At 45.1% G+C, this 288,358-nt stretch overlaps 1 protein-coding gene across 3 annotated transcripts; it reads right to left on the bottom strand.

Moving 5' to 3' along the window:
• Positions 1 to 76,983: 76,983 nt before the first annotated feature.
• On the bottom strand, positions 76,984 to 195,896 carry DHRS7B (dehydrogenase/reductase 7B). 3 transcript variants are annotated; one of them, XM_078665233.1, is made up of 7 exons: positions 195,743 to 195,896; positions 134,803 to 134,978; positions 109,033 to 109,148; positions 100,264 to 100,474; positions 93,683 to 93,775; positions 90,202 to 90,354; positions 76,984 to 77,786 (listed from the first exon to the last, which is right to left on the bottom strand). In XM_078665233.1, the coding sequence occupies exons 1-7, from the start codon at positions 195,811 to 195,813 to the stop codon at positions 77,581 to 77,583; spliced, it is 1,026 nt and encodes a 341-aa protein (XP_078521359.1). In that variant the 5' UTR covers positions 195,814 to 195,896; the 3' UTR covers positions 76,984 to 77,580. The 3 variants fall into 3 exon arrangements, with proteins under 3 accessions (XP_078521359.1, XP_078521360.1, XP_078521361.1); XM_078665234.1 differs by having other exon boundaries at positions 195,761 to 195,894; XM_078665235.1 differs by lacking the exon at positions 195,743 to 195,896 and adding an exon at positions 143,177 to 143,196.
• Between the last annotated feature and the right edge of the window lie 92,462 nt (positions 195,897 to 288,358).

Genomic DNA, 288,358 nt, shown 5'->3' with positions numbered 1-288,358 from the left:
GACCGTCCTCTGATGTAGGTATTACCACATCCCCACTTTCACCATTTTTAAAACGCACAATCACCTATAGTTACTAAAATAAGTTTTTTAACCTTGCCCCATAGGCTCTCCCTCCTTCCTGATGAAGACCCCAACATGAGGCGTGAAGCAACCCTTTAGCGTAATCAGGGGTCGAAACGTAGAACTACGCTTTTTTTGCCTCACACCATAGGATTCAAATATGAGATTGTTTCTCGCCCTATATGTGTGATGAATTTTGGGAACCTTTGCTTACTGATCTGATTGTAAAGGTTTTTTCAATTGCAACATGATGCCATAAAGATGTCACTACACCTTTACCGTGTCCCCCTCACTTCACTCACCCCTCCCCCTTTCACCGAGAGCACTCTTTCGAATTTATGAATGTAATGATTCTACAATTACATGGTTATGTTTGTTACCTCTTCAAAATGAAATATTGGCTGCAATTTGATTGAAACTTTGCATGAATAAATGCCAATGAACTTGAAATTATTAGTTTAATTTTGTGAAGAACGTATTCTAAAGGAATTCACATTTAAGTCATTGATTGTGTGTCCGACCATATAACTGGTTTTCTAAATGTTTTTTGAGACTTTCTAACTCGGACCGACCCTATTTTTGTACTACTTTCAGATCAAGCTGCATGAAGAGTCGCAAGAACTCACAGCGTTTGTGACGCCCATGGGTGCATACAAGTTCAAGAGGATGCCCTTTGGTTTGGTTTCTGCGGCAGCTGTGTCCCAGAGGCTCATGGGGAACATCTTGAGAGAGATTCCTGGCGTCGAATGCTACCAGGACGATGTGCTAGTATACGCTAAAGACCATGAGGAACATGACAAGAGGCTGAGACAAGTGTTGGACAGGTTTAGGTCGCAAGGTCTAACCGTGAAGAGAGAAAAGTGCGTGATTGGCTGCAGGGAACTGAATTTCTTGGGACACAAGGTGACAGCAGAAGGAATCTGTCCCAAAGCGGAGCTCCAGAACACCATTGTGAATTTGGTGCCCCCGAATAGCAAGGATGAAATAAAATCTTTCATGGGAATGCTGGAGTTCTACTGCAAATTCATACAGAACCTTGCGGGAAGGACGTATGCCATCAGGCTGCTGTTGAAAAAAGACACGGTGTTCGACTGGAGTCAGGAGTGTCAGAGAGAGTTTGAGGATGTGAAGAATGCACTTGCAGAAGCACCCAGCTTAAGGTCTTTCATACCCGATCGTGCGTCAGTAGTCACCACAGATGCAAGCGGGAAAGGGCTTGGGGCGGTCCTCACACAAGTAAGCAAAGACGGAGAAGAAACAATAGCCTTTGCCTCTAGATCCCTACAAAAGTCAGAGAACAATTACTCTGTGATTGAAAAAGAAGCCTTGGCAGTCTTCTGGGCATTAGGCAAATTCAGGGATTTCTTGTGGGGCTCCAAGTTCACTCTTCGTACTGACCACAAGCCATTGGTAGAAGTCTTCAGTAAGAAAGGCCTGGATGCCATCTCTAGCAGGATCAGGCGGTGGGTCGTTGGCCTCCAGGAATACACATTCGCTGTTGAGTACGTCCCTGGAACACGTAATTTTGCAGCAGACTGTTTATCGCGCCTGGTGAAGGAATATGAGGTGAACGATGTGCACGACAAGGTAGATGATGAAATTGATGACCATCAAATGGAAAACGTGTGCGCCATCCAGAGAGCTATAGGTGAAGAAACGTGGAAGAGTTCACTAAAGGAAGATGAAGTCTTGGATAAGGTGTGCAGAAGAGTAAAGGACAGATGGAAACATGAAGATAAGCGGGATGATGCTCTGCGGCCATTCTGGAGATGTCCGTGGTCGACGAGTGTCTGTTCAGGGGGACGAGGTTGGTACCTCCCGTGAATGTGAGAGAGAATCTGGTAGATATGGCTCACGATGGCCACCTGGGCATCACCAAGACCAAGCAAAGGTTGAGAGAATACTATTGGTGGCCGAGCATGGACCTTGCTATCGAAAGGAAAGTAAGAGACTGTATTCCGTGCAGCAACAGCGACAAGGTACTTAGACAACTGACGCCTCCAATGGTGTGCAGGCCACCACCAGCTGGACCCTGGGAGGAGTTGGCATTGGACATCGTTGGCCCTTTGACGGGAGAAGTACGCACGCCGTACATTCTGCTGCTCATGGATCTGTACTCCAGGTGGCCGGAAGTGAAGTTAGTGAGTGAAATCACGACGAAGGCCGTCATTGAATTCCTCCAAGGTTTGTTCATTAGGGAAGGATTACCCAGTAGTCTACTCACGGACAAAGGGGTGCAATTGTGTTCCAAAGAGATGGAAGACTTCCTTGAGGAGAGGGGGATCACGCACAAGCGTTGTGCCCTGTATCACCCTGAGACCAATGGCATGGTCGAGCGCTTTAACAAGACTCTCAAAGAAAGCATTCAGTTAGCCAAGGCCAGTGACATGAACTGGAAAGAAGAAGTATGGAGGCGGATAGAAGTGTACAGGTTTACCCCGCACCAAATGACGGGAGTCACCCCTTTCGAGTTGCTCCGAGCAAGAATACCCAACACCAAACTATCGCAAGGCTGGATGGGGTGGCATAAGGGATGGTCGGACCACTCAAAAGAAGTGAAGGGATTAGAGAGACAGGAAGAAGCCATGGCTGGGAGGAAAGAAAGATTCGACAGGCTCCACTCAACACAGGAGGCAGGATTCAAAGTAGGGTATGACATTAAGATCAGGACACCTTCTGGCAGGGCAATTTGGTCAGGATACAGTAGGCCCACCAAGATCACTAAATTGTTCAGGAATGCTGTCAAAACCCAGGAAGGAAAGATCTGGAACCTAGGAAGAGTAGTGAGATATCACCCCCCCGGGCAGAATTCCTGTACAGGTAGAGAGGGTGAAGGCAATCCTGAAGGGAGCATGGGTCCCCCTCCCAGGGAGCAGGGGTCAGTCCCCCACCCGGGCGGAAGGACTATCCAGAGAGTGACCAGACCACCCAGGCATTTGGAGCAGTATGTGACGATGTAATGTTCTGTTGTACCTCTGATGTCTAATTCTTATGCTTCATTCCGCAGGGAAGGGGGATGTGTGGTATCTTCCACTCCTTTCCCCCCCGGCAGTTCCGCATGTAATGGAGCTGCTCGCGGTGACATCACTTAGAATGTCACCGTAACCAGCGTTCCAAGGCGAGCGCCGTGGGGACAGAGTTAAGCTGCCACCTGTTGTGGCCGGTGCTGTGGCTGAGGTCGCTGTAATTTCCCTCACCATCTGAACTGCATTAAATGGTTTATTCATCTCCAGACGTGTCGTGTCAGCTGTATTGACGAATACCACAGGGTGTCAAGATGGGTTTTAGTCCCATTTTCACAGCTTATATTTCTATTCCTTATGTGAGGAATCCCTGGATGGAGTATAGTTCTCCTGTGTCTATGTTCCCCTTGTAGTAGGCATTGAATTCTCGGGTGTGTGTCACCTGTTGCTACATGTTACGATTTTATTTTGCCTGTTTTGGGATGTATGGTCAGGTGTTCACATCCATGTCTTCTGTGTCTTTCTGATTCAGTTTGTCATTCAGTGCATTCGAGTTTGCTTAGTCAACTGTCTAGTTTCTTGTGACGTTTTTGCAAATACTGTTTCTACATTTCAATATGTTTCTATAATGGGGGAGGATGGGTGATATTTCTTGTGCATCTATTTATCCATCCTCTCTGTTTTCTTAATTGTTCAGTCCCTCTTGAGATGTTGCATTTTTCCTTGCATCCCTTGGTTCTGAACTATTTTCTTTATATGTACATTTTTGTGTATAGTTCTTCCCACTTAATATTGTTATTTTAGTTTCTATTTAAAAGGGGGAGGGTATGTTATATCCTGCCTATCTAATAATGTTTCTCCTATGCTACCTGGTTCCTAGCTGCTCAGCCAGTGTGAATGTTCTGAGTGGAATGTTGGTGTGATGGAGATGATTGGGATGTTTGGATGCCTGTGTGGATGAGGTGTGACAGTTGGAAGTTGGGCTGAGCAGCAGGCAGGCTGCTCCTTGTTGGGCTGCTTTACATGGATGCTAACCTGTAACTAAGACTTAATAAAGAATCTTCAAAGAAACTCCTCGGCTACTTGTCATACATTGCAACCAAAAGCATCTGAGTCAAGGACAGCACCTTAAACTTTTCATTACAAAGATAATAGCTCAAGGGCCTGTGGTGTAGGATTGGACGCAGGCAACCATCCTTCTTGGTAACCAGGAATTTACAGCAGTACACATGACCAATTTTCTGCTCTGAGACCAACTCCACTTCTCATTTTTGCAAGAGTGCTGCCACCTCCTGTTGCCGAATCTGAAGGTGATACGCTGGCTTAAGTGACTCATGGGAGGGCATACACCTTTCTAGAATCTGCAAATCTATTGGTCCATTGTAATGCCCCTTCAGGCCTGTAGAAATGATTATACACCCTTCAACAGGCTCTCTACCTTCCTTTAACAGGGACTTAAAGTATATTTCCAGGTGGTGAAGAGGAGTCTGGGGAGGAAGGTTGCTTGGCCTCTCCACATCCATATTTCCAGAGAAATTTATATAGCTGTTAGACAGTCTAGCCTTGATGAAAGCAAAGCCGTTTTGTGTGGCTCTGAAACATTTGGTACTATTTGTTGAAGTCTAGGGATTGGGATGCTGGTCCCAAGGATTGAGAAGTTTTCCTGCCTGCCTTGAACCTCTCCATGGTGAAGTTGGCTCTGTCACCAAACAGGTGAGTCATCAATTCTTTTTTTCATGGAATCTGTGGGCCAATGCCATTTGGAGGCCATTACGTATTTCGTGTTTTTTGGCAACATGTCTTATGACCCCGAGTGTTGTGTGTGGGGGATGAGCTTGGCCCCAGTTAATTACCTACATCTGGAGGCACCGAACTTGATATGATTGCTATACTGCTTGCTTATGTATCCTCTCCTCACGTTTAGAAAGCGACACATGTATTGGGGGGTTTGGATGCTCGATTGAGTGAGCAGCGAGCTATTATTCCAGCAACTTCTGAGTTCTGCTATATTGGAACCATGACAGGATATACATACAATAATATTCAGATTATTTTTAGTCACCAATGTAGACAGGTGCATTCCTGCAATATATGAATATAGCTTCCTGTGATGATGACATGGACACTTTGCTGTAACACTCCGTATCCTTCTACAATACACAGATACAAACTAAGAGGCCTTGACCTAGGATGTTACGTCATGTTTGGGCTATCATACCTACATCCCAATCTAATTCCAGTTGTTGTACTTATTGATTCTTATGTAGACTTCTACGTGCTTGGAGTTTCTATCGACGGTTGAGCTGATCCTTGCCTACACAATTTTGGTAAGGCAATGGTAAAGGTTCACTGGGAGTCCCCTACACTAGTTTTACAGTGGTGGTGGTCACTGGTGTTTTAATTGGATAAGATGCAAAATGTGCTTAACTTTTATGTTTTGTATGTTTCCTACAGTGACATATAGCCTATTCAAGCTGCTGGAGCCTTTTGGACAGCCCGCTAGCTGATTGTTTGGCCTAATGTTTATTTATTTAATTGTGTGAAAAACTGCAGGATTCTGCTTGGTACATGAGGACGTCTGAACTACCATGCCCTACAGCAAAGAGTGTGTCACCAAAAAGAATGGGTCTCCTGGAGCCAATCTGTATTGGTGGCTGATTAGCCTACTTACAGCCAGCACAGAAATTGGTTTATGCCATGCCATCTTGATGAGACAGAGCAAAGCCTTGTTAAAAAGAGTTGCAGTTCCGATGCCGTGAAAGGGGCGGTAGTACCAGTGTCAAAATGTTCGATCTATCCTCCAATGTGGGTAGACATACTAAAGTATACAAAAAGTGATGGATGGCATGCTTGAAATAATCTCAGCTACTGATAATTACTCGGGCAGCATCCCTGTCCATCATTATTTTGCACACCATACCACCTCAGTTTGGACCCAGTTTATGCAAATTAGTCTTGACTCTGCTCCAATGGGAACAGTCCAGCCTGAAACTGCAAAGCCGGGTCCTCCCTGAACCGGAACACAAGTAATCCCGGACCGGCTTTGCTCGTTATGGGCTCATCATCTGGGTATAGCATGGTTCCAGTGACACAGTATGCACGGAACCCATGTTTGGCCATACCCGCCCCACTTAGGTCCACATACCAAAGTATGCAAAAAAGTGATGGATGGAATGCTTTGAATTAATCACCACCACTGGTAATTCATCAGGGCTGCATCCAGTCCATTGTTATTTTGCATAACATGCCATCTCAGTTTAGACCCAGCTATATGAAATTTAGCCTTACCCCTACTCCAGTGGGAACAGTCCAGCCCGAATTGCCAAGCCAGGTCCTCCCCGGACCGGGAACATAAGCAACCCAGGACCGTTTTTGTCCTTGTTATAGGCTCATCAGCTGGGTATAGCTTGGTTCCAGGGACACAGTGTGCATGGTACCTACGTCTGAGCATCCCCGTCCCACTTAGAGTGACATACTAAAGTATACAAAAAGTGATGGATGGAATGCTTGATTTAGTTTCAGACACTGATAATTACTAAGGCCATATCCCAGTCCATCGTTATTTTGTATACTGTGCCACCTCAGTTTGGACCCGGCTATATGAAAATCAGTCTTGATCCTGCTCCAATTTAAACAGTCCAGCCTGAACTTCCAAGCCAGGTCTGCCTTGAACCGCAACGCAAGCAACCCAAGACTGGTTTCGCCCTTGGTATGGGCACATAAGCCAGGTAAATATTGGTTCCAGTGACACAGTGTGCGTCGGGGCACACCCATCCCACTTAGTGTGACATACTAAAGTATACAAAAAGTGATGGATGTAATGCTTGTAACAATTCCAACCACTGGTAATTACTAGGGCAGCATCCCAGTCCATCGTTATTGTGCACACCACGCTACCTACGTTTGGACCCAGCTATGTGCAAATGAGATTTGACCCTGCTCCAAAGGGGACTGTCCAGCTAGAACTGCCAAGCCAGGTCCTCGCTGAACCGGAAGACAAGCAACCCAGGACTGGTTTTGCCCTTGTTATGGGCGCATCAGCCGGGTATTGCTTGGTCCCAGTGACACAATGTGTAAAGGACCCTTGTCTGGGCATACCTTGCCACTTAAGACAAAATACTGATGTATAAAAAAGTAATGGTTAGAATGCTAAAATTAATCTCTGGAATAAAGCTATAAATGGCTGATGATCCTATAACATAGGCAAAACTGGTCCTTGGTTACTTGTGTTCTGACTCAGGGGGAACCTGGCTTGGCAGTTCAGGCTGCACTGTTCCCACTGAAGCAGGGCAAGGCTGATTTGTATATAGCTGGGTCCAAACTGAGGTGTCAGTGGCATAACACAGCCCACTGCCCACTGAGGTGAGGGAGTCCCAAAGCTCCAGAGTCCCCCTCAGCACAGTACCCATACCTAACAGCTCCTGATTAAGACCAGAGGGAGGCCCCTCGGTGTACCTTGCGGGGGGCCCCTCTCAAGTTTCGTCACGCCACTGTGAGGTGGGCAAAATAACGATGGTCTGGAATGCAGCCCGAGTAATTACCAGTGGCTGAGATTAATTCAAGTATTCCATCCATCACTTTTTGTATACTTTAATAGGTGTCCAATGTGGGTCCAGGCAGCTTTAAAACCTCCACTGCTTCCCTGAGGACCACGCAAAAGTAGGCTACCTGAGGTGGTGGCAGCCCTGAGGAAAAGTCCTTCTCTGTTTCCAGTTATGAAGACCACTGATGTTTTGTAGCACCTAGTACTCCACTGTATCCGGCGGACAAAAAGGTTGCAAACAGGCCGCCTTGATGCTTTCATCATCATCATGGGATATTACTTCTGGCATCTGAATATGGCCCAAATCCGACGCAAAGACATCATCAATTGTGAGACAATGTTGTTGTTGTGGTGAAGGCCCAGACTGGGATTCCTCCCTGTACCTGGCTTTCTCAGCCAATTTGTATACCTTCCCCCTAGACCTCATAAGAATGGAGTCAGTTTTAGGGTCCTGTTCCTGGGGAGGAGTTAGTTGGTGCCGAGAGGGCTCAGTATTGGCATCAGCAGCACCAGTAGTGGGGTGGATACATCAGCACTGGTGAAAGAAACACTGGCAACATGCTTACCAACAGTTCAGCTTCATCTAGTGCAAACACACATGTTTCTTGGGTAGAGTGACATCCACAAGCTCTAACTTCTGCTTCCTCCTATTGTCTTGTGATGACTTGGAGCATGGAGAAGAGGATGACTTCAAGTCTGAACACCCACGAATGGTGCCTGGCCCAAATACCATAAAAGGCTTATCCTTAGGCTTCTTGATATCCTTGGTATGTATGAAGGCCCATGTCTCACACAACTTGGAGTCTTGTTGCATCCCCAGGCACTGCAGTCTAAAAACACAGGGGTCAGAGTAGGACATCTGTCCATGAGAGGAGCAGCTGGGGTTATCCCCTGACTTCTTAGGGGGTGACATCCCTAAGCACTGCACAAAAGAGAACTTTTTGTAGACAGTGTAGAAAACATTGCAAAATCACAAAGAGAAGGAAATGGAACTGACTTCAGGGCGCAGCGGTAGCATTATATGGCTCAAGGGATGACACACCTGTGCTGCATCTGGTACAGAGATGAAGCCAGTGCCACCTACCGGTGTGGGAGAGCTGTTGCAACGTTTCCTGATTCAGCCTGGCACCTGGAGATATTCCGAAGGTAAGGAATCTTAGAAGTGCTGATCAGAATTGAACATGTCTTAGAGTTCATGCTTAAAGTCATACAACAACCACTCTAGTGATGAGAAAAGTACACTCAGAGGTGTATGTCATTTTAATACCTGTCAAAGGCTCACAAGTTGTTATTTGAGGAACTTCAGACAGCGACTCGAAGTAGGTACACATACCAATAATGGTAAAATATTTATTATTAGCGTATAACATTATTTTTAGGCAGTATATGTAACATCATTTGATGAAAAAGAATAATAGCAAACATTGTTAAAAACAAGAATACGTTGTATTTATCTGCAGTAACAGTTCAAATCTTTCAATTGTTGGCTTTATCCCAGAACACTAAATCCTACTGTAACTAGACTCTGCTCTAGTTATCTGTTAACAATATTATTAAACCAAGTTAGCAATGCTTAAAGGCACACATACATGAATACCTTTAGTTATTGCAGAGGTGAAAGCATATATGCCCCATAGAGGTCTCTCATTCCATTTCAATCACATCCCATAAGAATGGAGAGCCAGTATCCCTTTTAGATGGACTACTAAATTTGTTGGTCCAAGTCTGGAGATGCAGGCAAGCTGGGAGATGCAAGCGCAGGCTGCAGGCTTCTGTTGTGATATTTTGGTTCTGTCCTGCAACAACATACATTCAGCCCTCAGACCTTTCTGACACAAACTTCTAAAAAAAGGGTTTATAAGAGAGACTTATCCGCTCCCTCTAATTATGGGCGGACTACTCTTGGTTTTTCCCAGTGGTCCAAATCCAATTACAGTGACCTCACCTCAGATCTGAGCACATCAAGAAAAAGACTACTTCATTCAAGGCTTTTGAGCAGGTCTTAACATGTATCAGTCTCTCTCACTGATGAAGAGCTTTATAAGACATAATCTAGTTCAAACTAGGGACATAACCTAATGTTATCACTTTCTGTTCCAGTGTTTGCATTCAGCTTGTAGCTGTCTGTTATATCATTGCTTAGAACGTATAGCCCTGAATCAAAGGATGCAGGACACTTGCAGACATCCATGGTTCCAAAACCTTTAGATGCCAGAAAATGAAATGATTGCAGTATCCTCACAGTTCTATGAGAGAAAAACAACTTAGTAGGTTAGAAAATACAAAGCTTGCATAAAACACACCTTACCAGATGTTATGTGTTAATACCTTTTGTGTTAACAGCTTCACCATGCTATAATTGTGTTAATGTCTGAATCCAAAAAAAGCGTGAAACAATCTGTCCCAAAAACTAAGTGACTGAATATGGAACTATACCGTATCAAATTTTAAAAGTCCTGCTTCGAATTTAATAACTCATTATTTAAAGAAACAGTATGTGGCGCCCTATCAAACTATTTCCGCATCTGTTTGCAGAAGGCAGAAAAGTTATATAACAAACGATTATTTCTCTCTACCAAAGAAATACCCTAATTCATTACATACCCAGTTAATGGCAAATAATAAAGTTTGCCTTATATTAAGGAATAATGCAAAGTTCTTTGGATCTCCAGAAAATCTGGTATGATAAGAGTCACTATTGATTAATAATGTGCAATAGAAATAATGAATCATAGTGGAACTGCTAACTCACTTTGCTCTTTATTTTTAGGGTCAGATGGCAATGCCACTTAAAGTGTCTTTCTTTTCAGTAATTTCCATAATTCGTATCTCATGTTTAACTGCAATGAATTCTCACAGCAGGAACGTCTTCTCAGACCTTACTGAACTGTCCTCCTGCTATAATTTGGTTACAATATATAACAGTTGAGCAAGAGTAGTGTCAGTATCTATTGCTTAAGTTGTATGTTAATAAGGGTAAAACATTATGTCAGAAAGTATAACCTTGTTCTGTGGACGAAACAGTAGCGTTGCACTTAACACATCCAACACTTACTACACACTTAATAATATGTTGGTCAATAGTATTGACAGGGAAAGGGCAATGGGATAAGGGATAAGGGGGGAACCAAAGACAATGTGTAACACCACCCTGACTGGGCGGGCAGATTTTGAAATGCTGTTGGTATTTTGATGTGATCCATAAGAAGGAGCAGCTCTCCACCTAGAGACAGGGCAATACTCACCAGTGTTTTACATAATTTATGTACCGCTAAAAGCTTGCAATTTTGTGGTTTTGAGGTTTCTATTACTTTGCTCTCTGGAAAGGTGGTTTCTTTATTTGATTAAGCCATGCATCATTCAAGTAGTTGTAGCTTTTGTATTGACTATGATGATTTTGCATACAATTACGCTCAAAACATCGACTAAACAAACATCAGTATCTGCAGAATACTGCTGCATGACATACCAGCTACAACTCTTCGAGAATGCAAACTGCCATCTTGAACACTTTCTTCTACATAATAAACAGAACGCCTAAACTGGTTTAGTGCATTATTTTCTGAAAAAAAATCATCCTTATCAGCTAACTAGAATATTCCATTCCTCTACAGTTGACAGACGTTGCCTCTTCCCTATAAGAAACACGCATTTGCAATGCAATCAGTCTCTCCTTTGGGACCCTATGTGTATTAACCTATACAGCAGATCATTGTGGGTAAAGCAACATTTACTGTTCTAATGTGCACAAGGCAGGGAAAGGGTGCAGTACCACAGGCTGTCACTAGGTGTTCCCTTGGACCTTTTTTGGCCACATGAGGCACTGCACTCTTTTATACAGGCGTAATTAACAAAATAAATCAATGCAGCGATCTAGGAGGTGAGGGCGGGCAAGCAGTGTTGTGGGGGGTGGGGGTGAAGGGGAGATGGCAAAGGGAGATTAAATGTGGGCACTGCAGTGTAAATGAAGCGTAAGTTAAACAAGTTAAAAAAACAGAAAAAAAACGAGCAGTGGCCTCTTAGGGATAGTGGGGGCCTGTGAGCAGTGTTGTGGGAGGGGTGAGGGTGGAGTCACGGGGAGGTTAAACGATGACAAGGGGCCTGCAAGCAGTATTGTGTGAGAAAGGAGTGACTACTAAGTGTATTCACCAATGGAAAGCCAGCATTTCTAAAGGACTGTAAGAGGGACCAATAAAAGAGATGGGCGTTTTTGAAGCCTATTTCCTAGATACAACATGGCTCAAAGAGACAGCTCACGCGGTGTCTAGGCAAGACCTAAAACATAGGTAGCGGCAAATGGCTATGCTATGGAGCAACCTGCTGGTTTGCATCCTAGCAATCACTTGGAAGTCAATAAAAGGTTGAAAACACTTATTTCTGTGGCATATCAATCCTATGCTTCATCCTGGCTAAGATTTAAGCATGACAGTTTTCATGCAACAGCTTTCACTACACGTTACGCAAAATTTAAAACGTTACTTCTTCGCTCAAGTTGTATCAATTTTTTTATATGATGTAATCCAATTCAAACCACCTTTTATACTGTCAAAACCACTGACAGAAAAGAATGATGTATAATTTAATATATCTAAGCTAAGGTACCCCCAACGTACTTTTAGGTCCAGAGGAGGGGGAAGGCGAACATACTAAAAATACTAAGAAACCTCTGAACTGACCTTTCTAATTTATCCAGTCGGTGTAACTCAATGTATATTTAGCAAGGATACTGTACACATATCTAATAATCAGCAAACACTAGGTTTTCATTAGACTTCTATTTTATTCATCATTTTAATTTATGATTATTTCATTTTTCATGGATTCAAAAAAATCTTTTTGGTATTTTTTATATTTTTTTTGTTATTGGAAGATATAATTTGATGTATAATTTAAGCCATTCCTAATATTCAGACTACTTGCCAGTAGCATTCTCATTACAGTCCTAATATTCAGACTCTACTTAGCAGCAGCCTTCTCATTAATAATTTGTAGAACGTTTCTCTCTCTTCTTTGCTTGTCCTCGTACATTCTCAATCTGCTTTATCAAAGCAGGCCTCATTGCTAACTCTTAGGAGTACTACATTGCTCAGTTCCAATTCTGCAGCTTTCGTTAAGGTGCCCACTTTCATTGGTTTGCCTATCTTATGAAAGCATTTCTCCAGGTGCACTGTTGGGATGACAGCCAACTGCATCTTGACAAAAATAATGATCTGTCCATGCCTCCAGAATGAAAATTTGTGACTAAGGCAACCACTATACAGATTTATGTGTTCTGTTTTCAACTTATGTGTGACAGGTCTTCCACTGGAGCACAACTGTGTGCATGAGAGATGTCCGGACATCAGTTGCTGAGTGAGCACACCTTTTGAGTGTTTCTGTGGGTTCTCGCACAATGACTCTCTGTGACAGTGGGATCCCACCTCACATGACGGTGGGATCCTACCTCACATATACTCAATGGTATATAAGATATGTGCAGTGTTCCTGGGACAACAAACACTAAGATTGTACCACACTGCACCACAATGCTATGGTAGCTTACTAGTTGAATCGTGGTTCTTTGAATTTAGAAATTAATGTCTTTAGTCGAAAGTCATTTAATTCTGAACAGGAATTTGGCCTGTTATGTCAGATACTGGGTTGATGGAGTAAATATTTTTCATGATCAGTGTGGGAGAGAGAAAAGCTGGTTGAAGCAAGCAGGATGCAGAATTTTGACTCATGCAAGATCTGCCTTGCTTGAAAAATTATTTCCTGACTGTAAAGTACATTCATGGATCCTCATACACCTGGTTCCACTAACATCGCAGGAGAATACAATCCAATGTTGTTGTATCATGTGTACTTGCCCCAGTGAATTATAGATTTTGGTGACAAATGATACAGAGTGAAGTGTCTCTCCTATGCTGCAAAAATCTTTACTTAACTCAGACAGGGTCCATCACTAACATCTTTGAGCAGTCAGTAGACATGGGGAAGGAATTGAGCAAACTTGTGTAAAGGTTAACGATGGAAGAAGAGCTAGTACTGGTAAAAAGCTAACAAGGAACTAGGGTAACATTTTAGGTCTCCTACTAGGGTCATTCCAACTCTTGCTGTGCAATTCTGAAAAAAGTATGCTGTTTGGTAGTGTGTGTAGAAGTAGCAGGAAAGTAATGTTTTATCTTGTTTTGGAAGTACAGCATGCTCTCATTTGCTATTTTGAAATTATGGCACAGCTAGATGATTAGCAATGGGAAATTGTATGTGTGTGTGAAGCCATGATACATCACTCTATGGGCATACCCTGGGTCCCCAATACACCAAAGAGAACATATAAGCGTATGCAGGGAAATAAAAAGATTTTCCTCTTGTGCCCTCAGATGTCAATCTGAAAGCCTGCCAAAGGTTACGATTTCTGAATAGTCATAGTCAGTTTGATTTTTACTTCAAGGGTAATCATGAAAGAGGAAAATAAAAGGTAGCATCAGCATTGTGAATGTACAATTAAACAAGACTTGCAACAAGCCTCAAGTAATGCCAAAGGAGCTTTAAAAAAGTATTACCAAACAGTGTTCAGGAAGGAGGAACAAAAATTGGGTGGAGGTCAATCAAGTTGAAGTAGGGAGCACAGCTCACACAGCAGAGGGTACAGAGTTGTCGGCAAGGCATGTGCAAGGGCTGTGACTGCAACAACCTTCTTTGTATGATATGTGTCAGCAGGGCATGGGTGGTCTTAACCATGTCACCATGTGAAGTGAAGAAAACCACACAAGGAAGTACTAGATATATTTATTCTCAGATGGCCACAGCAAAACATCCAGTGGATAGAATAACCCATCATCAGCTGCCATTCAAGAACCACCACATCACTCTAGAGCTATACATTCCTGCAACACATTCCTTGTTCCAACAGTACCACTCCTCCAAGTCAGATACAACAAATTAAAATACAGTCACTGATGCTCTTCTCTCCCTGACAAATAGATTTTCGATATTTGAACAAGATGTCTCTGAAGAAGGCCACAATCTCTTCCCTCTAGGCCTGCTTTCGAGTCCTGGACTGCCTAAAAATGTAACCCAGCCAGTATACAGTCTTTTGCATACTATGTTATACAAATAAATTGCCAGAAAAGCAGGAGTGCGGGTTTTTCCTATAGTAAGACTGTGAGATTTGTCCCCTACCTCTTTACTTTTGCTGCTTCCAGAATTACAGGTGCGGACACAAGCAGTGCATGCGATGGAGGTGTTTTAGCTTCAGCTACTCACTGTACTGATAATGTCGTCCTTGTCTATATGTAGACGGTGGCCTGTGTCCAGCCTCACTCAGGTAATTTGGCAACAAAAGCATTTATTCTTAAACGCGGACCTGGTTGGCATTTAGGGACAACAGGGCTTCTGTTTCACTTTACCACCCCTCCTTCTAGTGTACCTGCAGTTCAGTTCCTTCATCCCCGAACAAGGAACCTCCAACAAAAGTTTGGTTTCATAAGTACTTCCATTTCTTCACTAAATCTGTACATTAGGTATAAACTGTTTAACAGACTGCACATTAGAAAGTTGAAGCATGCATGTCACCGGACAAACCATGTACACTAACTGCAACAGCCTTACAATATATACAAATTTATAATGTACTGCATTTCACAAAACATTTAAATAAATTATACATTTTAAATACTTTTGTCAGCCCAATGGGGTATGTTATCCGATTTCATATAAATACTTCAATAAAGTTTAATATCATGCCCGGCAACGTTGACGCAAATATGTCCTGCTTATTGATCAATATATGTGTACCTTACCTTTAGCATTTCTGCGGTTTTTGCCAGCTGAGCCAGGAGGGGCCTCCACAAGAGAACAGCCTTCCTTAAGTGTATGATCAAATGGCCACAAATAAGTGATGGTAAGGTCTCTGACAACAACAGGCACTTGATAAGGACATTACCAGATGAATACCATGTCTTAGATGGCTACCTTTATAAATTACCACTTTGCGCACATCATTTGTGACCCAAGTATAAGTGTTTAAGGCATTAAATGTTTTAAGACCAATTCACAGAAAAATTGATTTGTAGATAAAATATTGTATTTAACAATGAGCCCGTGGCCAAAGGATTCCCGCCTACAAAGTTTGACCCGAGGAAAATACATCAGAAAAGGCTGATCCAAGATTAACATTACTGGCCTCCACCTTTTAACAGATTTTACCTTTATGTCAAGTTTTGAGGATTAATCGCAAGTTAATGCGGTAAAACTCACCAGCAGCAAAAGAGTGTGTGAGAAAGCAAAAGCGTTCTCAGAAATTGGTACCGTAGTGTTGGCACACCTTCCTTCAGATACTTTCAAATGTTTTAAATGGTGAGGAGCGTAAAAATGCCAGATAATATTAATATTGGATACATTATCCTTAGGTCCGGCTACCAAGAAGTTTGACATGAAGAGGTGTGCGTTTTTTCTGTCCTCAAATCACCATCGTGTCTGCAATACTTAGACAGCTAACCCCAGTTCTAATCATCACTCGGTCTATTGCATTCATGTTTTCTCCACCGCACTAGAGCTAGCCGATCAGGCTGGAATCCTAAATGGTACCATTTGTGTAATCATTGGATCTTATCTGGATTCAGAGAAACAGAAAGTTAATGGAGGGTCCGAGGGGAGAGACTATTATAGACCTGCTGGTACCTAGTCCCCCAACTAGTCACTAAAAAACATGGAAGGTACTACAGGTCTGACAAACACAGAGGGAGAGAAAAGAAAGTAGCAAATCTCTCTTAGGGACCTAATAGTGTCCTCTTTTCATACCCAGACTACACATTTGATCTGGAGAAAGACAAGAAAAAAGAGAAGATACAGGAACAGGAAAAGGATACCCATCAGCCCACTCATAAGTGGAATCTCGTCATCTGGGTATGTGTTGGTAAATGGTGTCCTCTAGGCTCTACCTTGGAATGAATCCATAGGACTGCCTAGTGATGGACCCAGAACATTACACCAACAGATGACAGTATATGAGCGGGAGGGGCTAAGTTTGCAGTGCTCAAAGAAAAAGAAGAAAAAGGAAAATGATCCAAGTGATTCTAAAAATACCTACAGTGATGTCATAAAACACTTTATTGGGGCTGACCATCAGAGTGGTATGGTTAAAAACAGTGTGCTGATAGCATGTACAGATTTTCTGCTACCCACCAGTGTTGTTATTGGTCAACATGTTTCAGCCGAAAACGGCTTTCGTCAGGACCTATGGTGCTACTGCAACACTTACTTAATAGATGTGAAGTGGAATCTACACCCGCTTTCCAAAGTGAAAATAGTGTATCTTCTCCCTTATTGTGGGGAGAAAAAACCTCACCTCACCTGGCCACTGCTCAGGATAAAAGGAGGCCACGCACTCTCCGTCGTTGCCTCGGAGTAAAGACTGAGCCGAGGGGGAGGTCCTGACGAAAGCCGTTTTCGGCTGAAACATGTTGACCAATAACAACACTGGTGGGTAGCAGAAAATCTGTACATGCTATCAGCACACTGTTTTTAACCATACCATTCTGATGGTCAGCCCCAATAAAGTGTTTTATGACATCACTTTAGGTATTTTTAGAATCACTTGGATCATTTTCCTTTTTCTTCTTTTTCTTTGAGCACTGCAAACTTAGCCCCTCCCGCTCATATACTGTCATCTGTTGGTGTAATGTTCTGGGTCCATCACTAGGCAGTCCTATGGATTCATTCCAAGGTAGAGCCTAGAGGACCCCATTTACCAACACATACCCAGATGACGAGATTCCACTTATGAGTGGGCTGATGGGTATCCTTTTCCTGTTCCTGTATCTTCTCTTTTTTCTTGTCTTTCTCCAGATCAAATGTGTAGTCTGGGTATGAAAAGAGGACACTATTAGGTCCCTAAGAGAGATTTGCTACTTTCTTTTCTCTCCCTCTGTGTTTGTCAGACAGGTAGTACCTTCCATGTTTCTTATCTGGATTCGACAGTAGTTCCCTCTAATCCAGACCATCTAATAAAGTCAGCCCACAATGCCGACTTCCTTCCCAAAGAGCCTTCCATAGCCATACGACAAGTCCATTTGGCTGCCATAATCCAATCTGTTACACACGGGGATACAGGGTCAATCCAGTGTTTACTGATCTGCCTCCTTGCTACTAATATCAAGTAGAAAACAAGGCAAATGTAATCCCTACTCAATGCGCTATGTGTGGTGTTATCCACGCCCAATAAAAAGAAATACGGGGTTTAGAGGTGTGCGTTTTGAATGGCAACTAAAAGCGAAAGTTAACTACGGACCTCAGACTGCACTGATTGTTAACGTACACATGACATCCTGTGGTGACTCTTACACTCAAATCTTAAAGCCCTCCGACCACATTCCTCCTGGCTAACGAAATGCCATCTCCAATATGGAGAACTGACTGGAGCACTATTGTGAAGCAAATTGAGAAACAATCCTGTAAAAAAGGACTTGTGCGCAGCAAAGCTCCATTCCCTTCACATTGGCATCTGCATGGGTCAGGGTCTTTGGAGTCAATTGAACTCTAGTCAGAAAGCATGCTAATAGGGGGTCTGGATCAAGAGGAGGGCAACAGGGCTAGCAGTTCAAGGGTTATTATAATGAGAATCTTGAACTGCTGCTTTTATCACAGAGTCCCTTTCCTCCAACCTAATAGGAAGGTTAGAAAGGTGTCTGAAACAATACGAGTGCTGTCAGTTATCTGTGATATTTGTCAACCCTAGGTAACGCAATCCATCCACAGAGCTATAAAGCAACTGAACAACAGTTCGGTAGTGGATGTCAAACATACAATATTTAGAAATGATATTACCAGGAAACGTAGTCAAACCTGTAGCACTGCATTTATTCACATTGTTTATTAGCTGTCTGAAATTGACCCCCGCAAAACAGAGATCAAGTTGGTTCCTGCCCCAGCCACAGTGCTATACATCTGGGCTACCTCAGAATGTACCTCTCCATCCCTGCCCTACAGGTGAAGAACTCAGGTGAGCTAATGGATTTAAACCTGGCATTAGAAACACAATTATCTTGAAGGTAAACTCTTAAATCTTTTAACGATCAAAAGAATTCTCCCTTTCCTTTGGTTTCCAAGGCAGACCCAAGTAATCATGGACCTTGTTCTGTCTGAGACAAACTATGCCAAAAGTGTTTTTTTGAGCCTGCGAGATAATATTCTGGCTGCCTGCAATGGTTACTGAAACTTGCAGTACCTACCATTTGTAGCCTAAACCAATGAGATCCATGCATGTGGTGCCCATTTTCTTGGACATCCCATCCTAGCTCAAATGTATGGCATCTGGGATGGTCAGTCTCATGGCCGCCTCTTTCAGCAAGAGAACCTTGAATGAAACATTCCTTTAGAGCACTGTGCTATGATCATGAGAGGCTCAAAAAACCTTCTCACTCTGGGTTTCACATCCATTGAAAAATAACCATGTCGACTTGTGTATCTGCTGGAAGTGACTGTGCTAATTGAGCATTTGCTGCTTGAAGACACTTTCCTTTTTATTTTCACTTTTACTGTGTAAAGGATTGCCTTTTCAGCTTAATTCCTGTATTCCTCAAACGGCCCAGGTATTTTGCATTCTTCCTCCTAAAATATAAGTTACTCAAGTTTTGAGACACAGCGTTGATCAAATCTGTCTAGACCAACTTTGATTATTATAGCATTCAACACAACCTTAAACCTGTTGCATTTGTTAACTAATGCTGATCTGGTTACTGTCATCAATTTTGCAGTTCTTTGTTCGTCATCACATGTCTGTTCTCTTCCCTGTGCTAGTCTTGTTTTTTTATGTTTCTATACTTGGTTTCTCCAGCAAAACTTTACTTTGCTTTCACTATTGCACAAAGCCAATCAACATCACTTTTATGACCCTTTATTTGAACTAATAGATCAACTAAACTCATTTTGTACTTTACTTGAAATTCCCACAATACTCAGATGATTCACTAGCTGGCAGAGCATTTACATATACTAACTTTCAATTTTTCCCAACTTTTTTGCCTATTCTCTTTAAATTAGGTATCAATGTCTTGTCTTAGAGTTTGGACGGCAGACAGGCATGGCTCTGGTGGACCTATACGCATGATCATAATCTGAGCTTGGCAGATAAATTGATATATGCTTATCCTTAACTAACTACTAGAGTTTGCAAGTGGATGAAGAGGCCATGCTATATCAATAACTATCTGGAATAAAAGCCTGTTAATGCTTTGTGTTCACTTGACATAATTGAAGAGGGGCAGATGTTTTTTACACCATATTCCATGTAAATAGCCTGCTTTCGAGGAGCTAAGACAATATCAGTATGGACCCTGCTCCCCTTTAAGAGCACATAGCTCTACTCAATAATGATCATGGGGTCAGCAGGGACACATATGTTGCCTGTTGCAGCTCTGAACGTGTCTCCTAGTATTACAACTAAATAGCCAACCTCTATCACACTTTTACAACCACCTTTAAAATGTCTTCCTAAAAGTAAAGAACTCTGCACCAGTTTCAGGTTTCTTGTGTCCGTGTCAATGTAGCTAACATTTAATGCAATTAAGTTTATTTCTTGATGATGAGTTAAAAGCACAAACCCTGTGATGTGTTTTCATAATGACATTATTATGTATTAATTTGTTTTCGCTTACTTTTCATGTACCGCGGGAAATGGGGGTCTGAGTGAGAGGAGAGCCATATTGGAGGTCCCTTCTGCGCCTGTGCGACATTCGGCAGCACGAGGGACCTTGGCTGATGGAACATAGCCAGCTGGCAGTGATGGGCGAGATGCTCCTGAGAAAGTCACCTCTGCCCTGCGAGAACAGCGAATGTGGCTCCTTATGTGATACATTGTTATATTGCGCTACTGTTAGCTCATGGGAACCCCAAATCTGCTAGGCGGTACCCAAATATGTTAATGAAGGCTTCAATTCGCGTATTGTGATTGGTGTGTTACCCAAACCCTACCTTAGGACCAATCGAAATTGAGGGATTCTGACACTTTGCAACATTGGGGGGTGGTACACTGTCCCCAAACTGTATATCTACCCTGGGTTCACCTAGTGAACCGTCCGACTTGTCTGGTTTAGCTGACCTGTCACTGACCCAACGCACTCAATAGGTGACTGAAGATACAGAGCGCTGCGGAGCACTCTGTCCGAATTTGACCATAGACTGAGGTTCTACTGAATCTTAAAGTGCTGGCAAGGCACTTAGCTGGGAGTTCGCTGACCCAATCGGGGTCTTGATCGATAGCTGCAGAGCGGGTGGAGCGCAGGCGTTGCTTCCGAACTGTGGGTTCCGGTCCTGTCCTGAAGAGGGTCCTGTCCTGAGGGTTTGCTGTCCTGTCCTGAGGGTCCTGTCCTGATTCCGATTCCGAGGGTATCCTGTCCTGTCCTGGGTGTCCATTCTGCACCTGCTGTCCTTTGAGGGGTATCCTTCCTTGAGGGTTTCCTGTCCTTAACTGACCCGTGGCCAGGGTTTGGTTTCCACACCTTTCTAGGTAAATATTGCTCTGAACCTCTTGAAGTTCTTGCACCTTCTGAGTTTCTAACTTTTGCTTAAATAAAGTTCAACATTGCATATGTTATATTTTCCATGCCTTTCCGCAATTATTGAAAGTCATTTATAATTTTGCAAAGTTTATTCCTATGTCTTCTCATTTGTTAGAAATTATATTTTGCATAGCAGTGTGTCATTTCCTGATATGGTCTAGAACTTCGTTGCCTAGATTGTTCAAAGGCCCCTTCACCTTAAGTGAAGCGTGTTATTCATTATAAGCTCTCCTATAGTCACTCACACTTAGGCTATCCTTGTTTAGATAATACTGACTTACATAGCAATTTTCTCATTACATTTTATTAGTACTTTGATGATTACTCTGTCATTATTTCTTTATGCTTATGTGATTTACGTTATCTTGGTTATTGATTGCCTTGTTTTATTGTACCTCATGCAAGAAAATAATGAACTTTAGATAAACATTTTAAAACTTCCAGTTGTCCGTGGTCATTTAAACAGTATTTGAATGTTATTGGTTGGGTTTGTATTTTGCTGCCTTTCCTTTACAGCTAGCTCCCTGATTCATTGTGGTCATTAGGCACCCGCATCGGTGGATGGTAAGTCGGGTGCACCGAAAATTGGTAGCAGGGAACACACTCCAACCTGATAGAGCTCGTGAAGTCACCTGATCGATGTATATGGTGATTTGAAAAGTATATGGGCCCTGAAGCCGGAAACGGCGAAAACTGTTGGTCGGGTGGCCTCGCGCGCTCTATCAGTAGGACCACACTTTGTTTGTGAGCGGGGAGCCCAAGTCCACACCCCAGACCTCCCTGACTCGAGCTGTGGTGTCGGCTTTCCTCGCAGAACAGAGTCAGTATAACCTGGAGACCAACCGGTCTCCATCAGTATCCGAGACGACAAGCCTCAGCAGGGGAAGTAGGCCAGGGTCAGGGGATAGTAGGGGAGAAGGGAGCATAGGGTATTATGCAGACGTTGAAGCACAAAGTGATCCATGTGTGAGGCGTTCTGGAAGCATGAATCAGGACATGGCCATCAGGGAAAAAATCATCCATGGTATGGAGATCGTGGTGTTGGAGGGTGCACTGTACCAGTTTGTCTCATGTGAGTAGTAGCCAGGGGTTGTTAGCTAGAGGAAGGGCGGGGGAATAGAGGGAGCCTCCGCCCAATACCCGACAGAGTTCCCACCAGGCCCAATACGTTGTGGAGATGATTTGAACATCCATGGAGTCAATTGTGAGGCCCTTCGACAGAATAGAAGAGTGAGGAAGGTCCCCAAGCTGATCCCTCTTGGGCTTTAGGTACGGGAGGCAACCATCTGGGTGGTACCAACAATGTGTGTAATGGCACTGGCTGCAAGATAGTAGAGATGGAAGTCTGGAACTCCAAAACCGCAGAGGTTATAAGGGAGGGTAAGAGTATCTCACCAAATGTGGGGTTTGCGCCCAGCTCAGATAAATCACATTAAGAGACTGAATAGGGCGCTGAAATTGTTTGTGTGAGTGGTATACGGATATTCAAGAAAAGATACAAAAAACGTGGGAGGAACACCATTTTCATTATTGCGACTCGTCCCTCCATGGATAGCGGGAGTTTAATCCAACTCGCTACTTGAGTTGTAAGGATATCAATAGCGGGACCGTAGTTGAGCTGGATTATCTGGTCCCTGTCTCTATGAAGATGGACACTAAGGTATTTGGTGCTATCCGCAACCGAAGTTAGGGGATAGTTGTCAGAAATGTGGTGAGAAAGGTCCAAGGAGGAATAGTTCAGATTTAGCCCAGTTAATCTGTAGCCCCGAAAGGTTACAGAAGCACGTTATTTCCCGATGGAGAGGAGGAAGTTGTTCCGATGGATGATGAACAACAAGATGTCGTCTGCATACAGGTAAATGAGCATGGAGCCAGTGGTGAACTAGCGGAGTCAGTGCATATGGCGTTCCTGAAGGTGACAGACTAAGAGATACATTACGATGGTAAAGAGGATGGGAGATAGGGGCCAGCCCTGCCTGGTCCCCCTTGTGATAGGGAAAGTAAACCATTGACGCGCAGGCGTGCCACGTCTAGAATATAAGAGCATGACCAGGGAGATAAACACGGTGGAGAGACCCAGTTTGATCAGAGCTGCTTTTAAGAAGGGGCACTCCAACGAGTCAAATGTGAACATTGTGAACATACTTTATACAAATATATAATTTAGTATGCATGTACCCACAAAACCTTTGTGGGAAATGGAGAAATTCTTTGTAAAGCCTGTACAGACGAAAATGTGTATCAAAACCTATGCATTTTGATCTGGGCAAAAAATTATACATCGTTTTCTGTAAGCTTAAATAAAAGCAAACACAGTGGTAGATGGGGAGTGTTTGGCAAGAGGAGTTTTGAAATGCAGTGTCATCTATGTGGTAGCAACAGGTAAGCGAACTGCATGCATGCACTGAATACAGGTATCCATGGTCCATGATCTGACTACATTTCGGAGGAGTGAGGAGTTAGGCTTAAGCATGTGTAGAAGACAATGCACCATAGAACTGCTACTTGAGGGCCATCTATGAATTACAGAGAAAAAATCCATAGTTTTAAACTACCTGCCAAATTCCTCTTAGTTCGTTTCCCTTTGAATTCCAGTGATCAACACCCTCTTCTTTCAGCCTTCACAGTGAACACCTTATACTTAGGTAAATAAGAACTCTGTCACCTAGTTGGTGATGAACCCCGATTTAGAAAATGCCTTATCTGTGATTTTACTCAAGAAATGTGCAAAGTAAGGCAGCTTCTGGAACTCCCATTCTTAGTCCCAACTCACCCCTGCCGTGTCCCGATCCCCCCACAGATACATGGGATGCCCACAGTCATGTCTGCCCACTCTCCCTTGTCCCCTCTACTGTCCCCTCCCCACACCCTTGACCGGATGCGGTGTCCCCCCAGGTCACTACATCTCCTCCTTTTGTCACAAAGAAATGACGAGAAAAGTGAAACACACAGATGTGCAGATAGATAATAGATGCAAGTCTGCCAGGGCACAGGTCAGTGTGCTTCCAGTCATTACATTCCTTCTATTAGTCTCTTTGGCCGTCTGCAAGGTCTTCGCGGGCCGGCCTCCGTCTGTTGCTCTTCTGCTGGTCCCTCGCCATTGTCTGTTTTGTTCCTGTTGTGCTCCTGCTCTTCTTGTTCTGCTGTTTCCTTGTCTTGGTCTTCCTTCTTCATCTCCTTCAACTCTTTGAAGTGTGAGCTATTTCGTGTTATCATCTGGTCCTCTGACTCTGCCGTGATCATTGGGCCCCCCAACACTTTTATTACGGTTAGCGGGTCTTTGGACAACATGCTGTCAGATTTCCTTTGTGTCTCCTTCCTTTAGGTCTGACGAGATGGTGTGCCACTTGGCGTCTGCATATCTTTTAATTTTTTCTTTCGCCTCTCTGTCTTTATCTGCAATGCTGCTGTGGTCTGGTGACGTAGTTGCTTCTATTTGCGGCTGCCTCGTCCTACTCGTTCTTCCCATTACTAGCTCTGCTGGGAACCTTCCTGTGGAGTTGTGGGGCATGTTTCTGTAGTCATGTAGTACCTGGCACAGAGCTTGGCCAAGTGATATCTGCGCCAGCTTCGCTCTTTGAACTTCCTTTTTGATGTTCCCCATGAACCTCTCCACCATTCCATTCGCTTGAGGCCATAGCGGCGTTATCTTCCTGTGTTTTATCCCAAGATAGGCCATGAATCTGCAGAAATCTTCTCCTGAGAATGGAAGACCATTGTCTGTTTTTAGCGTTTCTGGCGAGCCCCACGCTGCAAAGATGTCATCTAGTATCGGTAAAGTTGCTGTTGCTGATGTCGATGGGATATGTCGTACTATTGGAAATCGCGAGTATTCATCGATGACCACAAGCAGGTAGTTGCCTGTGTCCAGAGGCCCAAAAAAGTCTGCTCCTAATGTTGTCCACACCGCTCTTGGAAGTTCTGACATTTGTAGTGGTTCATGCCTAGCCGGTTGTCCTGTTACTTGACAAAGGTGGCATGTCGTTATGGTGTCTTCTACCATGCGGTCTAGGCTAGGGAACCATACTTTCTCTCTTAGCAGTTTCTTTGTTGCTACTACGCCTCGGTGCAACTCGTGAGCCAGATTGACCAGTTGCCTCCTGAGTGAACTTGGTATCACTATTCTTGTCCCTCTCATCATTATTCCTGTGTCTGTCTCTGACAGTTCTTCATGTATCTTCTGTTCCCCAGGTGTAGTTATTGTTGATGTGTCTCCACCTCTGCCCTCTCGTTGTCTCTATGGCCACTTGCAACGTGGCATCTTCCTTAGTCTCCCTGGCTAGCTCTGCTAGTGTTATTGGTGATGGGGTGTTTTGCTTTAGTACGAAGTTAAGGTATTCTTCTGCCATCGATGTCGTCTCTTGTGCTTGCGGTAAAGGGTGTCTCGACATGTAGTATGCCGGGTTGTATTCTTTCCCTGGCTTGTGTACAATCGTGAAGTCGTAGTCCATCAGCTTTATGCCCCAGCGTTCAATCCTGAGTGGCATTTTGGCTGACGGGCTGCCATAGATCGTCACCAGTGCTTGGTGGTCAGTTATGATGGTGAATGACTTCCCGTAGATGAGCATGTGATAGTGTTCACACGCCCATAACACTGCTAGGCTCTCTTTTTCTGGTTGCAAGTATGCTCGTTCAATGTCTGTCAAGCTCTTCCTTGCATATGCGACAATTTTTCTTTGTGACTCTCTCCCTGGCAGATGCTTCACTAGTATTGCTCCTAACCCTACTGGGCTGGCATCGACAGTCAGTTCAGTACAGAGCAGGGGGTCAAAGTACGCTAGATGTTCCACAGTCTCCACTGCTTGTCTTATTTCTTCGAATGCCTTGTTGCATTCCTGAGACCAGATGAACTTCTGTCCTTGTTTGGTCAGTTCTCTTAGTGGTGTGCTCACTGTGGCAAAATTCTGTATGTATCGAGCACAATAGATGGCAAGGCCTAGAAATTATCTTACTTCTGCTACATCCGTCGGGGGATTTGCTTTCTTCAGTGTTTCGACTTTGCTGGGATCTGGCCTCATCCCATGTTTGGAGAAAATGTGTCCAAAGAACACCAGTTCCCCTCTCCCCAGCTCGCATTTGTCTCCATTCAATGTTAGGCCCGCTTGTTCCAGTTGCGTGCATACTTGGCGCAGCGCTGTGTCATGTTCTTTGTCTGTTTTTCCAAATACCAAAATGTCATCACTATAATTTAGGCTGTTATGTACCAGCCTTATCACCTGTCTTATTGTCTTCTGCAATATCTCCGCTGCCGATGAGATTCCGAAACTCAGTCGCTTGTATCTAAACAGACCCTGTTGTGTCCCGATCCCCCCACAGATACACGGGAGGCAGGTAAGGGACATAAGCTTCTTTATTTCTTTGCAGTGCTGAGATGCTAACAGTCACGTTTGCCCACGCTCCCTCGTCCCCTCTACTATGTCCTCCCCACACCTTTGACCGGATGTGGTGTCCGGTTCCCTGGGGGTCCTCACAGTCCACTGCAGGGTCCTAGTGCCCTGCCCCAGGTCACTACACCCCCCTCCCCCGCCCTCAAAGTCAGTTTCCTTGGTAAAGCACCTGAGCCTTCCACTACTTTCATCTTCAGTACCTCACCTGTCCCCTTAAGCCATCACCTTGGACCATCAGCTTCCCCTTCAGTCCCTTCTATGCTCTTCACTGAACATCTTCAGTTATGCACCTCACACCCGAGCTAGTTAACTCTTGGAAAAAGTTGTGGTCTATTGCTAAGCTGCCAACTTTGGAACCCAAGCCTCGGTTCGAATTATGCCTTTTTCACTTGACTGACAACTGTGTGTTTCTGAGCAAATCACTTAATTTCCATTCATCTAACATGTAAATATGTGAAATTAAAGTGGTAAAATGTAATGCATACTTCAAAAAAGGAAAGCACCTTTGATGTACACTATCTTGTATCATCTCCCAAGATTTTGGTCACTTATTCCATCAGTCTGCAGAGGCACTTCATTTTCATCCAGCCTTCTCCTGAGGCCTTCAGATCTCCTTCTTTTTCTCCTGGCCTCACATCTCCAACACCATTCCCTGCTCAGTTTTTACACCAAATGAACCACCCAATCTGAACCAATTAAAACAAAATCTTCTTGAGCCTCTAAGAACACAAACTCACAACCCAGGATGCATGCGATCCACATGAGGAGAGGTTCAGAGGCCTACATTGCAAGCTCAAACAAAAGCAACCTACATATACAATCAGAGAAAGCACCAGATATGTATTTGAGTGATAGCCCAGTGCACACATAGATGGCCGCCCAAAAGACAAGTGAACAGCTACGCTTCTTTATAAATAAACCTAGCTTTCCATGGCCTCAGTGTTTTAACTGAATAGTCAGAGTAAAGTTCAGAGCTAGGGTCCTCACTGAAAAAGGCCAGTTCTTATTAAAAAACAAAAAATCAGAAGCCATTCTGCACAGGGCTGTGACTTCATATTGATTCAGTGCTATAATGCTAGACATAGAGTGTGTGTATTGTTAAAGTTCATTTTCACAGAAATACATAAAATACCCTCTTAATAGGATATGGTAACATCTATTTACAGTGCTTTGAAATGCAGAATGAAGCGCAATGTATGAAGAAAAAAAACGATTGTGATGATTTTTTTCTTTAATAAAAGGTAAATATGGATTACTAGCACCCCAGGGGCATGGACTGAAAGTACATACAAGTAGACACAGGGGGTAATAGAAAAGAGGAGGGCTGACCGCAAGGAGTGGGCAGAGGCAGAGGAGGAGCACATGAGGAGAACTAGGAGAGATGAGAAACTACCAGAGCCGCTACAGGCTTGGGGGTTGATGCTTTAAGAAGTAGTAGGATGAACCAGGCATGCACAAAAAGACGCAAGTCAGGAGGCGAGGTGGTACCCCAAGGACACTCAGGAAACGAACGGACAAACTAGAAGTACCCAATTAAAGGCCGAATAACAGGGATGATTGTGCCGTAACGGAACAAAGACCAACAAGAAGATGCCCACTGTACCTAATTAAATAGTAGTTAGATGAAGCTGGTGTGAGGGGGGTGGCAAAAGGGGAGGGAGAGGTAGAGAGTTGGGACTGGGGAGTTAGAAACATGAGCTCCTTAGCCATAGACTAAAATGTCTGAATCAGCTGTAAATGAGTGAGAAAATGAAACTTAAGTTGTACTATGTGTAACAATGTATTGGCTACCTTGGCTGAAGACTGTATAAAAAGCATTGTTTTGTTCAGAGAAAATAATAAAGAAATCTAAAAAAAAAAAAAAGTAGACTCAGGGCCAGATTAATCACTTCCTCACGCAGCGCAGTGCAGCAACCACAAATGCTGCGCTGCGTGAAATGGAGAGAGGAGGAGCGCGCTATATTTACAGAAATATGGGACTCTCTTCTCCCCGTTCCCTAGCGCCTGCGCTGAAATCACCTGCGGTGCGCTATGAAAACACCTTTGGTCCATGGTGCGAGGGTGTCTCCATGAGTCTAGCACAGGTTTTGTACTGGAAGGACTCCCTTCCGGAACAAAATACCATGCTTCGATAAACCCTTTTCCCTTTTTTATGTGTGCTGTAAAGCGCAGCACACGTACAAAGTCAGAAAAGAAAGACGTAATTAAAGCATTTCTCCTTTGTTGTGCCAACTTTAAAAGGCCGCAATTTTTGAAATGCCCATGCACCACCCAAGGTACGCCCCTGGGCCTCACAACCATGGTGTAATGAGGCTAGACCTAGCAGAGGGGGCCCTCCTATTGGCACAGTTTCAAGGCAATCCCTTTTGCAGGGTTTCCCGCAGTAGCGTAACGAAACTTTAGGGGCTCCCCCTGCAAAGTACATGAGGTGGGGCCCCCCACGCTCCGAACCCATTAAGGAGCTCTCAGGCCAGTGGCTTGTCGCCATGCACAGCAGGGCAGAAGTGGTACCCCAAAGCAGCCCTGGCAAATTTTGTCAGCATAGCCCCTATATAGTGAGCAGGAGCAATTGCAGTGAGCGGGCCTGACCATTGCAAGGAGGACTCTGCAATGTTGTAACCACAGTTCATAATTATACTCATTCATTTGTTGATATTTGTACTAGTCCAATTAATTCGAATTAAGTGATTAAGTGAAAGCCCTTTGCATTCCGAATATGAAACGTCATATGGAAACACTTTACAGTTACAGGACTCTCAGCGTGCTTAATACGATTCGAATTTCAGACCAAATGCTTCCTAACTAACCTCATTAACGTGAGTAGAGGAAGACGCTGGAAGACCTCTAAATGCTATACTGGGTGGCATATTTACAAAACCCTATCGCCATATGAACGTCACTTTTAGTGACGTTCCTGTGGCGATATATTATTCGCCTTATTTACAAGGCAGCTTTACTCTGCATTGTAATTAAGGCTCCCTTTCACGCTACGCTTAGCGTGAAAGGGGAGCGCAATGGGTGTTGCGGTGGGGGTTCCATCGCAACACTCGTTGATTTCGACGCTGCCCACTATTACAAGGGCAACGTAACTAGGAGGCAGCACCAAAATTAAGACCAGGGAAAACCTTGTCTTGAACAGGCAAAGAAGGAGAAATGCTTTATTTATCCTCGTTTTTGCTGTTTCCATGTGTGCTGCGTTGTAAAGAACACTTAGAAATAGCAACACGCCAATGATTGTTTATGTGCAGGAAGGTGTCCCTTACTTCACATAAACAATCTTTAAAAAAAAACATTTTGTATCTTCTGTGTGTGCTGCATTAAGCAGCACACATACAAGTGACAAAATGCCATTTAAAGATTATTTATGTGCAGGAAGGGACACCTTGCTGCACATAAACAATCTTCCCCCTCAACGCAGACACCCTTGCACTATGGTGCAAGGGTGTCTGTGTTGGCGCTAGGCTGCTAAACTTAGTGCCAGCACAGGGGGAAACACGGGGCTACACCATATTGTTGTAAATATGATGCAGCCCTGCGTTTCAGAAGTGGTGTAACGTGGAGTGAAGCCAAGGAGGCTAACGCCACGCTCGCCACTTTGCTGTAAATATTGCCCGGGGTGGCAGGATTGTATTGTGCAGTGCAGAGTTTGGCCTGACCCACTCGAGTCCCCTGGAGGCTGAAAGTGGATGGTGGCTGCCACCCATAGGCCCCCATTCAGTCAAAATCAGCCCCCATCACAAAATCGACCCCACCTCCCTTCCAGCATCCCAGGGTAAGGTCTGGTACCTCCTACTGCCAGTACGGCGCTGATTGCGGCTCTGAAGCAAGCGCTCAATCAGTGACGGCTGAGGTGATGATCATCACAACACAAAAAAAGAGAGCAGCACAACTACTACTAGAGGTGGGCGAGCAACTTGAAGCTCGAGCCATATGCATGGCACTGGCTCAGCTTGAGGTCTTCCTGGTAGCATAAGCCCAAAACGAGCTGAGTTTTCATGTTTCTGCCTTCCGTGTTCGCTATATCCTCTTGCACACAGAGTTAAAGGCAAAGTATTACTATTTCAGGTAAAATGGAGCAACAGACACCGATTTAGTCGCTGATTTGTACAAAGTGTAACTAGGAAACATGAATTAATCTTAGCTTCCCTACTTAACCAAATTGTGTGTGGTCTTTGTCAAATATGTAATTTCCCCGATTCTTGCCGCATATGAAAGCACCTTCAAATACACGAGTTCAGAATACCAGCAGTAGTAAAAAGAATTGTGTTTAATTTAATAGACAATAATGTTGAATTTATCTGTAAGAATCTGGGCGGCATACTGGGTGTACATAACTGACTTGTGTTGTAAGGAGGAGACGGACAAAAGTGAAGGGAATAATGTATTTATTATGACAGAAAGGCCCACGGGGATACAGCTGGGGCAAAGGCAGTATGAGGGAGAAGGTAAGGGAAAATGCCAGGAACTCCAGGGTGACGTCACCTAAATACTAATTCCGAGCATTCCAAAATGGAATGTATGATGTAACTTCAAGAACATAGATAACGGACTACCTAACAGTCTGTACGGTCGCCGATGCGGACCAACATTAATAAATCACAACATCTCCCTCCTTCACACATGAACCAATACACAGTCAATCTTGAACAAAGTCCTCATAACGTTTAGGCATTCTAACTTGCCTTCCACTTCTGGTCTGAGTAATTTTACCCCCAGTCTAGGATCAGTTGCAGGGGCACTGTCTATCTCCATCCTGCAGTGACCCCTCTCTTGAATGTTGCCTTCTTCCATACCTCCAACACTAGACGTGTTACAACTTTCATCTTCTCCTCTAGAATAATGCCTATCGGATACATCGTCCCATTCCAGAATACTTTCGTTGGGACTATCCTCCTCTACTCCTCTTCCTTTCATGATGATCTTCTCTTGTCCTCTTTTTAACTGGACTACATCATCTTTGCTTCGCCAACCCTTCCCTTCTAGATATACTGCTCCTCTGGAGGCATCTTGTACTTGCACAGGATCACTGTATGTTGACTCTCCTTTGGCCACCATGGATGGCTTCTTCGCTATCACCCAATCTCCGCGTTCTATTTCTTTTACCTTTGCTTTGTTGATTTGATCCGAATATATTTTGGTCTTTTCCTGTTTGCGCATAATGCTCTCTCTTACCTGGAGCTCACTGTCCTTTATTTGTTCAGCACTTCCTTTGTTCCTATACCAATTGTTAAATTTGGGCGTAAGTACATCATTTTATTTATTTATTTATTTATTTTATATTCTTATAAAGCGCCAGATTAGACTCCCGAAGGGGTATCTCCGCGCTATTGCTGTACCACAAATTTGTGCAATTACGAGAGAGTGGTTAATATAGGGTAGCGAGGCAGGGAAGTAATTTATTTGTCAGGATACAGATACGTTTTTAAATTCTTCCGAAAACTCAGATGGCTGGAAATTGACCTGAGTTCTTGAGGCAGAGAATTCCAGAGTGTTAGGCCGGCGTAAGCTAATGCACGGCCACCTTGTCTGGTCTTCTTTACTCTTGGTATCTGCAGGAGCTGCTGTTGGCTGGAGCGCAAGTGTCGTCCCGGGATGTAGGGCTGGAAGATCTTAATCATATATTTCGGGCCCTCCCCTATCATGCTCTTGTGAATGGTGCATAAGATCTTAAATTGGACTCGCTTCCTAACTGGAAGCCAGTGGAGTCTCATCAGCAGGGGACTGGAAGGGGTCCTGGCTGGAGCATTCAGGACAACCCTTGCTGCTGTGTTTTGAATTATTTGCAATTTACTGAGCTGCTCCTCGTTAGCTCCGAGGAGCAGCCCGTTGCAATAATCCACCCTGCTGATGACCAGAGCCTGCACGAGCGTTTTTCTGTGATGATCTGGTATATAGGGAAAGACTCGTCTCAGCATCCCGATAGCCCGGAAACAGGTACCAGCAACCTGGTTGACATGTCCCTTAAAAGTAAGTTGCTGGTCAAAGAGCACACCCAGGTTCCTGATGGAGCTCTTGGGAGTGGGGACAGGGCCTAGCTCCACGGGCCACCAGTCAGATGACCAATATGTTGCCGCTTGTCCAAAACACATAACCTCCGTTTTCCCCACATTGCACTGCAGACGGTTAGTTGACATCCAGTCTGCTATGGCTCTCATACCATCTGCAAAGGATCTTTTTATTGCAGATGTGAGAGTTTTAAAAGGGAAAAGGAGTTGGGTGTCGTCAGCATACGACACCGGGGTGAACCCGAAAGATCTGGCTAAGTTGGCTAGGGGTGCCACATACACATTGAAAAGTGTAGGACTAAGGCATGAGCCTTGTGGCACTCCCTTATTGAGCTCCCTTAGTGTGGATTTGTGGGAGCCCAGCCTAACTTCTTGGACACGACCAGTCAAAAAGCTCCTCAACCAAGTCAAAGCCTCTCCCACCACACCCACCTCACCTAGGCGGTCAAGAAGCACTGTGTGAGACACCGTATCGAAAGCGGCGGAAAGGTCCAACAGCACCAGAATCACGGAGCTGCCCTCATCCAGTGCCATTCTGATGTTATTGGTCACTGTCTGAAGGGCTGATTCTGTGCTGTGGTTTGGCCTGAACCCAGATTGTGAATAGTCCAGGCCATCCGTCGCTTCCAGATGTTGAGAGAGATAGGTGTTCACGTGCCTCTCCGTAACCTTACCCAGGTGAGGCAGGAGGGAGATAGGTCGTAGATTGGAGAGGTCTGTCCAAGGAGAGGATGCCTTTTTCCGAATCGGGTTCACCACCGCCCTTTTCCAATCTGCAGGGACCTGGCCTTTAGTTAGGGAGATGTTAATCACATCCAGCATATGCTGGCTCAGGATAGAGATCATGGGGCCGACCATTTTAGTTGGAATAAGGTCATTAGGCGACCCAGATTTAATATGGCTGCAGAAGGAGAGGAGCTCTGTGTTGTTAATCGGAGGAAAAGATGAGAGGGTGCGTGTATTACTAGGTACTGATGTTTGAGGATGTGATTGGTTTGTACTGGAAATTATTATTGCATCATTTGCTGCCACTATCTTTCCATAGATGTTTTCTATTTTCTCCTCAAAATATCTCGAGACTTTATCACATAGGTCATGTGAAAAGTCCTCAGAGCTATCGCAGGCAGTCGGCTTGATAAAATTCTGCAGAATGTTAAAAAGCTCCTTAGAGCAGTTGCCAGCCTGTGCTATCTGCTGCGTTAAATGTTGCTTCCTGGCCTGCTTAATATCTTTATAATACTTGGCTTGAGTGTTTAGAAAAGCTACCCTACTATTCTCGGTCTTCCCTTTCCTCCAAGCTTTCTCAGCTCGTCTGCAGTTTTGCTTAGCTACCCTTAGTTCGTGAGTATACCAGCTGTCCTGTTTAGACACTGGATACTGTTTGTGTTTTTGCACTCTCTTCCCCTCATTAGGAAAAATGGGGTGTACTTGGTTGTTTCATTGGGTGTGCTGTTATAAGTGTTTATCTTTTCCCAGATGCTGTCCTTCACATTCAACTTCGATGCGATGGCCAGTTGAATTCCTTCTTTTATGAATTTATTCATTCTCTCCACTTGGCCGTTACTCTTTGGGCTATACAGTGATGTCTTTTCTTTTCTTGCTTGATACCTGCACTCTCAAAAAACTCGGTCATTTGCCTAGACACCAGCTGTGTGCCGTTGTCGGAGACAACAATCTTGGGTTGTCCTTCCATCGCAAACGCTTTCTTGAAGAACTTAATTACCTGTTCTGTTCTGTAATGCACCCATTTGGAGTAGTAGTCCGTCATAACAATGAGATATTTGCAGTCTTCGTTCAATCCGTGAAACGTACCTGCGAAATTGACAGCAACCTTTTGCCATGGTCCGCTGGGTATTTCCACTATTTGTAACTCTCCTTTGCCTATTTTCCAATGCTTGTCAGCCTTGAGACATGATTCACACCTGTCGATGAAATTGTTCACCTCTTGATGCATTCTCGACCACCAGTAGTGTTTTTTAATAATGTTTTTTGTTGCACTACTTCCGGGGTGTTCTTTGTGAGCCAACTGTATTATTTTCTCTCTCAAAACTGCTGGTGGAATGAATTGGTCGCATCTCTTTAGGAAACCATTTTCTTTTGTCAACTCTTCACTTATTTGTTGATAGCTTTTGTACTCATTCTGCAAATTCCTGATAGGGGCCACTTTGACCTCATGTAGTTCATTACTTTACTTATTGTCCTGTCTTTTTCCAATCCTTCTTTCCACTCTGTTTCTGTTATGGACCCATTGTTAGCTTCAAAAGCATCTACCCAGGCTACTACACATTCCACATCATCCAGTGATTCATTATCCTGGTTGTCCATAGGCAACCGTGATAGACAGTCAGCCCTGCTGTTGAGACCTCCTTTGATATGCCTGATACTGAACGTGTACTCTTGGAGTTTAGACAACAGTCTTGAGCTTGCTCTTCCGCTTCCACGACCTTCCCCGTCCATCATATACACTAATGGCTTGTGATCTGTTACTATTTCAAATCTTTTCCCCCATAGGTAGTTCTTTAGTTTATGCACAACCCAAACACATGCAAGTGCCTCATGCTCAATTGTGCTGTAGTGTTTCTCTGTGTCGCTTAGTCTCCTTGATATAAACGCAATTGTGTTTTCTTGGCCTCCTTTTATTTGACAAAATACAGCTCCTTTGCCTTTGGCACTGGCGTCAACTGTGATTATGTTCTCCAGCATGGGGTTGTAAGCTTTCAAAGCAGGTGCTTCAGCGACCTCTTCTTTTATTTTGTTAAATGCCATTTCTTGCTCACTGGACCAAACATAGGTCACATTTTTCCTTAGTATCTTCCTTAGTGGTTCTACTTTATCTGCATACCCCTTTATGAACTTGGAGTAGTACTCCCTGAGTCCAAGGAAAGATTTCAGGGTCTCTTTATCTTTCGGTTCCGGTGCCTCTCTCATTGCTTGGACTAGGTCATCTTTTGGAGTTATACCATCGGATGATAGTACGTGTCCCAGGTATTCTATCTTCCTCTTCATGAATTTACACTTTTCCTTTGATACTGTCATTCCTTTGTTCTTTAAGATGCTTAATACTTTGCTGAGTAATCGCAAGTGTTATTGCTCGGTTTCGGTATGTATCAGGATATCGTCCTGGAACGCCTTGACTCCTCTAATCTCACCAAACAGGATGTCCATTAACTTCTGGAACACGTCAGATGAGGAGGCCAGGCCGAAAGGCAATCTTACATACCTGTAAGCGCCAAATGGCGTTATGAATGTTGTGAGCTTTTTTGAGTCTTCAGACAATATGACCTGATGGTATGCGGCTTTTAGATCGATCAGGGTGAAGTATTTTGATCCTGCCACTGATTGTAAAATTTCCTGAATCATTGGGAGTGGATGGCAGTTCACTAATATGTTTTTGTTCAAGGATCTGAGATCCACACACAGCCTTATCTGCCCTGTTTTCCTTTTCTTTGAGACCACTATTGCGGACACCAACTCAGATGCATCAGTTTCTTCTATTACACCTTCCTGACATAATTTAACTAGAACCTCCTTTAGTTCTCCTCTTATTGACCGTGGAATTGCTCTCACTTTGTGTTTGATGGGTTCCGCATCTTCCTTTAATCTGATTTCGTGTATAAAGCATTTTACACATCCTATTGCATCCTTAAAGACTTTGTTGTACTTATCCACTACTTCTTCTACACTTTCCTGATTCTCCTCTACACATAAGTTATTTATGAAATCCTCTCTGAGTATGATGGGTTCCTTTGCGCCAGGTTGAAGAATCACACCTAACTTCGCCAAGTCATTCCATCCCACTAAGATTCTGCCTTTTACTGTTACGTATATCTTTGTCTTTATTTCTCTACCTTTGAACGTTAATGTGTCGCCGAAATAACCCATCATTTCGATATCCTGTTCCCCAAAAGCTTTAGGGTTTACATCAGTATCTTGTAGTGTTACATCCTGCCATTTTTCTTCAAATAACTTGTCGGATATAATTGTTATAGGTGACCCTGAGTCAGCAGTGAACTGTAATTCTACATTTCCTATTTTTACATCACCAATTGGCCCCTTTATCTTTCCATCCACCATCTCTACATAAAGTACAATTTTATCACACATTTCTTCATCAAAATCCCCCACCGTATTGACCTTCACATTTTCAGTTGGTCTCTTTGTTTTACATAGCACAGTATAGTGACCAAACCTTTTACATTTTGCACATTTTTTACTAATGGCTGGGCACGACCTGCAATCAGCTAGATGTTCCTGCGACCCACATCTGAAACAACTCAACTTTCTACTTCCTACCTTCTTGTCTCCCCAACTTTTCTCAGAACCTTTGTGGTCACTTTTTCTTTTTTCCTGTAAATAAAACACGTTATCATTACTACCGCTGCCTGACAACACTTTTGTAGTAATTAACGATCTTTCTATAGCTTTAGCAATGTCTGTAGAGTTGGGTTTCTGCATGTTAACAACCTCTCTTGCACTTTTTTAGAGTAACAATAAAACACCACTTGGTCTCTTATATAGATGTCAGTCATTTCATTGAACTCACAATCCTTTGCTAACACTCTTAAACATGCTATATACTCTTCAATTGTTTCACCTTCTTCCTGTTTTCTCAGCGCAAATTTATGCCTACCAACCATTATATTGCTTTCCTCATCGTACTGTTTTTCGAGCCTTTTAATTGCCTCCTGATATTCATTGAGGGGTATAAACACTCCAGGTGGACTTTCGTATTCTGGTAGGCTATCGAATACCTCCTGACCGGCTTTCCCTAACAATCCAAACAGAAGTGATTTCTTTCTCTCTGCATTGTATCCCTTTCCATCTATAGATACAATATAGTTCTCAAAGGCTCTCAACCAACTTCTCCATTTCATTATGGGTTTCCCTGGTTCATCCAGGAAGAGTGGTGGTACGCATATATTATTACTTTGAGCCATCTTTTTTTTTTTTTTTTACTGTTCCTTCTAATGACAGATGCTTTGCTTGGTTTCCTCCTTTGTTTACTTTTATTGATATATCTCCTCCTTTCTTCACATTAATATTTGTTTCATTGGCCAAACCTTTTATGTTAATTGCTTTGTTTAGTTTGCTTTATAGTGGTACACACTCCCATGTACTTTCCTCCTCTACTTTTATTTATTACAATTTTTTCATATAAATCACCAATTTGCTTTTATATATTGTCCTTCAGGCATTTACTTCTTTATATGAGACACTGTGCGTTTTACTTCTTTCTAGAGCTGTAATTATTCCTTCGCTCGAGTTTTGCGCGTTATACTGACAGGATTTGACTTGACTCCATTTCTCAAAATGGCTGCACGTTTTACGTCAATGACGTTGCACCAATGAGCTTGCTGGGAATTACTATGACGCTTAGATAGATCCCGTCATGCCTCACGCGCGTGTCAATTTCGCCGTACGCCTCACACAATGTCCCACAGCGGCGGCTACCTTAACGGTATGTCACTTACTTCCTTTCACCGTTTGTTTTGCCGCGTTCACTTGAATTACCCTCTGCTCAAATTCCAAAAGCCGATCACACTTTGATGAACTCGATTGTGTCCGTGAGCCTCTCCTCCGCTTATATCCTCGTAGCCATTGTTGTAAGGTGGAGACGGACAAAAGTGAAGGGAATAATGTATTTATTATGACAGAAAGGCCCACGGGGATACAGCTGGGGCAAAGGCAGTATGAGGGAGAAGGTAAGGGAAAATGCCAGGAACGCCGGGGTGACATCACCTAAATACTAATTCCGAGCATTCCAAAATGGAATGTATGACGTAACTTCAAGAACATAGATAACGCACTACCTAACAGTCTGTACGGTCACCGATGCGGACCAACATTAATAAATCACAACAACTTGCCTTTTAGTTCCTTAATTACATTGTCACCAGGGTTGTGCAGGAACGATCCTAGTTTTGTGCTTTAAAAATATCTCTTTAAATAAGTACCTTAGAGAAATACACTTTTTAGAACTCTGAAAAGACTTTGTCATGGCTCGTCACGGGCCACAGCTCCATAGCAGGGGCGTAACAATAACCCCTGCAGCCCCCAAGATCCAGGGGGCCCCCTCCGGCACTGTGCACCATGGCTGGACAGGTCCTGGGAGGCTACGAGGGTGGAGACCGGTTTCGTTCTTGTAGGCCTATTTTGCATTGTTGCAAAATCGGCCCCAAGGGCCAGTAACAAAATCAGCAGCCCAGTCATTTTCCAGCCTGGGCGTCAGGGCAGTGCAGGCGTGAATCCGAGACAGAGAAACTGAAGTCCGTCTTTCATTTTCACTACATCAGTAATTGTGGAGATAAAAGACAGACAACGGCCTCTGTGCTCATGTGGTGACAGATGGTGATGCAGACAGGAGTAGAGAATAGAATGCTGTTTCTTCACTTGACGAGAGATGGAAATGCTGCCACCTGGTCATACGAAGGTCATACGAAGGTGGAACAGTTCCTTGGTCAATTTTGTATGGTGGAATGAGATTGGACACTGGTGGGTAAGTGATGGAACACATTTTACTTTTTGTCTTTGCAGGCCCTATTTCCTCCCTCCTAATGCATTTGATAATATTTTCTGCATTACCTTAAGTTATACCTATTGACGCATGTCATCAAGGTCATTTGAACGCTGTTCTTTTACTCTCTCTGTGCATCGTTAAATTGGCACTGCCCCCTTGCCAGATGAAGCTAGCCACGGTGTCACTTGGGAAAAGCTCTAGATAATCCCTTGTGTGCAGTGTGTGGAGGAGCAGTTAGAGGTGGGCAAGCCAACAAATTAAGGTAGTGAGCCAAGTCAAGGGTCTGGCTTCGCCCTGAGAGCTCACATACAAGCCAAGCCCTCGAAATGTTTCCATGTAAATCATGCCACAAACCTCACTTAAAACATGACAAAGTATTTTCAGAGTTCTAAAAAGTGTATTTCATTAACGTGTGGTGCTTTGGCATTACATTATATCAATGCACTGATAAGATACTTATTCAAAGAGATATTTTTACAGCACAAACCTAGGATCGTTCCTGCACAACCCTGGTGACAATGTAATTAAGGAACTAAAAGGCAAGTCAGTTATGTAGACCCTATATGCTGCCCAGATTCTTACAGATAAATTCAACATTATTGTCTATTAAATTAAACACAATTCTTTTTACTACTGCTGGTATTCTGAACTCGTGTATTTGAAGGTGCTTTCATATGCGGCAAGAATCGGGGAAATGACATATTTGACAAAGACCACACAATTTGGTTAACTGGGGAAGCTAAGACTAATCCATGTTTCCTAGTTTCACTTTGTACAAATCAGCGACTAAATCGGTGTCTGTTGCTCCATTTTGCCTGAAATAGTAATGCTTCGCCTTTAACTCTGTGTGCAAGAGGATATAGCGAACACAGAAGGCAGCAACATGCTACCAGGAAGACCTTAAGCTGAGCCAGTGCCATGCATATGGTTCGAGCTTCAAGTTGCTCGCCCACCTCTAGTAGTAGTTGTGCTGCTCTGTTTTTTTGTGTTGTGATGATCATCAGCTCAGCCGTCACTGATTGAGCACTTGCTTCAGAGCCGCAATCAGCGCCGTACTGGCAGTAGCAGGTATCAGACCTTATCCTGGGAGGCTGGAAGGGGTTGGGGTCGGGGTCGGTTTTGTGATTGGCGCTGATTTTGACTAAATGGGGCCCGATGGGTGGCTGCCACCATTCACTTTCAGCCTCCAGGGGACTCAAGTGAGTCAGGCCAAACTCTGCACTGCACAATACAATCCTGCCACCCCGGGCAATATTTACAGCAAAGTAGCAGAGCGTGGCGTTAGCCTCCTTTGCTTTACTCCACGTTCCGCCACTTCTGAAACGCAGGGCTGCACAATATTTACAACAATATGGTGTAGCCCTGTGTTTCCCCCTGTGCTGGCACTAAGTTTAGCAGCCTAGCGCCAAAACAGACACCCTTGCAGCTTAGTGCAAGGGTGTCTGCGTTGAGGGGGAGATTGTTTATGTGCAGCAAGGTGTCCCTTCATGCACATAAATAATCTTTAAATGGCATTTTGTCACTTGTATGTGTGCTGCTTAATGCAGCACACATATAAGTTACAAAAAGTATTTTTTATTTTTTAAAAACTGTTTATGTGAAGTAAGGGACACCTTCCCGCACATAAACACTCATTGGCGTGTTGCTATTTCTAAGTGTGCTGCACAACCCAGCACACATGGAAACAGCAAAAACGAGGAGAAATAAAGCATTTCTCCTTGTTTGTCTTAATTTTAGTGCTGCCTCACAGTTACGTGGCCCTAGTAATAGGGGGCAGCGTCAAAATGAATGGGTGTTGCAGTGGAACAGCCAGCAAACACCCATTGCGCTCCCCTTTCACGCTAAGTGTAGCGTGAAAGGGAGCCTTAATTACAATGCAGAGTAAAGCTGCCTTGTAAATAAGGAGAAGAATATATCGCCACAGGAACGTCACTAAAAGTGACGTTCATATGGCGATAGGGTTTTGTAAATATGTCCCCCAGTATAGCATTTAGAGATCCTCCAGCGTCCTCCTCTACTCACGTTAATGAGGTTAGTTAGGAAGCATTTGTTCTGAAATTCAAATCGTATTAAGCACGCTGAGAGTCCTGTAACTGTAAAGTGTTTCCATATGACGTTTCATATTCGGAAAGCAAAGGGCTTTCAATTAATCACTTAATTCAAGTTAATTGGACTAGTACAAATATCAACATATTAATTAGTATAATTATGAACTGTGGTTCCAACATTGCAGAGTCCTCCTTGCAGTGGTCAGGCCCGCTCACTGCAATTGCTCCTGCTTACTATATAGGGGCTATGCTGACAAACTTTTCCAGGGCTGCTTTAGGGTCCCACTTCTGCCTTGCTGTGCATGGCATCAAGCCACTGGCCTGAGAGCTCCTTACTGGGTCCGGAGCGTGGGAGGCCCCACTACATGTACTTTGCAGGGGGGCCCCCTTAAGTTTCATTACGCCACTGTCATTTGGTGAGTTTCATCAAGATTTTCTGAGCTGAAGGAAGCGATAAAATGTCTGAAGTTGTGCTATGTCACACATAAGTAACTCATTCAGTTTTGTATTCTCTGTGCATTCTAGGGCTTGTGGGCCTGCTTTCCGAGGTGAAAAACACAGCATGTACCAGAAGGCAGACTGTAAAACTTCGGGGGAAATGTTCGAAAAATCCGCACAACGCAGCACACCGTGAGGCTGCGTTGCATTGCGTGACAGGGAGGGAGCAGGATACCGCCATCTCTCACCTTGCCATTGTGCCAGCGCTGATTTCAGCTGCCGTGCACCAGGCACCCACCATAGCGCCATAGTGCTAGGGTTTGTGCATGAGCCTAGCATAGGTTTCGTACAGGAATACAAAATACTATTCCTAGACATGATGCAATGCTTTTTCCACTTTGCATGCGTGCTGCACAGTGCAGCACGCATGCAAAGTCGGAAAAGCACAGAGAAATGAAAGAATTTCTCCTGTTAGCACCTCCTTTGAACGGGTATTAACGTTTGACTAAAACCATGTTTACAAATCTTTATAAAGATGGTTTTGCGTCAAAAGACAAGGGTGGTTGCATAGAACGCCCATGTAACGCCCCCTCGGCGCTATGTAACTCAAAGCAGTGCTTCTAGCTGCTTTGCGCTACTTTGAGGGTGCTTTCCAGCGCAAAGCAAGTTTTGCACTGGAAAGTCAATAGCAAAAAAAAATTTGTGCTTGTTAGTGCCCCTTTTGTGCCACTAACCCAGCACAAAATGTTTGTAAATCTCCCCCGAAGTCTTGAGAAGCCACATATACAGCCTTCCTTGAGAAGTATGAGATAATTAAGTTTGCGGACACAGGTGCCTTGTAGGACACTGCTAATATGGTTATGGTTTAGTGGGCTACTTGGAAACTGTGGAAACAGGAGACATGATATTTAATCCCAGCCTCCCGATTCACTAGAATGTAATACAGTAAGAAATAGCCTAGAAAATAAGCAGTACTACATTATAATCACAGGTCTCAAGCTCTACCAGACTGTTTTATCTTTTGCAGATGATACTCGTCCTGTACCAATTAGGGAACACCCTGTAATCAGAATATGTGCATCTTGAAAGAGACTTCGTGGAAGAAATAAACATCAAAGGCATACTCCCAGAGAATGGGTTCTACTGACACATTCATGGTTGTTAAACTGCAGACGACCACACAGAAAGAGGAAGGTACCAACAAGTCGAGGACGCCTGGTGACTCAAAAAAGAAAAAGCCAAACTTTAGTAAATAAAATTCTAATTGTGCAAATGTACCTCCTCTATTAATCACTGGGCCCACTGGCAGCAGAAGAAACAGGCCCGAGACCTTTGATGCTGCAGGAAAGGTGCGTCAGGAAACACAGCAAAACATTACCCCCACCCCACAAATCCCACTTCTCACCTTCTTTGATTCATATTGGAGAAACGGCTAAGGTGTTCAAAATAGCACAATAACAACCTGTCAGGCTCTAGCCATTCTCTGGATAGCTTTTTTCAGGCTGTGGTGGCTTCCAGCTCTTCCCCTCAGGTCAACAACTCTGGGTGTGGGACAGGTGTATCCTGGCTGGTCACTGGAAATGGCTCCTCTATCCTGGAGTTAAGAGTAGGTATGTGGGCAGTAGCGGCTGTTACGGAGCAGTAGTATAGGGGTGGGGATTATAAAATTAAAGAAAAGAAAAAAAAGGACAAATAATTAAATGTACCTGCCGGCCGCAGCTTTTCCTACGCCCTCTTTTTCTTCCATCCACGCAGGAACAGGAAGCACTCAGGCTTCCAGACTCCCCTAGACAATAGGTAGCAGCGCCAGTGATTGGTTTGAGCGCCGAGGTTCAGTGCTCAGATGGGGACTGTGAGCCTGGGCATGTCCACCACCCAGGCTGTGCAAAACAGCCCGGTGGAGAACATGCCAAGTTGCCATGATAGTTTGGCCGGCCCAAGACGGCAGGTTAAACTGTCATGTGCACGTAGAGAGTGCCTACCACTCCTCCTCCTGCTCCGTGGACAGTCCAGCACGCCCCGCCTCTACAGAGGAGTACTGAAAAATAAAACAATAATAATGAGCTTTGAGTATCATTTTATTTTGTCTGTGGGGGGACCCTCCTCTGCCATAGCGGCGGAGCCACCAATGTATGTGAGCGAAGCAGAACATTCCACGTCAACCAAAACCCACCCCCCCCAAAGCTCCCTGAAACAGGAGGGCACTGAAATGTGGGCAGTGTGCATTCTTATGACTCTTGCGAGTGGCAAAGCGGTCAACCTGAGGAGAACCTCACAGGGCAAAGATGTCTATGACCACTTCTGTGTGAGATGCCACTCATAACCGGCAAGATGATGCGGCCTAGGCCGTCGGCGCTGGTATTCACAGAGCCTAGCAGATGGTTGGCAACAAGCCAGATCCCTTCACTCAGGCTCAACCTCAGGGCTTGCCGACAGAGAAAAGGAGACCTGATGCCACCGGCTTATTCACATAACATTGGCAGCTGTGTTGTCTCTCAAGATCTGGTGAGATCAGCCTTGAAAGAGGGTGGGAATGCTTTAAGGGCCATGCGATTTGGCTGCTGCTCCAACAGGTTGATGTAGTGAAACTGCTCTATGGAGAATAGAGGCTTCTGATCCCCAGTTCTTCCAGATGTACATGCAGTGCTTAGTTGGTGGTATCCATCACTACCATGGCCACTGCTGGGCAAAAGAACTTCCCTTGGCTTAGGTTCTTCTCTACTGACCTCCAGAGCAAATCCTCTGCAGCGTCTGGGGGAATCATGATGACATCCTACTGATTGCACCTGCGTTGGTACCATGGCATATGGAGGTACCACTGGCAAGCTCTCATCTGCCAGGGTGAATGCATAACCAGTAGAATACAGGAATTTAGCCGACCTACTAGGTGAAGACCGTCAGGAATAAACTTAAGCTCCCTTTCGCAACATTGAATCACATTCTGGGTGCCCCAGATCTTGGTGGTGGCGGGGGAGAAAAGCCTGTGAAGATTTTGTGTTCAGTACTGCCCACATGAACAAGAGGCACTGAAAGGGCTCTTGGTGCGACTTGGGCAGGTTGATAGAAAATCCCAATTAGACAGCAAGGGTGCTCTTGCCTTCAGGTGGCCTGACACCAGCAGCAAGAACCAGTTGTTGAGGGACAGAACACTGAGACTTCCTACCTTGGCAGATGTGCAGCAATCACCACTGTCACCTTTGAGAAGATCCTGGGTGCTAATGCAAGTCCTAATAGGAGGGCTGTGAACTGTAGTGGGTGCAACGGGATTGAAACTATGCGTCCTGCAAGTCTACAGACACCAGCTGGTCTTCTGCATACAATGCCAAAAGCGTTATATCCTGCTTATGTATTAATGTTTACCTACGCTACCTGACTCCTAGCTGCTCAGCCAGTGTGAGTGTTCTGAGTGGAATGTTGGTGTGATGGAGTTGATTGGAATGTTTGGGTGCTTGTGTGGTGAGTTGTGACAGTTGAAGATTGGCTGAGCAGCAGGCAGGCTGCTTTTACGGCCTTGGTACATCACTGCATAATTTTGGGGATGATTTGGAGACAGACTCATGCATACAACTGATCTTAAGGAAGATCAAGAGAAAAGGAACAGAAGATGGTGCTAATGAAGAAGTTTACAGAAGCTAACATTTAAAAGTACATTAAACTGGATCTAAAACAGCCTGACCCTGTGTTATACAGAAGAAGCTACAGGAACCAAAACCATAACCCTCACATGTTGGATTGCGTTATGGGAAGGTATGCCCATTTTCATAGAGTGCTTGTGTACCCTTTCACGGGGGACGGGAATGGCTTTTAGTCCCATTTCTAAGTTGTACATGACAATCCCTTACATGAGGGATGTCAATATGGGTTTTGGTCCCATTTCCATTATTTTCTGACCTTTACATAAGGGGTGGCTTAATGGATGTCAGTCCCATTTACAAAGTTTACATTGAAAACCCTTACACGAGGGATGTCTTTATGGGTTACAGCCCCATTTAGGCAAAGTTTTTGACCCTGTCATGAGGGGTGTGTGGTATCTTCCACTCCTTTCCTCCCACGGCAGTTCCGCATGTAATGGAGCTGCTCGCGGTGACATCACTTAGAATGTCACCACGACCAGCGTTCCAAGGTGAGCGCCGTGGGGACAGAGTTAAGCTGCCACCTGTTGTGGCCGGTGCTGTGGCTGAGGTCGCTGTAATTTCCATCACTATCTGAACTGCATTAAATGGTTTATTCATCTCCAGACGTGTCGTGTCAGCTGTATTGACGAATACCACACTGGCGACGAGGGTCAACTGGGGACAGCGACCTCTGAGCCTGTTTACCAGGCGAGGTCGCCCCCACACACCCCTGCTACTGCCTCCATCAGCCCTCTGGTGCCCTTGGTGCCCTCTGCTGCCTCGCTCTTTGCCGCCTTAGTTTTATTTTTCACTTGGTTTTTTTACTCGTTTTTTACCCGTTTTTCTCTAGCGTCTTGCCCCCTTCTTCTCTCTACATCTGCCATCTGGTACCCTTAGTGCCCTCTGCTGCCTTCAATTATTGTGCCTTAATCTTTATTTTACTCGTTTTTTCTTCCTCTTGCGTTTGTCCCACAGGGCGACCCAGCCGCCGCTGAGCCGCCCTCTGCCCTCTTTTCCCGCCGCTGCCTCCCTGTGGCCCCGTCCGCGCCTGGCCCGCGCCCCGCCCCAGGACCCCTGGCCCCCTCCGATGCAAGACGACCCGACAGACCTACGATGCCGCCAGCCTCAACGCACTCAACGCCGGACGGAACCCCGCCTGCTACCGAGCCACCCCGAGACGCATCCACGGACCCTTCACCTGCAAAGCCTGCAAGTTCACCTGCCTCCAAACCTGCACCGCACCCGCCAAGCCAAGCTCCAGCAGCAACCACCTCAAGTGCATCCTGCTCAACACCTGCTCCGTCCACAGACACGCCGTGGAACTCTGGAACCTCCTCGACGCAACATCACCAGACATCGCCTTCCTCACGGAAACCTGGATGAACGTCTCCTCTGCCCCCGACATCGCCATCGCCATCCCGAATGGGTACAAGATCATCAGGAGGGACCGCGTCAACCAGACCGGAGGAGGCATCGCCATCGTACACAAGAACACCATCCGCATCTCGACCGACTCCAACGACACCTTCGCCGCCGCCGAGCACCTCCACTTCCAGATACACACCGACCCAAAGACGACCCTCAGAGGCACCCTGGTCTACAGACCCCCGGGATCATGTACACAATTCAGCGAAGACATCACAGACTTCATCAGCCCGCATGCCCTCCGCTCCGCTGACTACATCCTCCTAGGGGACCTCAACATCCACCTGGAGAACAACAAGGACCGAAACACCGCCGCCCTACTGGACAACCTCGCCAACCTCGGACTCAAGCAACTGGTCAACACCCCCACCCACTACGCCGGCTTCTCATCCAGCAAGCACATCACTTCAGCTTCCCACAGAAACTGGAGCAAGATCACCACCGACCACCTCACCACCTCCCTCAGCCAGAACCCACCCGCCAGCGCAACGGACCCCAACGAAGCAGCACGCAACTTCACGCAGTGGCTGACCGCCTGCGCCGACGACCTCGCACCACTGAAGAACCCTCCCAGCAGACCCAGAAGCAAGAAGGCATCCTGGTTCCCCGACGAACTCAAGGACTCCAAGAAGACCTGCCGCACCCTCGAGAAAGCCTGGCTCCTCGACCAGACCACCGACAACATGACCGCCCTCAAACACGCCACCCGCAAGCACCACCAGCTCATCCGCACCACCAAGAAGAAATCCCTGAAGGAACGACTAGACAACAATGCCCACGACAGCAGGGAGCTCTTCAGCATCGTCAAGGAGTTCTCCAACCCCAGCACCGGCAACAATGACATCACTCCGTCACAAGACCTCTGCGACTCCCTCGCCTCGTTCTTCCACCGCAAGATCGCCGACATCCACAACAGCTTCAGCGCACCATCCACGCACCTCACCGTCGAACCAACGACCCCCACCACCACCCTCCGCACCTGGACCACGGTGACCACCGAGGACACAGCCCGCACAATGAACACCATCCACTCTGGATCACCGACCGACCCCTGCCCACACCACGTCTTCAACAAGGCCAACTCCACCATCGCACCCCAACTCCGGAACATCATCAACACCTCCTTCAACACCGCCACCTTCCCGGAGAGCTGGAAGCACGCCGAGCTCAGCGCCCTCCTGAAGAAACCAACAGCGGACCCCACCGACCTCAAAAACCTCCGCCCCATCTCGCTCCTCCCTTTTCCTGCTAAAGTCATCGAGAAGATCGTCAACAGACAGCTTGCCGCCTTCCTCGAGACGAACGGATCCCTCGACCCCTCGCAGTCCGGTTTCAGAGCCAACCACAGCACGGAGACCGCCCTCATCGCAGCCACCGACGACATCCGAGCCCTGCTCAACAACGGGGAAACAGCGGCACTCATCCTCCTGGACCTCTCCGCTGCATTTGACACTGTCTGCCACCGCACCTTAGTTCAACGCCTCAGCAACATCGGCATCCAACAGAAGGCACTGGAGTGGATCACCTCGTTCCTCGCCGGAAGAACACAAAGAGTCCGCCTCCCCCCGTTTCGATCCGAGGCCACCGAAGTCATCTGCGGGGTTCCGCAAGGATCTTCACTCATCCCCACCCTCTTTAACGTCTACATGAGACCTCTTGCAGCCATCGCACGCCAACACAACCTCAACATCATCTCCTACGCCGACGACACCCAGCTGATCCTCTCCCTCACCAGAGACCCCGACACCTCCAGAACCTGCCTACACGAAGGGATGAAAGACGTCGCCGAGTGGATGAAGAACAGCCGCCTGAAACTGAACTCAGACAAGACGGAAGTCCTCATCCTGGGACCATCGCACTCCGCCTGGGACGACTCCTGGTGGCCCCCCGCCCTGGGCACCGCACCCAAGCCAACCGACCACGCACGCAACCTGGGCGTCATCCTGGACTCTTCCCTCTCGATGACCAGGCAAGTCAACGCCGTCTCCTCCTCGTGCTTCAACACCCTGCGTATGCGCCGAAAGATCTTCCGTTGGATCCCGACCGAAACCAGGAAGACGGTCACCCAAGCACTCGTCACCAGCCGACTGGACTACGGAAACACCCTCTACGCCGGAACCACAGCCAAGCTACAGAAGAAACTCCAACGCATCCAGAACGCCTCCGCCCGACTCATCCTGGACATCCCCCGACGCAGCCACATCTCCGGCCACCTGAAAGACCTGCACTGGCTCCCCGTCAACAAGAGGATCACGTTCAGGCTCCTCACCCACGCACACAAGTCTCTCCACGACCTGGGCCCCAAGTACCTCAACGACCGCCTGACCTTCTACACGCCCACCCGCCAGCTACGGTCCACCAGCCTCGCCCTCGCCGCCGTACCACGCATCCGAAGAGCCACCGCCGGAGGAAGATCCTTCTCCTACCTGGAGGCCAAGACATGGAACTCGCTCCCCACCCACCTTCGGCTGACCCAGGACCACCTCGCCTTCAGGAGACAACTCAAGACCTGGTTGTTCGAGCAGTAGCAAACCCCGTCCCCCAAGTGCCTTGAGACCCTTCCGGGTGAGTAGTGCGCTATACAAGTGTTATGATTGATTGATTGATTGATTGATTGACCTCAACACGCCAGCGAGGTCAAGTAGTGCTGGAGACTTGAGAGGAATTCACCCTTGATACCCCCAGGGCAGACTGAAGCGCTGCAACCGACTGCGCAGAGGAGTGAAAGTGTATCGGCATCGGAGGGGAGTATAGAGAATCAACAGTTGGCACAAGATAAGTTAAGCAACGTAAGTGTTGGATTGTCAGCCGCGTACAGTGGCACATTGCCGCAGCATATACTGTGATTGGAAGAGGAGCGCACCGAGTGTGTGAGTTGGTGGCAGACTTCAGAGAAGAGCTGAGGGGCGGCAGTGAAGTGATGCGGAAGGGAGATATGCTTTCCGTGAATGAGCACCAGCGGTGACTACTGGACAGAGGAAGGCGGCGTCCAATGCAAGAAGTGTCTGCGAGGTGCTAGCGAGAAGCGTGCTTTGGCTGTTGATGAAGATGCTGGCGGCGCGTGAAAAGTGGACTTAAGCTGGCAGTGAGAGACAACTGGACCACACTGGCGACCCTCACGAGCTCGAGATCGTCAGCGCATAGAGACACAGGATCCCCTTTTCAGCGCTAACGTTTCACAGGTTCGGTTATAATTGTGGTGACGGGTGGTGTGGACAGAGCGCTGCCGAGTCGTGCGCTGTATCTTGAAAGCTGTGTGAGCCCAGATCTTATACTTGCGGCACTGCTACGAAGAACCTCACTCGACGTGAAGCCTGAAATCTTACTTGTGTTTTCCCTGCGGGTTTTTTTTTTTTTTTTCTTTCTCGTCATCCGCTCACAGGGACATAGACTTGGTTACCAGCACTGCCGTGACTAACAGTGGGTTATCCTCCTCTGACCGGGGACGTCCTGGGGATTAACAACAACGGGACAGTTACTCAAGTGTGCTTCCGCCCTGTGTGTATCGACGGGTGTGCCACAGTGCCACCTAGTGGTTAAATAGGTTTTTGGAAACGTCATTATTGAGATTACAGTGTTGGTTGATTTTGGCCTGGCATCACTTTGTGATCTGTGTTTGCACATCACCTCACTCCAGAAACAAGTCATTTTAAATGTTATCATATTTTTTTCACACTCTGTATCACGTTCTCTACTGACTCTTAGGAAGGCTGTTTATTGTACTGTAACCATGCAGAGTGTAACACCCCCACCCTTCTTCCTGACCAACCCTGGGGAACCTGCTATTCAATGGAAAAAGTGGAAGAAAGTCTTTTTCAACTATGCTACTGTGTGCAGCCCAAACCTTGGGCTAGAGAGGAAGGTAGCATTATTGGCGTATTATTTGGGAGCAGAGGGGGAAGAAGTCTTAGATCATCTCCCAGATCTGGGGGCGCAGGAAGCAAGGGGACTAAATGAATTGGAAGTAAGCTTGAAGAAATTGGATTTACACAATCTACCCAAGACTAGCACCATAATGGAAAGATACCATTTTGGAAAAAGAGTGCAGAAGGAAGGGGAGTCTATTGAGGATTTTGTGTCTGACCTAAGGAAGTTAGCCGCTACATGCAAGTTTGGTGGCGCAAGTGAAGAAAGGATCAGGGACCAGTTTGTATTGGCTTGTAGGGTGGAACGAGTGCGTGAGGAGTTGTGGCTGAAGGATGACCCGCCCCTGAGGGAGGTTCTAATTGTAGCAAAACAGGTAGAACACATGCTGCAGTGTGTCAGTGAAATCAAACAGGACAGTGGGGAGAAAGGAAGCGGAGACAAACCCAAAGTAAGCGAAGTTGTGACTGAATGCGAGACGGTGGCTGTGATCAAGGGTCAGAAAATAGTAGGTAAGGAACAGAAAGAGAACAAAATGGGGTGGTCATTCAAGGGTACCTGCTACAGATGTGGCAAGCAAGGGCATATGGCCAATGACAAGGAGTGCCCTGCTCTCAAGTTCACATGCAACAAGTGCGGAAAGAAAGGTCATTTCAGGCAGTATTGTAAAAGTGGACAGGGATTCAGCAAACAGAGTAGGGACAGGACAAACACAGTATGTGACGAAATAGTTGTGCGTGTAAGTGAAGGTCAGGTCTGCAGTGCCAAAGACGCTATATGCGATGAAATTGTTGTACAAGTTGGTGAAGGTCAAGTCTGTAGCCCTAAAGACACTATAAAAGTAAGGGGTACTGAATTGGAAGCATTGTTTGATTCCTGTTCAAGAATTACAATCATCAGTGCAAAAGAATTTTCGCGAGTATCCAAGGGCAGGTTAATCTTGAGGAAGATGGATGTGAAGCCCGGGGGGTATGCTGACCGCCCCATCTCAATGAAAGGTTACTTCTGGGACAAAATTGAGTATAAGGACAGGAAAACAGTATCTAAGGTTTATGTGTCCACTGTCGGTGACAACATCTTGGGTTGGCAGGCACAGGCACAGGCACAGAAGGAGATGGGGGTCTTTCTCAATCCTAATAGCAATCCCCAGATCTTAGTACAAGAGGTGCAAGAGCCTAAGGGAGACTTAGTGACAGAATTCAAAGAGGTATTCAGTGAAGAGCTTGGGTGTTTGAAGAACTACTGCCACAAAATCAAACTCAAAGAAAACGCGAAGCCTGTAGTGGCAAAAGTAAGGAAACTACCCATTGCCATCCAAGAAGCGGTGAAGGCGGAACTCGTGAAGCTGTGCAAAGCTGGAGTCATCGAACCGGTGGAAGCGACAGAATGGCTGGCGCCAATCGCGGCCGCCCAGAAAAAGGATGGGTCGGTTCGGCTGTGCATTGATCTTAGGGCTTTGAACAAAGAGGTTGTGGTTGACCGCTTCCCACTGCCCAACATCACCCAGATGATGAGTATGCTAGAGGGCGCAAGAGTATTCTCCACACTTGACCTTACATCAGCTTACTTTCTACGCTACTCTAGCCACCATACGAGGGGATTGAGGGACAACCTACCCTTCGGACAGTTTCTGCGCATTCGAAGAAATTGCTCCCTCAAAGAAGACTTTTTTAAGGAATCAGATGAACTAATCAAGCGTCTGATAGACAGGGGCTATCCTAAACGCCTAGTGAAGCGATCCCGTAAGAGAGCCTGGTTCCAGGACCGAACAACCCTACTCGAACCCAAGAAGCGAACATCGTCCCTTGAACGCATGATATGCGTTACCACGTTTTGTACTCAGAGTAACCTTATAAGAAAAAGTGTCAACAAACATTGGGGCTTGGTAGCGGACATTCTTGAAGTCCCTGAACCTCCCGTGCACGCCTTCAAAAAGGCCAGAAACGTCAGAGACATGGTGGTACGATCACTACTGGAGACTCCACAGGCACCCACGATCCAGAGCCTGTGGAGTTACCTGAAATTGTGGGACATTACAAATGTACTTCGTGCAAAGCATGTCCGATGTGCTGGGAGACCAAACAAATACAATATAACAATTTCACTTTCAATCTCAAATCTCTGACCAATTGCAACTCCAGTGGGGTCATTTATGCAATTCTGTGTCCTTGCGACCTCATGTATGTAGGACAAACCATACAAAAAGTCAAAAATCGCATATTTCAACACTGTAGCAGAATCCGGTGTTCCACGACTGGGGCACCGTTGGTGGAACACTTCCAAGAAAAAAAAACACACACCAGAATCTCTACGTTGGCTAGTAGTTGAAAAAGTTTCTCTGGGGCCACGGGGGGCAACTTGACCTCTATCCTCAACACCAGAGAGTGTAAGTGGATGCAGAAATTTCAAACCATAAGGAGGGGATTAAATGAACTTGACGCCAATTTCTCCCAGATGGCTGGACTGTATCCAGAATGAACATTGAATATCAGTATAGAGCTTATTCCCTCCTATACCGCCCATTTCCATGCAGAAAGCGCCCCTTTGGGCCTTATTTGAGTATTGTATTCACTTTATGCATTGTCCTTCACATGTAATTTGCCAAAGTATAATGTCTACAATTCCAAATTGATCATTGCCTGCTGTCACGACCATCTATATACAAGTGTTTTAATTTTTTGTGTAATTATGAATGATCGGTGAATACCTTCATATGTATCTTGGGCTTAACTGTGGCTTAAATCCAACTGACCACGTAGCTACAATGTGGCGCTCTAGAGCCCTCTTCTAGCCTCGATCACTTTCCATGCGCATACACGGCATATGGTATCTTCAGACTCCCTCCCTGCCGTCTAAACGCGTAATTGAATACTTTGTAGACATTCCCTCAGGTCTGGAGCGCACCCGGTTTTCCGACCTCCTGATTGGTCGTTAACGTCGAGCCCTTTTAGCCATTACGATACAGAAAAGGGGGTGGTGATGAACAGAGTGTCTGAATTAAGCAGACCACTCTTACCCAGTCCAAAGATCAGGGCTTGATCCATCACCATTATTTATCTCACTGCCCCATCCCAGCTCAGAACCTGGCTATATGCAAATTAGTCTGTCCCTGGCCCAGTGCATCATGGGAACAGGGCAGACCAAACTACCAAGCCAATTCTTCACCAGAAAGGAGACAAGCTACCGGGGACCGGTTTCTGGCATTTCAGCCTCTTCGGCCCGGCTTGCTTGAATCCTGATGGAGCAGTGAGAAAGGGACTCATGTCTGAGTATACCCTGCCACACCTATAGTGGCCAAAAACGATACAGAAAAGGGGGTGGTGATGAACAGAGTGTCTGAATTAAGCAGACCACTCTTACCCAGTCCAAAGATCAGGGCTTGATCCATCACCATTATTTATCTCACTGCCCCATCCCAGCTCAGAACCTGGCTATATGCAAATTAGTCTGTCCCTGGCCCAGTGCATCATGGGAACAGGGCAGACCAAACTACCAAGCCAATTCTTCACCAGAAAGGAGACAAGCTACCGGGGACCGGTTTCTGGCATTTCAGCCTCTTCGGCCCGGCTTGCTTGAATCCTGATGGAGCAGTGAGAAAGGGACTCATGTCTGAGTATACCCTGCCACACCTATAGTGGCCAAAAACGATACAGAAAAGGGGGTGGTGATGAACAGAGTGTCTGAATTAAGCAGACCACTCTTACCCAGTCCAAAGATCAGGGCTTGATCCATCACCATTATTTATCTCACTGCCCCATCCCAGCTCAGAACCTGGCTATATGCAAATTAGTCTGTCCCTGGCCCAGTGCATCATGGGAACAGGGCAGACCAAACTACCAAGCCAATTCTTCACCAGAAAGGAGACAAGCTACCGGGGACCGGTTTCTGGCATTTCAGCCTCTTCGGCCCGGCTTGCTTGAATCCTGATGGAGCAGTGAGAAAGGGACTCATGTCTGAGTATACCCTGCCACACCTATAGTGGCCAAAAACGATACACCCTAAGCGTGGAAGGGTATACTCAGATGTGAGTCCCTTGCTCATTGCACCATCAGGTTTTGTCCCCCCTTTTAGCCATTACGGGCATCCAGCGGCTGCACCGCGAGTAAGCACACGGATGCAGTTCGCCGGTGTAACGGGAACCTACCCATGAGGTCCCGCTTTAAGGTAATGTTGTAACCCTCTCAGCTTGGTTGCAACACCCATAGCCTATTTCTCTTCGCGGCAAATGCCTAACGTTCATGCCCGCGATCTTAAACTCCAGCATGCTACTTTTCTGTCCCCACAGTAAGGAGCAATTGATGTCCCCGGGCGTGAGGAATGATCCCATAGCGCACTCCGGTATCTTGCTAATAAGCTCATCTTACAAGTAAGTCCCGACCTGAGTGACCGCTCACCCCAGGCAGTTTTTTCCAAACTAGCACCCTGATGTTTAGTGCTAATTTATTCCAGATAAACTTGGGAGCTGTGCCATGGCCCCGTTAAAGACGGTACAGATGCCGACCGTCCTCTGATGTAGGTATTACCACATCCCCACTTTCACCATTTTTAAAACGCACAATCACCTATAGTTACTAAAATAAGTTTTTTAACCTTGCCCCATAGGCTCTCCCTCCTTCCTGATGAAGACCCCAACATGAGGCGTGAAGCAACCCTTTAGCGTAATCAGGGGTCGAAACGTAGAACTACGCTTTTTTTGCCTCACACCATAGGATTCAAATATGAGATTGTTTCTCGCCCTATATGTGTGATGAATTTTGGGAACCTTTGCTTACTGATCTGATTGTAAAGGTTTTTTCAATTGCAACATGATGCCATAAAGATGTCACTACACCTTTACCGTGTCCCCCTCACTTCACTCACCCCTCCCCCTTTCACCGAGAGCACTCTTTCGAATTTATGAATGTAATGATTCTACAATTACATGGTTATGTTTGTTACCTCTTCAAAATGAAATATTGGCTGCAATTTGATTGAAACTTTGCATGAATAAATGCCAATGAACTTGAAATTATTAGTTTAATTTTGTGAAGAACGTATTCTAAAGGAATTCACATTTAAGTCATTGATTGTGTGTCCGACCATATAACTGGTTTTCTAAATGTTTTTTGAGACTTTCTAACTCGGACCGACCCTATTTTTGTACTACTTTCAGATCAAGCTGCATGAAGAGTCGCAAGAACTCACAGCGTTTGTGACGCCCATGGGTGCATACAAGTTCAAGAGGATGCCCTTTGGTTTGGTTTCTGCGGCAGCTGTGTCCCAGAGGCTCATGGGGAACATCTTGAGAGAGATTCCTGGCGTCGAATGCTACCAGGACGATGTGCTAGTATACGCTAAAGACCATGAGGAACATGACAAGAGGCTGAGACAAGTGTTGGCCAGGTTTAGGTCGCAAGGTCTAACCGTGAAGAGAGAAAAGTGCGTGATTGGCTGCAGGGAACTGAATTTCTTGGGACACAAGGTGACAGCAGAAGGAATCTGTCCCAAAGCGGAGCTCCAGAACACCATTGTGAATTTGGTGCCCCCGAATAGCAAGGATGAAATAAAATCTTTCATGGGAATGCTGGAGTTCTACTGCAAATTCATACAGAACCTTGCGGGAAGGACGTATGCCATCAGGCTGCTGTTGAAAAAAGACACGGTGTTCGACTGGAGTCAGGAGTGTCAGAGAGAGTTTGAGGATGTGAAGAATGCACTTGCAGAAGCACCCAGCTTAAGGTCTTTCATACCCGATCGTGCGTCAGTAGTCACCACAGATGCAAGCGGGAAAGGGCTTGGGGCGGTCCTCACACAAGTAAGCAAAGACGGAGAAGAAACAATAGCCTTTGCCTCTAGATCCCTACAAAAGTCAGAGAACAATTACTCTGTGATTGAAAAAGAAGCCTTGGCAGTCTTCTGGGCATTAGGCAAATTCAGGGATTTCTTGTGGGGCTCCAAGTTCACTCTTCGTACTGACCACAAGCCATTGGTAGAAGTCTTCAGTAAGAAAGGCCTGGATGCCATCTCTAGCAGGATCAGGCGGTGGGTCGTTGGCCTCCAGGAATACACATTCGCTGTTGAGTACGTCCCTGGAACACGTAATTTTGCAGCAGACTGTTTATCGCGCCTGGTGAAGGAATATGAGGTGAACGATGTGCACGACAAGGTAGATGATGAAATTGATGACCATCAAATGGAAAACGTGTGCGCCATCCAGAGAGCTATAGGTGAAGAAACGTGGAAGAGTTCACTAAAGGAAGATGAAGTCTTGGATAAGGTGTGCAGAAGAGTAAAGGACAGATGGAAACATGAAGATAAGCGGGATGATGCTCTGCGGCCATTCTGGAGATGTCCGTGGTCGACGAGTGTCTGTTCAGGGGGACGAGGTTGGTACCTCCCGTGAATGTGAGAGAGAATCTGGTAGATATGGCTCACGATGGCCACCTGGGCATCACCAAGACCAAGCAAAGGTTGAGAGAATACTATTGGTGGCCGAGCATGGACCTTGCTATCGAAAGGAAAGTAAGAGACTGTATTCCGTGCAGCAACAGCGACAAGGTACTTAGACAACTGACGCCTCCAATGGTGTGCAGGCCACCACCAGCTGGACCCTGGGAGGAGTTGGCATTGGACATCGTTGGCCCTTTGACGGGAGAAGTACGCACGCCGTACATTCTGCTGCTCATGGATCTGTACTCCAGGTGGCCGGAAGTGAAGTTAGTGAGTGAAATCACGACGAAGGCCGTCATTGAATTCCTCCAAGGTTTGTTCATTAGGGAAGGATTACCCAGTAGTCTACTCACGGACAAAGGGGTGCAATTGTGTTCCAAAGAGATGGAAGACTTCCTTGAGGAGAGGGGGATCACGCACAAGCGTTGTGCCCTGTATCACCCTGAGACCAATGGCATGGTCGAGCGCTTTAACAAGACTCTCAAAGAAAGCATTCAGTTAGCCAAGGCCAGTGACATGAACTGGAAAGAAGAAGTATGGAGGCGGATAGAAGTGTACAGGTTTACCCCGCACCAAATGACGGGAGTCACCCCTTTCGAGTTGCTCCGAGCAAGAATACCCAACACCAAACTATCGCAAGGCTGGATGGGGTGGCATAAGGGATGGTCGGACCACTCAAAAGAAGTGAAGGGATTAGAGAGACAGGAAGAAGCCATGGCTGGGAGGAAAGAAAGATTCGACAGGCTCCACTCAACACAGGAGGCAGGATTCAAAGTAGGGTATGACATTAAGATCAGGACACCTTCTGGCAGGGCAATTTGGTCAGGATACAGTAGGCCCACCAAGATCACTAAATTGTTCAGGAATGCTGTCAAAACCCAGGAAGGAAAGATCTGGAACCTAGGAAGAGTAGTGAGATATCACCCCCCCGGGCAGAATTCCTGTACAGGTAGAGAGGGTGAAGGCGATCCTGAAGGGAGCATGGGTCCCCCTCCCAGGGAGCAGGGGTCAGTCCCCCACCCGGGCGGAAGGACTATCCAGAGAGTGACCAGACCACCCAGGCATTTGGAGCAGTATGTGACGATGTAATGTTCTGTTGTACCTCTGATGTCTAATTCTTATGCTTCATTCCGCAGGGAAGGGGGATGTGTGGTATCTTCCACTCCTTTCCCCCCCGGCAGTTCCGCATGTAATGGAGCTGCTCGCGGTGACATCACTTAGAATGTCACCGTAACCAGCGTTCCAAGGCGAGCGCCGTGGGGACAGAGTTAAGCTGCCACCTGTTGTGGCCGGTGCTGTGGCTGAGGTCGCTGTAATTTCCCTCACCATCTGAACTGCATTAAATGGTTTATTCATCTCCAGACGTGTCGTGTCAGCTGTATTGACGAATACCACAGGGTGTCAAGATGGGTTTTAGTCCCATTTTCACATCTTATATTTCTATTCCTTATGTGAGGAATCCCTGGATGGAGTATAGTTCTCCTGTGTCTATGTTCCCCTTGTAGTAGGCATTGAATTCTCGGGTGTGTGTCACCTGTTGCTACATGTTACGATTTTATTTTGCCTGTTTTGGGATGTATGGTCAGGTGTTCACATCCATGTCTTCTGTGTCTTTCTGATTCAGTTTGTCATTCAGTGCATTCGAGTTTGCTTAGTCAACTGTCTAGTTTCTTGTGACGTTTTTGCAAATACTGTTTCTACATTTCAATATGTTTCTATAATGGGGGAGGATGGGTGATATTTCTTGTGCATCTATTTATCCATCCTCTCTGTTTTCTTAATTGTTCAGTCCCTCTTGAGATGTTGCATTTTTCCTTGCATCCCTTGGTTCTGAACTATTTTCTTTATATGTACATTTTTGTGTATAGTTCTTCCCACTTAATATTGTTATTTTAGTTTCTATTTAAAAGGGGGAGGGTATGTTATATCCTGCCTATCTAATAATGTTTCTCCTATGCTACCTGGTTCCTAGCTGCTCAGCCAGTGTGAATGTTCTGAGTGGAATGTTGGTGTGATGGAGATGATTGGGATGTTTGGATGCCTGTGTGGATGAGGTGTGACAGTTGGAAGTTGGGCTGAGCAGCAGGCAGGCTGCTCCTTGTTGGGCTGCTTTACATGGATGCTAACCTGTAACTAAGACTTAATAAAGAATCTTCAAAGAAACTCCTCGGCTACTTGTCATACATTGCAACCAAAAGCATCTGAGTCAAGGACAGCACCTTAAACTTTTCATTACAAAGATAATAGCTCAAGGGCCTGTGGTGTAGGATTGGACGCAGGCAACCATCCTTCTTGGTAACCAGGAATTTACAGCAGTACACATGACCAATTTTCTGCTCTGAGACCAACTCCACTTCTCATTTTTGCAAGAGTGCTGCCACCTCCTGTTGCCGAATCTGAAGGTGATACGCTGGCTTAAGTGACTCATGGGAGGGCATACACCTTTCTAGAATCTGCAAATCTATTGGTCCATTGTAATGCCCCTTCAGGCCTGTAGAAATGATTATACACCCTTCAACAGGCTCTCTACCTTCCTTTAACAGGGACTTAAAGTATATTTCCAGGTGGTGAAGAGGAGTCTGGGGAGGAAGGTTGCTTGGCCTCTCCACATCCATATTTCCAGAGAAATTTATATAGCTGTTAGACAGTCTAGCCTTGATGAAAGCAAAGCCGTTTTGTGTGGCTCTGAAACATTTGGTACTATTTGTTGAAGTCTAGGGATTGGGATGCTGGTCCCAAGGATTGAGAAGTTTTCCTGCCTGCCTTGAACCTCTCCATGGTGAAGTTGGCTCTGTCACCAAACAGGTGAGTCATCAATTCTTTTTTTCATGGAATCTGTGGGCCAATGCCATTTGGAGGCCATTACGTATTTCGTGTTTTTTGGCAACATGTCTTATGACCCCGAGTGTTGTGTGTGGGGGATGAGCTTGGCCCCAGTTAATTACCTACATCTGGAGGCACCGAACTTGATATGATTGCTATACTGCTTGCTTATGTATCCTCTCCTCACGTTTAGAAAGCGACACATGTATTGGGGGGTTTGGATGCTCGATTGAGTGAGCAGCGAGCTATTATTCCAGCAACTTCTGAGTTCTGCTATATTGGAACCATGACAGGATATACATACAATAATATTCAGATTATTTTTAGTCACCAATGTAGACAGGTGCATTCCTGCAATATATGAATATAGCTTCCTGTGATGATGACATGGACCCTTTGCTGTAACACTCCGTATCCTTCTACAATACACAGATACAAACTAAGAGGCCTTGACCTAGGATGTTACGTCATGTTTGGGCTATCATACCTACATCCCAATCTAATTCCAGTTGTTGTACTTATTGATTCTTATGTAGACTTCTACGTGCTTGGAGTTTCTATCGACGGTTGAGCTGATCCTTGCCTACACAATTTTGGTAAGGCAATGGTAAAGGTTCACTGGGAGTCCCCTACACTAGTTTTACAGTGGTGGTGGTCACTGGTGTTTTAATTGGATAAGATGCAAAATGTGCTTAACTTTTATGTTTTGTATGTTTCCTACAGTGACATATAGCCTATTCAAGCTGCTGGAGCCTTTTGGACAGCCCGCTAGCTGATTGTTTGGCCTAATGTTTATTTATTTAATTGTGTGAAAAACTGCAGGATTCTGCTTGGTACATGAGGACGTCTGAACTACCATGCCCTACAGCAAAGAGTGTGTCACCAAAAAGAATGGGTCTCCTGGAGCCAATCTGTATTGGTGGCTGATTAGCCTACTTACAGCCAGCACAGAAATTGGTTTATGCCATGCCATCTTGATGAGACAGAGCAAAGCCTTGTTAAAAAGAGTTGCAGTTCCGATGCCGTGAAAGGGGCGGTAGTACCAGTGTCAAAATGTTCGATCTATCCTCCAATGTGGGTAGACATACTAAAGTATACAAAAAGTGATGGATGGCATGCTTGAAATAATCTCAGCTACTGATAATTACTCGGGCAGCATCCCTGTCCATCATTATTTTGCACACCATACCACCTCAGTTTGGACCCAGTTTATGCAAATTAGTCTTGACTCTGCTCCAATGGGAACAGTCCAGCCTGAAACTGCAAAGCCGGGTCCTCCCTGAACCGGAACACAAGTAATCCCGGACCGGCTTTGCTCGTTATGGGCTCATCATCTGGGTATAGCATGGTTCCAGTGACACAGTATGCACGGAACCCATGTTTGGCCATACCCGCCCCACTTAGGTCCACATACCAAAGTATGCAAAAAAGTGATGGATGGAATGCTTTGAATTAATCACCACCACTGGTAATTCATCAGGGCTGCATCCAGTCCATTGTTATTTTGCATAACATGCCATCTCAGTTTAGACCCAGCTATATGAAATTTAGCCTTACCCCTACTCCAGTGGGAACAGTCCAGCCCGAATTGCCAAGCCAGGTCCTCCCCGGACCGGGAACATAAGCAACCCAGGACCGTTTTTGTCCTTGTTATAGGCTCATCAGCTGGGTATAGCTTGGTTCCAGGGACACAGTGTGCATGGTACCTACGTCTGAGCATCCCCGTCCCACTTAGAGTGACATACTAAAGTATACAAAAAGTGATGGATGGAATGCTTGATTTAGTTTCAGACACTGATAATTACTAAGGCCATATCCCAGTCCATCGTTATTTTGTATACTGTGCCACCTCAGTTTGGACCCGGCTATATGAAAATCAGTCTTGATCCTGCTCCAATTTAAACAGTCCAGCCTGAACTTCCAAGCCAGGTCTGCCTTGAACCGCAACGCAAGCAACCCAAGACTGGTTTCGCCCTTGGTATGGGCACATAAGCCAGGTAAATATTGGTTCCAGTGACACAGTGTGCGTCGGGGCACACCCATCCCACTTAGTGTGACATACTAAAGTATACAAAAAGTGATGGATGTAATGCTTGTAACAATTCCAACCACTGGTAATTACTAGGGCAGCATCCCAGTCCATCGTTATTGTGCACACCACGCTACCTACGTTTGGACCCAGCTATGTGCAAATGAGTTTTGACCCTGCTCCAAAGGGGACTGTCCAGCTAGAACTGCCAAGCCAGGTCCTCGCTGAACCGGAAGACAAGCAACCCAGGACTGGTTTTGCCCTTGTTATGGGCGCATCAGCCGGGTATTGCTTGGTCCCAGTGACACAATGTGTAAAGGACCCTTGTCTGGGCATACCTTGCCACTTAAGACAAAATACTGATGTATAAAAAAGTAATGGTTAGAATGCTAAAATTAATCTCTGGAATAAAGCTATAAATGGCTGATGATCCTATAACATAGGCAAAACTGGTCCTTGGTTACTTGTGTTCTGACTCAGGGGGAACCTGGCTTGGCAGTTCAGGCTGCACTGTTCCCACTGAAGCAGGGCAAGGCTGATTTGTATATAGCTGGGTCCAAACTGAGGTGTCAGTGGCATAACACAGCCCACTGCCCACTGAGGTGAGGGAGTCCCAAAGCTCCAGAGTCCCCCTCAGCACAGTACCCATACCTAACAGCTCCTGATTAAGACCAGAGGGAGGCCCCTCGGTGTACCTTGCGGGGGGCCCCTCTCAAGTTTCGTCACGCCACTGTGAGGTGGGCAAAATAACGATGGTCTGGAATGCAGCCCGAGTAATTACCAGTGGCTGAGATTAATTCAAGTATTCCATCCATCACTTTTTGTATACTTTAATAGGTGTCCAATGTGGGTCCAGGCAGCTTTAAAACCTCCACTGCTTCCCTGAGGACCACGCAAAAGTAGGCTACCTGAGGTGGTGGCAGCCCTGAGGAAAAGTCCTTCTCTGTTTCCAGTTATGAAGACCACTGATGTTTTGTAGCACCTAGTACTCCACTGTATCCGGCGGACAAAAAGGTTGCAAACAGGCCGCCTTGATGCTTTCATCATCATCATGGGATATTACTTCTGGCATCTGAATATGGCCCAAATCCGACGCAAAGACATCATCAATTGTGAGACAATGTTGTTGTTGTGGTGAAGGCCCAGACTGGGATTCCTCCCTGTACCTGGCTTTCTCAGCCAATTTGTATACCTTCCCCCTAGACCTCATAAGAATGGAGTCAGTTTTAGGGTCCTGTTCCTGGGGAGGAGTTAGTTGGTGCCGAGAGGGCTCAGTATTGGCATCAGCAGCACCAGTAGTGGGGTGGATACATCAGCACTGGTGAAAGAAACACTGGCAACATGCTTACCAACAGTTCAGCTTCATCTAGTGCAAACACACATGTTTCTTGGGTAGAGTGACATCCACAAGCTCTAACTTCTGCTTCCTCCTATTGTCTTGTGATGACTTGGAGCATGGAGAAGAGGATGACTTCAAGTCTGAACACCCACGAATGGTGCCTGGCCCAAATACCATAAAAGGCTTATCCTTAGGCTTCTTGATATCCTTGGTATGTATGAAGGCCCATGTCTCACACAACTTGGAGTCTTGTTGCATCCCCAGGCACTGCAGTCTAAAAACACAGGGGTCAGAGTAGGACATCTGTCCATGAGAGGAGCAGCTGGGGTTATCCCCTGACTTCTTAGGGGGTGACATCCCTAAGCACTGCACAAAAGAGAACTTTTTGTAGACAGTGTAGAAAACATTGCAAAATCACAAAGAGAAGGAAATGGAACTGACTTCAGGGCGCAGCGGTAGCATTATATGGCTCAAGGGATGACACACCTGTGCTGCATCTGGTACAGAGATGAAGCCAGTGCCACCTACCGGTGTGGGAGAGCTGTTGCAACGTTTCCTGATTCAGCCTGGCACCTGGAGATATTCCGAAGGTAAGGAATCTTAGAAGTGCTGATCAGAATTGAACATGTCTTAGAGTTCATGCTTAAAGTCATACAACAACCACTCTAGTGATGAGAAAAGTACACTCAGAGGTGTATGTCATTTTAATACCTGTCAAAGGCTCACAAGTTGTTATTTAAGGAACTTCAGACAGCGACTCGAAGTAGGTACACATACCAATAATGGTAAAATATTTATTATTAGCGTATAACATTATTTTTAGGCAGTATATGTAACATCATTTGATGAAAAAGAATAATAGCAAACATTGTTAAAAACAAGAATACGTTGTATTTATCTGCAGTAACAGTTCAAATCTTTCAATTGTTGGCTTTATCCCAGAACACTAAATCCTACTGTAACTAGACTCTGCTCTAGTTATCTGTTAACAATATTATTAAACCAAGTTAGCAATGCTTAAAGGCACACATACATGAATACCTTTAGTTATTGCAGAGGTGAAAGCATATATGCCCCATAGAGGTCTCTCATTCCATTTCAATCACATCCCATAAGAATGGAGAGCCAGTATCCCTTTTAGATGGACTACTAAATTTGTTGGTCCAAGTCTGGAGATGCAGGCAAGCTGGGAGATGCAAGCGCAGGCTGCAGGCTTCTGTTGTGATATTTTGGTTCTGTCCTGCAACAACATACATTCAGCCCTCAGACCTTTCTGACACAAACTTCTAAAAAAAGGGTTTATAAGAGAGACTTATCCGCTCCCTCTAATTATGGGCGGACTACTCTTGGTTTTTCCCAGTGGTCCAAATCCAATTACAGTGACCTCACCTCAGATCTGAGCACATCAAGAAAAAGACTACTTCATTCAAGGCTTTTGAGCAGGTCTTAACATGTATCAGTCTCTCTCACTGATGAAGAGCTTTATAAGACATAATCTAGTTCAAACTAGGGACATAACCTAATGTTATCACTTTCTGTTCCAGTGTTTGCATTCAGCTTGTAGCTGTCTGTTATATCATTGCTTAGAACGTATAGCCCTGAATCAAAGGATGCAGGACACTTGCAGACATCCATGGTTCCAAAACCTTTAGATGCCAGAAAATGAAATGATTGCAGTATCCTCACAGTTCTATGAGAGAAAAACAACTTAGTAGGTTAGAAAATACAAAGCTTGCATAAAACACACCTTACCAGATGTTATGTGTTAATACCTTTTGTGTTAACAGCTTCACCATGCTATAATTGTGTTAATGTCTGAATCCAAAAAAAGCGTGAAACAATCTGTCCCAAAAACTAAGTGACTGAATATGGAACTATACCGTATCAAATTTTAAAAGTCCTGCTTCGAATTTAATAACTCATTATTTAAAGAAACAGTATGTGGCGCCCTATCAAACTATTTCCGCATCTGTTTGCAGAAGGCAGAAAAGTTATATAACAAACGATTATTTCTCTCTACCAAAGAAATACCCTAATTCATTACATACCCAGTTAATGGCAAATAATAAAGTTTGCCTTATATTAAGGAATAATGCAAAGTTCTTTGGATCTCCAGAAAATCTGGTATGATAAGAGTCACTATTGATTAATAATGTGCAATAGAAATAATGAATCATAGTGGAACTGCTAACTCACTTTGCTCTTTATTTTTAGGGTCAGATGGCAATGCCACTTAAAGTGTCTTTCTTTTCAGTAATTTCCATAATTCGTATCTCATGTTTAACTGCAATGAATTCTCACAGCAGGAACGTCTTCTCAGACCTTACTGAACTGTCCTCCTGCTATAATTTGGTTACAATATATAACAGTTGAGCAAGAGTAGTGTCAGTATCTATTGCTTAAGTTGTATGTTAATAAGGGTAAAACATTATGTCAGAAAGTATAACCTTGTTCTGTGGACGAAACAGTAGCGTTGCACTTAACACATCCAACACTTACTACACACTTAATAATATGTTGGTCAATAGTATTGACAGGGAAAGGGCAATGGGATAAGGGATAAGGGGGGAACCAAAGACAATGTGTAACACCACCCTGACTGGGCGGGCAGATTTTGAAATGCTGTTGGTATTTTGATGTGATCCATAAGAAGGAGCAGCTCTCCACCTAGAGACAGGGCAATACTCACCAGTGTTTTACATAATTTATGTACCGCTAAAAGCTTGCAATTTTGTGGTTTTGAGGTTTCTATTACTTTGCTCTCTGGAAAGGTGGTTTCTTTATTTGATTAAGCCATGCATCATTCAAGTAGTTGTAGCTTTTGTATTGACTATGATGATTTTGCATACAATTACGCTCAAAACATCGACTAAACAAACATCAGTATCTGCAGAATACTGCTGCATGACATACCAGCTACAACTCTTCGAGAATGCAAACTGCCATCTTGAACACTTTCTTCTACATAATAAACAGAACGCCTAAACTGGTTTAGTGCATTATTTTCTGAAAAAAAATCATCCTTATCAGCTAACTAGAATATTCCATTCCTCTACAGTTGACAGACGTTGCCTCTTCCCTATAAGAAACACGCATTTGCAATGCAATCAGTCTCTCCTTTGGGACCCTATGTGTATTAACCTATACAGCAGATCATTGTGGGTAAAGCAACATTTACTGTTCTAATGTGCACAAGGCAGGGAAAGGGTGCAGTACCACAGGCTGTCACTAGGTGTTCCCTTGGACCTTTTTTGGCCACATGAGGCACTGCACTCTTTTATACAGGCGTAATTAACAAAATAAATCAATGCAGCGATCTAGGAGGTGAGGGCGGGCAAGCAGTGTTGTGGGGGGTGGGGGTGAAGGGGAGATGGCAAAGGGAGATTAAATGTGGGCACTGCAGTGTAAATGAAGCGTAAGTTAAACAAGTTAAAAAAAAAGAAAAAAAACGAGCAGTGGCCTCTTAGGGATAGTGGGGGCCTGTGAGCAGTGTTGTGGGAGGGGTGAGGGTGGAGTCACGGGGAGGTTAAACGATGACAAGGGGCCTGCAAGCAGTATTGTGTGAGAAAGGAGTGACTACTAAGTGTATTCACCAATGGAAAGCCAGCATTTCTAAAGGACTGTAAGAGGGACCAATAAAAGAGATGGGCGTTTTTGAAGCCTATTTCCTAGATACAACATGGCTCAAAGAGACAGCTCACGCGGTGTCTAGGCAAGACCTAAAACATAGGTAGCGGCAAATGGCTATGCTATGGAGCAACCTGCTGGTTTGCATCCTAGCAATCACTTGGAAGTCAATAAAAGGTTGAAAACACTTATTTCTGTGGCATATCAATCCTATGCTTCATCCTGGCTAAGATTTAAGCATGACAGTTTTCATGCAACAGCTTTCACTACACGTTACGCAAAATTTAAAACGTTACTTCTTCGCTCAAGTTGTATCAATTTTTTTATATGATGTAATCCAATTCAAACCACCTTTTATACTGTCAAAACCACTGACAGAAAAGAATGATGTATAATTTAATATATCTAAGCTAAGGTACCCCCAACGTACTTTTAGGTCCAGAGGAGGGGGAAGGCGAACATACTAAAAATACTAAGAAACCTCTGAACTGACCTTTCTAATTTATCCAGTCGGTGTAACTCAATGTATATTTAGCAAGGATACTGTACACATATCTAATAATCAGCAAACACTAGGTTTTCATTAGACTTCTATTTTATTCATCATTTTAATTTATGATTATTTCATTTTTCATGGATTCAAAAAAATCTTTTTGGTATTTTTTATATTTTTTTTGTTATTGGAAGATATAATTTGATGTATAATTTAAGCCATTCCTAATATTCAGACTACTTGCCAGTAGCATTCTCATTACAGTCCTAATATTCAGACTCTACTTAGCAGCAGCCTTCTCATTAATAATTTGTAGAACGTTTCTCTCTCTTCTTTGCTTGTCCTCGTACATTCTCAATCTGCTTTATCAAAGCAGGCCTCATTGCTAACTCTTAGGAGTACTACATTGCTCAGTTCCAATTCTGCAGCTTTCGTTAAGGTGCCCACTTTCATTGGTTTGCCTATCTTATGAAAGCATTTCTCCAGGTGCACTGTTGGGATGACAGCCAACTGCATCTTGACAAAAATAATGATCTGTCCATGCCTCCAGAATGAAAATTTGTGACTAAGGCAACCACTATACAGATTTATGTGTTCTGTTTTCAACTTATGTGTGACAGGTCTTCCACTGGAGCACAACTGTGTGCATGAGAGATGTCCGGACATCAGTTGCTGAGTGAGCACACCTTTTGAGTGTTTCTGTGGGTTCTCGCACAATGACTCTCTGTGACAGTGGGATCCCACCTCACATGACGGTGGGATCCTACCTCACATATACTCAATGGTATATAAGATATGTGCAGTGTTCCTGGGACAACAAACACTAAGATTGTACCACACTGCACCACAATGCTATGGTAGCTTACTAGTTGAATCGTGGTTCTTTGAATTTAGAAATTAATGTCTTTAGTCGAAAGTCATTTAATTCTGAACAGGAATTTGGCCTGTTATGTCAGATACTGGGTTGATGGAGTAAATATTTTTCATGATCAGTGTGGGAGAGAGAAAAGCTGGTTGAAGCAAGCAGGATGCAGAATTTTGACTCATGCAAGATCTGCCTTGCTTGAAAAATTATTTCCTGACTGTAAAGTACATTCATGGATCCTCATACACCTGGTTCCACTAACATCGCAGGAGAATACAATCCAATGTTGTTGTATCATGTGTACTTGCCCCAGTGAATTATAGATTTTGGTGACAAATGATACAGAGTGAAGTGTCTCTCCTATGCTGCAAAAATCTTTACTTAACTCAGACAGGGTCCATCACTAACATCTTTGAGCAGTCAGTAGACATGGGGAAGGAATTGAGCAAACTTGTGTAAAGGTTAACGATGGAAGAAGAGCTAGTACTGGTAAAAAGCTAACAAGGAACTAGGGTAACATTTTAGGTCTCCTACTAGGGTCATTCCAACTCTTGCTGTGCAATTCTGAAAAAAGTATGCTGTTTGGTAGTGTGTGTAGAAGTAGCAGGAAAGTAATGTTTTATCTTGTTTTGGAAGTACAGCATGCTCTCATTTGCTATTTTGAAATTATGGCACAGCTAGATGATTAGCAATGGGAAATTGTATGTGTGTGTGAAGCCATGATACATCACTCTATGGGCATACCCTGGGTCCCCAATACACCAAAGAGAACATATAAACGTATGCAGGGAAATAAAAAGATTTTCCTCTTGTGCCCTCAGATGTCAATCTGAAAGCCTGCCAAAGGTTACGATTTCTGAATAGTCATAGTCAGTTTGATTTTTACTTCAAGGGTAATCATGAAAGAGGAAAATAAAAGGTAGCATCAGCATTGTGAATGTACAATTAAACAAGACTTGCAACAAGCCTCAAGTAATGCCAAAGGAGCTTTAAAAAAGTATTACCAAACAGTGTTCAGGAAGGAGGAACAAAAATTGGGTGGAGGTCAATCAAGTTGAAGTAGGGAGCACAGCTCACACAGCAGAGGGTACAGAGTTGTCGGCAAGGCATGTGCAAGGGCTGTGACTGCAACAACCTTCTTTGTATGATATGTGTCAGTAGGGCATGGGTGGTCTTAACCATGTCACCATGTGAAGTGAAGAAAACCACACAAGGAAGTACTAGATATATTTATTCTCAGATGGCCACAGCAAAACATCCAGTGGATAGAATAACCCATCATCAGCTGCCATTCAAGAACCACCACATCACTCTAGAGCTATACATTCCTGCAACACATTCCTTGTTCCAACAGTACCACTCCTCCAAGTCAGATACAACAAATTAAAATACAGTCACTGATGCTCTTCTCTCCCTGACAAATAGATTTTCGATATTTGAACAAGATGTCTCTGAAGAAGGCCACAATCTCTTCCCTCTAGGCCTGCTTTCGAGTCCTGGACTGCCTAAAAATGTAACCCAGCCAGTATACAGTCTTTTGCATACTATGTTATACAAATAAATTGCCAGAAAAGCAGGAGTGCGGGTTTTTCCTATAGTAAGACTGTGAGATTTGTCCCCTACCTCTTTACTTTTGCTGCTTCCAGAATTACAGGTGCGGACACAAGCAGTGCATGCGATGGAGGTGTTTTAGCTTCAGCTACTCACTGTACTGATAATGTCGTCCTTGTCTATATGTAGACGGTGGCCTGTGTCCAGCCTCACTCAGGTAATTTGGCAACAAAAGCATTTATTCTTAAACGCGGACCTGGTTGGCATTTAGGGACAACAGGGCTTCTGTTTCACTTTACCACCCCTCCTTCTAGTGTACCTGCAGTTCAGTTCCTTCATCCCCGAACAAGGAACCTCCAACAAAAGTTTGGTTTCATAAGTACTTCCATTTCTTCACTAAATCTGTACATTAGGTATAAACTGTTTAACAGACTGCACATTAGAAAGTTGAAGCATGCATGTCACCGGACAAACCATGTACACTAACTGCAACAGCCTTACAATATATACAAATTTATAATGTACTGCATTTCACAAAACATTTAAATAAATTATACATTTTAAATACTTTTGTCAGCCCAATGGGGTATGTTATCCGATTTCATATAAATACTTCAATAAAGTTTAATATCATGCCCGGCAACGTTGACGCAAATATGTCCTGCTTATTGATCAATATATGTGTACCTTACCTTTAGCATTTCTGCGGTTTTTGCCAGCTGAGCCAGGAGGGGCCTCCACAAGAGAACAGCCTTCCTTAAGTGTATGATCAAATGGCCACAAATAAGTGATGGTAAGGTCTCTGACAACAACAGGCACTTGATAAGGACATTACCAGATGAATACCATGTCTTAGATGGCTACCTTTATAAATTACCACTTTGCGCACATCATTTGTGACCCAAGTATAAGTGTTTAAGGCATTAAATGTTTTAAGACCAATTCACAGAAAAATTGATTTGTAGATAAAATATTGTATTTAACAATGAGCCCGTGGCCAAAGGATTCCCGCCTACAAAGTTTGACCCGAGGAAAATACATCAGAAAAGGCTGATCCAAGATTAACATTACTGGCCTCCACCTTTTAACAGATTTTACCTTTATGTCAAGTTTTGAGGATTAATCGCAAGTTAATGCGGTAAAACTCACCAGCAGCAAAAGAGTGTGTGAGAAAGCAAAAGCGTTCTCAGAAATTGGTACCGTAGTGTTGGCACACCTTCCTTCAGATACTTTCAAATGTTTTAAATGGTGAGGAGCGTAAAAATGCCAGATAATATTAATATTGGATACATTATCCTTAGGTCCGGCTACCAAGAAGTTTGACATGAAGAGGTGTGCGTTTTTTCTGTCCTCAAATCACCATCGTGTCTGCAATACTTAGACAGCTAACCCCAGTTCTAATCATCACTCGGTCTATTGCATTCATGTTTTCTCCACCGCACTAGAGCTAGCCGATCAGGCTGGAATCCTAAATGGTACCATTTGTGTAATCATTGGATCTTATCTGGATTCAGAGAAACAGAAAGTTAATGGAGGGTCCGAGGGGAGAGACTATTATAGACCTGCTGGTACCTAGTCCCCCAACTAGTCACTAAAAAACATGGAAGGTACTACAGGTCTGACAAACACAGAGGGAGAGAAAAGAAAGTAGCAAATCTCTCTTAGGGACCTAATAGTGTCCTCTTTTCATACCCAGACTACACATTTGATCTGGAGAAAGACAAGAAAAAAGAGAAGATACAGGAACAGGAAAAGGATACCCATCAGCCCACTCATAAGTGGAATCTCGTCATCTGGGTATGTGTTGGTAAATGGTGTCCTCTAGGCTCTACCTTGGAATGAATCCATAGGACTGCCTAGTGATGGACCCAGAACATTACACCAACAGATGACAGTATATGAGCGGGAGGGGCTAAGTTTGCAGTGCTCAAAGAAAAAGAAGAAAAAGGAAAATGATCCAAGTGATTCTAAAAATACCTACAGTGATGTCATAAAACACTTTATTGGGGCTGACCATCAGAGTGGTATGGTTAAAAACAGTGTGCTGATAGCATGTACAGATTTTCTGCTACCCACCAGTGTTGTTATTGGTCAACATGTTTCAGCCGAAAACGGCTTTCGTCAGGACCTATGGTGCTACTGCAACACTTACTTAATAGATGTGAAGTGGAATCTACACCCGCTTTCCAAAGTGAAAATAGTGTATCTTCTCCCTTATTGTGGGGAGAAAAAACCTCACCTCACCTGGCCACTGCTCAGGATAAAAGGAGGCCACGCACTCTCCGTCGTTGCCTCGGAGTAAAGACTGAGCCGAGGGGGAGGTCCTGACGAAAGCCGTTTTCGGCTGAAACATGTTGACCAATAACAACACTGGTGGGTAGCAGAAAATCTGTACATGCTATCAGCACACTGTTTTTAACCATACCACTCTGATGGTCAGCCCCAATAAAGTGTTTTATGACATCACTTTAGGTATTTTTAGAATCACTTGGATCATTTTCCTTTTTCTTCTTTTTCTTTGAGCACTGCAAACTTAGCCCCTCCCGCTCATATACTGTCATCTGTTGGTGTAATGTTCTGGGTCCATCACTAGGCAGTCCTATGGATTCATTCCAAGGTAGAGCCTAGAGGACCCCATTTACCAACACATACCCAGATGACGAGATTCCACTTATGAGTGGGCTGATGGGTATCCTTTTCCTGTTCCTGTATCTTCTCTTTTTTCTTGTCTTTCTCCAGATCAAATGTGTAGTCTGGGTATGAAAAGAGGACACTATTAGGTCCCTAAGAGAGATTTGCTACTTTCTTTTCTCTCCCTCTGTGTTTGTCAGACAGGTAGTACCTTCCATGTTTCTTATCTGGATTCGACAGTAGTTCCCTCTAATCCAGACCATCTAATAAAGTCAGCCCACAATGCCGACTTCCTTCCCAAAGAGCCTTCCATAGCCATACGACAAGTCCATTTGGCTGCCATAATCCAATCTGTTACACACGGGGATACAGGGTCAATCCAGTGTTTACTGATCTGCCTCCTTGCTACTAATATCAAGTAGAAAACAAGGCAAATGTAATCCCTACTCAATGCGCTATGTGTGGTGTTATCCACGCCCAATAAAAAGAAATACGGGGTTTAGAGGTGTGCGTTTTGAATGGCAACTAAAAGCGAAAGTTAACTACGGACCTCAGACTGCACTGATTGTTAACGTACACATGACATCCTGTGGTGACTCTTACACTCAAATCTTAAAGCCCTCCGACCACATTCCTCCTGGCTAACGAAATGCCATCTCCAATATGGAGAACTGACTGGAGCACTATTGTGAAGCAAATTGAGAAACAATCCTGTAAAAAAGGACTTGTGCGCAGCAAAGCTCCATTCCCTTCACATTGGCATCTGCATGGGTCAGGGTCTTTGGAGTCAATTGAACTCTAGTCAGAAAGCATGCTAATAGGGGGTCTGGATCAAGAGGAGGGCAACAGGGCTAGCAGTTCAAGGGTTATTATAATGAGAATCTTGAACTGCTGCTTTTATCACAGAGTCCCTTTCCTCCAACCTAATAGGAAGGTTAGAAAGGTGTCTGAAACAATACGAGTGCTGTCAGTTATCTGTGATATTTGTCAACCCTAGGTAACGCAATCCATCCACAGAGCTATAAAGCAACTGAACAACAGTTCGGTAGTGGATGTCAAACATACAATATTTAGAAATGATATTACCAGGAAACGTAGTCAAACCTGTAGCACTGCATTTATTCACATTGTTTATTAGCTGTCTGAAATTGACCCCCGCAAAACAGAGATCAAGTTGGTTCCTGCCCCAGCCACAGTGCTATACATCTGGGCTACCTCAGAATGTACCTCTCCATCCCTGCCCTACAGGTGAAGAACTCAGGTGAGCTAATGGATTTAAACCTGGCATTAGAAACACAATTATCTTGAAGGTAAACTCTTAAATCTTTTAACGATCAAAAGAATTCTCCCTTTCCTTTGGTTTCCAAGGCAGACCCAAGTAATCATGGACCTTGTTCTGTCTGAGACAAACTATGCCAAAAGTGTTTTTTTGAGCCTGCGAGATAATATTCTGGCTGCCTGCAATGGTTACTGAAACTTGCAGTACCTACCATTTGTAGCCTAAACCAATGAGATCCATGCATGTGGTGCCCATTTTCTTGGACATCCCATCCTAGCTCAAATGTATGGCATCTGGGATGGTCAGTCTCATGGCCGCCTCTTTCAGCAAGAGAACCTTGAATGAAACATTCCTTTAGAGCACTGTGCTATGATCATGAGAGGCTCAAAAAACCTTCTCACTCTGGGTTTCACATCCATTGAAAAATAACCATGTCGACTTGTGTATCTGCTGGAAGTGACTGTGCTAATTGAGCATTTGCTGCTTGAAGACACTTTCCTTTTTATTTTCACTTTTACTGTGTAAAGGATTGCCTTTTCAGCTTAATTCCTGTATTCCTCAAACGGCCCAGGTATTTTGCATTCTTCCTCCTAAAATATAAGTTACTCAAGTTTTGAGACACAGCGTTGATCAAATCTGTCTAGACCAACTTTGATTATTATAGCATTCAACACAACCTTAAACCTGTTGCATTTGTTAACTAATGCTGATCTGGTTACTGTCATCAATTTTGCAGTTCTTTGTTCGTCATCACATGTCTGTTCTCTTCCCTGTGCTAGTCTTGTTTTTTTATGTTTCTATACTTGGTTTCTCCAGCAAAACTTTACTTTGCTTTCACTATTGCACAAAGCCAATCAACATCACTTTTATGACCCTTTATTTGAACTAATAGATCAACTAAACTCATTTTGTACTTTACTTGAAATTCCCACAATACTCAGATGATTCACTAGCTGGCAGAGCATTTACATATACTAACTTTCAATTTTTCCCAACTTTTTTGCCTATTCTCTTTAAATTAGGTATCAATGTCTTGTCTTAGAGTTTGGACGGCAGACAGGCATGGCTCTGGTGGACCTATACGCATGATCATAATCTGAGCTTGGCAGATAAATTGATATATGCTTATCCTTAACTAACTACTAGAGTTTGCAAGTGGATGAAGAGGCCATGCTATATCAATAACTATCTGGAATAAAAGCCTGTTAATGCTTTGTGTTCACTTGACATAATTGAAGAGGGGCAGATGTTTTTTACACCATATTCCATGTAAATAGCCTGCTTTCGAGGAGCTAAGACAATATCAGTATGGACCCTGCTCCCCTTTAAGAGCACATAGCTCTACTCAATAATGATCATGGGGTCAGCAGGGACACATATGTTGCCTGTTGCAGCTCTGAACGTGTCTCCTAGTATTACAACTAAATAGCCAACCTCTATCACACTTTTACAACCACCTTTAAAATGTCTTCCTAAAAGTAAAGAACTCTGCACCAGTTTCAGGTCCCAAAAAAACAGGGAGTAATCCAGACGAGTGCAGAAAAACACACTTTGGAGAAAAGGACCTATGTAACCTGGTAGATGAACTTCTTGAGAAAATCTGTAATGATGGCACTTCATAGAAGAATTGCCTCTTCCTAGCAAAGCCAGAAACTTGAGATGTTGGCAACAGGAAGTGACAGCGGTTGAATCAGAGTTAGCTACCGAGTCAGCATTGGTAGAGGTTTTACAGGCAAACCAAGGGCAACGGAAAGGCCTATACTTGTGGGTAAAAGAAGTAGCCCATATCATAGGCGCCAAGAGAATTGTGAGATGAGGCCCCGGAGACTGCAAAAACCTTGTTGGCACCCCAGAATGGGGAACTGCAATTCCAGTCTGTGAAATTAATAACTGAAGAGACAATCACAAGTTTTAGTGGGTATATATGTCCGCTACATATCTTAAGGAGAGGTAGTTTTGGATAAGGCCTCCAGGAAGGCACGCTCTGACTGAAATAACTAATGATCATGGTTTTTCCCTTGCATAAGGCACCAATGAATCTCAGAAGATGCAAAAATATCCATCATCTATCGCAGAGAGGAGGATGAAGATAATACACAAGTTTGAATCAATTCTTGTAGCCTGTGGTGAAGGCAATACAGATAGTTTCACACCGTCTACATGATTCACCAAACTAATCATTTGGGCAAGTGCCAGCGACTTGGGGGCCAACTCAGACCTTGCAAAAGCTGGTGCAGACATTACACTTCCTTTATGTGTTAATGCTGCTTATTGGTACCATCAGGTTCCACAAGACACAAATATGTGGCTCTGGTCTCCTGTGCCGCAAAGAACATACAAAAAGAAGCCCAGGAAGTTGCTAAGAGTAGCTATCAGGTAGAACAGGGAAACATCGTTTGCAATGCAGGGATTACATCGTTATGACATTACCTCGAGGTTTTTACAACGCAAGTCTTTACAACGACTTGCGCTGGATGGCGCTCTATGACAAGGAATAGTATAATTTACTATCCAACACCTTCCCTACTGTACATAGACTGGAGTTCAAATAGTAAATTATACTACTCTTAAGTCCAGCGCCCTCCAACGCAAGTTGTTGTAACGTGTAACGTCTTGCGTTGTAAAAGCCGCAATGTAATGAACCGTGATGTAAATGTATGTATTGTAACATCATACATCCGGCAGAACACAACATTTTGGATATAAATGCACCTTGGTATTTCAGAGCTAGGCCGCATCACACACCTGGACAAGCCTCAGTGTAAGGCTAACATGAAGCACAGGAAGAATCCCCATGCTGGTTGAATCAGTACATAATGGTTGTCTTTGGTGAAGTTGCTGCACAAGTGATCAGCCCCCGGTGGGAGTCTTTCCCTTTGAGGACAATCTGTCTAGAAAGAACATGTCACCAAACAATGGACTTTGAAAATAGGTAGCTTCTGTTCGTTTGACCACCATTGCAGCAGGGCATTCTCCTAAAATCTTGCTAGCTTGAAAAAGGTTCACACATAGGATGCATACATATAGTGACGTCTGTTCACTGCAACTATAATATATAAGGGTTAGCTTCCCAAATGTGGGCCCTAAAGGACCAGCATTCTGTAAAACTGGTCATTGATATTTACAGCCACTTAGAGCTTTTCCACCAACATTTCAATAACTGGTTCAGTGACTCAATTACCCTTCAGTTGCATGTTGGTGACCCATGTGAAATTAGTTACTGTAAATTCTCAGAGGGATGAGGTCAAGATAGGAGTACGCCTAAAAAATAAATTGTGATACTATCGTAGGAGGAGCTTGCACCACAGCAGCTGTGAGCAGTCAGAAACTCTGTTCCACCATCTTTCACAAGCAGACAGCAAGAAATAAAGCAGGAAGAACAAAATGACCAATGGATTGCCTACCAAGTACAATGCCCACACAGTCATTCTTACACTAATTCTTAAGACTAAATATCAGGTTTTTGCTGCAGTGCTGACTACATCAACACACAGTAAAGTGCTATGCCAGAGTTAACTTCAGGGCTTTTGTTTGCCCACCTGTGTGTGTTAATGTTTTGCAGTGAAGTAGCAGCCAGCAGTGGGGTACAGCTTTGCAATAATTTAAACTGCACATGGATTTGAGCTTTCTCACCCTACCTACAGTACGGTGTTTGTTACCGTAATTTGTATATCCTACATTTTCAAATTAAAATGATATATTCCAGCTTTCTAGGTGATAACATTACCACGTGCCACTACAGGCCATAGGTAGATCTGTAAGTTGGAGTATGGTATGCATACACCTGGAAGCTCCTATGACATGAAGAAAATGTTTAATGTCAGTTCTGCCCAGAGATTGTAGGAAAAAAACATTTTGTCAGCTCAATGTTTTATCAACATGGTATGTCTGTCGAAATTAATGGAAACTTAGGTGGTTTAAAGAATCCACAAAGGAATTTTCAAATCTGTACCAACCTCTTTTTTTGTTTTTGTAAATCAAAACACAATAAGCTACATCCTGAATTCAGAAGTTACACAAGGCAAACGTTTGAGTAAGGGATGCTGGGCGATTTACTTGATCCTTTCCAGTTGTGTTCTGAGCAGGGCACAGCGAGCTGAAAATACCTTCTAGGAGCTCTTGTTCTTCCTCTCTTTTTTGGCTCTGGAGGCCATGAGACTAAAAAAAACTTTGGGAGCTAGAGTTCGTAAGTAAACAGCCAGTGTGGGCAACAGCCCAGCTAGGAGAACATCCTTCTTCTTTTCACCGATCGCGGAGAAGACTGCGAGGGCTACATCTGCCGGACTCATGCCCTCTGCAGTATTCTTGTCCATAACTGCAAAGATAAGAGAATAAAAAAAGTTACTGCTGAGTTGAAAACTGTACCAAACAAAAAACTAATTCTGGTGAAAACTTTGGTTACTGCTAAATCCTCGTCCCTCCAATTGTCAACTTGTAGGAAAGTGCCCTTTTTGTATGGTCACCCATACCCCCCCACCTTTTGCTCCACTGCTAATGGTTATGGCTCTGAAAGTACACTGGAACCTGTTGCCCATGCCCCTGTGTCAGTGGTCTCTCTCTAAAACTAATATATGTGAATTGATAATCCTCAAAAGTCCCTACTATATGGTGCCAGTGGTACCTAGGCATGGGTGTTAAAGGGATCACCAGGGAATGGAAGCACTGTTTGTGCCACCCCGAGTGGCACTGATTTAATTTTGCTTCCATAATCCATAACTCCAGTTATACTTATCCGATTGACTTCGTTTTGGTGTCTAAATTTATATTCAAATCTGATTCTTTTTATAAATTTGTGTTGATTTAGTTCGAGTTGTGTCCATTACTTATGGTCCGTGTTGGTACTCTGAAATGCTTAACACATGTTCCTCCTGTGAAGCTTGGCTGCTCTTTGCCGCTCTACCAGAACTGAGCTAAGGATTTATTATTGTGAATCCAAGGACCATCTTTGGGGAATTGTGAGAGTATTGCATGGTGAAGCCTAGCCAGCATTACCACGTAATACTCCACCTGTCTACACAACTTATGAATATTACCCATCATTGAGGACTATAAACTTCAATGTTTACAACGACTGCCCACCTTGCACTCCCTTCCCTTCCATCGAATGGAGAGGTCTGGAAACAGCTCAATGGTCATACTTTAGTTAGTCAAAGAATGACATATGTTTATATGATTTGTGTATGTGCTATGCTCTCTATATCCCTGCAGTTTCTTCAAATATTTTGAGAATCTTTTTACAAATTTACAAAAACACGTATCAGTAGGTAAAGTGCACATATTATTTAATCTTCATACAGAATAGTGAAATATAACAAAATATTTAAAAAGTGTCTCAAACCCAATTACAAATTACACATCCACAATCTCAAAGCAGAAACTTTTATGTAGCACTTGAGTTCCCCAATACATGTTCCGTTGCTTTAGAGCACATTGATATTTTCATGGCCCGAATTAAACAAAGTCCATTTAATCTCCCCAGGCATTCTGATATACTCCTGTCAACCTTAAGTCGGGCAGCAGAGTTTGCAAAAACAAGGGTCTCTACAAATTACTAACTTTGGTCTATAAAACCATTCATTCACAAAGCTGCCTCACCCCTAATCACTTCCAAAATCTTTTGCTATCTCTCTTTATAAGCTAATGTAGCTCCTCCTAACAGTTTCTAAACTGCATTGTGCCCCATGGTAAATTAATACATTTGAGCATTTATATATACAACAGGGCTCTATACTGGAATTGTATCCCTTACAAGTTGGGCGGTTGCTTCTTCCCTCGTTGTTTTCAAGACTGATCTGAAAGCTATAGCCCTCTGACTGAAGGTCCAACTATGCCAATAAGATGCAAAGAACGTAAGGTGTCGAAAAAGAACTACCCTGGCTTGTCTGATATCCTTCAAACCCCTTACAACCTCTATGAGGCAGAGCTGGCCATCCGCTCAGGTGAACTAGAACAGCCCTAAATGGAGGCGTAGCGCAAGCAAACAACGACGAGGCACCCAAAGACAACGGGGCATCCAAAGGGGAGAATTTTAGTGAGCTGGCTCTCACGCCATTATGGCAGATCTGAGGTCACAGTCACTAAAACAACTGAGAGAATCAATTTATGGCGGTCCTGCACCTTTAAGTGAAGAGAGTGAGGCGGCGTGAGAAGAGACAATTCTTCAATGAGCAATAATAACGCTTGTTTGGAAGTAGCACAGATTAGAAATGACAGCCACACTCCTTACGCAGTCATTAGTGAGTGGCACGACAGTGCACAGAGACATCCACATCTACCATGTAGTAGCAGGATAGATGTGTGTGCGGGGAGAAGCTGTGAAAAAAAGTTAATCAAGGGTTAAGTGATTATAGAGAAAGGGCTGAGGGCCTAACAGAACAAAACACCAGTGATGGCACTTGCAAGTGATTTCACCAACCACACATCATCACCAGGTAAAAGAGGAACCAAAGCAAGTGGACATGGCCACTGCGCTGCTAGAAACCAATAAATGGCTGCAGCTGCTAAGACATGCTGTGGGTAAAAGAAGTCAATGGTCATCATAGTAAGAAGTTGAGAAACTACATCGGAGCTTCCGGAAGACAGCCCCAAGACCTACCAGATGAACAAGAGGTTGGTTTCAACAAATATAAAAATGGGATTGTCAGTACTAGGGAGGGCAGGAATCACCAGTACATTACAGGTACTGAAAGGAGCAGATAAAAGGTTGAAGATTGTTTAAATTCAATAAACAAGAAACGACTGCTCCATGCACCTTAATAATTGTGGTTAGCGTTACAGGTCAGGAGCTCAGCAATTTCCAGTTAAACAGCACTAGAAACACATAATAATCCCACTAATATGTAGTAGACATTTTACTGTCACAACTGCTTGCAACAGATGCTCCATATTTTAGTTAGACTAGAGCTGCTGACATTCAAGGTCAAATGCTTTGCCCACAATCCACCACTGAAAGTGTTAGAAATTTGCCCTTTCTGCAGGGTCACTCTGGATTTTTTTTTCCTTTTTGCAGGACCCTATTTTTGCTTGCTAAAGAAATCTGTGCCCTATAAAAACCCTGCCAAAGAGGTACCAGGCAATGCAGGTTTCAACTGCAAATTTGTTTTGACTGGCCTAAAATCCTTCTTTTAAATATTTGTATGCGCTCCAAAGTAAGCCTTGAGGTCCATTAGGCATGGTGTATGGTAATTAAAAGTAGGACATATAAAGGTTAATTGTAAGCATGTCCTTCCAGTGACTAGCAACTCATGCTATTTTCACTCTAGCAGGGTTGGCTGAGCTATAGGAAAGCATTGGGATACAATTTTATGTTTAACAAATGCTATCTCTGCCTAGGAAACCGCTTCAAACACATTTTTGGGAGCTTTTGAAATTTTTTTTACAAGCCTAATTCATTGGTGAAGTCGGATTTGCAATAAATATTTTGGAAAAATTACAAGACAAAAGTTCTTGGGTGAAAGGGGGCTATTGGGTCTCGCCAGGATAGTCTGGAGGCTGGGTCCAAGACCTGCACCCTTCTATTATCCGCTTAGCTCGGTCAGACCAGCCTCTATCACCAGAGGGTCTCTTGTTGACATCATAGTGTTAGATCCTGCTGTAGAATCAAGTCCTATTCAACAGGTCTGCTTGGGTTTTTCATATGACAAGGGGGCACACTTCAAAGGAGAGCAACGGAATGCCAAAATAAGTTGTATGTATCTACTGTTGCTGAAAGCTCACCTTTGTCCTACCAGACATTTGTCTCTGAAAGTATTGAGGGTAAGGTGAGTGGATGTTGGTGTTAGGTGTGGGAGGAGACTGTGATTACCACAGTACACTCCCCACACACATCCCAGATTCTCAAAGCCTAAGGTTTATGTTAAGAATGTCCAACGTGCAATGTTTGTTATGCAAAACTGAAATATAAAAGGTCTTAAAATAAAAAAACAAATGTCCAAAGTGGGTATGGGTAGTCCCGAAAATCATTACCCCATTGGTGGGTGCATCCACAGGGGTCATTTCCACTCACTAGCTCCTAACAGGCATACACGTGTCATCTTCAGTTGCCCACTTTAGAACACCCCTGGACCAGTGATAAGAAGAGAACTGAATCTGTCTAAGACCTGAGAAGAGCCTAAAGGAGTGGACCTGCTCTGCTTCTTTCCTAACCAGGGCAAAGAAGTGGACTCCAAGGGTAATGAGAATGGCCTTGTGTTAAAGCTATAGGGACCCAACAAGCTATAAGAGGCCCTTTCCTGCCACTCCCCAGCTGACCAGTGGCAGCTGGACTTGGACTGGATCTTCTGTTGACCTCTGCCTGTCACCATGTGAGTCTATAAGTGCCTCCCCAGAAGTCCTTGGGGGGTGGATTCAGAAGTGTACTGCTGTGGTGGATTGGGACGTAAAGGATTAAAGTCAGAAGGTAAATCTTTGACCAGGACAAACCTGCTTAGTGCATCCAACCAGTGCTCCATCGTGGTCAGCATCAAATTATGCCTAGCTCCTGCTCTACTGCTTCTTGGCACTATTTTTATATGAAATTTTACATATTCAAATCTCCGGTTTCCACTTGGATTTCGGTCATTTTGGTGCAATTTTGTTTATTACATTTTAGTCAATTATTCTAATATTGTCTTGCATTTCAAGTTTATTACTGTTTTAGTTCTGAATACAGTCTTTGCCTCTAAGTTTTTTTTAAAACTTTATTTTCCAGTTTTTGCATAAGGAGCAAGGTCAGTCATTACAGTGCAGAATAGAACATCAGCGATAACAAATCCCATGTATAACAAATACAAAATAAAATGATCGCAGTTATAAATGACAGTACAGGGTGCAATATGTTAAGATGTCGAGGATATACATCCAATGAAGGAAATAAGGTGAGTCGCAACAAAAGAACACAGGAGTCGCACCAGGAACCAAGCAATACAGAAAGGAGCACTTTGCAATTAACAATAAGCAGGTGCAATACATCATTAAACCAATCGTTCTCACAGATCTTACATCTATCCAATTCCCTCCGGAACAATGCCGCTCGATTTTTGCGAGTCCGGATCCGACTGAATCTTAGCAAGGTAATCCCTATATGGCCCCCAGATATTTACAGGACGTGACGCACTAGGGATCAAGGTGGAGTATTCTTCGCAGTTTACATTGCAAAATGCTAGACTCCGGAGCCATGCCTGCAGGGAAGGGGCTCTTTTGCTGCCCCATAAGAGGGCAACCTCTCGTTTAGCCAACAGGAAGCACAGAGCCGCCAGTTTCCTTATGTTCTTAGGGAAGTTCGCCAGATAGCCCAACAGCGCGATTTCAGGGGTGGGCGTGAGCTGCATGGACAGAATGTCACCTAATGTGGAATGAACAAGAGACCAATACTGGTGTATCTTGGGGCAAGTCCAAGAGAGGTGCGCAAAGTCAGCAAATGGAGCCAAACACTTCAAACAATGATGGGGCCTGTTGTGGTCTATTCTATGTGAGCGTGCAGGAGTGTGATACATACTTCGAAGGAACTTGAAGTGCAGTAATTTGTGCCTGCTATTCAGCGAAACCTCCTTGGTAGCCCTGCAACACTGCTCCCACTGATCATCCGTGATGGGCATACCCAGATCTGCCTCCCAGGCCACACGCACCTTAACGTCGGACACAGGTCTGGACGCCCCACATTGCTTATATAATTTCGAAACCAAATGTGCTCCATTAGAGCTCTGTATCAACAGCGTCAATGGCGGGGTTGGCTCGGGGGCTGAGGGAAAGGAAGGGAAAGTGGCCTGAAGCATGGAGTACATAGGGGTCATGACAAAAGTGTCCATAAAGGAGCGCTCCGAAAATCGAGCCTCTTCCGTGACGGAGAAAATGTGACCATCCGGGAAGAGGTCTCCTATTGTGTGAATATGAAATGTATCCAACGTACAGTGGACCAAAACTTTGCCAGTAATTGGAAGCAAAGAAGGATTAGGCAGGGGAAGTGCAGGAGAATAAACTGAGTCTAGTCCGAGAAGTCTGCGCAACCTGACCCACGCCCAGCATGTAGTGGAAACCGTCTGAATATCTTGAGGGTCTCAAGGGAACCCCGTGGGAAGGACATTAGAAAGAAGGCGCGGGAGTACCAGATCTACCTCGGGTTTTAAATATGGGACGCATGCGTCCGGGTGAAACCAGCGATGCAGGCTTTGCCTCTAAGTTAGGTCTATCTGCTTTGTGACATAGCTACCAGGGGGCTGAGTTCAGGTTTGTTTGGTGGTTCACCCAGACAAGGACTGTTGTTATAATTTAAGGTGGGTACTCGCCCCCTCAACTAATAACCCAATTTCTTATGCTAAGGAATTTTGAATTTGTATCCTTGTAATCTTGTGGACGAAGATTCCAACCGAGGAGTTTCTTTGAAGAACCAGTGCATAGGTCCTCTCAGAAGAATAGGAGGCAACAGCAACTCCTTTAATTATGCTGGGAACAGTGTATAAGGAGGAGTGTGAGCCCACTGTGTTCTGTATTGGGAGCATGGGAGGGTCATTTGCCACCTGCTCCTGCATACTTTTGTCCAACTGGAAATAGGGTGCACAGGTAGGTAGCAGGTTGTCTACTATTTTGTTTTTGTAATGAACACCTCTCCTCTCTTGGGCAAGGCAAGGAGCTTTGTGACACATATTACTCCCGGCCCTTGGCAATGAAAAAAGTAATGGTTAAACACGTTCCCTGGCCTTATGCAAGGTGAAGGGAGCAGAGGCCTGTAATCCAGGCTAGATTGGGTGGGTGAAGGGGTTATATTAAACCCTCCTCCATAATTCCCGTTGGTCACACGTATGAAAGTGGGCGTCTTTGTGTATGATTTAGTTAGTGTATTTTTATATTGAGTACTAAGTTAATTTTAATGAGAAAATGTGTGTATGTTTTAATAAATTACATGCTAGCTATGGGAGACTTCGTACGGCAGAGCTGTGACACGAGATGAAGGAAGCATCTTAACTCGTGAATTTCAAGCCTTTGCTATAGTTTTATTGGGAAGCCACTGTTAACATATTAGGCACTTTAAACTCCATTTCAGCTTTAGTTCTCTTAGGGAATACATTCACAGATGGTACATTTTTTCCGGACTGATGTCCTCAATGCCAAAAAAAGAAGCCACTTTAATTTAGCATCACTGTTGTCAATTAAAGTCATTGCCACTTATGTAAATGAATCGGAACAGGATAATGTAACAAGAAGACTTTTTTAATCCTGTTACTACTAAATGACATGCAAAGCATACTACAACAGGAGCAGGATGTTCTCCCTGCTCAGCTCCTCATACCTAGCCCAAGCATATCACAGACCTAGAATACTGACCACATCACTCCATTGTATGACTGGGCAAGCAAGGCCAGCTGACACACTTACCCTGCACACATACACAGCACAGGCTACAACATGCAATCTTTTTATAATTGTTGACCAGTGTTCAAGAGCAGTTTTCCGGCTTTGTGGTGCTGTGCTTGCTTGTACAAAACAAGAGAATGACTCTGATCTAACAGTACAGGAGTTACCAACAAAGTTGCTTTTTGTGAATTCTAAACTCACAAAAATCCACTCGATTTTTCCACCACCTGGTAACAATATATTTTGATTTAAAGGTATCAGTTGCCCAAGTCAGCCATATAGGAGATGGCGTCTCAACGAATCATGTATAATATAGGTGTGATCCCTGTTGCTATATAGACCTATTTCCCTTATTGATTCTGTTGTTAAAGGAATTGGGTGAATTCTGGCTTGGGCATCTGATAATGTATTTTCTGAAGTGCAATATGGTTTTAGGACTGAACTAAGGACAATCAGTTAGCTTTTGGATCTTTAGTTTATTTTTGTCAAGTATACGTAAGCTTTCCAGGGTTACCTTTACTTGGCTTTCATGGACCTGAGCTGTGCATCTGACTGTGTCAACTGATCTAAACTCTGGTCCATTTTAACAACTATGGGCGTGATACTGCTTTAATTCACATTTTCCATAGATCGCATTCTGGACTATCTGCTAAGGTCAGAAATGGAAGCAATGGAGAATACACAGAACACATTAATCTTGAGGTGTTCGACAAGGGTGTGTCCTTGCTCCAGTTCTTTTTATCCTGCATATTAACGGTTTAAGCGATCACCTTGCCCTTTAAAGACAAGATATGACACAAATCGGATGAAGATCTATTCTAGCACTGCTTTATGCTGATGACAGTTTTATTATTGTGTACTGCTAATGGAAAAAGCTGATCAATGCATTTGTTTCCTTTATGGATTATGTGGACCTCAACTATAATCAATCCAAAACCTGTGTTGTGAGTTGTCGACCTAAAACCCAAAGTATTGTCCCACTGAGATCCCCCAGGGCCCAAAAAAGCATTAAAAAAAAGAATTCAGCGGGATCCACTGATCTGCTTGAAAATTGGGAAAAAAACAAAGGGTGTGCTCCCGTGCTTTGTTTATTATCTGCCCCCGGGTGGGCTGGGTGCATTTTGCAAAAAAGGAGGGGGGTGCATGGGCCTATCGAACACCCAGCCTGGGGGCTATATTGTAAGTGAATGTGGGGGGCTGCACCCCCCCGCGCAGCCCCAGGGACCACCACCTTCCCGGGGCAAATTTGGAGATGGGCCACACGGCCCTCCTCCTAGAACCCTAGATGGCCCTGAGGACCGCCACCCCTCAAGGTCGGCTGCTACATTGTCCCGGGTGCTCAACCCTGGGATATTGCTGTTTGCTATGGCAGAAAATCTGTCACTTATGAGAGGCGGAGCAGAATTGCTTTTACACACATGGGGCTGCATGTTAGCAGTTCCCTATGAATGAATGAAAATGAATGAAAAAGCATTTATATAGCGCAATGGCTACCCTAAGGCATCCCAGCGCTATGTGTAAAAGTAAAGCAGGCTCCTGCAGGAGGTGGAGAGCCGGCCAGAGCGCAGAGTCTCCCCCGCGGTCCCCTACCCTTAAAAAGTGGGTGCTCTGGGTGGGACCAGGACATCCACACTACAGTCCGGGCACCAAGGGATAGGGTACCTGGGGCTGAAATTGGCCTGGAGTGGGGCCCCCGCAGCCCCCCTCCATTTTTCATTTTAAAAAAAATAAGAAAAAAGGGGCAAGCCCCGGGAATAGGACCCCATGGGAAAAAAAAACCCGGGTGGGGGGACACCTGGCCCCCCTCCCTTCAACTAAAAAAAGAAAAAAGAAAAGACCCGGCCATGGGGGATGAGGCCCCCGTGGCTGAAATCGGCCCGGGAAGGGGTTGTGCGGCACCCTCCCATTTTTTATTTAAAAAATAATAATAATACAAGGGCAAGCCCAGTGGGATGGGGTCCCCGGGGCATAAAAATGACCTGGTAGGGGGGCCTCCCTTAATACATTTAAAAAAGGAAAGGTCAGGCCCTGGGGCCGAAATCGGCCTGAGAGGGGGACTGCGCGTCTCCCCTCACCCATTGAAAAAAGGCCTGGCCCTGGGGGATGGGGTCCCCGGGGCCGAAATTGGCACAGGGAAGGGGGACCAGTAAGTGCCAGACAGCGGGATTACTGAGAGGAAGAGGCCACAACCCCTTTCTCCCTCACTCTGCAAACCCTCCTCCTCGCACGCTGCTGGTTGGAATAATTAATTCCACTTTACTCCTGAAGGCCTCAGGACTAAAGTGGGTTTGTTCCCCCAACCAGTAGTGTGCCAGGAGGCAAATTTGCAGAGTGCTGGAGAAAGGAGGCCTCTGTTGACCTCTCAGCAAACAAGTGTGTGAGAGTTACTGGAGGTGATAGAAGGGGAAGTTGGCCCCCAAGGACGTCCTTGGGCCAACTACCCCTTCTGTAACCTCCAATAAGTTCCACTTATCGGAAACTATTTGTTTCCTAAAAATAGCGTAGACAGTTTCTCCTTTTCGTTTATGGATTTTTATACTTTGTTTAATATAGGTTACCCCCGCCACTACCATGGACAACATTCTGTTGAAATAAACTTTTAGGATTCCAGTTTCATCTATTATAACGAGTGCGCCAGTTCTAAGCACATAAAAGGTACGTGGGGCTAACAAGAGGAAGATTGTTTTCCTAATAGGGCCTTGATTATCGGTCTTTCGTCAGGATATAGCAATACACAGTGTATTTTTATAAAGAAGCCTTATTCACGTGTGCATGGGATACTTGGTCTCCATTTCTGTTGACGGTTTCCATACTCGGGTGTTTACTGCTGATATTCTCTTTACCGTGATCGGTCGCTTTATGTGTTTCTAAAAATAGCATATACGGTTCCTCCTTTTTGCTTATGGCTTTTCTTAATTTGATTAATTTAGGCTACCCCCGCCACTACCATGGATGGCATACTGTTACATTAAACTGCTAGGATTGCAGTCTCGTCTATTACAACAAGCGCAACAGTTCTAAGCGCATAAAGGGTATGAGGGGCTAACGAAAAAAATATTGTGCTTTTCTCAACATGGGCCTAAGATAACAGTTTCTCATCATGATGGAGTAATACACAGTGTACTTCTTAAAAGCTTTTTTCCACATTTGTTGTGTCCTTTGCAAATGAGTAAATGAGGACTGTTGGATATGCATCATGATGCATTGTATTTAACAATAAGTTACTATCCTACTTTAACATATGGTTTACTAAGAACATTTTCTAGTAGGCAATGTTTTATTAATTTTTTTAATGATTGGTGAGGGCGGACTTCCCTCATGAATATTTGCGATATAGATCCTTATCGGGATTTTTTAACGATTCACGTCGTTGTGTGTTAAACTTATTTTTAATATCATTGTGCTTCTCTTGTATCCAAGAGACGACGTTTGAAATTTGTACTCCATCCACTACATTTGGGATAATTTTATGCTTCTGCTGTCTCATCTCCCCAATACAACAAGGGGATTCTGGACCGTATCTGTGTATAAACAGTCACAGACGTAACAGTCAAAGTTTGAGGTACCTAAAACTACCTTTCAATTTAGATTCCATTCTACTCTTCTAGTGTCTGGTGGTTACAACTTCTCTAGCTATTCCGTCCAAGGGACAATTTCAATGGGATAAGTGAAGTACTCCAAGAATTTCTAACACTGTTTATTGTAATTAAGGACTATACCATTCTTTTTTTGGTTCTTCCCTCTTTCTCTCTACTCATTTGGGTACTTGCTTCTAATTGTTGTAACATGGTCAAGCTTTGACTATGTCTCTACCAAGCACTTTCTTGGTTTCAAAGTTTATGAATCACTTTCAATATTCTAGTTGTATGTAACAACACCTGCATGAAGTGGTTGACACTGGGGAAAATTATCAATTTTCCAAAACCTACGTAATTTTTAGTGGTGTACTGTATATTTCTACCAACAGCCTTGAGAAAGTCGTCTACACGACGAAACACGCATCGGCTGTCTGCAGCCACGCTACAACTACATGTCAACAATATCAAGAATTTATACAATTCTGTATTTACATTTGGACTATATCATCTTGTTTTCTTTGGTGTTGTACTTGTAATTGAATCTAACGGATGACAGGGTCAGTTCAAACTACCTTGATGCCTTGCTCTGTATTATAATTTTTGATGATACAAATATCACCACGTTTGTTTTGATTTTGGATGTTTTTGTTTTTAAAAGTCTGTTAAATTCTGTGATTTTTTTTACTGTTTTAGCATTGAACGAACAATGTTTTTATAACTTTGTGTGTATTTTATGGTTTATTGGTTTACTTTTTAACTGAATAAAGATTACTTTGGATTTGATTTGAATCATGTTAGGGATCATTTGCTACATCTTATGCAACACCGAACAGGAATACTGGCTAAAGTACAGCCATGAGGAAACAATACAAAAACAAAAAATATAATTTACAAATATATAAACAATTGATGGTAAATATTTCATTTTGATTGATTGCGGTCATGAATTTCAATTATAAAATGAAAACAGAATATAATTAGTGTTGGTATCTGCAAAATGAATTGCAATACAAATAGGAGAAAAGAGAGATTTTAATGTGAGGAAGCCAACAGGCATTATAAAGACAGTGACATGAGGCACAAGATGGAAAGGAATGTGAAACAAAGTATAACAGTGTGTCTCACATTAAAAAGAATAGCTCTGTGGCCCAACAGAGAGAATACGGTAGTGTAGTTGAAGTGGAAGAACTAGTAATACAAAATCTATGAGGGATGTCAGAGTGATGATTTTTCAATAACCTGTAGAAAATTACTGACATCAAATGATTACCTTTCCTTCTGGTAAATGATTGAACTGTAAACTGCATCCATACCAGCCTCAGTTACCATATAAGAATTATTTGTAACCCACCAGTTACAATAGGAAAGTGCCATTCAACCTACCACATGAAAGATCCCACTTACCCTGTGATAGCGCCATCCAACCTTACATGAAAGAATAAAAGCCCCAAGCCCTGAAAGTGGCACACAATCCACCGTGCAATTGTCCTTAGCCATAATTTGTACCTTATTCTTCGGGAACTGCTGTCACTGCACATCTCATGACACAAACCATTTAGATTCCATTAACCTCTCTACCTTGTGCTAAGTTCTAGACCTTGCCTTAACTCCATCTAAAGTATACATGCCCATCCATGATTCCTGTAAACTAGACATATTTCTCTTTTAGAATGTTCAAAGAATCCTCAACATGAAGCTCCGACACTATCCACCTTATTTTCACACTGTAAAAGTGTTTAGTCTAAACATATTACATTTATAAATGCACGTTTTTAAAATCTACATATATCAATAAGCAGCCCCTAAGAAGATCTTAAATCTCACCTCCATATTTGGATCCATCTCCTGTAACTGCGTTGAGCGACAAATTGGTCTGTATGTAGCCAGGACTCACCACAGTTACATCGATTTCATAAGGCTCCATCTCTGCTCGCAGACAGTCAAAAAAGGCTTGAGTTGCATGCTTTGACGCTGCGTCTGCAACACAACAATGCAAATAATTTAGACAAGGGCCATCAAAAAAACACCCTAAAAAGTACTTCTTTTTGTTAATTCAAGGTAGATGCAGTGAATCAAATCCATTGGTGGTACCACATATACCCAGGGAGGCTTTAAAATGTGATCAACTTTAATCGGCAAGCCAAAGGATAAGCTTTCTTCATCACACGGTAAAAATAACATCTTAAATATTGCTGTCAGAGTATAAATTACCAACACTTATAATAAATGTTGCATAATAACCACAAGAAGTTGAACGAGTTTGACAGCTTTTTTTTAAAACAGTGCTATGTCTGCAAATACAATATTTTTCACATGAAGGAAAAACAGGAAAGGCAAAGCACAGTTTCAGGATTTGTAATGCAAGTCGGATATGACAGTAAACTGCTAAGAATAATAAAGCATAAGTGTGAAAATAATACAACTGTCCCAAGCACTAGCTGTTATTACATTTTTAAGGAGGCCTGCTCTGTGACACTCTGATTTTCAAATACAGAAATTGATTTGTAAAGATTGCAAACTAATAGTGTCTTCATCACTCATGCTAACTAGAACGAACCTGGTAAATTCAAGGTAAACAACATCCTAACGAATGGCTATTGGTTCAGCTGAATAATAAATAAAAGGGGAGGGTCAAAATGTTGTCTTTTGTTCCCAAGCTGGTCCTATTTTCTCTACTAATATATGCCTTCCATTCAATCCTATCTTCCCTGATAAAATATGGTTCTTTAAGGATTCTAGGGTGTTTGGAAATAATTTAGCTTTATCCGAGGGGCCAGGGGAAGTGGAATTGTATAACCAGGATGAGACTAAGTGGAAACATTTTGTGGCTAGATTGGGAACCAGAATTCACTTCGTATTAGTCCACCACTTGCTCTTTGAGAGGGTAGATTTGCTCCACTACAAATGACAGAGTAGGGCATTCTTCAGCAGGAGGGAGTATTTCTGATGAGAGTGGGTCAAATAAGGCTCAAGCTCTCTCTCAAGACATAGGCTGCTCAGACTCTATCATTAGGACTACCAGAGTCAACATCCTACTAGTGATTTTATTACATATATGGAGGACATGAAAAATAAATTTGGGTGAGAGGGAACTGAATACAATATTTTAAGACCTTAACATTTCTCTCTCAAGAACCTGCAGAGAAAGATGACTGATGTTCACAAGAGACCTAGGGTGGCAGAATGGAGAAATTTAAGTGTCACAGATTTTATTAGGCAGCTGCAGGGTGAGACAATTCAGCTAGAAAGGCCAATAGAACTTTGACAGTTAGAAAACACATACTAGATGAATAGCATAAGAGTGATTGGTATTTAGGAAGGAGCAAATATGCAAGATATTAAGCATCTTGTGAATTGAGTTAAACTACTACACTTCAGGTTGCCTGGGAATTGCTTTGGGATGAAATTTAAAGGGTACAAAGAATCTCTCCACCGAACCCTGTACCATCTTTATACATTTTCATATTTCTTAATACATTTCACTTCTTCCCCTGCTGCATGCCACACATTCTCTCTATTAACAGATTACATGTGTTGGCTCCTTCGTCTTAGTACTTGCAAAGAATTTTCCGTCATGACTTGTGAACCCAATTTACGGGACGCAACTCTTTCTTGGACAGATCCCCTTCCACCTGCAGCTGATCCATTTTGTTGGAGATTACCTTATTGGTATATGTTAATTGTACAGCATTGTCCATTGAAATTACATTGGGAAATCCTTTCCTTAAAGTATCCTCGGTAAAGGAACTGCATTGCCTATTGTTACCTTTAACGCACATTGCAGGTAGTGGCCATTTAATTAATGTATGTGCTATGAATGTTTAAAGAGACTTGTATTCATCTCATGCCAGGGGAACTGCAGCGCAAATCTGAATTCAAAGTTTGCTGAATAATACACCCAGATGCAGCAAATTATGTAGCCAGTAGCTTTCTTTAAGCAGTGCAGCACACAAGAGAGCACTGACTTCCAGCAACTAGTGTGAGCAGGAGCTCACACACAACAAACCAAGGAATGAATCTTCATGAGCTGTGGCATGGCAGCGGACCAGACAAAGGAAGCAGCCTGGGATTGCAAAACCGCGCTACCTGACATCGTCACAAAACATATGCTAGATTAACAGAATTCCCACCTCAATGGTCAGCCGCTCATCGACCACACATAACCATCTATTGTAAACAGGTAGAGAGGCAACTACAATTAGTTGTCTGTGTTATATATACAGAAAAAAATAAATAGATGGTCGTAGGTCTTGGTTGATGATTCAGTCAATTTGCTTATTGTATTTTTTTCAAAAGGACGCAGCCAACGTGTTTCACCTTGAAAAGGCTTCATCAGGGTGAGAGATATTCACCACTGGAGGATCAAATTTCTTGTCTCTATTCAATCGGGCGTGCAGTATTCTTTCACTAGTTGGTTCACAGACCACAGGTATTAGCCCAGTGGCCTGTTGGATTATCCCAGCTTTATGAATGTGTAAGCAGGATTTCGCCTGTACGTATATTGTCAGGATCCTGTGATATTCACAGTTGTGAGTAACTTCTCTTAAAAGAGAAAAGCAAAGAATCTTGGGACCAGCATGTGCCTAATTAGATAATCGATCGTCAGTTGCGCGGCTCCTATTCACAAACTCTCTTGGTCTTTATGCGTGAGTTGTGTTTGACGCCATTGCACCCTGGATGCTATTAGAGTAGGGCAATTTGTCTGAGAGACCACTAGGCTACTACCTTTGGTCTATGAACCAACTAGTGAAAGATTACCGTCATTCGATTGAATGCAGACAAGAATTTTGATCTTTCGGAGTGGTGAAGATCTGTAACCCTAATGAAGCCTTTTTTAAGGTGAAATGCATTGGCTGCATCCTTTTGAAAAAATACACTAAAGCAAAGTGACTGAATCATCAACCAAGACCTTCAGCCATCTATTTATTGTTTTCTGTGTATAGAACACTGACAATTGATTGTAGTTGCCTCTCTACTTGTTTATAAGCTGTGGCAGAGCAGCACTGGAGTTGACAAGCGGTACATGCACAATCCCATGTAAGCAGTGAGATTTGTGAAGCAACAGATGACATAGAAACACATTGCGCATGGGCCTTAACCATATGGACACAGGTAGAACAACTATACAGTAGGATTCCACACACTCTTCACAGCAGTCTTGGGCAACTTCGGATCAAAATAATTGGATCAAGATTAGATTCATTACAGACTCTCAGTCATTTCAACAGGAAATCAGTCAAATGTAACAAATACTAATCTGCTCACCTATGACCAGATTACTGTAGAATGTGAGACAAATACTTACATGCAGATCTGAAAGGAATGCTAATTTTGCCTTGAACACTACTGATGACGACTATATGGCCAGATCTCTTCTTGATCATCGAAGGTAGAATAGCTAGAGGAAAAAAATGGATTAAGTGAATGGAATCATGAATGTGGTCAGTGAAAACAACAATACATTACACTTTAATTTCCTAAATTCATGAATTACCCTTTTGAGAAGTGGAGAGAGGTAAATAATGGAACTTTTATCCACAAGGTTCTGCTCAGTCAATCTCTCCTATCATTAATAAGTGGTGATGTGTACTTCCTAGCAGAAGGACCTAAACAGTTTCAGAAATAGATGTAATAAAGATTTGTATGCATCTACAACTGCATAAGCATGTGATTGCCATATGCCAACACTCCTCAATCCCTGTGCATGTGTCCTCACCAGCTGCTAATTGGTATTACCAGACCCACTGATGGCTAAGGGGGCGGGATGCATAATAGTTAAGAGCTTACTAGGAGTAACGTATTCACCTTAACTGTGACTTAACCCTACTCTGACACCACAACTATTTTCCATTTTCAAACTGTGGGACGATTCCGCAGCAAATGAAGACAAGAAAGGGGAAGTAGAAAGACAGCCTTAGGCAGCCTAAACCTAGACTAAGCTTTTGTAGAGCTTCCCGGACAAATTTAGCATAGCTCTAGGAGAAAGCCTCAAAAGCATAGTGTCAACAAAATGCATTGAGCAGTCCCATCAAAACCAGGAATAGGTCTCAAATAGGTATGTGTCTGGAGAATGCAATTGATGCTGTCTGATGGATCTTGGGCTCCAGGCTCCATTCAGTGAGCAACCCTGGGCGACGCATGATATTATCCATCTGACTTTTGTAAATGTAGAAGCTACTCAACCAGCTTCAATCCCCCAAATGTCACAAAATGTTGGGATTATAAATGTAGATTCATAACTTCGTCAAAAGTGCAAGGCTTGCTTTACATCCAAGTTGTAAAGGACTTCCTCAGCCAAGGACTTTTCACGTAGGAAATAAGTGATAAGAGACTTCATGTCTCCTTGACATTATTCCGAACTTTCTTTTCAGTATTTTGGGCATGGGGTCAAGATGGCAGCCGTGTGAGGACGGTCGATTGGACCCTCCTACCAACCTGGCCTTGAGCTGATTCTCTCCTGACTGCTGACCTTCGGCTGGCGGCTACTGATGTGGTCTTAGTCGCGAGACTGTTTGGTGCAGTTCAGGAGCATTACCGGATGCAAGGGCACAGCAATTCTGTATCGCATTGCAAAGATGCTGTTGTGGCGGGCAGGCTTTGGTAAGGCGAGACGGAGAAGCCACTGGGAAGTCCGGCCCCTTGCTATGGCCCCGATGGCACCCAAGCCAACGTGCACGCCCAGGCTTTGCTGAGGAACTGCTGCAAATGGTGCGGCATTCTGTAAACCCAATACACAATTACACAGCCCAATACACGGCAAAGTGATACATCTTCAGGTAAGGCAATTACCGGTGGCAGTGACCCTGGTTCGGCGACGGGCGGCCCCAAACGAGGAGGGCGAAGCTCAGCAACGACAATGGAGGAGTTTTTTTAGGAGTCGCGCTCGTGAAATGGCTACTCGGGGGGGGGGGGTGGCGGGGAGGATGGCTGAGCAAAATTCTGACTCCTTGGTGATGGTGGTATCTGGAGGCTCCCTCCAAGTCTGCAGTACCTCCTCTGATGGATACTGCCCCAGAGAATAAACTAGTGGGGGATACCTTAACCATGAGTACTAGGCCATGCACTGAGGGGCCACTACCAGTGGGGTCCAGCTTGGTGGACAAGTGAATAATGGGACAGGTTCATCAAGTGGGTCTGGGTCTTGCCTAGGCACCCAGCGTACTGACCCCCACTCTGTAAAAGTTTTGCTTGAGTATGAGGATAGATAACTCCTTTGTGTATGTCCCTATCACTGAGAGCAGCACCAAATAAGTTGGGAGGGGGGCAATTCAATAATCAAATGTGATGGGCCACCAATTGCAAGCTGAGTTGGAAGTGGGGGAACATTTCTTCTCTCTATCTGATCAGTCGGAATGGTTCAAGGAAGAACACATAAGAGACAAAGAAGAACATCTCTAGGAAGTATTTCTAGTGGTTTGAGCAGACTAGACAGGACGGGTAGTAGCCCGTCGCCTAAGGAGGCTCTGAATGACCCACGCCTGATGATTAAGAAAAGGGAGCAGCAGCAGGAGACTGCCTTAGGGCTGAGGTGGGACTATGCTACAGCGCCCTTTCTGGGCGAGAACATTGCAGATGGAAAGGAAACTAGCCTGATTCACCCCAATGTTGTTACCTTGGAAACAATATATCAGACATCATGGCGCACCATGAAGAAACACGGGCCGATAGTCGTAAAGCTCAGAATGCCATTCGGAAGCAACAGCAAGGCATTCGTAGAATGGCCAAAACATGTTCTGAGTTTTCCAAAAAGTGAGTGAAGTGGAGCATAGAGTACTCAGGCTGGAGAGTGAACTAGGAGCACACAGGAAAGCATGTGAAGTTATTGAACCGCATGTGTCTGACCCTTTGGAAGCTTGAAGAGCTTGAAAACAGATCAAGACGTAATAACCTTTGGGTGTTGGGCATGGAAAAAGGCTTAGAATGAATAGACAATAAAAAATAAGTAGTGGAGCTATTCAGAACAGCCTTCCCGGAAATAGCCAGATGGAATTGAGACTTTAAGATTTAGCGGGCACACAGATTTCATCAGCACCCCAGGCATGTGCAGGGGCATATGGGCAATAAAAAGAGAGATTTTGGTCTTCAGTGGGAATTTCCTTCTCAGACAGGCAGTTTTTGAGCTGGCTCGCCCAATCGGCGACCTACAGTTGAAGGTTGCTCATTCTTTGTCAGGCCCAATTTTTTCTACACCACCGTGGAGTGGAGGATGTGCTTGAGGCAGCCGATACAACATTGTTAGAGCAGTTGGGCACAGGCGTACTTATTAAATCGAGCGAAATCAAAGGTGGTCATTCAGGATAAGCCCCATTTCTTCACATCTGAAATCAAAGCACAGGAGTTGTTGGGGAGTTTGGGGTTGGGCTTGGGATAGGTCACTATATTAATTAGAGACAAACCTAGTCGGTCCTATATGTCGGTCCTATATGATATTTCCCATAAATATATTGCTGTATATTGAATCTTATTGTTTGTGAATTATAATGATGAGTATTCATCTGATTGGTTAGCTGGTAGGGTGGTGATTATACTCTTTTGCTTCTCAGGATTTAGTAAGCATTCTATAAATAACCCTCAATAAAAACAAGCATTGGAAATGCAATAGGCCTCGCATTGACATTAGTTTGAGTTATTGACATTGTAAATGACAATGTTTTTCTTTTTGTTTTTCATTTGTAAAACATAAAAGCCATTGTTATTTACAATGACAACAGTTTAAAGTCTTGTAAAAGTAATAAATTACCATAATTAAATGCATTATAAAGGCCCGTTCATTTAGATTTAAAAAAATTAAATGTATTTTAAAGTGCAGCGTGTCCTTATTGAATGATAAATCATGAATTTAACTGTGCAAATAATATCAAGGATGGGCAACATATTAAACAAGCATTGGCCTTACCAATTGGTTTCACCTTTTGCGTGTTTGTACAGTATCGGGGCACACACTGAACAGCATCTTTGTACAATGATACGTAGACAACACTGCCCCTGCTATTAAATGGAGCAGGGCAGGAAATATGTTATTAATATTCCCTTTTTCACGCTTAACAGACACGGATGCGGTTTTAAAACACGCTGAGACGCAGTGTTTTTTTATGTCAATTAAGCGCTTCCGTGGATGTTGTTCAGCCACAGCAGCGGAGCATGCTATCACAGGCAGCACCAGCTGTTTTCAGTGGCAAACAGCAACTCTTACATAGCGAGTACGAATGCTTCTGTATTTCCATTTCAACAGTTACCAGGCCTACTTAGATGCTGTTTATAAAAAATCTACTTTTAAACTGACAGAGTCCTGAAAACCAATTACTTGACCAAATTGAAATGAGTACCTTAGAGGGAGCCATTAAAATTCAAACCCTTTCATTACCAGGTAGCACACAGATCTTAGCAGCAGGCGCACTGACCCTTTGAGACAGATCGACAAAACTGCCTATGCTATTAAACGGAGCAGGAAAGGAAGAATGTTATTAATATTTCCGTTTTTGCTCAGCACGGACGTGAATGCAGCTTTAAAACACACTGAGGCACAGTGTTTTGTTTATGTCAATTAAGCGCTGCTATGGACGTTGTTGAGACACAGTATCGAAATATGATCTCACTGGGCATGGAGCAGCGACTGCTGCAACCTAGGAAATGTAGTCAGTAGCAAATAGTTTTCAGAACTTCTGATGCGCGTAGCTTACTGTTTCTGCTATTATAATATGCATCACGCCAACAACAGTGTGACATGTTCTAATCAATTTTTTTATTGGTTTTTCAAAGTTTGCATTGGTGCAGCGCTCATTAAAGTATTTAAAAGAAAACATAATTTAGAGCGCATAGAGCTGCAGCCGCCATTGTCCCCATCAGTTAGTGTCCATTTTGTAAATAGTGCCTGCTGATCAACTAATGAAGGAGACAGTATAACGCCGCAAGTAAAAGATCCATTTTGGATGGGCCGTACTAAAAGTGGACCGGGTGGTAACCAAAAAGCCTCTTTTTCAATCAGAGGCCAGCGTTTTGCATAAATAATGACGCTAGCCAATCGGATTGATGGGCGGGGCGGGGCGTCAAGTACCCTTCCCAAACCGTATCGATAACAAAAAGCCCTCGTAGAGCGAGGAGCGCATGCGCGCTCCAGCGCTAGGTCTGCGAGACCTAAAAATGTAAATGGAGACTGCTTCACCTGAAGGGAGTGTGAGGTATTTCAGCTACAAAGAGTGAAAAAAGTCAGATTTTCTAATTTCACTAGCCAGAAAATCCATATTCCAAGCCTCATATAAAAACACCTTAAGTTGGCAAAGCAAATGAGATTACCAAAAAAGGTGAACTGAAGAGGAATGAAATAGGGAGTTATTATACAGTTTTACAAACGTTCAGCCTCTGATATCTACTGCTCCTCCACTCCTCAAGAATCCCTTATTTTTTTTTTAAACTTTGGTTTTAAAGTGAATCCACTGTGGCAAGTTAACCATGGTAACACCAGTGATATTCCAACACTGATTTATCAGTTCTCCACATTTTACAAAACGTTTTAAAGCTGGCAACCTACTCCCATAGAATCTGACACCTGGACAACTCCAGCCCTCTGCCTGTCTGCCAAGAGCTGTGCTGCCTTTCTCTTCTTTGCCACCTCACCTTATTGGTTTTTACTCTGCAGTATACCAATTCAACATGTTCCCATATAAGGGTAGGCAAGGTACATAGGACAGAGGACATACTCAAGATAAAATGATAAATCTAACATTTAACAGCAAAACTATTTCTCCAGCTTCTGATTAGTTTAGTTGGGGAAGGGAAACAGAAATGGAGACACCAAAATGGTACATGATATTTCTCAACTACTTGCCGTAAAGCACTTCAGCGCCTCATCAATGGTAATAAGTGTTGTCTAAATGCAATTTCAATACTATAGTCTAAACTGTAAATATTTAAGCAAATAACAAACTCTCCATCCATTATTGGTTCAAATATGTAGTTGCTTTTGTCCTGTCACCATTTGCAGGAAAGGCCGATTTTAAGGAAAACCAGTCGAAATGAATGTGGCTTCTGAGGACCCTGATCTCAGGTCCCCAGTGCAGGTGCAGTGCTTGCCCATGTTGCCCCTATGCAGGCAGATCAGCGCAATTCTTATGAAGCATGAGAAAAGCTGTTGGCGGGCTCGCTGAGTACACATCCCTTTCATTGATTTGGTAGCCGATTCTAATTAGCTGGTCAGAAATATTTCCCAGATCTTTCCCTGGAGAGTGAAAAGAATCATTAAATATTCAGTTAGTAGGTTGTGTGACACCCGTGTTCAAACAGATCATCCAGGAGGCATGTTATCTTGTTGCATCCTTCCAACCATTCACATGCACACAGTGACCCAGAATCAGGTTGAGGATTTTGTTCCATTAGTCAAAGAGTTTGACCTTAATTTGGCTTGTGTATTAGGAAACAAGAATGCTCATGCGGGTACCACTATATGATATGGAAAGGCAGGTAAGAGAAGGTAAATTTAAATGTCAAAACATTTAAGGAAACCCAGAGAAAAAGGAGAAAATGATGACTAATACATTAATCAGAATGACAGATAAAAGAGAAAGATTACATACATGTTCAATCAGACCTCGATTCTAACATCAGGCTAAAAAAACATTGGGTAGCCAATGGTACACATTTTTTGATGTTCAATATTACTAAATGTTTCATGTATTGTAATTCTTCTCACCTATAACTAAAAGTGCGAAACGCAGGAGAATGCTATTTGCGCATGATTCTAAAACAGCGCTGTAGATAATCCCTGCAGAAATATTCTTTAAACCCATTTACCACATAGCCCCGGGCTCTCACTGAGGCCAATTGAGGAGCCACATAAGGGTTTTCATAAAAGGACAGATAAGAAGTGAGAGACAAGAACAACTCATGCACCTTTTGTTAAAGCGATAGGCCCAAAATAGTTGGTTTCCATCACCATTTTGTCAACGTCCACAGCAGTGTCCAGAATTGTGCCTCGATAACTTATGCCAGCGTTGTTGATCAAGATGTCCACATTTCCAACACATTTCAGGATCTCTTCTGCAGCACTCCAAACTGCTTCAATGTCAGCAAGGTCAAAGGTCACTGTGTGAGGCTTGTGAATCTACAATGGACCAAATGTAAAATTCTGAGAATTCAGGTGAGCTGATGGAACACAGCCCTTTTTCAATAATAACGTTGGCTTTAACAAACATCCAACACCAACATTGCCAAAGTACTATTTTCTCAAATACAACTGTCATTCACTCAATAGAAGATGAGTTTCTAAAACCATAACCTAAAAGATGTCTCCATTAAGCTGCCTCCAAATATGCAGTTGCTTCACTCTATAAAAAAAATGTAATGTAGCAAAATTAAGAAGCTTCACTGTTTATACAAATTTGGCATTAGAGCATTGGAACTATATTTATTGTACATTTATAAGACATGAATGCCCCAATCTGGCTCTTTCAGGAGCATGATGTTCTTGCAAATCCTGAGGAGATTTGGACCAACTTTGGCCAGAGACACACTGCTAGCAGAATATACCATCTGTGCCCAACCTCCTGTTTAACCTTCCCTTTGTAATCCTATGTAGAAAAAGACTCTCACCCAGTCACTGTAGTTAATCAATATTTTAGAACTTTTTTCCAAGTGCCCTTTGAAGCATTATCAATTCATGTTGTTTAAACGCACTCTTGAGTTTTCATCAAATTAATATTTACCACGTGAAGGACACCCAACAAAAATAAAATGTGACTGCAGAGTGGGTAAAATGATTTTGGACCTAGATGTGCAAGATCTGCAACAACACGGTTCATCAAGGGATGGAATTCCCCGGGAACCCCCGAATGCTTGAGAGACCAGCTTAGTCAGCCACTAAAATCTGAGGGGTTACTTTATTGGGGAGATCTAAAATGGCATCAAGCCTACCGAGTTGGGAAGTGCTGTGTAATTGTACCGGGGGCAAGTAACAAGGTTCAAGTATTACCAAGTCTGTTCCTGGTGGGCTTCACAGGCCTGGGTAGAGGAGGAAGAGGGCTCCTGGCTGGACCAGGAGATGATAGCAGGTTTCCTGAAAAAGGAAGTCTCCTTGTGTTATTGGGCCTTGGTGGAGGCTGATGATGACTATCTCTGATATTACTAAGCTTTGGGCAGAAGTACTGGAGGGTGGAAATCCTAAGCAGGTCTGGCTTGACTCTTTCTCTATTTTACGAGCTGTGGTGAAACCCGCTGCACTTAAGCGTAACCATCTTTTCACTACTTATAGAGTTTATTGGTCTCCAGCCAAGTTGTCAAGAGCTACAGGAAACCCGTATGTATGCCCAAGAATGCATGCTCTCATCTGCAGATGATATCCACATGTTTATGACAGATCCGAAGATTGCGTGTTACCGGACTGAGATATGTAATTTCCTTGCGGAGGTAATGGTTCGACAAATTAAGGTATGCCCTAAACTTTTATTCTTTGGGCTCTATCAAAAGGGTCCAGCTTGAATGAATTATGTTAGCTCCAAATATATTTACTATGCAACACTCCTTGCAAGACGGAGATTTGTAGACTTTGGAAATCTGGAAGGAAGTCCACCTTGCTATTCTGACTGTCTTAAAGTATTATCTCCACAAGTCAGTCGGATATGGCCTGCGACCCTAGAAGTCGGGAGAAAGTATGGATATTGTAGGTGGAGTGGAGACAGCGCTACAGTAGGTCCGATGATTAACCCAAAATTACTGTCGGTGCTGGCTCCTTCTGTTTCAGGCCTATCTGAGAAGGGATGTAAGTGGAAACAGAAGTATTCTTGTGTGGTAAAGTTCTTCTCCATGCCTTGGCAACTGTGATAAGAGTAATACCAGCAAGAGAGTAGGCAGAATGAGGGAAACATTATTTTTTTTAAAAGGGATGGATTTCCATTTGGTATAAAATTGATACGAACAAGGTCCATCGATAGACCATAGTCCAACCAGCTCAACACTTTTTAGAGCTGGAAGGTAAAGCACGCTCACTGTGGTCTGCTCCTTTCAGCTCAGAAAGGCTGCTTTATGTATGCAACTGAAAGTCCACAGTGATTGGCTTGAAACTTCGATATTTAGGTCATCACCCTGAGGAAGAATAGAGCAAATAATGAGAATACTGAGAAAAAACAATTTTGTAGAAGTTTAATATGAATCACTCTTTGTGGTCCTTATTAGTTGAGGGTTTGTCATCGTTCAAACGTGATGTCATGAGAAGGAGATGTTTTGAAAACAAAGAGCTAATGGAAGAAAAAAAGATATCCTTGAATGAAATTTAGGAACTAGATTGTTGTCTTCATTAAAGAAATCCCTATGTATCCAGTTGATACACAAAAACGAAATGAATTGTGTTTTGCTCCGGTAAAATGCTAGGAACACTTAAAACATTTAATTTTAGAAATGAAAAAATGTTCATGAGAAAAAGAAGATTTACATAAATAGTGATAAATCAGTGCATGACATGATGAGCCAGATGAGTGTACAATGCACTTGGTTAAAGTGGTCACAATTTGCAAAACTACTTTTACTGAATGCCTTGGTATTTTGCAAACTGAACTATTTGCTAATAGAATGGTTCACAAAAAAAGAATCTTATGGTGTGTCAATTCAATCTACCGAATTAATATTAATGAGGAAGGTGACAAATTGTGACCCACTTCGATTAGTTGCTATCACTGGAATGGTGGCAAGCTGGGGTAAGTAGACCATTATGCCTGTTGTTGCTTTTAAATAACATGTATTGGCAAAGCCAAAAGGTCTCACCTATGCAGGCGCTACTGGCTTGGACAGTGTGTTTTAGCCAAGTTGTACACCAGCGTGGCTGCTGTCCAGCATGGCCAAAGGTTTGAGGCATACAGGACAGTGGCATAGAGTAGACTGGTGTAGAGTGGAGTGTCGTAGGTTAGAGTAAAGTGGTGTAGAGTGAAGTAGCATAGAGTGGAGTAGAGGTGCGTATAGTGGAGGAGCATCGAGTGGAGGGGGCATAGAGTGGAGGGAGGGGGAGGAAAGTGGAGGGAGGGGGAGGAAAATGGAGGGAGGGGAGGAAAATGGAGGGAGGGGGAGGAAAATGGAGGGAGGGGGAGGAAAGTGGAGGATGCATAGAGTGGAGGATGCATAGAGCGGAGGGGGCATAGAGCGGAGGGGGGCATAGAGTGGAGGGGGCATAGAGTGGAGGGGGCATAGAGTGGAGGGGGCATAGAGTGGAAGGGGGCATATATAGAAGAGGGGGGCATAGAGTGGAGGGGGGCATAGAGTGGAGGGCGGCATAGAGTGGAGGGGGCATAGAGTGGAGGGGGCACAGATTAGTAGGGGCATAGACCAGAGGGGGCGTAGACCAGAGGGGGTGTAGATTGCAGGGGCACAGAGTGAAAGGGCATAGACTGGTGCAGAGTGGAGTGTTGTGTGGATTGGCGTAGAGTGGACTGTTGTCGAGTTGAGTAGGGTGGCGTAGGACAGAGTGGAGTAAAGTGTTGTGGAGTGGAGTACGGTAGAGTGGAGTAAAGTGTCACAGAGTGGAGTAAAGTAGTGTAGATTGTCATGGAGTGGAGTGTCGTAGAGTGGCATACAGTGTCAGAGTCGGTGGTGTGACACAGAGTGGAGGGGTGTAGAGTAGCATGGCATACCCTTGTTTAGTGTAGTGCTACAGATTAGAGTAGAGTGGAGTGGAGTAGCGCAGAGTAGAGTAAAGTGTCACAGAGTGGAGTGACGTAGAGTGGATGGGCATAGAGTGGAGCTCCGTAGAGTGGAGGGGTGTAGAGTGGAGTAAAGAGTCAGAGTGGAGTAAAGTGGCTTAGAATGTCAGAGTGGAGTGGTGCAGAGAAGCATAGAGTGTCCTGGAGTGTCGTAGTATAGAATGGCATACATTTGAGGGTCGTGGAGTGTCATGGAGCAGAGTGGACTAGAGTGAAGTGGTGTGGAGTGTCATACAGTGTAGTGGCATAGAGTGGAGTGTCGTAGAGTGGAGTGGGGTAGAGTGTAACAGAGTGTCATTGAGTGGCGTGGAGTTGAGTGGAAGAGTTGAGTAGAGTGCTGTAGAGTGGAGAGGTGTGCAGCACAGAGTGAAGTAAAGTGTCGTGGAGTGGGGTGACGTAGAGTGGAGTACAGTGTAAAAGTTAAGTGGCGTAGCATGGCCTGCCAGGGTGGACTATGATAGCACACAGTGTCGTGGAGTGACAGAGTGAAGTGGCATAGAGTGGAGTGATGTGTAGTGGAGTGGAGTGACGTAGAGAGGAGTGGAGTGGCGTAGTGTGGAGTGGCGTAGAGTGCAGTAGAGTGATGTAGAGTAGAGTGTAATGGAGTAGTGTCTCATAGAGTGGAGTGGAGTGTTGCAGAGTGGCCTCAAGTGAATTGGCATAGAGTGACGTAGAGTGGAGTGGCGTGGCACAGATTGGAGTGATGTAGAGTGGAGCAGAGTGCCGGAGAATGGAGTATCACAGAGTGGAGGAACGTAGTTTGATGTTGAGCAGAGTGGCGTAGATTGGAGTAGCACAGACCATAGTAGAGAGGAGTGGCATAGAGTGGAGCAGAGTGGCGTGGAGTGGCATAGACTGGAGTGTTGTAGTATGGAGTGGAGTGTCGTAGTGTAGAGTTGAGAGGAGTGTTGTGGTGTAGAGGGGTGTAGGGTGACATAGTGTGTCATTGACTAGATTTTTGTAGAGTGGACTGTCATAAAGTGGAGTTGCATAGAGTGTTGTATGCATGGTGTTATGTTATCTGCATTTATAGAGCGCATGGCTGCCCCAGCAACAGGGCGTCCCAGCGCTAAATCAAACCGAAGCGGACAGTGAGGCAGGTAGGCTACGCCCAATGGTCTTGCATGCCGTGGGCAGCAAGGGGAATGGAATTCCAGAGGGCCGGTGCCAATGCCCTGAATGAGCGCACCCCCTGCTCTTGTCCTGTGAACTCGTGGGACACAAGCCATGTGGAGGTCTGCAGAGTGCAGGACTTGGGCCAGAGCATTTGCCGAGTACAGCTCACTCATAATTTGCGGACTCAGGCCATGCAAGATCTTGTGTGTGGTGCAGAGAGTCTTAAAATGGACTCCCTGTTCTATAGACAACCAGCGAAGCTGCCGAAGGAGGTCGGTGACATGGCAATGTGTAGGTAGAGCAAAGAGCGTGCGGGCCGCTGCGTTCTGTGCCCATTGAAGTCTTTCGGTAACGGTTTTGTTGGTGCCCAGGAGTAGCCCATTACAGTAGCCTAGTTGTGACAACACAGTGGCTTGGACAATCATCTAACGGATAGATGTGTCAAAGAATCCCAAAATGGGTTTCAGGCCACGTAAAATATACCAAAACTAGTGCCCGCCACAGCTTTAGCCTGTGCCTCGAACGAAATGGAGCTGTCCATCAGAATTCCCAGATTCTTAACCACACTTTTCGGCTGGGGGGAGGGGGGCGGGGGGTGGCAAGGGCCACCATTGAATGCCCCATAGATGGTAGTTGTCAGCCATCCATTCAGAGATGGCCGTGAGGTTGCCTTGTAATTTCGCCTGATCTTGCTTAGAGGTGTTGGAGAATGTGAACACCAATTGGGTATCATCAGCGTAGGATACCATAGCCATGTTCCAGGCTTTGGCCAGAAGGGCCAGGGGGCGGACATAAATATTAAATAGAGTGGGGCTCAGGGCAGATCCCTGGGGAACACCACAACCGAGAGGATGGACATTAGAAGTGAAAGGAGGGGCAGAGACCTGAAAAGACCGATTGGTCAAAAAGGATGCGTACTAGGCTAGGGCCTTGACCCCGATCTCCTCTAGACGACGTAGCAAAATCCTGTGGGAGACAGTGTCGAAAGCTGCGCTATGATCCAACAGGATCAGTGCTGAGGTTCTGTCCTCATCCAATGCAGACCGTAGCTCCTCTGTATTTATTTATTTATTTTGAAAGTTTTATATAGCGCCAACATGACCACAGAGGGTATCAGAGCGCTTTACAGATTATGCAGTAGGACGAGTACATGGAAACACAAATAATCAGCATATCGACAGGTACATATATTTAGAATGTCCAACATTCTGTAACTGCAAGTAGTGTAGATTCCGTGCTATGTCCAGCCAGGAAGCCGTTTTGAGACCGGTCTAGGATCGAATTAGCTTCTAGGTCTTGCGTGAGGATGGAGTTGACATGGGACTCCGAGATTTTGGCAAGGTAAGGGAGCAGAGATATTGGGCAACCGTTTTCAGGTAGAGACGCATCCAGTATCAGTTTTTTTAGGAGGGGGATGACTTTGGTATTCTTCCAGGACTTAGGGATCACTGCCACTGAAAGCGACCTGTTAATCAGCTCCCGGCCCACCAGTAGAAGGCAGTCGTGAAATTTTGTAAAAAGATCAGGATTTAAAGGATCCTCAGGGGAGCATGATTTTACCTTGGCCGACAGGGCCTCCATGTCTTTTGGGGACATGGTCCGAAGGTCCTGGAGGGAGTAGGGCATAGCGACCAAGAGTGTATTCCTCCGGTGATCGGGAAAAGTCTTCCCCGGACAGAATGCGCTGTAAATGCGTTTCACTTTCCCAATAAAAAATGTGGCCAGTGTCTTGCATTGCAAATTGGAGGATATTGTGTTATTGGCAGTAGGCGGGGTTTTTACGATTTCTTTCATAAGTGAAAAGACGGTTTTAGTTGGGTTCCTGCTTGTAGAGATCATATTAGCACAGAACATTGCTTGTGTCTTCTGGACCAGTTTGTGGTACCGTTTGACTGCGTTCCTATAGATAATCTTTGCTGTAAAATCATAGGAGCTTCTCCAAGTCCATTCTAGAATTTAAAATATTCTCTTTTCCATGGTCAGAGATTAATTGTACCATGCATGAGTTTGGGTACGCTTGACCAGGGCCATTTTGTCCGGGATACAGAAGACTATTGCATAATTGACCCATCCCCTAAAGGCAGCATCAGCTGTCTCTATATCTGTTGGCCATTCTGGGCGATGCGTGTTTAGGGCAGCTGTAAAAATAGTAGGGTCTAATTTGTGCCATGGGTGCCTCAATAAAGGTGGGTAAGGGAGTTGCAGTGGGGAACCATCTAAGCAGAGTCTCAGAGAAATGAGTGAGTGGTCCGTCCACAGCCTCAGAAGTGGGGGAGTCCCTCAACCAGCTGTCTTAACTGGCATGCAGCCATATCTCCCAGGAAGTTGATAGTCTCCTGGGACTCTTGGCAGTCAAGATGTATATTAAGGTCCCCAAAAAGGCTAAAATTGGCTGTAGTAACGCACTGCAATTAGAGTCAACAGATTTTCAATTGAAACCAACATTGCATTTGCACAGACATACCGTTTTACTGATAAAACTATACCGTGCACAAACTATAATGTGTGGAAATGGCATCACCCATGTGTATTGATTTGTTTTGATCATATTAAAATATTTGTTTCCAGCACACTTCAGAATTACAAAAAAAGTATTTCCTTTGAATTTTGCTAATTCTGAAATATCCTGAAATATTAGCACAGTTTATTTACAGACATTTAAATTGTGTTGTGTGCTAGAAACACCAAGCTCCTACGGAAGACAGAGCCTCACATTTGACCTCTGTCTTTGAATGCACAGCATGACGAGATAAGAACACAATTTAAAGGCCTGTTTACAGAAAGAAAGCACTCGTGAAGAATAGAAGGGGCAATGGTGAACAGGCAATGCTCCACGGGAGGGACAAAGACTGCTGAACAGCGTAAAACAAAGCGAGCAAATAGAAAGCAAGCAACTGTGAGTTACACATTCCTCGAAAAACATTTGTCCTCCTCCTAGTTGGAGAATTGTGATCTACAACGGACCTGGAGGGAATATTATCCAAACACCACCAGTCTCACTCCCTGAATGTCCGCGTAACCCGCTGGTACCTCTGTGCAAAGAGAAAGCAGCGTAAAACTGATTAAGAGGGACTATCCCTACTATGGACAGCAAGTGGCCTTTCCAAGTAGCTCAGGCACGCGGCTTGTCTGACACATCGCTGCTTACAGGGGTTGTTGCCAAGCTGATGCCTCGTTACTTCTTGAATTAATCAGAGCGTTGCTATGACCTAACCCCACTCAGGCTCAGAAATGAGTTCTATTTATGCTGTTAGTGATTCCCAAATCAATGAGAAAACATAAATTATGTGTCGGTGGCTCAATGCAACTGTTTCGTCAGGCTGATTATTCAAATTCTTCTTTCATATAATATCGCACTGGGGGATGCACCAAGGCATACTCTTCCAAGCCTAGACAAACACTGTCACATACAGTGCCATCCAGCCAGACTGCCACTTTAAATGCACATTGCAATGGCTGTAAAAATCTTCCACGCATCCTAGGATTTTTGTTGATATCTTGTGGATGTCTAGGGCAAGTAGGGTTGGACCTCCTAGAAACTACACATCTGACATGCAGTCCATTGGCCAGATTGGAGTACTCTGGACAACTTATGTCCACACTGGCTAACACATATCTCTCGGTCTACCCCCCCCCCCATCTCCCTCTCTTTCTTTCTCCACCTTTCCTTCTCTCACTTGCTCCCCCTCTCACTCTCTCTTGCCATCTCTCTCTTTCTCTCTCCATCTATGTAGTACAAGCTTCAGATGGACAACTGCTTGGATCCATTGCAACAAAGCAGCAAAGATTTCTAGGGAAGTACCACATATTGTGCAGATCATGTATTCCAGAGACAGAACTCAAAACATTCTCTTCCAATTACCTTTTCACTTTTAGGTCCAGAGGAGGTCAGTTCCCGCACCAGGTCTTGCAACTTTTCACGGTCTCTGCCACAGAGAACCAATCGGGCACCTGCTTTATAGAACAGTTTGGCACATTCTGCAAAACAGGAAAACAAAAAAATTCTACATAAATGTTTCAAATAATTTTTGTAAATGTGTTCTTGGGAAAAGACACAAAAATGAAAAATAAATAAAAGACAATGTGTCCTAATTCCCAGGCGGTTTCTATCAATATTATAACCAGTTTTGTCTGTTAATACTTCACAAATGCTTTAGACTTACTAACAGTCACAAAATATAGGCATTACAAGTCACTAATAATCTTCTTAAGGGCACACACCTGACTAATAATTCAGCAGTGCTCATTGACAGTTTGTTAATTGTATTATTAATTTCAAGTCATAACATGGCACATTATGTTTTTGCAAAATACCCCTGGCTTTATTTGAGACCCCAGGCTTATCCTCAGGAGAACATACTGTGCAATCCTCAATACTAGTATTTACACACATCAGTATTATTACAAGGACTTCCCTTTTCCTCAAAAACAATTCCACTATTCTCATGTTTATGAACAGTATTTGCAAGAGTATACAAGTGTAAAAGTACATGGCCAATGTTTCTTCTCCATATTAGCAAACCAATGTAGGGGTAATGCGTCCTTAAACTGTTGGACCTTATGTGGTCACATCGACCAATCAAAAAAAATTCTCATACATTATTGAGGATCATAAATAGTCATTTTAAATCAGAAAACAGCACTACAAAAATATAAATACAAATTCCAATAGGAAGCGTTTTCAACAGTCTTTAATTTTCCAACTGTTCTGATAGTCATCGCTTCTTAATTCTTATTTAGATCGTTTATGAAGTCATGCAGATATATTTTCCTATCTTAACCTGACAATCTAATTTAAATCATCAATACAAATTTCTTACATTTGGACCATGACATTTAAGTGTAATACTGGTATATCATAATGATTCCAAGGTTCTCTTCTATATCCATTGTGATTAATATCCTTCAAGTAATCACCCACTCTTCCTCGTTAGAAACATCATGGGCTATATTTTAAGCATGTTATCATGGTTCCCTTCTCATTACAACATCACCATATAACATTAGGTCTATTAGTTAGAGTTCAATTCAATTCAATAATCTTTATTTCGTTGCAATTGCATCATAAAAGATATACAAAATACATAATAGACATGACCACATTATTATCGACAGATGTACAAAAAATATACAGTCAAGAAAAGTGCTGGTGCATAACCAAATAATTACCGTAACCCTACACAGATAAATCATGAGTTGGGGCTTGAAACACACTTCAATAAATATAATTAAAAAGATTGTTAAAATATTTACAATGTTAAAAAAAAGCATTAAATTGAATGATAACAGCCAGTTAACAATTCTCGCTAGATACGCTTAAAATGGCAGAGACAATTTTTGTCTGATGAATTTTACAGCCAAGAGAAATCTACTGATGCCAAACACAATTACTTGACTAGTGTCCGTAATTAATATTCTACCAGCTTCCTTATGCGAAGTTGATCCGATATTACGGCACAATGGCACTATCCATTTCCTTCTTGTTTCTATATAGCATGAACAAAAAAATAGAATGTGAAAAATGTCTTCTCTTGCATTATTTGTGCATAAAGTGCATTTATCGTTGCTAATTTTCCCCCATTTTGTCTCGGTTTCCCGAGTTCTTAGATACAAGGTTTTCGCCAATGGTGGCCGAATCTCATCAAGAAACATTTCAAACTGGGCCACATTTTTTACCATTAAAAATTTTTCAGTTATGGGGCCATGCGCTCCAACGTATACTGCGTCATGGCTCACAAGGGCCCAAAAAGAAAGTTTGACTATTTTCTTTGAGGACACGGTCAAAGATTCTGGCTGGCTCCAAAAATGGGATAGACCCAATTTTGTTAACCATGTTTTGACATGTTTAAACCAAGAAATCTTATTACCAGTATCTAATTTCAAAACTTCAACCAGTCCATTTTTATATTCAATTAACTCAGGGGTAATCCACAACCTGACCCATAACAATAACGGTCTTAATATTGCATGTAGATCAGTGCGTCGTATGTTCATATTGAGGAGTAGGGGTAGTAATGGAGTGTTGTTAGGAACCTTTAGTAATCCCCTTATGAACTTATTCTCCAAGATTTCAAAAGTCTTTCTACACACTGGTCCCCAGAGTTCTGCCCCGTACAAAACTGCTGACTGGACCTTGCATCTAAAAAGCTCTAATGCTGGGGTAACTGCCTTATTTGCACATTTATTATGTCTTTTCAGAATCGGAAGACAATTTTGTTTGAACACAATTTTTGATTTTTCTAATTAGAGTCTCCAATTTAATGATGAATCTAATAGTACCCCCAAATAAGTAAAACTTTGTTCATAATCAAGCTTTTCTCCATTCAGCGTTAGGTTTTTTTAAAAACTTTTATGAGGATTAAGAGCCATATATTTAGTCTTTTTTATATTAATTTCTAACCCTTTTGTGATACAATACTGCTGGAACCTATCTAATAGGATCTGTAGGCCCCGTGGGGTTTGTGAAATGAGAATCGTGTCATCCGCAAAGAGGAGGGACGGTACTCGTTCCCCCCCCAGGCGAGGTGAATCGTTGTCACAATTCTCCATATAAACTGCAATATCGTTGACAAAAAGGGAAAAGAGTGTGGGCGCCAGCACGCACCCGTGGCGCACTCCTCTCTTGATAGGGATTGGATCTGTGAGTTCACCATTTGAGCCCCATCTTACCCTAGCATAATTATTCTGGTGTAACCTAATCACTAGTTTCAATAGGTCACCTGGGAACCCCTGCTTTTTCAGTGATTTCCACAGTAAATCACGAGGAATAAGGTCAAATGCTGCTCGTAGATCTACAAAGGTAACATATAAATTACCTCTGCGGATGATGACATATTTCGAATACAGGCAGCATAGTCTTAATACCTGATCGATGGTCCCTGTCTTTTCCCTGAACCCTGCCTGATACTTAGATAAAACCAAGTTTTCCTCCAGCCACGTATTTACGCGGTTTAGAATGTGCCTGGCATAAATTTTCTGTGTTATATCTAAAAGACTGATGGGGCGATAGTTCGCTGGCTCATCTCTATCCCCCTTTTTAAAAATAGTGATCATTTCTGCCCCGTCCCATGTATCAGGGATATGGTCACCAGCTGCGATGACATTAAACAAAGGATTTAAGTAAGGTGCCCAGATATCAGTATTATGCTTATAAAGATCACCAGGGATCTTATCCAGACCAGGGGCCTTCCCTTGCTTAACAGAAGCAATTGCTGTTTGAGTCTCTTGTATATCAAAGATTACCAATGGGTATTCCTCATTCTCTACCTGGGTTTGTATTTGATTTGGGTTTTCTGGGAGCTTTTCCTCTATAATTTGGGCTGCATATAATGATGTAAAGTGATCAACCCATATGGCTTCGTTTAAGAAAACCTCCCTCGAACCTTTATCTGGTTTGTTCCCTTTGGCTACTAACTCCCAGAACTGCCTGTGATCTTTTGTTTTTGCAGCCAATAACATACTGGACCATAAATCCTCATCCCAGGATGCTTTGGCTGCAGCTATTATCTTATTGTAGCTTTTCCTTTTTGCTTTAAGTTCTACAGAGCCTTTACTTTTTACTGCATTAATCAGGTCGGTTTTGGCAGCTCGGTATTCCCTGTTAAACCAGGGTTTGCCTACAGGTTTTGCATTCACCAACCCGCTCCCTTTCCTAGGTTTTTTAGTGATAAGGTCTAACAGTTTTTTACAAAAGGATTTATGCAGTCCAATGAATTCACCAGGAGTACATTCATCCACATTATAAGATTCGAATATATTCACAAATGTGGAATAAATGTTAGCCAACAGATCTTCTCTTTCAAGAATGTATGCCCATTTGACGGCCCTTCGATTATTGCTTAATACGACATTGTCGCAAATTAACGGGGCTACTGGGCTAAGTATACCCTCAGTAACACCTTGTTCATTCAGCATACTAGACAAAAAACTCATTTCCAACGGAAAGTGATCGCTCTCAAAGCGTTCTCTAACCTTTAAGTCATTTGTACATGGCCACAAATTAAAAGAAACAGAAACATAATCTATCTTGCTCCTACAATTCCCCCTACTAAAGGTAATTGCTTTCGGGGAGTCTGATGGCATGCGCCCATTGCAAGCCCTTAAACCATGGCCTGTGAGCAGCCTTGTGATCTGTAGGGCTAATGTGGTCCCAGGAACAGTTCCATTATTCAGTACTGGTATCCAATTAGCAACATCCTCATCCTCGTACAATTTAACCATCCCCACAATTGGCTCAAAATTGCAATTCAGATCACCACATAAAATGATACTTCCATCTTGATCTAGAGTGTCCATAAACATTTCCAATTTCTCAATACATGGTGATTCCCTATTGGCGGGACATGGTCTGTTGTACACATCTATTAGGTTTATCACCCTCTTATCTCTTGTTGTTAGTTTCAGTCCAAGTATATCTAAGGAATCGGTATTTAACATTTTTACCCCCACATCAATGGTTGTACTGATCCATATTACCAACCCTCCTGAGGCTCGCCCTCTTACTGAAGGGACGGCCGCCACTTGGTAGGTTCTATATCCTATTCTATGGACCTGGTCCGTGGCCCAGGTTTCCTGTAGCACACAGATATCAAATGTGTTCATATAGATGTTCCAATCAGGGTCACACATTTTTGTACCAACTCCAGCGATATTCCACGAAACTAATGTTATCAATGGGGGTCCCTCTTTTAAGGTCTATTAGTTAGAGTTTATTTATTGTAACATTATTATAACATTTAAAGAAAGAAAATAAGCAAAGATCTTTTATTCACCCCTCTCGGGTAACATGACTGAAAAAGTAATATTTTTTCTGCTTTTCTCTTAGATTTGAATACAGTTTCACAAATGTAATTTCCAATTTGACAAACATCAAGCCTTCTTTCATGAAAATGTGTCTCGCAACACTTTTGATTTCATGTGCTTGACTCAAATATCTCAATTATGTTCTGCCAAACTTTGTCTCATAATGTGTGGTGTCTGCCTTACATAACTTAATCCATATAGACATTTTAAAAGGTATTCAACAATGGGTGTTTCGCATGCTGCAGAGTGTGTCACATACATTTTTGCATTTAACTGGATGCTGTATATGATCACTGTATTTATGTTGTGACATTTGGAGTGCTTTAGACATGACTATGTTTCCTTAGTTTTTAATGTTAAATAACTTTGTGTTATTTCTGTCGATATATCAGCTTTTGTTTAAAGATGTATTGTACATTCCTTTTGCAGTTTAATACAGCCGTTGGTTGGTTGATTAGTCAATTCCTTAAGGCTTTCATCATATACAAAGTTAACCACCTTTCCCCAAGTCTAACCTCTTCACCAATTGACGTGTGCGTGGTTCGGATGGCCCCCAGCCGTCCTCTGCACACGCCCACTGTGACGTCGGACGGCCGGGGTCGTCCAACGCATCGAAGAGGCTAGAGTAATGTGGTTTTCAGAACTGGGAAGTCTGCTGTAGGTTTCTAATGAGAAAGGTTTTCTGAATATATCAAGAATAATTTACTCACTGAAGCAGATGGAAAAGGAATTCTGTATGTTTGGTTCAGGGAAGGAAAACCTTTCTCCTGCAGTTGTTAGTCTACATTTGAGCAGGTATTAGAGGTGTTTTGAGTTAAATATAAGTTTTCAATAACGTCTGTTGGTGATTTTGCCTAAGCAGGTCATGGTATTTGATAGCAACAGTCTTGCGACTCTTGCAAACTATTTTGTAAGCAGACTCTAGCTTCAGTAGTCAGCTAGTGTAGTTTCCTAAGCCTTTCGGAGAGGTTTTTCCTTTTCCAATGAACCAAAATAAATTAGACTCCAGTATTTTGGGGTGAGGTACACATATTTTCACTGTATGCATCTGCTGACTATTTCTATATATAGCACAAATTACAACTTTGGAAGATACACATCACATGGGATATACATTTATAAATCAATATTCTATGTAGAACACCCGCAAATAAAATGTATTACCTCAATAGTCTATGGCTCCAACTGCAGAAAAGACAAAACGGGAATGCACACATCATTCTCTACACTGCGCTTGCGTGTCTTAAAACTAGACATAAAAGTACTGTCTTAGACGCTATCTTTTACCAGTTCACCTATGCACAGACTGGTCTTGTATATGTTAAACAAAAAAATAAAAAAATAAAGTAACCGTGAAATGGATATATCTAGGACCTGTATTTGGAAAGAGAGGGCTGTTGGAGACAAAATTAATCGGCGTATCGCTGATAGATGCAAATTAGCATACCCAACTTCACGTGGAAGACTTTGGTAATCACTTGTACATGAAATTGAGGATTCTTTTGTAAGAATTTGGAAAGATTGTTAGAAAGCGTTACAAATACTTGCTAACCTCTCTTGACAGTGCATGGTTCAAAGAAATAAATGATCAAATTCGTTTTTATTTCTTTCTTTGAAGAAACTGATAATGATAATTACCACTTTGCATATAACATTATTGTGCAGTTTTGTAATGCCGTGCATTTTCACAAACATTAACAACTGCCCATAAATAAGAGGGGGAAAAACGAATATTCTTTTTGTTTTTTTGCAACTGCTAATGGTGATAACTATCACGTTACACACAACACCAGAACAGGCTTATTGCTAAGGTTATCGTTAAATGGTCAAGTTTTAATAATCATAGGTGACAGTCAAGCTCTGTAGCCAGTGGCAACACTCGGTTTAAAAAGAAAAAATACACATATTTGCTATGTCACATCTGTCATCAATAAATTATAGGCACCCAGAGATATGATTTTTTTTGTATTTCCATATTCCCACTACTCACTAAGTGAATGGCATACTGCGGGCACTGACGCAATACGTCTCTTGCTGCTGCGTCATGCGTTAATATAATCATGTTACTATGTGGCTTCAATGCAAGTTGGGTGGCACCGCGGAAGTGGATGCAAACCGCTTCAATGTATTTAATGATAAGCTCTATGGTAGCTCCCTTAGCGGGGATGAGAGCACTTGGACGTGTAGATGCATGGTCGGTGCATCCTCCAAAGAGGGTTCCCTTCGGTACTTTACCAATAAGCAGGGATTCATGATTTTGCTTAAAATCAACTGAACTGAATATTGTCATATATACCCAACAAGGTGTGATAAGGAGGACACCACAGCCCTGAAATACTTTGGATAGGGGACGCCGAGCCCCATGCTCAGAACACTGAAATCTCTATGTGTTTAATGTTTCTGTCAACTTATAGAGTGTTTATGCGTAGAGTCTCTATATGAAGAGGCACTCGTGATACAGTGTGAATATGTAATAAATAGCCAATACCAGTGAACTGTGGAACACTTATACCGTGTTTGATACTGACTTCCGTTTCGGAAAAAAAAAACTTGTGACCAAACAGTGAGATATAACAAGCATTTACAATGCAACGGTTTCGCCTTTGCAAAAGTTAGAGCTATTGGCATTTTAAAATGACAACATTTTTATTTATGTGTTGGTTTTGAAAACAGATAAATAAATGGCATTGTCATTTACAATGCCAATAGCTTAATCTCTCGCAAATGCCAAACCCACAGAGAGCCCCCCCACACACACAGAGCCCCCCCACACACACACCCACCGAGCCCCCCACACACCAACACAGAGCCCCCCCACACACCCACACAGAGCCCCCCCTCACACAGCCCCCCCCCCCACACCCACACAGAGCAAAGTGTGAGCCATGGTTCTGAAGAAGTGTAGAAATGCAGCATGTAAACAGGTCAAATTACAGGTCTGAATTACGTTAGCAAAAGAGGCGTTACAGTTTGGGCATGCAAGCAACAATATAAATAGAGACTCGAACGTGGGAAAAAAGGCCAAATAAAGATATAAAAGAAAGATAAACACTAAATCAACATGCCCTGGACCCACAGAAAAGAAAGCAAAATGTCAAAAGTCGAGCGGAAAGGTCCAGCCGCAGCAATTTCGGGAGGCGAAAATGCTTAAAGCTTACTTGCGGGTCCCAGGAACAAGGCCCAAAGCACAGTAGGGGGCCAGGTCCCATACATCCAACGCAGATGGCACTGCAGTTGTCTAGTCTTGATGTGTCCATTGCAAGAACCAATGTGGTCCATGTGGATTGTGGCGGGTGGCAATCTTCATATACCTGTTCACCTGAGGTACGAATGATAGATCAGAGTCCACAATCATCTTGAGGACCAGTTTCCTTAAGGATGCAACTCCTAAACCTAAGAGAACTTGACAAACCTCTCAGCCCAAGAGCTAAAAAAAAAAACTTAAATCAGTGTATACAAGAAGCACTAGAAATTGCCTTCTCTTCTGCGCGTGAAATCCATTCCGATGTCAAACCTCCAGTAGAGGGCAGAAAAATATCCTAATAAACTCTAGCAGATCTCGCTCGAAAAAAAGACACAACCCTCAGGTAGAAGCAAGCATTAAGAGGAACTCAGGGACGTGAGCAGGAAAGAAGAAACATAAAGAAAGGTAATGTCATGTCCTCCATGGAAATTCAGCAGCTCTTCTTCGTGTGCTTACTCCTGCGTGAAGTCGGTTATGAAAAAACTACGGAGCCATTAAAAACGGACTATGATGGGAATCGAATCCAGGTGCTTTGCATTGCCACGGAGCACACATGCCATTCCTGGGGGTGCGAATAACAACCCAATAAAAATACTTCTCAATGCACTACTGTAACCTGATGTACTGGGATGAAACGGTTCTAACGGTTAATGAAATACACATTTTGAATTTACTTTATCATATCTTAAACGTTTGCTGCAAGATTCAATTAACATTTCAAGAAACATTTTCACGTGTATTTAACATGTTTTTATGTTGAGTGGAGTCGAGTAAACAGCATCCCAGTGCTTCTTTGAACCTTGGGGGGGGGGGGAGGGGGGGGGCATGTAAAGGGTCGGGAGGGCCGCATGCAGTCCCTGGGCTGTACTTTGAGTATCACTGACCTAAATAAACCATTAAACATTTGATTTGTTTCAGCATTCCGACAATCATCTGTTCTTTTTTCTTTTGCTCATCCCCTCCCAAAAGTAAGTTACATCACAGCTCACAAATCACCAGGCCTGTCCTGAAGGGGTCTATATACTAAAACATGATGTCACCGACAGTATATGCTGAAAAATTAATTTTGCTAGTAGCTTTATGTAAATAGTCTTATTTTAGTTGAGCGCCAAAGATGCCACAGAAGTGCCAGTTGTACCTTTTACTAGACAGATAACATAACACATGGGCCAGCATATGTTGTCAACTACAGTTTATAGTGAACTACGTGAATGCAGATTCTATGAGTCTATCAGTCAATCCTTTATTCAAGATGTGGAGCTCAAGCGAGGTCCGCATGAAAATAGTAGCTTTACAACGATCTGATACAAATGTATGCGTCAACTATGGATGTGGGACTAGACGGTCTGTAAACAGAAGTATGTAGCAGATGTGCTCATATATTTGGAATGTCCGCCTTGTTCTAAAGCGTGTGGTTTTATATTAAGCCCGTAAGTTTTAATAAGCGAAATTCGCTTGTTTTCAAGCGCGCCCGTATGGGAAGAGAATGTGTAGTTGGTCCCTGAACATCCCGCGCCTATGGGTAGCTGCATGTTATCCGTGCAGTGTATCTTTCACTGATATTTGTATCTGTGGAGTCCCTGAGACACTACAGTCTGAGACTTTGTATGTTGTGCGTAAGATAGCCAAGAAAAGCAGGTATATAAAAGAGTGTGCTGGTGGGTGCCATCAATGTTGGTTTATTGCGGTCGTCTATAAATAAAACCTTTTATCCGTGTGGTCCATCCTTAGGTGCAGCATTCTAAGACCCGTGAACATGGAGCTCGTCAGTGTGCGTTTCTGCATAGCGCCAGCGGGTGCCTTCTAAAGCAAAGATATGCTTGGGGTGTATACCAATTAAGGTTGTAAAGTGGGCGTGTGAATAGTTGGGTGTATAAATGCCGCTTCCAGATATCTGCATTTTTTATCCGTAGGTTCTTAAATAGGCTTTGCTGGAGTCTCCTAGCGTCGATATAAGTCTAGGCTAATGCACGCTTCCTATAGAGTGCCTAAGTGGTGCCCCTATAGGAGAGTGTGCTAGAACGCGCCGTCAAATGGGTTCTTAGGAGGGAAACTGCTGTGTTCCTTCCGATATGCAGCATCCACAGATGCATGATATGACCTATATCTATGTGTCTCTGCAGTGCGCAGTTGTATGTGCCTGAGACGCATGGCAGAATGGGAAATGTAGTCACGAAAAGAGACAAACCCCACTTCTCCTATTCACTTTGGGAGTTGCAGTACTAATAGAGAATGGCGATTTGGCCTCAGGCACGAATAGGACTCTTGCTGTACAAACGCCTCTACATGGAGAGCAAGGCTCACGTAGAGTGAATAAATGACCCCTGGGAAAAGCAGTTTTATGAGACTAACAAATACGACCTCAAAGAATCAAATGGACTACAAGGTTGGTGACCTGTTGATGGAGGGGTAGCGTGAGGTCACAGCGCTAGGAGTGATGGGGCTTGTAGTGCGAATGACCACCAACGCTGGGCAGCCATTACAATAGGAACCACAATGTAAACACACCGGCTTTCTAGCAACCTGGCAAGCGCCTAATTATTTTACTCTTCCAGACAGCTAGAGCTTCACCATTTGCAAGCACACGGGGATCTTGTTTTTGAGAGCTCTTCCCGTTTGTGAGCTTTGACTTACTCCTCCAATTCAAAGTGCTTGCCTCCTGGTCCTTCTAAGGCATAATTTATCACATGGTAAGCGGGGCTAAATGCAGAAAATAACATGGACCGGCATAGCTGCTCGCGCACGTGAAAGAGGCGAGGAGCAGCCGGGCACCTTACCTCACACGCGGCTCTGTGTCGATCTCTGCGACCAGCAGCTGCTCCCTTCTGCAGCCCCCTTATGTGTGCGAGCGAGGAGCGACCGCTCTGCGCACAGCCGGCTTTGCTCTTCCTTCCCCTCCTGCACCCCATGCCCCTAGGAGTGCCGATGCCGGGACCCCGGCCTGCACCGTAAACCTTGTGATTGACGCCACAGCTTTCCAGTTTCCCTCTCTCTCCTAGGGGCGCTCTGAATGAGGCAGCGCAGAAGAGAGCAAGGAAAGTAAAACAAGTCAGGTCCCGGGCCGCGCTGTGATTGGCTGACGTCACGGGGGTGTCCCGGCCGGCAGCCAATCACAGCACGGCCCTGGAATGACGTCACGGGGTGTCCCGGGCCGGCAGCCAATGGCAGCGCGGCCCGGGACAAAGGGGCGGGGCTTAAAAAAAGCACCAGAAACGCCCCCGAATCGCGTTTTCGAGAGAAAACGCGATTGACAGCCTCTGCCTCCCAATGGCTAGCCTCCATTTATGGAGCTAGCCAATTGGAAACAGAGGCTGTCCTAACCTCACTATTAGAAACAACAGATTTCGATCTGGGAGTGGCTTCGCCCCTCGCCAGGTTACGAAACCTAAAAACGACTTAAGAACATTGAGTCATTCTGAAAGTCAAATATTTTCTCTTATACAGGCACTCGCCATGTGCGCAGCACAGTTAATTAAGTTAGGACCACCTCAAACATTCCTCCCTTCCCATACTGAACCAGTCATGTAATGGGACAAATGGAGGGAATATTTAATCAATTGCACAACTACATTCCAAGATGAAGATATGAAACAAAGAAAAACATCTTGCTGCCCTGTCTAGGAACAGATGGAATAAAGGTCTACAGTAAAAATCGAGAAAAAACGCACAACTGCACGTCAAGGTGAAGTTTTCAGGTAGGATTTAGAGGATCCTATGAATTACTATACTTCCACAATATGCGGAGTTTTCAAAAGAGGCAGGAGACAAATGAGAACACAGATTTGGTTCTGCTTTAAAAAATCAGCTTTAACGTGTTGATTTGGAAACCATCAACATGAGCTTATGAGGGATCACATCATCATGCATACGAATAATCTTAATATTCAGGATAGATTATGAGTAAATGCTGAAGCTTCTCTTAAATATATGATAACCATTGTACATGAAAATGAGTTAATGGATAGATGTGACAAAGCAGTGCTAGAGAAAATGGAGGGAATTACATTTGCAAGTAAGGTGAAGTAAAACAAAAGTGGAAGACGTCGACAAAACCCATTAAGGACTATATAAATATGATGGGGATGTTTAGAGGCAGGAAGGGCACAAGATATGATGGAGACGCTTGTGGTAGGTGATTCAGATGTGGACATACAGACAATCTGTCCTACCGCAGAAAACGTCCTGCACTTAAAAGTCTTCAGGGTGTGGAGCAAATTGTCATTAAGTAAGAGTATGAAGCAGGAAGCAGGAAAAAGAAAGTGTAACAAAAGCACAACTGTCTAGTACAAGTAGCTCAGAATCCTAAAAAAGAAGTAAGCAGAATGGGTTTTGAGTATGTGAGAAGATATTGCAGGGGTGAATGGTGTAGTGAAGAAAGAAACTGTGTGCACGCGATGACGATAGGAGGAATCAAAATGAAAATCTTAGCGTATTCAGGCTCTCCTTATAGTATTGTTAATAATTATGTCCAGGAGAGAGTTGTAGGAAAACTTGGTGAAGTTTTACTACTTTCTGACATCAAACTAGAGAGCGTTTAAGGGTGACCAATACTAGGGTTCAGACAACTAACTTTCAAATTTAAGAAAAGAAGAGAGGAAGAAAAACAGTGTGTTGCTGTTACAGGACCATCAGTACTTGGTTGGATGAATAATGGGGCATTAGATATAGTAGTGGATCCCGATAGCCTGAAATAGGTTTTAACTGTAGGGACAAGCAAAGATACAGGAACAAGAATGATGAAGCAATTGCCACGGAAAAATGGGAAACCTGAGGGGTTTTCCTATGGGATAATTTAGAAGGTGAAGGAAGTTCTGTTCGTTAATAAATTGAAGAGTGTTCCGGTGAAAATGAGGGAGGATTTGACACAAGAGTTATACAATTTACAGGAAGCTGCTATAGAGTGAGCAGAGTCATCTGAATGGGTTTAGCCCCCAGTGATGGCCAGACAGACAAACAGCAAGGTGAGGCTGCGCATCAACTTAAGAGATTTCAACAATAATCATCTTGTGGACAACTTTTTCTTTCCGAAGATAGATGAGATGTCCTCAAAAACAAAAAGCATCCACTAGTTTCCCACAATTGACTAGTCAGCCACCTATTATCAGGTGCCCCTCCATTCTAAACACAGGAAACTCCCAATCGTCATTACTTCCTTAGGATGTTTCCAAATTAAGAGAGTATCTCTTGCACTACCGTTACCTGGTCCTGTATTTTAAAAGGGGATGGCTGAACTGTTTGAAGACCAAGCATGAGAAGTTTGTGTAAGGATGACATCCTTTTGATGGCAAAGAAGAAGGAATATGGTGTGAGGTTGAAGCAGGTGTTGAAGAGTTTTAATAAAGAAGTAACTGGCACCTAAATGAAACAACTATAAATCTGATGTGAACATTATGACTTATTTGGGACAAGATGTTGGACAACATGGAATCAGGCCAAAGAGAGAGCTAGTTGAGGAGATTAAATAAAGATGTGGCACCTTCAAAGATTACATTATACAGGGGCCCTGCAGAATTGTATTCAAAGTTCGGAAATTATTTTGCCATGAAAACGTATTCTATCAGGCTACTGCTAAAGAAAAAAGTAAATGGACACTGGAGTCTCAAATCGATGTTTGCAGTACTAAAGATGAAATCAGAAGTGACCCACCACTGAGAGGTTTTGATACAAAAGGATAAATGTATTATATTTTTGGATGCCTGTGGGAGGGGTTTAGGAGCTACTCACACCCTCACATCACACTCTCTGACTCTCACAGAAGAGAAATATTCTGTTACCCAGAGAGAGACAGAGAGACAGAGACAGAGAGAGAGAGAGAGAGAGAGAGAGAGAGAGAGAGAGATTAGCATGTGCACGCAATCTTGAACACTTTAGACCTTTTGTGAAGGGTTTACCCACAGTGTTATGTTCGGACAAGAAGCCATTAACAAAGTTTCTCAGCACCAGTGATTTGTATTGCTCTTCTCTATGTGTGGCTTGGATTTCAAGGCGACTGCAAGATTACATGTATGCTGTACTGTACGTTACTGTACGTTACTGGGGTGAAGAACAATGTTGTGGATTTCACTACACGCCATGCCTTATCTGCTATGGAAGTTCCAGTGAATGACTGGCAAATGTGTTGTGTGGAATTGAGGGCAGTCAGCAATTATGACTACCGTCAACTCCACTCAATATGTTCGCCAGTCAGGAGTTGATGAGGATGGGCAGCTAAAAAAAGATAATGAGGAACGGTGGCCAAAAAAGAAGGGAATTGGAAAAGATTTAAAAACATTTTGGAAGATGAAGAATATATATAAGATGTTTTGTTGATGAGAGGTGTATATATCGACTCCCCGAGAGTTTGAGACACTGGGCAATAGATGTGTTTTACAAAGGGTACAAGGGACTTGTTAAAATGAAGAACAGAATTGGGAGCCTGGTTTAGTCAAAGACATTCGGTAGAAGATTAGACAGTGCATCACTTCTGACAAAGCCAAAATAACTTTGAGACTCTCTGTGTGCACGAGGTGTACCCAATATGCCGCTGGAAAAGCTTTACATAGAGATGATGGATAATGTGCAACACAATGGAGTAATAAGGTACTAGAGAAGATGGATGGCAAGGTGCAAAATGTAGAAGGTACATTTCTACTACAAAAATCCTGCCATAGTGACAGAGTTAAGTATGTGAAAATAAAAAGTGAAAATCCACATTTTGTAAATCACAGATGAGAATTTGCAAACGTGAATGCTGTTTGCGTATCTAAGTAAAACTCAGCGCAAATACCTCTGTGAATCAGACCCACTGTGTTAAGTGACCAAATAAAACACTGAAATCAAAGTTTTGTGCAATAAAATCTGAAGGTGGTATCCTGTGTTCAGGAATCCTAATAAAGCAGGGCCTTATTCTTAATGCTTCCTGCCTTAGTATGTGCAACTGAAGGGTAAGTCAGGAGTAAGTCACACCTACTTGTGTACCCATGTTTTTGTACTGGGCCTGGCGAGTAAAAAATAAAAAGATAGGCTAGGTGTTACTGAGTTGTAGTTTGGGACTGTGGAGCTCCTAGGCTGCCTCACAGAAAAAGTGCAGAGATTTCACCATGTAATGCAATGTGCAATGGAAACTTTTTCCTGTGATTATGTGTCTCTTGTAAAGGGTTTGGGCAACAATGCTGTTCCATACACTTTCAAATCCGTTTTAATTGTCAATGTTTTAATTATGCGTTTATGCTTTTATTAAAAGATAAAAAGAAAATATAATGTTGCATTTAGACAGACTTTTTTTATAACATTTTTATTTTTCTCTCCGTTGAAAAAGGTTCCACGGGATACCCACATATGTTAAGATATTCACTGTTTATGGATACTATCCTGTGATAGAGAATTTAGGATGGAAAATGAAGCATTACACAACATGCTGCACTATATTTCATCATACAGTTTAGCTGGAGTAAATGGGTCCAAATTGGAGGTATTCACCAGAATTTGTTTGCTCAGACTGTTTATGGTAAATGGTAGGGGAAACTAGAGTAGGCCAATGAGGAAACAGAAGAATGGTCAATAGGAGCTTGGTGAAAAATAAAGTGTGGCACAGTTAAAAAGGAAGAATAGTTGAACAGAGATCATTGGTAGAAGGATAACAAAAACAAAAAACAATGGCTGGAGTCTGACTCATTAATTACATATAGCATTTGTAGTAAGATGCCAAGAACTCGCAATCCTATTACTACTCAGTTGTCAGCCTCTTCCTGTTGTGTTCCTCAGAAATTATGAATGCGTCTATTAGAGAGTGGATCCAGCTGAGTGCATCTCTTACTTTATGTGTTTTGACCAGCTGACTTGTACTTTTTGCTCTCAAGAGTCAGACTCACTCTTCTTAGTATAGGAAAAGCAGCAACCCTCGAAGGCTTCGCAAGCATTTAACTGATACTCAGGAGAGCAGCCACCCCTGAAATCAATCTGTCTGCAAAACAGCTGAGCTTTTCTTATCCTCGTACTGTGGCTATTTTGAGAGAAGGGGTTACACTGATCTGCGACAATGCTTGATGCTACTGTTGGAATTGAAGAGCGGATCGAAATTTTGGCATTGGCACATTACCTAATTTTGCTTTCAAGTGACAAAATGCCCTTTGGTTCACTTGCACCCTTCGGCTTACATTATTTAATTAAAAGTGTAGGTTACAGTTTTAAATTGAAGTCTGAGCAACAATGTGCTTAAATAGACAAAGACAATATATTGTGGAAATTCACAGAACTAACTAAAAGGCATAGTTGTTTCCAGGAGTGGACTGATTTGGTGTGTGCAACGCGCACCTGTCTGTCTTTTTAAACCCATCTCTCTTGGAGAGAAAGTTTGTATAACAATGTCCAACCTATTAATATCAAGGATGTAGGGTAGGATTATAGCATTACAAATACAAAACACTGTGCCAATACAGAGACCAACCGTATGCAAATCAGCATAGCTCGCTGTGCCAAACAACTCAAGCTGGTGTGGCCCAACAAGGGGAATAAACGTCAAGCATTCCGACCATCAACTGCATTCTATGTTTTTCTTGGTGAGATGTCTCAAATGGGACAGGCATGCCCATACGTGGGCCCTATGCTCACTGTGCTAATAGAACTTACACTGCATCTCATTGATTATGTCGACAAGTCTAAAACCACTTTAGTTTCCCTCCCAGGGGGACATGATCTCGCATTTTATACCAGATTACTTCTACTGAGGCAGGACCAAACCTGATTGCATACGTGTGGTCCCTGTCGGTAATGGCACAATGAGGAAAAATAATGGGCCTGGATGTGGCCCAGAATAAATACCAATGTAGGAGATTAAATTAAGCCTTGTATTTGTCTTTTTTTTCTCATGAGAGCATTAGTGGTATGACCCCAATACAGAGGTAATAAAAGTTGCCACATAAGGTCATCAATTATAGCATGTGAATTTTTCTCATTAAGTGGGGTTCGGCATTACAGCACCTAAAACTCAGACAGGAGATTGGCATGAAATATCTCTCTGAAACGGCTCAGAGTTCTTAATCTGTTACAAATCAATATGTTAGGTTCTTGAGATTATAATATTGTCAATATCAATCAATCGAAGGATTTGTGATGCGCGCTACTCACCCATGAGGGTCTCAAGGCTCTTGGGGAGGGGGGAGGGGGTGCAGCTCCGGTTCAGCCAAAGAGCCAGGTATCTATACAGAACAAAGCAAACTAACATCACTGTCCTGGTACTTAAATAACAGTGATTGCTAACACTCATCTTAAATCTAAGCAACTGCCCAGAAGCTTAGATGAAATGAAAAGCTGGAAACTGGAAGTGGGGTGGGAAAGAGGAACGTTTTAAATTCACAGCATTCATTACTAAGACCAGTAACGTTGAAAAATAAATTTTGGCCCAAGTCAAGCAATGGTCCTCTAGATGGAGATATAATGAAAATGACAAACTAAAGGTGACCTTTAGGGCCCACGTTCCTGAACCAAGTAGTGCAGATATCAATTTTCTCCAGGCCTTTTTAAGCTAATAGGTTTTCGCAGCAAAAAACATAAATCTAATGGGTACGATATTGAAGTTTGTAAAATATGCCAATGTGCAGTTCCTAAATGTGAGGGAGTGTTCAGATCTGTTATAAAGTGCCCTAACACACCCCAGAGGATGTCATGCTTCATCATTGGGCGTGCTCCTTGTTGGGTCGGCGCTGCAATGCCCGACGGACACCCGCGAAGGGGCTCTTTAGCAGAGATCTTTTTTTGATGAAGCCGTTGGGTGTGTGAGGGTATGTGGACAAGGTACTGTCGTGAGTGTGCAGTGTAATTTAAAATAGGTCTAGTACTCCACTTGTCAAACATTTTATTCTGGGGGTGCACTAACCTAACTAAAAACTGTAAGCCCTGCCTGGAGATAATGGTCCTACAGGGTCTATCGGGTGCATGTGGTCTACATGTTTCTTGCCTAAAATGCCCCTAACGGGTCGGGTGGCAATTCATCAGGTCCACAGTATATAGGAGAAGGTGATCTGAACTCTTACACTACCGCAATGCTAGTTCTTGACATTGTGATTTAACCAGCGTTGCTGTTTAGCACCAGGTCAATTGGCCTGGAGGTCTGAGACCTGAAAAGAGAGTGATAAAGGTGAAAAGCATTAAAAATGAGAGAACGTGGTTAATGTGTTGGGTAAGCCCATTTGGGGCTCACAGACCTCCTAGTGAGAGGAGGCGGTGATGAATAAACATATCTCTCGTGAAGTGCTTTAGCGTGCTGTTGAAAGTACTTGTAGAGGAGCGACCAGAACAGGGCTGAATGCAGTGGATAACATATTATGTTATCTGAAAGGCGGGATCAATAAGGTCCATCTTTCTATGGTCTGAGCCCATATGTGGGGTAGACATGCTCGGTATTAAAAGTCACGATGTTTAGAAACACGGAGTGAAAATGCTTGTTTCCATGGCTTTAAATTCATTGGGAAGCCATAGGTTTTTTCAGATGACAGAGTAAATATCACTGCCAAATCGTGAAGATAGACAAACACAGACAATAAAACATATATAGTGGGTAACAAATAGAGTGATTACCGTATATGTGTGGACGACCCACGTGCAGAAACGAGAGGTAGCCACCTCACCCTCAGTTTGAGCCATATGCAAGTTCACACATATAGATTAGACCAAAACATTAGCACCATATTGCAGCAAAAGAGCGTATACATTTGTTCTCAATTTCTAACGAGGTCATGGGCTTATCTTGTAAGTGCGTTATAAGCCTGGTCCATGTTGGACTATTAGGAAACCCACTCACCCCTATAATCTGAGGTCGGAGAGAACGGGTGGGGGGGGTATTGGGGGGGGTATTGGGGGGGGGGGTGTCAGCAGAGCACTTCATTGCTCGTACCCTGTGGAAAGAAGAAACAAAGACGACGAGCGTTTGGGTGTGAGCACACATCGATTTAATCGTACCGGAAGAGGTCAAATCGTTGCCGTCCAGCATGTCCTTGTAGCTAGTGGACAGTTATACTCACGTAGGGTGGTGTGGCAACTAGCTGTGTTCCTACCCTTGCTCCGGTCCCCGTGTGTGTGCGTCTGAATCCTGTGTATAAGTAAGGCCGCGTTTTTGCATCCCAGCGTCACAACGCTAGAATGCTAAGCGTGGTGGCCATCTTTGTAGTCAACTTTATTGAACCTACACTGTGTTACAACAGTTAATGTGGATCTTCAATCCGGTGACCTATGAGTTCTATACTAATTAATGCTGATTTGACCTTTCCTATACCCTATTGGGTTTAGTTAGTGACAAGGGTGGAATTAGTCGTTGGATATGGCAACATAGTAAATGGTGTTAAATGGGCCATATTGTTGCTGGTATGATATGTGAAGGGGAATACTATGTTGGTGGTGTTTTTTTGTATCCATCTCGATGTACAGCCCCAGGCTTCATGTTGTTTAGTGTGTCTAGTTATCACTAAATAGAGGTGGCCGCATCTATGAACCATCAGTAATGGAGGTGCTCATGCCTACAAAATATGATGGACGGAGTTACACAGGTGGTTAACAGGGTTCAGAGGTATACTACATGATGCTTTATGTGTATAGTGGTCACTAAGGACCATAGATACCAATTATAGTATGCTGTTATTGTGGGTGGTAAGGCGGAGTTGTCATGGCCACAACGTATAATGGGAGAAATATCACAGAAAGAGGATGCCCAGTCATTGTGGGTGGTAAAGGCAGGGTTTTTATGCCCACTCAGTGTAATAGGAGAAGAGTCACAGGAAGAGGATGCCCAGCTACGGTTGTAGGTGAGTGTTATCAAATTCGATTCAGTTCCACCCAAGGGGTATCAACATTGAGACCTGAGATATGGGATATGGGATGAAAGTTTAAAAATCCATTGTTGTTCCTTCCTGAATAACACATCCTTTCTTATTTGGGGGTGTGATTCCAATAATGTCCAATGTAGGTAATCTGTGGGGTGGTTCATTTCAGTGAAATGGGCACACATTTTGGTGTTGCTCTTTTTTCACCTTATATTACTTTTGTGTTCTGTATTTCTGGTTTTTACAGGGTGTGTCGTCATTCCTATATTTTTAAGCTGGCAAGGTCAAATGATCAGATCTACACAGTTGGGCGTGTTGCAGTTGGTGTGTTTCTTTTATAACCACCTGAATGTGTCAGTTAGCGCAACTGTTTTTGTTGCACCTGTAAGTGGGCAAAGTATGCACTGTCCGCAAAGGTAGTGGCCGGTCACAGGAGGCAAGTTCCACAATTGGTTTTGTGGTGGTGGATCCTTTTTTGGTCAGGCACTAATCAGTAAATCTTTTAGGTTGGCAGTTTTTTTAAAGGCGAACCTAGGGGGATTGGGCACTAGGTCACCTTGTTGTACAATCCTTCAGTTTTTCCTTATGATTCGTTTGATTATATTGGATTCTGGAGTAAAGGTGGTGACACATGTGATGTGCTCAGTTTCAGATTTGGGCTGAATTTCAAGGAGTGCCTCTCTATTTGCATTTCGTGCTCTCTTATAGGCGTTTTTCATTTTTCTCACCGGGTATTCCCGTCTAGCCAAATGGTTGGTGAGCACAGATGACTGGGTCTGGAAGTCTTCAAGGTTACTGCAATTGCACCTGAGCCTCAAGAACTGCCCATAAGGTAGATTTTCCCGTAATGTTTTCAGGTGAAAACTACTAAAGAGCAAGGGACTGTGGCTATCAGTGTTTTTTTTTTTAAGGTTTTCGTCTCAAGTCTTTTCGCTCTTAGACTGATCACAAGGTCCAGGAAGGGTAGTTCCTGATCAGATATATTGGTTGTGAACCGTAGGTAAGGTTTGAGTTTCTTAACTCACATTACAAAGAGAGGGATGATAGCTAGTCCTCCTTTCCAAAATACCAGGACGAGGTCAGTGTAATGACGCCAGAGGATGATGTTGTCTTTATAGGGATTGGTGACCGCAAGGACATATTTTGACTCGAAGTCTGACATGTACAGACATGCCAGACTTGGGCCAAATGTACTGCCCATTGATGTTCCTTGGGTTTGATGGTAAATGCGGTCCTCAAACTGAAAATAGTTTTCTGTGAGTGCTACATGGGCACACTCCATGATGAAACTTATGGGTGTTTGAGCTGACCAATTGGTGGATCTCAGGGTCTCTTCCACAACCTGCGAGGTGTCGCTAGTTGTGGAATGTTGGTGTAGAGGGCCTCTAAATCTAGGGTGATTATTGAATCCAGATGAGGGCCCTCCACATTGTGCACTTCAATTAGGTTCAGGACATCCCTTGTATCTTGAAGGAATGTTGGGATTTCCTTTACAAGTGGTCAGCGAAGTGGTCACAAAATTTAGAGAGTGGTTTCAGGACTGACCCAATGCCCAATACTATGGGCCTCCCCTGGTGGTGGTTGGGTACCCTTGTGAATTTTCGGTATGGTGTAAAAGTAGGGTACTCTTGGGTTGTCATTTGTGAAGAACTCAGCCTCATTTTTGGTAATCCACCCCTGGTTTAATGCCGCCGTCACCATGGACCTGATTTTAATGGTCAGTCGTGTTGTGGGGTCTTCCATCAAGGGAGTGTAGTATCTCCTGTCCTCTAGTTGGTGAAGGCATTCTGTTCTGTAGTCTGGTGTGGACATGATGACAATGGCTCCCCCTTTGTCGGCCCCTTTTATAGTGATAGAGGTATTGTTGGGCAGTTTTTTAACCCCTTGACCGCGGCCGGAATTTCCCCGCGGTGCGGGGAAATTCCATGTGTGCGCAGATCGGATGGCTCCCGGCTGTCCGATGCACACGCCCACCGTGACATCGGACGGCCGTCCGTCGCAGGCAAGGGGTTAATGGCCTCATTTTCCTGCTATGAAGTGTTGTGGAAAGTATTGTAGGTACGGGTGGCCGCAATCTCTTTTAGGACTGCCTTTTCAAATGTGAGGATTTCGGGTGGTACCATGCCCGCAGTTGGAGTAAAAGTGAACGGTTTTCGTCGTAGACCTGAATCCACTGGTGGTGACTCAGGTTGGTCAGTGAAGAATGCTCTCAAGCGAACTTTCCTGAAAAAGTTATGTAACTCACAGTTGGTTCTGAAGTCATTGGTACTTGGTGTCGGAACGAAACCCAGCCCTTTATGTAAAATTATATTGAAGTCACAGCACGTGTTTCCCACCATTGGCTTTCTGTTAAATACATTTGATATTCCACCATGGATAAAACTGCTGGAATACAGGCTAAACTTGTGATTCCTCCTTATTTTGATAGGGATTATTTCCAAGAAAAAGTTTGTCTATCGTCAGATAGAAGGAGTTAATCATCCAGGGAACAATCTGTTACAACAAGAGAAGCCTCTAAAAGTAGTATACTTCTTTTTAAAAGAGTGGACTACATTAAAAGGCTTGTCACCCTCTCATGGAATTCCATATAGCTCAGTGTGCAAACACATTTTTAAAATTATTATAATACTACACCTGGTACCGCTGAGGTAACCATTTCCTTGCCTTTTGGTCAGAGAGGAATCTACCTCAATGTAAGGTAACTTGTCATCCACACACATAATTCCAACTGATGCTTGGGCAAGCACTGGCTCTCATTTTTCCAAAGCTAAGAGTTCAATTATTTGCTCTATGGCAGATGTGTATTTCACAATAGGGAAGGATGAATTGGGGAGGGTGTCAGTTTTGGAGGTTCCCTGAAATGGTGGACAGGATGGAACATTTGCACCAGACACAGAAACCGGGAGAGAAACATAAGAAAGAAAGAAAGAAAGAAAGAAAGAAAGAAAGAAAGAAAGAAAGTAAGTAAGTAAGTAAGTAAGTAAGTAAGAAAGAAAGAAAGAAAGAAAGAAAGAAAGAAAGAAAGAAAGAAAGAAAGAAAGAAAGAAAGAAAGAAAGAAAGAAAGAAAGAAAGGAGAGAGAAAGAAAGGAGAGAGAGAGAGAGCGAGAACTGGAGCCCAATCTGCAACAGCACCACTCTGTCTGGATGTTACAACAAGAAGTTGATCTAACCAGCTTGAAGAGAGAGGGCACACAGTAAGTCCAATATACCAGCTGGAGCACAAGAACAAATAACAGATGAAATAAACCATGCCAGCTTTAACAGCGGATGGTACTACGACGAGCCCAGAGTTTACCTAGAATCCGGTTCAGGCCTCTGGGTGTGGTTGAGCACACACAGGCATATCTGTATAAGAAATGCGGCAAGAGAGGGCACAACCAACAATTCCAGATAGGGTATTATAGGAAATCATGGGAAACATAAACAGGAAAACAACAGTAAAGGAATGTAAAACGAGTGCTAACTAAAAAAGAATCGAAAGCCAATGCAGACACAGAAAGCGCTCCCAGGGAGAGGACAGAGTTATCACAAGGACTAAATAGGGCTCTACCCCTCTTGCCATGGAAATAATTCCATCCTGGGAATGGTGTACATGAGGGTCACTAACAGTTAATGGACTATTGATCATGTTTCATCCTCCCTCGACCTGTTCTCCACCCATTTTCCAGCACCTTCAGTCCCCGTGGATCTACTGCCTCGCCTGAATCCTGACAGAGAGCTACCACAACAAACACAGCCCACCACTTAGGAATCTTTGGAAGGGATGTTCTCTGTTTTCTACCTGCTGCAGAGGAACTGATAAAAGTGAACATGCAGCACAATGGGCCTCCAATATGATCACAAATGGTGACAGATGTGTGGACAGCGTACTCATGATGATCTACATCAAGGGAAAAGTTTATCCTCCTGTGAAGCACAACAGTTGTCCCTAGAGTACCAAACATAGAACTTGATTAGTGGATTATATCAACGTGCACAGACATAGATAACAGCCTTCTCACTAGGGAGTAGTACAAGCCAGAGTGGAGGATGTCCTTCTTTTGTCTACCAGAGACAGAAGTCTACAGTAAAGAACCAGGTCTGCCTTCCCTCTCATAAACCAGGTGGCAATGTGTTGCAAATTGGTCCTCAAAAGGACCATATTGGAGGGAATCTAAGGTGATAATTTGCATATTCTTTTCTCAACATAACCCTACACATAGTGCACCGCCATCCTCTCGTAAATGGAAGTTGGCTGAAGAGCTAGTCTGACTATGATTTCTTCTGCTTTAAAAATCTTACGTAACACTACACAGTTACAAGATGCTAATTTTACCACAGAAATAATTCATACAAAAACACAAATTAACGATATGAAACGCCATAAAGAAACCTGATAGTGCTGGATTAGTATTATTCGTCTCTTTCCAGCAATCCACAAAATTCAAATGTCACAAGTTCAACCGAATCAACAATTCTCTGAAATACAAAACCTGGTGCTCTGACAACACCAACATGGAAATCTCAGGCTTTCAAAGGAGTGAGGATATAAGCTCAGACCATTTCTAATTACAGTTACGGGGAAACTCACAAAATGTGGAGAGATGACCCTATGTTCAGATGTTCACCGCCAGGTATTTGCACATTTCAGGGCCCAAGGTTTTCAACAAAATATTGTTCGGAGATCATTAAAACACTTTGCCATCCTTTTCCTTGCATTACATCCTTTACCACAAACCTGCTATAAAATAATACATGTTTGCACATTCAAGCCACAAATGCAAGCACATATTTTTGGGACAAAATGACAAAAAATGTGTTTTTCTCAGAAATAGATATCACTGATTCTCCAGTGCATCCATTAGATCTGGGGAGGTGTCTCCTGAGTTTGGGGCTCCCAAATCATTGGTCACTAGAATGTGCAGTGGTGGCCTAACATTTCACCACATGTGATAGATACAGTCTTGCACCGCACTTTACACCTGGTGTCCAGTTACATATTATGACCCTCTCCCCATCACAACCTGGTTTCTGTAGACAGAATCAACCACACTCCGTACACTTGCAGAGCCCAAAGCAGCTCCAAGGTTTGTGGATCCATGCGAGAGTTTCAGGGTATCTACGTAAGAAGAATTTACAAGCAAAGTGTCTTACTGGTTATCATGAAAATCTGACATGTAGTAGGCCCTCCTGGACACACTTATTTATTACAAAACAACATAAGAGTACCTTCATACAAAACCAAAATGAGAGGAGAGGTCAAAAAATACTTATTAGACCACCACCATCACACAAAGTGAATCACGATACCAAAAGGGTGTGTAGACGTACTGCAAAGCATATTTAGTGAGGAAAAAAGGGAACCCTCAGGCACCTGCACTAGGCAGGCAGCCAGTCATCTTCATCGGGTTCCTGTTTGTTAGTACGTGAATAGAGTACTGAAAAAGTTGTGCTGATTAAAATGAGTCAAGACTACTCCCCCAACAAAAGACTTTTTTAATATAAGGGGTAGTACTAGCCCAATTAAAAACAGGTGAAAGGTCGGACATGCAAAAGGTTGAGTAAACTTGAACCTAATGTCCTAAAAAGAAGGTCTCCTGGACACACACTAGATAGCTCTGCCAAAACTGCACTGCCCTATTATATCAGCTTTAATTTGAGATACTTCTGCTGCAATACAAGTGTTCCCCGAAAGTGATTTGCTTTTCCTTAGAGCTTGGTCTGGGCTTTAAGAAACACCTAAAAATAAAAAATCCCAATACACAAGTTTCATGATACTTAAGTAGACTAGTTTTCAGATAAAAATTAACATACCTTTTCCCAGCCCTGAAGTTGCTCCAGTTATTACCACCACTGCGTCTTGTATATACGCTCTGGTCCGCAGCCTCTGAAGCAGCTTGTAGAGGCCAAAGACACCCACACTCCCCAGCAGCAGTGGGATAATTGCCATTGATGTGATATCCATTATTTTCCACTTACTCACACTTCTCCTGCAGAAATATGTCAAATGCAAATAATAACATTGTTACAATTCAGCTTTTGGTTATTTCACAATCTTTTAACTGTTTAGTAGCTTTTGAGAGGCAGTTTCCAGTTATTTTAATTGCTAAAATATTATCAGATCTTTAACAGGAAATTTACTTTCCTATTCTTGGTAAAAAAATTGTTTTGCAGTTTCAACACAGAAAAGGTACAAAATCATGAATGGCAGCATCTTCTATTCGTACTCAACAATACAAGAGGGGGCATGAACCCCCATTTGCTAGCCCTGTTCAACTCTTTGCTCAGGGTTAGAATTTGGAAGGATTTGCTTGCAGATCACAAATATGGGTGCCCTTCCTTTAAAAGCCAACATCTCTAATGTACTGTTTATTGTTTCTGAGAATGTCTTAAAAAGAAAAAGATCAACCTGAAGGATTGCCCTTCCAATGGTACATCCTTTTAGATCTGGATTAACATTCCAGCTCTCACCAGATCTTATGTGGGCAACAGAAAAAGAGCTTTAAGAAACATCACAGAGATAAGGTATTTAGCTCCACCCAAATGTTGATTAACTGCATACCATCTTTCATTGGGGCGAAGTTATGTGTGTCCACTGACAGAGTGCTTGTTTTGCACTTTTTGTGTTGCAGGGAAGCTTATCCACCACACAGCAGGACTGAGTTGGTTATGGTGACAAGCCGTTCAGCAAGGCGACAGGCCTGATCAGTTGTTATGAAAAGTTACGACAAAGGTAGTTATGAGAAAGACAGTAGGTCTGACTTCTTTATTTTGAAAGTCATATGTTAAATTTAATAGGCTTCAAGGGTGGACAGTCATTGCGTTGAGTTACAAATGTAGGCAAACATGTTGTTACATAGAATCTCAGAGATTACCCTAGGAGGCCAGGCTTTATGTGTAAATGACCCACTTTTACAAACCCTGGGATTAGATCTGTTCTTGGAGAATCCATGCCCTGCCGTTTTAGGAGGAGCTGTATTTTATTTTGCTTATGCTCATTATGCCAGGCTCACGTTTGTTATGGTAACAAGCCAATTGTAAATGCTATAGGCCTGAATAGTTCATTAGGAAATGTTATTTCAGATGCCACAGGTTTGATTAGTTTATTATGAGAAATTACAACAGAGGCTGTAGGCCAATTTATATATCATGAAAATTATATGTTACCGCCAACAGCCCTTTAACCCTTTCACTGCAGCGGCTATTCCGCCGCAGTGCTAAGGGGGTGGGGCGGCCGCGCGGCGGCCGCATGCTGGTGACGGAACTGCTCCGTCACCAGCCGCGGTTGAGCTGTGCTGATGACAGAGCGGTTCCGTCATGGCCCCGCCCGCTCAATAGAACGCCCAGCGCAGGCGCGGAGTCCGTGCCGCTCAGGCGCGTCGGGCGGGCTATGACGGAACCGCTCCGTCATCAGCACAGCGCCACCGCAGCTGATGACTGAGCGGTTCCGTCATCAGCATGCAACGGGTTAAGAGTGAATTGATATTACACTGTATTACATGGAATCTCAAAGATTACTGTAGCAAGCAACGATGTATTGTTGGTTGCTTCCTTTGATAAACCCTCACAGTAAATGATCTGCACAGTGATAATCCTTGCTAGACCCTCATGGGAGGGTTTGGTAGGCGGCCTGATAACATACGACAGTCACCTGAAAGTGAGTGTATTTCAGTGTCTGGGCTGATTGTCACTCTTTTAGCTTTCCCTTTTTTTGTTTTATTGGTCCCTATTAGTTTCTTGCTCCTTTTCAGAACATCCTGCAGCTTTTCACAAAGTTTCATCAGGCTCTTGCTTATGCCTCTTTTAATCTTAAGTGTGTGCTGCTCCCTGTGCAGCCACTATTGTAAACTGGTGGTCATCTTGGAATTGTACTGTCAATAAAGTAGCAATGATTTACCGTTCCAAGATGTCCATCATGTTTAGAAGCATTATGTTAGCCATCTTGGACCAGAAGGTCAGTGATACACTATACTCTTTAGCATCCGAAGATAGTCAACCAGTACAATATTTACTCAGCTGCCATCTAGCGACGATTTGCATGCAGTGTATCATTGTCTTTACTACTACAAGATGGTCAACATGTTACTTGTAAGATTGACAGCTATGTTGGAACTTAAAAAAAGATACACTGTGTATAATGACATTGTAAGACAATCACCTGCTGCAATGTTTAATTTTATTTTTGTATTGCATGCATATGCCCTCCAAGATTGGATTGGGTCATGTGCTGGAAGGTGGATTATTGGTAGGGGTAACTATGCACCCACCAACGCAATATAAGGTTCAGTCAAGGTCTCAATAAATTATTTCCTTGCTAAACCCTTTGTAGCTGGCATCGAGCAGGCAGGCTTAATTTAGGAGACAGGTGTGCAAAGCATTTAAAAACACCAATACACTAAATAAGACACAACACAAAATAAAACTCACACACCAATTTATAAAAATAGGAAATATTTTAATCTTTACAATGACACCAAAGCGAGAAAAATCCAAGATAGGCACCTTAGATATGAATTTTTAAAGAATAGACACTTTCTAGTGCTGAAAAACAAATAGCATCAAATTGGGACATCTGGTCGCTCTTGACTTGTACAAAGGCAAAGTTTGAGGCCGACAGTGATGGAGACCTGGTCGGATACACTAAGCGGGAGGCATGGGTTGAAATTTTAGAAAGGTTTCTGTGGGATTTTCTCTCGATGTTCCGCAGGCTTGCTACGCGGCAGCTTCATCAGCTTCATTCAGCGGGAGCCCCCGGTCCACTCCTGGAAGTCTTGAGCTCGAGCTTTCAGAGAGAAACACCTGAAATCCAGGCCAGGTTGTGGTTAGACGTAGTCTGCTTGACTCTCGATGTCGGGTCGGTCCACTTGTGGAGCTTTTTCACAAAAGTTCTCAAAAATTCTCCCAACTTCAGGAGGTTTTCTTGACGTTCTTTTTGTGGATTCAAAGTGTCCACAAACAAAATCCAAGGTTTCAGAGTCTCAGTTGCTCCATCGACATTGGAACTACAGTTCCCACAATGCACCTGGCCAAATCCTTTAAAGTCCCGCTGAAGGTGGTCAGATGGGTTCTTGAGGAAGATGATGCAGGTGGAGCTTTTTTAACCTGTTGCTTTCAAAGAATCCACTCCTCTTTTTGGAAGCAAGACAAAATCCTTAGGGATGTAGTTCCTGAGAGTGCAGTCGTCTTAGAGCAGGTCATGGTTCCAGCAGGGCCGTCCTTTTCCTTGTAGTTTCAGGCAGCGGATCTGAGTTGCTATGCAGCGCTCACATATTTATCCTATGTTCTGGACTGACAAGTAGGGGGGCACCCCTGACCAATGGGTTACAGGGTGCCAACCAAAAGCATGACAGCTACCTCCAAAGTGTGGCATATTCTTGTCCCACAAAGCACTGTACTTTAAAATTCCAGATGGAAAATTCCTCTCCTTGAGAGTAAGAACTGGCTAAGCCAACCTACTGGTGTAGCTCATTTCCTTTAACACTCCCCTTCCAGACCTCCTGCAAATTCCTCTCTTGGGGCTCCCATCTGGCTGGGGAGTACAGGATGAGGGGTGTGCTAGGCTAGTATTTCTTACTGCCCTGTTCTCTTTGAAGTCCAGTTTTTGTAGCCAACCCCCTTTCTGGCCTGTTCTCTGCAGCTGCCGAGCTCCCCCCATCAGATAACCTCTCTTTCTGTGCAAGCATCTTATCACCTTATCAAAGCGGTTTGACTGCGCCTGTTAAGGGCTGGCCAATCAGGAGAGGCTGCTAGAAGGGTGGATTTTGGCTCACAGAAAAGAAAGTTCTATAACTTATTTTCTGGATTAGCTATGATAAATTCAATAGTGACAAATTGTTAGATTTATCACTACCAATCTTTTAAGTCCTAGAATTATTATTTAACTAACTCCTGTCAATAGTTACACTGTATTACAGCATTCCCACAGGAGCCAATAGAGCTAAAATGCTACAATGGAGGAAAAACGAAATTGGTAGTGTTTCCCTCACCAGGACATTTAAAACATATTTTAAAATGTTCCTACTTATATTTAAATGGCAGCCTACTCTGGGGGCACCTAGGGTAGACCTTAGGGGAGACTTATATATAAACATAAGGTAGTTTAATACTTTTGAAGTACCTTTAAATCCAAAGTTGAATTTGTATGTAATTACCATTTAACCACAGCTTGCAAAACAGGGCCGACTTTCAAAATGTCAGCAGGCAAAACAGCAGTGCAAACTTAAGTGCTTCGATGCTGCTGGGCCTCTAAACCTAAATGTCCTACCATATACCAGGGACTTATAGGTAGGTTGTCAGTGTCAACTGCAATTACACCTAATTACCAAATACCTTTTTAATCAGAGCACTGGTCCCTGTTAGCAGAGCCCAGGGTGAAGTCAGAATCAGTTACCACCATATATTTCTTACATCATGTTTTATTTTTTTCTATTTCTGTTCTTTTAGTAGATCATCTACATGCTTCTTTAGAATGTGCATCTGTTTTACTGTGGATTGGTTAGCCGGTGAAAATAAGTCAAAGGGTGGATGGATGGATGAGTGCAAGGATGAGTGACAGAGTGCATGTGTGATAACTTATTGAGTGTCTAATTTTATTAGTGATTGAGGAGGCACTATCCGTTATAAGCCAGACACAATGCCATTGCCAAGGTTTGTTTGGGCTGGAGGTTCCCCCACTACTGACACCATTGCATATGCTGTATTAATTTACAGATATGCAAACAGATTACAGTTCCAAATTAACATTCTGGGAAGGCTTTCTCATCCATCCACGGTCTAAAGTTACGACACATAGGTAAATGATGGTCAACGCTGAGGTGTACGCTGAAGTTGGTCATCTGTTGAAATTCACGCGCAAACCATACAACTTAATATGGTCAACATTTTTGGGATCAATACTTTTTTCAACTTATGCTGAAAACATTCAAAACAGAGTTAAAAAAGAACCTTCATCTTTGCCAAGAGTGCCACCATCCTAAGTATTGTGCAATAGACTTATTAACAACATGAACTTTCTAGTAAAAAGCTGGCCATTATCACAGTTGTGTGTACACGTCTGATAAAGTATGATGGGAATCCCAGAAACAGTTTTACATAGATGTCCTCAGAGGTGGTGTCTTCAGGTGTGATCAAAAACTGCTCCACGCCACACATTTGCACTAGAACCCTGGTATCTATGGGAGTGAATATGAATCTGCATATTGGGCTACTGCCCCATCATGAGGTTCTATATGGTCTCTATTTCGCTTTTCCAGTACCACCCTCCCCCCCCCCCCCCCATGTAGGCTTGAAGTTCTTCCACAAGCCAAGTTTGATGTGTAAGTTCATTCCGAAGGCAAAGCGACAGTGGCATTCTACTCGTAGGAGGATGACTTTTGCAACTTGTCCAGGTATTCCTCCCTGATTGAATCAGTTATCAACACAGCACCAAAGCTCTGACTGGTCCCAGGCAAGAAACCCCAAACCAGCTTGAAATAAAAACGTACGTATATTTCAAATAATCAGTGGCCCTTTCATTAAAAAAATAAACTTTTGAGGAGATAAAGAAGGTGGGATGTAACCGTATAAAGTGAATAGAAGGAAGAATTCCCGCAATTCGCAACTCTAGCGTATACTTATATAATGTAGGTGTCAAACCTTTACCAGGCATCATTTACCGACATGGTACTTTGCCACACAGATATATATATATATATTTTTTTTTATTAACAATTTCTTATGTGTATTAAAAAAAATAAAAGGTGTTTAGTCCCAGGTGAGGGGTGATTTTGGGGTTATTGGGCGATAGAGGCTGGTAAGGGTGTAATTAGGAGTGGATAGAGGTAAAGGGGTGTAAGAGATAATTTTAGTGTTTAGCTGTGTTAGATCTAAAGGGTGGTAAAGGCAATTCTGGGGTGTAGGGGTAGGTAATGTAAAGGGAGATCAGGGTGATTTTAGAATTTGGAGGTGAGTAGAGGTAAAAGGAGCTAAAGATAATTTTAGTGTTTAGGATTTGGCAGAGGGAAGGTTCTTTTTAGGGTTATGGGGTGGGTAGATAAAGGGTTGTAGGGATTTTTAGGGTTCTTTGAGGGAAGAGGTAAGCATAATGTAGTGTTACGGTGTAGGGGTGGGCAGAAGTAATGGGTAGTAGTGATTTTTAGGGTTCAGGAGATAGAAGAGGTCAAGGAAGGTTAGGATAAAGCAGGAATTTGGAGGGGTACCCGACCAAAATAATAAAAAATATATATATATATACACACACACACATATATGTATACATACACACACACATACCCACTATATATATATATATATATATATATATATATTCCAACAGGTTCCCCAGAGATGAGGCCGCACTCTTGAGCAGGTAAGTGTCACCACTTTTATCTAGAAACAGGCTGCTTCACACCCCGAAATGGTGCCCCCTGGGTCTGACGCGTTTCGAGGATTCCATCCTCTTCCTCTGAGACCAAGAACACGAGCAGTCCGTTATTACGTGCATCTGCAATGTTCCAGCACGTTTACTTTAATTGCTAATTGGCCTCTGGTGTGCCGTTTTCACAGTGCATTCTGGACATTGCAGTTTTAATTATACATACATATATACATACACATATAAGAATCACAATCAAATTTTATGTGTTGTAAGGGTCAACCCATTGCATAACATGTGTGGTGAAGGCATGAATTGTTAAGTCATATCTGTCGAAATGAAAAAAATGCATAATGGAGGTTATGTGTGGCTCTTACTCAGGGTCATTGGATTTGCAGATTTCAACAAAAAAAATTGTTTCTAGCTCAAACTAATCCAAAATCACAAAAAATATGGTGACTTGGGTACCTGGGGCACCCGGAACACTTTTCGCAAAGTTTGACTGGTCATCTTCAAGTTGCTTATTGATGTATCTGTGTGTTAATTTGTTAGTAATAAGGGGAACTCTTTTCACAGACACTGTGAACAGATGTAAAAATTACAAAATAATAAGGTCATATTACCACAAAATGTGGTGCATTATGCTGCATCATTTGTTCAACCCTGCTGCATAATTTGGGCCTCCTCTGCCGCAGAAATGTAGTGGCCCTGACTAAGAGCCACACATAATCGAGTAGATTAACAAAACACTGATATAATAATGTTGCCACAAGTTGTCACCATACTGCATGGCACCAAAAAGTACAAGTATATTTTTTTTACAGGGCAAGTCGATTGCGGAAGCATCAAGTCCCTACGACAAGTAGATATTTTATAAAATTGCACACCCATTAAATATTTGCACCAGGCCCTGGACTAAGCAGAAGCGCCCTTGAAACTCCTACTTGTAACTGCTGTCTCTAAATCTTGTGGTTCCCCCTAACCTTTAAATAGAGGGAATCCTTCTGGCGCCTCGCCACACCACTTGAAACAGAAACCGTGAACAATTACAGCGCCTAGACTTTAGAAGACATCTCAAATCCCATTATTCAGTAACATCTACTCAGCCTGGAAGTCTTCACTCACACAGCTGGGTTTTAGCAATACAGAAAAACACATTAATCTGGCCTTGGTGTTTGCTGGTCCAGCTGCTGAACCTGAAGGTCATGGGTTCTAAAACCGTGTGGGCCACTTCAGTCTTTAAAGGTCGATATAATGATGAAGGTTTTATGTTCTTAACGTCAATAAATCCTGAATATAAATGTTAAATATGTGTGGCTTTATGCTCAGACAAAAAGTCTAATTTTGAATGCAGGTCATTTTTACATTGCACGTGGTTGTTTAATACGGTGTAGTAAAACACGAAATTACTCCTGACAGTTCCAAATCTGTCCACTTCTGAAAATTAAAAATACATCTCAGAAAGTGTTAAACGTAATATGAGAGTGCAACATTCTATTACCGCAGCACATTCAGAAATCAAGTGCAGTTACATTAAAACATAAATCTGGCATGTAAAGGAATTTAAGCGCCACAGAAGGCCAGGAGGCGCTATCCAGCCAGCAAAGGTGCGGCACAGATGGCACAACACTTAAATAAAGTCCTCTCGCCCCAAACTCAAACGTGACCAGACACATGCACCCACTTTTACAAACCTGCATCACTGACAAACAGAAGCAACTGTGGCCGCAGTTCTATTTTCAGACCCACGAGTTCTCTGCCAACCCAAGAGAAAGCCCCCTGCCCCTCCCGCTGACCCCAGGGGTGCCGTAAAAGAAACGCAGGTACCTCACTCACCTGCCCGCCTTCGGAGGGATGTCGATGCGCTGCCCCACCCCAAGAACCAGTGGCAGAGCCGATCAGGGTAGCCTTTGGCAGGGGTGACGGCTGTCTCGTGGCGGGGTCTCCCTCTGCTCCCTCGGCACAAGGGCAGACCGATTTAAACTGGGAAATGGCCGCGTGCCAAGGAGCTGTACTCAGCTCTGACACTTTCACGGTTCTGGAGGCCAACCCAGTGCAGCCCTGAGGGAAATACATCCCTGGCGACCTCCGACCTTTGGAAGTATTTGAATGTCGGTTTCTCCAACCAGTGACGTTGCGGAAGAATAGACCTTTTGTTATTATTTGTTACACTTGAGATTACGTGCTTTAATTCCACACGGAAACCATATATTTTCACAGTTTAATAATATTGCGTAAATAATTACTTTAAAAATCAGCAAAAATGGAAGTAAAACTAGGACAATTGAAACAGGTCTTCCAAATGGGATCTCCAAGGCCTCCGAATAAAAATCATTTAGGTGACTAGACTGACTAGGTGCACGCTTGTGTCATTATTTTGCTAGCCTAGCACGTCTTCATTCTAAGTCGTCCTATCGTACATCCCACAAAAGAGCGACGGCGATTTGATAAGGGTAGGGTTATTTATCGGCACATTACCTATTTCCGTCTCCATGTCGGGAGAGGCACAGGACAGTGTGAAAATGTTTGCATGTTTTAAACAAAAAAGATCTGATCAACATTTTCTTACATTTTGTAGACACAGAGGGGCACATGCATCAAGCACCGTTTGTGACCAGTAAAATGCCTTTTCCTAAGCAAAGGCATTGCATTAGCAAAATAGGTAATCGTAATTTTTGTGATTACCTAATTTGCAAATGCATTTAGGGAATCGCAATTTGGGATTTTTTAAATGCAATGCATGTAGCATTTTCAAAATGCAACTTTGCATTTAGGAATCGCAAATTACCATCAAAGTAATTTGCGAATCCTTTGAAAAATGCAAAAAAATTGCATTTTTCAAAGTGCCATGTGGCGCGCGCACATGTGTGCGCCAAAATGTGCACACTTAACTTTTTTGGTCCCCCTAGCAATTGCATTCGCAATTTGCGGTTACCAATTTGGTAAATCACAAATTGTGAATGCATTCCCATTCATTCCTATGGGCCTATAGGCCCATAGGAATGAATGGGAATGCATTTCCTAATAGTGAATCGCAATTTGTGATTCGCTATTATGGAATGTTAAGGATTCGCAAAAATATTTGTGAATCCTTCATGCATAGGCATTTGCGATTACCAAATAGCGAATCCTTAAAATTCGCTATTTCGTAATCGCAAATGATTACCTTGATGCCTGTGCCCCAAAATCCCTCCTATGGGAGGCCTTGTGCCTATCTGCATTCAACATGTCTGACTAACTTTGTACGTTTTCCTGCTCTTGACATTTAGGTTACAAGTTCCCTGACAGGTGCTCTACATGTTTGCATACAAATTGCCCCCCAGCAGAATACTCGACGATGATAGAGATATGGTTCAGTCTAAGTGATCTGCCGTTTAACATAGGTGACTTTAGGCCCCATGTATAGGGCATAACTCAACTGATGGCATGTGGCAGATGATAAAAGGTCCTGGGTTACATCACCAGGAAATATGAACACACTGACATGTCTGTTAGCGCTCAATGTTTCGGCTTGTACATATTGTAAATCACATGTTCACCCCAGAGAGGACCTCTTTGCGCTATTGACAGATAACAGATGTGTATTGTTATCCAAGTAAGTAGTACTCATTTTATCGACCCAAAAAGGACAAAGGCATAAATGTACTTGCTGAGAATGAAATGTATGACCACAGGGGCAAACACACAGATCTGCAATGGATATATACATTTACTGAACCAACAGATAGAACATGTAAGCCGAACCAGTGGGACTACATGCCCCAGATTGCCCAGGTGTGAGGAGGGGCCAGGAACCAGGTGGGCCCGGCGACAAAAAAAGTGCTTCTGTACCCCACAGCGCAGGAAGCCGAACCAGCAGGACTACGTGCCCCAGTTTGCCCAGGTGTGAGGAGAGGCCAAGAACCAGGAGGGCCCTGCGCTATAAAAAGTGCCTGTGTAACCGGTATACGAGAATGCGCCCGGGCTACGCCTGCGAAAAGGGAGGGCCTGTCTTGCGTCTGTCATTATCTGAGGAAGCTGGGCTGGGTCACCCCTCTGACATTTCCAACTCCAAAAGGTAGGGTGTTTTAATCTTCCTAATTTACTTGTGGACTCGGCAGAGGAGTTAGGTAGTCTCATGGCGGTGTATTTGGCAAACAAAACATGGGGAAGAGGAAGCCGCTGGAGACATAAATGCAGGCATCCACCACAAATAAAAAGGTGAGTGTGGCAAAAAGTAACAATACGTTAGCAGAGACTGACATTTATAGAAGATGTGGAATCAGTGCTGAATGGTGAAAAACCCCAGCAGACCTCTTACCCCCCTCAGCCGCATGGAGTAGGGGAACTGGGAGACTTATGCCAGAAATCTTCACAAAAAATGGGGGTGGGAAGGAGCCTTCACTCATGCGGCCTCAAGTAGGTAAACTCTCAGGCTCGGGTAATAACTGTGAGGAGAATGATCCTTTAGATATCATGCCAGCACCAGAGATCCCTATAGAGACTGCATTGTCTGTGGTTACTACCCTGACTGATGTCCCATGTAGCAATCACTATTCCCTCTTTGCTAGTTTGATAATGTCAAGGAGGTCGCACCCGCACCCTTTGGGGGATTAGACAACTTGGAAAGTCAATCTGTCTCCCCTCTAGCCCTGACATTTGCACTCCTTAAAGCTGGTACAGACTTGGTAGACGTAATACAATTGCTGAGAGCCCAGATTACTTACTTAAAGGAGTTTCAGAGTTTAGTAACTACCCTTCTCTGGTAAATACCAGCTGGCAGCGCGCACCCTGTGGATATGGGTCCTGTGCTCCCCATTTCAGATGCAACTTTAACACAGCTGAATCCAAGGCTACCGTTGCCCATAGGCCCCAACACTTCAGAACTAAGGCACCCGACAAACCCGCTTCCATGGTGGTGTGGGTTGGCAGGACCCGGATGGGTGGGCCGAAGTCATAAGCCCCCCGGCAAACCATACTTCTTTGAGTCCCCGGCAGAGGTAGTCACCTTCTGCAAGCAATTGGGATGTGCCAGCCCCACCCGGATGAATACCACTCCGGACCGCTCCTCCCCGGATGCTAACATCCCAGTCAGCGCCGAACTGGTTGATCCCAGTTGAACTGTTCGCCTACCCCAGAGTAGATGGTGACATTTTGCTACTGAAGCATCACAGGGCGCTGCAACCCTTCCATCAGATTATGCTTAACTTTTCCCTGCAAGCTGCTGACTTATGCTATTCATTGTACAGTTCATAAGTAGTTGTTCACAAATGGGCACCAAGTTCCGATGCGTTGCCCTTTCCCCATGGATGATTCTGAGTTTTAACCAGTTGGGGACTTTTTGTGTGAGATGGGGTTCTATTGGGATTTACCAAATTTTCTTTGCCTGGTGTGAGTGGGGGGTGGGGTATTTAGAATGTCTTCAGTGTTACTTTTGTTCTGACCCTCTTTTTCTTTCTTCTCTTCCTCTCCCTTGGTTCCTTTCTTCCGACGAGATGGGACTAAACACCACATTTCATATCAAGCCACACACGACAGCCATGATTTCACGACACTCAGATGGTGGATACCAGAAGCACCGTTGATCTTACACTCCTCAATGACTCTCGGGAGGGCAAGATGGTATTATCATATCTTACAAGGCACGGTGTCAAAGTTGCATTCTTACAGGAGACACACCTGCCTTCACAATCCTCCCCAGTTTTCGCTGCATCCTGGGGGCCGCATCGATTTTTGGCCAGTTACATCTCCTATTCTAGGGGGGTCTACATTCTCATACACAAAACACTCCCTTTTCAGCATCATACCACTATCGCGGATGACCAAGGTTGATACCTCTTGGTGGTGGGGACAATGCTGGGGCGGAAACTCCTTTTCTTGAACCTATATGCCCCGAACATTGATGACCCTCTTTTCTACCAGAACGTAACACTGTTAGATAAATACAAGGCTGATGCCATTGTTATGAAGGGCAATTTGAATATACTCCTGGACCCTGCATTGGATTGTTCCAGGACATGCCTCCGTAACAAACCTCGCTCTTTCAAAACCCTCCAAGACATGATCCAATATTACACTCTCCGGGAATTTGGTGCCATCCCTCCACTCTGGACTACACCTTTTATTCCGCACCACATGCAGTATGGATGAGGCTGTATTACAGGTTCATCTCTGCCTGCAGCACGCCGTGGGTCTGGGATGTGCAGGTTCTGCCACGCACTCTCTCAGAGCATGCACGGGTTACGCTACATCTTACGCTTCTTTACGGGGGGGCTGGGAGAGTCGCTGGTCGTTTCCTTCATCGGCGTTGTTGGATGCAGTCTTTCACTCCGAACTTCAAACTGCCATAACTATTTTGAAATCAACTCTGGCTTGGTCGTGCACTTTGCCACACGCTGGGATGCTATTAATACAAACATTTTGTTTTTGCATTTGTCACCCCGAGTGGGATGGGTATGCTCAGACGTGAGTCCCGTGCTGTCCATGCCACTGGCATCAAGCTATCCAGGCTGATGAGGGCTGTAAGCGCGAAACCGGTCCTTGGATGCTTGTTTCCAGTCCAGGGAGGACCTGGCTTGGCAGTTCGGGCTGGACTATTCCCATAGGGCACAGGGTCAAGACTGATTTGCATATGGCTGGGTTCAAACTGGAATGGCATGGTGAGCAAAACAACGATGGATTTAGGCCCAGATCCCAGTACTGGGGTGAATGTATGACATAATTCTGCATTCTGTTCATCAATTGTTGTTTTTGCATTTGTCACCGCGAGTGGGACGGGTATGCTCAGACATGAGTCCCGTGCTCTCCATGCCACTAGCATCAAGCTATCCAGGCTAATGAGGGCTGAAAGCCCAAAACCAGTCCTTGGATGCTTGTTTACAGTCCAGGGAGGACCTGGATTGGCAGTTCGGGCTGGACTGTTCCCATAGGGCACAGGGTCAAGACTGATTTGCATATGGCTGGGTTCAAACTGGACTGGCATGGTGAGCAAAAAACGATAGATTTAGGCCCAGATCTCTGTACTGGGGTGAATGTATGACATTGTTCTGCATTCTGTCCATCAACTGTTGTTTTTGCGGGATGCTATTAAGGCATACATTTGTTCCAATTGCATCTAACTGGAGTGCTTCGCGATATTTGTCGTAACCTGGTCTGGGTGGAGGCTGCACTTACATTGATAATGAGGGTGTTTCAGATCCCTCCCCCACGACTGTTTATTTTATTTATTTTTATTTTTGGCATTTGTACAGCGCTCTGTTACCCGTGGGTGTCCTGGCGCTAAGTGTCACTGCTGAGGTAGAGGCGGATCGGGAATCAGTTGGTAAACAGCCATGTCTTTAATGCTCTTCTAAAGGCCATAAGGTCCGTCATTTTTCTGAGGGCATGGGGCAAGGCGTTCCAGGCTTTGGTTGCGCCCAGCACAAAGCTTCTGCCTCCCCAGCGCGCTCTCCTAATATGAGGCATAACAATCAACCCCAGGTCTGCTGATCTGAGATTTCTAGTCGGACAATACCAATGAAAGTACTGCCGAGAGAATAAGGGTCCCTTGCCTTGTAAGGTCTTAAATACTAGGCATAATGCTTTGAATAGAATCCTCTTTCGCATTGGGAGCCAATGGAGTTTAGCCAGCTCCTGGGACACAGGGACAAATTTTGGGATCCCCAATATGAGCCTGGCAGCCGCATTTTGTAATACCTGCAGTTTATTGAGTACCCCCTGTTGGGCCCCAAGGAATAGACTATTGCAGTAGTCCAGCCTTGCCATGACCAGCGTCGTGACCACTGTTTTTCTGTCCCTGCCTGGAATAAATGGTAGGATCTTACGGATGGATTTGAGCAAATAAGCAATAGACGAAGACAGCGCATTAACCTGGGGACGAAAGGTAAGTTGATCATCGATCACCACCCCCAGGTTTTTCACCTTAGCCACTGGGGTGGGGACCTTGCCCATCTGCTCTGGCCACCAGTTTGGGCTCCAAAAGTTAGTGTTTGACCCAAACACTATGACTACAGTTTTAGCTGAATTAAGTTTAAGGCAGTTAACTGCCATCCAGTTTCCGACCGCCAGCATACAGTCCTGAAAATTCCTTGCTACTCCTTCTTCCATCCCTGGTAATAAAGACACCACAATCTGGGTGTCGCCAGCATATGATGTAAGATCAAAGCCGAAGGCCCGGATTACTGGTGCCAATGAGCTGACATAAACATTAAATAACGTGGGGCTCAGAGACGAGCCCTGAGGAACTCCACAGGGCAAGATGAAAGGTTTTGATTCATAGTCTCCTAACGCCACGCTTTGGACTCTGCCGGACAGGAAGGCTTTAAGTATGTCAAACGCCTTCCCTTGTACTCCGCAGGCCTTCAGACGGTCGAGTAAGATCCCATGGTGGACCGTGTCGAAGGCCGCGGAGAGGTCCAACAGCACCAGGGCAGCCCTCCCTCCCGCATCGGTCACCGCTCTGATCTCCTCAGTTGTTTTAATGAGGGCGGATTCCGTGCTATGGTAGGGTCTAAAACCATGTTGGGAGGGTTCAAGAGTTTGAGTGGCCGCAAGGAAGGAGCTTAATTGAGTATTCAGGGCCTTTTCTATTAGTTTAGCTGGTAGAGGGAGTCTTGCTATTGGGCGGTAGTTATTTGGGTCCCTAATATCCCAGTTTGGTTTTTTAAGTAGGGGCAAAATAGAGGCATGTTTCCAGCACGCTGGGAAACCTCCTGTCATAAGCATGTTATTAAACACGGTCACCAATGATGTGACTATCGGGCCTGAGGCCATTTTTATCACAGCCACCGGGCAAGGGTCTGACGGAGCGCCTGATCTTGCCGCTAACAGTAACCGCATGATTTCTTCGCTATTTACTGGTGAAAAACAATCCAATTTTTGCCCTAAGGTAAGCTCCCTTACATTTTCTGGAGTAGTCGCCTGGCTGTTCACCCTCTCCTGACTAGAGAAGGCCTTAACCCCTTGCATGCTGATGACGGCCCCCAGCCGTCATGCACTACAGTGCTCGTGTGCTGATGACGGCTGGGGGCCGTCATGACCGCACCCGCGCTGAAATCTGCAGCACAGGAGCAGAATCGGCCCAGCATGGAAGGGGTTAAAGATGGTCTCCACCTTTCCTAGAAAGAATTTGGCAAGATCTTCGCATAATTCAAGACTCGCGGGGATAGCCGTGGGAACCGGGTCAGCCAAAGCGGACACCGTTGTGAACAGTTCCTTCGCAGAGTTCTTAGCGAGGTGTATGCGATTAGTGTAGTCATCTTGTTTTGCCTTCCCCACCATTTTTTATATGCTAGGAGGCTTTGTTTATGAAGCGTTCTATCACTTTCCCTGTATTCCTTCCGCCACACCCTTTCCAGTTTTTTACATTCCAACTTGTGATTTCTTAATTCCTCAGAATACCACGGTGCTGAAGGCTGGGCTCTGGCCAGGAGACGCAGTTTAGGTGGGGCGAGGATGTAGCAGCTTTTTCAATCCAGCTAGTATGGGCGAGAGCCGCCGCCTCCACCTCTAATGGAAGGGGCTTCTTGGAGGAGAGCAGATGGTCTTCCAATGCTCTACCCTCGACTTTGTTCCAGGCCCTGCATATCCTGGCTACTTTAGGCGGACACCCCCCACTTTGGGATTTTGGCACTGAGATGGCAAATAACAGTGCCCTATGGTCAGTCCAGGTGACCAGTATAGATTTAATAAAGTCCAAAGTAGGGTGGTTCGAAAAAAGCCCATCCGAGGTATGACCAGCTTTATGCGTAGGACCCCTAACCAGTTGTTCAAGCTCGGCGCCATCCTGTTCATAAACACTAAGTCCTACTGGAGGATTTCCACGACTTAGCAGAGAGGAAAGGTTCCTTCCGCAGTAAATGTCAAGCGGCGTAACAATGTGGTGAGGGCTATAGCCCCGGAAGAACATTGGGCCGTCTCCTGCGCCCTCCTTGAGACACGGGACATGTTACGTAGTTCGTCCTGGATGACGGCTCCCGTGTCACGCAAAATGAATGTATTATACAAGAAATGGTTTAATATCATTATTCCTTGTAAACCTCCAGCCACTCGCCTGGGACCACAGAACACCAGTCCTACCTTGAGGAGATTGCCATGGTATGGATCACCACTGGTCAGCCACAGTTTTTAAATGAGCCGTTCTTTGTGGCGGAGATAGCCCAGATGATCGACTCATTGGATGGCACCAAGGCCCCCGGCATTGATGGCCTCACTGGATCCTTTATTAAGGCGAATAAAAAAATATTGAGCCCACATCTGCTTGAGGTCTACACAGAGGCCAGTGATATCAATCAATCAATCAAGCATTTGTAAAGCGCACTACATACCCGTGAGGGTCTCAAGGCACTAAGGGGTGGGAGAGATGCTGCTACTGTTCGAAGAGCCAGGTCTTGAGGAGTCTTCTGAAGGTCAGTAGGTTTTGGGTCTGCTGTAGGCGGATGGGGAGGGTGTTCCATGTCTTGGCGGCGAGGTGGGAGAATGATCTGCCGCCGGCGGTCACTCTTCGGATGCGGGGGACAGCGGTAGGGCTTGGTCGGCAGAGCGGAGATGGCGGGCGGGGGTGTAGTAGCTGAGTCGGCTGTTGCGGTATGCTGGTCCGGAGTTGTGGAGTGCCTAGTGTGCATGGATGAGGATAGTCCTTTTGTTGACGGGGAGCCAGTGCAGGTCTCTTAGGTGGGGTGTGATGTGGTTGCAGTGGGGGATGTCGAGGATCAGGCATGCGGAGGCGTTCTGGATGTGTTGGAGCCGTTTCAGGAGTTTGGGCGAGGCTCCTGCATAGAGGGAGTTTCGGTAGTCCAGTCTGCTGCTGACGAGGGCCTGGGTGACTGTCCTTCTTGTTTCAGTTGGGATCCATTTGTAGATCCTGCAGAGCATGCAGAGGGTGTGGAAGCAGGAGAAAGAGACAGCGTTGACCTGCTTTGTCATGGAGAGGGTGGAGTCAAGGATGACCCCTAGGTTGCGTGCGTGGTCTGTGGGCATTGGAGCTGTTCCTAGTGCGGTTGGCCACCAGGAGTCGTCCCAGGCCTAGGGGGTGGATCCGAGGATGAGGACCTCCGTCTTGTCCAAGTTCAGCTTCAGCCGGCTGTTTCTCATCCAGTCGGCGACGGCCCTCATACCCTCATGGAGGTTGGTCTTGGCGATGCGGGGATCTTTGGTGAGGGAGAGGATCAGCTGGGTGTCATCTGCGTAAGGGATGATGTTGAGGTCGTGCAGACGGGTGACGTGGGCGAGCGGTGCCATGGAGATGTTGAACTTCGTTGGGCTGAGGGATGAGCCCTGGGGTACGCCGCTGATGATCTTGGTGGCTTTGGAGCGGAAGGGGGTGAGGCGGACGCTCTGTGTTCTGCCAGAGAGGAAGGAGGTGGTCTAGTCCAGGGCCTTCTCTTGGATCCCGGCGTCATGGAGGCGTGTTCGTAGTGTGCGGTGGCAGACTGTGTCGAAGGCGGCTGACAGGTCCAGGAGGATGAGGGCCGCGGTTTCTCCGTTGTCAAGCAGGGTCCTGATGTCGTTGGTGGCGCCGATGAGGGCAGTTTTGGTGCTGCGGTTACTGCGGACAGACTGGGACGGGTCCAGGATGCAGTTCTCCTCGAGGAATCTGGTTAGTTGTTTGTTGACGGCCTTCTCAATGACATTCGCCGGGAACAGGAGCAGGGAGATGGGTCGGAAGTTCTTGAGGTCCTTGGGGTCCGCCTTGGGTTTCTTGAGTAAAGGTATTCTCCCTCCCATGATGCAAGAAGCGTCAATCTCCTTGCTATTCAAACCAGGTAAAGACCCTATGTGTCACACATCCTATAGGCTGCTCTCGATGTTAAATTTTGATAACAAAATCCTTGCCAAAGCTATGGCTAATAGGCTATTTCTGTTAATTGAATATATTTTGTCTGCTGTACAATCTTGTTTCACACCCCACAGATCCACCTCGCTTAATGTCCGTACTGTCTTCTCCTTTCTGAATAGGGTGTCAACAGATATCCCGGCAGTGGTCGCCCTTTTGGATGCGGAAAAGGCGTTCACCTCCCTGGAATAGCCATTCCTCCATGCGACTTTACATAAGTTAGGCATCCCTGGTCAATTTACGTCTCTCCTCTCCTTGCTGTATTCCAGTCCCACGGCTCAGGTTCATCTTAAAGGCTCCATCTCAAAACCATTCGGTATATCTCGAGGCACCAGACAAGGCTGTTCGATTTTGCCTTCATTATTTATTATAGCCATGGGCCCCCTGATACACCATCTCCAGGAACACCATATGAATCGAGGCCTCCAGTTTCAACCCGGCCCACTCCTCGTTTCCATGTATGCTGACGATATACTATTGTTTATTTGGCATCCTTCAGAAAACGTAGCCCCTATAGTTCGGGAGATGATCCTTTTGGGGGCCCTGAAAGGCCTCTGCATCAACTGGGCAAAGTCAGAACAAATCCCCTTCACTGATTTTACCACCCCTGCCGCATGCGAATACCCCTTCAAATGGTCTGCTGACTCAACTCAGTGTCTGGAAATTGTCCTCCACAGGGACAAAGCACAGGTCATCCGTTTGAACTACGGACCTGCTGTGACCAGGCTTGCGACACAGGTAGACTATTGGATAGAACTTTCACTCTCCAAGGCAGGCCGCATCGCTACTGTCAAAATTGTACTTATTCACTAACATCCCTATTCCTCTAAAAAACATTTTTTCCAAACACTGCGCGGCCTCCTTTTGAAGCTGGTCTGGGCAGGTCGCAGGCCTAGGATAGCATGGGAAACTCTTACCCTTCCGTATGAACGTGGCGGCTTTGCCGTCCCCATTTTCTTTATCTATTACCTAGTCACCCAAGCCCATTCCATTGGTTTTACGCAGATGCCAGACTCCCCTATGCCAGACCAGAGCCAAACTTGGCGGCGCCTCTGCCTTTATTACCCTATTGCCAAAAGGCCTCCAACTGGACCCCACAGATATCCAAACACTATCCACTACTTGTTGGGCATGGCGAAAACTCTGTGGGGCGCTGGGCTTCACTTATTTATACTCTCCAGACCTCCCCATTACATCTAACCCCTGGGTACCAATAATGGCTTGTGCAGCGCACCTTGGCCCGACACTATATCCACACCTCTGGGGATCTTCTCCCTGATGGACAAGTACTGGATACAGCACATATGGCAGATTTGTTCATGGAAAGATTCATTTTGAATAGACTACACAACACATTAAGATCACACATCTCTTCCTAAGCCCTTGCCCTGGACAACTTCCCACCTCTTACCCTCCTGGATAACACTTAATTTCCCAACTCTATAGTAGATGTATGGCCTTAAAACACACTAAAGATTAGAGGGGTGCGAGGGTGCTAGGAGGAAGATTTGGGCGACCCTATTACTAACAGGCACGGGCCTTCTGCTGTACACAAACCAAATTGGTATCCCTAAATAATCACCACAAATGTCTACACTTCCGATTTTTGGATAGATCCTACGCCACCCCAGCAGGTCTGGCAGGACTGACCCCTCTAGGCCGTTAATCTGCCCTAAGTGCTGATCCGCGGATGCCGACTTCCCACACCTGACCTGGACCTGCCCACTTATTGCGACTTACTGGACAGAGGTGACTGGCACTTTATCTCAAATGCTCTCTTTGACACTGGGCCCTTCATTATTAGGCAACGTCACACCTATTTCTGTAACACACAGCTGCTTTGCTACCATCGCTTTCCTGTTAGCAAAACGCTTTCCTGTTAGCAAAACGAGCGCTCGCACTTCGCTGGGGTAACGCAGTGTGCCCCACGGTCAAGGCCTGGGTACGTCGTATGTCTTATTACGACCTAACTAGCAAGGTTTATGCCTCGTTACAACCGCCCAGGGCTTGGCCGAAACATATTTGGCAACCTCTTTGTTCATACCGCCTTACCCTGGCCTCAGACTCCCCGGAATCTACTGAATCTACTCCACGGGCATCAGCACCTGCCCTATTCACAAGCCATACCACCTAGGATACAAATATATGATTTTACATTCATTGTTACCAGGGGCGGCTGGTGACATTTGAAAGTGGTGGACGTAAACTAATTTGCATATTGCACCGCAGCGAGCGTGCCCGAACCACCTTGCATCCATCCATACATCATTCATGCATCCACCCATCCATCCATCCACCCACCCACCCATCCTGCATCCATACATCATTCATTCATGCATCCACCCATCCATCCATCCATCCATCCACCCATCCATCCTGCATCCATCATTCATTCATGCATCCACCCACCCATCCATCCTGCATCCATCCTGCATCCATCATTCATTCATGCATCCACCCATCCATCCACCAATTCTGCATCCATCCTGCATCCATCATTAATTCATGCATCCACCCATCCATCCATCCATCCTGCATCCACCCTGCATCCATCATTCATTCATGCATCCACCCATCCATCCACCAATTCTGCATCCATCATTCATTCATGCATCCACCCATCCATCCATCCATCCATCCAGCATCCATCCTGCATCCATCATTCATTCATGCATCCACCCATCCATCCTGCATCCATCATTCATTCATGCATCCACCCATCCATCCATCAATTCTGCATCCATCCTGCATCCATCATTCATTCATGCATCCACCCATCCATCCATCCTGCATCCATCCTGCATCCATCATTCATTCATGCATCCACCCATCCATCCATCCACCAATTCTGCATCCATCCTGCACCCATCATTCATTCATGCATCCACCCATCCATCCATCCATCCTGCATCCATCATTCATGCATCCACCCATCCACCCTGCACCCATCATTCATTCATGCATCCACCCATCCATCCACCCATCCATCCTGCATCCATCATTCATTCATGCACCCATCCATCCATCCACCCATCCATCCATCATTCATTCATGCATCCACCCATCCATCCATCCACCCATCCATCCATCATCCTGCATCCATTCCTGCATCCACCCATCCATCCACCCATCCTGCATCCATCATTCATTCATGCACCCATCCATCCATCCTGCATCCATCATTCATTCATGCATCCACCCATCCACCCATCCTGCATCCATTCATGCATCCACCCATCCATCCACATCCATCCATCCTGCATCATTCATGTATTTTTATGACCATATAACTTGCACACAGCTTGTCAGTGTTCAATACCAGTCTCGAACCTTGTACTCCAGCACCAATGATACATGATTAATATTAATTGTTTTTAAAACATGTATTTATTCGACACCAATTTCACACCTTAGTCGGAACACCATTTTTATTTGTTTTTTAAAATATCTATTTATTTAACACCAAAGTAAGTCATGTATACATTTTTATGGCGAGGCTCGAACCTGGTTTCCCAGCACCAAAGTCGGCCGCGCTAACCGTCAGACCACATCCTCTCCCCTTTGGTGTGGCCCTGAAGTTTTGATGGTACATATTCACACCAAAGTCATGTATACATTTTTACAACTTCACACCAAAATCGGAACATACATATTGAGCCCAAATTCATGTATACATTTCTACAACTGAACTACACACCAAAATGTGAATCCCCGCTTTCTCCCATGCGAGCTCATTTTGTAATGCGCTGATAGTCACTAAAGAGGGCAGCGTCTGATGCTGCATGGACTTAGGAGGCTGTACTCTGCAGTGTGAGGTGGTGCCTGAGATGCTGAGGACTTAGTGAATTTATGTTTATGTTATGTTATGTTTATGCACCTCCCGTGACACGCCTCACCGCGCTCTGCATTGGCAGACACGGCGAAGGAGCCACGGGCACGCTTTGTGACTGCTAAGAGGTCGCTTTATTGTCGAGGCAGAACAGTGCTAACTTTTGTGCTCCAAACTTGAGTCCTTACTTTTCCCGACCACTGTTCCATGAAATAGGCCCACACAAGAGGCAGGAGCACCATAGTGCACATTCATTATTTATGTGGCGGTGATGGGGTTCGGCGGGGCCGTATCCTAGCACTCTGAATTCTGATCATACCTGAGTTGAGTGTGAACGCCGGGTCTCCCTGGCCGAGCGGTTCCTTCGGTACTTGTCGTATTCCTGGGTCCGGTCAGGTCAGAGGTCAAGTCTTCAATCAAACCCCATACAGAGGCCGCAGTACGAGGGAGGGAGAGAGAGCTCTGCCCCCCAGACAGGGGGTTATGTACCCGGGCTATGTATTGACCAGCCAATCCTGGCGCTGTATGCAGCGCCAGGATTGGCTGGGGGGGCACCATGACTCCTCGCCCAGTCGCCCTGTGTAACCCCGGGGCTGCGGCCCGCCCCCTGGTCCTCTCTCTAAGGGGGAATTCACAGGAAAACGATCTGCGCATGCGCGGGCATGTTTGTGCCCAAAAATACACTCTCGCAGCTGCAGCAGGCCCATCCTCCCCCCCCGCGCACTCCGGGAAAGTCGGGTGTCTCCCGGTTTCACGGCCGGCGGATAGCGCGATTTTTAAAAATATTTGTATTTGGCTTTTAGTGACGACGCGGTAGGTCCATGGGGCTTAGTGGGGCTACGCCCCTACGCCCCAATGGACGCACCTTTCTTGCTACATCCATGCCTTCTTCCTTTTTTTTTCTTCTCTTAATTAGTCCTCGCTATCCTTTTACCTGGTTCCAGTATTGCTAAACTGCACTCATGATTTTTGTTATTGCCGTTTGGTATGTATAAGCAAATGCTTCAATGTCTCGAATCCTGTCCCCCCCAACCTCTCTTTTATTCTGTATTTCAATTCAGAAAAATGGTTAAATAAAGGATAAAAAAAAAAATAGCCCGTCTAGAGCCAAAACTTTGTGGGTACTGGGGGAGTGGGAGGCTCTAGTGGAAGCAGCAAGGGTGGGAGATAATACACTTTTCTAGGGCATACTGGCACATTGCAATAGACCAGATGCATCCCATATGGATTTTCGTCTGCAACCCCACCTGGTTTTATCATTTTAAACAGGTTTATGAAGCCAGGGGTGTCATTGTACCAAACACCTCCACAGTAGGGCTAGCTCTCCCGATTACGACCGATGACCATCTAGATTTCACACTTAAGAACATCCTGGAAGTGATTAAGGTTACTCAACCCAAAAAAGCACCTGGTCCTGATTCAGTGCCAGCTGCCCTCTACCTACTAGAGCCTATTGTCTGGGTCCTATTTTCACACACTTTCTAGATCAATACTGGAAGGTTGGCCTATACCTGGATCATGGCAGAAAGCTGAAACAGTTCCAATATTTAAAAGGTGCTTGAGAGATGATCCTAGCAATTACAGAACGATCAGTTTAATTGATGTCGCACAGAAAATTTTCTGCCAGCTTATACTTGGGGAATTGCCGGAGTGGGCACTAATAAATTGCATTATCTTAGATTTTCAGGCAGGTTTTAGGAAAAACAAAAGCAAAATGCATAAACTTTAATGTTTTTGCAGTGTTTACTGGAAAACTGTGATGTTGGATTAGGGCCACTTGTACATGGTCTTTGTTGATCTTAGATCAGCATTTGTCTCTATTCCTTGGGCGAATCTCTGGGAGGTGTTGAAGCAGATGGGGGTCCCTGAGAATCTCTTGTCAATTCTTATAAAGTTACATGGTTTGAACTATGAACAAGTTAGATTTGGATATCAAAGTGAATTAACAGACCCCTTTGAGGTTGAGACAGATGTACGTTCTACCGCTGACCCTGTTTACATTTTATATCAATGATCTTGTCGAAGTACTGGACTTTCCCGGCAATGATGCTCCTACACTGGGTTCTTTTAAGTTGTCTACCCTGCTAGTTGCAGACGATATCCTTTTAATATCGAAAACCCAGTGTGGTCTTCAGGCCATAGTAGATAGTTTTTTAGGTTTCTGCAGTGATGGGGGACTGGAGTTAAATGTGAATAAGACAACATTTATGGTCTGTAACCCATATGTAAAGGTGAGGGTGAACATTTTGGTCCGAGGGGCTCTGCTAGAACAAGTCGAGGAATTTTTCTATCTGGGGGTCTGTTTAACAATTAAACTTAGCTGGTTCACACAGATCAACAGGGATATCTTGAAATTCCAGCAGGAGGCTGGTGCTGTGATTAACATGCAGAGGTAAACCCAGCCCAGCCCGCTAGTACCCAATGGAGATCTATAATATAAAAAGTAAAAAGTGCAGCTATGTATGGGTCAGAGTTATGAGTGCAGGTTAGAACTGAGGCTCTCGTTAAGGTGGATAATAAGTTCATTAGGAATCGATTCAATCTCCGACAGAGTGCTCCTCGCCTTTCCCAACTCCTTGATGTGGGCATTGCCCCGATTAATGTTACCCTGTTACTCCGAACCCTGCTTTGCTGGCACAGGCTGTGGTCTACTGAGGAGTAGTGATCATCCACAATGCTGATTAAGTCACTCCTCAGGCAAAATGGATGGAAGAAGATATCGTGTTTTTTTTGTTTTTTTAAAGTCTATCTTTTACGAGATAGGTCTACCAGAGGTGTGGAAAAACCCAGATGAAACTAGGCTTGTCTCACTCTCACTGATAAAAGAACGCTGCAAGGAATATGTATGGTCATGAGAAATGAGGAGAAATAAACCCTCTAGAATGACTGATGTATATTTAGATTTTTAAGCTTGTTCCTGCGCACAAATCCTTCCTTGACATCATCCCAGGGTTCCTTGCGAAGCAACTTTTTTATAAATATAGAAATATGGTAACATTCCTCTCAAAAGTTTTACTGCAAATTGATCTACTAATAATTCCATCACTAGCAAGTGCCTCTTTTGCAACCAGATAGAGGAAACTATTCACCACTTCGCCTTCTTTTACAGCACTTATGCCCACCCACGAGAGAAATGGCTTAAGTCACTATGCAAGTTGTTGGGTCTTAGGCAGTATACCACTCACTCAGAGTTCTGCGTACAGATACTAGTGAAGTAGTTATAACTGCAGTATCCATATATAAACAAGCAGCATGGTCCATATGGAAAAAGAGTGAATGCGAGAGTGGTGAGTATTGGGATGCCGATATGCTCCTGTGAGTCTCTCTCCATCTTATGTGTATCTGTCTGTAATATGGAAGCTTAGAATTAAACAGAGACTATTAAGAGGGGCATAGGGAGGGGCGCGGCCTGAGGCGTCAAGATGGCGGTCGCACTCTAAGAGTGCTCTGGACCCCCTCCGCCATCCACCTGGAAATCATACCACTACAGACCAGCTGTCACCTCTGCTGCACTTTGGGACAGTTTTCGGACATTTTGGCGCCGTTGCTGCTCTGTTCCCGCTCCCCTGCCACGGCCGTGCACTGAAAATGGCAGAGCCGCCGGCGGCCCGGCCCGGGGCTGAGGGTCTTCGATGCAGCTGATCCTCCCTTCGAGGTGTCCTCCTGCGGGCGTGTTGCCGAAATTGGCGAAAGGTGATACGGAGCTGCGGATCGCGGCCGCGCGGCGGGACCTGCCACCTGGGCTGCAGGCCGAAGCCGTTGGAATTGGACACGGCTCTCCGACTTTGACAGACTGCCCCTGCGGTGAGTTGCGGCAGCCGGAGGTGTGGCTGTGCTTGTCTGCTGCTGCCAGGGGGCTGTCCCGCTCCGCCTTGTGGACCTTGGGCGCTGCTGCTGTGTGCTATCGCAGACCCCGTTGGTGTACTGCCCCCCCGAGCCGGCTGAATCAGCCGCCGAGATCGGGCGGCGCCGCATCGGGAGGGGGTGGGCCCGGCAGTTCCCTGGGCTCCCACTGGTCCGCCGCTGCCTAGATTTCCCTGCTCCCCGTAGGCCTCAGACGCTGTGGTCCGGTGGCAGTGCAGGTGCTGTCTTCTGGCCCCCCCAGGTGTGTGTCCCCCCCCCCAGTGACTATCTCCCAGAAAGCCGGTGGAGGACTCAGCACCTGGGCCCCCTTGGATCCACCTGGGGCCCCGTAGGCCTGTGTCTTTTGTCGGGCCCTTGCAACTGTTCCCGGCGAGTGGGCCGCCTTGGGGCCTGGAGATCCTGGGACTGGTCATCTTGTCGGGTGGCAGGGCGGTGAGCGGCTTGGTGCTCCTCCCTCCCGAGCCTTTGCCGCTCTCCGGTTTCCCCCCAAGGTTCTGGGCCTATTCCTCAAGACCATCCTCGATGAACATCCTGAGCCTGGGCCCTCCCCGCTAGCCCGCACCGGCGTGGGGACTGTGGCGACCTGCCTCAGGGTCATTTGCGACTTCCGGGCGGAGTGACGGTGCTGTACTGGTGGGAGGGGCCTGGAGTGGGGGACCGGCCATCTTGTCGGGTGGCAGGGCAGAGGGCGCCCCCCCGCAACCTTCATTGATTCTACTGACTCCCTCTCACAGTCCTAGGCCTGCCCCACCAGATTACCCTCACTGTCGAACACAAGCCAGCAATTAGTGGACCGCCTGGAGGCCTGCGTGGGGTTGGGGGTTTTCCGCCGTGGCGGCCGACTGATGGCAGGCGGCTTTGGTCAGGAGCCGTCCCGTCACCTAACTCTGCAAGGACACAAGCTTTACTTCTGCTGTTGGAGCGTCTGGGCCTGGGGTTGAGTGAGGTCCCCCCTGTCGCCTCTACCGCCGACACACCGCTCAGGGACTGGGAGTCAGGACCAGTCACCGAGTCGGGTGGCGGTGCGGGGGGCTGCGGTTGGTGCCTCCGCCCCTTCAAACGCCATACCCATCGTCGGGGGGTGCCTCCGTGGGGGCAGTTGGGGGCCCTCTCTTCTGGCTTACTGGTGGCGACGGCGGATCCGCCACGGCAGTTGGCCCCTCCTTCACCTCTATCCATTTTAATCTACCCTATTGGGTGGGAGGCCATCTCTGCCGGAGGGGGAGTCCGAGCGTCGGACTTGTTGTTGTAGATACCGACTGATCTGGGCTGGTGGCCTTCCACTGGAGTGCTCCATGCGCTTCAGGTGCCGGTTCTGGAGCGTTGATTCAATCTTTCTGCCCACGGCAGGCTTGAGGGGGTGGACCTGGGCACCCGGGCCTGAGTATTGACGGCCAGGGTGGCCGGGGTCCCCCCCCCCCTCTGCAAGACTGCTGTGTTCCCTCCTGCCCGGGCTGGGGCCGGACCGCATCCTTGGTGGCGATGGGAAGAAATCGCGGCTCACAGAACCCTGCCCCGTCAGACCAAACCACAATGGACCGATTCACCATGATAGACCGGGATCCTGGCGGTGGGGCGTCCAAGGCCCCTGCCCCCACCAGGGATGATCTCTCCACCATCCTTCAGGCGATAGGCGCCTCGCAGGCCTCCGTCGAGACCAAGATCGGTGAGGGTGGATGTGGCTCTTATCCGCCAAGACCTGCACAACGTCACGAATAACGGAGGCAGAATCCCGCATCTACACGGCAGAGGACGACATTGGCCAGCTTAAGACACAGGTGACTCGCCTCCAGCTCACGGTTCTGGAAGCGCAGGCCACCCAACTTGAGACTCTTCAGCCTGAGGACAGAGATGTGGCCCAATACCGGAGGCTTGCATTCCTAAGGGACGAAATCAGGCAGACCTCCATGGAAGCTGCCAAACTCCTTTGGCGCTCTTCGGTGGCCCGAGTGTACGGCTGGGGTAATAAAAATGGGAAGTTCCTCCATCGCCTGGCCACTTACCCAATGGCCAATCGTATCATACCGGATGGGGTTGACGCAAGTGGCGGAATTCATCGTACTCCGTTAGCGGTGGCTCAGTGCTTTGCTACTTACTATGCTACCCTATACTCGGCGCGGGCGCCTGGTCTTTCCCTCCATGACCTCCTCCAACGAGAGCGTTTCCCCCTTCCGTGTCTTAGTGAGTCTGGGGCGGCAGATCTGGATCTTCCGCTTACCCCCAAGGAGGTGGCAGACGCCATCTCCCGCATGGCAGCTGGTAAGACGCCAGGTCCGGACGGGCTCCCTCAAGAATTCTACTCGTCCTACCGGGATACATTGGATACCTTGGTCCCGCTTCTCATTGAGATGTACAATGAAGCAGTGGAATGTGGCTCCTTTCGCCCTGAGACGGACCTGGCTACCATTGTAGTGATCCCAAAGTCTCAACCCCCCTCGAGCTGCTGTTCAGACTATCGTCCCATCTCGCTTATCAATACCGAGCTTAAGATCTTTGCTTCCATCCTGGCCAACCGCATACGACCCCTGCTAGCCACCCTGGTTCATCCGGACCAGTGTGGCTTCATGCCTCTCCGCGGCACTAGACACTGCCTCAGATACCTTCAGCTTGCTCTTGCAAACCGGCACTTGCTGTCCTCATACTTGTATCTCCTGCTTGTAGACTTCGAGAAGGCGTTTGATTCGATCGACTGGGGATACTTGGAGGCTGTCTTGGAGCAGATGGCTTTGGTGCTCCCTTCCGCAAGCTGGTGAGGATGCTGTACCATCGGCCCCGGGCGCAGGTCCTAGTCAACGGAGCTGTAGCCCACCCTTTTCCCATTCGCCGTGGTACGCGGCAGGGATGCCCCCTCTCCCCGATCCTCTTTGCCCTGGCTATGGAACCCCTTGCCTGCCTAATTCGCAGCGACCCCTCCCTCACGGACTGGCGGTGGGCCGGCTTCGAAGAAGACAAAATCGCACTGTATGCGGATGATGTCCTGCTGTTTTTGGCAGACCCAGCCCAGTCGGGACCCCGATGCCTCCGAGCGCTTGGCCTCTTTGAATGTACCTCTGGCTTGCGGCTCAACCCGGCTAAGTCTGTTCTGGTCCCCCTGCACATGTCGCGGGAGTGCTTTGATTGGCAGTCGACGATTCCTCTTCGACGGCAGTCCTTCAAGTACTTAGGGATCTGGGTGACCCTCCTCCCCGAACTTGCATGGTCGCTAAACGTCACCCCGCTGGTCAAACGGGTCCGTGCGGACCTCTCGAGATGGCGCGCTCTGCCCCTAAACCCTTTGGGAAGGATAGCCCTCTTCAAAATGATGATTTTACCGCTTTTTCTCTACATGCTTCAAAATACGCACCTGTTGTTCGCCAGGTCTTGGTTCCGGGAGATAGATGGCCTGCTCACAAAGCTTTTATGGGGGGAGGAGGCCCAGGCTGGCCGTTGCCCAATGTCGCATTCCACCTTTTGACGGTGGTCTTGGGCTGACAAGCCTTTATTTGTATTATTTAGCGACCCGACTCCTCACGCTGCATGACTGGTTTAACGGCGGATGGGCTGACCTGGCGTATCGCCTGGAATTGCACACCCTGGGCTTCGCCTCCCTTCAGGGGATGCTATATGGTGCAGCTGTCCCTCGGACTCTCCCCGAGGTTACCCGTGGAGTGTTCCTTGCTTGGCGGGCCTCATTGCGCCACACCTGCTGGTCGGGTAGGCTGACTCGGTATACGTCCCTATGGTGCGGCACCCGGCTCGGAGAGGTGGATTCCTTGGCAGGGTTCCGGCAGTGGGATATCCCTGTTGGGCGATGTCTGGAGCGGTACCCATTTGCGCTGCTTTCAAGATCTGCAGGCCAGGCACTCTCTCCACTCCTCCCAATTTTACCGCTATCTGCAGCTGCGCCATGCCCTCCGCCCATACATCCCGGACGGTACGTCCTTGCCATAATACAGTCCGCCGGAAGCTCAGATTATGACTGGTGACTTGGGGAAAGGGGGGATTTTCAGAATATATCGTTCACTTACCAATAATACCCCCAACTCCCTCTCTCAACTCCGCGATAAGTGGGAGGGTTAGCTTGGGTCTCTGGAGGGTGCCAACTGGAGGGATGCCTTGATGGGCCCTAAAACTATCAAGGTCTTGGCGCGGCTTCGGTTGGTCCAAGTCTACTTCCTGCCTGCTGCCTATCTTACCCCGCTGCGCCTTCACAGTGCGGGGCTCCGACTGGATGCCCTTTGCCCCCGCTGCTCCCACCCCCGCGCCGACTTCTACCACATGGTGTGGCTCTGCCCTGCGATACAGCGGTACTGGGAGTCCCTAATAGAAGAATTGACCGAGATCTTGGGCCGGGTGGTCCCTCTGGCTCCTACACAGGTTCTTTTGGGTATCACTGATGGTAGCAGGGCCGAAAAGCTTTTTCTGAACACGGCCTTGGTGGTAGCAAAGAGAGATATCGCTGCCCATTGTCTGACTGCTACCGCACCAACATTGGCGCATAGGGGGGTGGACTGGTGTGCCGCCCAGGAGCGGCCTCTTTATGTGGCTAGGGGTTGCCCCGAGAAATTTCGCCGAATGTGGGGGAAGTGGGTGGGAGTGGTAGAGAGTTAAGGCGGGCTGATTTGATTTACAGATTGCCTCTGGATATGTTGACCTTAGGTTTGCATGTACATCACTTTTCGTATCATTGTGGAAGGTGCTTACCCTGGACTAATCTAATGTGATGTAATTCTGAATGGTGCTGTTTGTTTGGTCACTTTGGAAACTTAATAAAATTGCTTATCAAAAAAAAGAGGGGCATAGGATGGGGTTAGCCTGTGGGTTGAAGAACTGTGGCAGAGATCTTGCGTTTTCTTATCGTGATCAACAATTATTGATATTGTATTATAGCGCCCTGAAGAAGCCCTTGGTGTAGAGCGGCACGCGATGGCTGTGTCCACATTATATTGAAGAAATTTGAAATAAAACATTTCCTGCTCACATTAAAAACAGTGGATTGAATATCATTGAAATTTGGACGTTTCTATTAGGATCATATTGCCTCTCTTCTGGTTGTTACATTTGCATTTAATTTATGGCCATGTAGCAGCTGGTCATTTGAGGTGGGTAGTATAAAATGAGTGACTTAAGAGTGACTATACTGGGTGGTGCAGTAAGTTGTGCCTTGCTGCCTTTCTTTGTTCTCAACATTCTCTCACATAGCTTCTCTTCAAAGCAACTAGGTAGCTAGTTCGGGACATGCATTAAATAGGTTCTCAGCAAGTGGGACAGCATAGCTCCTTCTTCCAGGTCGCAGCATCAGCAGGCCTTTGTCCTCAGTCGTGTATTTAACCATATGGATAACAGTCAAAATGCCCGTTAAAGTGTCCTGGCACTGTATGGAAATCAGACATCATCAACTAACTGATAATACAGCTATTTAACATATAATCAAACTTTCAGCTGTATAATATATAATATAGCAATTAAATAAACCAAAGGTTAAACCTTTGTTACAGTTAGGAACATTTTATTTATTCTTTCTATACAAACCAAACTTAAAATACGCAAACATGACAAATTCTTCAGTTATAGTTATACCCTAAATTTAAAATGAATTAAAAACTCCCACTCTACCATGTACTATGTTCTCACAAAAAAATGATTTGCGATGTCATAACTGTTTTTTAAATACTATTATTTTACACAGTATAATCGAGATAAAATAAAACGGCATAAGCAGTGCATGGACAAGGCGTGAGTTATAGTTCTACTCTGCCAATCAGTACTGTGAATCCCTCAACTGCACACGTTTGTGTGTTTCTCACCCATACTGACCAAAATGCAACAAAGTGGCATTATATTAAACAGCAATATTTTTTTCAAAAAATTCAAGCTCTGGCACAATTATACTCTTGTTAACAATAGGTCTGGTCAAAACTTAAATCACACCAGCAAAATCTTCAAAATGACCATATTTCATTGTATGCAAAAATCCTCAATATTTGGAATTATGTAATTACATCTAGTTGCTAACCGCGGGATACTGTTTCCTGGTGAAAGTGTCTTGCGAGGAGATATCTGCTCAAACCAGTCTCCTGCCAGCATCTTACTTCAATTTTTTTACCTTAAGTATGCCCGGTTGTGGAAAAAAGGTCATATGAAATACTAAAAGTCGAATTTCTATGAAGTTCTTTAAAATGTGCACACACACCTACTAACAGCTTCATTGGGAGAACAAAAAACAAATGGAATGAAGAGGACGTGTCCAAGAGGGTAATGGTATGAATGTGAAGGAGTTTGTACTTACACGGTTTGCCTTGTACCTGCTCTATAGATATAGGATTTCATAATTCAGTTCTAAATCCTGTAATCTCGATAACTTTTACAAGGACTACAATTAAAATGCAACACTGTTTACAAATCGAATGTACACAACAGGTATTTTATTTAAATAAAAAAAAATTAAAAAAACATTGTTGTCGGCAAAACAGAAAAACACAGTGGGAAAAACACCTTTGTGCTGTATGGGAAGCAGATGCAAAGTAGAAGCAATCAGTTATAGAGAGCAAAGCTGTAAACCAAGCTGTAAATGCAGAACACCATGGCTGAAAACTGGCTTAGAAAAAAGGTTTTTTTGAATGCTTGATAATGTTGCCATTGTCCTTAACCCCTTCCATGCTCATGACGGAACGGTTCCGTCATGAGCTACGGTTGAGCTGTGCTCATGACGGAACCGTTCCGTCATGACCACGCCCGTTTCTATTACCCCCCAGCACCGGAGGGGGAAACGCGGTCGCACGGAAAAGGTTAAAGAAGGGTTAAAGAGGGGCAAGTGAAAATAATTCAGAAAAGTGTAGCAAAAAGTAGGAAGTCTGGTCAGTTTAAGTCTTCTATTAGACAACTATACATGTCTCTATACCAATCTGACACTATAAACCAAGAGGCTGGCAAATATCAGGGCTCACCTCCCTTGGTTTTCCTTCTGCCTTATAAACGAGCGCTGTATAGACCACAGCTCTCCAGAAAGAGTGAGAGAAAGATTCCCCAAAAGTTTCAGACCAGCAACATAACATTTTAGAGTGGAAGGAATCTGTAAAATAAAGCCTAATGTATGCTGTCTATGTTGAAAACGAGCAACCAGTGATAGAGCTGATAAAAAGCGTCACACTGTTAGAGGAAGCAAATGCATAACCACTAATTTAGTTATAATTAAATTAATTTATGCACACAATGGAGCAGTCGCTGAGTTCTCAATCAAGACCAAATCCATGCAACCAACCTAATCGGACTGGAGTTGTCCAGAGGGATTATCGGTGGTGTTCTCGCTTTTATGTTTAGAGTTCTTGCTACAGAGCTGAAAATGGAGGAAACAGAAATAACCGATCTTCAACATACCAAAATCCTGCACATTCCCATCCTTCTTTAGAACTATTCTGCAAAACCAAAGCCTACAAAGATGCTGGAATCTTCAATCTGAGACGATCCAATTAACCCTGCAAGGAATGCATCTGTGAAAACTGATTTACACTCTATATAGCATACTGAAACTATTAATGTTGTAATCATGACCACATGAGGCAAGATTACATTAGTGGCCACCCTATGCAAGATTACAAACTGTGATCACTTTAATGCATCAGACGTAAGGTAAAACTGTTTTATCAATTTGGAATGCCTGCACATGTGTGATACATTAAGGCCATGTCTACAATGTTACTGGCAACAACAACGTGATAACATTAGTAATGACTGCCTAGTGATGCACAATTTATGCCTCAAATATCTGCTTTGATAAAAATTTAAATGTAAAAAAAATCTACAAATTCAAGCTGCTTTGTATCACCCACAAAGCAATACATGGAACAGGACCACTTTTCACCAGGAATAAAATCACCAAATACATTCAGCAAAGGAACCTCTGCTCCAGATTGGCACCTCGCCTTAAAATTTGACCATACAAGAAAAAAACAATAGGTGGCACATCTGTCTGTTCAAGCAGCCAAACTATGGAACTCATTACCCCCAAACATAAGATCCACAGATAACTATCTTTTCTTCAGAAGACTACTCAAGAGTTAGCTCTTTCCTACATAACCACCAAACTCAAACACAAAGGTACAGCATATCCCTGTGTATATAAATATTTTTTACTATCTCCAATGCACTACCCTAAATTTCACCCAATACCTCTCTAAATATATCCTTTACTCTCTGACTCACCCCAAACCTCATTTTAATACTATGATCTCCCAAACAACCCTTCTAAATTTTTCCCTCACCTATCCATCCTTTGACTCACCCCAAAACACATTTTACTACTATGATCTCTCTAATCCATTTCTAGAAATTCTTCCCTACTCGATCTCTCCTTATACTCATCCCAAACCTCATTTTACTACTGTGATCTCCCAATAAACACTTTCTATGCTCTTCCCTCTTCTATCCTCCAATTGTCCTTTTCAGTCCAACTAACAGACTCAGATGTCCACTGCTCAAATTAACTCAAATTGCACTATACTAATCCACCACAAATACTTTTGGGGTTCCAGAGTATTGTGCTACTCGCAAAAAAGCATTTTGATGTCATGTCAGGGGTAGTAAACACTATATAAATTCAATTACAAACATCAGCTCATGAGTTCAGAAAATGCACACATTTTCTTCTTCAGCACAGGCTTTTTAATGTTGATACATGTTAATTCAACCAAGCAAAAGCTTAACTGGGTCTACAACTTTCAGTCAATTGATTTAACAGAAAACTGATATTTCTGGGCAGTTTGACAAAGAAAAACCATTTACATTTTCCCACTGGTTTTAATAACATGGCTTGAACTTAATTGCCCATGTCTTTTGATCACTACTATGGAACAATCAGTATAAATGGACTATCCCTTTATTACCCAACAAACCAAAGATAAGACTAAATTGAATGTGCTTGATTTTTGGGTAGTATATCTCTTAAATGAATGTAAACTGAAGAAAAAACAAATATATATCAAATAGAAGGTCCATATGAAAATGTGGATGCATTTTAGTACAGGCCTTCTCTACAATAAAGGCAACTTAATTTTTTTTACCTTGGGTTTTAATTAAAGTTTGAGTTTGGCTTGGTATTATTACAATCATGAGTTTGAAACATTACAATAAGGGTTATCTGCACGAATCAATGTTTTGTTACCAATTTTCTCAGTCTGTTCCCATTTTCCGAGCACTTTTCTCTGGATACAGGCGAAAAGTATTTGAGACACGAAGAATTGTGTTTTACTGCAAGACTCACAATTCCGATTCAGGCAGAATTCCTGGACTCCAGGAGACAACCCTTTAAAAGTCAGTGGTAAATTGTCTACATCTGCAAAAGGTCCACTACATAAGGTGTAGTCTCCGATTGCTGCTGTAAGTGCTTACATTGGGCAGTTTGTACCTCTCACCCACCATTCGTCACAGTAAAAAAAAATTCACCAGCACAGGGACAAATGATGCATAGTAGGAATAACATTTATAAACTAAGGAGGCGGAAGGCCTGTGTCATGCACGAGTATGAAAAAGGAATAGCTTGGTAACTTACCAAAACACCTGAAGAGTGTATAGACTGTTTTAAACTGTTTCTAGACCACTATAAGATGGCAAACCAAGTGTAAATGGAGAGCATTGGGGAGGAAAATAAAAAGAGAGTGTGCTGCAATTTGAAGGAAGTAGCAGAAAACCAGAGGAGGAAGCAAGGAAACACATGCACCCACATGCAGTGCTGAGTACAAAAGCAAACAAGCATTAGCAGAACTACTACTTCTGGCTTGCATTTTGAATCTTGACTAAAACGTTTTAAAAGTCTCAAGCAGTGAAAAACAAAACATAGGTCTGTCATTGGCTGTCAGGCCTTTTGGCTTTATCAATGCTTGTTTTGAAATAGTTTTTGCAAAACATCAGAAACTGCCTTTTGCACAAGAAATTCAAAGATATTATATATAGTATGTGTGTGTGTGTGTAGATATATATATATATATATATATAATATAGATATATATATATATATATATATATATATATATATACATACATACATACACCAAATATAAAAGACACAAAAGAAACTAAACAAGCATAAATAAATATGCATACTTTCAAATGTCCTCATTCATTTTTAGGTCTCGCCTAGCAATGCAGCACATGCGCTGCACGCCTTGGCGAGATCTATTGTTGTCGCTTTCTGTTCAGAAGGGAGATAGGAGATGTGCATGTGTACGGACAGGGGATGTGCACTCCGTGCGCATGCACATCTCCTGTCCCCGCGTAGGGCTGGCGTTTCAACACAGAGCGCGCATGGCGCACTTTCACTTTCCCTTCCTCCCTCAGCGTTTCAGCACAGCGCGCGGAAATTGAGTGTGAAAATCGACTAAAGCCCTTTGGAAAGACCAACATTCAAATATTTTAGGGGCGTTCACTAACTTCAGAATGCTCAAAATGTCTCCATCCCTAGCCTCCCTGCCCCCACACTGGCTCTGGTCCTAACTCTTAATTTACAACTACGGAAAATCACCACTACTTTTGAATGTTTCCCGGGAGAAAGTTGAAATGGAGTTTGGAAAAACCCTGCCTATCCTGTTTTTTTAATCAGTATTTGTGAGCCAAAACCACAAATTCAACTACTTTTCCCTCAAGTAACTTTTGTGTGCGAAAACCTTTGACAAACCTGACCCGAAATGTTTATGAAGGATTGTAATTTTTGAAGTTCAACTAGACTGGTCTCTTTTCAGGTTTGGAATTGAAGCCAGTTATACAGTTCGACGGCTACTTGTGAAAATAAAAACACACTGATAATAAATCCATTAATAATCTAATGATCGTTATAAGCAGTTAAGTTATTATTTTTATCATGTCTGTTATTATTTTAATGCACTTAATAATAACGTCCCTGATTTTTAGGTCGAGGACCGTCGCACTGCGTAGCACGCAGTGGGCGGAGCCGAAGATTTTCGGACCTTTGCGGTGTACCGTAGTTTCAATCTCCCCCTCTGGCTGGTCTCCCCCCTCGTTTGTGCGCATGCGTATCAGTAAACGCATGCGCAGGATGCTCTTTTTAGGTTTCGGCCTCGCGATACACACATACACAATCTCCCGTGGTGTGATGCACTGCACTCCTCACCTGGCGTGCACCCTTTTATACCCCTAGCACATAGGCAAATTCCCAGGCGTGGCGCGCAGCGCTTCTCACCCTGACTGCACCATCTTACCCCGTCCCCTAGCACATAAGCAAACTCCAGGCTTGCCTCCGAACCTCTCACCCTGGCGCGCACGCCCTGATACACCGGCACATACAGTGCTTTTATATTGTTCGTGGCGCGGTATTTTAACCATCTGTTTTACAGTTCTGTACAGCACGCCACTCAGAGCTCTCTCCCACCTCCCCTCCCCCTCCCCCCCCCAATGGCTCATGATTTAGACACGGGCACGCACACCTCTGCAGTGCGCGGTGCAGAGGGCCACATCCGCCCTATCAGCCTGAGGCGTATGAACTTCTGTAACATTTGGGAGTCTCGGGAACCTTTCGGAGTCCCATTCTGCAGGGACCTACCACTTTATAGTACTTCACTGGCAACAAAGCACACGCTCACTTGTTCCAATAGTCATATATCACCATGAGGTGCATTCTTGCCCGTGGCACGCGCTGGCCTTCTAACCTCAGGGCTACACACCCGCATCTCCTTTGGCTTTTTTTTTTGTCCTCTGACGCGCAGCCAGTGTTCTCCGTGGGCACGCAGCGGCAGACCCCAGTCCTGCCAGCTGGGTATATACATTGCCATTCTCCTTGGTACACACACTAGCGTCTCTCCTAATGGCAAATCCAGCCACCCTCGACACACATATGCACTTATCACATCAGATACAACACGCGTGTCTTCCCTGGCACAAGTAGAACTCCTGGCCCTTGGTATGCGCCCAGGCACATGCCAGACATTCACTCCTCGCCCCGGGCCACGCGCCCCTCAGTCGCCCATCAGGGCACGTGCGCCCCTCTGTCGCTCCATGCACGCAAGCCCCATGCCCACCCTGGCACGCACGCCTCGCACACTTCAGATGTCTGTGGCGCTCAGCGCTCTCGTGGGTTGGGCGGGCGTGGCTGGCACTGAGCTGGGGAGCCGAGGATTGAAGCAACTCGAGCTGTCCGAGTGACCATCTGACATTCCCATTAGGAGTCCTGCCACTCACGAGCGCGGACCACCCTGCAAACGGCTCCCCTTTCAGCCCGGAGACAGCCTTTAGCAACATTTTTACGCAGAATATATCTAGCAAGAGTCCTTCCCCGCCCATTAATGTGTCCGAATGGGCAAAAGATGCTGCAAAAAGTTCCGCGTCTCTCCTTGACGTTAAACGCGGAAAACGAAGTTACAGCATTTGTAAAGGGAAAAGGAAATAAAAAACGGACGCGCCATTCACAATAAACTTCACGACGGGCGGTCATGTACAGGAGTTTGTCTAGTGGTGTCAAGTTATTTCAATCTTTAGTGGTTATGTAAGTATGCAGTGGTACTCAGGAGAGTCATTTGTCTGTACCTTGTGTGTATGCTGTCTTTTATTTGTTCCTTCTCTGATTAATGTAGGTGTAGTGTCGTTTTGGACTTGGTGGTGCTTTTATGTTTCTACTTGTTCTGTTTGTTTTCTGAAAAGAGGAAGGTGCTTCTGCACTGTGTACAACCGAGAGGTTTGATAATTGATTGCATGAGGCTTTAGATGTCGTTATTAGATGGATTCACCATTTTGTTTTTTTTAATTCACTTTGGAAGGTGTGAGAGCTTGTATTCTTACTCTTTGCTATTGTTGAGCTGATTGTGGGATAGAAAAGAGTGGACTGACAACTAGTCCTTTTACTGTATTGCAGGAACAAAATAACATTGCAAAAAAAAAAATCTGAAGCATGGACTTCGAACTGGATGGAGAACCCTTGTTACAATTGGCAGAGAAGGAGCATGTTATCACTTTTTTAGTGCCACAACATACTCATCCACAGATACATATTTAGACTGTTTCCTAGAAGAAGAAAAAACTTGAAACTAGTTATACCTGTAAAAGCTTGTGGGGCTCTGTGTGTGTGGGGCTCTGTGTGTGTGTGGGGCTCTGTGTGTGTGTGGGGCTCTGTGTGTGTGTGGGGCTCTATGTGTGTGTGGGGCTCTATGTGTGTGTGGGGCTCTATGTGTGTGTGGGGCTCTATGTGTGTGTGGGGCTCTATGTGTGTGTGGGGCTCTGTGTGTGGGGGGCTCTGTGTGTGTGTGGGGGGGTCTGTGTGTGTGGGGGGCTCTGTGTGTGTGTGGGAGTCTGTGTGTGTGTGGGAGTCTGTGTGTGTGTGGGAGTCTGTGTGTGTGTTGGGCTCTGTCTGTGTGTGTAGCTTTTTTTGGAGGTGGCTCTGTGTGTGTGTGTGGGTGGCTGTGTGTGTGGGTGGCTCTGTGTGTGTAGGGGGCTCTGGGGGCTCTGTGTGTGTGTGGGGGGCTCTGTGTGTGTGTGGGGCTGTGTGTGTGTGGGGGGCTCTGTGTGTGTGGGGGGCTCTGTGTGTGTGGGGGGGCTCTGTGTGTGTGGGGGGCTCTGTGTGTGTGTGTGGGGGGCTCTGTGTGTGTGTGTGTGTGTGTGGGCTCTGTGTGTGTGTGTGTGTGTGTGTGTGTGTGTGTGTGTGTGTGTGTGGCTCTGTGTGGGTGGCTCTGTATGTGTGTATGGGTGGCTTTGTGTGTGTAGCTCTGTGTGGGTGTAAATGCAATAGGTCATGCATTTGCGAGCAATTAAGCTATTGGCATTGTAAATGACAATGCCATTTATTTAACGATTAAGCTATTGGCAATGTAAATGACAATGCCATTTATTTATGATTTAAAAAAAAGTCATGAGCAATGCCAATAGCTCTACCTTTAATAATGCCGAGACCATTGCATTGTAAATGCTTGTTATCTATTGTATGTTTGCAGTGTATGGGCATTTGTTACTCAATACACTATTACAATCTATATCTTTATGATGTTCCTAGTTTTTACAATTGTAATTCTGACAATACTTTAAATTATTTAAATGACTCCTATTACGGTATTACAATGATTAAGAACCATTATGATTCAAATTACAATGATTAAGACGATGTTCATAATAATAATTTTTATTTTATTGCATAATTTTGCATGTTTTATACCACACAAGGCTCTGTTGCCTTCAGGCTAATTTCGCACTATGTAACCAATTCTAATCAAAATAAACAATTAAATGCTCTCATCACACCAGAGTCTTCATTTATTTATCTCTTCATTTATTTCTGATTATTTGACCATTTATCTTCTTGGTGGTTCATTTGTTTTCTTTTTTTCAGGAACAGTGAGAGACAGGGATATGGCGCATCATCTGAGTTCTTTGAGCCCGAGGAAACCGCTTGGATACCCCAAAATTAGTTCATGGGGAAGTTTTTAAATATTTTTAATCACTAGTTGTGCTCACGTGTCTTTCCCGCTGCAACTAACTATACGCCAGCCTACTCCTTAAAATTCGGGGGATTTTTTATTATTATTTTTGTATTTATATATATCTCGCGAACTGGATCCCACGTTATTGAAGAGCTTTACGTGAGCACTAGCTAAATTAGGCAAGGCCACATTATTATTTTTTTCCCTTTGAGGTAAAGTGAGAGGAATTGATTTGCCCTGAACCACAGGATGCTGAACAGATGCCAAGACTCAAACCTGGTTCCCTATTTCAAAGTTGGCACCTTTGACCCTAACGCTACGAACGTACTACTGTGTACGCTGAGCACACTACAATGTTTGTGTACAGAGCCACGGTATTCCGCCAACACAACAATTGCAGAGAAGTAAAGCGGCGGGCGAGGCCCCACTTGTCCCGTCAGTAGGGTTTGACCACTGAACCCCAGGAGACGTGCACATGAGCCGCGCCGCATCCCATGCCAAGATCCTTAAGTCCAGACACGAAAAGAATCAATTTTTGAGCAGCGCCTCCTCTTCCAAGGAGAGGAGTCACTCAGTCACCCCACAGCAGAAAGTCTGGGCCTCCTCAGGAAAGCTAACACAATAAGCCCGTCGGGGTTTCACACAACATCAGCCAGGATAGCTTGAATCCAGTGGCACAGTGAGCCCGGGACCCACGTCTGGGCATACCCGGCACACTTAGGGGAAGAAAGCAAAAGACACACAATTGATGGACGAAATGCAGAACAGATCAAAACATTCACCCCCAGACAAGAGATCTGGGTTAAATCCATCATTCCTTTGCTCACCATACCACCCCAGTTTAGAACTGGCCATATGCAAATCAGTCTGGACGCTGTTCCTCATAGGAACAGTCCCGCCCGAACTGCCAAGCCAGGTCCTATCTGGATCAGAAACAAGCATCCTAGGACCGGTTTCAGGGTTTCACCTCTCAGCAGCCAGGATAGCTTGAATCCAGTGGCACAGTGAGCCCGGGACCCACGTTTGGGCATACCTGGCTCTCCATGCCACTGGAGTCAAGCTATCCTGGCTGATGAGGGGTGAAACCACGAAACCGGTCCTAGGATGCTTGTTCAAGTCAAGGGAGGGCCTGGCCTGGCAGTGGTGACTGGACTGTTCCCATTGGGTGCAGGGTCAAGACTGATTTTCATATGGCTGAGTTCAAACTGGAATGGCATGGTAACCAAAAAAACGATAAATTTAGGCCCAGATCTATGTACTGGGGTGAATGTATGACATTGTTCTGCATTCTGTCCATCAATCGTTCTTTTAGCATTCGTCACCCAGAGTGGGACGGGTATGCCCAAAAGTGGGTCCTGTGCTCTCCATGCCACTGGAGTCAAGCTATCCTGGCTGATGAGAGGTGAAACCGGTCCTAGGATGCTTGTTTCCAGTCCAGGGAGGACCTGGCTGGACTGGACTGTTAATACCCCTATCAGTGAGTGTCAGGGATGCCCTAGTCATCCTCCAGCAGCTATCACAAATCTCAAAGAGAAGCAAATAGAAGCAAAGAGCTCTTTTAGAGCTAATTTACTTACTTACATGTCCTTGTTCAATCCAGTATGTGGGCATGACCACTCGTAAGGTCCGCATCTGAATGTCAGAACATAAAAGCTCTTTTCGTTGTAAAAAAAGCTCTGACTAGTCTTACCAAACACTTTCAGGAGAGAAACCGTAGGGAGGCAGATTTCTCATGGACTGTCCTAGAGAAACCATTCATACTGGCACACACGACCAATATTTCCAGGTTTTTGTTCGTTAAAGAACAGAAATGGATATATAGGCTCCAGACTGACAAACATGGATTAAACGATGACATACCGTGGACTACACTCTAAGGTCCGCAATTTAATTGATGGTCAATAATTGGGGACTCCAGTAAACCATAACGGTTTTGAGAATGATACTGTTTTGTTGGGAGATAATACTCCAATGGACATCTTTGCTCTGGTTTTGGAGGATCTATCCCCTTTGGTCTGCACACTTTATATGTGGGTAGATAGCTTGAGAAACTGGCCTGCATTGTGTTGTAGTACATGCGGGTTGTAGCACATATTCTGATAAGAACACTCTTCACATGTACCCATATACTAATCAATGTATGGCACTTAAGTGAAAGAGAGAGAAAGTAAAAGATCAGTTTCATTCATCTTGTTTACATACATCGGTCATCATGATGTGAAAGAAATGGCAGCAGAAGTAGAATGAGAGGTATAATGAAAGCTGCCACATTGCCGGGACGACGAGGGGCAGCCGTTATCCATTGCTGAAAGCAATGGAGTTTCACACAATTTGCGATTAGTTGAGCTGCAATTCAAGGCTGAGGAATAAGGACTTGGGCATGCTCACACACAGATTAGAACTACAGCAAGAGACGGGATGACGTCACCTTGTAGTCCTGTTTTACAATCTGACATAAGGGTCGAGCAGCCTTTCTCTGGCTATTAAGCAGCAGGATTGAACTATTAATCACATGCGTTCCATTACAATTTAGGATTGCGGAAAGAGAATGCCCTGTAGGGAACGTCATAAAGAACGCAGTTAACTTAGGCAGTCTTCGGAACTACAAGAGAAGACGGCATTACGCCATTTTGTAGTTCCAGAGTATTGGCATATGAATATATAAAATATAAAGTCCAGGAAAGGTGTACGAAGTTTGTAAGACTCTCTTCTTATTCGGGGTCTTTTCATAGTACATAACATACTTATTAGCAGTGTACACGTGCCTCTGGAGTGGACATGCACGCGAAGGTAAAATAGTGCCGCGGAAGAATCGCGGTGGATGAAACATCTTGCATCTCGTACCTCGGTGCCTCCCCCTAGTCTCAGGAGAGACATAGCGGTACCGACGGAGAGGTAAGCAGCTGCTCTTCTCAATTATACCTCTTTTTAATAGTACTACCTGTCTAAACATATTGCTGAATTTGCGATGTATTTTTGACACGACAATTTTACCTACAGACTAGCTCTTTTGGGCAGTGTACAAACTAACAGCTAGGAAGTAGGATCGTGTTTTGGGAATTAGAATATATGAAATCTCTGGATACAAACAGGGAAGATTGCCATAGAGAGATTTATTTTGTGAACTCTGTGACTTTGGTCATTCACTGGGACAGATCACCGATTTATTCACTGTGTTGGAGTGGTAGTTGGGTGACAAAAAACAGTCAATATAGGTTGATATGGATATTTGCTGAATAAGGAGTTACAAGGAATGTCTTTCTTTTGTCTGTTTGCACCCGTTTCCACAGTGCGGGGCCACCTACTCCTGAGCTATGTCCAGGCGAGGTGAGGTCTTTTCCCCTGTCAAATCAGGTGAGGAAAGAATTTGATATCCTGCATAATTTGTTTCAGAGAGCACTGGGGTTTGATATACACATTTTAATCAAAAATGTATGTTTTCCTCACAGATCGTCATACATCTACTGACAAGGAGGACTAGATAATTATGGTTGGTACAGGTTGTATCGTTACCAACATTTATCATTTAATTAATTTTGTTTATTTGTTCACGTTAATAACAGTAGCAACTTTGTATGAGCAGAGGCCCTGATGAAAGCCGGGGATGGTTTGCCCACAAGGCAGAAACATGTTGGCCCATTTATTTTGACAGTTATTTGGTCACACTGTCATTTGCACTGTTCTAGTTTTTAATTAGGGGGTGTGCCCTGATAGGTATTAAAATAGGAGTTTTGAGGACACACCATTCTATTTTAAGTCAGTAGGTTTTGTTTATGTTGCACTGTTTTCAATTTAGTTTATAACCATCAAAAATCAGCCATCATAAGGCGGTTCATAGTTTTGTGTGGACCAGATCTGGTACCATTAATATGCGGCATGAGGTCTCGATGATCAAGGGACCTGCCGATGCACAAGTGGAACAGCCAGATGATAGGACTGATCACTGAGTCTGTTTGATGGTTATCCACGTTCAGATGGTTACGGATCTTGTCGACCAATTCTACTTTCAATTTAGTTTTTGATGTGTTTTTCACACTTGTAGTGCTCTTTGAGATTTGTGATAGCTGCAGGAGGATGACTAGGGCATCCCTGACACTCACTGATAGGGGTATTAGCAGCTGAGCCTTTCTTGTTGTGCTCATAGACTCCCTGTGTTCGGTTTGGTTTTTCTATATAGTGTAGCTGGGGATGAGAACCAGGATAGGGTCTTTAAACTTTGGATCCCTTTGACCCCTCTCTCTCGGATTGTTAGTATATGGACTGGAATGTTCCCGTTGGGCACAGGATCAAGACTGATTTGTATATGGCTGAGTCCAAACTGGAATTGCATGGTGAGCAAAAAAACGATGGATTTAGGCCCAGATCTCTGTACTGGGGTGAAAGTATGACATTATTCTACATTCTGTCCATCAATTGTTCTTTTTGCACATGAAAGTTTAATTTGACACAAAACTTACGATTGTCGCCTCTACCTTTTCTTTCCAATGATTCTCTCCTTCCTTTGCATGCCTCCTCTCTCTAACCACAGCCTACTCTGTCGCCTGAATGTTCCCTTAATCCATATTATTGTGTCTCTACAAATTTCTCAAACTTCACTTCAAAGATCGCAACCTCTCCTTTAAAAGACATACCCATGCAACCTAGTGATGCCCGATCTCCGGTGTCTCATTTATAAATAACACCAACCAATGTACAAATGCACATATCGCCTCTCCCACTAAAGAGCACACCTATCTCCCAATACTTTATCACATAGAAACTGGAGTAAATGTATGGGAGAATGGTTTCCTTAAAAACGCAGGGCTAACCCCAATAGCCAAGAAGAACAAGCATTTACAATGCAATGGTTTCGCCTTTGGAAAAGTTAGAGCTATTGGCATTGTAAATGACAAAATTTGTATTTATGCGTTGGTTTTTAAAACAGATAAATAAATGGCATTGTCATTTACATTGCCATTCGCTTAATGTCTCACAAATGTGAGACCTATTGTACCCTACGGACGAGCTCAGCAGACAGCAATTACTACCACACACACACACACACACCCAGAGCAAGCCACACACACACCCAGAGCGCCACACACACACACACACCCAGAGCCACACACACCCCCAGAGCCACACACACACACACCCAGAGCCACACACACCCCCAGAGCCACACACACCCCCAGAGCCACACACACACACACACCCCCAGAGCCACACACACACACACCACCAGAGCCACACACACACACACACCCAGAGCCACACACACACACACACCCAGAGCCACACACACACCCAGAGCCACACACACACACACACCCAGAGCCACACACACACACACCCCCAGAGCCACACACACACACACACACACACCCAGAGCCACACACACACACACCCACACACCCCGAGAGCCACACACACACACACACACACACAGAGCCACACACACACCTCCAGAGCCACACACACACCCCCCAGAGCCACACACACACACACCCCCAGAGACACACACACACACCCAGAGCCACACATACACACACAGCCACACAGAGCCACACACACACACACACAGAGCCCCCCCCACACACACAGAGACACACACACACACACACACACACAGAGCCACACATACATACAGAGAGCCACACACACACAGCCATACACACAGCCACAGAGAGCCACACACACACACACACACAGAGCCACACACAGAGCCACACACACACACAAACACACAGCCACAAAGAGCCACACACACACACACAGAGCCTTGCAGCCCCCGCAGTACAGAGCTGGGGGCTCTTTGGATTTAGCTAGTAGTTTAGCCACCTACAGGAGCTCCGCCAGGCCCCCGCTAAAACAGCAAACCCCAAAGACGAGCATGTGGCGTCCCAGGTGCCCGCCTGCAATCGGCGCCCAGGGCACCCGGGCCAAGGGGTCAAGCAAGGGCCGGAAAACATAGCCATCACTGAATTGTATAGATTGTTTTTTTGTTGTTGTTTTTTTTGCAATACAACACCAGTCATTCAAGTGGAAAATGGTAATTATAAAAGGCTTCATGCTAATTATTTAAAAGCACATGTGCAAGCCAGGTAGTGGTACAATGCAAATGAGTGCCGGCCCAATTGCTCTGTCAGTGTGTTGCTGGCGGAAGTAACACGCATTGAAATGTGAAGATCGGAGCCCAGGACACCTAGACTGAGCGTGAACAATAGGGGGCGAGGTTCAAGAGTTGCAACCTTGACCCGCGCGCTGGCACCAAATGCCGCACGGAGTTTTAATGGTGAATACCGGTGCCGCAAGAGGCCCCCCGCAGCTTGAGGACACATTGCGCATCACCAGTCAGTGTCGCTGCAGGGGGGAGAAGGAGAGCCACGTGCTCGCCACCCTCCCCCTCACATGCGCCACTCGCCCTCCAACCCAGCACAACTCCCAGGTGGTGGCGGCGTCTTGGAGGGGCCGAGCCATTGTAATGCTGCACCCCCCCTCCCGCTACATGCTGTGTATGAGCAGCGGCGTGGACAGGCACCGCTCATAGGGCCTCGCTGATCTGGTGCGTGTCACCTGTGCGATTGGAGGGGACATGTTGGGTTAATTTAAGATTGAATTACCATGGCCTGTCAAAATTCAACAAAATGTAACATTGGCCCGTACGGGGATCGAACCCGAGACGTGTGTGTAATCGGCACCAAGCTCCAACCAACGGAGCTAACCGGCCTCGAGTACAGGCCGGCACTGTCGGGAAACTTTTCCACCCCCTCCTTGAGCAGCTGCTCTGAACGGGCGCTCTAGAAACATAGTGCCTCAGTCTGCTTCTGTCACCAAAGCCCGCTGTTTCCCATCCGCCTTGAGCCAATAGGAGGCCCAGAGGTCACTCTACGGACTATGTTTGGGACCCCGCTGCCGCGACTCCGAGCTGCACTGTGTGTGTGCAGATTGACGAGCGCCTGGCCTCTGAAGAAACACCCAAACCACTTCATTATCGCTGGCAGGCGAGGTGTGGTTACTCCCTGTGCACGGCTAGAGAAATACATGCCGACACCTACTATGGAGACAGTCTTTCCCACATGTGATATGCTTTAGTCACCTTGCAAGCAAAGGATAACAGGGGATGGGCCATTTGTAGCAAACTTGGACATCACATCAGTAGGGACACTATCCCGTCGCAGCATTGCTCGATAGCAGCCAAAACAAAGCAAATTCTTCGATAAAACCTGATGCAAGACAATCATTCAGCTGCAGGGATCTAGCCTAGTGGCAACTTCAAATATATCAGGTAATGTGTAGGATACATGGAAATATATGTTCTTCCTGGATGATTTGGAGTCACCTCCCAAAAACAAGCAACGGAGAGTGAAAGGGGAGGGGGGGGCGGGAACGGGCACACGGGGAGGGGGGCGGAACTGACACACGGGGTGGGGGGCGGAACGGACACACGGGGAGGGGGGCGGAACGGACACACGGACAGCGGGAGGGGGGGTCGTTGCAATACAACACCAGTCATTCAAGTGGAAAATGGTGATTATAAAAGGCTTCATGCTAATTATTTAATCCCACAAGTGCAAGCTAGGTAGTGGTACAATGCAAATGAGTGCCGGCCCAATTGCTCTGTCTGTGTGTTGCTGGCGGAAGTAACACAAGTTTCAAGTTTAAGTTTATTATGATAACGGAACTCTTTACGAGGTCCACATAAAAGGCATAAAATATACATACAGAAAAAGCAAGAAATTTTCAAAGATAGTTATAGCATCAGGAACACTGCATTAATACAAATCCAAAAAACACTTAAAAAACTTATACAGTTTAAAACAAAACATTTCATTTGGCGAGGAGAACAAAGCCGCCCAAAAAACATCAGCAGACAAAATGTTGAGTTGGAGGCAAATTGGTCTTAACCATCTTCGCCTAAAAGGCATCAAAGCTGGACAAACGAAGATGATATGAGGCAAATCTTGATCATACAACTGACAAAAATCACAGATCGGTGAAAGGCCATACCATTTGGAATGAAGAGATTTCAACGGAAGCAAATCCTGTCTTACTAAGAACATTAGGCGTCTAACGCTATGAGGAATATTCCATTGAATATAGGATTGAGCTTTCCTCAAAAGACAGGACTCAATAACAGGCGTACAACCTTTTTTCACCATCCGCGAATCTCTATCTAGTCTGAACCCTAATTCCCACGTAGAGGATTTCAGAAGAGATTTTAACTGATAAGGAGATAAAGAAAATAAAACATCCTTATCCAATTGCAATTGACCCACAGCGAATCTAAATTTTTTTACAATTGATGAGAAATTATTGAAGTTTCCCAACAACTCTCTTTTTAAAAGATGTCTTAGGGTGTTAGGCTCACTTCTTGCCAGACTTGAGACCCAGCGTACGATACCAGCTAGTCCTTGGACCCAGCTGCTTCGTAAACCGAGTTCCTGTCTTATGGCCGGCGTTGAGTTCGCTGTGCTAACAGATAATAAACTACGTAAAATTCTTCCTTCCGCGGAGTTTAAGAAGCTCCAATTTTTTGGGTCAATTAACTCTATTCCGTAAAGAAGGGAGGCAGGAACTTTTGCTCTAAATACATCTAATAGTATAGAGAAATGCCTTCTACCTGTAGCTTTATACAAGGATACCAAACTCTTTCCCTGCGAAACAGCTTTCCGAGAATTATTGGCCATATGAGCTTTCTCACTTAAATTACTCAACACAATTTTACCAAGGAAGGTATAAGATTTCACGGTTTCCAGTTTTTGGCCCCCTACTGTCCATGGAAAGTTAAGAAATTTGGGTTTCTTCCTTCCTGACATGCACATCACTTTACTTTTTTCAGTATTTATTAACAAATAATGGTTTCCAGCATACTCATGAAGAGCTTGCAGGCGGTTATTCAGGCCCTTTGGGGTTAGATCGAGAATCAAAATATCATCAGCATACATAAGGCATACAATTGGGGTCCCCCCCAAGGACGGAGCAATACCCGAGCATGCTGAGAGAGCCAGAGGAAGATCAACTGTATATAAAGAAAAAAGCAAAGGAGCCAAAAGGCACCCCTGCTTTAACCCGTTGGATGTGGGTATTATTCTAGATAAACCTCTTTCACCGCCAAGAAGCACTCTGCACCAGGTATCTGAATAAAGGGCACGGATTAATGTAATAAGAAAGGGAGGCATCCCTAGATCAAACAGCTTTCTCCACAACAAAGTTCTGTCCACTTTGTCAAATGCCGTGGAGAAGTCGATGAATGCCCCATACACGTGCCCTCCACGAACTTTCACATATTTTTCCGTGATAACCTGAAGTGCAGTCAGGTTATCTAACGTTCCATGATTTTGCCTGAAACCAGTTTGCTCAAGAGGCAAGATTTTAAACTCAATTACCCACTCGTTGATTAAAGTGAGAATGCATTTTGCAAATACCTTACCGATGGCGTCAAGTAAGGCAATTTGACGATAATTTTGAGGGAGGTCTCTTGCCCCTTTTTTGTATAAAGGGACAAGGATACTCCCTTTCCAGGAAGGGGGGACTATTCCACTAACAAAACAGAATTTAAACACAGGAAAAAGTATTTTGCTCCATAGCTCCGCCTGTTGTTTTAAAACAGAGATGGGAACCTCATCGGGACCCATCGCACCAGAGGAGCGCATATTTTTAATGGCAAATTCTATTTCCTTTTCCGAGGGGGAATCATACATACGAGAGTCAGCATAAAAAACATCCTTAATTAAATGAAAATTGTTATTACTATACAAATTCTCAACAAATTGGACCCAAATCTGCTCTTCAATTGCAATAGGCGTAGGGCTGACCCTAGTACCGCATCCTTTGCCAATTAAAGACCAAAAAGACTTGGCTTGGCCGTTGTATGCAGCTTCCCTAAGCTGAATCCATAAGGAATCCTCCTTATTTCGTTTCAAACTAGCCTTTAGACGGGATCTCCTTCTTTTTAAGAGTGCTAATTTCTGGCAAGCTTCCTGGCTAAAAGATAGATATTGCCCCCTTAATATTTTATTTATTTCTTTATTTAATGCCCGAAGCGGTTGGGGGACTACTAGGGGTTTTTTAACTGGGGAACTCTTTTTGGCTAATGAAGTTACTGATTCTAAAAAATCTGCAAAGCCCACTAGTTCCCTCCCTTCCCAGCAGGATAATTTCTCTATAGTAGAGTTTAAAAGCGTTACCAAGTTCTCATAAGCACAAGAATTCCAGAAACATTTCCCAGAATGTAAACCAAAATTTACCATATCCGTATCGATACTCCAAGTATCCGCCATAGGAGGGCTGAGGGAAACCGAGAGCATCAGCACATTATGGTCACTGAGATTAGTATTTAAAACCAAAAGATCTTTCAAGGAAGAGTAAAAAGCGCAATCTGTAATTACATAATCAATAATAGAATTTCCCTTATTAGAGTTATGAGTAAAAGCTGCCGGGGTGTCCGAAGGGAGTCTCCCATTTACTATTAGACAATCCATATTATATAGACCCTCCAAAAGAGATTTACCTCTTTTATTGGATTTAATATTAGCTGGGAACTGGGCCTGAGGTATAAACAAAGACTCTTCCCTAAGTTTATTTCTGAACAAGTCAAGCCCGCAATTAGATATGGTGCAATTCAGGTCCCCGAGTACTAATACATAAGGGGAGGGCGAAGTGTCCATTATTTTAGTTATAAAGGATTGGAGTGCTGTTAAACCATTATTAAAGCAACAATTTGGGGGGATGTAGGCGTTTATCAAAACAAGGGATCTATTAGGGCAATCCCTAAATACATTTTTTAAAATTATTGCCTGGAACAGTTTGTCTGGATCAGGATAGTGAGTAAAGTTCCAATTAATTCTATTTGATAAAAGGCAAGCTATTCCACCCTTCGCATGACCCCTCCTAGAGTGGATTGCGCTAACTTCTAAAACAAAGTACTCTTTTTCTAATATTAAATTGTCTTCCACCCACGTTTCTTGTAGACAAATTATGTCTGCATCTAGGGAATGCAAGAAACGCAGTTTTTCCTTATGATCTTTAAAACCAGCTGTGTTCCAAGAAATAAACTTCAAATTACTGTTAAAAATTAGAGGGCGGTTTGGAACGGGAAGAGGATTTACTAGACAAAATTCCTGGTAGCCAACTCCATTTAAAGTGATCATCCATCAGAGTTTGTTTAAGCGGGGGGGGATTTTTGTAGAGAACTTGTCTTTCATTTTTAGACACACATATTTTTAAGTCCTCAGATCTAGCTGAGGACAAATCAAAAGGCATCAAATTAGTATTAAAAGAAGAAGACAGATTGGAGGGTGCATTTTGACTTTGTTTTTCCATGACATATGGAATAACATCAATTCCTCTGATTTGGAGCTCCTCAGCCCACTGTAAAATGTGGTTTAACACCACTTTAGACTGAAATTTCACCCTTGCGGATTTCCCTACTGGAGTATTAAGGAGAAGTACCGCATCCAGATCTGAGGTTTGAATTAATTTCAAACCTTCAATCTCTTTAAAACAGCTAAGTAAAGCTGATCTATTTAAAATTAAGTCAGCATCAAATAATGGCGAAAAATCAAGAAAAAATGTATCTACATTTGTTTTTTCCCTAGTAGGCACCAAGGGAATAGCTACAGTTGTAGGAGAACTTAAAAAAGGTCTTGCTAAGGGATTGAGCGACGAGGGAAAAGGAATACACGAGGGTAATAAAATATTAGGGTGAAAGGGGTTTGTGGAACTTATGAAATCAGACCCTACGGATGTTGGAACTGCCTTAGGAGAAACAATCCTATCTTCCTGTATAACAGAAGACTGCTCAGTCAGGGCGGAATTTTCTAGTATTGGTTCCAAATTTTTTTCAAACAATAGTTTCCTCTGTCTTTTTTTAGAAAATCTTCGGATGGGTTTTCTCTTTTTTATTCTAATCTTTTTTTGTTTTGGGGAGACTATCATTTCAGAAGTTCCAGTAGAAGTTATAAGAGCATCATCCTCTTTTTTTGACAGAGACGAAAATATAGGGAAGAGAGAGGGAGTTTCCGAAATTTGAACAACTGGGGAAACAGGTATCTCCTCTATCTCATCATTATTCGTAAATATACAATTAGCTCCGGCCGAAACCTCCTTAAAGGCCTTAGCATCAGCAGATGTTACTGCTGATTTGATTATTTTCTGACCTTCAAGATCAGACAGCGTTTTGACTGGGGCTAATATTACCTTACCATCCGGGTTTTTTTTATTTGACATCTCCCCAGGATTAGCTGGCACTGGAAGATAGTCAGAAACTGGCCCGCTCTTAGTCTGTAAAAGAACTCTTAAGATTTGAGTTACACTATCGAAGATACACTCCGACCCTCCCACAAATTTTTCAAGTAAACTCAAAATAGAAGAAATTAAAGATTCCAGGGAGGATAAAGAGTTGGAGATTAACTTCCCATGAGGACTAGCAGGACTCACTGGTAAATTATTCAAATCGGGACCAGAACAGGAATTAAAGTTTAATTGAGCTAAAGAAAAATCCAATTTATTTGAGGGAGTACTACTAAGAGGACAAGGAGACGTAATTGTTATAGCTTCATTTACATTAAGGTCAACGTGAATAGTGTCCTGAGGGGGTCTCTGCAAACCTTTATGAGCTGTCAGATCAATATCAGGGAGTGTAAAATCGCCCTCTCTGATAGCAGACTTAGATGGAAAAACTGAGGAAAAAATATTATTCACTAATGGATTAGGAGCTACCATTTGAGAAACTTGAGGGAGACATGCATTGTCAGATCTCCTAACATTACAACCCAAGGTCTCACAAGGAAGCTCCAATTTCTGTTGCGCGGCAGAGGACACCAAAGGGAGAGCCTCCACTGATTCGGAATAGAGAGAACCGGACTGAAACTGGACAGGAACCGAGGCCGAAATAGAGTTATCCTTACTAATAACTGCTCTAGCTCAGGAACATTATCCTCTAAGGTATCACTGAAGGGGCCGGGCTCTACCACCTTTTCCTTCCCTTTATCCCAAAGGTTAAAAAGTTGGCATTGACCTTTCAAGAGTAATGAGGAGGAAGTTTTATTACGTAAAGGGTTCGATTTAGTTTTAGAACCAGATCTCACAACTAGGATGCGACCTGAACGGAGTTTTTTTGCCGTCATAATTAGTCTAGGGAAGATGCTATAAAATTTAAACAATAAAATAACGTAATAAAATAAACAGAATAAACAACCTTGTAATACAAATTTAACAAAGATAAACAATATAATAAAGAGACAAAAATCAAAAAGAGGGGGCCCAGCCCAGCCTACTTCGGCCTCTGACGGCCTCAGACGGACCCACCCTTCTCCCGGGACGCTCCCGCACGCTCCCGCTTAGCGGGGACAATGGTTCAATGTATATTCTATGAACGCTTGCCTATTGGTTGGCGTACAGGGGGGTGTGGCCAGCGGGGAGAGAAGCCCAGGTGTGTTAAATGGGCGCGCAGGGGCTCCTGGTCATCGGAGTCCCTGTCTGCGTGCTCGCAGCCCCGCCGGCTTGCTCACCTGCCCGCGCCTCCTGTCCTCAGCTAATCCAAAGTCCAAGGTCTGCTGCCTCCTGTGTGCGAGGCGCTGCGGGACCCGCGAAGCGGGTACCGCGAGGTTAAGGTGGTGACGAAAAGCTCTAAAATCCTCCGGTATCCTCTGGAAGTGCAGGCTTTCCCTTCCTGCGGGCAGTCTCCAAGGAACGAGCAGCAATAAAATAAGAGAGTTCCGATTTGTGCAAACCGCCGCTTTTTCAGGACTGAGGGCGGGGGGCGTGGCCAGCGGGGAGAGCAGCCCAGGTGTGTTAAATGGGCGCGCAGGGGCTCCTGGTCATAGGAGTCCCTGTCTGCGTGCTCGCAGCCCCGCCGGCTTGCTCACCTGCCCGCGCCTCCTGTCCTCAGCTAATCCAAAGTCCAAGGTCTGCTGCCTCCTGTGTGCGAGGCGCTGCGGGACCCGCGAAGCGGGTACCGCGAGGTTAAGGTGGTGACGAAAAGCTCTAAAATCCTCCGGTATCCTCTGGAAGTGCAGGCTTTCCCTTCCTGCGGGCAGTCTCCAAGGAACGAGCAGCAATAAAATAAGAGAGTTCCGATTTGTGCAAACCGCCGCTTTTTCAGGACTGAGGGCGGGGGGCGTGGCCAGCGGGGAGAGCAGCCCAGGTGTGTTAAATGGGCGCGCAGGGGCTCCTGGTCATCGGAGTCCCTGTCTGCGTGCTCGCAGCCCCGCCGGCTTGCTCACCTGCCCGCGCCTCCTGTCCTCAGCTAATCCAAAGTCCAAGGTCTGCTGCCTCCTGTGTGCGAGGCGCTGCGGGACCCGCGAAGTGGGTACCGCGAGGTTAAAGGTGGTGACGAAAAGCTCTAAAATCCTCCGGTATCCTCTAGAAGTGCAGGCTTTCCCTTCCTGCGGGCAGTCTCCAAGGAACGAGCAGCAATAAAATAAGAGAGTTCCGATTTGATGTGCAAACCGCCGCTTTTTCAGGACTGAGGGCGGGGGGCGTGGCCAGCGGGGAGAGCAGCCCAGGTGTGTTAAATGGGCGCGCAGGGGCTCCTGGTCATCGGAGTCCCTGTCTGCGTGCTCGCAGCCCCGCCGGCTTGCTCACCTGCCCGCGCCTCCTGTCCTCAGCTAATCCAAAGTCCAAGGTCTGCTGCCTCCTGTGTGCGAGGTGCTGCGGGACCCGCGAAGCGGGTACCGCGAGGTTAAGGTGGTGACGAAAAGCTCTAAAATCCTCCGGTATCCTCTGGAAGTGCAGGCTTTCCCTTCCTGCGGGCAGTCTCCAAGGAACGAGCAGCAATAAAATAAGAGAGTAAGTAAGTAACACGCATTGAAATGTGAAGATCGGAGCCTAGGACACCTAGCCTGAGCGTGAACAATAGGGGGCGAGGTTCAAGAGTTGCAACCTTGACCCGCGCGCTGGCACCAAAGGCCGCACGGAGTTTTAATGGTGAATACCGGTGCCACAAGAGGCCCCCCGCAGCTTGAGGACACATTGCGCATCACCAGTCAGTGTCGCTGCAGGGGGGAGAAGGAGAGCCACGTGCTCGCCACCCTCCCCCTCACATGCCCCACTCGCTTCAACCCAGCACAACTCCCAGGTGGTGGCGGCGTCTTGGAGGGGCCGAGCCATTGTAATGCTGCACCCCCCCTCCCGCTACATGCTGTGTATGAGCAGCGGCGTGGACAGGCACCGCTCATAGGGCCTCGCTGATCTGGTGCGTGTCACCTGTGCGATTGTAGGGGACATGTTGGGTTAATTTAAGATTGAATTACCATGGCCTGTCAAAATTCAACAAAATGTAACATTGGCCCGTACGGGGATCGAACCCGAGACGTGTGTGTAATCGGCACCAAGCTCCAACCAACGGAGCTAACCGGCCTCGAGTACAGGCCGGCACTGTCGGGAAACTTTTCCACCCCCTCCTTGAGCAGCTGCTCTGAACGGGCGCTCTAGAAACATAGTGCCTCAGTCTGCTTCTGTCACCAAAGCCCGCTGTTTCCCATCCGCCTTGAGCCAAAAGAAGGCCCAGAGGTCACTCTACGGACTATGTTTGGGACCCCGCTGCCGCGACTCCTAGCTGCACTGTGTGTGTGCAGATTGACGAGCGCCTGGCCTCTGAAGAAACACCCAAACCACTTCATTATCGCTGGCAGGCGAGGTGTGGTTACTCCCTGTGCACGGCTAGAGAAATACATGCCGACACCTACTATGGAGACAGTCTTTCCCACATGTGATATGCTTTAGTCACCTTGCAAGCAAAGGATAACAGGGGATGGGCCATTTGTAGCAAACTTGGACATCACATCAGTAGGGACACTATCCCGTCGCAGCATTGCTCGATAGCAGTGAAAACAAAGCAAATTCTTCGATAAAACCTGATGCAAGACAATCATTCAGCTGCAGGGATCTAGCCTAGTGGCAACTTCAAATATATCAGGTAATGTGTAGGATACATGGAAATATATGTTCTTCCTGGATGATTTGGAGTCACCTCCCAAAAACAAGCAACGGAGAGTGAAAGGGGAGGGGGGGCGGGAACGGGCACACGGGGAGGGGGGCGGAACGGACACACGGGGAGGGGGGCGGAACGGACAGCGGGAGGGGGGTCGGGAACGGGATAAATATTAACAAGCACTCACCTGGGCTTCCTCCGGCAGCCGTGGTCGGCACGGAATGACAAAAACAAACCCAGACACAAAAAAAAAACGAAACTCCGCCCACCGCCGCGATGACGACATCGCAGAGGCGGAGAGCGAAAAAATCGCGGGAACGCCCCCGAATCTGGTCCGGCCTTGACGGACAGATCCGGCTCCCAATGGCTAGCCTCCATTTATGGAGCTAGCCAATGGGAGCCGGGGGACGTTCCTGAAGCACATATTGTAAACAATAGATTTCGCCGGCGCCGAAAACCTGCGCAGAGCGCAGCCTTCGGCAGGCGAAACCTAAAAAAAGGAAAAAACTACTCACCCTGGGTTCTGCAACAGCATGCTAACCACCTTGTGGGAGGTAGTTCTTGCAACATAAATGCAATTACAATACAAATAAAATATATAATCCACACTAATACTATTTCCATAAAACTCAGTAGTTGTGTAGTCAATTGTATTTCATACAAGATGCATAGTTCCCTTTTACTACCCGACACTCCTACAATCACATAAGACAAAACTCCTTATTGGTCATGTCCATTACCCAGTACTGCACCAGTCCACAGAAAATAAACCACCTATCAACAACTGACCAGGCCCAAAGAGATCTGCCACACGCTTCTAGCCAACTGAGGATTTTAATTTAGTCCACCACTACAGCTCTCAACTAGCTACACAATACAACCACTTCTTGACATCTCAAAATGACAACCAGCTATGATGATATTAGCAAAGTACATCCCAGCATACCTTTCCACTGTTGCGCCCTTTAATGTATGCCTGCTCAGGCCCATAAAATGTAAATGAAATATTCCAGAATAGACAACACAGTAATCATCTAAGTGGTCTATAAACATAATCCATACTAATATTATAAAGAGAGAGCCCAAACCTTTGAGACGGGTAATCTCAGTAACCACAGCACCAATCACAACACCCAATACAGCGTTGGAAAGGGCAGTTGCAGCAGGACATAGGCTATGCAGACGGCCACCATATACATTTTTTTTTTTATTGTTTTTATTACCTTTTCAAGAAACAGTGATGTTCATCACAATCATACAGTGCAAGACGTACAATTGTACCGTAGGACACCATATACATTTAAAAGGTAAAAGAACCGTGCCAGCAAAGTAGTCCCTTGTGGGCGTGTCTGCGTTGTGCTGCGTGACTAACGCTGGGGGCGTGTGGTACGGCCATCACATCGTGGGCTGTGGGCGTGACAAACGCTGGGGGCGTGTGTCCGCCCTTCATGCCATGTGAGTCGTACATACAAGCGCCAATTACGTTGCTGCGCAGCATCAGGGGGCACGCTGGGGGCGTGTATCCGGCCTTCATGCCATGTGAACGCAATTGCGCCGCATCAAGGGGCACGCTGGGGGCGTGAGAAACGCTGGGGGCGTGTGCTACGTTCCGCCCTTCATGCCATGTGGGTCGTACATTAATCCGAAGATCGTCTGCTGTGACCGTGTGCTGGGGGTGTGATAAACGCGTTCATCTGGAGGCCTGGTAAGTAACGTTACTGCAGCCTCTCCTGCGCGCTGTTACTGAACTTTCTCATTCAATGAAATTACACGCGCCTGCTACCATCAAAAAGGGCTCTAGCCGGGCTCAGGCGGCAGATCAGTACACCAATTACACGCGCCTGATAACATCAACCAGGGCTGCAGCTGGGCCTCAAGCGGGGGAACACGCGCCTGCTAACATCAAACAGGCCTGCATCTAGGCCTCAAGCGGGGGAACACGCAAATGAGCGTGTCTGCGGGGACAATTACTGCAGCCTCTCCCACTCGCTGTCACTCAACTCTCTCATTAAACGGATTTACCCGCGGCTGATAACTCTCTCATTCAACGACATTACACGCGCCTGCTAACATCAACCAGGGCTGTAGCCGGGCTCAGGCGGCGGATCACCACACCAATTACACGCGCCTGCTAACATCAACCAGGGCTGCAGCTGGGCCTTCTCCGTCCCTATTCTAATGAAACAAAATATGTTGTCTACCGCAAGATTTTAAAATAAATTGCCCTTGCCAAATACACACATTACACACATTCTATTTCATACCCGGACAACGTCGGGACGGGCTGCTAGTAAATACCATAAAGGGATCTCCAGAGCTGCCCAAAGCTTGCAGCTTACTAGAAACCATAAACTGTGCTCTTGTTTCTCACTTCTTTAACCATCACACCGTTAGTGATGTGTCCCATATCACGATTACGGTACAAAAGGGGGTGGTGATGGACGGAGCATCTGAACCAATCAAACATTCACACCCAGTCAAAAGATCTGGGTTTGATCCATCACCGTTCTTTAGCCCACTCTGCCACCCCAGTTCAGACATGGCTATATGCAAATCAGTCTGACCCTGTGCCTCATGGGAACAGTCTAGCCCGAACTGCCAAGCCATGCCTTCCCTGGACTGGAAACAAGTTTCCGAGAACCGGTTTCTGGCATTCCAGCCTTCTTCAGCCCAGCTTGCTTGAATCCAGTGGCAAAGTGAGCAAGGGACTCACGTCTGAGCATACTCTGCCACACTTATGGCGGCCAAAGCGGTACCAAAGGGGGTGGTGATGGACGGAGCATCTGAACCAATCAAACACTCACACCCAGTCAAAAGATCTGGGTTTGATCCATCACCGTTCTTTAGCCCACTCTGCCACCCCAGTTCAGACATGGCTATATGCAAATCAGTCTGACCCTGTGCCTCATGGGGACAGTCCAGCCCGAACTGCCAAGCCATGCCTTCCCTGGACCGGAAACAAGTTTCCGAGAACCGGTTTCTGGCATTCCAGCCTTCTTCAGCCCGGCTTGCTTGAATCCAGTGGCAAAGTGAGCAAGGGACTCACGTCTGAGCATACCCTGCCACACTAATGGCGGCCAAAGTGGTACAACAGGGGGTGGTGATGGACGGAGCATTTGAACCAATCAAACACTCACACCCAGTCAAAAGATCTGGGTTTGATCCATCACCGTTCTTTAGCCCACTCTGCCACCCCAGTTCAGACATGGCTATATGCAAATCAGTCTGGCCCTGTGCCTCATGGGAACAGTCCAGCCCGAACTGCCAAGCCATGCCTTCCCTGGACCGGAAACAAGCTTCTGAGAACCGGTTTCTGGCATTCCAGCCTTCTTCAGCCCGGCTTGCTTGAATCCAGTGGCAAAGTGAGCAAGGGACTCACGTCTGAGCATACCCTGCCACACTTATGGCGGCCAAAGCGGTACCAAAGGGGGTGGTGATGGACGGAGCATCTGAACCAATCAAACACTCACACCCAGTCAAAAGATCTGGGTTTGATCCATCACCGTTCTTTAGCCCACTCTGCCACCCCAGTTCAGACATGGCTATATGCAAATCAGTCTGGCCCTGTGCCTCATGGGAACAGTCCAGCCCGAACTGCCAAGCCATGCCTTCCCTGGACCGGAAACAAGCTTCTGAGAACCGGTTTCTGGCATTCCAGCCTTCTTCAGCCCGGCTTGCTTGAATCCAGTGGCAAAGTGAGCAAGGGACTCACGTCTGAGCATACCCTGCCACACTTATGGCGGCCAAAGCGGTACAAAAGGGGGCGGTGATGGACGGAGCATCTGAACCAATCAAACACTCACACCCAGTCAAAAGATATGGGTTTGATCCATCACCGTTCTTTAGCCCACTCTGCCACCCCAGTTCAGACATGGCTAAAGGCAAATCAGTCTGACCCTGTGCCTCATGGGAACAGTCCAGCCCGAACTGCCAAGCCGGTCCTCGGAAGCTTGTTTCCGGTCCAGGGAAGGCATGGCTTGGCAGTTCGGGCTGGACTGTTCCCATGAGGCACAGGGTCAGACTGATTTGCCTTTAGCCATGTCTGAACTGGGGTGGCAGAGTGGGCTAAAGAACGGTGATGGATCAAACCCAGATCTTTTGACTGGGTGTGAGTGTTTGATTGGTTCAGATGCCCAGTCCATCACCACCCCCTTTTGTACCATATCACGATTACAGCACCTCTGTGATCATCACGCATGACTTAGAAACACTTCCCACACAGGACCAAGCAAAGACAACTCACTTCCAACCAGCGCTTCAGTGCATCATTCACATAGCGGTAGTGCTTAATAAATATTGTATGCATGACCAAGGGGCAGACCCAAAGCCCACGCTGTAATTTTATTGGAAAGAACAGGTATGCCAACAGACATCTGTTTGTAGCCAAGACCTAAAGATGTAGCATCATATTGGGGCAGCTGGCGATAGCAGACACTGCTTGTGCACCCCTAGCAATGCATTCACTAACTTCTGGTTTTAAACAGCCATGAGATGTTCCACTGTGGGGACCTCATCACGGAAAAGACTGTATTGTATAGATTTATGTAGAACGGGGTGACCTGTACTTTCTAAGAAGGCGTTCCCCACTTACCTGAACACGTTAACGTACATCAGAAATGCAAATGTTTCTGTATTTTCAATGGGCGTGGTGTAGTATGACATGCCAATCCTCCAGAAACCGGAAGAATGTCTGCAAGCATGAGCCTTAACTCCCGCCCCCCAACATAGATGTTAAAGCTCCGATTGCCTCTACTCTACTTCCGCCTTCAAGGAATTAAATGAGTGAAGGTTAGTGGAGCCAATGAGCAAACTGTTCCTATTTGATTGACAAGCTATAAACTGGCGTCACTGTATTTAGGACCCGCCCATAAACACATGGCCCGCATGTTACGGAATAAACCGCCCGCCGCGCTTGCTTCACGTGAAGAGCCCATTCTTTACTCCGGAAGTGATGGCCCAGCTACGCATGAGCCGGACGGGTATCCTGTCAGTTTAATCGACTTCCGCTCACATCAGTGTGAGTGCTTGCCTGGGGTACGAAGAATGTGTTTGTTTACTGACACCCTGACTCCATGGACTGGAGAGTAAGAAAGCTCTAGCACCTCAGGATTTAGAAATGAGCCCGCAGCAGTCTGTTAGCTGTCAAAGCGTGGCGGCAGTGTGATGGGGTGTCAGGGTTACGATTTGCACAACGTTTTCAGTCGAAGTCGTTCGAGGGAGAATGACCCATACAGACATAAAAATCGTCTGTACCTAAATGCTGTTTCTGCTGCTTGGATGCAGGCCGTGCAACCCACAGAAAATAGATCATATTTAGCAAAATAAAATAGAGCCCCTGCCCGTTTAATATTCCCAGGCTCCGTTCGTCTTGTCTTTAATGCGACTGGTTCGCATGTAAAGCGCTCTATCTTCGGGTCGAGAGATCGCGCTATATTAAACTGCCAAGAAAAAAAAAAGAAATGTCCCTGTAAAGAGCTCCACGTAGGCCGGTAAAGGATTTAGATTGAGTTATTTATTCACTTCGCCAACACAGGCTCCTACAGAACATCGGAGCGTAGGTTACGGGGCTGCTGCTAGGACATCAGCTGTCAACTGTCAAAGGTTGCAAATTGGCACTGGCAGCTGGTGACAGCACAGACGGTATGGTGTGCGCGCAGGGACACATAGGTGCAATACAATTACGGTGTCCTCGCAGGGACAGAAGTATGTAAATCACAACACATCGCCCCCCCCCCCCCCCCAATTAGGGAAGAGAGAGAGAAGAAGATGGGGAAAACAAAACGAAATGAATGCAGTTACAATTCACTCACAAATGTAATCTGAAAGTTTAACTGATGGCAAGAGCCGCCTTCCTGCCCTGCTCCTGCTGATAGGTAGGGGAGCGTCATGTGAAGGTATGGAAGGCAACTGTCTTCTAACTCTTCCTGGGGTACCAAGATCTCGTGGAGTGTGAACTGGTGCAGAAATGGGCTGCGTGATGTTGCTGTGCGCCGTGGTGTGGGGTGTGGGAAACTCATAGTCGAATCGTAGTCTGATGCACTATGGTGTGTTTTGCTGCGTTTGATGTTTTCGGGACACTCATTAATCTTATCAGTGGGCATGGTAACATCTAGATTCTCTGTGGGTTGTCTGTAGGCAGAACGGGCAGAAAAGTGCCACACCCTGCCATCGCTCAACAGTGCGGAATTGCAGTACACCCTACGCATTGTTGTCGTATTTTTCTTTGCAACAGGACTGTGCACCCATTAGCCTTTCTCTGACAAGACGGGAGGACCAGTGTAATTGGCTGCCTTGACCCAACCCACATTGTCCTTGGTCAATAGAGTCCTTACCCCGCATGAGCCCAAATGGGCTGTGACCTGTACTTTTACAGGGTGTGATGCGGTAAGCCCACAGTGTTTTGAGTGTCTCCTGTTTCCAGCTTAGGTTGTTGCTGTTTACTAACTGGACAATTCCTTTGATTACTCTGTTGAATTGTTCAACAGCACCATTGCCCGCTGGGTGATAAACTGATGTTGTTTTGTGCACAATTTGGTGTTTTTGTATGTAAGTCTTGAATGTCTCGGACACAAATTGAGTCCCGTTGTCATTGATAACCTGTTTGGGGAGACCCTCACGTGTAAACACGTCGTCAAGGAGCTTGACTACACTATGTGCGTCTGTTTTTTTATTTTTTTTATACAAATTTAAGTTCAGGCCATTTAATGTAGTGATCAATGATGACTAATACGTACCACTGTTCTAGATTCTCAGATATGGGACCCATGATGTCACACCAATTCTCTCCCATGGCATGGATGGGCAGGGAATAGGGTGCAATGGGGGTCTGAATGTTACCTGTGTTTTGTCTGAGTTCACGCAAAGGGTGCAATCCCTGAACATTCTTTCCACCTCTAAGCTAATGCCTGGCCACCAGTAATTGTTTTTGACCCTGTTATTTGTTTTTGCAATAGCTAAATGTTCTTCATGACACAACCTTAGTTTCCTCATTCTAAGGCTTTTTGGAGGTACCACTCTACCACTCCTCAATAAAAATCAATTTTCCTGTGACAATTCGTCCTTTACCTCCCAGTAGTGTCTTAGCGGTTCAGGTAATTGGCTTTTGCATGTCCATCCATCAGTTAGCATATTTATAACTTGACATATAATGCTTTTTTTGTTTTGCTCCATGAGCCATTCTTCTTTTGATATGCTGTTGAACTGTTCTAATACATTGGCTATACTGATCTCCTCTGTTTCTGAGATGTGGTCATTGTCTGTTGTTCCGCAATCTGCTCAAAAAGTCTGCCACCACATTCTTCACTCCAGGAATGTATTGAATGTCATACAAGAAATCAAACAAACGCACAGATAGTCTAGCCAATCTGGGTGACACATTATACAACCCCTTTGTTGTAAACACCTTGGTTAGGGGCCTGTGATCTGTGCATAGTGTAACTCTGCTGCCCCAAACATACTGCCTGAAATGTTCTAAGGCCCAAACGCACGCTAGTGCTTCACGCGCAATGACTGAGAATTTTTCCTCTGCAGGAGTCAGTGAACGTGAAGCAAAAGCTATAGTGTATTCCACATCCTTATAGTATCTTTTTGGGTGAGTACAGCGCACAATCCCTTAGAACTTGCATCTGTAGTAACAAAGTTTCTCATTGATGGGTCGAAGCCTTGCAGAGGTAAAGCAGTGCACATTTCCTTCTTGAGGTCCAGAAAGGTTTTGTTACACTCCTCTGTCCATTCAAACTTGTTTCGCAGTTTGAGCAGTTGTCTTAAATTGTATGTTTTACGTGAAAAGTTTTTGATGAACTTTGCATAGAACTCTTAACATTCCCAAGAAGGACCATAGCTCATCCTTGTTGTTAGGAACAGGAGAGTCTTTAATGGCTTGGAGGAGTTCTCTTTTCGGGCTGATACCGTCACCAGTTAGCTCGTGTCCCAGATAGTTGACAGAGTTGCTTGCAAACTTGCACTTAAGGTGCTCGGCAGTTAAACCCTTTTCATCCAGGATTTCCAACACCTGTTTGACCTTGTTGTCGTGGTTTTCTCTGGTCTTTCCCATTACAAGGATGACATCCTGGAATAGTAGTATGCCTGAAACTCCGTCAAAAATGTTGTGCATTAGCCTCTGGAACATCGCGGCTGCGGAAGCCAGATCGAATGGTACTCTAGTGACCCGGAAACACCCGAAAGGTGTGATGAAAGTGGTTAGCTTCTTGCTGTCACAATGCAACAGCACCTGGTGGTAGGCTGACTTCAAGTCAATTGTAGAGAACCACTTTATGCCCTTGGTGGTTGCTAACATCTCACTTATCTTGGGGAGGGGAAACTGTTCCACTACAATGTTGTTGTTGAGGTCCCGTAGGTCCACACATAGCCTCAATTTGCCATTGGGTCGTTTAGCGACGACTAGGGGCGCAACCGATTCTGAAGCTTCCACTCTTTCTATGATTCCGTCTGCTAGTACTTTTTCAAGTTGAGCTTTTATGTCATCTCTTATGGTAAACGGGAGATTCTTGGCTTTGTGTACCACTAGAGTGGAAATTGGCTTGACTTTGATTTTATATTGGCATCCTTTAAGGACCCCCACCTCCCCACTAAATACTTTGGGGTATTTGTCCAGCAAGGACTTTGCATAGTCTTCGTCGCCTGCTATGCTTAACTCAGGGTCTGCCTTGCTTGGGTCAAGGATTATACCTAGATCGCCCTGGTCCATCCAGCCTAGTACAGATGGTCCTACTCTGGAAACGTAAAGTTTACCGGCAGACTCATGCCCTTTAAACACAAAATTAAGTTTCCTGTAGCCGCACACATCGATAGGATCACCCGTGAATGACCTGATTATGATGTCTGCCTTTTCAAGTTGTTCCCCTATGATGGGTTTGAACTTTTCGTCCCATATCTTTCAGTTGACAATTGTATATGGTGAGCCTGAGTCTGCGACGATGCTGATATCCACACCTCCAATTGTCATGTTGCAGATGGGTTTTCTTGTTTTTGTGGTACTTGTTGCACTGACACTGTTGACTTGCTCTTCTTTAATGTTTAGTACAAACATATTGATGTTGTCTTCATCAGATATGTCTTGGATATCTGCTTCTACTTCATCCACCATCTTTACAGAACCTGAGTTACGTCTTCTGCATTCTTTGAAAAATGACCTATGACGACACAATGTGTACACTTCACATTGCGTGCAGGACATTTCAAGTCATTGGCCATATGAGAGGTGCTCCCACACCTGTAACAACGCCCCCAGTTGCTTGTCTGGCCTTTGTAAGATGTAGGTATCGTATTCTTTTTATTTCACTTTTTTTTGGTTGTTCCTCTGCTCAGTCACTTTATTAACAGTGTCATCCTCTTTTTTTTTTCTCTTTATTCTCTGTCAAAACTGCCTTAGCGCAACGGCCTGTGAGCTCGGCTTTTCTTGCAATGTCAATTATATTTTCTAGGGGGTATTCACCCATGGCCCACAAATTGTCCTAGATGCTTGAGTTGGACCCCTTCATGACTATTTGGTTCCTTATAAATTCATCGAGCAGACCACAGAAACGGCAGTTAATGGCTAGATTTTTAAGTGCAGAGACAAAGTCGTCAATAGATTCTTCCTTACCTTGTTTTCTATGAAAGAATGTATATGTGTCCACACCAACACAGACTGTTGGCTTGTAATATGTATTAAGGTCATCTATTGCATTGGTGAAGATATCCCCCTCATTCTCAGCTCGTATTTTCTTATTTATGGCATTATACACTTTTATTCCTCCAGCGCCCAAACAATGCATAAGCACTTTGTATTTCTTTTCTGCTTTCACCTCCTCATCCTCTTCCAATGTAGAGATGTAATTAAAAAAATACTCTCTCCATTCCTCCCAATTAAGAGAAGGTTCACTGCCTGCACATAAGAATGTTTCTGGTGGTGATAGGTTCCATAAATAACCTCTTACCATGCTGGGGTTTGTATCTGTCACAAAGTGTTTGTTTTTGTTATTCGTATTTGAGTAGTCTCTACAGTATTGGGCTAAACTTCTGCAGTTCCAATGGTAGACAGGCTGCCCTGTGAATGTGGATGCAGAGTGTTTCTAAATTGCTCCAAGGTGTGATAAACGTTTTCACAAACATGTGCACCCTGCCCATTTAATGTTCGATATTATTTAAATGCAGTTTCTTCTTTTTTTTCTTCATTAAATGCGCTTTAACAATAAAGTACCTTCCGTTTTCCTCATTTGTTGTTTATTGCCTTGTTTATCTGCTGTACGGGAGTGTTTCTCTTAGAAGAAGCTGACGATCCGCTAGTTTCTTCTGCAGGCTGTGAATATATATATTTTTTTAAGATGGAGCCGATGAGCGTGCGTGTTGCGTCATCAAAAGGCAAGACCATGAATTGAAGTGCTTCAAGATGTCTTCTGGCACGCTGCGTAAGTGCGTAGACGTTTGCTTCGTGTTCCTACAGCTGACCGTGACGTTGAAGACAGCTGGCGGTTGCTCCCGTTCGTTGAAGTGTAACTGACAGTTGAACTATCACTGTAAGAACCGTTGCTAAGTGCGATCCGCGGCAGGCTCCAAGGAGAATAAAATAGATGAAATTGTAAAGTTGACAGTCTTATAGAAGGCTGATTTTTTTCTTCTTTGTGTGACGTTGACTAATCTGTAGTTGTATTTCCTGAAATTAGCAGTGATGCTACACGCTTATATCTGCTTGTTGACGCCAAAGATGTAGGGAACATGCCCTGCAGGTGCTTAGTTTGATGCAGGTACAATAAATTATTCCTAAGTCACGTCTTTACTTTATTTTTTTCTTCATAGAGTGCATGCTACTCTGCTTTGCAGACTGACCTTGCCGACGTCTATCTTCATTACTGTGGCATCGGTCTAGTTGTTTTGGCCGGCGCCGGAACAGGATGTTCTGAGGCCGGAACCGGAAGGCGGCCACGTTATTGGCGCCGGCCGGCTCCGTGAGAGGACACGTATTCCCGGCGCTCCGGGTGAATAAAGAATAAGGCAAACCCCGACCATTTGTCCTTGTTTCTTTTCATGAGAAGTTCATTGTAATAATGGCGACGAGGCGGGATCGGCAGTAATGGAAAATAAAAACGGCGGGAAATCACAAAAGAAAAAGATCGCGAAGGAAGGTCTTTCATTTACGGACCCACGCACAGGCAGTGCCACGCTGTCCCGACCAACTGAAGGCACAAGGTGTAGCAAGGGCATGAGGGCAAGCCCATGAACGATAAGAGGCGTGGAACATAAAAGCGCATTTCGATCGCATATTCACAAGGAACATAAAAAAAAAAGATACCCGGAGCGCGGCAGAGGACGCGTGAAACTGCAGCCCCACGAGCCAGTGGCGCCACAGACCATCTCAGCAAGCCCCAACAAGGCAGGTGCCCACAGACTCACGAGCAGGCCCAACAACACACTCCCCGTCAGTGGCAGATGCGGGAGAGCGCGGCCGGACACACGAGCACCCTGGTACCGTGAAACAAGCTGGCGGAACGACAGCCACGAGGTGAGGGGCCACACAGAGGAGATAGGGGCAGACCGCTTTCGGAGCTACCCATAGACGGGGCCACGGGAAGTGTGCGCCGCAGGGGAGAGAGTGAAGAAGAAACCGACAGCAGGCAAGCCCCAGGCAGCCCGCCCAAATACGCGGTCTCCGCCCAGGCAGACCCCAGGGGCACAGGCAAAATGGCAACGCCGTCCGCTTCCCTTGCCCACATGGTGCCGTTCCTTCCCAAAAGAGGCGAACCCTCCATGCCGTGGGAGGATTGGAAAAGGTACTTCCAGAACTATTTGGAGGCCCTAGAAGAAGAGAATGAGGCCGCGTACACGGAGCAGAGAAGAAGGAAAATATTATTGCACAATCTAGGTCCAGAGGGCTTGAGGGTGTTCGACACCATCGTCAAGGAACAGAGGGATGCCAACGACACGGAGGTGTTCCGCCACGCCTTGGAAGACCTAGACGCACACTACAGACCGGTGGTTTGCGTAGCCATCGACAGGCACAAATGTTTCCAGAGGAAACAGGAGAGCGGAGAGACGGTCGATGAATACGTGGCGGCATTACAGAAGCTTGCACTCACGTGCAAATTCGGCGTTCTCCATGACGAGCTAGTGAGGGATCAAATTATCATGCACACAACGAGCACACACGTCCAGGAAAAACTCTGGGTCAATGGTGACGCCCCGCTGAAGGAGGTATGGGCACTAGTAAAGAAAGCGGAAATGTCCAAACGCTGCGCACAAGCAGCCAGAAAAGATGGAGGAAGTACACCGACGGTATGCAGAGTCATGCTACACAACAAAGGGGACAACCCTAGACAGCGGGACTTCCCCAGGTCACAAGACCCCAGGAAGGAGCAGCAGCAGGGCAGACCACCGTCGAAGGCAGGAAGAGGGGGAAGACCAAGTTGTTACAGGTGCGGGAGCTCAGCACATTTGGGCAACGACAAAGCATGTCCGGCGTTTAGGGCTAAGTGCGCTTTCTGTGGAGTGTTTTGGCACTACGAGAAGGTATGCCGACGGAAGCCAAAAGGGACCACTGTCAAATACATTGACCAAGAACAGCGAGAAGAGGCGGAGACACGGACGGAGGAAGAGGATGTGGAAGAACTCCTCTACATCGACGCCCAAGTCCTGGAAGTTGGTAGCAAGGAATCAGACAAGCCGAGGCTCGACATGCATATAGGAGGAGTTCCAATCGAGATGATAGCGGACTCAGGAGCCCCCATAACAATTGTCCAACGACAGATATGGGAGAACAACTTCAAGCCAAAGGTGAAGGAGGAGCTACGCCCAATGGATGTGAGGCCTGTCACATACACCAAACAGAAGATACCCATGGTAGGATACTGCCCGCTGCTCTTTGAATTCAAGGGACGCCAAGCCACCTGCAAACTCTATGTGGCCGAGAAAGGTCCCTCTGTGCTCAGCTGGAAAGACCAAGGAGCATTGGGGATCATGCTGAACCCAGGAGGCGTTGAGAAAGAGTTGCTAATGGAGATGAAAGAGGAGCAGGAAGAGGAAATGTGGCGAATGAAACTACCCCGAGGTGTTCTGCGGACAAATCGGAGAATTGGCCAAGTTTAAACACGTCATCAGGTTGAAGGAAGGAGCACGGCCCGTCATTCACAAGGTCCGAAATATCCCATTTTGCTGCAGAGAAGCGGTACAGGAGGAACTTGACCGATTGGAAAGGAGTGGTGTAATCCAAGCCATAGAGAGTGTGGAATGGCTATCACCCTTAGTGGTCGCCCAAAAGCCTAACGGAAAAGTGAGGTTATGTGTAGACCTCAGGGAACTGAACAAAAACATTCTCATCGACAAATTTCCACTTCCCCGTATAAGTGAAATGCTTGCCAATACCAAGGGGGCTAAGTGGTTCTCGAATGTGGACCTGTCATCGGCCTATCATCAGGTAAAACTCCACCCCTCGAGCAGCCACCTTACCTCCTTCATAACACCGTTCGGGTGCTACAAGTTTGTCAGAATGCCCTTCGGCCTCGTCTCAGCGGCTGCCGTATTTCAAAACCTGATGCATAAACTGTTTCGCAAGGTGGAAGGAGTCCAATTTTTTCAGGACGATATCCTGGTGATGGGGAAGACCAAGCGCGAATACAACGAGAAACTACATAGGGTGTTACGCACGCTACAAGAAAGCGGGCTCACGGCAGAGTGGTCCAAGTGCAAATTCGGTGTTTCCTCAGTTACCTACTTGGGCCATGAAGTCAGCGAGAGGGGCATAGAACCGAAGAGATCCAACATGGAAGCTATACAAAACGCCCCTTGTCCAGAAAAAAAGGAACACGTACGGTCATTCCTGGGCATGGCCGAATTTTATAGCAAGTTCATCCCCAATTTCGCCACCAAGACGCACTGTCTTCGCCAACTGCTGAAGGAGAAGAATGGATTCAAATGGAGTAAGGACGAACAAGAGGAGTTCGAAGCCTTGAAGCAGGAGATGAGTAAAGCTATTCCACTCAAGGGTTTTGACACAGAGGCAGAATCCGTACTCACTACCGATGCAAGTGACAAAGGACTTGGTGCTGTGTTAATGCAGCGAACAGACAATGGGGAACTCTCCACGGTCTGCTTCGCGTCCATGGCCCTGGCTCCCACCGAAGAACGTTTCAGCGTCATCGAGAAAGAGATGTTAGATGTGGTGTGGGCGATGGAGCGTTTCAGGCAGTACCTGTGGGGTGCCAAATTCCTGGTCCGAACCGACCATAAACCCCTGATAAAAGTCTTAACGTCCAATGGCCACGCGCATGCAACACCAAGGATCGCCAAAATGACGCTACGACTCTTGGACTTTGTGTACGAGGTGGAATATATACCAGGTCCCCAGAACAAAATGGCTGATTTTCTCAGTAGGGCGGCAGCCATGGAAGGGCCGCTTGAGCAGAAGGCACCAGGATGGGAAGGCTATGTAGTAGCGACGATACAAGACATGGAAGGGGTGATCAGTGCGCAAGAGTGGGCGGAGGCCTACACGCAGGATGAAGAGCTAGAAGTGGTCAAGGGATACGTCATGCACGGCTGGCCTGAGAAGAGGCACCTTAAAGAGACATTGAGAAGATATCTGGAGGTGAGAGATGAACTGTCACTGGGAGAAGACCCCATGTACCTGCTCAGAGGAGACAAAATCATCCCTCCACGAGGGCTCATTGAACACCTCCTCACCCTGCTACATGAAGGGCACCAGGGGATCACAAAAACCAAAGCCCTAGCCAGACAAGCGTACTGGTGGCCGACCATCGATTCCCAGGTGGAGAGGTATGTGAGGCAGTGCGACTCGTGTTCCAAAGCGGACAAATCCCAAGTGATGCTACGGCCACAGTTGGGGAAGTTCCCTATGCCGGGAGGACCATGGGAGATGGTGTCCATCGACATCTTAGGGCCCATCCTCAACACGGAAGGAATACAGAAATATGCAATAGTGTTGATTGACAGATACTCCAAGTGGCCAGAAGTGGAGATAACGGACACAGAGGCAGTGATATCGTTCATGAACACGGTATTCACAAAGGAGGGCATCCCCAAGATCATCACATGCGACAATGGCCCACAATTCGTCTCCACCAAATTGGAGGCATACACAACCAGGAATGGGATAGAGGTCAAGCACACTCCCATATACCACCCGGCGGGCAACGGTCAGGTGGAACGTTTTAATAGAGTGATCATGGGCACTATCCAAGCAGCCATAAACGATGAGCAAGATGGGGAGAAGGAGTTACCCAAGATGCTTTGGGCCTACCGTATCACTCCAGGAAGCACGGGCTACAGCCCCTTTAAGATACTGAGAGGCAGAGAGCCGTTCACCAAAGACAATATCGCGTGGAGACAGATGGTTGTGCAGAGCAAGTGGTCACCAGCAGTGGTAAGGAGGAATCTGGAAAGAGCGCAAGAGACATACACTGAACACTTCAACAAGAAGCGGATCGTCCAAGGAGTGTTATTAGAGAAAGGTGACTGGGTGAGGGTGAATGTAGCCACCCTGAGAAGGAAAGGGAAGAGCAAGTTCACACCACCGTTGAAGGTCATTGAGCCATACACCAGATCAGCATTACTTAGTGATGGGAAGGTATGGTCGCAGGAGAGAATGGCGAGGTGCAGCAAGATCCTACAGTGGAGGAAGGAAGAGGACGAGAGCAAAGGAAGGGATGTAGAGATGATGGAAGAGGGACGTTGTGAAGAGAGACAAGAGCAAGTTGAAGATGGGACACTAAATGAGAAAGAGCAAGAGGGCGAACGGGAAGGAAGTACTGGCGTGAAAAGCACAGGATGGTTCGTAAGCAAGAATGGAGGCCGAGAGGAGAGTTTGGAAGAAACAAGCGATGGGCCTGAAGCACCGGAGAGTGAGCAGGATGAAGGAAGGGTGAGAACGAGAACAGGAAGAATCGTGAGAACGCCCAAGCGGTTCCAGGACTACAATATGGACTATAAGTAAGGTTGTTTAATGGTTGTTTGCAAATGCATAAAGGAGGGAGATATGTGGTATCGGTCTAGTTGTTTTGGCCGGCGCCGGAACAGGATGTTCTGAGGCCGGAACCGGAAGGCGGCCACGTTATTGGCGCCGGCCGGCTCCGTGAGAGGACACGTATTCCCGGCGCTCCGGGTGTATAAAGAATAAGGCAAACCCCGACCATTTGTCCTTGTTTCTTTTCATGAGAAGTTCATTGTAATAATTACGACACGGATTCGTATGTAGTTTCTTTCTTTCTTTACGGTAATGTTCTTCATTCCGGTCTGTATTCTTTTAGTTAGCTTCTGTCTTTCGTTTAAATACAACCAAAGTTTGATGTGTAATCTTTTTTTTTTGTGTAAATTTTAAAACAGTGGATCCTCGTGTTGGCGCTCGTCGCCACTTTGTAAAGAACTCCACGTAGACTGGTGAAGGATTTAGATTGAGTTCTTTATTCACTTCGCCAACACAGGCTCCTACCGAACATCGGAGCATAGGTTACGTGGCTGCTGCTAGGTCATCTGCTGTCAAATGTCAAAGGTTGCTAGTTGGCAGCTGGTGACAACACAGACGGTACGGTGTCCGCACAGGGACACATAGGTGCAATACAATTACGGTGTCCTCTCAGGGACACAAGTATGTGAATCACAACAGTCCCAGAGAACGGATCAGAAGTAACTGGCAAAATACATATAATACCTGCCAACCCACGCGGTGCCACCGCGGGTCACACAATTTTGGCTCCCTTCACAGGGTCAGCAGGTGAGGAGCCAAAATCACACAGTGGAAGGGAAAACTAGTTGAAATCCACTGTAAACAGTGGATTTTCAGCTTAGCTGTAAGCAGCCAATGTCCATTAAGCAGTGTGAAAACACCCTAGGACATCGACAAAAGCCCCAATGACCCTTTGTTTTTATTTTTCTAAGGGGGGGTGTTGGTGAGTGCCTGCGTGCCTCTTAGGTAGTGCTAGACATGAGGCCCCGTCCCCTCCTCACAGGTTGGCATTAATTTGTATGTTAGCAGGTATGACTTAAGTCTGACTTCCATTTTGAATTGGACTACTATATGAAAGAAAAACTTGCAGCAGTAAAAAAGACAAAACATAATAACTTTGCTTTCTGGGAACAATGCATCTATGAGATAAAAATGTGTTATTCGGTGTACTTTTGAAATTCAAAATACCCCTTCATGCCTTGCAATGCGAACACTGCATACGAGGCAAATCGACTTCTCTAGGTGGTGCCAAAGTGAATACTTTAAAAATTGTTAACTATAGGTAAGAAAACAGCTTTGCTCTGAAGCTGGGCCTAAGTATCAGCCCATAAATGTTTGCACATGAAGCTAATAAGCAGTTCGTTAGGTGGAACAAGCACACATGCTCAGCCTTGGCATTCTAACTTACTGAAAAGTGTGTGCTCACAGATGTAAATGTATAAATAAACTGATGATGATACTTCACATTAAAAAAAAATACAAAATTGTTTTGACACAGTATTACTTCCCAACTCAATGCCTTTCATGTTATCAATGCATGAAGAATAACCTTTTTAATGTGCCCTGCAAGGTTAACAAAGTTATACCAAGCTGTTCACTTGCAAATGTCTTTGTCATGTGCATAACTCATGGAACTGTTTCCAAAGATAGAAACGTGACCTAGCTGTTACAGATAGGGTTTCCACCCGACTGGTTTTCTACTGGTACCACCAGTATTCTATTTTCCCATCCTGTACAAAAATAAGCGAAATCACCTAAAGCCGGTATTTTAGCTCGTATCTGTGCTTACTTCAAACAGCAAATATAAATGGAAAGCACTTTTAAATGTGCTGTGTTAACAACCTCTGACTAATAATTAAACAAACAAAGGCAGAAAAGTCCTATTACAAATTAATACATATGATTTTGTTTAAAATCCTAGTTAGTATCATAGCCTGGCCTTTTCAGACTCTTAAAGCAACAACAAAGGGCTAGTATTTCTCTCTTAAAAATGTGACAACCCTAGTCACAGAAGGATCTTTCATACAACCCTCTAAAGAATAACATTTTTAATCTGCCTTGTGTGGATTCAAATGTATACCAAGCAGATCGTTTGTGTATATGTATAGCAAGCTATAACCCAGTGAATTATTTCATAGACTAGGAATATGTGACCTCCAGATTTTATAGCCACACAAACCAACTGAGATGACTTAGTATGATCTGACGATTACATGCAGTGTGTGCAGTAGTGAATTGTGTGTGGCTATCATACTGCAACATTGAGGGGAAACATTGCATTTAAAAATATACATTTAAAATATTTATATGTATGTAATGTGTTTGACAAAAGTTGTAAAGGTATATGTTTTTGGCACATGTGTAGAACTGACTGTCCAGATTTAGCTTGAGCCAACAGTTGTGACCTAGGAGTGGCACATTAGTAAAGTGCCTTGTTTCTGTAGCGAACGAAAATGTCTGAGGATTCATTTAGCTGGAGAACTGAAAGTGTGCTGGCATGGTTTTAAATTGGCTGTGAGTGCAACAAAAGGGGCGCTGGTAGACACAGATGAGGGAATGAGAATCTTAGGGCTCAAAGCAAAGGTCTGAATGCTAGCAGATGTGTTCTGAGGGCCAGCAGAGAAGGCTTACTGGACACATCAGCAGAACATCTTCAGTGCTTGGTGATGGTCTCCAACAGCCAGTAGAGGAGTTCTCGGGCACTTGTGAATGGAAGGGTGGAGGTGAGGGTCTGTGAGGTTGAGACGACCCAATATGAAGATCATTACAAAGCCTTCTAGATGGAGCAGCTCCATTCCATAAGGGCCCAGCTTGGGTTACAGAGAGCAGGTCCAATCCTCTTCATATCTTCTGCTGGTCCTAAAAGTGTTCTGAGGAGGGTACCTTTGGGACAACATTTATGGTTGGGTGTGGGTGTCTCCTTGCCTCCTTCCTAATCAATGATGTAAAGGTTTTCTGGAGCAGCTCTACCCACTTTTGTAGCAGTTCCTGTATGCTATACTGCAAACATTGCCACAGTGCACCTTACTCCTAAAATTCAAAATGGAGAAACCATATCTTCCTTGTGCTTAGTCTGTGTACACACCCAGAGCTGTGGCCAGTGAACTGAGCTGCCTCTTCCTCTGTGGTCCCTCAAAACCGTCTCTGGGGTAACTTCCCTTTCACTGGGTTTTGCTGCCAACCTGGCTGGGTGGACAAGGAGTTTCCTTCTACAGGTCACATCTTAAATTCAATTGTTAAAGGGAAGGACCCTTTACAAAAATGTATTAAATTGTTTGATTCACCTGACTTGTTTTCCTGCATGGGGAAGTAAAACACTTCCCCACACCCATACTATTGTTCCTGCTTCTGCTTTGGAGGGTTTCAAACCCCATTACGTCCAGGTACTGACTGGGCAGTTGCTGGAGAGCAAATGCAAATTAGCCTCCAGCAGCATCAGGAAGGGAAAAGAGAACTTTCTAAAAGTTACCTTTCCTAAATATTAATTAAAAATCTAAATTCACATATAAATTGAACTTTGAATAATATGAAAACTAGTTTTTAAATGAACTTTGTAGTTGTTTCCTGTCATATGTTACAGGGTTATAATCTGTACTTTGACATTTCTAGGATTCAGCTACAGACCTGCCAGCAAAATTAACTTTTGGAGCCTAGTCACTGGAGGAAAAAGCATATTTTAATTTCACACATGTTCCACTTTTAAATATCAGGCATCCTACGTTGTGGATGGCAAGATGTATTTAGGGGTGACATATGAATATTTAAACATAGGGTTTTCTGCCTGTCAAAAAAGCTTATTTTGATATGCTTGTACAGCAGATGTTTAGGCTGCTGAAAACAGGCTGCACAGGATGGGCTTGTAGCCATATTTTTTGGGTCCACTCTGTTGATGGCACAATAGATGCTGCAGTCCACAGGTAGAATTTACCTTCCAGGACCTGGGTCTATTTCCTACACCATACACTAGGGACTTACTGGAAAGTTAAATATGTTAATCAGGGGTAAGCCTATTTTAATCATGTTTAAAGTGGAAGCACATTGAATTTGTTCCTGTTTAGCAGGGGTACCATTACACAGATTTAAGTGCAGCAAAAATAGGGTCTAGAAAAAGGTGAAAAATCTGGATCGACCATGCAATGCCGAAAAGGGGGAGTTCCTACAGACTGTCTGTGAGAGGCTGGACTGGTATATGATGTACACTTATGTAAGTGGACACCCGGCTCCTGTCCAGACAACCCTTATGGTGACTTAGGAGGTTTTAGACAACCATAAAAAGCTCTCCAAGTGGTAGCTGTGGAGAGCAGCTTTCAGGCTTATTCCAGAAGGAGTGTAAAGCAGCTTGTGTTACCAGAATGCAATCTTATAGGTGTAGATTAAATGAAAAAGAAAAGATGTGCCGGGCCTCCAAGGAACCACCCAAGGTGAGTGACTAGGAACCCCACGGAGATCGTGAGCAGTGTTGGAACACGACAAGTTCTCTGTACAAATCAACATGTAAGTCCCGGTTGCAATTTTAAAGAAAAAGGACCCTTCCCATGTGACCCTGAAGCAACCCCGTGGAAGACAGTAGGTTGGAGAGCCACCCCACCCCACCCATGGATACCCTAGTACCCATGTTACCTACACCAGGGCACCGGGTGCATAGGTGTGAAGTGGTGTCGGAAAATGCCGTCGTACCCAATGGAGGACTTCAGGAAAGTGCTGCTGCTGGAGAAGGAGAAAGTGTCTGGTGGAATCCGAAGGCGGATTCTAGTTGAGGGGTACCTGCAAGCAGAGGGGACAGAGTGTGTGTCACTCAGGAGTGACCCAGAGACCTGAAAGACGAAGGCCCACCGATTTCGGGTGTTGCAGGAGAGTTGACAGTGACCTGACTCTGCAGCTGTGAGGACCAGATGACACTGAGGAAGACCAGGAGCCATGCACGAGCTGTCCCACGTCGAATGTCGGCAGTTGAGGGGCCGGTGTCTGTCGGAAGCACCAAAAAGCCTTGGCAACTGCAAAAAACGTTGATGTCGAAGAAGGGGCAATGTTGGGAAAAGCGAGGTCACAGGGACTCGCCACAATCAGGGGATTTAGGGCAGGCCTGAAAAATCAGGGGAGCCCAAAAGAAACAAAGGTGACCCTCAATAGGACCTGGAGGCACTGGAGTCGCAAGAGGACATTGAGCAGCTCACCAAAGATGCAGGCCATGATGCAAATGATGCAGTGTGGACGAAGATTCTGGTCGCTGGAGATGCTCGAGGTCCGGGATACGTGGAGCCCGAAGATCTTGGTGGAAGGAAGCCAATATGCCTTAGCAACAGCAAGTCGATGCTGTGCACAGGGGTTCGGTTACTGCGGTTCCCACGAGGGATACTGACCTCAAACTTGATGAAAGAGCAGGCCAGGCCTCAAGACCTGTGGAGAACAACCTTTCAGAGTCTGTAGGAGCTCAGGATCAGCAGACCGGGCAGCTTAGTTGTGGTGCCTGCAGATGCAGGGAAGTGACTTCAAGTGTCTTGGATGCCCACAGGCCTTGGAAGGTTCCTGTATGGTGCACAGGCACAGACGATGCAGTAGACTGAAAGGGGGATGAAGTCAAGCCCAAACGAAGTCCAGAGTGCCCAGACAGTAGAAGTTGAAGTGGTGTCTGAACTGAATTGTGTCCCACGACGAATCAAGGGACCCAACCACAGGTAACCCCCTAAGTATCATAAGGAAAGGGTTGGGACGATTCAGGGGATCCTCCCGTGGGAGGATCTGGAAAGTGGGGAGGTTACTCCCATGTCCTTTGTCCAGTTTCGTGCCAGAGCAGGAGCCGACGGCTCCCAGAGCTAGTTTGAACTAGACTACGGAAGGGGACACCAAATGTGCCCCTCATGCAGACTGAGTGGCGCTAGCAAGCGTACCCAACTGGCCCCAATACACTAAATCCTGTCTGGCAGGTGGTTACACCTCCTTGTGAAAGGATACCTATTGTTCTGCCTTCCCCCTGCTCGAGCTTGGCTCACCAGCAAGAAGGCAGAATCTTGTCTCTGGTTGGCAGCAGCCATGTTATGCTGTCCGGGTCTAGAAGACGGGCACCAGGAGCATGGAGAGCCTAACAAGGACTCTTTTAGTGCATGGAATCATACCTTCCACACCGTTTGTGGTTTGGGGGTATGATTCCAACATGTTTGATAGCAAACAGGATAGGATTTGTTGCAGCCAGTTTCGAGATGGTTATCTCTTATATTACGCAGAGCCCCTCTATATGGTATACGGCTGCTGTACTTACAACCCGGAAGAATGGACTCTGTAGGCAGTAGGGGTGACCTACTCATGCAGGGACACCCTCACACTTAGAACCAAGCACCCTGCCTTCAGGATTGCAAAAGGCCTGCTATAGGGGTGACTTATAGTTTTTAAGTGCAGTGACCCTAGATGTAGGAAACCTATATCTTTAGTTACTGGTGCCAGCACCAGCTTACACAGCCTGCAATGGCAGGCCGGTAGTTAACGTTTTAATGGTATCCCATGGGTGGCATAATACATGCTTCAGCCCATGGGGGACCTCTGGGGTACCTATGCCCTGGTTACCTCATTACCATATATTAGGGACTGATAAGGGTACCTCAGTATCCAATATAGGATGTACCCAAGTACTGAAGATAACAATTTAAGGGAGAAAGCAGAGAGACTGGGGTCCTGATTAGCAGGATCCCAGTCAGACTACTCCAAAACAGCTTAGCACCAGGCAAATAGTGGGGGTAACCATAAAAGCAGATCCTACTTCCCTACACAGTCTGAGGGCCAATGTAAGGTATCTTATGGTAGACTTAAAAAAGCTTCAGAGTGTCTGTGGAAAAGCAGTGGTCTAGTAGGTGGGAGTAGTGGTAGACTTAGCGCAGTCAGGATTGCTGTGAGCCCTAGCTGAATGGCTCAGAAGAACTGTCTAAGGGTCAACTAAGAATGTCTTAGTATTGGCTAAGAGTGGTGAAGAATATTATGTTGTTGACTGAGGTCTAGCTTGGAATATCGTAGACTTGGAATGGGGTCTTTAAGGCCGGCCAGAGGAACTATAGTGGTCTGTGAGGTCTACCTACGTAATGTGTGGTCCACTTAAGAGCCTATCAGACCAGGCCGATTATCTGGGATGCCAGCTGAGGGCTCTGTCAATAGCTAATTGAAGGTGACTGAGTATAGGTTGTGGGACTGGTTGCGTCTAAGGGGCTTTAAGGCTTGCAAAGAAGCTCTGGTGAATGGCAAAGGAATCAAGGTGGTGAAGGAGCCTCTATCAGAAGGACCCTGTCCAAAAATGTCAAGCAGGCTTCCAATGTCACTGCTTCATATACTGTTGGGTACAAGTGAGTTCCACAGTATCCCCCTTCTCCCATCCTCTCTTTGAAATGCATTGTCAGGTAAAGATGGGGCGGGCGTCAGCCCCCTTCCCACTCTTGCCTTCATATAGTGTTGGAGCCTGGAGGCTTCCACAGTTGGCACACACACACTTACACTTTACTTGGTTCGGCCCCTGACATCCCTGTGTTCTCTGTGAGGTAAGCTTGATTTGCTGCTTTCCTTGATGTATCTACTTTGTGTGTTAGGGTCACTTGCACTGCAGTTACTTTAGTTGTATCTTTTGTTTGTGGGGAAACTTGCACGTAGGGGCATAGCAAAGATTTTCCTGCCCTAAAGAAAACAGGAATACAGGCCCATTCGCACCAGGTTATGTAGCAAGACAACCATAATTGGGATGCTGGAAGCCTCTCATACTCTTGGGGCGATATACACAAACCGGTATGGTTGTGAGTCAGAACTGGGAGGGTGGCGATGGTAGTACTCGAAATGGAGATTTTAAACGGAATGCCTGTGGGTCTGAATAATGGGTTTTTGGGAGTATGTGAGGTGGAGATGTCGCAGCATGCAAGGATGCAGCTGGCAGGTTGGGCAGTGTATTGGGTGGGTGTTGTTGTTTTGTCCTGGTTGGACTTGGGGGGGAGGGGGGGAGGGGGAGTGCTCATCCTGGCACATGCTATAGGTGGGCTTTAATGGTCACTATGTTGAGTGGTTTTTGCCTGGGGTGGGGGGACCCTGGGTCTGTTTTTTGTTTTTTTATAAACTTAATTTAAAGATTTTACATAAAACATGACATGAGTGTGCGCTCAGTGGCCAGCATTGGAATCATACCTTCACAGAGTACAGTAGCGAAAGAACAAGACGACGGCCCACCTGTGTCACCACCAGCCCCCCCCCGAGACCCCAGCTAGGTGTTTAAAAGAAATTTACAAATGTAAATTATTTTACTCCCCCTCCCCTTCAGGGTCAGCGTTGTTTCCCCCTGTATTGACATCTTGGGAGCCTACCTGGAGACAGTCAGCCAGTATCCTGTGGCAGAGTTTCCTCCAGAGCCTAAGGTCATCTTGCAATTTTTCATCCTTACGCCACTTCTTCATATGCACCTCCTCAACTAGGGACCATTCACGTACATCCCAAATTCATGCCAGGACTTCCGGTGCCCACACCCCCATCCAAACAATGGCAATTCTGCGCCTGGCCAGTACCAACAAGAAATGCTGAAGCTTATCCGCCATCTTGCTTTTGTTTTTACGCTTTCGTAACAATCCTAATACAGTGGTTGGGTGATAGTTGCACTCTGCTATTCACGCTGCCTCTTATTCACTCCACTACCTCTGCCCAGACATTCCTGACCTCCGGACATTCCCATGCCAAATGCAAGAAGTTGGCCCCCTCTTTATGACACCTGGTGCATGAGTTGGGCCTCCTAGGCGCCATGTGATGTATTTTCTCTGGGGTCATGTATGTGTGGTGTGCGTAGTTGTAGTGTATTAAGCGGAAGCGTGCATTACAGGAAATAGTGTGTGTGAGTGCTCCTACCACCCTCCAATCCTTATCTTCCAAGGGAGCCTCCAGGTCCGCATTCCACGCTGCAAATGCCAAGGGAAGAGGCGCGCTAGCATTCACTCTCATTGCCCTGTACAGCAAAGAGGTAGCACGCCTGCCCACCCCACATGTGAATACGATGTCTAATTTCTTTGTAAGCTGTTGAATCAATGGCTACGTGGTCCATATTCCTTTGAAAATGTTTGCTAAGACGGCGTATTGTAGGTATTGCCCCTGCCCCAGTCCAAAATCACCGCCGGCCTGTTCAAATGTGATAAAGCTCTCGCCCGGGTGGGTCTGTTTTCTTTGATTGGAAATGTTGTTTACCGAGTTCTGTAGCAAATGGGGGAGGAGAGAGGGATGCAGGGAGATGGGACAGGTGGACTGCCTTCATGCCTTATGATGGTGGGTGAGTTCAGGGTTATCTCCTTGAATGTGCGGGGACCTGGCACATATGTGAAGAGGTATAGACTGTACTCCTTTTTAAACCAGAATAAAATAGATATTGCATGCTTGCAAGAGATGCATCTGGATGACCCTGGGGCTACCCGATTGCTAAGAAGTGGAGGGGGCGGGTGTTCCATTTCTCCTACCCAACATATGCACACGGTACAATGGTGTGGGTGGTGCCTGGCATCCTGTTTGCACATACGCTCTTGGAGGCTGATGTCGGGGAAAGATATGTGCTATTGCAGGGCACCCTTAATGGTAGAAAAGTTTCTATACTGAATATACATGCTCCAAATCAAACAAACCAGGCTTTTTTCATGCCATGCATTTCTCCTAATACAGACCCGCGATATACCAATAATATGGCTGGGGGATTTTAATTGTGTGCTAGATCCAACCCTGGATAAGGACCCCCCAAAAGTAGGAGCGAAGCTTAATAGGATGAGGGCCCTGCGGACTGTGATGGCTTGAAGGATGCCTGGAGATCGGTGCACCCCAAACACAGGGTTTTCACATGCTCCTCCTTGACTCACAGCACCCATAGTCACTTTTTTTTTTTAAAACATATTTTATTGGAGTTTATACTGACATACAATATACTACAATTCTCACATCATCCATATCTGTTAAACATGTCCCCAATTTAACACTAATTCCCCCTTAAGCCCTCCCCCCCTTATTCTCGATGGTGTGGGCATGTCCAGAGTTCTATATCTTAGCATATTGCCAGCTGCACAGAAAGCTTTGCACATCAGTTTCGTGGTTTGATGATCACATGTACGATTATCATTCATTCGTCTTCTTCCTCCAACTGGGAGTCTCGCAAGGCCTGAGTCAGGGCCTCCCAAGCTCTCGCCATCTCTAAAGCCTTATCATTATCAGCGCGTTTAGCCTGCCGAAGCCGGACCACACTCTCACACTCTGCCCATTTCCAGAACTCCATACGCCAGCGCCTGCTCGAAGGTCCTGCCCTCGACTTGCAGTGCCAGGTTATCTCTCGTTTGGCCAACAATAAACCTAAATCAATACATTTGCTGGTTGTTTTCGTTTTGGCTGTGTGCGGAAACCAGTGCAGCAAACAGGTAGCCATGTCGTAGTCTAGTTGTCGATCCGTTATTGCATTTAAGAGGCCCCCTACCTCTGCCCAATACTCCCCAATAGACGGACAAAGCCATAGCATATGTTCTAGTTCTACCTCCTGCTCCAGACATCTGGGACACGCCGCATCGTGGACCTGAAAGTATTTCCTAATTTTGCCAGGGGTCAAGTAAGCGCGATGTAGAATGTAAAATTGTATCTGTTGAAACCGGGCATTTCTGCTCCCCTTCCACGCTCTCTTAAGAATGTGTTCCCATGCTGTGTCCGGGATCTGGCGCCCTATACTCACTTCGCATTTTGCTTTCAGTGCGACCAGTGGCTGCAAACCATCCTGCAGCATCCGAGAGTGGAGGCACGTGACTGCCTTAACGGTCCCTGCGGCCATTACGACATATTGACAAGCTAATGCGGTAGCTGGCTCCGCGTGCCCACCCGTCCAGTATCCCCGGGTCGCCGCAGCCACTGCCGCATAGAGCAGGAAGCCGCCCTCCGGGAGGCCATATACGTCCCGCACCGCCTGAAAAGGCATCAATTCACCATTCATATACAGATCCCCCACCATGTGGATGCCCAGCTGTTCCCAGTCCTCCAAGGTGGTCCAATCCCCTCCGTGCGGAAGCGCCGTCAACATACCCAGAGGAATTTCCGGCGCATATGGGCGAGTTACCCCTGCCCTATGCTGGGTTCTATTCCAGCAGAGCCTCAGGGTTCGTTCTTTCCCCGTCGGGTCCCGCAGAGCAAGTTTCTGCTGCAAGACTATGTAAGAGAGGACATGTCGTTGTATTCCTTGCCCACGTGCGTGTTCCGGTCCTCTGAATTCCCACGCTATGCATTGTGTCAGGACCTGCAACGGCGCCGCCAGATAGTAGAGCTCAAAATCAGGTACAGCCAGTCCGCCATCCGGCTTAGGCCTCAACAAGGTCGTCAGTGCCACTCGTCTCCTACCTTTGCCCCACAGGAAGTCTATGGTCAGTGACCGTAAGTCTTTAAAAATGTGTGGTGGGATCCAGATCGGTAACGTACGGAAATAGTAAAGCAATCTGGGGAGCGTTACCATCTTGAGCAAGGCTATCCGGCCTACCACCGACAGCTGGAGTGTCGACCAGGACGCCATACTTCCCTTTAGGGCTTTAATACAGCGTCCCACATTCCCCTCCAGCAAATCCAAGGTGTCATGATAAACCCTAACCCCCAGATAGGTGAGGCATGATGGTTCCCAGGCAATCGCACCAATTGACATCGGTGGTGACAAACCCGGTCGGACCGGGAAAAGACATGTTTTGCTCCAGTTTGCCTGAAGTCCCGACACCGCCCCATATTGCGACAGCAACGAAGTTGCTCCCTGTAACGCCACCCCCGTATCCTCCAGGGAGAGGAGCAAGTCATCTGCATACAGGAATACATAGTGAGGCACACCACAAAGCTGCAACCCCTGGTATGCTAATCCCGATCGAGCCTGGATCGCAAGGAGTTCCATTGCCAGCGCAAATAATAGGGTTGACAACGAGCATCCCTGCCTCGTCCCCCTCATCACCGGATATTGGTCGGAGATCACCTCCCCCAGGCGTACCCTGGCAGTAGCCGAGGAATACAGTACTCTCGTCCATTTACTAAATCGGTCAGACATAAATCATTGAGCACTCTATAGTCCAACTTAAGTGTTCTGTTTATTCTTTTCTTGACTTTTTATTATTCTTTTCTTGACTTGTTACAATTTTTAAATCTTCATTGAAACAGTCTTCATAGTAAATTCCAACTGATATGCAGCCAACACGTGTTTCGTCTGGTCTGATCTGACCCACGACTTCCTCAGGGCTGCAACCCAAACAAATTATAATATTATATTATGGCTTTTAATACGAGCGTGGTGTGCCATAATTAGACATATTAGGATCATTAAGGGTAGGTAATACCATAAAGGCGTGATTGTGCTTAAAGTAGAAACTATGTACACACTTACAACTCACCACCAGGTTTATAGGCATGAAACACCCTGTGTATTGATGTGCATAAACGGAGGAGTTACGGTAACTATTTACATAAAAGTGTAGTAGGAAAGGAAAAGTTAATTACGAGTTTAGATGTAGGTTAAAACGCAGTGGCTAGACCGCGACACACCCTACCTATGCCTCCCCTCTGGAGTAGTATCACTTTATTCTCTTGGATTATGTAATTCAATCCTTTTGTCTTTTCATATCTGTAACAAATTATTATATTAAACTCAAGTCATATCTAATGGTAGGATTTGCTGTCTTTAGTCAGTGTCAGTAATTATCTCTAGTTGGTCAGGACGTGATTCAAATCTTACCTTAGCGTATTTAAGGTAATATCCAAAGTTATAACGTATTGCATACAAAATTTAATCTCCAAGTATATGTTCCAATATTTTAGTTCTCTTCGGTATCTGGAACGAAATATTATATTTATTTTAAACCACAATTCATGGTCGAATTCACCGCCAGATATCTGATTCCCTAATTGCCCACAGTCAATGTATAAATCCAATCTTACCGTGACGAACTATAAATCTCTCCCAATATTCTAGCGTTCCAATCTCAATGTCCCATTTACCTGTGGAGACAGGAGTTTAATAGTATAAATTGTCAGTTGGTCTTAGTTAGATCGTGTATCAGGGCTTCTATCATACGGGAAAGCCTATTGTCCACTTACCGAGTATGTATTCACTCGGGCGTCGGATCGCGTATCCCCGTGTCTGCGTCCTACTCGGGCGCCATCTTGTGTAAACAGTTATATAGTGTGTGATGGTATTAGGCGCCATCTTAATAAAGTCGAAGTCTCACGCTATATTTTCTTAGTTCGGTCTAAGTTTTTAGAATTGTTTATATTTCGTTTTTCGCATGTAAATACTTATGTTATATTCGTAATATATTTGCTTATATTATTAAGCTGCGAATTAGTGCGTCAGATAAAAGAATTGCAAAGTAAATTAAATCGTATTAAAGCTATTGTAATATAGTTTAAAGGTTTTCTAGAGCAAGTATTATATTACCTTCGTCTCTAAACAATAATAGGGTGAATATTATGAACACCTTAGTCTCCACAGTGGTCGCAGTCGCCATCTTGGAGTAGTCAGATATTCAGTTTGTATTATTGTCCTGACTATAGTTTTTAAATCCGTATTTATCATAGTCTAAGGACCGATTCGATATGAAGCTGAATAGTAATACCGCTTCAAATTATATTTTAGTATCTACTGTTGAGAGGAGACACTAGCAGTATGCCCCGCTATCCCGCCACAACGATAACCCCATATACAATGTATTAAGATTCACCAGACGTACAGGTTCAGAGGTAAAGCGAGTACAATATTATAAACAATACATAGTTATATGTAATATTAATGCCTGTCTTAGTTCCAATAAAGATAACATCGCACGGTTTGAGCTCTAGATGTCACACATTTGATACATGCATAAGTAAAGAGATTTTAACAAGATACATTGTCTCGTGAACATCATACATAAATTAATAATAGTTCATTTCTTCTATTTTCTGTGGCTCACCTTACATCATGCGTCTAATTTTCACTCTGCAATATATTGGAATTGATTATAATCTATACATGTAACAGACAGTAGTGTTACAGACCTATCTCCTTGGCATCATAAATACACACATTAATAGTTTCCATCATCATTTCATATCATTTGGCATCTAGAGCACATGAGTGCCGTATAAAAGTAGACCAGATGGATAGAGGTATTATGCATATCAAGTCATCTATAAATATCTGAAATTATTCATTTCCTAGAAAAAATTCATATTCATGATCTACATTTAACCCCATTTCTACGGCTTTCAATTTGATCAACCAAGTAACTTCCTTCCTTCTGAGTTTGAGGGTTCTATTACCCCCTCTTGGATCAACTCCTAAGTGATCTATGCCATGATAACTGAAAGTATGCTTCATCCTGTCTTGAGAATTCCTTATTAAGTGTGCTGCGGTAGGGTACCTTGTATCGCCTTGTATGATCGCTCTAAAATGTTCCGCCATCCTATCCCTTAGTCTTCTCTTTGTACTACCAATGTAGATCTTACCACAGTTGCATACAATCGCATAGACCACAAAAGTAGTATCACAGTTAATGAACGTCTCTATGGTGTAGTCTCCTGTTCCATTATAGTTAAAACTCACTACCTTTTTCTTTGCCCATCTACATGATGTGCATCTGCCACATTTGTAGAAGCCTTTAAATTTTGACAGCCAATCCTTGTTTAAAGGTTTGGTAGGGTAGCTTGGACTGAGCAGGTTGGAAAGTGTTAGTCCTTTCCTAAAAGTTAAGGAAGGATAATGAGTAACATATGGGGCAATGTCTTGATCAAGTTTTAGTAAATTCCAATGTTTTTTGAGAATAGAGTACAGTTTAGTACTCTCTGTGCTGTAATTTGTTATCACTCTCACTTTGGTTTCTCTTTCTTTCACTGTTTTGTTTGATTTAACTTTCAAAGTGTCTTTGCGCTTTAGTTTCTTAGCTCTATTTATAGCTGTATCTATAGTTTTACTGTCATATCCTCTCCTTTCAAATCTCATGGATATGTCTGACAAATTCTCCTGAAAGTCTTGATTTAAAGAACAATTCCGCCGGGCTCTCACCATCTCTCCATATGGAATGGATTTTATCTGATTTGTTGGGTGACAGCTCTTGGCGTGTAATACTGAGTTACAGCTAGTAGGTTTTCTATACATTCTACTGTTAAGATGACCCGCATCTACAAATAGCTCCACATCTAGAGAGGTAATTTTATTATAGTCATACTGTGTTGTAAACCGTAGATTATAAGTATTATCATTTAGATAATCAAGAAAAACATGTAGTTGTTCTACCGATCCTGTCCAGATAAGTAGGCAGTCGTCAATGAAACGACCCCAATAATGGATATACTGGATCCATTCTTTATTACTTGGTCCCCAGATTCGCTCCGCCTCGTACCAACCCATAAATAGGTTGGCAAAAGACGGAGCAAATCTGGCTCCCATCGCTGTCCCCAGTTCTTGTCGGTACCATGTACCATCGAATAAAAAAACATTATTCTTTAGTACAAGTTCAGTCATTTGTAGGAGCATTTGTGAATGATCATAAAATTCAGCAGCTCGCTTACTAAGAAAGAAGTCTAGAGCATTGATTCCTAAAGCATGGTCTATATTAGAGTAAAGGGAGACCACATCTAGTGGTTTAAAATAAATATAATATTTCGTTCCAGATACCGAAGAGAACTAAAATATTGGAACATATACTTGGAGATTAAATTTTGTATGCAATACGTTATAACTTTGGATATTACCTTAAATACGCTAAGGTAAGATTTAAATCACGTCCTGACCAACTAGAGATAATTACTGACACTGACTAAAGACAGCAAATCCTACCATTAGATATGACTTGAGTTTAATATAATAATTTGTTACAGATATGAAAAGACAAAAGGATTGAATTACATAATCCAAGAGAATAAAGTGATACTACTCCAGAGGGGAGGCATAGGTAGGGTGTGTCGCGGTCTAGCCACTGCGTTTTAACCTACATCTAAACTCGTAATTAACTTTTCCTTTCCTACTACACTTTTATGTAAATAGTTACCGTAACTCCTCCGTTTATGCACATCAATACACAGGGTGTTTCATGCCTATAAACCTGGTGGTGAGTTGTAAGTGTGTACATAGTTTCTACTTTAAGCACAATCACGCCTTTATGGTATTACCTACCCTTAATGATCCTAATATGTCTAATTATGGCACACCACACTCGTATTAAAAGCCATAATATAATATTATAATTTGTTTGGGTTGCAGCCCTGAGGAAGTCGTGGGTCAGATCAGACCAGACGAAACACGTGTTGGCTGCATATCAGTTGGAATTTACTATGAAGACTGTTTCAATGAAGATTTAAAAATTGTAACAAGTCAAGAAAAGAATAATAAAAAGTCAAGAAAAGAATAAACAGAACACTTAAGTTGGACTATAGAGTGCTCAATGATTTATGTCTTTCGAGTTTAGCTTAATATAAGCTTGTTTATCTAGTCGTGGTAACTGATTAGCTATCATTTGGAGCACCACTGTTATATATTGTGATACTGCCCTGCACTCAGCTGTGCGCTCAATTCAAAACAGTTACCATACGTCTTTATATTTACTAAATCGGTCACCCAGTCCGAACCGTCCCAACACCTTGTTGAGGAAAACCCACTCCAGACTGTCAAACGCCTTCTTTACATCTACAGAGAGGACTGCTGGCGAGCGCAGATCACCATAGTCCCCCGCCAGAACCCGCAGGAACCGTCGTATATTCGAAGCAGTATTCCTAGTTGGGATGAATCCCGACTTGTCGGCATGTACCAACGTAGTCATGCAAGGCAGGAGTCTGGTCGCCAGTATTCGTCTTAGGATCTTATAGTCCACTGTCAGCATGGAGAGGGGTCTATAAGAGGCTACATCTACATCCGGCTGTCCAGGTTTCAATAGTGGGATAATCAATGCCTCCCTCAGTGACCTTGGTAGGTGGCCCAATTCCCCCGCCTCCTTGTAGACCTCCAGTAAACGAGGCGCCAGTATGTCAATATAGTACGCATAGAATTCAACGGGCAGGCCATCCGGTCCCGGTGTCTTATTCCTTGCCATATGTTTAATTGCGCCCCTGATCTCAGCTAGGGTGATGTCCTGGCCTAATACTTTTGCCTGGTCTGCGTTCAATTGCGGAAGCGGAATCTCCGCTAAATAATCCTCTGTGTCTTGTTCCTCCGCATCCAGCCTGCTCTGATACAGAGTCTCATAGTAAGCCCGGAACCGATAGAGCACTTGTGCTTGTGAGTGGACAAGTAGGCCTGCCTCCGACTCTATTCTCATGATCGGGCCACTTCTCGGTACTGGATTCGCCAGTCTTGCCAACAAGGCACCGACTTTGTCCCCCTCCGTGTGAACTTTCGTCAGGTAACTCTTATAGTCAAAGCTACGCAGCCGCTCAACCTCGACCGCAAGCTTTTCTTTCGCCTCCAGGAGCTGCGTCTGTAGCGATGGCTGTTCCGGTCGCCACTGCTCTAAGTCCCTCAAGTTCTCCTCAGCCTTTGCCACATCCCCTAGCACTGTCTTCCTGGCGCCTGAATACTTATTAATACAGAGCCCCCGGACAACGACCTTGAAGGCGTCCCACTCAACTGCTCTGGTGGAAGCCGTTCCCTGGTTCTCCTGGAAATAATGTTCAATGCCCTCTCTTATTTCTGTCCTAAAGACCTGATCTTCCAGTGTCTCTGGGCGAAGACGCCATGTCGGGATCGCAGACTGTGCTCGCTGCCACCTAATGGATATTAACAGCGGGTTGTGATCAGATATAGTACGCGTGAGGTATTCAGAGTGTGCTACCACATGGGCAATCGAGTGAGAGCAGAGGATGGCATGGCATCCATTCTAACATGAAGCTCATGTATAGAGGAAAAGAAAGAGTAATCTCTGTCTTGAGGATGCTGCGCACGCCAGACATCCAGTAACTCCCACCTTTCTTGCCAGTCAGCCCTGTCTTTGGCCACAGCACCCATAGTCACTTAGATAGAGTGTGGTTTAGTGTGCAGCTGGCGGTGAGGGTCACAGTCACACATTTTGTATTCAGATCACACACCTGTCCTCTGTCAGATGCACTGGGGGAGAAGGCATTGGGCGATAGGTCATGGAGATTCCCGGCAGACGTATTGGAAGATAAACTGGGGTGAGAGGCAATGTCTCGGGCTATGTCTGATTATTTGAACATTTCATGAGGCACCACGGCCCATAGAACTACGGAGTGGGAGGCAATGAAAGAGGTGTTACGGGCTGTGTGTATAGGTCTTACTTGTCGGGTGAGCCGACAACTTAGAGCAGAACTTCAGCAGTCTGAAGCTAATGTGGCAATATTGCAGACAGGCGCTTCGGCGGGGGCTAACATTTCCATTCTGGAATTAAAACTTAGGCAACGGTTGGTTGAAATTTGGGACCATCTGGATAAATATACCTTATGTCACAATAGACAGCGCTTGCATAGGGAGGGTGACGAGGCTGGAAGGTTGCTGGCCTCGATATTCGCAAAGAACAAGCTCTATCACTTGTGACACACTTGAGAACACCGGAGGGTCGGGAGGTTACATCTAGAGCGGACATCTTATACAAGTTGCGGATGCATCTGCAACACGTATATACCGCAGACCCAGGTATAGATCAACAGCGTTACACTTCCTCTTTGAATGAGCTGGGTCTTCCTCGATTGGGGATGGAAGTGGTGGAGGCTCTTTAAGCTCCATTAGAAATGTTAAAGGTTATGGCTGCCATTTGTGCTCTTTCTCGTCTGAAGGTCCATGGAAGTGATGGCTTCCCCCCCAGAAGCTTTCCCGGAAATGTTAGCTAATCGTCTTTTAGAAGTTTATTTCGAAGCCTGGGATGCTGGTATCCTGCCTCCGACAATGAGGGAAGGAGAGGTTTGACTATAGACCCCCAACAATGATTAACATGGACATGAAGATCCTCTGTAAGGTGTTTGCTACATGCTTGGCGCCCTTTTTTGTCCAGTTTGGTACATGAAGACCAGTGTGGAGTTATTTCTGGTCGTAGCACCGGGATGAACCTGAGGAGGCTGGCCCATGTCCTTCATGAGGTTCGACTCAGGGACGAGGAGCTGGCGCTCATAGCTATCACCTGGAAAAGGCCTTTGACACTGTGGACTGAGGATACCGGGTCATGAGTTTTGGGCCGCCCTTTTGTAAGTGGGGGCACCTGTTGTACACTGAGCCATGTGTCAAGGTTAGGGTGCATACAAACTGATCAGAGGCTTGGGCATTTTCTCAGGGGATGCGACAAGTTTTGCCCGCTGTCCCCTTTCCTGTTTGCCCTCAGGATGGAGCCATTGGCAGTATAGGTATGCAGACATGGGGTATAAAATCGGGGAATATACGGCATGTTACATCATTATATGCTGAAGATGCGTTGTTCTACCTGTCGACCCGCCGGGTGTTGCTCCTAGTGCTGCTGGGCTTGTTGGAGGACTTTGGGTCATGTTCCAGTCTCTGGCTCAATCGTGCTACGTCATTCAATTAATCAATCAATCAATCAGAATTTATAAAGCGCGGCTAATTACCTGATAGGGTATCAAGGCACTTGTAGGTCCCAGAGGCTTTTTCGAACAGCTAGCTCTTGAGGGCCATTCGGAATTCCGGAAGTGAGGTGATAGTCTGGAGGTGGGGGGAGGCTGTTCCAAGTCTTTGCTGCAATGTGGGAGAGTGAGCGTACTCCACTTCTGCTTCGGTAGATGCAGGGAGTATGGGCAAGTGAAAGGGATGCAGAGCGTGGTCTTCTCGATTGTTGGTGGAAGTTCAGGCGGTGGTTAATGTAGGCAGGTCCTTGGTTGTGTAAAGCCTTGTGTGTGTGGGTTAGCTGCTTGAATTGGCATCTCTTCTATACGGGGAACCAGTGGAGTTTCCTGACGTGGGATATGATGTGTGTTCCTTACGGGAAGGTCAAGGATGAGTCTGGTTGCGGTGCTCTGCATGGTCTGAGGTCTCTGTAGAAGGTGTGTGGCGACTCCTCTGTAGAGGGTATTGTCATAGTCCAGTCAGCTGATGATGAGGGCTTGTGTTACGGTGCGTCTCGTGTGTAGGGGTAGCCACTTGAAGATCTTATGTCGCATGTGCAGAGTGAGGAATCGGGCGGATATCTGTGATTTCATGGTGACCTAGTTGTCAATGATGATTCTGAGGTTTCTGGCATGGTTGGAAGGAGTGGGTGCGGCTCCTAGGTCTAATGGCCACCAGGAGTCGTTCCATGTGTTTCTACTGTTGCCAAGGATCAGTACTTTCGTCTTGTTTGTGTTCAGTTGCAGACAGTTGTTCTTCATCTAGTCGGCGACGTTTGTCATTCATCTGTAGAAGTTGGTTCTGGTGGTGGTGGGGTTGTCCATGAGTGAGAGGATGTCGTCTGCGTAGGAAATTATGTTGAGACCGCAGGATCTGACGATGTTGGCCAGCGGGGTGTTAGTTGTTCCCTCCCGCTTGTTTGACACAGACCCCAGCAGAAGGATTGCCCAATCTGGGCATACGCTTGGAGACATCCCACTTTCGGTATTTAGGGATTAACATAGCGAACTTCCGGAACCTTCAGCTTAGACATAATATGGGTAGTGTCCTGGAAAGCTTATGGGCCTCGAGGCATTCTGGAGCATTTTGCCCCTTTCATTAATTGGCAGGCTGGTCATCGCTAAGATGGTGCTGTTGCATACACGTCTGTATGAATTGCAGAATTCCCTTTGTCTTCTCCCGGCTCGCATATTTTTTTTTTTAAAACATCTTTTTATTGAAACAAAGACATTACACAACTCAAAACTGACCAGAGTGCATTGAGTACATTCACATATGCATAGCGAGAACAAAGACTTCCAGAGGTGGACAAATAAGACAAAATATGTAAATAGGTCTAGGTGTCCTCCAGATCCACTTCAGCAGGGTCAATCTCTGGCGGTGTGCAGATGTCCCCACGATAGGCGTTCCAAACACCCCAGATCTTACCCCACTTGCGGGGTCGCCCCCTTGACACATACACAGACCTCTCCCGAAACATACACCAATCAAGGTCCTCCATCCACTTCCCAATCCTAGGCGCCTGGGTTGCACCCCAGAGTTGAGCAATGTTGCGCTTGGCAATTGCGCAAGCAAGAGTGACCCAAATTTTGCCATAAGTCGAGAGGTCGTAAGGCTCCCAAACATTCAGCAAACATCGACGCGCCTCCAACTCGATCCGTACACCCCACACTTCACTCATTTTCAAATGTATCCTTGCCCAAAAGTCACGGACCTTCTCACACTCCCACAGTATGTGAAGGAACGTTCCCGACCTCCCAAACCCTCTTCGGCAATCCGCAGACGCCGCCAACCCCATCTTCAACAATCCTGGACCCGTGGTGTAGGAACGGTGTTAATCCTAAGTTGGACCAAGTGGAGTCTCATTGGGACCGCCACTACTCTAGGGGATGACACTGCCTCCCTCCAGTCCTCCTCATCCAAAACAAAGCCATCTGCAACCCACTGGTCCCTGAGCTTCACCAGGGGATCCTCAGTATGATTAATCAACTTATTGTATGTCAGTGATATGGCTCTGGTCGGCAAATGACCATTGAATAAGCGATCCTCAAGCGGAGAGGCCACCGGGGACTTTACACCATGGGGGACCACTGCACATATAGCATGGCGAATCTGAAGGTAACGAAACCGTTCAGTGTCATGCAGCTGGTACTTAGCCTGCAGTTCCTCAAACGTTAACATCCCATTTTTACCCCACACATCTCGCACCTGCTCAATTCCAATTAAATCCCATCGGTCAAACCCTTTCGTTTTCCACAATGTCCCTAACTTCTCCGAGCTCCATAGGGGAGTAGCCATTGTTATACTTCCTGCCCAGTTAAGAGCCCTTGTAGCCTCGTGCCATATCTTCGTCGCCGTCGATGGAGGACCCACCTAGGGGAAACAACCATATTTCACGTATAACACCCTAGTATACTCTCCCCCGGGCACCTGGCCACGGTCCATGGCAAAACCCGGATCCATCGGCGAACCATAAATCGCTTGATTGATGGGCGCCAACTGGGACGCCCAATAGTATTTCTTGATGTTGGGCAGACCTATACCCCCGTCGTACCAAGGCAACATCAATTTTGACAATGCAATCCTGGGCCTCCCCTCCCACAGAAGGCCTCGCTGCAGCGATTCTATCTCACTAAAATACGACGGGGGCACCGGATCACAGGAGTTCTGTAAAGCATATAAAAAGTGCGGGAGGGCCATCATCTTAAAGAGGACCGCACGGCCCAGTAAGGAGAACGGGAGTGTTTTCCACCTAGAGACATCACCGCGCAATCTGGCCAGCGGGGGCAATAAATTCAATCTGAAGCGAACCTTGGGGTCTCTCGAAATCTGAATCCCCAAATACCGGAAGCTAACCAGTTCCAGCTTCACTGGGCAATTCTCTGGCACCCTGGGAGGCTCAGCACGAAGAGGACCGACTTCGCCCAATTGATAGCGAAGCCCGAGTACCTCCTGAAAATCGCAAAGATATCCATAAAGACCATCGGGGAACTGCGCGGTGAGGTCAGATATAACAGAATGTCATCTGCATACAACGAGATCTTATCTTCCCAGTCTGAGGTCCAGCGCAATCCCCTGATCGAACGGTCCCACCGTACCCAGGCCGCAAGCGGCTCGAGAGCCACGGCGAACAAAAGAGGTGAGAGAGGGCAACCCTGTCGAGTGCCCCTCCCAAGTGAAAAGACGCTGGATTTATGATTATTCACGACAACGCAAGACAGTGGGGCCGAGTAAAGGAGGCGGACCCAACCAATAAACTCGGGGCCAAATCCCATCTTCTCCAGGACCGCAAAAAGATACGACCATTCCACTCTGTCAAAAGCCATAGTGGCATCAAGGGACAACAACACCGCCGGCTCCTGGATGTGGGACGCACTTGCCACCACTCCATGAAGCCGACGGAGATTAAGGGCGGTGTTTCGACGAGGCATAAAACCGAACTGGTCCGGATGCACCAGTGTCGTAATGACCTTCACCAGGCGAGCGGCAAGCAATTTGGCCAACACCTTATGTTCCACATTCAACAGAGAGATCGGGCGATATGACGAGCAGTCCAAACGTGGCTTACCCTCCTTATAAATGACCACTATTTTAGCGAGACATTGATCATACGGCAGCTCGCCACGTCTCTGCTTTCAAGATACATATCTTTTAAATATGGGGCCAAGCGGTCGGCGTGTAATTTAAATAATTCAATGGGAAGACCATTTGGGCCAGAAGCCCTGCCAGAGTGGACACCCCTGATGGCCATTGCCACCTCATCATTAGTGAGAGCTGAATCCAAGAACTCTTTGTGCTCAATAGATAGAACCGGCATCGGAATGTCACGAATCATGTCAGAATTCTCCTCCTCCGTGTAGCCCCCAGCAGAGGTATAAACCTCCTTAAAATACCGGGCAAAGTCGTCCACAATCGCTTGGGGGTCCGTCGACACCGCGCCCGCGATACGCAGTTCCGGTATCGGCCGGGAACCCCAATCCCCCTTTTCTAACCAAGCTATCAACTTCCCGGCCTTATCGCCATGTTCATATAGTCTACTCTGCGTGTTAGCGTGCTGCGTCTTTGCTCTGTCACGTGTCAGGGTCCTGTACTCATCCCGTAGCAACCCGAGACGGTGCCCCGCCCCAGGGTAGCTCCCAGAGGAGGCAGCGGTCTCCAAGACCAATAGCTCCGCCTCCACTCTATCTATTTCGGCTCTGCTCTTCTTCTTCTGCCCGGATATTAGGGAGAGTACTTCCCCCCCGTGCAACAGTTTTGTAAGCCTCCCATAGGGAGCATTTCGACGTAACTGACCTCTCATTCTCACGAAAATAACGATCCGTAACAATCACAAGCTCCTTCCTGACCGTAGGGTCTTTCAGGCGCCATGCGTTAATCGGTGCAACTCTACCAACATCACCCAGTCCCATCCACAATCGGAGCCAAATCGGCGAGTGATCAGACACCCCCCGCGCTAAATGAGTCACCTCCTGAATAAGAGCCGCCTGAGAAGCCGGCAGTAGAACATGGTCTATCCGAGAGAGCGAATGGTGCGCCGCAGAGGCGTGGGTAGAACTCACTTCACTGGGGTGTCGAAGTCTCCACCCATCCACCAAACCGAGCGCGGCGACAAAATCCGCCAGCCATCTGCGGGAAGGCAAAAGCATACGGGGGGAGTCCTGTCTAGCTCACCATCCATCACAGCATTGAAGTCCCCGCCCAGCACCAAAGTTCCAACCGGCAGCGTGATAAACACTCTATACAAATCGCGAAAAGTGTCCACTTGCAGCGCTGGGGGGACATAAATAGACAAAAACGTGACAGTCCTACCTTCCCAAAGTCCCGATATACCGACATATCGGCCTCTATTATCAGACCACGTCGACTGAATAGTGAGGGGAAAGGAATTTTTTACCAAGATCCCTACTCCTCTAGAGCCAGAAGTGAAGCCAGCATGTGCCACTAATTTGTAGCCCCCACGGTGAAGTGCCATACATCGTTTACCCATGAGGTGGGTTTCCTGTAACAACGCCACATCTGGCGAGTGCCTTCTTATCAACTGATTCACCATGGTACGCTTTATCTTGTCACCCAGGCCATTCACGTTCCAGCAGAGGACGGAAAACCCCAGCCCCAACTTACCGGAAGCCATTCACATCTCTAAAAAGAAGCAGGATAGCCACGAGTACCCTTAGCAAATTCTGGTCACATAAAACAAACAAACCAACAAACAAAAGCCCCTCAGACCCCAACCCCCCTCCCTGCACCCCTGCATGTAGCATACGCTCATCCCCAACTCGCAGTGTGCCTGTCGCCCCCAACTAACTACAGGTATCCAAAAGTAGAAAAATGGAGGAGGACCTTACAACAGGCCCCCCGACCCCGCCACCCCAAACCAGCCACTACCCCCCCACCCGGTAAAGTCAAACATGAATCACCGAAAAACAAATTGTCCGCAGAAAAAAAACGGAAGGGGGGGGAGGAACGACCCCTACCAGACCCCTTTTATAACCGGCCATATTTATACAGTACAAAGTCAACCAGTCACTGGTCTTCATTATCTGTTTGGGCTTTAGTCCCGGCATCCGAGCCCTCGATCTGGTCCAGCCAGTCCGCGGCAACCTCAGGAGAGTCAAAGAACCAAGTCTTAGCATCATGTTCAATTCGCAGACGAGCCAGATACATCATCGAATATTTAATGTCCCGGTCTCTCAGTCGCCGTTTGATGACCATGAAGTTTTGCCGTTGCCTCTGTACCATCTGGGTGAAGTACGGGAAGAACAACAGTGAAGCGTTCTCATCGGCCAGCGGGCCCGTGGATCTCGCCGTTTGCAGGATAGCATCCCGGTCTCGAAAGTTCAGGACTCTGGCGATAATGGGTCGTGGAGGCGCACCAACCTTCGGTCGACCGCCGGGGACTCTGTGGGCCCTTTCCACAGTGAAAAAGTTACTGAGGCCCTTGGGCTTGAGATGTTGCAGGACAAGCTCCTCAACGAAGAGGTCTGGAGCCCTCCCCTCCGATTTTTCCGGTACTCCCAAGATGCGGACGTTATTGCGGCGTGCTCGACCCTCGTACTCATCAAGCTTTCGATCTGTTTGAGTCCGGGCCGTCCTGAGATCTCGTACCTCCTTCTGCAATTCAGTCACATCCTCAATAAGACTCTTTGTCTTTATTTCGAGGTTCTTGACCTTCTCAGAAGTTTTGGTAAGGTCAGCCCTTATGAGACCCACCTCGATGGATACTGTGTCCAGTTTATTGTCCATCCTGCCCAAGGAAGACTGGACCCCAGTGATAGCAGCCATCAGGTCCTTCATAGTGGGATCATCCTCAAACGGCTCACCCTCCCTGCCCCCCACCGGGGCTCTTTTCGCATCGACTGGGGTCCCTTGGAGGTAGCATATTTGTCGATTTTTTTTTTTCGACTGGACCTGCCGAGTGCCTTTCGATATTCTCAGCTGAGGCTTCTCAGGGTCACCTCTTGACGCCATTGCCACCGCAAAGGCAGGGGAAACCCACCACTCTTCAGTAGAGCCCAGGCAGGTTCTTCGAAAATTAGCCTCCGACCAGGGTAGGGAGACCCAGGACATCCCGTCCGTCGCCCCGCTGCGACAAAGGAAGCTCCGACCGGTCACTTCCGGTCCGAGAGGCCGCTGTTGTCGCACTCCGTCACGGGCAGCTCCACACTTGAGGTCCCGGCATCCAAGATCATAGGCCCCAATTTTTCTGACGACGATAATCAGTCGCCGAAGCGTCCAATCGAACCAGAATTTCACCCGGTGACTCAGGCTCTGGTCCCCCCACCCGATGGTAGGGACGGGGTTCAGGATACTATGCCGGATAGCTGATCAGGATGTGGCGGCCGGCGGAGCCGATGCTCAAGCGGCCATCTTGGTCGCTAGCGCGGCTCCTCCCCAGCTCGCATATTTAAACACCATCCTTATCTCCCTTTTGTGGGCTGGAAAACCAAACAGAGTGGCGTTGTCGACTTTGACTAGGCGGTATACGGATGGGGTACTTGAAGTCCTGTGTCTCAACTTAAATTATTTTGTCGCTCAATTGCAATATGCAGCTTGATGGTTTGACTCTTTTGATAATCATGAGAAAAGGTTATTGTGCGGCAGGGTATAGTGGGCATGTCTTCCAGACCTTCTAATGGAGGGTGCGGGAGTCCTGTCTGACACCCCTCCTTTTGTCAGGCATACTGCAACATTGTGGTATAGGTTTGTGCAGTTGGTGCTGAAGCGGGCTCCATTCCGTAGGGAAGTCCTGGTTTTGATTCTGAAATTCGTCTGATTATTACTGGATAATACGTCCTTTCAGGCATGGTGAGAGGGTGGTCGGGGATCTATATTCGAACGAGCACTTCATTCATTTACTTTGAAGAGCAGGACACTTTTCAGCTTGGCTCGGGTCATTTTTTACAGTATGCCGGATTGGCGGACATTGCTAAAACGACATGGCCCACTTACACTGCAGATCCTAATTCTACTCAAACCTTGGGCATATTGTTGACATGTGGAGGAGGCTGCCACATGATTACACTCCTGTATAAGGCTATGCGTGAAGATGCAGTGGGGCCCATCCCTAGAGCGCGCCTAGCTTGGGAAGTAGACTTGGATATACCCCTTACCAACAGGGATTGGGACAGAGTTAATAATCTCACGCACACGGTGTCCGGTAATGCGTGTTTCAAGTTGACTCACTATAATTTTCTGCGCATGTCCTACATAAAAGTGCGGGGACTCCAGCACTGGGATCCTACCCACTTGGTGGTATATCCTAGGTGTGGAGTGGACAGGGCTGATTTTATGCATTTAGCTTGGGGGTGGTTCAGAGGTATTGGGCACAGGTAGTGCCGCAAATCCAAAGAGCAGAACGCATTATATTTGATTTTGTTCCGCCTAGCTGCCTCTTGGGTAATATTATAAGACCTAAGCAAAAGAGAATGTCCTATATAAGACAATGTGTGGCTATTACCTGGTTGGGTCAGACAGCTCCTGATTTTGATCGCTGACGTAGGGATGTTATGGAATGGGCAGTCGAGGGGTGAGCTCATGGAGGGATGAGAAAGCAGAAGAGGATATCGCAGTGTGGTATGATTTGTGTTCTGGGTTCTTGGATCCAGCAGTAGACACTGAGGATGAGGGTACTGAAAGTGAAGGACATAGATCTTATGTGGAGGGATTGCATGCGGCGTCAACAGTTCCCTTTACAGGAGACTGGAGAGAACCGGAAAGATTCTACTGAAGTTTTGCTTTGCTTCACTGAATCACCCAAGCTAAATTATGATGTACTCGTGTCTCCGCCTTTCCTAATGTGCTGCATTGTTGCTAGTTTTGAAAACGTAAATAAAAAGTTCAAGAAAATAAATAAATGTGAGCACTTCAGCTCTGTTGGTTAAACAACAATGCTTAGTTATAACCCTGGTGCTACAATGAAGGCCAAATGCAGACAGTAACCAAGTGAGAGATATTTAGCGGGTGCAGAATTTGCTTTTTGCATGGTGGGATTTGATGTAACTTTACTGTTTTAGCATACATTTTGAAAAAACCTCAGAATTGGCACCATGGTAACAACAGTAAGATGCATCGCCCCTCTCATCTAACAACAACCGCCAATGAGACTAAATCACTGGGACATTACATAAGTGGCGAGGTGCTATGAAATGAACGTAGAGAGTATCCCTAGTTTTAGTTGACACTTTTTTTTATTTATTTTGGAAGGCTGTTATGATCTGTTATGTCAGCAGTTACACACACTGTCCCATTAAGATGCAATGCACACACTTGTCCTGTGTTAACTGGCTGAGCAGTGCAATAGAGAGGAAGGTCTCTGTGATCAAGGGGGATTCAATATGAGGACTGTGGTGCAAGTCTCTCTATCCCATGCTGTGATTCTGGCTAATGACGGGCCAGACAGTCAGGCTCTTATCCAATTTTACTGTCTCACAATGGAAAGTCTTGCCTACTAAAGTGACAGGAGGTTTAGATTCTATTAACACACTGAGGCAGACATAATGACTGCATTTTATTACTGATAATCTCTAGCAGCAAATAACACTTTTTACATTACTATTCAACATGGAAGAAAAGAAAACATCATAGCAATAGAGGTCAACAATCTAGCATTATAGTGACCTCCTACTGTAACCACCAGTCATAAACCAAATTCTTAGTATAAACTAGTTTGCAGAGCAGCAGACATCTTCTTCTTTGCCAGCAGGAAGAGTTGTAGTGAATAGGAAATCTTTTAAATGGGATAGAGATTGCCAACCTTTAAGAATTTACTGTCCTGTAACCTTTGGTTTTCAGAAAAAGGGAAACTAAGACGCTTACCACATCTACCAGAGAGGCAGATGTCGGATTAATCTCCCGCTCTGCACTCCAGCCAACCCAGGCTGCACAGGTGCATTTATAACAAGACTGAGTGCAAGGAACCCAGGAGTCACTGATAACTGAAAAAAGCCTCCTTTGAAATTCCTGTGGCATTTCTGGATGACCTGAAGTCTGAACCTACAGCAGATCATCAGCAAACCCACACACATTGCTGGACACATCCTAGGTGTCATTTTTGCAAATAAAGAAATACAGAACTAGTTATCATTCAAAGAATTACTCCAGTCACGCGGTCAGACCACCATTTGCTTGCTTTCCAACATAAAACAACACAAAGCGACGCTCCTAAAACCACCGTATGTGCATCCACCTATCGACCATGGAACAAACACAATTCGGAACACTTAGAAACAAAACTAACATCCAGTACAGATCTAGACATAATAAATTCTATATGAGTGGTTACTGGAAGCTTTTCATATCCTAATACTACTAAAAATGACACAACAGCACAAAAGAAAACAGGCACCATGGAGAAATACAGAGCTAAAAGAAATAAAACAACAACTTAGAAAACTCAATGTGCCTGGCTCAAAACAAACACCAATCAAGACATACTTCTCCTACTGAAACTTAACATATTATACAAGTAAGTTAGCTATCAAAAAGCTAAGATAAGGGTCTATTCATACAGAACTCAAAATGCTAAATGTGGAAATAAGGAATTCTAGAAAAGTCTCACCGAATTTCATAAACCAAATTGCCTAGAAGGAGCTCATTCCGTTACTCAAGGTTTCACAGACAAACTGGCAAATCATTACACGGAAAAAGCAGACACATTGGGCTCATATTTAAAACAAAGAAAAAGCTCTTGCACTGACCCTTTTCCAAAACAACAATCCAAGAATACTCTAACCCAGCCTCTATATTCCTTACAACAAATTTCAGACAATGAATTTATGGACCTGGTCAAAGCAAGCAGGCCTGCCAGTAGCCTTTTTGTCCCATGTCCACCACAAACCTTCAAGACAATTCTTCCAACAACCTCTGCTGCCACACCAGTAAGAAGAATCATCAACAATTCCTTAACTACCGGAATATTTCCAGACCAACTAAAAAAGCCATACAACGCCCATTACTAAAGAAAACAAACCTGGACCTACTGAACCCCGACAACTACAGATCGATTACAAATCGACCTTTCCTGGGCAAACTGATAGAAAATACAGCATTCGCCCAGATGTCACAATTCATTGAAGATAATGCCATACTTTCAGAGTTCCAAATGGTAAATTCCATCCAGAAAGAGGCACAGAATCTGCCCTCGTTGCCATCTGGGATGATCTTAAGAGCACAGTTGACCAGACTGGGGTTGCTGCCCTAATTCTCTTGGAACTCTTAGCTGCCTTTGACACTGTTGACCATGACAGTCTGGTACAAAGACTCTATGAAGCTGGCATAGAGGGGACTGCTCTAGACTGGATCACACCCTACCTTCCCAAAAGAACTAATGTCATCCATAACCCCCCTTTCTCGACTAAACCATACTTTACAAAAGCAGGGGTCCCTCAAGGCTCTATCATCTCACATATCCTTTTCAATCTACATGAAGCCATTACTGGCACTGATCAATCAATTTCACCTCAAGTGCTATCACTATGCAGGTGGCACACAAATACTCCTTCAACTGGAATGCCCCAAAGACATTGGAAACTCACCAATTTTCAGTTGTCTCAAAGCCGTGGATCAATGGATGACATGGAGCCATCTCAAATTGTAAGGTTCCAAAATGGAAATGCTCACGTGTGGCGATTGAAAAAATGATGACTGGCCTGATGATATGGGAACACCACCTAAAGTATGAAAGGTAGTAAGAAACCTCGGAATGACCATGGACTCCAAGCTATCAATGAATGTTCAAGTGGACAAACTAGCAAGATCAAGGTTTGTTACTAGAAAAACTCTGCAATGCATCTTTCCCCATCTGGGATTTCCACACAAGTTCCGGGCTACCATCTCTCTTGTTCTGTCCAAACTTGATTACGCCAATAGCCTTTACCACGGATCACCTTTAAGAACTATGAAAAGACTACAATGGATTCAGAACTCTGCTGCTAGACTACACTTACATATAAAGCCATAAGCCCACATCTCCTCTGCCATGAAAGCCCTACATTGGTTACCGGTTGCTAGAAGTTCCACATTCAAACTGATTTGTATCACCCACAAAGCGATACATGGAACAGGACGGCTCTTCATCAGGAGTAAAATCACCAAACACATTCAGCAAAAGAACTTCTGCTCTAGATAGAGTGGCACCTCGCCTCAAAATCCCACCATACAAGAAAATAAACCATGGCTGGTACATCCTTCTCTGTTCAAGCAGTAAAACTATGGAACTTTTTACCCTCATCACCTTGTCTTCAGAAGACTAAACAAGAGTTGGCTCTTCCCCACATAACCACCATACTCAAACATAAATATACAGCATATCCCTCTGTATATAGGCCTTTATTTGGACTATAGATATGTACCTAAATATGTGTAGTGCTTTGTATAAATATGTATAATAGTTATGTTTTTAAAAATATAGATATTCGTTAGTTCTGCTTAAAAAAATTACACATCACTTATAGTTACCTTATTCTATATTTTAACATGAATATGAGTGACTGCATAAATAAGAAAATCTTTTATCATAACTATTTATCTACAATTAGACGTGGGAGCAAGTACTGGGTACCAGCGAAGCGCCCCCGCTACTGACGCGTTTTCAGTTCCATAGGGTACGCAGCGCCTTGGGCGACTTGCTGGGTGGAGACATGGCGGAACCCCCAGAGGTCCCTGAGCTTACACATGTAATCAAAACCACATCACCTAGGGGGCTACTGTCCAGTCTATACAAGCTCACACACACGACTACGCGGTACCCATACACGACTGGCGTGGCAGGCCGACTTAGGCATGGTATTAGACGATGACACATGGCGCTACTGCTGCACTGTCACTAAGAAGGTTTCACTAAATGGCAGACATAGACTAGTCCACTTCAAGTTCTTAAACCGAGTGTACTACACCCCCACGCGCAACTCAGCAAGCTGTGAGAGGTGTAGTGCCCCGGAAGCTGATTTTTTACACCTTGCTTGGCAGTGCGCAGGTGTCTGGGATTTTTGGGAGAAAATCTTTGCTGAAATAAGCGAGCTGACGGAGGTTGAGATTGCTCCCGATCCCCTAGTGACGATATTAGATTACACTAAAAAGTTACCCAGAGCGGTTAGAAGACTGGTTGACATGGGCCTCCTGATGGCCGCCGAGTGCTGGCTTGCTGCTGGATGAGAGGCCCTCTGCCAATGCCAAAACGCTGGGCACATGACATGCTCTATTGCTGTACTCAATCCGAAAACTATAGCGAACTGCAGCCCCCCACCAGCAGGCCTAAAAATTTCTGGAGCTTATACCACACATACTTAACGTACAAGGGGGATACTGGCGGACCCACAACATCACAGGGAGCGGGGTGATGTGCTGTCAGAAGGGACTGGGACAGATCTCGCTGTTACTTTTATTTTGCGGTCACGAACCTGTCACGGAGTCTTTTATTAAACATGAGATAAATGGATGTGGTGAAACGCCGCCTGCCCCTTTTACGGGTTGTTGGCTAAATGGCTGTGTATACTGTTCATCAAACCAGTGTTATGAAACTGTGTCTATGACGGTTATCGGCAGAGTCAGATGGGGGGAGGGGGTCTATGAGGGGGACTGTGATTACAGGTGGTCTATGAGGGGGACTGTGATTACAGGTTGATGTTCTTCCAATTGAAAAGCAATAAAGACATTTAAAAAAAAACTATTTATCTACAATTGCTTCATTATTGAATTACAAAAAATAAAAACGAATAAATTAATTTAAACTACAACACTTGAAAGCCAGTGTTTTATTAAATGCAACTTTAATCTACGTATATTACCTTCCTTATGCATATATATACCTTGCATGTACTTGTGTATCTATATATTCATTACTTTGCTTCTAATTCAGCATATCCAACGCACTATCCTACATCTCACCCTATACCTCTCACAATATATCCTCTACCTCCACTCTGACTCAATTCAATTCTTTATTTGATCAGTTAAAAAACGATCATAAAATCACAGAATAAATACATGATAAAAATTCATAATCAATAAAAACGGTGGGTAATTTGTGTTTCATCTAAAAAAAGATCAACATAAACAGCCCCATTTAAAGTGCAGACAATTTAGCAAGCAGCCAACCCAGCGGTTCTAGCAGCCCCCCTCTTCCTTTTTCTCATGCAGGCCCATAGGAACTAGGCTACCGAAAAACATACCAAGGGATCAGGTACATTTTTCAAAAATAAAGTGCAACTCTGCATTGATTAAAATTCCCTTCCTTTAAAATTGGCTTGAGGTAGAAGTTCCTTTCTTTCTCATAAAGCCTGCAGAATAAAGCTAAATGTAGTTCCGTTTGACTTGAGAGGTTGTCACATAGGCACAAGCTTAAATCTGCATGATTATAGGTTTTCTCTGGATATCCTAACATGAATGGAATCATGTTCATGCGAAACCTCAATAATATAAATCTGTATTGTTGGCTAGTGATATTTGCTAAATAAAAGTACCCTCTCTCTGTCAGTGGTGGGTTCAGTTGATAAGTAGCAACTGCATATTTCTCTTTGTGGTGTTCCTTTCGTTTATAGTCTACCATTGACAAAAACATGTTCGATACCTTTTGCTTCGAAACCCCCCTGCAGGTCAGGGGGTCCTTAAATAGTTCGGGAAGGCCTATTTCCTTCAGGACTGTTTCTACATAACCAAGCCACCTTGACATTCTGCTATTATCCATATTCAAACAATTCCTTATTATCATTTGTGTGAGAGGCACTGTTTCCCCCGGCCAAATTGAGTGCCACAAAAGAATTGGAGCTCGATGAATTACATCTGTGAAATATGGCAGGCCCAATTCCATGTGTAAAATGTAATTTGATGAAGAGGAAGGGAGACCCACCAAAGACTTAAAAAAAAGTTCTTTTCAGTGGTATGGAGTATCTGCGTTGCTACCAAGCCCCATATGTAACTGCCGCCTTGACTTTGGCCTGATATATGTTTTTTTTATCGGTATTAGCGGTCTTGCGCCCAGTTTTTGGGCGAAAGATTTTACGGCAGATAGGCTTCTCTCCATTACGAACTTTTTTCCTTCCACCAATTTTGACCAGGATAGATCTTTCTCAAAAAGAACCCCAAGATATGGGAAAGTATCGACCACCTCAATTCTCTTCCTATCCACATGTAAATAGGGGTTTTTATCTCTTTTCCTAGCCCGGGCTATGATTGCAAAGGACTCATCTCAAACCTCATTCTACTACTCTCTCTAATGCTCTACCCTATTACTCACCCTATCCCACTCTCAATATATCCTCTACCTCCAGCACTTAATTTGAGCCGGTGCTTTCCGGTGCTCAGGGCCGGTACCTAATCCTCGGCACTGGTGCTTATAGCACCAGTTAAGGACACACACTCATTTAGAACACACATGATTATCCCCAGACTCACAGGATGTTGAGCCACCCCGAGACTCAAATCGGGTTCTCCAGCTCCGAAATCGGCAGCTCTTCCCATTAGGCCAAGTCCTCTCCAGGTTAATAAGTGGCGGGGCTCTAGTCGGGAGGCAGTTTTCACCAGCACACTTCTCCTGTTAGCGCTGGCTCCTGAGGAGAGCCCCAGCACTTTTTATTGTACAAATTAACCACTGTCTACCTCCACTCTCTGTCTCATCTAAAACCTCATTCTACTACTCTTTCCATTGCTCTACCCTATTTCTCACCCTATACCTCTATCAATACATCCGCTACCTCCACTGTATCATTCATCCCAAAACCCACACCACTACTATGACCCCGAAAATAACCCTTTCTAGACTCTTCCCTCCTGGGCCCCTCCTTGTATCATCTCAAACCTCTTTTAGTATTCTGATCTCCCAAACAAGCCTTTCTAAACCCTTCCCTCTGACTCTTCCCACTCCAACTCCCTTTTACCCATCCCAAACCCCTCCTACTGCTATGAACTCCAAAAAAGAAGAAAAAAACGAATTCTAGACTCTTCCCTCTTTTATCCCTCCACTGTTCCTTTTGAATCCAAATAACAGACTAACATGTCCACCACTCAAATTAATTTAATATTTCCAGATACTAATTTCCCACTAATCCTGTTTGGGTTCAGGAGTAGCGTGCTACTTACCGAAAAGCGCTTCAACCCCTCATCAGGAGTAGCAAGCGCTATTTAATAGTAAACCCTTTCCTTTTCTATCCCTCCACTATCCGTCTCAATCGAAATAAAAGACTAACATATCCACCACTCAAATTATTTTTTTAATTTATTTAGTGTTTTTTAGAGCGCGAACCAGACCCGTGAGGGTATCCGAGCGCTTTACAGTAGTATCAGGTTGGATACAGAACAAAGGGGGGGAGAGTCCAGGGATAAGGAAACAAATAGAAACAGTATACGGTAAAACAAACAGTCATAATATTCGACTACTCTAAGGGATAGGAGCAAAAACAATGCAGTAAACTAGAAAAGCAGTCTCATCGCCCTGAAGGATTGTTCAAAGTGCAGGGTGGGTAATATAGGGTAAGGCAGCCAAGGAATAGTGCAGTGATCATAGGTAAAGTCAGGTTGAGGGGGTGATTGTAGCGTGAGCTTTAGGAGAGGAATTTGCCCATTAGGAAAGATTTGGTCTCCTTTTTGAAGTGGGCTAGAGACGGTATTCTTCTAATGACTGGTGGGAGTGAGTTCCATATTCATGGGGCGGCCCCAGAGAAAGCCCGATTGTATGTTCTTTTTTTCTTGAAGCGTGCGGGTAGGAGCAAAAGGGTTTTGACGGACCGGGAGTTTCTGATTCCTCCGGATAATACAAGTTTCTGTGCGAGAAAAGCAGGGGAATTGGAATAGAGAGCTTTGTGGGTGATGCAAGCCAGTTTGAACTGGATTCTGGCCTCAAGAGGCAGCCAGTTCAGAGCTTTAAGGTGGGGCGAGATGTGGTCAAACTTCTTGGAGCCAGTTAGAAGTCTGGCGGCGGCGTTGAGGCAGGCTTTCAAGGGTGCTAGAGAGATCTTGGGTAGGTCTGCGAGAGTGGAGCAACCATATTCTAGTCGAGAGATGACTAAGGCCTGGATAGCCGATATTAGATCAGGAGGGTCGAGGAAAGGTTTCAAGTTTCGTAGGTAGTTCAGGTGAAATCTGGCAGTTTTGGCCATCGCGTTGATATGGCCCCGCATGTTCAGGTTGCCGTCTAAGGTAATTCCCAGGGATTTAGCAGAGTCCACAATGGTAGGAGAGCAGTTTAGCGCTGTGATAGCCTTGGTCCACACTTGAATGTCTGTATTGGCGTTGGGTGGAGATATTAAGAGGAACTCTGTTTTTTTGGCGTTGAGTTTAAGCTGGTTGGATGTGAGCCAGTGGACAGTTAGTTTCAAGGCCTCATTCAGGGAATGGATATCCTCTGGAGAAGAGATATTGATGTAGAGCTGTGTGTCGTCGGCATACATGTGGTAGGAGATATTGGCAGTGCGCAGCACCTCCGAGAGTGGTTCGAGGTACAGATTGAAGAGGGTAGGGGATAAGGTTGATCCTTGGGGGACACCAACTGTGATCGGAGAGGAGACGGACAGGTTGCCGTTGATCAGGACTCTCTGCGAGCGGTTCTGGAAGAAGGATCGGAACCAAGCCAGAACGGTGCCATCCAGGCCCGTCCTAAGTTTGAGGCGATTCAGGAGAATTTCATGGTTAACCGTGTCAAAAGCCAAGGATAGGTCAAGGAGGATCAAGAGACAGGTTTTGCCTTGGTCAAGGGCTTGAAGGGCATCATCCACAATGTGGAGGAGTGTGGTTTCCGTGCTATGCCCAGGTCTGAAACCAGATTGCAAGTCATCTAGAAGGTGGAAGTTGGAGATGTGTCGGCTTAACTGTTGCTGTACACATTTTTCCAGCACTTTAGCTAGGAGAGGGATGTTAGAGATAGTTCTGTAATTGTCAGGGGAGGCAGGATCTAAGGTTTTTTTTTTTAGAATGGGGACCACCTGGCCGGCTTTGAGAGAGTCCGGAATTGATCCCTGTAGGAGAGAGGAGTTGATTATAGTCGTCCAAGAAGGGATGGTAGCCTAAGAAACAGAGACAAGGCAGTTTGAGGGGAGAGGGTAGTTGAAGTGATTGTTGGGACTTAAGGAGAAAAGAGTTTTTGAGATCGAGTGTTCATCGTAGACATTGAAGTTGGACCATGATGTTTGGTTCTTGGGGGAGGTCTGGTAGAGCAGCGCTGAGAGGGGATGCAGAACAGGAGGGGTTTGGGAATAGGTAGCCGATATGAGTTCCTTTCCTAGGGCAGAGATTTTATCACGAAAGAAGGAGGAGAATTGCTCGCATGGGATTGTTGAAATAGGGGATTCTTTGGTTGATTTAGCAAGTTTGTTTGATTGGTGTTTGACCAACTTGAATAATTTGTGAGGTCTATTCTTAGCGTTATCCAGTTCAGCTCTGAAGAATTCTTTTTTAGAATTGATGATTTTTTGTTGTAGGCGTTTCTGGCCAGACGGAGAAGTTTAAGATGGTCGGCGGTAGGGTGTTTTTTCCAGTTCCGTTCTGTTTGTCGGAGGGACCTACTCTCATTGTTAAGGGATCCGTTGAACCATGGGTTCCTGTCTTTGATCTGTGTTTATTTCAGTTTTAGCGGGGCAAGGTCATCGATTATATTGGCTATCGTTGTGGAATAATGTTCAGAGAGGTTGTCGACCGTGGTGATATGGGGAGGAGGACGGAGGTCAGTTGCACAGCGGCCAGCCAATTTCTCGTGATCAAGGTTCTTGGTGTCCCTGATCCATCTTTTGGGGATCACTGGTTGCGGTGTCCATGTCTTGTGAGTGCCAGGAAGACAAAAAGTGATAGCGTGGTGGTCAGACCAGTCGCAGGGATCTATGGAAGTTAGTTTGACCGCAGATTCCTTGGAGATGATCCAGTCTAATGTGGTAAGGGCTTGGTCGTCCAGGAAGTCTGATGGCGTTGACCTGCGGGTCCTTTGGGTCGTTCCAGTGCAAGTTGAAGTCGCCAAGAAAAATGTCATTGGCGTTCTGAGTGGCCTTGGCTGTGATGATTTCCATGAGGTAGTCTATGAAGGTGTCATTCTTGCCTGGGGGGTGGTAAAAGATGTGCAGCCTGCACTGAAGGGAGGTGTTGTTACAGACAGAAAGGGCAAGGTATTCGCAGGAATCAGTAGGTTCGGACAGAATTTCAGTGATAAGGAGGTTGGAGCGGTAGATGCAGGCAATGCCACCCCCTTTTTTTGTGATTGCCTTTCCAATCTTATGATGAGATAGTTGGGCGGGACTAGAAGGTCTAGGCAGGGAGAAGAGGATTCATTTAGCCAGGATTCCGTCAGGATAACTACATCTGTGTTTAGGTTCAGGATGAGATTGGCGACATCGGCAGCATGTTTTACCGCAGAGCGGCAGTTGATAAGGAGACCAGATAGAGAGGGGACGTTATGTGAATCGTGATTGGGGCCGGAGGTTGGGACTGGTGCTAGGATACTGTTGACTATTCCCCTGTTGCGGAGAGTGGCTAATCTATAAGGATTGATTGCAACCGTGTGTATGGGTTGATCAATCTTGAGGTCAGAGGGAGACACGGGGGCTCATAGCTAATGAGGAGGTCAGCAAGTTCATCCTCCGAGAGTTCCATAGTGCTAGTCGTAGCAAGGGTAGGATTGTAGGATAGGAGGAAAGCCTGTATTTCTTCCTCTGAGAGGTAGCAGGGCTGCCTGTGAGGGCGACGGTGTCTCAGGGGTGACAGGAATGAGTGGAGAAGGGGCTTGGAGTTGGATGTGGAGGGGGGGGTAGGGCTCTGTGAGAGTCTGATCTTAGAGAGAGTGAGCTCGGATAGGTACAGGAGGTTTTTGAGGTCCGTAAAGGACTTGTGGATGCTCAAGGTTAATTCAGTGGCTTTGCGGTGGAGAGTTTCCAAATCCCTAAAAGAAGGGTGCTCTTGCGGGCAGGGGGTCGGTGGTGAGGGAACTGACTTGGTGGGGAGTGCAGTGGGCATAGTAATGAGTTTACGACAACCAGAGTCATGGCTTCCGGTACCCCAGCGGAAGGGAGGATTTAGGGTATAGTGTTTAGGGAGGCTACTGATGGCTTGTGACGGTGGTTTGGTAGACGGGCTGAGGTCTAGAGGGTATGGCCAGGGAGGGGGTGTCAGTGGGCTTAGTGGTGTGGGTAAGTCGACAAGAGTCATGAGTTCCAGTATCCTCAGGGTCAGGAGGATTTGAGGTAGAGGGATTAGGCTTAGTAGTGTGGCTAAGACGACCAGAGACCTCAGTTCCTGTGTCCCCACGGAAGGGTGGATTTGAGGAAGAAGGTTTAGGGAAGCTACTGATGGCTCGTGTAGGTGGGCAAGTAGACGGGCTAGGCTGACTAGAGGGTTGGACCAAGGGGGTGGTGCAGGTTCCGTAGGAGAGGGATGGGGAGTGGAGGTAGTGGGTTGGGACTCGCCGGTGTTGGTAGGCGCTGGATGCATAGTAGGGGGGCTCTGTCGGTCTTTGTTGGGAGCCCTGTCGAGGGTGGCTGGTGAGAGGGCAAGTTCCCTTGGAGGTTTTGGCAGGGGAAGGCACAGGGGGAGCGAGGAAGAAGTGGGTTTGTGTACATGTTTTTTTAAGGAGAGAGAAGAGGTCCGCATATTTGTTGAGGTCTTTTGGTGAAGCTTGGATGAGGATAATGCCATTTTTGTATAGGGTAATGGTGAGGTCAGCACGCAGGTTTGCAGAAGGTGTGATCGTGAGCTTGCTGCCGTGAGGAATGTTCCTGGTGTTATGTACGTTGAGGAGGTTCGAGAGAGTGTTGCGCCAGACCGACGTTCTCCTGGAGTAAAAGATAAGGTCATTGATGATTGGGCCCTTGTCCGTGGTGGATCGATGGTCAGAGATTAGGGTCTCAGGGTGCCTTTTCAGGATGGAGTGTTTAAAGGATTTCGCAGCGATTGTTTTGAGATAGGGAGGGTAAATAACGGTGTAGGAGTTGTCGCCTGTGGGGGTCAGACCAGGCCCAGCCATGTTGGGAAAGTGTGGATACTCACGTCCCGGAGGACTGTTCCATGTGGTAGGTCGAAATCTACAAAAGGTCTGACCTAAGCACAAGGATTGACTAGGGCGCAATAATGCCAAGACGAGTTGCCCCCTCAAAAGGGTGCAAAATGTAGTGAGGGTCCAGAGACGCAGGCAGGCAGGAAAAAAAAAAATATATATATATTATTATTTTTTTCTTTTTTCCTTTCCCCTTCCCCTCTTTTCCTCTCTACTTTCCTCCTTCCTCCTTCTTCCATATTTCACTTTACTAATCCACCTCTAATCCTTTATGGGTTCCGGAGTAGCGTACTACTCACCGAAAAAAGTGCTTTCAGGGGTAGGAAGCGCTATATAAATACACTACAATACTGTGCCATGAATTGCAAATGACCCTGAATGAATAGATTGTGAGGAGAACCATACGGGTCTCAAAGTAAGAGGGCAAACACAGGATGTAGCCTGGAAAAATCTACAAGCAGCTTCAGAAGTAGAGAATCATAGCAATACTGGCCAAAATGGAGTCACAAATGTCAGAGACAAATAAATAGATTTTGACATGTACTAGAGTTCTGTGGATCATAGCGAATGATGGAAAAGCATAACGCTGAATTGAACGCCACTGCTGAAAGAATACATCTACTGCTTCATCTAGTGAGCAGGGGCAGCTCCTCCACGGGGGCGGAGGAGCGTCGCCCCACTGCTTTCTCGCAGTATGAGAAGCAGAAACATAAAATTGTTTTTTAAATACCATTTTATGTTTCTGCTTCTCGCACTGTGAAAAAGCAGAAGGGTATGCCTGGTTGAGGGCGGGTGTGTGGGAGGTCCTGCAGGAGTCCAAGGGAGGAGTGGCTTGCCCACTCTGAGTGCGCTGACTGTTAGGTCGGCCCCAGGGCCGACCAAACCAGTCATATGCACTCTGCATTTTCTCTATGTAGGCTGCATCCATTGCAGCGTTGTGATTGGCTTAGAGGAGGGGATGGAGGCTGCCCGCTTCCTGTATGGAGAGGAGAGAGGAGATGTGACGTGGGACCGGAAGAGATGATACGTTTTTATTTTATTAAATTACACACACCCCCCCCCCTTCCCCGCGTGACCCCTACCCTGCGCAACCCCCCAACCGCGAGTCATGCCGGCTGGGACTGCTCGTGAGGTCTCCAACTAAAGATCTGGGGCAGTTTATGGTTTAAATGAGAGGCAAAGAGATCTATCTTAAGAGGCCCTCGCAGGTGATGACTTTTGTTGAACATTTTAGAATCCAATGACCAATCACAACTGTCCTGAAGAAATCTGGATCCCCAATCAGCTACTGTGTTGACAAGTTCTGGGACGTTCTCTGCTTGAAGCATTACCCACTGAATAGTCAGCAAGGCTCAAACTCCCTGACTTAGTCTGCTAGACCTTTGACATTTAATTTCTATGCCATGTACCTGGGATCTGGCTCTGCCATACTTGACTAAATAACGGCCAGCTGAGATGTTGTCCGAAGAAGAATGCTGCAATTTTCTTGATGTCGAACTAAACATTTTACAGCAATGGAAACTATAAGCAACTCCTAAGGAGTTTACCATTGCCAAGCACCTGGGGAAATGTACCCCTGAGGATTATTGGTCTCCTCTCTTGGGCAAGGAGGTAAGTGGCCAATAAGCTTGTTAAAGAAAGCTGCTATAGAGTGGCTTATGGCTTCCTTAGTGTGTTGAATTGAGGCAGTCACCGCTGGCTGGATTGCCTCATGAACAATCATATTTCCTTCACTAGCAGATTCCTGCCTACTGTGCCCTTCCAGGCCATTCTCATACACAGAGGATTCAAACTCCTCAAGGTCTGTGTTCAAAAGTGGTTTTATTCATTGATAGCCATTTAAGCCACTGTACTTTGAACCTTCCATGATGTGCACGATAAGGGAAATTAGAAATAGCAGTACTTAATTTGTAAAAAGATAAGTGCCAAGGCCCTCGTCAGGAGACCACTGCAGCTTGCACCACCCATTGCTCCTTCCAGCGCTGCCACTACCAGTACCAACACAGCTACACTGTGACAATTCATACTATCAAGGCTAGTGCTTAATTTGAGCCGGTGCTTTCCGGTGCTTAGCACCAGCACTTAATTGGTTTCCGGTGCTCTGCACCTAATTGTCAACACCATACTTAAAACAGTCTACCACATGGTGGCACTGCTCATCTAATTTAGAGATGAGCAGAATAACGGTTGTTTAGGAATTCAATTTACATTAAAATTTCTAATAACTGACCCTGAGGTCCTTTCAAGAACTGCAACAAGAATATACAATGCATAGATCTCAATTCAATGAATACCTTCAGTTCCGCCATGCCTTTTCCCCACGTCTCACACACCCGGGAACCGTATTGGATTTCAGCCCCATCGAAGCTAAAGTATTTATGGGGGGACCTAGAGGAACATAAAATTACCAAGATTTACTGAACATTAGTAACAAACAGCCCCACTACCCTTGATAAAACACGAGCGGCTTGGCAGCAAGATATTGGCCCACTAGACGATGAAGACTTGGCAGAGGCACTGGAATCCCCAAGAGCTGCGGCTACTGCGGCACAACTCTGATATATTCAATTTAAATATCTTCATAGAGTTTATTACACCAGATATAAGCTCTGGCGGACCGGACTGATTGCATTTCCGATTTGCCTGTGGGCCAAATGTACTCTTATACAGGCTCCTCGCTCAGTCCTACCCTCTTCAATGTCTACATGAGCCCCCTCGCAGCCATTGCACGCAAGCACAACCTCAACATCATCTCCTACGCCGATGACACCCAACTGATCCTCTCACTCACCAACGACCCCGCCACCGCCAAAGCCAGCTTCCAGGAAGGTATGAAAGACGTCGCAGAATGGATGAAGCTCAGCCGTCTGAAACTGAACTCAGACAAGGCGGAAGTCCTCATCCTCTGCCCATCCACCTCCGTCTGGAACGACTCCTGGTGGCCCCCGGCTCTGGGCGCCCCCCCAAGCCCACGGACCACGCACGCAACCTGGGTTTCATCCTCGACTCCTCCCTCACGATGACCTGGCAAGTCAACGCCGTGACCTCTTCCTGCTTTAACACCCTCCGTATGCTCCGAAAGATCTTCCGTTGGATCCCCATTGGAACCAGGAAGACGGTCACACAGGCCCTCGCCACCAGTCGGTTGGACTACGGGAACGCGCTCTACGCTGGGGCCACCGCCAAACTTCAGAAAAGACTTCAGCGCATACAGAACGCATCTGCACGCCTCGTCCTTGACATCCCCCGACACAGCCACATCTCCGCCCACCTGAGAGACCTGCACTGGCTCCCCGTCAGCAAGAGGATCACCTTCAGACTTCTCACCCACGCACACTAAGCTCTCCACGACATGGGCCCCGAATCCCTCAACAACCGCCTCACGTTCTACACACCCGCCCACAAGCTCCACTCCGCCAGCCTCGCCCTCGCCGCCGTGCCACGGATCCGCAGAACCACCACCGGAGGAAGATCCTTCACCTACCTGGCGGCCAAGACATGGAACTCCCTCCCCACCCACCTGCGTCTGACCCAGGACCACCTCTCCTTCAGGAAGCACCCCAAGACCTGGCTTTTTGAGCAGTAGCGGTCCCCACCCCCCTCCCTCAGCGCCTTGAGACCCTCGCGGGTGAGTAGCGTGCTCTACAAATGTCCTTGATTTATTGATTATACACACGGTGTGGCAGTGCACCACACTCTCTAAGTTCTGGCGGGGGGTATCACATGTCTGTCAGAGGTTCTCGGGTGGGACATCCCATGCACACCTCGCCTGGCCCTGCTGCACATCACTGATGACATCGGGGGTAACATTTATAAACGTCATTTATTACTTTAGGGCCTTACATTGGCAAAGCGCAACATTGCAAGGGCATGGAAAGACGCGTCCTCACCACTGGTTGGGGTGTGGAAAAATTGACTTGATTTGTGTTTGGAGTTAGTGTTGCCAATCTTTAAAGCAAGAGGAGGCCGCAGAAACACCCCAAGATTTAGAAGAGTTGGGTGGAATACTGTGGGCTGCTTCTGGAACCCATTTTAGGAGCCTCCAGAGATTAATATGCGACAATACATGTGGAGATATGCAATGGACGTGGTTGTGGGTGTATGAGTAACAGAGCAATGTGGTTAGACCTGATATGTGATGTGCAATGCAGCAGTAACATGACACTACAGCTCCCTGTTGGAGCATTATGCTATATCGTTGTTGTTTTTCTATTGCTTGATAGATATCAAAAAAGTAAACATCTTATTCATGTATCTTGTATTGTTTGGCTACCTGGCCTCGCCAGGCCCATTGTGACTGCTGACAATAAAATTTTAGTGAAAAAAAAATTGCTAATACCTGCCTCCCCAGCCATTCCATTAGCTTTGGGGACCTGGAATAATCTGAACTGTTGCATTTACATGTGAGAGAGATGGTAAGTAGTTGTTTTGGCAGCGATGACAATTGTGATGGGTGGTGCAAGCTGCAGTGGCCTCCTGGTCAGAGGCCTAGCACTTAATGTTTTACAAATTAAGCACTGACCAGGCATTCAAAGCTATAAGAAAGGCTTGGGCAACTGGTACTACTACTAGTTTCGTTAAAGTAACGGACAACTGTTGTTGTGCTCATCTCTAAATGAGACAAGCATTTACAATGCAATTGTCTCGTCTTTGTTAAAGTTAGAGCGATTTACGCATTGCTCATGACATTATTTTTGTTTTTAAAACATAAATAAATGGCATTGTCATTTACAATGCCGATAGCTTAATCTCTCGCAAATGCGAGACCTATTGCATTTGCACACACACACACACACACAGAGCCACACGCACCCACACACACAGAGCCACACACACAGCCACATGCACCCACCCACACAGAGCCACATCCACACAGACACAGAGACAGAGCCACATCCACACGGACACAGAGACAGAGCCACACACACACACACACACACACACAGAGCCACACACACACAGACAGAGCCACCCACACACACAGACAGGGCCACACACACACACAGAGACAGAGCCACACATACAGAGTCACACACACACAGCCACACACACACACAAAGCCACAGAGACACACACACACTGAGTGAGGAGTGGGGACAGCAGACTCGCAGGCACTGTGGGCCCCGCTCGGCCCCGGGTGCATCTGGCCACGAGGAGGCAGGAGGCTGACGGTGGGGAGAGCTGCAGCACGCGCAGGCCCGTCTGGCGGAAGCGCAAGGCAAGCTGGAGAGCGCTCCTACCGTCACGGTCACGCCGCTTCTTTTAATACAAACAAGCATTGGGCAGCAGGAGTCTGTAAGCCCCGTCCTTTGCAGACTGGGGGGCGTGTTTTTTGAGGAAAGAAAGAAACAAAAAAAACACGCCCCTCAATCCAAAGGCTTAGCTTCCAAAAATGATGTCACAGAAACCTCTTCTCCAATGGCTGGCCACCGTTTAGGGAGCCAGCCAATGGAGAAGAGGGGCGGGTTTAAGCCTCGCTACTCTGAGACATAAGATTTTGCCAGCGCAACCTACGCTAGCCGAGACGTAAAAATGTTTCAGCCAATCTTGATCACAAATTGATCATGGCTTTTTTCAGGACCTAGTTATTATTACTTTGATTGATTGATTGATTATTATTACTACTACTGCAGAAATAAATGAGTGAAAACTGTCACATAAAAAGTTTCAAAACAATTGGAACAATACAACCAACTTATACCTGTGTAATACTTTTGGTAGGAACTACAGGGATATGTGGTGAACACCCTTATTAAATCGGGAGGACTACCCACCGCTCCTGGTAACAACTCGGGGCGTGAGGCAACGCTCTGTCCGACGCTACCTCGGACCCGATCCTGGTTGTCACGAGAAGGTATTTGTTAATTTAACAAGGGGGAAGATGCAGTGTCTTGAGACTATGTGTGCCAGGACCTTGCGGTTCTGGGCGGACTCAATAGGGGAATTATTTAATCAGCTGGAAGGTGTTAAAATGTGATTATTAGCGGTTATGACGTAATGAGATGGCAGTTTGTGTGTTTTACGCTTTAGAATAAAGACATCTATTGTTGAGCTCCATGTGTGACGTGTTCTTTTGCATGCTCCCGGGCTAAGGAGGAAGCGACAGAAGGCCCTTTGCAAAGGTTAAATGGTCATCTTTCAGCAGGTTATTTTTGTATTTGGTTGTTAAACTGGTACTAATCAGGTGACATATTTGCCAGGACCACACCATTACCATGTATAAAAAATTAAAAAGCAATGAATACTATAAAAATTGCCCACTATGTCGCATAATTTGCCTTTGCCATCTGCATGCTTTAATCAACCCTGCCACATTATTTAGCACACCCTTGCCTCATAGTAACAGTGGCCCTGCCTATATCGGCCAGTCCAACCCCTGCTTCCCCGCAACCCGTCCATTCAGAACGCAACAGAAAGGCCTGTGCAATCAACTAGCACGACCTAATATCACCGTCCGACTCTGGTATAATGCTTCGGTCCCTGGTTGCGTAACTTGACTTCTGCCAACAGCCAAGTCCAGCGGGCTCTAAACAGCGCAATTAAAAGCAGGCGAGATGAACTCAGCTGGCTACGAACCTAAGGTGAATCAGTATACAGCAAATAATTGCTCAGACAGTGGCTGTTTACACCGCAGAGGCACGTTCGGACTCTACAGCCAATAAGCACTTCGGAATTCCCAGCAGCACATAGAATTGGCTGAGATGCAGCCAACAAGTTTAGTCGTAAGCAACGTCATGAGTCACTTCCAATGGACGGCCAGAATATGCTCAGTCAAGGGATTGGCTGTCGTACTTCCCGGAAGTACGGAAATTACTAATGGACAAATGTCATCCTTTAAACGATTAGTAACAGACATTAAGCCGAATTCCTGTACAGTGTATGTAAGTAGTGATCAGGTTATTCTTTAATTCACAGGAGTTCTTGGTCAAAGGGATGGAGAAGGATATATAATCACTAATCACTACGTGCATGTCTGCCAAGATTTCGGTGGGCTTATGTGTCGTTTCCTTGCCGCGAGTATAAATAATACTCTCTCTAACTGTGACGTTTTGAACACAATTACCTTGTAGTAACCGACCACGGCACAGGCCGTCTCTCCGCTAGATCGCCACTTTCATTCTATTTTCTTTCAGTGCTTCTGCGATTCCACCCAACCTACTCGTCACAGATTCCTTCCGAGATTTGCAGATTGCTACAGCTTTCCTTCCATTTGGTGTTTGCACTTCCTCCCACTAGGTGCCTGCAGCAATCCATTCATTGTTGCTGCATTTTGTATACTCGCTCCCAAGGCTCCTCCAACAGTCCATCCCTCCAAGCTATTGCAGCACTTTCTCTCCCCTAAATTCCGTAACGCATCCTCGCTGCCAGCGCTTCCGTAGTGTCCCTCCAACTTGGTTCTGAATTGATTATAGTGCCCCCGCCCTACTTACATCACTCTTCTTTCCTCCTGAATTCTGTAGCCGTGCTCGTATTGTATAGTTTCTTTAGTCCAGGCTCCCCTTCTCCAATACCCAAAGACACTCATTATGGGTTGCACGTAATTTATTCCGCACCCGGTAAATATTAATGCTTAGTGCTTTAAGTGGGATACAAACAAGCATTGGGCAGCAGGAGTCTGTAAGCCCCGTCCTTTGCAGACTGGGGGGCATGTTTTTCTAGGAGAGAAAGAAACGAAAAAAACACGCCCCTCAATCCGAAAAGGATGAGGATTAGCTTCCAAAAATGACGTCACAGAAACCTCTTCTCCAATGGCTGTGCGCCGTTTAGGGAGCCAGCCAATGGAGAAGAGGGGCGGGTTTAAGCCTCGCTACTCTGAGACATAAGATCTCGCCAGCAGGCCTGCGCATGCGCAGCCTACGCTAGCCGAGACCTAACAAACTGGGCCACCATGTGGAGATTGTCATAAGTGCCAGTGTTGACAATTAAGTGCCTGTGCTGAGCACCAAAAAACACTGGCTAAAATTAAGCACTGAGGAATCAGAAAAATTAAACACAAAGTAGGTAACAAAAACAATAAATTTATTAAAGATATTGTATCCCAATTATTCCCCGCTTTTTTTGTTTACAAATATGTCAAAAAAAGTATTTCCTTCCTTGGAGCAACCTAAACTGGGAAATTAGTCCTGAAAGAAGGAACTACGTTTAGAGGTCGTTACAGGAAAAAGAAAGAGCTTAGGTACGTTGCTATACTGGGCCTTCATGCAATTGGGTTCGCTTCGGCCGCCAGAAACGGAGACGCGCTACAGTGTATCAAAGTCGGTGGCTTTTACGGGAGCTCGACCTTCATAATAAGATAAAGGGAGGCTCGCGTGCTTAACCTTCCAAAAAGTACAGCAGGTCAAAAAAGGCAGCACTTTTGCACCCTCTTCAACTGGGAACACTGTAAGGAAAATTGCTCATGAAAGAGAAACGATAGAAGACCTGCACATGTATCCGAAATAAACGATGTTAATAAAAAAATACACCATAAAATTAAACATTCGAAACATTGCATTTTAATGTTATATTTTTTCGTTATTGCTAGAGATTTTCAGTAAAGAAGCGCAATCAAACTTGAGCCATTAATCTTGTAATAGAATCTTCGTTTGCCTCCTCGACCTAATTCACAGTTGCCCTATAGTACTGAAAAACCCTTTACTGTTTTGATGTAACTGTATAGAACACATTTATGAACGCCTTGGAAATATACATTGCTCTGCAGCCGCAAGCGGTTATGCTCCATTTGCCCACTAGATGGCGCTCTGGAGCTAAAGATGGACCTCATCCAGCCGCTCTCGCTCTCTGCGCCTGAATTGTTCCTATAATCCAATGCAGTGAGACGGGGGCTGGCGCTGGCGCCGCTTGTGAAGGTTTGATGATCTATTGATAACGTAATGCCACTGCAACCGCTGCAGGCCAAGTGCATCCCCTGGCAGGAAGCAGGAGCAGCTCCGCGCTGTTCGCGGCTCTTAGGACATTCTGTTCTTCTGGTCTGCATTAAAGAAGGGTCCCTGGGAATGGGAACCTCTCCCCAGTCGAGCTGGGTTCTGTTCAGGGGCGCCGCGTCCTTCATATAGATTTATGCAGAGCAGCTGTAGGGGAGAGACTTCTCGTGCGTTCAGAAATAATGCATAGTAATGCAGTATGGATCGAAGCCACTTCATTAGTGCTGCTTTGAAGCATAAAGCAGCCGCTCCTGCATCTCTCGCAGAATTATTGATTTATTTCGTTTCTATGGTATTATTATCATCAATACAGGCATTATAAAATATGATGGTGTCCGCCTCTTACCGGTGACTTACAACCACACGGCAACGTGTTTTTATGCATCACAGCATTTTTTGAAATAGTGACCAACAATCCATCCGATACTTAAAAAAATGGAGCCATAAAGAATCACTGCGTCCAATATCCTGCCAGCAGATGTGAATTTAGGCCTATGTGGAGCTCTGAACCCTGCGCCTCTGCCCGCATTGGCGGGGGCTGCCGGCCCACTGCGAGTAGCGGCGTCACTGCGGGCCCTGTGACGTCACAGCATTCTAGAATCTGAGGCATCCCTAAGTACTGGCTTTCCCAGGCCTCTAGTTTCTGAGGCCCAGTTTGGAAACCTGCTTACATTACCCAGAGGGGAAGAACTAATATTTAGGCCTTGGCGGTAAATTCCGTTCCGTTTGCGGAAATTGGGTTATTTCGTGTTCCGCGGAGAGCGCGAAATTGCTCAAAATTCTGCGTTCCGCGACTTCGCTAAATTATTTGCTTGTTTGCGTTCTCAAATGCGTGTTCGCGAGATATTTCCCCCGAGCACGCAAACAGAGATTGCGAACAGTAAAAGAGCATCGCGAACAGGCAATTCCGCGTGTTCGCGGAGATTTTTTTACCGTTTTGCAGAGATTTGCGTAACGCGATTACACAAATTCCGCCCACCCCTACTAATAATGTAGACAACTTTAGCATAATATGCCTACAAACCCAAAGAGCCCAGGCCATCCCAGCCCCACACACTATACACCACACTCTAAAGCAACCAATACTGTGTCAAAAGCCATTGAGCTGGCTGTGTGTCACTCCGCGAAACAGACTGTTAGTTACACAGTCAAACACATGAGACACAAGGCTGTTTCTGCACGTTAACAAAATCCTGTCAACACAACATAACACACCAGATGCAGCACCACGACCTACCCAAGACCACCAACTCAGTAGAATCAAGAAACAAACACACACATTGCTCTCCACTGCATACTGTCAACACTGCTGTGGCCATCTCAGCAGGATACAAGATTGTGTGGCAAGACCACCTTAACAAACCCGGAGGGGAACTTTCCATCTTAGAAAAATGCATCATCAAGTGCACAATCACCCTGGTCCCGGACCCCACCTTCATGGAACACATGCTCTTCATCCCACTAACCAATGAGTGCTTCACCCTGAAGGGCAACCTAGCTTACAGACCACCCGGTCCACTAGGCAACTTTAGCAACCTCATCTCAGACTTCATTGCCCCCCCACCCTCACCATCAACTCCAAGGACTTCCTTCTCTGCAACTTCATTTTCCACCTGGAATAAACCTCGGACCACTTCTCCACCAACCTCCTCAAGACCCTGCACAATATAGGACTTTCCCAGCTCGTAACGGATGCCACACTCAGCCAGGACACACTCCAGACGCAATCTTTGCCTCCAGCAACAGGATCAGCTTCCACTTTGCCTCACCGCTCACATGGACTGACCACTCCATCAACCACTGCAAAATCTCCACGCCACAAGCTAAAGTTCCCATCAGCATCAAACTACACAGTGGGATCTGGAAGAGAATAATGGAAACTGACCTGTGCAGAACACTAGAAACAGACCAACCCAACACCACCGACAGCCTAGTCAAGGGCATCACCAACTTCAACCAGCGGAGTTCAAACTGGGCAAGCACTCTTGCACCCATCAAAACTTACAAACCTTGCAGAACCAACAAACAGGCCTCCAGGTACACAGATGATCCATGGGACTCCAAAAGATACTGCAAACACCTGGAAAGGAAATGGAGAGCCAACCACTACGCCGACGCCAGATCAACATACAAGGCCACACTCAGGCAATATCACCACTTTCTGAGAGATATCAAGAGAAGATCCCTCACAGATTGAAGCTAGCTACAGTAACAGCAAAGACATTTTTGCTATCAGCAAGGAGTTCACTACCCTAGAAGTCTCAGCCAACTCCTTCACCCCATCCCAGGAACTCTGCAACAACCTCCCCAACATTTTCCACAGCAAAATTGAAAAGATCTACAATAACCATGAAAAGCAACCTAACCTAAGTAGAGTCAGTGTGAAGAGATTGAGGCAGGTTGTAAACTTAGTGGGTGAGCACAACCAATTATGGTGGAAAGAATGAGCTGCTGCAGGTATGGGGACCTATCTTCTCACGCAAGTATGCCAGGTCATTGTCCTCCTTTACTCTTGTATCCTGTCCCTTCTATTGGTCGTTGTAGCATTGAGACTTAACCTTTTTAGTTATCTGTTGCTCCACACAAATTAGCATTTTCCATGCTGGAGCCCTTTCCATCAGAATTGCCAACTTCCAAGAGGGCCCCCGAGGAAAAATAATATTTTCTGTAGCTCACTTCTGTATATCTTGTATCAAAGCCTTTGACTTATGAATTCAATATGGTTAGCCAATATAGGTCTTGAATTAGCAGTGCGAGCTTCTTCAATGTTACCATCAAGCCTGATGATCAGCGGTATGTCTTTGGCGTGGTACATACAAGTCAAATGAAATGTGTTAAGGATAGCAAAAGGAGCCCTATGAAGATTAATAAGAGTTGGGATCATCAGAAAGGAGCCTTTGGGGACACCAGAAGAAACAAAGCATGCCGATGACCTGAAAGGGAGCCATAAAGACCATATGGCTGCGACCCAGTGGAAAGGAATGGTCCCAGTGCAGGCACTTCCCCTCTCTCAATATCCCCAACAGTGCCATGGTGCACATTGTCAAAGGCTGCAGAGAGGTTCAGTAGCGTCAAGGCAGCAACTAGTTCAGGTTCATCCACAGCTCATTTTGGATGGCTATAAGAAGAACTTCAGTTTAGTTCAGAGGCCAGATGACGCTTCTCCTTTATGGTGGAGAAGCGTTGCCCCACTGAAAAATAAAATGGTAATAAAACCATCTTATTTTTCTTACTGAGCCATTGCTGGCCTTTGGACGGGGTGGGGCCATCCTGACGGAGCGTTTATGTCAGCAGCATGTAGGAGTGGTGGACACTGTGAATGTGTGCGTCGGTTTGGCTGGATGTCTTAGGATGGCCATACCGACATGCGCACTTACATTGTTCCAACCCAGTTATGTTGCACAGCCGGGTGGAGAAATGGCACAGGCTTCCTGTACCCGAGCGAGCGTCAAGTCAGCCCGCTTAGGCCAATCACGGCGCGGCTCTCATGCTGCTAAATAGTATTACCAACATGAGAGAAGTGTCCTGATTGTCCCAGGAAGGCTGTGTGGTGTCTTTGGTCCTTTTAAGTGAACCAATCTGACCAACGCACCAGATAACAATTCTATGTAAAGGCAAAGTCCAGGAATACAAAAAAATGGTGTCCCAGTGACATGGAGCCACCTTTGTGACCCAATACCCGGTGTACTTACCTGACACTTAGTGATGTGGCAAATTAAAGCCCTATTAGGACTCCCAAGACAATTCAACATCCCACAACTCACGTTGAACTTTTTGAGACCCCCAAAAATGTCTTATTTCACCTCCAGCCTTAACTGTCTCTTTTCTAGGAACCACTGAACCGCATATTCCACCCACCTACATACGACGAAACATTAAAAGACATTAAGCAGCACAGAGGCTGGAAGTGGCAGAGACCGGAAGCCGCCGCTCCAGACGTTCAATATCTGCCTCCCCTGCGTCCCTCGGGTCTGAAACGTCGCCTCCGCTCCCCGAACGGCACATTAGCGCTGCCATAATGGGATCTGCCTCGATGTGGGACCCGACACAACGAGGCTCAGGTTTGTTTTCATCCCAGTGCCATGTTAATTGTGTTAATAAGGGGAATTAGGAGCAGACTACAATAACCCTGACTGCGAGCCCTCAGCCTTGGGAATCGCGACATTCTGCACAAGTGTGCGGTGTAACCCCTGGGCTACCAGCTTGCTCTCAAAGGCAGCCCTGGAAACCACCCAGCCATTATATTCAGCCGCACAGGCGCTATTCTTTTCCAATGAGCATCGGTTTCCTCCTCTAATCAGGGGGGGGATCATTTTAGTTCAACACCTGCTGCTAACAGTGCTTCGAAACTGCAAGTCTGTCAGTGAGCACTATGTTACAGAATTAGTCGTAGCTCTGTAGTTTAGGTTGACAGCTCTCTGTACACTTAATAACCACCCCTCACATGGACCAATTTGAACCAAGCTTCTGGAAATGGTGTTGAAAATCTAAACTTGCAGCGTGCCAGATTTGGTGCAGATTGCCCCATGACTTTAAGTGGGATGAAAAAACGTGAGGGGCTGGGGGAGGGGGAGAAGGTCTCTAAGGAGCGTGGCCGATGTAATTAATGGCGTGGATTAAAGACCCTTAAGCAAAAAATATGTGTTTAGCATATGGTTCCGCCCGACTAGTATTTTGCTGCTTCTGTCATTGCATCCAGATCAGTGCTTAATTTGAGCCGGTGGTTTCCAGTGCTCAGCACCAGCACTTAATCATCAACACAGGCGCTTATAGTAAGAACTTGACATATTAATTTTTGGTAGGCACGGGGAGATTAACAGCCTGATTCATGTAGGTAAATTGCACTCGCAAAGGGCCAGATTCTCAGAATCTGGCCCTTTGCGAGTGCAATTTTTGCATTTGGTATTCATGATACCAAATGCAAAAATCGCTATGTAAGAATTCGCATATTTGCGTGGAATGGCATTTAAGGAATCTCTAATAGAGATTCCTCAAATGCTATTCATGACACAAAACAAAATAGCGATTTTGGACTTTTGGGGCCGCTATTTACCGACAGGTCAGACCTGTCGGTAAATAGCAAAAACTCAGAAAAATGCTTTTAAAAGCATTTTTCAAAGTTGCATGTAGCACACACACATGTCCTTTGGACATGTGTGTGCGCAACACCTGTCCAAAAGTGCATTTTAGGGGTGCTACAGGGCGTCCTTTGGACACCCCTGGCACCCTTAAAATCGCTATCTTAGTTGCGAGTAGCAATTTGCTACTCGCAAATCCCCATTCATTCCTATGGGCCTCTTGGCCCATAGGAATGAATGGGGAGTATTTGCGAGTAGCAAATTGCTACTCGCAAATAAAGAACATGTAGGAATCGCTATTTAAGTAGCAATTCCTACATGAATGCCGTTTTGCGTGTCCTCAATAGCGAATCGCTATGATTCGCTATTAGGGACACGCAAAACGGCATGTACATGAATCAGGCTGTAAGTGATTTGCCCAAAATCACACAATGTTGAGCCAACACCGAGGCTCGAACCTGGTTCCCCAGGAGGTCGGAAGCTCCGGCCATTACGCCACACCCTCTACACATTTGTAGGGTATCATGGTTAGCAAGTGGTTCTGTTTTAGATGGGCTAACAGGATAAATGACATGGTGTAAGCTGCCTCCTGAGGAGAACTCCGGCACTTATTTTTTCACAAATCAACCACTGATCCAGATATATAATACAAGTAGCATTACACATACAACAAGCCAGGCTTTGTTGTATATATTATTGTAAATGCTTCAGTTCTGAAATGATGAGACTGTGAAAGAACTATACCAAGTTACTGAAGTTACATCAAAGGCAGTGAAGGGAGGTACCACTGCAGAACGTGCAGAAATGATAACCCTATCAGTCTTTTTCTGTCTGTCTACATGAGGAAGTCTGTATTCAGTCACATTCTTACTCTGCAGGCTTTCCACTTGTTAAAAGCGTATAAAACCCTTAATGTCAAGAGGATGTGTATGTATGTATATATATATATATATATATATATATATATATTACCTACTGGCGGTCGCCAGTAGGTATATATAGTTAGGATTTTTTCCCTATGGGTTTTTTGAAAATTCTATGTCTAATAACTTTGGCGTTTGTGGACGGAATTGGCTGAAATTTTCAGGAAAATGGCACATTTTGTTTCTGAGCAGCCCCTGAAAATTTGGGGGGGTTTCGTCAAGGGGGGGCCGAGAAAAAAGGGGGGTCCCAAAACGTGTTTTTAACATTGATTTTTCCATAGGGCGGTTAGCCTCACTTTTAGCCCGAACGGCTGAATAGATTTGCACGAAACTTGGCAAAATTGTAGGGACTGGTAGCCCGATGTGCCTTTTGTAGGTCTCAATATATGTGCTCCAGTGGATTTTGAGAAATTAACGTTTAAAAAAAGATATATATCTGTAGCAGCGGACCGGGCAGCGCTCCAGGACGCGTACCTTTCGCGCAACGGAGCTTTGTGAAGCGAAGCTGATTGGTTCTCTGGCGTCTGTCAACATTCCAAAAAGTCCGTAGCTGCCGCCATCTTGTCTCTCGGTAGGATCGAGAGACAAGAGGAGGCCAAAACAAAGGGGCAAATAACCATAAGGGGGCATAGTAGATCCTCCCTGACCCCCTAGGTTTAATGTGGAGGCTTTAAAACGGCCCCGCGGGGCAAAAAAAAATAATTTTTTTTTTGTTTTTTTGCGTGGGTAGCGCCCGGTCCGGGAACCGGGAAGCTTTCTGGGCAGCGTACTGCAATGAAAAATGAATGATAGACTTTTATTTTTTAAGGATTGTTTATTGTGTTTAATAATTTATTAAACTTTCTAACGCGGCGCGTCATATGACGCATTACGCGACAACGCAGGTCCAGAATATAGTGAAAATGTCTCCACCAACCAGCGGACGGCACACAACCCCTTTCAGCAGGCTAAATAGTTCTGTTAAATGACAACAGAAGGGACAGGCAACAAGAACCATCAGTCAAAGAGGGGAGGGCAAGTTCTTCTCTACCGGGTCACGTTGGAGCGCTACCGGAACTGATCGAATTGGTAGTCTACAGTGTTTCTGGATGTTTCAGACTGAAGCTGGCGTTAGCATGAGAGCACCACCATTTCGTAGCTCCGTCGTGGCCATTCCACGAGCAATCATGCTAGGCGCTCCCCACCAGAAGCCTGCGGGAGTCGGGGGCCCCCCAAGACTTTTGTAGAATCTTCAAGGATGAGGGGACGCTTTCGAGAATGGAGCCCAAGCTCTAGCAGACAAGCGTCCGAGTTCCAAGGTGTCGCAGGCCCATTTTAGTGGACCACGCCCAAATCTGAAGAGATGGCCGCCATTTTGAGAGTCCTGTGGCAGCCGCCTATCGCTGCGCCGCAAGAGCGGGAGCAACTCAAGTACATGGTGAGCGAGACGCTGTAGTCGAAAGAGCGGGCGGTAAACAGCTGAATAGCGGAAGAGGCACAGTGTAGCAAAAGCGGGCTGAATGGCAAATGAAACGGAAAAGGGGTGCCCCACTACAGCGTGTCTTTAGGTGAAACGGATTGTGGGACAAGGTGAAGAATGGAAGAGTCACCAAAAGGAAAAAAGTTCCGCTTGACCCCGGGAGCCGGCCACCTATGTCGGGGGCGATCTCAGGCCACACCAGGGCAACACGACTTGGGGAGGGGGCCGGAGCCAAGCGCCCCCTCCGAGTCCGCGACATGACACCGTCCCTCGGGGGCCTCCGTCAAGCGGTTCAGGGTGGCACCGCATCACAACAGCCCCCACTTACTTTAAGAATAGTGAAGATGAAGCAATTGCAAATAGGCTTCAGACAATGTTACAAGCACTCCTCAAAACTTTGAACTTTCAGAGTGCATGAGTTGGGACAGCGAGGGGTGATTTGGTTTCTCGGATTTGGTTTCTCGGACTGTTTTTCTGGTCTCTCACCACTGGCATAGTTTAACGTTTTCTTGTTTCTAGGACATTAATAGGTTTTATCATTACGTTATGTTATCGTTTCTTTGTTTGTTGTTTAATAAAAGTTCATGTTCATCAGTGGCCTACTGATTTTCGTTTTCCTATTTTTTTCTTTCCAGGTTGTTTCATGGTAAAGTTTCTGTTAACAGGATACAGTGATCACTTCGTTATTATTGCATATGTCCTTTTCACTAGGGGTGCTCTCTGGTCGGGCCAGATGACGTATCTCTAGTAAATGGTCCGGGTGAAAAAGGTGCATCAATCAGTGGGGAGTAGATAGGCATGACAGATTACAACGGGGGAGAAAGGTCCGCATTACGTACCCTTTCACTACTTGCAAAGATTTTCCTACGTTTATATGCAAACAGGGAATACCTCCAAAAATAACTAATTCCCAAACAGTCAATGTTCGGACAATCAATCAATCAATGAGGAATGAAATAGGTACGACGTGTTAAAGGCTTGCGTTACCTACCCTTCACTATCTGCAAAGGGAGAGAGAATATTCCTATTCTTCCTCGTTTGCAGGTAGAGAAGATCCTTAAGAGAATTAACTTCGAACAATTCAATGCTCGATTGAAACAATCAACAAGGGGTACTGTGAACACAAATGAACGCCGCTTATGTACATACGCATTGCTATTTTCAACAGGTTGTTCCTAATGTTTCTATTTTAGCGAGGTCAAAAAGAGATCCCATTAGTGGCCTACTGATTTTGCTCGATTCCTTTTGTTTTTTTACACGATTTTTCGCTATCTGCAAAGACTAAACAGAGTATTGCGACTCTGTGCTTGTTTGTAAATAGAGAATGAACCAAAGAGAACAATCAATCAAATGGAGAGAGAAGCAGGCACGACGTATTACAAAGGGGGCAAAGGGCTGCGTTAACTACCCTTCACTATCTGCAAAGAGAGAGTACTCCTAATAGAAATGAGGGGTGGGGGGCAGTATTCAAAGCAGATCAGTGTGCATAAACACGAAAATGTTTTTACTTACCACGTACTTGACATTCGACAGCTTATGATATTTGCTATTAAAAAACCATTGAAATTCACTGAAAAAACCATAGGTTATAGACTATATATAGTTAGGAATTAGCATTTACAAAACCTTGAAAATTCACTGAAAAAACCATAGGTTATACACCATATATAGTTAGGAATTAGCATTTAAAAAACCTTATTTTACTCACACAAAACCATTGAAATTCCATATATAGTTAGTTGCACTAACTATATATCGCGCACCCGCAATCCACTGCTGATCATGTCACATATTACATCATTCATGACATGGTCAGTGACATCACTGATGACATCACTGATGACATCTCAAATGACATCACTGATGACATCACTGATGACATCTCATTTGACATCATTCTTGTGCTAATACGATAAACCTCTTCAGACTCTAATATAACCTTAGATACACTCAGTGTAAACAGACACTCACACACTGCCACTCATCCATGGAGTTACTCACACACCCAGTCAGTCATGCAAAGAAACAATCTCACCTCCATTTCTTCAACTATACAGTTAAACACACCTTACTTATTGAAACATATACTAACACATATTTACTCTCTTATACAATCCCTGATACAAGTTCACAATGATCGATACAACCACTCACTCATTCAGTGGCTCTCATGCACAGTTATTTATATATGCCAACTCTCACATGTACTGTGTTTTACATATGTACTTACTATGACATGTAGCATTGAGATATCCATTCACTCATCAATACACTCATGCACACAGTCAACTGCCCATGTAGCTGTTTCCACATGCACTCTTGAACTCATACACCTAGTGAATAAACTGCTCACACATCTATGCATAGAGTCACACACCTTCCAGCCACCCCCACACAAACTCAATCTCCCATAGAAATACTTGGGCAACCAATTAATAACACATATAGCCTCTCGTATAGCTAATGATCAACACATGCAGCAGTTTACAGAACAACAGACATAATGATGCACAAATTAAGACAGTTTAGTCACTAACCCATGCATTCAGTGAGACACATTTAATCACTCACTCATACAGTCAGTCATGCACCTACTAAATCCTTCATCCAGACACTTATACATCCACTCAAGACATATTTTAACTTTACAGAAAAATACAGTCACTGCATGTTGTCATCAGTGATGTCATTTGAGATGTCATCAGTGATGTCATCAGTGATGTCACTGACCATGTCATGAATGATGTAATATGTGACATGATCAGCAGTGGATTGCGGGTGCGCGATATATAGTTAGTGCAACTAACTATATATGGAATTTCAATGGTTTTGTGTGAGTAAAATAAGGTTTTTTAAATGCTAATTCCTAACTATATATGGTGTATAACCTATGGTTTTTTCAGTGAATTTTCAAGGTTTTGTAAATGCTAATTCCTAACTATATATAGTCTATAACCTATGGTTTTTTCAGTGAATATATATATATATATATATATATATATATATAAATGCACAACTTGTCGTGCATGCAAGTTTGGATTTAATACAACTAAATACAGTACTCCATTCAGAGAAAATGAGCAAGACATCAAAGGCAATTACAACTGCCGCACTGATTTTGCGGTCTATGTTCTCGTGTGCACCTGTGGTCTGAGGTATGTGGGAAGTACCAAGCTCCAGGTGCACGTGAGGATACTGCAACATCTTCGGGCCATCATCAATAGCGATCCGGCATATCCGGTCGCTCGTCACTTCAAAGAAGTACATAATAAAGACATCAATTGCCTATCCTATTTTGTTATTGATTCTGTTCCTGTGCCACGGAGAGGTGGCAACAGAGAAAGATCAATTTTTCTAGGTCTTATTGAAACTTGAAATCTGTGCCCACAGTTTAAATTGAGATCAGCCTGCCAAATTATATCCAGATTCATTTGATAGCGTCAAAGGTAGTAGCACACAAACATATTTTTGCATTTTTACTATTCCTATCCTTGTTGAATCGACACAAAACTAGCTGTACCCACAGGAGTCTAAACATTCTAACTTTCATGTGGGTTTATCAAAGGATGCCCCATTTACTAGCAAATTATCCCTATTCTGTCTGCCCTGTTTTAACTCTACCTTCAACAGAACCTCACAAATCAAAAAACTACTAATAGTAAGCTATATGTCTGCCAAATTTTGTGCAAATTCATCAAACAGAGACAGACAAATTATTAAACTCCTATTCGACTTTTAAGTTATCTTTACCCTTCGAAGCCTTTTTTCTAAAACTACTGAGTACATCAGACCAAGGAAAAGCACTATTTATTATGAGTAAAGTTGCAGTTCATAGTAAATATGGTGGAATTCCGTTCAGAGTTTTTAAGTTTCCTATCGGTTAAAAGGGAAACACTGTTTTAACCTCTCCTGCCCAATACTTTTTTCTCTACCTCGAAGGATCAGCATGAAGCTTCCCGTGCTGAACCTAAATTAGATAAATGTTTATGGGATATTTTCTGAATGTATGAATGAGGTACCTCAAAAATGGATGGATGGAATTACAGCAAATTTAGCCAAAAGGTGGACCTTAGTCCAGAAAACGTGCTTTTTGTGATTTGGTGAAAATCCATTGAAAAATTAAGGTTTACAATGTATATATATGTCAGGCCGCAAAGGATCAATGGACCAGACAGATCTAAAGGCAAAATGTGATTGGTTGCTACTACATCATCAAAGATGTAGTGGTAGCCAACTTTTGACTCAGGACCTCAGTCCTGTCCTAGAAAAATAAATATATAGGGGACAGGTTAGGGATACCCTACCACCCCCATGGGATCGGGTCAATCTTTACCATTTTGTATTTATCCTAGACCCACAGTCCTATTCACAAATATGAAAATGCCAGCCACCTCCACTTTTTAGTTTTACTCCCCCCGCGTGGACCAGGGCTGTGGGGCTATTTATATTAATAATTATTGGGCAGGGGGTCAATCAATCAATCAATCAATCATAGCATTTATATAGCGCGCTACTCACCCGGAGGGTTTCAAGGCGCTTGGGGAGGGGGGGGGGGTCCGCTACTGCTCGAACAGCCAGGTCTTGAGCTCTTTCCTGAAGGCGAGGTGGTCTTGGGTCAGGCGGAGGTGGGTCGGGAGGGAGTTCCACGTCTTCGCGGCGAGGTAGGAGAAGGATCTTCCTCCTGTGGTGGCTCTTCGGATGCGGGGGACGGCGGCGAGGGCGTGGTTGGTTGATCGAAGCTGTCGTGCGGGAGTGTAGAAGTTGAGGCGGCTGTTGAGGTATCATGGTCCTTGGTTGTGTAGGGCCTTGTGTGCGTGGGTGAGTAGTCGGAACGTGATTCTCTTGTTGACCGGGAACCAGTGCAGGTCTCTCAGGTGTCCGGAGATGTGGTTGTGTCGGGGGATGTCCAGGATGAGTCTTGCCGAGGCGTTCTGAATTCGCTGGAGTCTCTTCTGGAGTCTGGCAGTGGTTCCGGCATAAAGGGAGTTGCCGTAGTCCATTCGGCAGGTGACGAGGGCCTGGGTGACCGTCTTCCTGGTCTCGGTGGGGATCCACCGGAAGATCTTACGTAGCATGCGCAGGATGTTGAAGCATGACGAGGAGATGGCGTTGACTTGTCTAGTCATGGAGAGGGAGGAGTCCAGGATGAAGCCCAGGTTGCGTGCGGGGTCAGTTGGTTTGGGTGCGCTGCCCAGGGCGGGGGGCCACCAGGAGTCGTCCCAGGCGGAGGGCGAAGATCCCAGGATGAGGACTTCCGTCTTGTCTGAGTTCAGTTTCAGGCAGCTGTTATTCATCCACTCGGCTACTTCTTTCATCCCCTCGTGTAGGCTGGCTCTGGCGGTGGCGGGGTCGTTGGTGAGGGAGAGGATCAGTTGGGTGTCGTCGGCGTAAGAGATGATGTTGAGGTTGTGCTGGCGTGCGATGGCCGCGAGGGGGCTCATGTAGACATTGAAGAGGGTGGGGCTGAGCGAGGAGCCTTGAGGAACGCCGCAGATGACTTCGGTGGCTTCTGATCTGAAGGGGGGGAGGCGGACTCTCTGAGTCCTTCCGGCGAGGAAGGAGATGATCCAGTCTAGTGCTTTCTCTTGGATTCCGACGTTGCTGAGGCGCTGCTCTAGGGTGCGGTGGCAGATGGTGTCGAAAGCCGCGGAGAGGTCTAGGAGGATGAGGGCCGCTGTTTCCCTGTTGTCGAGCAGGGCTCGGATGTCATCAGTGGCAGCGATGAGGGCGGCCCGGTGCTGTGGTTGGCCCGGAAGCTGGACTGCGAGTGGTCGAGGGATCCATTCGTCTCGAGGAAGGCGGCCAGCTGCTTGTTGACGGTCTTCTCGATGACTTTGGCTGGAAACGGGAGGAGCGAGATGGGGCGGTAATTTTTGAGTTCGGTGGGGTCCGCTGATGGTTTCTTCAGTAGAGCGCTGAGTTCGGCATGCTTCCAGCTCTCCGGGAAGGTCGCTGTGTTGAAGGAGGTGTTGATGATGTCCCTTAGGTGGGGTGCGATGACGGAGTCGGCCTTGTTGAAGACGTGGTGAGGGCAGGGGTCGGTTGGAGATCCGGAGTGGATGGAGTTCATCGTGCGTAGGGTGTCCTCGGTGTTGATCGGGGTCCAGGCGCGGAGGGTGGTGGTGGGGGGCGCCGGTGCTGTCGTGGGGTGCGTCGGTTCTGTGCTGAAGCTGTTGTGTATGTCCATGATCTTGTTGTGTGTGTAAGAGGCGAGGGAGTTGCAGAGGTCTTGTGATGGGGTGATGTCGTTGAGGGGTGTGCTATCCCCCTCACTGAGCCATTACCTGGCCATTACCAGGTTTTGGGGTCACCATCCATGGGGGCCACATTAAATTTTTACAGGGATTGGGGGCAAGTGGCTCTACTCCCGAGTCATTACCAAGCCCTGGGGACCACATCCTTGGGGATGCATTACATTACTAAAAGAGAGGGGAGTGTGGCGGGAGCCAGCTGCATTTGTTTACTCCTACCCGGTTGAAGCAGCTTTTCTCTGCTCCTGCTGGGACGAGACGGGCGGCCATCTATTGAAACCTACCAAACCCAGACATTTCTGAATATTAGATACCCAGGAGAGTCCAGGGAGGTGTGACTTGCATGGATCTCCCAACATTTTCCCACCCAGAATCCCATTCAAACCTCAAATTTAGCTAAAAATATCACATTTCCCTCACTTTTCTAAGTGAGAAAGTTGTGGGCTCACCAGGCTACCACAAATTTCATACCACCCCGCATTCCTCGAGGTCTCCCGATAACAATGGTACCTCACTTACACAAGTAGGGTAGGCCTAGTGCCCGTAACAGGAAATGGCCCAAAACGTACTGTGGAGACTTTAGGATTATCGATAGCTGAAATACCTGGTTTTGCGAGGGAGTCACATACGTTTTTGGTCCCGGGTTCCAGAACTTTCCATCACAGAAATGTGAGGAAAATGTTTTTCGTTTTTTCCAAAGTTTGAGGTTTGCAAAACATTCTGGGTAACACAACCTAATGATAACCACACAAGTTACCCCATCCTGTATTCCCCTGGGTGTCAAGTTTTCAAAAATGTACAAGTTTGCTAGGTTTCCCTAGGTGCCGGCTGAGTGAGGGTCCAAAATCCACAGCTAGGCACATTGTGGAAAAAATAGTCAGTTTTCACTGGGAAATTTGATGTGCCCAATTGAGTTTTGGGCCGTTCTCTGTTGCGGGCTTTAGGCCTACCCACACAAGTGAGGTACCTTTGTTATCAAGAGACATGGGGGAATGCTGAGTGGGTGGAAGTTTGTGGCTCCCTGCAGGTTCCTGAACTTGCCATCACAGAAATGTGAGGAAAATGTATTTTCTTTTACAAAGTTTGAGGTTTGTAAGGGATTTTGGGTAGCAGAACATTGTGGGTGCCACACAAGTCACTCCATCCTGGATTCCTCTGGGTGTCTAGTTTTTAAAAATGTACATGTTTGCTAGGTTTCCCTAGGTGCCGTCTGAGCTATGGTCCAAAATCCACAGCTGGGCACATTGCAAGAAAAGGGTCAATTTTCACTAGAAAAATGTGATGTACCCACAATGCGTTTTGGGCAGTTTTTTTCACGGATACTATGGCTACCCACACTTCATTTCATAACTTTATTTCGATTTCACAAAGAAATCATAAAAGTATACATCAAAATAAAACACCAGCTACAATAAAACCACGATACATAATTACATAAACATTTGCTGATTTTCATAAAACATTCAATATGGGTATCTAATAGCAAGCGCTGATCTAAAAAGGGTAGGAGAATTGATAGTACCCTTACCTAAGACTGTTAATCTTGGTGGGGGGATAGGTGGGGTACTCGAATAAAAATCATACAGATCCCAAACGGAGATGGAGCCATCATTTTCATGAGGCAGGGAGGACCGTAAGTAGGGGACTGTGTGCCTGTCCCTAAATTTGACTAGAACTAGGTCCCCGGGAATTTCTTTAGAAGATGACCCTAACCAGCCCACCCTTCTAACGCTCAAGATACCACCGTCTTTGTTGGGTGGAAGGGGTCTATTTTTGGATAACCAAAACAGGACCTTGTGCAATAGATCCTGGTGTCTTTCAGGTTTCCCGTGAATGGGTGCAGGTACTCCTGCAAGAACGAGCACAAAGGGGGCGGCTTCTGGAGGCAAATCTATACAATCTACTCTGTTAAGTTCTGCTCTAGTAGCAGAGTAGTTAGATAACACATGTTTACGAGCAGTTTTGGTGGCAGTTGGAGGTTGTCTCTTGGGAGATTGTCTATCGGTAAAGACGCTTTTTCTGGTATTGCTCACAAGTGTATGGGCAATTTTGGTAGCGATGTGAGGTGGGCAGTTGGGAGGTTTACTTACAGTTGGAACAGTTTTTGTAGTGTGAAGCACTTTGGGAGCAGTAGGGAGAGTAGAGCAATTAGATCTATCAATCTTTGCGGGAGGGAAAGAATTGGCTTTAATGATAGACTCTAAGCTTGTCAACTTAGCCCCTAAGATGTTGATTTGGTCAAGCAGGGGTGCTATTACAGATCTTATCATCAGTTCCAACTGGGGCAATAGTTGCAGATGAGAGGATACTACTTCGTCATCCAGAGTTTCAGTGTGCATTTTAGGTAAAATAGAATTTATGGCAGGTGATGATGGATCAGTACAGAGTTTGTGTATTTTAACTTCTGTTTCGTGTTCGTTAACCCCTTCGTGCTTCCTTTTCGCACTTTCGCCATGTGACAGTCCAGTAGCTTGGCAGCTATCCTCCTTAGGTGATAGGCATGGATCACAAGAGATATCTGTGCGATGGTCGATAGTAAAGCCTTTTTCAGGGGAAGGGGCTATAACAGGAAGAAAAGAAGTCCCGCACAAAGCATTTAGTTCCTCCCAATAAGACATTTTTTCCGGTCTGACAGGGGTTTGTGGGAGGGTTTGAATTGGATCTAGAAGTTGACGCCATGCATCGCTATTTGTTTCGCTAATAGTGCTAAGGGTTCTATGCTTCTGAGAGTACGTGTCCATTTCCTGGCCCGGGCATCATTTTTGCATGAACATTGGATAGGCCCCCTTAGATGTCATGATTTATGTGATGTGACTATGTTGGCGAAACAGCAAGTCCATGAGTCTTCTACGAGTAAAAATAGACACTATACCTTCTCTTGTGGGGATGACAAGGGGGATGGCCCGTCCCCGTCCTCCTCGTGCCGCTGAGGGCCGTAGAGGGCCCGCCCTTTGCCCGGGCTTAGCCCGGCGCAGACCCGCGCGCGATCCCGCGACGCGGGGGCTGTTGTCCTTTTCAGGCGCCTCCTGGCGCGATGATCCCGTGTCCGGCGAGAAGCGCCGCTGGGGCGTCTGGGGATTGTAGTTCCGACCCCTCGCGCTCCGGCCGCTGATGTGCTTGCGGCGGCGAGGGGGAACTAGCAAGAAGAGATAACCCCCGGTGTAGGTGAGCCCTCTTGTCAGCTTACTCCCCCGGTGCTGCTCACAGGCCCCCCGCTCCCCCGGGGCTGTTGTCCTTTTCAGGCGCCTCCTGGCGGGATGATCCCGTGTACGGCGAGAAGCGCCGCTGGGGCGTCTGGGGATTGTAGTTCCGACCCCTCGCGCTCCGGCCGCTGATGTGCTTGCGGCGGCGAGGGGGAACTAGCAGGAAGAGATAACCCCCGGTGTAGGTGAGCCCTCTTGTCAGCTTACTCCCCCGGTGCTGCTCGCAGGCCCCCCGTTCCCCCGGGGCTGTTGTCCTTTTCAGGCGCCTCCTGGCGCGATGATCCCGTGTCCGGTGAGAAGCGCCGCTGTGGCGTCTGGGGATTGTAGTTCCGACCCCTCGCCCTCCGGCCGCTGATGTGCTTGCGGCGGCGAGGGAGAACTAGCAGGAAGAGATAACCCCCGGTGTAGGTGAGCCCTCTTGTCAGCTTACTCCCCCGGTGCTGCTCACAGGCTACCCACACAAGTGCTGCTAATTATCCTGCATATTACATCACTCATGACGTGTTCTATAATATAATTCGTAACATCACCGTAGTTTGTCAATAAATATATAATGTATTTATATGTTCACTGAAAAAACGGAAGGTTACTTAGACGTTATAGTTAGGTTCACATTTCACTCGTACAAAACCAGTGAAAATCAACACTTATAGTTACCTGAGCTAACTATAAAGTATGCCCCCGCAATGCACTGCTTAAGACCTCACATATTACAACACTCATGACATGGTCAGTGACATCACTGATTACATCACTCATGACATCATCCAGTGAATGTGCATGTTTTCTGAAAGTTTAGGAATGTTAAACATATATACCAAGGTACTACATAAGTTAAAATAGTATACATTCTATACTACTAATGAGTGATCCTATTTCTAACATATATTATGTGAGTGGTTGTGTGACTGTGTGTATCTGTGTGTGAGTGGGTGTCTGAGTACCGTATGAGTGAGTGAGTGGCTGTTTTAGTCCTGTTTGGTTAAGTGAGTTGGTGTTTGAATGGCAGTATTGTCAACTAAGTGTCTTTGTGAACAGAATGATGCATGGGTGAGTGAGTGGATGTGCAAGTGGGTATGTAAGTGGTTGTGTGGGTGTGTGAGGGAGTGTGTGAGCGCTTGTATGGGTGAGCGAGTGAGTGGCTGTGTTGAGAGACTGTATGGGGAGTGAGTGGGTGTGTGAGTGGATGTATAGGTGATTAAGTGTGTGTGTGTAGCTGTTTGGGTGAGTGTGTGACTGTGAGTGGCTGTATGGTTAAGTGACTGGTCATTTGGGTAGCTTTATGGGTGAGTGAGTGGCTGCGTGAGTGCCTGTATGAGTGAGTGAGTATGTGTCTGAGTGGCTCTATGGATGATTGAGTGGGAGTGGGACTTCTAGTACTTAGGGCATTTAAAAGGAAGAACCATGGACTCTGCTCTCAGCAGCAGATGACAAGAAAGAACCCTCTCATCACAGTCACTACATGAGATATTGCGCTCGAAAAAAGCAAGGTTGCAAACACCTCCATCATGGATTACATATAACGTTTTACAGTGGAAATACAGAGAAAATACGCTTGATTTGCCTTGGCCCTGCGCACAAAGTTAGGAAGATTAGTAGTTTACAGAAGTGGAGCTTAAACTCAGGCACCTGCTTTATTTATATCTGTAAGTGCTTCCTGTTGAGGTTTCATTTCTGTGAAATGAGCATTGTGGCAGAATCAATCCTGCCCTGCGTATTTATGCAAGAAGGGGCCACCATTTTGTGCCGCACCTCTACCCATGTGGAGTACTTTCTACTGGCTAATTAGTAAGTGCTACCTCGTTGGATAAATATATAGTGCGTGCCTTGCACTACTGCCGCGTAAAGGAGGATGAGAAAATGTCTCCAGTAACCTTGTGTGTTTGTAACTTGCCAATGTGATCGGTCGTCGAGTATCTTTATCAGATAACTTTACAAGGTGGAACTGCAGAGAAAACACACTTAGATTATTTGTACTTTACAGAAGTAAGTGCTTCTTTGGTTTGGTGGAAATTGGATCCTATTCCTAAGCATTCAGACCCTGTCTCCACAATTGGCAGGAAACGCGCTTGGGGGCCTTTTAGTAAGTTGTCCTTCATACTGAGAAGAGGGCGGGAAGATGTTCTATACCGCTAATGTATATGGGGCGGGGCCAAACAGGCAGAGTTTCTACGCAAGTTTACATACTTCTAGGTTTGAAACGTTTAAAACAAGATCCCTGCTCTCAGCAGCAAATGACAAGAAAGAACCCCTTTGTCACAGACACTGCGTGAGATATTCCACTCAAGGAAAGCAAGGATGCAAACACCTTCATCACAGATAACTTTTCACACAGAAATGCCAAGAAAACAAACGTGCTTTGCCTTGGCCATGCGCATGAAGTTAGGATGATTAGTACTTTACAGAAGTGTAGCTTCATCACAGGCACAAATAAGGGAGGGGGCGATTTTAGACCAGGGGAACCCATCCCCTGGGGCCCAGCATTTTTTTTTAATGTTGGAGGGGGCTGTGCAGCCCCCTCCTCTGGCTGATTTCTACCCTGGGGACACACTCCCCTAAGGCCCAGCCATTAATAAATGGGATAGGAGGGCCATGCAGCCTCCCTCCCTGGGCCGATTTCCGCCCTGGAGACTGCATTCCACGGGGCCTGGCCATTTGTCCTAAGTGCCCTCAGGGCACCCAGTGTACTATGGGACCCCAGGGGGAGCCTCACAGCCCCTGTGGTCTGTGCCGGCTCCCCGCCTCCTACAGGGAAACTACTGTGTCCTAGTGTGGGCTTCCCAGGAACAGTTATTGAGCTGGCCTGCTTTCTGGAACAAGATCTATATTCCTGCCAATTTTAGTGTAATTCTGTTCAATAGTTTTTGTGGTAGCGCTGCCTAACAACGTCCATGGGAAATGCATGGAGAAATTTGGTTTGGGGACCCCCATTTTTTCTCCCCCCCCCCCCCCACCCCCTTCCCCATCACAGATCATCCCGAAAATTTCCAAGAAGGAGCTGAGGTACATGATAATTTTTTAGGAAAGTTTTGTGAAGATTCATCAAACGGCGCCAAAGTTATTAGCAGGCCAAAAAGTGATTTTCCTTTGGAAACACAGACCAAATGAAAGGACACACACAAGGTATATATCAAATATATATGTATTTAATCCAAACACAACCCCTCTGCACTCTTTATGAGGTCAGAGGTAAAAATACAATACAAGTCACACAGTTAATACACAATAAATTGCACAGTATACGTTATGCCCTAGGGGCCTCACTAACCATATACTAAGAAAGTGGTATAAGTACCACGTGAGAGTTAGAAAGCAGGCCTAGGGCCTGCAGAATCGCTGGGGCTACACTAAGCAACCAAAGGTTAAGAAGTAGGAGACCCACGGGAGCCGCGTGCAGTGTCTAACCACAGGCGCGGGTTCCCATTGACTTTCTATGGAGTTCGTAAAAGTTACAAGTTAAGAACACTTCCGGATGGACTAGGACGGAACCCTTTTAGACTTAGACACTAGGAAGGCCAATACCCTCGAGACTACAAGAGTACTCGTGTTACCTCACCCACGGAAGCCGGGTGCATAGGTGTCTTTTGATGTCGGGTTTTGTCGTCGTTTTCTATGGAGAGCTGCAAAGAAGGGCTGCAGGCGACCAGAGGAAAAGTGTCCGGGTGGATCCAAGGGTGGATCAGCGATGTGAAGAACCTGAAAGCAGTGGGGACAGAGTCTGGGTCACTAGCCAGTGACTAGGAAGGAAGCAGGAAGGAACCAGGCAATGTTGGGTGCTTTAAGGTGAAGAAGGTGAGTTTGTCTCTTCAGCCACGAGGTCCAGGAGGCATCGACGATGACCAGGAGCTGAAGTCGAGCTGTCCCACAATGGATCTAGATGACTGCGGCATCGGTATCCGGATTGGACCCAACAAGCCTTGGCAACCGCAACTCATGCAGGATGTCGAGATTGGCTCTGTTGCAGACCAGCAAGGTCTGTGCCACTTCTCCTTTGTGGGAAGCTGGGGTGAGCCTGGAGCAACCAGGATCGCAAGTCAGATTTAAGATGGCCACTTCAGGGGGCTCACTAGCCAACGGGCAAGGAGCCGGGAAGATGCATCGAGCACAAATGTAAAGGCGGGGCCCATGGGACACTCGCGGAGTGTGGGGGCCTGAGCTTCAGGTCAAATGATGCTCGGGCTGGGGCTTCTCGTACCCCAATGCACAACTTACTGAGGCTTCAGGAAAGGATTGCAGGTAGCAAAATGCAGGATGTCCAAGATGTCCAGTCCCATGTCTCTCGTGTCTGCCACAGGTCTCAGCTTTGCTGTGGATGTGGGTCGAGATCATAGAAGTCTGGAAGTCCAGTTCTTGAGTCGCAGAGTCTTTGGGTTCCAGCGGGAGCCTTGAAACTGCAGACTGGCAAAGTTGCTGTTGGCGCCTGTTTGAACAGGGTGGTCACTCCTTGACCACAAGGGAGATGTCTTCCGTCTTCTAGTCAGAATAGAATGTCAAATGTCCAAGAGTTCTGCATCAAAGTTTCGTTCCAGGATAATCTTAACTCCTGGGAACACAGCTCCTATACTTATACTAAGGATGGGGGCTGGATTACGTGCCTAGGTCCCTCATATGGGTGGACCTGAGAAGGGGGTGGTTACACCCCTTTCCCTTTGTCCAGTTTCGCGCCAGAGCTGGGGCTTGAGTGCCCCAGCAACTGGTTTGAACCGGGCTATGCATGGAGCACCTTGTGTGCCCCAGGCAGGGTCTAGATGCATTCCCTGAATGCAGCCCTCCCTTCCCCAATACACAAAACCCCTGTCTGGGGAGGTGCTGGCACCTCCCTGGACAGGAAAGCTAATGTCCAGGCCGCCCTTGCTGGAGTTTCCCCCAGCACCAGGTGGTCAGACTCGTGTCTGTGGCAGCAGCATCCATTTTGTGATGCTGTAGCTCAGTTTAACTTTAACCGGGTAAAGCAGTAACATACATGTCTTTTCCCTCTAGAAGGGTGGAATGCTACCCCCGCCGCCAGAATTGGCGGGGGTAGTATTCCAAAATGTTTGACACCTTACACGACGTGTTTTGATGAAGCCAAACCAAAGTTAGCATTAACCGCGAGGATTATAATGCACTTAAGACTATATGGTATGGCTATATCATAGAACAGATACCAAAAGATAAGGAGGTTTCCTTAAAAATCCAATTGGGGACAAGGAGAAATAAATATACAAAAGAACAGGTCCCTATATTTCCAAAGTGGAAAGAGGCTATTTAGGCATCCACTATTTACTCAAAAACCCATTAGTGCCACATTCTCACATATGATAGATGAAATATTAAAACAATATAGCATGAAAACACTACAAAATTAAGAAAAATTGTACAGTTTATTCATATAATACAATATTTTACACAAGAAAAAGTGCCATACAATACAGGTAAAAAGTTAAAAGTGTGTCAATCCACAAGAGGAGCTCTAAAAATGCAAGTTGTCGACGCAGCTTTTCGGTATTTGTATTAACATCTTCATCAGGACAAAATTCTTATTGAAAAGTGGAATTTTACAACCTCTGTGATCAATTTGAGGATTGTATCATATTCTAACCATCTCCTCTTCGATGAATTAGATGTTTCTGCTAGTTTGCGATATTCTGGTTGTACTTTCCGGATTGTCAACCCTTCAACTTTCTTGATATGTATATTCTCTTTTGAGGACAAGTTAGCCACCGAGGTCTGGTGATCAATAGTTCATCACCACTATAATAAATTTAAACCTTAGGAGATGCGCGTGACTGGATATCCTGATAATCGCGCTAATTTCTTGTCTCTGGTTTGAGGTTTGTCTTCTTTCGGTGGTATATTTTAATTACCCTGCTATATCGGAAGAGTTGGCCTCCCTGCTCCGCTTGTCACTCGTTTGTTCTTAGTGTTTTGAGTAAATAGTGGATGCCTAAATAGCCTCTTTCCACTTTGGAAATATAGGGACCTGTTCTTTTGTATATATCATAGAACAGCTATAAGGAGATGGTTCCGAAAGCTGCAGAGGGAGGGGCTCAGCTCATGCTAGGGCACCCTCTCACATAAAACCAAGCACTCTGCCTCCAGGATTGTCGAGGCCTACCATAGGAGTGGCTTATAGGTATATGTGTCTATATGTAAAGGTAGATATAGGTATACTATATCTAAGTAAGGGGTGATTACACCACCTTACCCAGGCTGTGTGAACAGACCTGTGGTGTCAGTTTGGAAGGCAAATCAGGGGTGGCACAATACATGCTGCAGCCCCTGGTAGGCCTAGGGTACACATATGCCCTGGGTACCCATGGTACACTATACAGGGGCTCACAAGAAGGACCCAGTAACCAATCTGGTATGCACCTAAAGTGCATGGAGTCCATTTTGTGGAGAAAGCAGATAGTCTGGGGATCTGAATAGCAGGGTCCCAGGCCAACTAAGTCGAAAACCAGCAAAACACCAGAAAAAAGTTGGGGTAACCATATACTCAGATTCCACCTTCCTACAGTGAACACATTGCGTTTGGATATATACTGAAAAAACACAGTTAAAACTGAGTTATGGTTCTAGCTCACACAAGCAAGAGGCAAAACTACTGAAATTCACCAGTTATTCTATTCTACATATTCTTGCCGCCAGACCCTGCATCCAACCTACCCTGAAGCGATCAACACCTGCTGCATTCAATTGCCCCTGCTCATGCTCTGTTATATTTCTCTGCCTGTCTCTTTTTTTCTCTCTCTTTGCCTCACATCCCCTCTGTCTTTCTCACTTTTTTTAACCTTTTTTAGAAAGTCGCTAATCGTAACTTAGTGCAAAAGAATGGGGCCCCTACCTAACAGGATAAACCCTGGCAAGGAAACAACTTTTTAGAAAAGCAAAAACTAGCACCGGGTTTTGTGCATAATTTAAATCATCAATTAGACGTTAAACAATTGTATAATTTGTACCACACAATGACATGATATATAATTTCACTTTCTTTTTTATTGCATTATTTATTTTTTGTTTTTTCTAGAGTTCATTCTTTTTTCCTCTATAAGTATCAAGTGAACAAATTTATATACAATTATTGTATTACACATACATGGGATACAAAAAACATTATGATACGAATTTCCTTAAATTACAATACAGTAGTCCATGATTGTATACAGAATCAAAATTCCATTCAACGCGTTTCGGCTATGCCTTCCTCAGGAATTCTGTATATTTCTCATGAGTGTTAACTATAAAATGAGAAATTGCAGCAATTAGTTTATAAGTTCTACAACTATCAACGTCTAACAGATTGCATGAATTTTCCTATTCTATTTATCTATGTATTCATTTTTTTCTTTAAGGACAACCTACCCAACAAAGGTGACTAGTGAAGCACCACCATACACCGTTACCACCCCATTCCCAATACATTGCTGTACATTAATTACAGTGCATGATCATCTTAAAAAACATTCTTCTGTGCATTATGTCTATTTGCTATGCATGATTAGCAAAAAAATAAATTAATCCTATCTACAAACAATATACATCTGTACATTATCTACAATCAATTCTCAGTTACTATTTTACATTTGCCCGTCGGCCTACACAGCTATAGCATCTACCCTTAGCTGGTTTATGATCATATACTTTCTAGATAGCTTATCTATAATCATTATCTAGAACTTGTGTATGAAACGGAAATTCAGCAGTTTCCTATGGTCATGCAATCCAAAACTATCAGATGGCATAGTATGTACTTTCCATTCCTATGTCCAATAATTGTAAGTTACAGTGGCTATGATTGTTCCAATATTGGTAGGATTTCATTCCTACAGACAGTCTACATGTGAGGCTGCATACAAAGCTTCCAATCCTATTATGTTTCTACCAATCTATTCTTACTATATAAATAACTGCCTGCCTCCTCGATGAACCCTCCAGCTATCCTTCATAATGTTCGCACTGTTGTACCTGTATATGATTCTGAGTTGAGTTGAATGTTATAGCCAGATCGAAAAATGCCTTTTTTATGGAACGTGAGACTGAACCAGGGCACAAGTCCTAAAAAAAGAAGGGGGGCGGGGGCGCTGACGTCACGACAGGAAGTGACATCACGAAAGGTGGCTTGCACAATCAGACTCATTGCCTCCCCTCGCTCACCCCTTAGATGCGATTGCATCAGAGAAGCCAGCGCTTGAGCAGCGTTCTGAATGAGCTCCGATCTCGCCCCAGAGAGGCCAAAGAGTGAATGTCTGGCTCCACTTGCTGCAGTTATCGAGCTCCCGGTAAAATAAGTGGGGAGACGCCGTCCACCCGCGTGGTACCCCGACTCGAGCCCTGGACTGAACCATTACTTCACAGTGGCGACTGTAATATGCAAGTTATAAAGCGAGGGTAATAATAAATGCACATTCACAAATGTATTAATACAGTGCAAAGGTCACCACAGTGCAGCTTACGTGATGCGATTCCATACTAGAAATCTGCATACAGCCAACGGGGCCAACTATACAAGAACTAGTTATGATTTTATTTCACTGGAAGGATTTAAAACCGTGTGCTGTAGTTATGGTTAGTTATCTTAGTTGAAAACTATAGCACGTGAAAGAACAGCATAGTCTAAATTATGTAGGCGGATACACTACTGTTGTTGATGAAGGGAAGGGTCATGATGACCAGGTTCAGGATGCGCTTCTAGTAAGTCAATGCCCACACTCGACAACGGTAATATTAGGATATATACGGTATTACACTCTCAGCATCTACATAAAGGGAAGGATGGAAGTCGGTGTGCCGGGTGGTAATAAAAACAGGTTATTTCTCAAAAGGCACCAGTGTACACACTACTAGTACTCAGGCAGCCACAAGGGTGTGTTTTTTCAGAAGCAAGCGGCTGCCACACTTTGTACATCAAGGGCTCTCTGCTTAAGATCATGGCACCGCTGCCACATGAACCTGTGACAATGATGAGTGCTGTCACTGTTAAATCATTTATGAGCGTGGCAGGCGGATGCCTCAGTCTGCGCCTTTCAAATACTTATCTTGTTTTCTTCCTTCTTCGACTCTCTGCAGTTGGGGAAAGGGATGCTCCACAGAGAATAAGAAGTTCTTGGACAGAGAGTAGTCAACTGGAAATTCAAATCGCCCCTGGGAGTGCAGTATCCCCCCCCCCTCCCTTCCCAGGGTTCACCGCCAGCACTGCTCAAGTTCTTCATATAAAGGGTGCATTTTGTCCCTGCCTTATTCTATTTTGTCCTGGTCTATTTCTATTCTAGTCATTCTATTCTTATTTGCTGGGTTCTATATATATCTCATTGAACACTCATTCACGCTGAATGCGAAACTTCAAAAGGAGAGGCACTAAAGATAGAAACAAACATGTATTTATTGTTGTCTGACACGAAGGTGAATGCTTTTTTCTTCTGAGGGAGGTAGAAAGTTTGTTCAACAGAGTTGGATCCAAGACAGTGATGTGTGACATATGTACCGTCATGTGAAACTTTACGGCTCAGCTTACCAATGAGTCCATTATAGAGATCTGGGTGTAAGCGGAAAGTCACAGGTTCTAATCCTGGCGGGCCCACTTCTGGGGTTGATTAAAATGAGTACCACTGAGTCGGGTACTAATTAACACCTGTTATCAATGACTAGAGAACCGACACATATGATGTGAAGGGGAAGTCCTTATTTTATTATTTATCAATCAATCAAACAGCATTTGTAAAGCGCAACAATGTCACCCCTAGGAGTATCTGAGTGCTGCGTCGCCATCGAAGAGCCAGGTCTTGAGTCTCTTTTGGAAGTCTGCCAGTGAGTGGGCCTTACGGAGCTGGGGGTAAAGTGTGTTCCAGATCTTGGCAGCAATGTAAGAGAAGGAGCGGCCACCACTGTGGCTGCGAGGGGTGTGAGGGCGGGTGAAGAGGAGCGCAGGTGTCTAGCGGGTTGGTGGAAGTTCAGTCAATGGTTGAGGTAGGCAGGTCCTAGGTCGTGGAGTGCTTCGTAGGCATGCGTGAGGATCTTGAACTGGCATCTCTTCTGGATGGGTTCATCAAGGTTTCTTCTGAGGCTGCACACACAAAAGATGATTGGCGAGGCCATATAGAAGAAATCTATACTTCGGGATGCTAGGGGTCATGCAAATGAAGGTAAAATAAAGAATTACTTTGTGCCCATGAAACTGCACAGGTTCACACCAAAAGGTCAGCTCTGTCTAATAGAGAGGCCTGCTTCTCATATGCAGGTCAGGAGTTACAGTACTGTCAAGTTACACTTTAATGTCTTTGACTGTGCAACACCCATTCCTGAACACTATACATTTGTGTACATGAATAATGAGGTGTGCCCACTGCAAGGTCATTGTAAGAGGTACACCCTATTGCATAAAAGAAGGTCCATGGTAACTGAAGGGCTTTCAAGACATCAACAGGGGCCTCGCCTGATTACGCAAAAAAACAATCAACAGTGCCTTTTTCTAAAAAAGAAATTAAAAAACATCAACGCATTTGTTGAGGTGGGGAGAAGTTGCAATGGAAGGCAGTGCAGTGAGAGCTAAAGGGATCCATTATATCAGAGATATGAAGGTTGTACTTCAAAATATTTTTGTCAATAATATCGACATTCACTGAAGATACAGCCCTGAAGCCGCCTTTAACAAGCAGTAAATTAGGCGCTCCAGATGCTGGTTGATATTTTAAGGTGGTCTAATGCCAACACATAGCAGAACAGTTAAGTGGCGAGGATCATACTGTCTTGTATATTGTACATTTACGGGGCCCTTAAAAAGGTAGGGAATTTTTCGATACTCCGTTCAGAGATAGGTCAGTCACTTTCACAGTCAACGCAGACGCCGAGAGAAAGTTAGATAGAGAGGGTAGAGGTTGGCTGGCATATGGCATGGAGAACAGAGCGTTGCCCAGAAGCTACTGTCAGGAACAGTGGTTTACCTCTCCATGCTCTGCGGGTGCCTAGACATCATGCTTTGAGGGCACTCACACTTTCTCCAGTCAAAGAAGGAAAGGCTGGAGGTGGACATGGAAGACTGGAGTCATTTGGTGAAAGGCTTTGCTATGTTATGGCACTGATTACAAACTACATTTCTCTTGATTTCTTAACTCTCACATCTTTTGGGAATAACGGCTACTATCTTTGATGCTGCGTAATAGGAGAGGCGATCACTCAGAACTGGGAAGGTGCCCTCTATTTGCTATTCCTTGGAGTGAGGATGAGTGGAAAGGCGTACATCCTGGTACATAACACCCTTTACCTCTGGGAGAGAGGCGTTAGCTATGCCGGCACCGTGCAACCACATGAGCTGTCCATGCCCCTCTGTGGTCTCTCCACCCACACCGGGCCGCTGAGGGTTCGCCAGCTGGTGCAGTGGGAATGTGGAGGACTCCACACCCTGGGAGTCCTATATGAGGTGGGAGCTCCTAGATCTTCAAACACTACTGCATGTCCATGCCATTTCTGGAATCTGACACTTACACAGTGATGCTTTCCAGCATGCTTTACTGGCAACTACTCATTTCCTTGCGGGCTCTTTGTGGGCCATATTGGGAGGTGCCTGGCTTCCTTAGTTTTAAATTCATCGCATTGTAGGCTTGCTGCCTTTTTAATCCTTTCATGATTTGCTAATTTTTTGACACTTTTGTTTTAATTTGGTTTATATTACCAGTACTACGGCTTTGCAGGGGAACCTGCATTTCCCCAGAACGGGGCTGCTGGACCCCTGTTTCTTTATTCTTTTGTCCACTGGTATTCTGTCGAAGTGCTCTAGCGTGTCTTCAAGTCTTTTCGACCTTCTCTTGACACGCCTGAAAGGGTATTGTTTTGACTTATACTGGATGCTCACTTGTGTCTGGCCAAAGCTAAACCTCTCTGAAGAGCTATAATGATAGTGAAACATGTGTCAGGGGTTGCCTTTATTTATTCCAGATTGGCTTGGATGGTGTTTACTGTGCCTGGAGTGGTAAAATCTCAAGAGAAGGGTGGGAGCCCAATAGACCCTTGGAGGCTTGGGCGATAAAGTTTTGAAAAAAAGTGAAATATGCCTACAAGGGATTTTGTTTGTGGAATACTTTTCAGAGGTATAACCTCAACAATATTTCTTAAAGTTACACCCTAATCAGTGGTGAACAACTGATTCAATCATAAAGCAATCAATGTATACATTCAAAGAAATAACAAATATTAAGTAATAATTCTAAAAGTGACACACGGGGTGAAAATATACTTCAAGATAATCATATATTTAATAATTTTTTGGTCAGGGAAAAGATTAAAAAGCAACTAAACATAGCTTGAAAGGTGACATTAATTAGACTATACAACATCTATGTTGACATCTTTTCAAAAACTTCAAAACAATAAATGTTTGGGGAAAAAGATGCAGTTGTCGACGTTTTGATCTGTGATGGCGATGAGACCGTCAGAACATCTTCAGGACGAATAGTTGACAGAACTACCCCGTGTATACAATGTAAATAGCAATATTATAGCATTGTTTATTTGTAATCCGTGAAAGTAGACACACCCGTGTGTAACAGAAATATGTAGTAGTGAACTCCATAGACCCTACACCAAGATAGATGAACAGAGCTCAATGATTCTCAAAAGTTGATTAATTACTTACAAAAAGTTTTTCTTATTTTCTGTGACTTGAATCAAACAGATATATAATTTCTGAATTCGAATGAAACTGTAAAATTTTAAATAAATCTTTTTAGTACATCAGTATGATATCTTTGATTCAAATATCTACTTTTTAAAAAAAAAAGAACTGGTCGATCTAGAGAAGGGGCAAAAGCCTCCATATATTGAATATAATGAGTTGCTGCCGTACTAGATCTGGCTGTGTTATCAGCGTTGATAAAAAGATATCAAGTCCAGCTAGAATTGCGCTTCCTTTAAAAAAAAGTTATCAATTGTTTATGGTCATCTTTGTTAACCTATTGCCTAGCTCTAAACTGATAGATTGCGTGAGCTGGCGTTTTGGGCAGAAGTCAAGTGCTCACCTCAAAACAACTAGAGATTAAAAAATGATCAGACGCTCATCGCACACAATTAAAAACAGCGATCAAGCGCTCACCTCAACAGACATTGATTGATGTTGTAATGAGCCAGGTCGTCACAGTTTGAATCTTGTGGGGCTCTATGAACATTAAATAAATACAACTTGAATTTCGACATACATAAAATACTGCAAAGGAGCTTAAGGCGAGAAGTTAGATTACTTATGTCTTGATTGGCCACACGCTCACCTCTCGTCGGTTCCGATTGTCAAACTGACGAAAGTTGCAACTCGCCGTAGGGTCGACCCGAAAAAAGCAAGAAAAATCTGTTTGCAGTCCTGTGGATGTAATTAAAACAAACAGTGCAATTTTATGTTCACACTCGTGCGGTGTAACAACAGTGTTGTTACAACACATATCAGATAATTCATCCAGGACCAAACTTACTTTGTTATTGTCGATATAGTGAAAGCGTTACACTCAGTGTGCTGGACGCGTTCCCATCAATGCTGAACAGCAACAGAGTTTTGTCGCATCATTACAATTCCAAGTGGAGTGCGGTGTCTTTGTATAAAGAAATTTGCTGCTGCAAGATATTGCGAGGATGTCCTGACCTCGCCACCGGCACCAGCTTCCGGACGCTCCCCCCGCAAAGGATGTTTTGCTCAGAACATAAATATATATATATATAGATATAAAAGTAAAATTGAAATAATGTATAGAACCGCCCCTTTGTCCCTCACAAATCCCTCTTTTTAATTATATAAAATGAATACAACACTGTGGTAACAATAATCTTATACTTCCTGCTGGAAGAACAAATAAGTTACCATTATAGAATATGTTTTTTGCATTTGCACTTTTTGAGCACATGTACACATAACAGGTGAAGCAATTGGTCTGATTTATACTAGTGAAAACAAAAACGAATATAAGCAAGAAGACTGTCAATTTATAGCGTTCTTTAAATGTACAGTGTCACTCATGGAAAAAAATTGAGTTTTTTTATTCTGATATTAGTGATTGTTATTGACAATACATATCTCTCGGTTTGAGAATGACTAAATATTAGTTATATGCGAACACTAAGAAAATATGTAACAGTATCAGTGATAAATGAGGTTTAATGAATGCTGACATTGTGATGACAAAACGAACGGCCAGAAATGTATTGTATAGTGTGTTTTCTGTTTTCATGGATAGCCAATGACCAATCACGTAGCACTTTACAATTGAAATAATGGAGGGAACCTCACAATCACTACCAGCGAACAAGGCGTCAGGTACGCCGAAACGCGTTTGGTTAAGGCACGGTAATGCACTTTAATTAACTGAAAAAATAAAGAATCTCAGCGGCTGCTGAATTTGAAAAGAGTCCGTCTCTCTCGTTTTTTGTGGACGCCGTATGGATGCTGGCGTTGGGAGTGGAATCAGGATATATATATATATATATATACGTCTTCCGTAGGTTTTTCCACCTTCTATTATTTTTTCATATTTCAATAAATATAACCTTCATTATCAGTGCAAGATTACACAAATAAAGTTCATCTCCCAGGCCGACGCATTTCAGCTTTCGACTTCTACTGGGCCTCCGGTTCACCACTGTGGGACTGAGCGGTCCTATTTAAATGTCCTTTTGCTCTTTCATGCCCAGTCAAACATTAGAACTGGAACTTCTCTCCCAAACTGGCTCCTGGTCGCCTCCATTACTCACAATATTATGAGATGTTTTCCAATTCAAATCTTACATCCTTCAAATGCCTCCAATTCTACACTGCATTAAATATCGTAGTACAATCTTTATAATAACATTCATTCATTCAGTCAGAAAAACTTTATTTCGGTCATTACGACCTTAAAAAGTGCAGCGCTAAAATAAACATGTACAGTAATATAATTGATTCTCAATATCAAAATGGGGGTACAACAATAGTTTAAAAGGCTCAGTTATCCTTTACAATACATAGACTATATTAAGACAGATGAATTATACTATATAAATCTGGAGATGCATAATAAGGGTGAATAAATAATTAAAAGCTACTAATCTAAGAAAAAGTTAAAAAGCACATTATAGCAACTTAATCGTGATTTAAAAAGACAATTATAAAAGGTTCCAGTAAAATAAGTTATCATCTAAATAAGGTCCCCAACACAGACGCACCAAGGCTCGGCGGCAGCAGGGTGCCCGCAATTATGTTTGCGGATGACACCCTGCTGCTGTCGAAATCCCCAATGGGGATTCAGCGTATCTTGGAGGGTTTTGAGGCATTCTGTGGAGAGCATGGTCTCGAAATTAATGCTCTCAAACCCAAGTATATGATTTTTAACCCCCCCAAAAAAACACGCCCTAACCCCTCTATAGGCCTGAACAGGTTAGAAAGAGTCTACACGTTTGAGTATCTGGGTGTGACCATGAACGACAAATTGGAATGGGGTGATCATCAA

Source organism: Lissotriton helveticus, chromosome 10, assembly GCF_964261635.1.
Source record: "Lissotriton helveticus chromosome 10, aLisHel1.1, whole genome shotgun sequence".
Lineage (NCBI taxonomy): Eukaryota > Metazoa > Chordata > Amphibia > Caudata > Salamandridae > Lissotriton > Lissotriton helveticus.
This window is presented reverse-complemented; position numbering and strand designations above follow the sequence as displayed.

What these genes read in the sequence shown, in the direction of transcription:
- DHRS7B (XM_078665233.1), bottom strand. Translation starts at nt 195,813, where the DNA reads ATGTCATACTACACCACGCCCATTGAAAATACAGAAACATTTGCATTT. An exon ending in ATGTACGTTAACGTGTTCAG is followed by an intron (nt 134,979 to 195,742) that starts GTAAGTGGGGAA and finishes ATATTTCTGCAG; the next exon opens with GAGAAGTGTGAGTAAGTGGA. An exon ending in GCCTATCGCTTTAACAAAAG is followed by an intron (nt 93,776 to 100,263) that starts GTGCATGAGTTG and finishes TTTTTCCTCTAG; the next exon opens with CTATTCTACCTTCGATGATC.